Genomic DNA, 288,358 nt, shown 5'->3' with positions numbered 1-288,358 from the left:
ATATCTATACTGGGTGCAGTGTGTGCGGTGCTCCCCGGAGTCCCACATCGGCAGCAGCACTGCAGAAACCACAAGGATAATGGTGCAGTGGCCATTTACCCGGTGTTTCACGTATGCGCCATAGGAAAATGGCCACCACACCATTTTCCATGAGACCTACAGTACTGTACACATGCACACCAAGTGGCAAGTCTCCAGGTGACCCTAATGCCCAGAGTCTATTGCTCTGCCATCTAGAGAGGAGGTGGCCCAGACAGACTGCACACAAGCCTCCTCCTCTCTTGATGTGCCCCTGATAGATTAGTTGTACTCAGAATATTGATGTATAGTCACAAAGGACTTATAATCACTGTAGGTATCCTATATAGTGAACACATCACAGAGTCAGGCCAATATGTCTGTATATTTTGCTATAAACAATTCATTAAAATGTTAAGCTCTTCAGGACAGATAACTCATTTTTTTTCTTACAGTTTAAAATGTTAAATACTATACATGCAAAATTCTAACCCACAGTACTGTATCTTATTTGTAAACAATAATATACTTAATTTGTAAACAGCAGTAAGAACAGCAGTAAGTAAATAATAGGATCGGCATTTTTTATAAAGTGAAGAATAGGTTGCAAAACTGACCTGCAGACATATAGGGGTTTCTTACCTTTTGGCAGACTCACCTTTGTGCAGCTTGGTCTTCCACTCACACCTTTCAGAAAATTGGGGGGTGCTATTACTAGAAGCTAGAAACAGAAACTGTGCTAAATAAGCATTATATAAATTATAAAGAACATCCACCATCAGTCAGCTAAAACAATGGCAGGTTCCAGTGTCAAAGATATGTTATACGGTTTTCTCTTGAAAATTAAATTAACCCTCCAATTAACATGTTACTAGCTTCTGAGGATTTAGGTGTCAGAAATTGGAAATATGTTAAACCAGTGCAGGTAGATATAATTTAGCAATAATTATACATAATAAAGAGGAGATAAATAGAAAATAAGTAGCATATAAGGTTACAGTGGGGAAAATTACTCCAGTATATAGGACACATTTATTTTATTTAGAAATAAATGTCATTAATGGGAGGTGTTATCAGGGGCATCTTGAAAGCATAGCAGTCTGAAGTGTCATTGTGTGAAGCGTCTTCTGCAAGGTACAGATGTGTGGTCAGGTGGGTAGATTCAGACACACACACACGCACGCACACACACACACACACACACCTCTCTCTCTCTCGCTCTCTATCTGGCATAATGTGTATCAGGGGCTCTACCTGGCATAATGTGGGCTCTAACTGGCATAATGTGTATCAGGGGCTCTACCTGGCATAATGTGGGCTCTTACTGGCATAATGTTTATCAGGGACTCTACCTGGCATAATGTGAGCTCTACCTGTCATAATATGTATCAGGGGCTCTACCTGGCATAATATGGGCCCTACCTGGCATAATGTGTATATGGGGCTCTACCTCACATAATGTTGACACTAACTGCCATAATGTGAATCAGGGGCTCTACCTGGAATATTGTGGGCTCTACCTGGCATAAGGTGTATCAGGGGCTCTACCTAGCATGTGTATTCAGAGGCTCTGCCTGGCATAATGTGTATTAGGGGCCATGTGCCTATATTTTTGGTGCGTGCCTTTGGTATGTACTGTCCCCATTTGAAATATTGTGGGAGAGGGGGCAACAATTCTTTTTCTGGCACAGGACACCAAAATGTCTAGTAATGGTACTGTCCCTACACACCCATTCATAGTAACCAATAATAAAAAAAATCATAACATGTCCCTCCTACATCCTTACGCTGGTATTTCCACATGCTTCCATACAGTGAATGGCTGTCAGCACTCTGATTGGTGGATAGCTCCAGGCCTCCAGCCATCCACCAATCTGCATGCTGACAGCTATTCACTGTCTGGCAGAAGGCTTGGAGGCAGGAAGAGAATTGTGCCTGACTGCTACGATTGTGTGACCACTACCTGCCCCTTCTCGAAGGCCCCTATAATTGTGGGGACCTGGGCAGCTACCCAGAGTGCCTACATTTTAAATTGGCCCTAGGTGTCATGTTATTTTAATAAACAATTAACATTTTATACAGATGGCAAGAGATCCACTTAAAAATGTTTTCCACTATAGATTATAAGCTTACGAGCAGGGCCTTCCTACCTATGACTGTTTGTTTATAACCCAGTTTTGTTGTATCATTGTGTCCAATTGTAAAGCGCAATGGAATTTGCTGCGCTATATAAGAAACTGTTAATAAATAAATAAATATTTCATATAGAAAACTGCTTTCGTGACAATTACATTATAATAATAAAAGTGTTGATAACTTAGTTTTGGTTTATTTTTTATAATAGCTACAGAAATTCAAGCAAATTATGTATAATTGTATTGTGTTGCAATATATGTATGTTTCTATGAAATTCTTTGTAGCTGTAACGACATGTGAAATAGGGAAAGATCATTCGCACAGTCATTCTGTAGATCAACAATGTGGAATGAAAAGAAGGTCTGTTCCTCATATGTTTCTTTATACTCCAATCATCGCTTCTCCTCCCAGTTCCCCTTGTCTATCTTTATATTGTATTACATTCCATAAAAGAGAACGTGAGATTCAGTTCACAACTTCAAAGTGTTTCAGTTTTATTCATTTATTTTGTGTGACAAACTGGAAGTTTTTCTGCGATGAGGAACTAGAGCCAATGAGTATGTGCAGGTTGTAGTATTCAGCCCAAAGGGTAAAAGCAACAAACAAAAAACAAAACAAAACACAAGATGTGAATTTGTCCCCAAAAATAAAAATGTAAACCCTTCACTTGTAGCTCTTTTATTACAGTATAACAAGTAGAAGAGAAGGCATCAAAAATGATTACACCAAAAGAATGAATAAAGAATGAGGAAGATGATGGGATAGAGACAATAGATTTGAATGAACTGATACCACATATCCATTTAGAACCATTATTGGATGACATTTTGGAGAGTCATGCAATAATGCATAACATGGTCATTGATTGTTCTTCTCCAGAGTTTATCACCACCTAACCCTATTAGCTATCTTTTTAGAAATAAGAACTATAGTCCTATTAGCCCAAGACATTTACAAAGTCACGCAAGTTCAAATGTGGCCGAATCTCCTATTTCCTGTGGTTCCTGTTTTCTTAGTGTAGCCATAATTTTGATACAAAAAAATTACATCCATGTGACATCGAGTTTGTTTTCAATGAAAAACTGTGACTTTGTGCAAAATGTAAGATTAAGAGATACATGGAATTGGACGAAATAATAAATTATATATACACAGTCTTAAAGCCTATGGAAACAAGTGTATGCCCTCTATTCTAATATGAACCTATAATAGCCCATGGGCCTGATGCATCAAATGGTATTTTGTGGTCAAACCTCCAAAAATGCAATTTTTGGAAGTTTGCTTGCCTTTCGCATATGCACCAAGCTCCAGAATGTGATAAATTCTGGAGCTTGGACCCAGTGGGTAATGCCATCTTTAGATGGCGTTACCCAGTAGAAGCCTATGAGCTTCTTTCTGCATTTTCCTCTGAGAGGGATCCAGTCAGATTCTTCCCAGCAACCCCCATGGCACATGCTTCATCCAACACATGCACACAAGGACTCCCAGGTCTTAAACCCGGAAGTCTTTCTATTGCAAATGACTGCTGGCTGTTTGTGCCACATAATTTTAGGTTTTTTTTTTCAATCTGATCTTTCTCTAATGCTAGTGACTGTACAAATTAGAAAAATAATCTCATCAGGCATTAAAATAGATTAAAGAAAAATATGACCTCTGTCCTTGGGGGTGATGCATGAACTGGTAGTATATGAGATGACTTCTGAGGAAGCCACTGAAATCGAAAGGAAGTGGGGTAACGCGTTAAGCTATTATAAAGGGAGTACACTGGCTAGGCTACCCACTTGCAAGGAAAAGGATTAGATTTCTATTAAAACTGACTCTTGAAAAGACTGTGCCATTGGTAAGCACCAGCAGTCAGGAGCAATACCTGTGTGGGAGACTGGAGGCAGTGTCCACATCTGAATTTCTATATTTACATATAAAAACTGCCTGGCCAGGCTTATTAGAAAACAAAAGGTAATATTATTATCTTGGAATTTGGATGAATGGAAATATCTACAGTATATCCTGTTGTTAATAGAGCTATCCTTTATGCTTGCAAGCAGTAAGAACAATTGCCTTTTCTATTTCTATCTACGTGATTATTACACTTAGCTCTGCCTTTGATGAAATATCAAATTATTATTCCATCAAATTATATTATTTCCATCTTTATCTCTAAATGTGGAGCGGCTACACAAACACAGTTTTGCTTCATAAAAAGAAACTGTCTACTTTCCAACAAGAGAGATAATTGCTTTATTATTAACAGTTGCTGCTATTGGCACCATTGCATGAATACCTATGTAAAGTGTTTTTCCAAGAAATTGCACTAGGGTCTAGCTCAGGGGTGTTGAACCTTTGACCCTCCAGCTGTTGTTGAACTACACATACCAGCATGCCTTGCTACAGTTTTGCTATTTGGCCATTCCAAAACTGTTGCAGGGCATGCTGGGATGTGTAGTTCAACAACGGCTGGAGGGACGAAGGTTCTCCATCCCTGGTCTAGCTGCTTGTCTCTTGGTTTAATAAGTTCTTTTGACATTGACTGGATGGCACTTCTCCTTGGAGATAGAACTTGCGATCGAATTTCTCGCACCAGCCTGACGCTGTCCAGCGATGCCTGTTGTTGTTTGCCTGTGCATTGCGGTCCATATGCATGCGCAGTCTAATGCTGGTTGCCCGCTATGCGAAAACGCACAGCATCGATCAGATCTTAATCACCTCCATAGATTGTAAACTCCACTTAGGCAGGGGCTGATGTGAATGGCCAAATATTCTCTGTAAATTGCTGTGGAATATGTGGTAATAAACTGGTAAAATTGGTAATATATTTACACACACATGTCTCAATGAATCGCTACCATTTACTTGCTTTTTATGACCCACACTGAGTAATTTATTCCATCTACATAGTTGCGCAGATGTCATTTGACAGCTTGTTCTGTTCCAGTATTTACGGATGCCCACCTGTAAATTCCAGTTGTTTTCAGGAGATTGGTGCCATTTGCTTTTTATATTACACTTTCTCTCTTTGTTGTGATCACAGAGCTTATCAACACACTCCCATCCTCATGCATCTTACAGTCTTGGTATAGTTGTATTATTTCATAACGATCGATGCTTGTCTTCTTCTGTTAGATGATTACTCATGCCCATATATTATATGATCATACCTCCCAACTTTGTGGCTGGTGAAAGAGGAACTCTTGCACAGCGTAGCCGCACCCACCCAGAAAAAGGGGGCGTGGCCTCATAAAAGGGGGAGTGGCTCAAGGTAATGCGCTCTGTGAGCTGCTGGCCATGCCACCAGCACCTCTTGTCTCCGTGAATAGACGCTGTGCGCATGTACACAGCGTCTATTCACCACAGAGCAGTGACTGACAGGAGCCTCCCAATTGCCCGACCCCCACCCCCTACCGCGGGACACTGCAGCCCGCGGGTGGGACAGCGGGACAGTCCCAAAAAAATGGGACTGTCCCACAAAAAATCGGGACAGTTGGTAGGTATGTATGATATATTTTCACAACATTTAGCACATATGTCCACCATGGGATATGGTATCAGGCACTTGCATCCAGTATATTGGTTAACTATTTATTAGCCTGTGGTTTGTGGCTGTATCACTTCAGCTTAGGAACTCAACTACTGTATAGCAATTTGTATCCATTTATTCTGGCAAGGTACAGTTGCAGTGATACATACTTTGTTATTACTACACTGTTTGCCATTAGTGTACTCAGCTGCTACACTACTGTTCCACACCAGTGCCCTACTGCATTAGATGGTTTCTTCGTAAATCGAGTGGATTGCATATCGATGTGATCTTTCTGCTATATATAGTATACCGCCATGCCTTGTTCACCCTTTTGTTACAAAGTGGTATATTGTATGCATTAAGGGCCTAATTCAAGGTTGATTGCAAAACAATCAAAATGTGTGATACAAATGCCATAAATATGCGATAAGAATGCGAAAAAACATATGATACATCAGACGAGAGAGAAAAAATTAGATACAAATCTTCAGGACAGATTTTTAACACAAACAAAATTGTGATACATACGCCCAATGGGGGTAATTCCAAGTTGATCGCAGCAGGACATTTTTTAGCAGTTGGGCAAAACCATGGGGGTAATTCTGAGTTGATCGCAGCAGCAAGTTTGTTAGCAACTGGGCAAAACAATGGGGGTAATTCCAAGTTGATCGCAGCAGGATTTTTGATAGCAATTGGGCAAAACCATGTGCACTGCAGGGGAGGCAGATATAACATGTGCAGAAAGAGTTTGATTTGGGTGGGTTATTTTATTTCTGTGCAGGATAAATACTGGCTGCTTTATTTTTACACTGCAAATTAGATTGCAGATTGAACACACCCCACCCAAATCTAACTCTCTCTGCACATGTTATATCTGCCTCCCCTGCAGTGCACATGGTTTTGCCCAATTGCTAACAAAAATCCTGCTGCGATCAACTTGGAATTACCCCCCATGTGCACTGGAGGAGGGGCAGATATATCATTTGCAGAGAGAGTTAGATTTGGGTGGGTTATTTTGTTTCTGTGCAGGGTAAATGCTGGCTGCTTTATTTTTACACTGCAATTTAGATTTCAGTTTGAATACACCCCACCCAAATTTAACTCTCTCTGCACATGTTACATCTGTCCCCCCTGCAGTGCACATGGTTTTACCCAACTGCTAAAAAATATCCTGCTGCGATCAACTTGGAATTACCCCCCATGTGCACTGCAGGGGGAGCAGATATAACATGTGCAGAGAGAGTTAGATTTGGGTGGGTTATTTTGTTTCTGTGCAGGGTAAATACTGGCTGCTTTATTTTTACACTGCAATTTAGATTGCAGATTGAACTCACCACACCCAAGTCTAACTCTCTCTGCACATGTTATATCTGCCCCCCCTGCAGTGCACATGTTTTTGCCCAACTGCTAAAAAATTTCCTGCTGCGATCAACTTGGAATTACCCCCAATAGCCATTAAGTCATCACAGTTATGATATAGATATAGGGGGTAATTCTGAGTTGATCGCAGCAGGAACTTTGGCTCTCATTCCGAGATGATCGCATGCTAGCTGCTTTTAGCAGCACTGCAAACGCTAGGCCACCGCCCTCTGGGAGTGTATCTTAGCTTAGCAGAATTGCTAACGAAAGGTTAGCAGTTCTGCTATTAAATATTTCCCTGCAGTTTCTGAGTAGCTCTAGACCTACTGCTAGATTGCGATCACTGCAGACTGTTTGGTTCCTGGTTTGACATCACGAACACGCCCTGCGTTTGGCCAGCCACTCCCCCATTTCCCCAGCCACTCCTGCGTTTTCGTCTGGCACGCCTGCATTTTTTTTTAGCACACTCCCGGAAAACGGTCAGTTACCACCCAGAAACACCCACTTCCTGTCAATCACTCACCGATCAGCAGAGCGACTGAAAAGTGTCGCACAGCCCTGTGTAAAATTGCATAGTTTTGTGTGAAAGTACTTTGCGCATGCGCCCTGCGGCCCATACGCATGCGCAGAATTGACGGTTTTTAGCCTGATCGCAATTCTGCTAAAAACGGCAGCGAGCGAACAACTCGGAATGACCACCTTTGTTAGCAGTTGGGCAAAACCATGTGCACTGCAGGGGAGGCAGATATAACATGTGCAGAGAGAGTTAGATTTGGGTGTGGTGTGTTCAATCTGCAATCTAAATTGCAGTGTAAAAATAAAGCATCCAGTATTTACCTTGCACAGAAACAAAATAACTCACCCAAATCTAACTCTCTCTGCACATGTTATATCTGCCTCCCCTGCAGTGCACATGGTTTTGCCCAACTACTAACAAAGGCCCTCATTCCGAGTTGATCGCTCGTTAGTGGTTTTCGCAACGGAGCGATTTGTCGCTCGGAATGAGGGCCAAAGTTCCTGCTGCGATCAACTCAGAATTACCCTTATACTTAGAATGTCATTAGACTGCAGACTGGGGGGGGGGGGGGGGTAGGGTTAGGCATGAGGGGGAAGTTAAGTTAGGCTACAGGGTCCTAAACACAAGGTGGGGGTTAAGGTTAGAGATTACAGTTAGGGATAAAGGGGGAACATCATCCGAACCTCCTTTCACTCAGATTACTGAGTTAGAAGTGATGGTCACATGACCATCAGAACATGGAAGACACGACTTCAGCAGAAGGGAGTAGGTAAGTCACTGCTGGCCCACCAGGGATGATGTCAACATTCTAACATGTCGACATTTCATCAGTGTCTACATGATGAATGTTGAAATGGTCAATGTCATCATTATGCCCATATTGACATTCTCATGCCAACATTATGACTGCTGACATATACCACACTAATTAGCAGAATTTACAGTCCTTTTGTTAGCATGCTGGGGGCCACCCATCGCAGGGTAAGGCCGCCCAGCATGCTAACCGGCACCTCCCCCCCCTTCCTTCAACAAGCAAAAATTGCGATTGCATCGCAATTTCTGCTTGCTAGCAGAAATTAAGGATGCCTCCTGTCGGCGCACCCGCAGGAGGCCCGCTACATGTTCCCGAACGAGTGAGCTGCGTGTGATGTCATGCAGCCGCTCCAATCACGCCCCTGTTCGTGCCAGCACACCCCCTGTTTACAGGCCACGCCCCTGCAACGCTCCGTCTCCACCTAGGAAATGGAGTGTTGCCGACACCCCCCCCTCCCCCGCGCGCGCGCCTCGCGAACGCCTCTGCCTGATTGATAGGCAGAGGCATTCGCAATTTCTGCGTGGTGCCCGCAGAAAGTGTGGGCGCATGCGTAGGATGGGCGCTGCGCATGCACCCACGGGGCGAATGCAATAATTCTGATTGGATCACAATTTGCTCTCTCTGAATTAGCCCCAGAGTTCATTCTAAACTTAATAATATTGACATGTCAATATTATATAATTAGAATTTATTTTAGATTTTTTACTTTAAATACATATATATACGTCCAGATGTATACTTTTATCTTTAAGACAATCATGACAAATCTGCTGTTGGGTGCTGCTTTGCACAAAGGAAACATCATTTTTTCATACTCACTCATCCTTGATATTGGCCTATGTGTGGTGATGTGTATCCTGTGGTTTCACACCACACGCACATGGGCCCTCATACCGAGTTGTTCGCTCGGTATTTTTCATCGCATCGCAGTGAAAATCCGCTTAGTACGCATGCGCAATGTTCGCACTGCGACTGCGCCAAGTAACTTTACTATGAAGAAAGTATTTTTACTCACGGCTTTTTCTTCGCTCCGGCGATCGTAATGTGATTGACAGGAAATGGGTGTTAGTGGGCGGAAACACAGCGTTTCAGGGGCGTGTGGCTGAAAACGCTACCGTTTCCGGAAAAAACGCAGGAGTGGCCGGAGAAACGGTGGGAGTGCCTGGGCGAACGCTGGGTGTGTTTGTGACGTCAACCAGGAACGACAAGCACTGAACTGATCGCACAGGCAGAGTAAGTCTGGAGCTACTCTGAAACTGCTAAGTAGTTAGTAATCGCAATATTGCGAATACATCGTTCGCAATTTTAAGAAGCTAAGATTCACTCCCAGTAGGCGGCGGCTTAGCGTGTGTAACTCTGCTAAATTCGCCTTGCGACCGATCAACTCGGAATGAGGGCCATGGTTATAGCGAACAGTGATTAACATCTTTGCATCTCACATAAAGGTTAAAAAGCAAATGACTTTACCACTGTGAATCTCTCTGGAGAACTCAGATTATCTTATATATAAAATGAATTGGTCTGTTGTCTGTACGGTTATGCATTCGGACACCCCAGCACTGATTGTGATGAAACCAACGTAAGCAGGTCCAGTTGGATCACAGCCTGGTTTTAGGGGGGTTATGGTCCTGGTCAGATCTCATGGCAACACAGTATGAGCCACAATTCAGAGACAGGGAGAGTGACAGAGCGATAGGGAGAGTGACAGCAAGGACAGGGAGAGTGACAGCGGGACATAGGGATAGGGAGAGTGAGAGGGACATAGGGACAGGGAGAGTGAAAGCAGGGACAGGGAGAGTGACAGTAGGGACATAGGAACAGGAAGAGTGACAGTAGGGATATAGGAACAGGGAGAATGATAGCGGGACAGGGTGAGTGACAGTAGGGACAGGGAGAGTGACAGCAGGGACATAAGGATAGGGAGAGGGACAACAGGACATAGGGACAGGGAGAGTTAAAGCAGGAACATAGGGATAGGGAGAGTGACATCAGGGACAGGGAGAGTGACAGCAGGGACATGGAGAGTGACAGCAGGGACATAGGGACAGGGAGAGTGACAGCAGGAACATAGGGACAGGGAGAGTGACAGCAGGGACATAGGGACAGGGAGAGTGACAGAGAGAGGGACAGTAATGACATACAGAAGGGAGAGAGAAAGGCAGCAGTGTAAAATTACCTAATCAGCAGCAGCAGCAGCTGTGTAGAGGAGGCTGTGATTGGCAGCTTTGAGGATGAGGAGGTTGTGGTCTGCAGCGGTGCAGAGTTGGCTGTGGTCGGCGGTGGATGAGATGGCTGTGGTCAGTGGTGCGGATGCTGTGGGCAGCGATGCGGAGGAGGCGGCGGTGCAGAGCAGGAGGCTGTGGGCGGCAGCACGTGGGAGGCGGCGGTGCGGAGCAGGAGGCTGTGGGTGTGAAGGAAACAGCGGGCGGCAGTGGCCTGTGGCGTGGCTCTGGTCTACCTATGACCGCCGCTATATCAAATCTGCCACGGACCGGCAGCCAATCAGGAGCAGCCACGCAGCTGCTCCTGATTGGCAACAGGCTGTGTGCGATTTCTGGCAAGTTTACCCGTATTTTTACAGTAGCAATCATTTACAAGGCAAAACCAGACATCAAAATCCATGGTTTTTGCATGTGAAAGCACATCAACCCGTGAATTTTTTTAATGGAAATGTCTCTCTAAAAATTCCTCCATGTCCAGTGACCCAGGCATCCAATCCAGGTAGTGACCAGGATTAAACCCGGGAAGGACCCGATCTGGCTCCCAGTGCGAGATTTAAAAATGCACCCAAATTTACATTAAAAAATGTGACCCCCCCCCTCCCCCCCATAGATATAAAAAATACATATTTGTGCGCACTCCCAGCAAGGCGGCATGATCTTGCTAAAATGGGTGTGGTCTCACTAAAATGGGCGTGGTCTCGCCTGAAAAGACTACCTTATACTCTAGTTTTTCACCCTGCACCATAGGTGTGCGCAGGGGGGGTGCCTGGTGCGCACGGGCACCCCCTAATGTCTGGCACCCCGATCTCACATGCCTGATGCAGCGATTGCAGAGCAGGCTGATTACTGTCCCCTCTGCGCTGCACCCTGCAGGACTGCATTACTGACCGGACGCCTGGGTTAATCAAGGGTGCCACTGCCACCGGCTTTCGAATTCCCAGCTCCACCACCATGTACAAAAACAGCGTGATGTGACGTGATTATGTCATGCTGCTCGCACGCCCACCCGTTACACGCCCACCTCTCTCCTTCTATGCTATGCTAACGCCAGCCACTGATGAGGAGCAGCATGCAGCCAGCGTTCCTCTTAGGAAGACAAATTCAATACTGGCAGGCGGTTGGCAGCAGCATTGACACGTCACTTGTTTTTCCAGCAGCAGCAGTAACTAGTCTGTGACTGTCAGTGTCAGTGAGTGACTGACTTGTAAGTAAGCTGCTGCAGCTTGCAGGGGAAAGAGAGGTGGAGCCAGACCAGGCTGAGGAGGAGCAGTGTAATTGCAGTGAGTGCCATCAGGGGTGTTTGTTTGGTGCACACCACAACATCTGACAATGTATCTGCTTTATTAGGATTGGTACAAAGGTGGATATTTTATATGCGTTGACCATCAATAGATGGTGCTAATCACGCCCATAAGGCGGTGCTAGACACACCCCTCCGACGGTGCACCCCCTAATAAAATGTGCTGCGCACGCCAGTGCCCTGCACCAACAGATCACGGCCACCATAGGGGGAAAAAATTCCACCATATTAAGCCCCACACAGTAATGCCCCCTGCACCATATTATGTCACACACTGCAATGCCCTTGAGACATTATGCCCTAAAGTAAAGCTTCTAATTACTTTTAAATTACCTGCTCATTGCCAAGGGTTTCACGCGCTGGGTGTCATGCTGGTTGCCAGGGGTGTCATGCTCTGGGATCCATGCTGGTTGCCAGGGGTTTCATGCTCTGGGATTCATACTGGTTGCCAGGGGTTTTGTGCTCTGGGACGGGTGTCATGTTCGTTGCCAGGGCTGTGTAATGCTAGTTGCCAGGGCTGTGTAATGCCAGTTGCCAGGGCTGTGTAGTGCTCATTGTTAGGGGTGATTACAGCGCCCGCCAGAATCTCCCTCCTCCTCCTCCCGCCCGCCCGCCAGTTGCTCCTGTCTCCCAGTGCTCCCCCTCCTACCTGTCATTACTACTCCGCTTGGGGGCGGACTTTCACGTAATGACGCCCCCTGAGCGGAGTAGTAATGATGAGGAGGAGGGGGAGCACCAGGAGCCACCAAAAGTGTTGCGGAAGGTGCCCTGTGCGACGACATGCCTCACCCACCGCAAAAAATGGCACTGGGTGCAGGGTGTGCGATGTGGGCCCTCCTGGACCCCAGTGGCCCATGTGCACCGCACACACTGCACCCAAAATAAATACGCCAGTGCATGTTCCAAATCCCGGAGGTTTTAATGGAAAAGGCAGTGGCGTAACGCCCGCCCCCACAGCCACTGCGGAGGCTTGGAGGCGCAGGGCTGCAGGGGCACCACCACTGATTGCTATGTGTGTTCGGGAAGGAGCCAGAGGGCACAGCGCACGCCTCTCCTGTGTGTCCCTCCTGGGTCTCCGGTGGCAGCGGCGGCGTGTCTGTTACATGAAGTGCCGGTTCATGAGCCAATCAGAGCTTGCGGACCGGCAGCCAATTAGGAGCCACAGCTGCCGGTCCGCGAGCTCTGATTAGCTCATGAATCAGCACTTCATTTGACAGACACACCGCTGTGTGTCATAATGTGTCACAGGCATTACGGTGTGTGGTATACTATATCACGGGCATTGTGGTTTGTGGTATAATGTCACAGGGTCATTGCAGTGTGTGGCATAATGTATAACGGGCATTGCGTTGTGTGTCATAAGGTATAATGGGCATTGCGGTATGTGTCATAGGCACTACGGTGTGTGGTATACTATATCACAGTGTCGAAGTCAAAAATATTACATAGAAAGAACATACAGACTCCACACATGTAAGTCGCTATACTTGCAAATACGCGCAGCGAGCACAGCAATATATGGTAACACACGCATTTACACGGACATGCCACAGAGATGGATTTGACACTTATTTCATACAGCACATAATTATAATAATATCAAGCGCCAGACATCATAATGATTTAAAATTATATAATGGAGTAATGCCATGTATGTGTATTATTTGAACGAAGCAAGATAGACCTGTCATATTTGGTATTAAAGCAAGCAGATTAATGTGTAGATTCATTTGATACTTGTTATTAAGTTGTAGGACATTGCAACAAATAGTTATGATAAAATGTATGAAAGCTAAAGTCACTTTTATTAGAACAATAGACATTCCAAACAGGTGGTGGACAGGAAACTCAGGCCAGCCCTTTGGATGTCTTCAAGGCTGAACCTGTTTAGCATACGAACAGACCAGTGACTTATCATGAATGAGAAAGTTCCCTCCCTTAAACTAGATAACACATTACAGGGACACACAGTTGCTGGTTGCTGTTTTGTCCCAGGCGTTGGTGGAGATGCTGCCAGTCCGGTTCCTGCATGATTTTACAGAGAGAGAGAGAGAGAGTGATATGGAGGGACGAATTTATATGAGAAAGATATGGTAATTGTATCGCTGGCCTGTAACTGTATGTATTAACTGCTTACTGTATAAATTGTAACCATGTAACTATATGTATACTGTACATTGTGATATATTGAATACATATCCTTTTAATAACAAATATATACATCAAGGAGCTTTGGAACTCAGATAATGTGTGGGTGTATTGTTTTCTCTTATGGGATGCAGTGTTTTGCGATGTATAGCGCACATTCATGGCACATGGTAATAAGATGTGCAGGCGTCTACAATATATATTAGAGCGGGCATTTTAAATATTTGTTAGAAAGAAATTTGGTATTTACAGATGAGGGCTCGTCCGCGATATCACGGTCTTAATGATGCACTGTACATTACAAACGCGACGCTGTGGTCGATCAGCTTGTGGTGGACGCATCGTGATGCTGAGAAAATCATATCCGTGTGTTCTGTTGTGTTATCAGTAAGCCTATGATATGAAAATTCAAGGGACAATGTGTTTCTCATAATATTTAAAATGCTAAAATGTATTTTTATTGTTGCAAAACAAAGGCCCTCATTCCGAGTTGTTCGCTCGGTATTTTTCATCGCATCGCAGTGAAAATCCGCTTAGTACGCATGCGCAATGTTCGCACTGCGACTGCGCCAAGTAACTTTACTATGTTGAAAGTATTTTTACTCACGGCTTTTTCCTCGCTCCGGCGATCGTAATGTGATTGACAGGAAATGGGTGTTACTGGGCGGAAACACGGCGTTTCAGGGGCGTGTGGCTGAAAACGCTACCGTTTCCGGAAAAAACGCAGGAGTGGCCGAGGAAACGGTGGGAGTGCCTGGGCGAACGCTGGGTGTGTTTGTGACGTCAACCAGGAACGACAAGCACTGAAATGATCGCACAGGCAGAGTAAGTCTGGAGCTACTCTGAAACTGCTAAGTAGTTAGTAATCGCAATATTGCGAATACATCGGTCGCAATTTTAAGAAGCTAAGATACACTCCCAGTAGGCGGCGGCTTAGCGTGTGTAACTCTGCTAAATTCGCCTTGCGACCGATCAACTCGGAATGAGGGCCAAAGTTCAAATAAGTCATATTGTGTTTGATTCAGATTGGATTGTTTATCTGTTAAGTAGATTTAAAAGTACATTTAAAAGTTGCTGCATAGCCTTGAAATAGTTTTTTTTTTTTTTTTTAAACTCAGGCCTAAAATAACTTCTGGTGCTTGTATAATTTGTGATTTCTTTGTGACAAAGGAAGCAGCATGGTCTGTCCTCCATTTTGGACTAACCACATGGCCTGTCCACCATCTTGTGTAAACCTCATGAATGTGGAAGGGGGAGGAGAAGTGGCCATTTTAGGAAATAGCTGATTTTCAGTGTGCTCAGAACAATCAGTTTCCTTTGTCACATCAAGCACCATTTATGAGTTACCAATGCATTTATTTAACCCATGCCATAGTCAATTACAAATAGTTTCAATTGGGCCTAGTGAGAGTAAATGGTGAGATAAGTGTTTTTTCTTCTTCTTGTCTGTGCGTAATTACTTCACGTAAAGTGGGGGGTTGCACACAGATAGAAAAAGGAAAGAAAGAGTTTTGGTTTTGGGTTTTTTTCTTTTCTTTTTCTTCCAAGACTTGCAGAATCTGCTTACTATGGAGGATAGCCATTGAAATGCAAATTAACTTGTGTAACTGCTTTTTTTTTAGCAGTGAAAAGCACATATCTTTAAGGTGTCTCATAGAAGGCCAGTGAATGATACATATATACAGTATAATATTATTATAATTATGTGTATATTTATATCAGTGTATGTTCTGAAAGATAGCTATCCAATCTGAATCATATCATTTAAATTATAGATTATTGCACTCATTATAGATCTGTGTGAAATCAGATACATTTGTTGCTATATAGATACATTTTAAATAAAAGTATTTAAGGAAGTAAAAATAAAGCACAACACGCAGGTCTGGCACAGTCGTTAAAGATTACACAGAACAAGCAGTTGTGCTTGTGAGCGAGTATAGTTAGCAGTGCTCACATTTATAGAGTTGTGTGATTTGTTTTATTGCATACGCACATTGGTACACGTGGTACGGAAAGTGAGGCCAGGTACAAAAACGTGCACGTGGTGCAAGGACGCACACGTGGCATAAGGGTTCGCATGGTTGCGTAATTACGCAAGCTTGCGTAGGGTTGTGTGCGCATAATAAAACCACACGATATTTGTTCAATTAAGGTGTGATAGTAGACATTTAATACAATAGCACATAACTATCCGATTTCGAAAGCAGGTTACTCTAAATTTAGTTTAAAAATCTGAATTGCCTCTGGGGGTAAAGCTGCCGATCAGAACGAGTGAAAAATTTCTGTACAGAAAAACAAAGCGTATTTGAGTGAGTGAAAGTAGGAGTAAACGTATTGAACCCCAGGAATTCGGGATCCCGTCGTGTGATACACCAAGTGAGTGGAGGCTTGGCGGCGTGAGGCGGCTGACTCACGTTCAGAGCCGGCCCTAACCAATATGATGCCCTAGGCAAGATTTTGGCTGGTGCCCCCTAGCACCACCCCTGGTTCCGCCTCTGACTTTGCACTTCTTTACCAGAACCATCACCCCTCAGCCATAACAGTCCTTATTTTGGTGTTTGTACCCCCTATATTTTAAATAGGAACAGTTCGCACATTTGGCGCACAGCCCAAAAATGGGTGTGTTTTTACTGGCAAGGGGCATGGCCACACAATAGTAACCCCAATTCCAAATACGCCACACAGTACTGCACTTTATTCACATTTGATCATGCGATCGTTTCCATAATTAATATTACATCCCACAGTAGTATCACTTTACCTTATAAACGTTACTCCTCACAGTAGAGCCCCTTATTCACATTACATCACACTGAATTGCTCCTTATTCACATTACACTACACCCTATTGCTCTTTATTCACATTAGACGACACAGTAGTACCCTTTCTATACGCAACACCACATAGAAGAGCACCTTAAACACATAATTCCACACAGTAATGCCCCTAACACATATGAGACACATTATTAATGTCCTTCTAAACATAATGTGCTTACACATTATGACAACCTTTATTAATGCCCTTTTACACAGAATGTCCCTTACACATATGCCGCACATTATTAATGCCCTAATACACATAATGACACACATAGTGCCCCCTACACATTTGCTGCACATTGTTAGTGCCCCTATACACATAATGACAAATACAGTAGTACCCTGTTACACATACTGTATGCCACACATTATTAATGCCCTTATACACATAATGACACATAGTGCCCCTTATACATATGTTGCACATTAATGCATTTTTACATGACACACATAATGCTCCTTACACATATTCCGAACACTACTGCACAACCAACCCACTTACATGCACACAGCACTCACACTGCTGCTAACACTGTGACCTCTGCCTCTGCTTGGATACAGATGTGTCCTCATAAATCTTGCCTCAGTGCTAACGTCGGGCACATTTTTTTATGAAAATGCATCTTATTTGCATTGTTATGTGGCTAGGATGCACAAGCAGCTTCTGCTGATTAAAATGATATACAGCATGCCTTTATACTGTGTGAGACTGTGGCTGTATCTGCATATGAAATGTTACACACAGAATATAGGCATGCTGCATATCATTTTAATCAGCAGAAGCTGCTGATGCCCCTGGGCATATCAAATGCCCTAGGCAATTGCCTAGTTTGCCTATAGCTATGGCCGGCTCTGCTCACGTTAGTATAGATTGAACAATCAGGTCACCTTCTCCTCCTAAATAAAACTTCAACATTCATTAGTACATATATATATATATATATATATATATTTACTGGAAGTTTTTAGGAGTAACTTACCCTTTCCATATGTAGATGTGGAAGCAGTTACGGCCAGCATACAAACTATAGAAAATAATAAAAATATGAAAAATATGACTGTAACCTATATATGTACTAATGAATGTTGAAGTTTTATTTAGGAGGAGAAGGTGACCTGATTGTTTTCAGCCATCTCTCATGCACTCAGAGGAGTATCCAACCGGTAAAAGAAGAGCAGTAGCCTGTGGGGGAAGTGGCTGAGACCAGTGGAACTGGTAAGTATGGCATCATTCGTGTACATATATAGTAAACCCCCCCCAAAAAAAAATCAAGAAAGTAACGTCAGAAATGGAGAAAAACCTGTCCGCACATTAGTATTTGCCAGTAGGAAAGCGGACAGAGACAAGGTAACCCCCGGGTATTTCTTTTAGTTACCATATAAGAAGTATTCATTCCTAGTAATGCCCCTAGTCAAGATGAGCTCGGAAATGTTTGTTGGACCATGTACAGACCCTTAATACGGGATGAGAAAGATTGAATGAAAACTTCGCATGACCTAGAAGCTTGTTAAACTTTTTTTTTTTTGTCTTTTGCAGTAATAGAAAACTCTCCATCTGGATAAGATCACTGGTAAACACTAATTCGGCAAATGGGAGGTGGCTGTCTCTGTGCTAATTGACGGGCTCAATAAGGCATTGAGGGTCAGGGTGCAGACTTCTTTGCAAAATTGGAAAGGGGTCATAGTAGCTAATCTTAGAGAGTGTGCTATTGAACATCACAAGAATATTGCTAGGCGCAGAGAACAACAGGTGGAGAGGTTGAGGACGGTAAGTATACTGGCACATACAGGAAAGACCCATCAGTCCAAACCCCAGATCCCAAATGGTCAATAATATGTTACACTTGTAGGAAGGAAGGGCATTTTGCCAGAGATTGTAGGAGTAGTAGAACACATAGTCAATATAGACCCCCTAGACAGAAAACACAAGCCACATTATTAAACACATAGACGGGACCAAGGGACATATAGTAAGGAATCATAAGCCATATAGAAAACACAGATTCGGCTAATGGGAATAACAAAATAAATGCAACATTACCCTTTGACAAAACTTGCTGGGGTTAAGATGGGGCCTCTAAACTTTTGCTTCTTTTTCCTAGCAGAAATGGCCCCTGATTAACTTAACAGGAACTTTGTTAGATATGATATACATATAATGTGCTCCCACTCAGGAAGTACAAAGTATGTTAGACACCCACGAAGATTAATGTTACATTTCACTGTTCTAGATGCATGTCCATCACAGGTAGAGGAAATTATCTCACAGATACCGGGTTCCCTATGAACTTAGGATGGACAGGACACTGGATTGATGGCTGAGATAGTCCCAATAGTGATACGATAAACACAGAATTTTTTTTAAGGGGAGTAGACCAAGTAGAGAATCACTTCCCCGTAGTGCCCAATCCAGTTGTCAAATTTTTATAAAATCTTCTCCACCTCTACAAACTCACCTGTCACCAACCTCTATTCTGTTTCTCCACAGTTTCCTCTTCATCTTTTACGTTCACACAGAGTGGTACAATACATGGACCCGATTACAGTTCAAACTCCACATGCCTAGGTCCTTCAGAGTTCTGCCCGAACCCAGTATATCCCAACAGCGTGATAACACCAGTATTACTGCAGTGTGCCTTGTCATGCACAAAGGGTGGAGGAAGGATGAGAATACCGGTGAAGGGAAATTTTGTATAGACACTAATATGTCTGTTGGTGAATGGCAAACCTGACATTTTCTTTTTCATTTTCTTCTTCTTTCTCTCCTATAGAGATGTTTTTTTCTTTTTTCTTTTTTTTTGAGTTATGCTCATGATACTCTACATTGCAAACACAAAACAGTTAAATTAAGATACAAATTTGTGTTCCCTACAGGAAAAGGAGGTCTGGAAGTCGAAGGGGTATGGTTAGGAGTCCCCAGGACTCTGGAGAGGTGGACACGGTAAGCCAGTGGCCCCCAGAGCATATCTCCCAAGACTAGCTGAGGCGGCATATGGTCTGACTCACCTAGGGTAAGGAAGGTATGTGCAAGCTGGTAAGAGCCTACTGGAGTGCACCAGTGTTTTGTTCTCATGCAGGTGAGAAAGCAATGACCTGTCTTACTTGCTTGAGGAAGAATATTGGTAAGGCAATACCAACAGAGCAATCCCATATCCCTCCTGCAGACGGATCTTTTCAGGAAATACAAATCGACTTCGTACAGTTAACACCCTTTAGGAATTATTGTTATGTATTGGTGTGCACTGATGTTTTCTCAAACTGGGTAGAGGCATTTCCTGCCGCCACGGATGCTGCTGTGTTTACCGCAAAGAAAAAAATTGTGCAGAAATTTGTGTGTAGATAATGGTACCCCTAGAAGTAGGAGCAAAGCTTGAAATTGTACTATTGTGATCATAGATACTGCCACTAGTATTATGTAGCATCGGAACCACTCCCAGATCTTCACTTAACGAATCACCCTCTTCGAAATTTGTTTTTGTTTTGGTGTTGGTATTTGTGTCTTGATTGATTGATCCGCACAATGATCAGAAATACACCAATGAGGTGACAGTACAGTACCTTATTGAGATGAACCAGCATTTGAGAACTTGACAAAAGAACTTGAAACTGTTGATTGCTGGTATGCCAAATACTAACTGTCTTGATTGTGAACCAAGAGACTGTGTGATTGTTCTTACGCTCAGGTTGCCTAATAGGTGGGAAGGACCGTATCAAGTTTTGTTGATAGCACTATCCCAGTGAAAGTAGCCGAGAGAGAGACTTGGGTCCACGATTCCCATTGCAGGAAAGTCGGTAGTCCGGAAGGAACTCATAAATGGAGTGAGATCGCAAAAGTATCACCAGAGACTATGTTCCGTGAAGACTGAGAGGCGGCACTGTTGAACACTACCTGAGCGTACTAAAGGATTGCAGAAAGACCAGTCATTGTAATTGATTTGTTATAAACAAGAGTTGTTTTGTTCTATTTCTCTTTTCTCTCTTTCCCGCTGACAAACATTTTTTTCCAGGACATTCTATTTTTGCAAGGTTTTTTTATGAGGAGTCGAGTGTGGGACTGGAACTGGTTCTGGAGGAAGGAGTGATTTCCTTATAGGATCCCAGGATTAGCCGATCAGTTTGTTAAAGCCAGAGAAAATCAAAGGTCTAGTAGTTATGGAGTTCGGAGGTAATCAGGAACAATCAGACAATGGCTATTCACACATTGCAGATAAAGAGCTCATTAATATATGTAGAAGAAAATAAGAATTTACTTACCGATAATTCTATTTCTCGGAGTCCGTAGTGGATGCTGGGGTTCCTGAAAGGACCATGGGGAATAGCGGCTCCGCAGGAGACAGGGCACAAAAAAGTAAAGCTTTTACCAGATCAGGTGGTGTGCACTGGCTCCTCCCCCTATGACCCTCCTCCAGACTCCAGTTAGGTACTGTGCCCGGACGAGCGTACACAATAAGGGAGGCAATTTGAATCCCGGGTAAGACTCATACCAGCCACACCAATCACACCGTACAACTTGTGATCTAAACCCAGTTAACAGTATGATAACAGAAAGAGCCTCTTAAAGATGGCTCCTTAACAATATAACCCGAATTTGTTAACAATAACTATGTACAGTATTGCAGATAATCCGCACTTGGGATGGGCGCCCAGCATCCACTACGGACTCCGAGAAATAGAATTATCGGTAAGTAAATTCTTATTTTCTCTATCGTCCTAAGTGGATGCTGGGGTTCCTGAAAGGACCATGGGGATTATACCAAAGCTCCCAAACGGGCGGGAGAGTGCGGATGACTCTGCAGCACCGAATGAGAGAATTCCAAGTCCTCTTTTGCCAGGGTATCAAATTTGTAGAATTTTACAAACGTGTTTTCCCCCGACCACGTAGCTGCTCGGCAGAATTGTAATGCCGAGACCCCTCGGGCAGCCGCCCAAGATGAGCCCACCTTCCTTGTGGAATGGGCCTTAACAGATTTAGGCTGTGGCAGGCCTGCCACAGAATGAGCAAGTTGAATTGTGTTACAAATCCAACGAGCAATCGTCTGCTTAGAAGCAGGGGCACCCAACTTGTTGGGTGCATATAGTATCAACAGCGAGTCAGATTTTCTGACTTCAGCCGTCCTTGAAATGTATATTTTTAAGGCTCTGACAACGTCCAACAACTTGGAGTCCTCCAAGTCGCCAGAGGCCGCAGGCACCACAATAGGTTGGTTCAGGTGAAACGCTGATACCACCTTAGGGAGAAAATGCGGACGAGTCCTCAGTTCTGCCCTATCCGAATGGAAGATTAGATAAGGGCTTTTATAAGATAAAGCCGCCAATTCAGATACTCTCCTGGCGGAAGCCAGGGCCAGTAACATAGTCACTTTCCATGTGAGATATTTAAAATCCACCTTTTTCAATGGTTCAAACCAATGGGATTTGAGGAAATCTAAAACTACATTTAGATCCCACGGTGCCACCGGAGGCACCACAGGAGGCTGTATATGCAGTACTCCTTTAACAAAAGTCTGTACCTCAGGAACTGAGGCCAATTCTTTTTGGAAGAATATTGACAGGGCCGAAATTTGAACCTTAATAGATCTCAATTTGAGACCCCTAGACAATCCTGATTGTAGGAAATGTAGGAAACGACCCAGTTGAAATTCCTCCGTCGGAACACTCCGATCCTCGCACCACGCGACATATTTTCGCCAAATGCGGTGATAATGTTTCGCGGTGACTTCCTTCCTTGCCTTAATCAAGGTAGGAATGACTTCTTCTGGAATGCCTTTCCCTTTTAGGATCCGGCGTTCAACCGCCATGCCGTCAAACGCAGCCGCGGTAAGTCTTGAAAGAGACAGGGACCCTGTTGTAGCAGGTCCCTTCTCAGAAGTAGAGGGCACGGGTCGTCTGTGACCAACTCTTGAAGTTCCGGGTACCAAGTCCTTCTTGGCCAATCCGGAGCCACTAGTATTTCTTACTCCTCCTCACCGTATAATCTTCAATACCTTTGGTATGAGAGGCAGAGGAGGAAACACATATACTGATTTGTACACCCAAGGTGTTACCAGTGCGTCCACAGCTATTGCCTGTGGATCTCTTGACCTGGCGCAATACTTGTCCAGTTTCTTGTTGAGGCGAGACGCCATCATGTCTACCATTGGTCTTTCCCAACAGTTTATTAGCATGTGGAAGACTTCTGGATGAAGACCCCCCTCTCCCGGGTGTATATCGTGTCTGCTGAGGAAGTCTGCTTCCCAGTTGTCCACGCCCGGGAAGAACACTGCTGACAGTGCTATTACGTGATTCTCCGCCCAGCGAAGAATCTTGGCAGCTTCTGCCATTGCACTCCTGCTTCTTGTGCCGCCCTGTCTGTTTACATGGGCGACCGCCGTGATGTTGTCCGACTGAATCAACACCGGTTTTCCTTGCAGGAGTGGTTCCGCCTGGCTTAGAGCATTTTAGATTGCTCTTAGTACCAGAATGTTTATGTGAATAGACTTTTCCAGGTTCGTCCATACCCCCTGGAAGTTTCTTCCTTGTGTGACTGCTCCCCAACCTCTCAGGCTGGCGTCCGTGGTCACCAGGATCAAATCCTGTATGCCGAATCTGCGGCCCTCCAATAGATGAGCCTTTTGCAACCACCACAGAAGATATACCCTTGTCCTTGGCGACAGGGTTATTCGCAGGTGCATCTGAGGATGCGACCCTGACCATTTGTCCAACAGATCCCTTTGGAAAATTCTTGCATGGAATCTGCCGAATGGAATTGCTTCGTAAAAAGCCACCATTTTTCCCAGGACTCTTGTGCATTGATGTACAGACACCTTTCCTGGTTTTAGGAGGTTCCTGACAGGTCGGATAACTCCTTGGCTTTTTCCTCGGGAAGAAAAACCTTTTTCTGAACCGTGTCCAGAATCATCCCTAGGAACAGCAGACGTATCGTCGGAAAACAGCTGCGATTCTTGGAATATTTAGAATCCAGTCGTGCCGTCGAAGAACTACTTTAGATAGTGCTCTTCCGACCTCCAACTGTTCTCTGGAACTTGCCCTTTTTAGGTCGTGCAAGTAAGGGATAATTTAGATGCCTTTTTTCTTTGAAGAAACATCTTGTCGGCCATTACCTTGGTAAAAAGGCCCGGGGTGCCGTGGATAATTCAAACGGCATCGTCTGAAACTGATATTGACAGTTCTGTACCACGAACCAGAGGTACCCTTGATGAGAAGGACAAATTTTGGACATGGAGGTAATCCTTGATGTCCAGGGACACCATATAGTCCCCTTTTTTCCGGTTCGCTATCACTGCTCTGAGTGACTTTATCTCGATTTGAACCTTTTATGTAAGTGTTCAAAACATTTTAGATTTAGACTATGTGTCACCAAGCCGTCTGGCTTCAGTACCACAATATAGTGTGGAAAAATAATACCCTTTTCCTTGTCGTAGGAGGGGTACTTTGATTATCACCTGCTGGATATACAGCTTGTGAATTGTTTCCAATGCTGCCTCCCTGTCGGAGGGAGCCGTTGGTAAAGCAGACTTCAGGAAGCTGCGAGGAGAAGATGTCTCGACTCTCCAATCTTTACCCCTGGGATAATACTCGTACGATCTAGGGGTCAACTTGCGAGTGATCCCACTGCGCCCTGAGACTCTTGAGACTACCCCCCCACCTTGAGTCCGCTTGCACGGCCCCAGCGTCATGCTGAGGACTTGGCAGACGCGGTGGAGGGCTTCTTTTCCTGGGAAAGGGCTGCCTGCTGCAGTCTACTTCCCTTACCTCTATGTCTGGGCAGATATGACTGGCCTTTTGCCTGCATGCCCTCATGGGAAAGGAAAGATTGAGGCTGAAAAGACGGTGTCTTTTTTTAGCTGAGATGTAACTTGGGGTAAAAAAGGTTGGATTTCCCAGCTGTTGCTGTGGTCCCCAGGTCCGATGGACCGACCCCCAAATAACTCCTTCCCTTTATACAGCAATACTTCCATCTGCCGTATGGGATCTGTATCACCTGACCACTGTCGTGTCCCTGACATCTTCTGGGAGATATGGACAACGCACTTATCTTGATGCCAGAGAGCAAATATCCCTCTGTGCATCTCACATACATATATATAGAATGCATCCTATTAAATGCTCTACATGAATAAAATATTTTCAGTCAGGGAATCCGACCAAGCCAACCCAGCACTGCATCTCCAGGCTGATGGCGATCGCTGGTCGCAGTATAACCACCGTATGTGTGTATATACTTTTTAGGATATTTTTCCAGCTTCCTATCAGCTGGCTCCTTGAGGGCGGCCGTATCTGGAGACGGTAACGCCACTTGATAAGCGTGTGAGCGCCTTATCACCCTAAGGGGTGTTTCCCAACGTACCCTAATTTCTGGCGGGAAAGGGTATAACGCCAATATTTGCTATCGGGGTAACCCTACGCATCATCACACACTTCATTTTATTTTATCTGATTCAGGAAAAACTACAGGTAGTTTTTTCACTCCCACATAATACCCTTTCTTGTGGTACTTGTAGTATCAGAAACACGTAACACCTCCTTCATTGCCCTTAACGTGTGGCCCTAATGAGAAATACGTTTGTTTATTCACCGTCGACACTGTATTCAGTGTCCGTGTCTGTGTCTGTGTCGACCGACTGAGGTAAATGGGCGTTTTTAAAACCCCTGACGGTGTTTCTGAGACGCCTGGACCGGTCCTAATAGATTGTCGGCCGTCTCATGTCGTCAACCGACCTTGCAGCGTGTTGACATTCTCACGTAATTCTCTAAATAAGCCATCCATTCCGGTGTCGACTCCCTAGAGAGTGACATCACCATTACAGGCAATTTCTCCGCCTCCTCACCAACATCGTCCTCATACATGTCGACACACACGTACCGACACACAGCACACACACCGGGAATGCTCTGACAGAGGACAGGACCCACTAGCCCTTTGGGGAGACAGAGGGAGAGTCTGCCAGCACACACCAAAAACGCTATAATTATATAGGGACAACCTTATATAAGTGTTTCTCCCTTATAGCATCTTTTATATATATACAATATCGCCAAAATCAGTGCCCCCCCTCTCTGTTTTAACCCTGTTTCTGTAGTGCAGTGCAGGGGAGAGCCTGGGAGCCTTCTCTCCAGCTTTTCTGTGAGAGAAAATGGCGCTGTGTGCTGAGGAGATAGGCCCCGCCCCTTTTTCGGCGGCCTCGTCTCCCGCTATTTTTGAAGTTAGGCAGGGGTTAAATATCTCCATATAGCCTCTGTGGGCTATATGTGAGGTATTTTTTGCCTCTAATAAGGTTTTTATTTGCCTCTCAGAGCGCCCCCCCCAGCGCTCTGCACCCTCAGTGACTGTTGTGTGAAGTGTGCTGAGAGGAAAATGGCGCACAGCTGCAGTGCTGTGCGCTACCTTTATGAAGACTCAGGAGTCTTCAGCCGCCGATTTTGGACCTCTTCTCTCTTCAGCGTCTGCAAGGGGGCCGGCGGCGCGGCTCCGGTAACCATCCAGGCTGTACCTGTGATCGTCCCTCTGGAGCTAGTGTCCAGTAGCCAAGCAGCAAATCCACTCTGCACGCAGGTGAGTTCACTACTTCTCCCCTAAGTCCCTCGTTGCAGTGATCCTGTTGCCAGCAGGACTCACTGTAAAGTAAAAAACCTAAGCTAAACTTTCTCTAAGCAGCTCTTTAGGAGAGCCACCTAGATTGCACCCTTCTCGTTCGGGCACAAAATCTAACTGGAGTCTGGAGGAGGGTCATAGGGGGAGGAGCCAGTGCACACCACCTGATCTGGTAAAAGCTTTACTTTTTTGTGCCCTGTCTCCTGCGGAGCCGCTATTCCCCATGGTCCTTTCAGGAACCCCAGCATCCACTTAGGACGATAGAGAAAGGTTTATGAATGGCTCTCCCCGAACTCCGAAGGTTTATGTTATTTAGGAAGGACACTACTTATAACCCTTGTTCAATTATTAAACAGACCTAGCATACGTTCCAGAAATGGAAACAATGTTCAGAAAATGATAGGAATATGTAGATCATGAAAATTTTATATGTCACTTTCACGATTTGTTTGTGTCTTCTTCATCTACCCAGCAGAACCTCAATCGAATCCAAACATCAGTGTATAAAGACGTAGGTACATGTATGTGTGAAATGTTCGTCGCAAATCAGACATTATAGGCCAAAGCACCGTCCCAGCATACTCTATAGGTTGAATGTTGTCCCACACCCAACCAGTGGTTACGTGACCGCCGAGTGCATAGAGAGGATGTCTCGTCCTCCTCCCTGTCTTCCCAAAATATGGTCAAACATCTGATTTGTGAAATGAAACCATACTTGTGTCTAGGTGACCGATTATTGTCTGAAATATATTTTTCTTATGTTAATAATTGATGGCAGTTATTGTTTACTGCCAAAGGGTGGACTGTCGAAGTAAAAAATATTACATAGAAAGAACATACAGACTCCACACATATAAGTCGCTATACTTGCAAATACGCGCAGCGAGTACAGCAATATATGGTAACACACTCATTTACACGGACATGCCACAGAGATGGATTCGACACTTATTTCATACAGCACATAATTATAATAATATCAAGTGCCAGACATCATAATGATTTAAAATTATATAATGGAGTAATGCCATGTATGTGTATTATTTGAACGAATCAAGATTGACCTGTCGTATTTGGTATTAAAGCAAGCAGATTAATGTGTAGATTCATTTGATACTTGTTATTAAGTTGTAGGACATTGCAACAAATAGTTATGATTAAATGTATGAAAGCTAAAGTCACTTTTATTAGAACAATAGACATTCCAAACAGGTGGTGGACAGGAAACTCAGGCCAGCCCTTTGGATGTCTTCAAGGCTGAACCTGTTTAGCATACGAACAGACAAGTGACTCATCATGAATGAGAAAGTTCCCTCCCTTAAACTGGATAACACATTACAGAGACACACAGTTGCTAGTTGCTGTTTTGTCCCAGACGTTGGTGGAGATGCTGCCAGTCCGGTTCCTGCATGATTTTACAGAGAGAGAGAGAGAGAGTGATATGGAGGGACGAATTTATATGAGAAAGATATGGTAATTGTATCGCTGGCCTGTAACTGTATGTATTAACTGCTTACTGTATAAATTGTAACCATGTAACTATATGTATACTGTACATTGTGATATATTGAATACATATCCTTTTAATAACAAATATATACATCAAGGAGCTTTGGAACTCAGATAATGTGTGGGTGTATTATTTTCTCTTATGGGATGCAGTGTTTTGCGATGTATAGCGCACATTCATGGCACATGGTAATAAGATGTGCAGGTGTCTACAATATATATTAGAGCGGGCATTTTAAATATTTGTTAGAAAGCAATTTGGTATTTACAACAGGTATTGTGTTATATGGTATATTGTGTCAGGGGCATTGCAGTGTGTAGCATAATATATAATAGGCATTGTGATGCGTGGCATAATGTGTCACAGGCATTACGGTGTGTGGCATAATGTGTCAGGGGCATTACGGTGTGTGGCATATTGTGTAATGGGCATTATTGTGTGTGGCATAATGTCTAAGGGCCATTGCAGTATGTGGCATAAGTTATACTGGGCATTACTATAAGGAGGAAAAATGACAAATAATGGAAGGGACATGAATCAGGATTATTTTTTTCCCTGTGGTGGCCAATGTCTGGGCGTGCAGGTTGCAAAACTGGGGTATAAGGTAGTATTTTCCTGCAATGCCACGCCCCTTTATGCGAAGCCACACCCATTTCAGCAAGACCACGCTCTTTTTGCGGCACGTGCAGATTCATCACTTTGCTAGTGGCAATTATGTTGGGAGGGCGCCAGAGAATGTTTTGGCTTGGGGGAGAAAAATTTCTAGTTACACCACTGGGAAAAGTAGTATCACTCTGTCAGTGTCAGATGTGGGGCTGCAGGACGGATGGTCCAGGAAGGAAACTGACATCTACCTGTGACAAAGAGAAGCAGTTTTCTCTAGTGACCACAGTGCCAGCAGTCCTTAACACAAAAATGCCCACCATTCACATCACTGGAGCAGGCTGTCTGAGGGCTTGAATCATCTGGATTAGCTGCTGTAGGTTATCATTCTGCAGCCACTTCTGTTCAGCTTGCAGTTGCAGACCAGCTGCTGGCTGCACTAGGGCCCTCATTCCGAGTTGATCACACGCTGCCACTTTTTGCAGCCCGTGCGATCAACTAGACGCCGCTTATGGGGTAGTGTATTTTTGCATAGCAAGGCTGCGATCACTTGTGCAGCCCTGCTATGCCAAAAAAGTTTTATGCAGAACTAGACTACGGTAAGACTTACTTACCCTGTGCGATCACTTCAGCATTGCAGGTCCTGCAATTGACGTCAGACATCCGCCCTCCAAACGCCTCGACACGCCTGCGTTCGGATCTCCACGCCCCGAAAACGGTGAGTTGACTCCTGGGTCCGCCTTCCTCCAGTCAATTTTCTTGCGGTCGACCGCTTTCTTCGTTGGAGGCGTCGCTGCCCGCAACGATGCGCCTGCGCAATGCGGCCACTACGCATGCGCAGTTCTGACCCGATCGCATTGCTGCAAAGAAGCGCAGCGTGCGAACGGGTCAGAATGACCCCCAAGGTGAGGTGAGCTGGGTGCAGGGAGGAGGACTCTGTAGGTACTTTAGGCCTGTAGCAACTGCACTCATTGCACCCACGGTAACTACACCCTTGGTACCAGCCATATGCTAGGTGCCTGTCTCCACCTGAGTTTGGCCTCCAGTGTGAGCAGTGAAGTGTCTCTGAATGCAAACCCTTTTAGAGACAATCCCATTAGACGCAGCATCTCCATGCATCTGATTATCCATCGCCCAGGAATGCCCATTTAATTTCTAATATATTTAAGACACTGAGGGGACATTTCTGAGGTGGATGCGGCAGTGATATTGGATGCAGTGGAGCGATGTCTGTTGCCTGTGTATGCATCGGAGTTGCACCACGCATGCGGCTCCACGGCACATGACCAGAATCTTGCAACCTTTGTGAGATCTCATGCGTACAGCCCAGACTCCCAGCAGCTGCCGCAGGTTAGCACAAATATCGGCAGGCAAATACCAGCTATGTTAAAAAATAAGTGGCAAAAGTGCACTTATAATTTTTTAGTACATCTGAATGATTTTCCGTTACCATACAATTGTATGGTGATGTCAAAATCATTAGATGTTTTCAGATACCGTAAAGAAAAGCGATTTTTCTCTACGTCATCTACTATTATACATGTCGAGGCTTGTTGTAAATATCAGATACCGCTGGTAACGGTTAAAGGGGGTAATTCCAAGTTGATCGCAGCAGGATTTTTTTTAGCAGTTGGGCAAAACCATGTGCACTGCAGGGGAGGCAGATATAACATGTGCAGAGAGAGTTAGATTTGGGTGTGGTGTGTTCAATCTGCAATCTTTTTTGCAGTGTAAAAATAAAGCAGCCAGTATTTACCCTGCACAGAAATAAAATAACCCACCCAAATCTAACTCTATCTGCACATGTTATATCTGCCTCCCCTGCAGTGCACATGGTTTTGACCAACTGCTAAAAAAAATCCTGCTGCGATCAACTTGGAATTACCCCCATAGTACATTTGATACTTAACACCTCTTGTTACATCTCCACCTTTATAGTCCTTTACAGAGCTGACTGGTTCAAGGAACAAAGAAGCAACAGGATGGACATTACATTTGGGTATAGCAGATCAAAATCATCTTCCAAGGAAAACACCAAGGGCAGAGTGGGCAGCAGAAAAGCAGGTTTGTCCAGTAACAAGCAAAAGGACCTTATTCAGCTTCAGTTGCAGTTTTGCTAATTTATAAAAACTGCAACTGCTAGCGTTCGCATGCTGGGGGTCGCACAGCACAGGGCAAGGCTACCAACTATGGTAATTGCCACTAGCGATGCAATCACAATGTAATTGCATTGCAGACCCTGAAAAATAAGGGTAGTCCCTGCCTGTGCAGTCTGGCTGCGAAGGCAGGCACACTGGCGCCATGTTTTTTCTCGCAGCAGCTGCGTGTTACATTTTGCAGCCGCCCAGAGAATGGCCCGGAACTGCCTGCGTTTCGACATGCCCCTGCAACGCTGCATTGCCGCCCCTGACTGGCCTGCCAACGCCTCTGCCGGTCAATCAGGCAGAGGCGTTCGCATCACTGCGATGGTATCACATCTCCCAAGTCACACACGCTCAGAATGGGCCCTGTGCACTGGCCTGAAAATTGGGAGAATGCGATCGAATCACAAATGTGATCAGTACTTAATAAGGACCTTATTCAGCATCAGATGCAGTTTTGCTAATTTAGCAAAACTGCAACTGCTAATACTCGCATGGTGGGGGTCACCCAGCACAGGACAAGGTCACCCAGCATGCTAATTACCACCAGCGATGCGATCATAATGCAATTGCATCACAGATGCGGAAAAATAAGGATAGCCCCCAGCCTGCGCATCCTGGCTGTAAAGGCAGGCGCACAGCCACTATGTTTTTTTCTCTCAGTGGCAGCATGTGACATCACGCAGCTGCCCCGAAAATTGCTCAGACCCACCGCATTTCCAACAACACGCCCCTGCAGTGCCATGTTGTAGTCCCTGACTGCCTCGCGAACACCCCTGCGTATCAATCAGGCAGAGGCATTTGAATCACTGAGAAACAATCACATCTCCCGGCCTGCACACGTGCAGAATAGGCCCCACCTGTGCGCACTGACCCAAAATCGTGAGAGTATGATCACATCGCAGGTGCGATCAGTACTAAGAGCCTAATTCAGATTTGATCGCAGCAAATTTGTTGGCAGTTGGGCAAAACCATGTGCACTGCAGAGGGGGGAGGGTAGATATGACATGTTCAGAAAGAGTTAGATATGGGTGGGGTGTGTTCAATCTGAAATCTAAATTGCAGTGTCAAAATAAAGCAGCCAGTATTTACCCTGCACAGAAACAAATTAACCCACCCAAATCTAATTCTCTCTGCAAATATTTGCCCTACCTGCAGTGCACATGGTTTTGCCCAACTGCTAACAAATTTGCTGCTGCGATCAGATCTGAATTACCCCCTAAATATGGGCCTAATTCAGCATGGATCGTTATTCGAAGAAATGGCAGTTGCCTGTGAGTAAAAAGGTGCCGCACCGACAGGAAAAAAAAACGCTCCGTGCAAGTTTGTGAATGCATCGCAGATCGCTATCAGTTCACAATGCATATGCAATTTCTGGAACATTGAAGATTTGTTGCTGTCTTAAATGTGAGTAGGTCTGTGGCTGCCACTAATCTGCGACTGAGACAGCCTGGAAGTGGTCTGCACTGATGTCAGAGACCCTCCCCAAAAACACCTGGCACGCCTGCATTTTTTCTGACACACCCAGAAAATGGCAGGTTTCTACACAGAAACGCCAGCTTCCTGTCAGTCAAACAGCGGCTACATTGCGATTACGATCTGTACGCAATTTCTGTCAATATTACCCTTCACACGTGCGCAATGCAAATGCTACGAATGCACAGTCATTCGATAATCGCTCAATTTGCGAATTCTCTAATTAGCAATCCATGCTGAATTAGGTCCTAAATTCAGAAATAAAAAAAACTCAACAACAGGATATCACACTGGGGTATCACAGCAGTCTAGAAACCACGACCAAAACACATTGCTGCAATCATTGCAGGTTTAACCAGCCTCATGAGGCTTCATCACAGGTGGACGTAATCACCAGGAACAAAAGTTTAATTAAGTGCTGCAGTGCATGGAACAAAGCTGCAGAAAATCTAGCAGAAGGCATGATGAATACTGTAGAGTACAATAGTGGACTTACCCTAACACTAAGCTACAATTTCCTCTTGATCTACCACTTTCGACAGATGAAGAAAGTTATACGGTCCACAGAGACTTCCATGAAATCGACCAATTCATGACCATTTTAACGGGAGCTGTAATCCCTAGTTCTAACTGTCAAGCATAAAACTCCCATTTATAGAGCGAATGCCTCGTCTTGTTTCCATGGTGGTATGGCTTCAGTAGGGAAGTCCATAGATATCCTAGATTGGTACCGGTTCATCTGGATAGCTGGCACTCAAGGCCTCTGGTGACAGTAGGCACTGGAATCATACAGCAATTTAACCCTGTAAAGTATTTTTTTCTATGATTTTCTGTCTTGGTCCTGTTGACACAACGGGGTATATTTACTAAAATTCGTATTTTTCCGAATGAGGTTAAAGATCAAACACGAATGACATCGAAAGTGTAAAATTGCAACTTTTTGAATTTATTACGACTAATTTACTAAGCTGTCGTATTCTGCATGTTCGTTTTTCCGATGTCGATGTCATTCGTATTTTTTGGCAGTGTTTTATGGGAGTGAATTGTAAAACACTGCCGACATTAACACAATGAATCTCGGCCGGATCTGTGAGATCCGTGCTGGGCTTCATTGTGCACCATTCGTAAAAAATTAAACATTGTTAAAAAAACAAAAAGAAAATGCGTGGGGTCCCCCCTCCTAAACAAAACCAGCCTCGGGCTCTTTGAGCCGGTCCTGGTTGAAAAAATATGGGGGGGAAAATGACAGGGGTTCCCCCATATTTAATCAACCAGCACCAGGCTGGTTCCAAACCAGCACCTGGTCCTGGTTCCAAAAATACGGGGGACAAAAAGCGTAGGGGTCCCCCGTATTTTTGAAACCAGCACCGGGCTCCACTAGCCAGGTACATAATGCCACAGCCGGGGGACACTTTTATATTGGTCCCTGCGGCCCTGGCATTACATACCCAACTAGTCACCCCTGGCCGGGGTACCCTGGAGGAGTGGGAACCCCTTAAATCAAGGGGTCCCCCCCTCCAGCCACCCAAGGGCCAGGGGTGAAGCCCGAGGCTGTCCCCCCATCCAAGAACGGCGGATGGGGGGCTGATAGCCTTTTTGTCAAAATGTGAATATTGTTTTTAGTAGCAGTACTACAAGTCCCAGCAAGCCTTCCCCGCAAGCTGGTACTTGGAGAACCACAAGTACCAGCATGTGGTGGAAAACGGGGCCCGCTGGTACCTGTAGTACTACTACTAAAAAAATACCCCAATAAAAACAGGACACACACACCTTGAAAGTAAAAGTTTATTACATACATGCACACCTCCAAACATACATACTTACCTATGTTCACACGAGGGTCGGTCCTCTTCTCCATGTAGAATCCATGGGGTACCTGTGTGAAAAATTATACTCACATAATCCAGTGTAGATCGGTCCTCTTCTGTTCTTTTTGTAATCCATGTACTTTGCAAAATAAAAAAACGGACACCCGACCACGCCAGTGGCGTAACTAGAAATTTTTCTCCCCCAAGCCAAAAAATTCTTTGGCGCCCCCCCCCCCCGCCGCATAATTGGGAGCAAGAAAGGGATAAATATGCGCGCGCCGAAGGCGCGCTGCAAAAAAAGGGGCGTGGTTTTGTTGGAATGGGCGTGGTTTCTCATAAAGGGGCGTGGTATTGCAGGAAAAGACTACCTTATACCCCAGTTTTGCAACCTGCACGCCCAGACGTTAGCCACCACAGGAAAGAAAAATAATCCTGATTCATGCCCCTTACATTATTTGTCATTTTTCCTCCTTATAGTAATGCCCAGTATACATTATGCCACATACTGCAATGGCCCTTAGACATTATTCCACACACAATAATGCACATGACACATTATGCCACACACCATAATGCCCCCGACACATTATGCCACACACCGTAATGCCTGTGACACATTATGCCACACACCGTAATGCCTGTGACACATTATGCCACACACCGTAATGCCCCCGACACATTATGACAGGAATCGCAATGCCCGTTATACATTATGCTACACACTGCAATGCCCCTGATACATTATAGCACATACAATGCCTGTGACACATTATGACACACACCGCAATGACCTTGAGACATTATACCACAATGCCCGTGATATAGTATACCATACACCGTAATGCCTGTGACACATACCGCAATGACCTGCCCGTTATACCCTATGCCACACACCGCAATGCCCGTTATGTATTATGCCACACTGCAATGACCCTGAGACATTATACCACATACCACAATGCCCGTGATATAGTATACCACACACCGTAATGCCTGACACATTATGACACACACCGCAATGTCCGTGATACATTATGCCACACACTGCAATGACCCTGAGACATTATACCACATATCACAATGCCCGCGATATAGTATACCATACACCGTAATGCCTGTGACACATTATGACACACACCGCAATGTCCGTGATACATTATGCCACACACCGTAATGCCCATTACACATTAAGTCCTACAGTAAGGCTTCTAATTACTTTTCAATTACCTTCTCGTTGTCAGGGGTTTCATGCACTGGGTGTCATGCTCGTTGCCAGGTGTTTCATGCACTGGGTGTCATGCTCGTTGTCAGGTGTTTCATGCACTGGGTGTCATGCTCGTTGCTAGGAGGTAGTCCTTGTTGCTAGGGCTGTGCTCCCAGTGCCACATATGACAACAGTGCCAGATATTCCCCCACGGTGCCAGGTACTCACATGCCCCCGGTGCCAAATATAGCCCCCCCCATGTGCAAGGTACACATATACCCCCCCCCCCAGTGCCACATATGCCCCCAGTGCCAGATATTCCCCCCCAGTGCCACATATGCCCCCAGTGCCAGATATTCCCCCCGTGCCAGATATGCCGCCAGTGCCATATATTCCCCCCCAGTGCCACATATGCCCCCAGTGCCAGATATTCCCCCAGTGCCAGATATCCCCCCTAGTGCCAGACATCCCCCCCCAGTGCCAGACATCCCCCCCTCCCAGTGCCATATATGCCCCAGTGCCAGACATCCCCCCCCCAGTGCCAGATATCCCCCCCAGTGCCAGACATCCCCCCCCCAGTGCCATATATGCCCCAGTGCCAGACATCCCCCCCAGTGCCATATATGCCCCAGTGCCAGACATCCCCCCCAGTGCCAGATATCCCCCCCAGTGCCAGACACCCCCCCCCCCCAGTGCCAGATATCCCCCCCCCCAGTGCCATATATGCCCCAGTGCCAGATATCCCCCCTAGTGCCAGACATCTCCCCCCCAGTGCCATATATGCCCCAGTGCCAGACATCCCCCCCCAGTGCCAGATATCCCCCCCAGTGCCAGACATCCCCCCCCCAGTGCCATATATGCCCCAGTGCCAGACATCCCCCCCCAATGCCATATATGCCCCAGTGCCAGATATCCCCCCCAGTGCCAGACATCCCCCCCCCCAGTGCCAGATATCCCCCCTCCCCAGTGCCATATATGCCCCAGTGCCAGATCTCCCCCCCAGTGCCATATATGCCCCAGTGCCAGACATCCCCCCCCAGTGCCAGATATCCCCCCCCAGTGCCAGACATCCCCCCCAGTGCCAGACATCCCCCCCCCAGTGCCAGATATCCCCCCCAGTGCCATATATGCCCCAGTGCCAGATATCCCCCCTAGTGCCAGACATCTCTCCCCCAGTGCCATATATGCCCCAGTGCCAGACATCCCCCCCCAGTGCCAGATATCCCCCCCAGTGCCAGACATCCCCCCCCCAGTGCCAGATATCCCCCCCCCCAGTGCCATATATGCCCCAGTGCCAGATATCCCCCCTAGTGCCAGACATCTCCCCCCCAGTGCCATATATGCCCCAGTGCCAGACATCCCCCCCCCCCAGTGCCAGATATTCCCCCCAGTGCCGCCGTCGCCGCTTATTGGAGGGACACGGAGGGCACAGATCGCCTCTCCTGTGTCCCTCCTGCTGCATCATCTCCGGCGGCCGCGGGTCTAATAGGGGGAAGTGCCGTCCGTGAGCCAATTAGAGCTCACGGACGGCACTTCCCCCTATTAGACCCGCGGCCGCCGGAGATAATGCAGGAGGGACACAGGAGAGGCACACGCTGTGCCGTCCGTGTCCCTCCAACAAGCGGCGGCGGGAAGGAGAAAGCAGACTGACATGCGGGCGCTCGTCCGCATGTCAGTCTGCTGTAATCAGTGGCGCCCCCGCAGCCCCTCGCCCCCAAGCCACCGCGAGGACTGCGGTAGTTACGCCACTGGACCACGCACTGAAAGGGGCCCCATGTTTTCACATGGGACCCCTTTCCTCGACTGCCAGGAAACCCCCTGACTTCTGTCTAAGAGGGTTCCTTCAGCCAATCAGGGAGCGCCACGTCGTGGCACCCTCCTGATTGGCTGTGTGCTCCTGTAGTGTCTGTCAGGCAGCACACGGCAGTGATACAATGTAGCGCCTATGCGCTCCATTGTAACCAATGGTGGGAACTTTGTGGTCAGCGGTTGACCGAAAGTAACCTCACCGCTGACCACAAAGTTCCCACCATTGGTTACAATGGAGCGCATAGGCGCTACATTGTATCACTGCCGTGTGCTGCCTGACAGACACTACAGGAGCACACAGCCAATCAAGAGGGTGCCACGACGTGGCGCTCCCTGATTGGCTGATGGAACCCTCTTAGACAGAAGTCAGGGGGGGGTCCTGGCAGTCGGGGAAAGGGGTCCCATGTGAAAACATGGGGCCACTTTCAGTGCGTGGTCGGGTGTCCGTTTTTTTATTTTGCAAAGTACGTGGATTATACAAAGGACAGAAGAGGACCGATCTACACTGGATTATGTGAGTATAATTTTTCACACAGGTACCCCATGGATTCTACATGGAGAAGAGGACCGACCCTCGTGTGAACATAGGTAAGTATGTATGTTTGGAGGTGTGCATGTATGTAATAAACTTTTACTTTCAAGGTGTGTGTGTCCTGTTTTTATTGGGGTATTTTTTTAGTAGTAGTACTAGAGGTACCAGCGGGCCCGGTTTTCCTCCGCATGCTGGTACTTGTGGTTCGCCAAGTACCAGCTTGCGGGGGAGGCTTGCTGGGACTTGTAGTACTGCTACTAAAAACAATATTCACATTTTGACAAAAAGGCTATCAGCCCCCCATCCGCCGCCCTTGGATGGGGGGGACAGCCTCGGGCTTCACCCCTGGCCCTTGGGTGGCTGGAGGGGGGGGACCCCTTGATTTAAGGGGTTCCCACTCCTCCAGGGTACCCCGGCCAGTGGTGACTAGTTGGGTATGTAATGCCAGGGCCGCAGGGACCAATATAAAAGTGTCCCCCGGCTGTGGCATTATGTACCTGGCTAGTGGAGCCCGGTGCTGGTTTCAAAAATACGGGGGACCCCTACGCTTTTTGTCCCCCGTATTTTTGGAACCAGGACCAGGCGCAGAGCCCGGTGCTGGTTGATTAAATATGGGGGAACCCCTGTCATTTCCCCCCCCATATTTTTTCAACCAGGACCGGCTCCAAGAGCCCGAGGCTGGTTTTGCTTAGGAGGGGGGACCCCACGCATTTTTTTTCCAAAAATTTACCACTTTCCCACCCCTTCCCGCTGATAAACATGCACGGATCTCATGGATCCGTGCATGCCTATCAAAACACGGTAAAAAAAAGCAGGTCTGTTTTATTTTAGCACTTTTTTACGATTTGTATTTTTTCACGGCAGTGTTTGGCTATTGCCGGCAGTGTTTGTGAATTACACTTTTTAGTAAATGACCGAGTTCTACCAAATAACAGGCGTTTTTGACCGATGGTGTATTCATTCGTAATTTTTATCTTTGAGTTCCAAAAAAATACGAATGCCCTCATCACTGCCGTGATTTGAGTTTAGTAAATTCCCGAGATGACACTTTGAAGAAAAAACACCATCTCGGTCAAAATCGGGACCTTAGTAAATATACCCCAACATTGCTGACTGCTGGTGGAGAAAATTCCACAAAGCTTTAAGTCAGCAGTCAGTGCAATTGTTTTGGGTCCCTTTGGTTGGCTGGGTAACTTAATGGCCATAAGTAACATTAGCTTATTTGTTAGACATGTTAATAGCCCTAGAAGTGCATAGTGAAACCATCAAGCAGCATTTACAAACTAAAGAACATGAATGGGAGCATGACCCAACTTAGCAGGCTTGCTTCTCCAGAGCTCTGTTATCCAGGTTCCTAACTCAACCTTCATTGTGGGTTATTGTTAGGTAGGACCTCTACAGTGTGGGACTCATATTGGCTAACCAATCTGTGACCTTAATCAGCATTTTGGGTCTTTCAGAAAGACCAGTGACCCTGCTCCCACTTGCACCCTTACACACCGCACCAGTTCCTTAGTTGGAGTCCACTAAGCTCTTGAACCTTCCGCTCAGCCAGCTATATAAGACAAAGTGCACTCCCTGTATTATCCACCACTGGTGAGGACTACTGAAGATACTATCAACCTTACCACTATACCCTCAACAACCCGATTTCTGCCACCTTTAAAGGTAGGGACCCTCATTAACATCCCAAAAAGCGCTATGGTAATTAGCATTCTCCCACTAGAAAAACAACCCAAAGGAACAACATCAGATTAAACCAGGACCCAAGGCTGTCTTTTCATATGGGCTCAATGGGCACTTTCTCAAGGGCTCCAGGAGTATAACGGCCCTAGGCTTATAGCTGAATATACCCTCTTTCCAAGGGTATCAGATTTCTGAAAATCGGTCCTGGGGAACTGGAGATATCCGATGTCAAAGCAGTGGTCCCCATCCAAGCCTGTTAATTGCTCTACCCAGCCAGATATCTCTGGTTCTGTCAGACTTAGAGTTTTCCTGAGGGTATACTCCAAAAGCTGGGACCCTCCCCTTTTGGTGGACACTGGCATCTTGTCTCTACTGTGCCCAGAACCAGAGATATCAGCCTTCCAGCAGCTGGTCCCTGCTCCAGCTACACACACCTAATATGCAGTTTTATATTTCTGTTTGTGGATTGCTCTGGCTCCTGAACTCTGATCCCCAGTACCTCCTGAAAGGTGGGACTTTCAATTATTTTTTTTAATCCCATTTAAATCTAAGAAATTTCTTTCCAGGAACTTGAGATATCTGCAGTCATGCAAACTGCCCTCCCACCAGAAAATGATGAATATTAAGCCCACTGCACTATCCACCCTTCTCCGCATATTAAACACCCCCTACCACCCTGGAAGTCATGTACCCAGGCCCCTTCATTTAGCACAATGCCCCCTTCTGCAGTTTAGTGTTCTCTCTCCTGCCCCATCTCCCACCATCTGTGCAGTAAAGGAGTAATATAGCAGAAATTACTGCTCCAGGTCCAAGATAGAACACCCCCTACCGCCTGTGGGACATAAGAGATGCCACTGATAGCACCCCCAACCCCTACCGCTGCAGGATGGGTAGGGGCCCCAGTGCATTGCTGTGCCCAGGGGCCTATACTGTTGTTAAGACGGCCCTGCCAGGACCTCTTACCTGTTGCCAAAAGCTGTAAGAGAGATTACTGGCAACTTGCACAGAAAAACCCACATGCAGCAGTCACCACAAGTACTAGAACCGTGCACCTGAAAGACAAACTAATAGAGGGTGAAAATCCATGAGAGTGTTCGGGGCAAGGGGTTGAGATAAGTCAGCGCAGCCTCTCCCTGGTAGAGGGGAAGACTTCCCCCATGTACATCTTATTCGCATACATCCAAAAGCCAGGATAGGAGCGAGTGCACACTAAGTATACTCACTGGAGATATGCCATGTCTTCATCTCACTGCACACCACTTAACTGATGTCACCGGTGCCCTCCCATAAAATGTCTATAACTAGCTACTGGTTAGAATGTTGCACCTCTAGTCGACTAACAACCACTACAACACAAACAACCAGTGCACTGACCCCAGTACAGTATCTATGAGTCTGGGTGCTCCTGGCAAAGTGAAGGTCTTCACTAACTAAAACGTACAGTATACTCCGTTGCATCGCATGGTCATGGCATTGCACACGCTGGACTTCTGGGCACAACATCATGGAGGCATTGTGGCAGAGCCCAGAGCCAGAGGCTTGGAGCAAAAGGCAGGCTTGGTTAATTTGCAAACGGCCATCCCCAGCGTTAGGAGGCCACAGGTCTCTCAGCCTTTAAAATTAGTTTGTGTCCGACTCAGGTGACACTTCCACCTCCACTCGCACCTCTTGCCATCCTGATGAAGAGACTTATAAACAACAATTATTTAAAATGTAATTTGAGCATTAGTTCATTTAATTAGAACCTGAATTGGAAATTTAGTGGAAACAGACAATTATCTCGTAGTTGAAATGTATGACATTGGTACTGTTAAAATATTGATAAAAATAACTCTTAAAATGACAGTTGAAGACAACTGTAGAAACCACTCAGACAGATACATAATTGTTCTGTAACAGCTGAGCCAGATGCTGCTACTTTCCTGGTTTCATAAGACACATGCACAAGTAGGTCACCAAAAAAAGGCAATGGATTATTTTATTGTCTTATCAGTGTTATGCTGCGCAATGTTCTCATCTGTTATCTTCAGTAACTTTATATAATTTTGTAATTAGCTAGTCAGCCATTTTCCTCAGCCAATAAAATGTCCTCTTCTTGTTCAGAAAAACAAACAAACAAACAAACAAACAAACAAACAAACAAACAAACAAACAGACTGGGAGGTCCCAGACTATTATATAATTGCTAAGGCTTTAAAAAAAACTGAAATGTAGCTTGCATTTTTATAGCAGGTAATCATAAAACTTTCATATAATCTGTTATAGACAGTGACAGTGTGTTATACTGAGGAAAATGTATATGTTCCAAGCAGCTGACAGCTACTCAATTCAATGGACAGGGCAGTATACTGTATGTGCTCTAAGGGGTTCGGTATGATAGTGCGCCGCACGGGATGCCGAATGTCAGTATACCGACATCAGCGTCCTGAGCGGTAGAATGCCGGTAGGGGGGCAAGTGCAATAAAGCCCCTTGCTTTGCTCACCACAGATTTTATTCTCCCTATATGGGTGTCTTGGACACACCCGGAACGCCTTCCTCCTGTCAATCTTCTTGCGGTCGCAGCTGCGACCGCTTTCTTCGCTAGCGGCATCGCTGACCAGCGTCGGGCAACGACCTGCCTGCGCAATGCGGCCGCAGCGCATGTGCAGTTCCGACCCGATTGCATGGCTGTGACGAAGAGCAGCGTGCGATCAGGTTGGAATGACCCCGCCAAGTACCTTATGTACAGAGAGCACGGGGGAGGGGAGGGGTGATTCAATTCTGGAAGCAAACTAAAGAAGGTCGCAATGTACCGATGTTCGGTACATTGCGCATGCACCGTACCCGTACTGCGCATGTGGACTACTGGTCCTGCATTGTTGGTCGTAGTACGGATGCAGACTTCAGTTTCACATAATGGAGGCGTGTTGCCTCCATTTTGTGGGTGTGCTGAGGCCATGATCTCTATCTTCTAACAGAGATGTCCTGGCCTCAGTGACAAAGCTGTTGTGGTGGGTCTGCATAACCTCACAGGCATGTTCCCCTTTCCCTAGGCCCCAATATCTCTCCTTCGCATGGCCCATTTCATCCTGTCTCCCCATGCTCCCTTGCCTCTCCCCTTGCCTTGGTTTGTGTGTCCCTCTACTGACATTCCCTTGGCCCATGTTAGCCATATCCCCCCCCCTCCCCCTTACATTGACCCATATGTCCACCTTGTAAGAGCCATGCAGGTCCCTACCCTGGCCCCTGTTGTGAGCCATATTGAATATGTAAAGGTCGTACAAGATAATTGATAGTGGTCATATATGCAGGAATTGTACCCCCAAATTGCTTATAATATACTTGTTGATTGTAATGGGTGGGAGGTGCTACCACGGACATATATAAAGTACATCAAATTGTAAAGAAAGGAAAAAGATGTCCGATATGTGGTGCACAAAGTAATTCTAATATATTTAAAATATAACTTTCTTCTTCGGGGTCGATGGTCTCCACAGGGTTAACCTTGGGTATGCTCTGGTGGAGACCAGGACTGGCTCTGAACAATAAAGCTTTGTGAGCATCCCAGAATACACTGGGGTCCTCTCCCTTCATTCCCCGTCCCCATGCTCAGGCACTTTTTTCTTTTACAGTTTTTAATTTTTTCATTTTTTACTGAGAAATGAATGTCTGACAGTCCAACAGGAAGCCAGCGCTGAAGTTCCAACACCCCCAAGGTGCCACGATGCCACAACTGGCTGTGTGAATTCGGCACAACTCCTTCACTAGCAGATGCGAAGGGAAACCCTGGACTGCAACTGAATCACTGGGGGACAGGTAAGATGGGTAACCCACTTGCAGTATAGCGCAGTCCATTTACCGCCGGCCTGGGGAGAGGGCCAGCAGTGCTGGTGTGCTCCTAGACCATTAAGTGTTTCCAGCGGCTGCACTAAACCACCAGGGCTGTATTGTACACTGGCGCTCTGGACACAGCCAGGCCAGGAGATGGTGCCGGACACCAGCGCCGCTCCAGCAGTAACAGACTCTCACTAGGTACAGTCTGACAGTACTACTTTTCTACCCTTTGGCCGCGGGTGGCCCCCTCCTTGCCTGGCGCCCCTGGCGAGTGCCATCCTGGCCAATGGGTAGATACACCCCTGCATACTAACCCTGTTATACGCTGCACATTGCCATAATTGTGTGTGTACTGTACACAGTAATTCTGCTATGTCTAACAAAGCTAACACCAAACAGTCAGGGGCTTCTATAATGGTAGCATGTAAAACCTGTAACACAGAGGTTTTATCTCAGGAATTGTCACAGGATGGTCAGTACACAACTTGTATGGTGCCTCCCAGCACCTCAGCCCCTCCAGCCCTTGTACAAGAACCTCCATGGGCATCTTTTACTACATTGCTAACTAAGATTGCTGACCATATATATACAGAGCTTGGCTGCTTTTCAAAACATGATGCAGGGTCAAGGTACACTACCTGCACCCTCTACTTCTAAGTGGCCTGTGCCTTCCTCACAATCTACCCCCCTCTTTGATTCAGAGGAATCACTAGTTACTGCTGAGAAAGCTGAGGTTTCAGATGCTGAATCCCTCTCAGGGGATGAGGAGGCCCCACCTAAATTTTATGTGGCTGCATTAATCAGGGCAGTTTTCACTTCAGCTGGAAGATGCTGAACCAGCCCCTTCTACTAAAGATCCTCTGCGTTGACGGAAGAAGGTAGTTTTAGTGGAGTTTACTCACTCGGACCACTTTACAAAAGCCATGAACGAGGCATGGAAAACTACAAAGAAATTTACTGCCCCTAAGAAGCTTAGCTCCTTTTATCCGCTACCATCAGCTGATTGTATGAAGTGGGAGACTACACCTACAGTGGATGCTCATGTGACACATTTAATTAATAGTTTGATATTCCCTATTCCTACTGCTTCTTCCCTTAGGGATCTTCCGGATAGGCAGTTGGATATGTGTCTCAAGTCAATGTACTCACTCACAGGAGCAACAGCTACACCAGCTACTGCTATAGCCTGGGTGGCTAAGGCCATAGAGACTTGGGCAGAGAACCTTGAACAAAGTTTAACTTCTGGTCCCACCAAGGACCAGTTGTCTCTACTAAATAATATCAGAGATGCAGCCTATTATATTGGGGAGGCAGCTCTGGATACAGTCCTATTGTCCTCTAAGGCTTCCGCTCTTTCCATTGCAGCTCACCGCATTGTGTGACTCCGATCTTGGAATGCAGATTCAGACACAAAGAAGGTCCTCGAAGCCTTGTCAAGCACAGGCGACCTCCTGTTTGTGTCGGAGCTGGACAAAATTGTTGAGAAATTTGCTACCTCTAAGACAGTCTGTCTGCCTTCAGCATCGTCAGTGCGACCTCAGACTTTGTCCTTTCGTCAGCATGGCAAGGCCAAAGGTCAGACATTCGCGAGAGGGTCTCACACAGTCAAGACTTTCAAACTCATGACTAAACAGGCCTGGGCTGCCAGGCGTCCAACTACCAAGTCAGAGGACAAACCCTCTGCCAGACGGGGCAGGCCTCCCCCTTGGGGACACCAGGATGGGAGGCTGACTTCCTCAATTCACCCATACATCGTGTCAAGGCCCCACCAATGCCTGTATCCTAGAAGTGGTCTTTCATGGGTACTCTACTATTTCATCACTGGACCCCCCGGCAAAGCACAAGCGCTGTCTGGAGTCATACAATCCCTCCTACAGTCGGGGGTTATCATCCCTGTTCCACAGTCTCAGCAGGGTCAGGGGTTCTATTCTACCCTCTTTTTTGGTTCAGAAACCAAATAGATCATACTGTCCAATTCTGAATCTGAAATTGCTGAATAAGTACCTCAAGATCCCCAGGTTCCATATGGAAACTCTATGGTCCATTGTCCTGGCTATGCGACCTGGAGAATATATGTTTTCCCCAGATAATCAGGATGCGTACCTCCATGTAGCTTTTGCACCCCCTTCATCAACGATATCTTCGTTTTGCTGTTCTGCAACAGCATTTCCAATTCCAGGCTCTTCCCTTCGGACTGTGTACAGCCCCTCGTGTGTTCACCAAACTCATGGCGGTGATGGCAGCCACTCTCTGGAAACGGGGAATTTGATATTGCCTTACCTAGATGCCCTGCTTCTTCTGGGGCAGTCTCCAATGGTGCTGGAAAGTCACCTACAGCAGACAGTGGCCTTCCTTCAGTACCATGGTTGGCTACTCAGCTGTCCCAAAGCCTCGCTCATCCCATACCAGAGGATGCACCACCTGGGAGCATTGCTGGACACCAGAGTACAATGCATATTCCTCCCTCAGGTCACAATTGCAATGTTGCAGTAGCGCATCCGCAACCTGGTCCACAGTCCTAGGGTCTCGGTTCATTCAGCAATGCAGACCCTAGGCTCCATGGTCTCAGTATTCAACATCGTCGAATATGCCAAATTTCACTCCAGGCCTCTTCAGCACCTGATACTCACCGAATGGACGGTGTCACCGTCTCTAATCAAATCCCAGACCTTGATTCTGCTCCGATCTCCTTGGGCATCTCTGTCGTGGTGGTTACACACGGCCAATTTAAACAAGGGCCGACTTCTGGATCCCACACTGGACACTCCTCACCACGGACGCCAGTCTCAGAGGATGGGGGCTGTCACAGGCAGTCACTACTTTCAGGGTCACTAGTCTCTGATGGAAAAAGAGCTCCCGATCAACAACCTGGAACTTTGAGCTGTCTACCGGGCCCTTCTGAATGGACCAGGCCCTGCTCTAGGGTTCTCCGCTACAAATCCAGTTGGACAACACCACAGTAGTGGCATATATATATCAACAAGGCGGCATTTGCAGTGTGGCAGCGATGCAGGAGGTAACATGGATTCTTGCCTGGGCAGAACTCCACCTTCCAGACATACTCGCAATCTTCATTCCAGGAGTCCTGAACTGGGAAGCTGATTTTCTCAGTCGACAGGACATTCATATATAGGCATACTCACAGTCTGATATTCCTGTTCCAATTACAGTGTCAGCCCATTCTACTCGCTCTGTGGGTCCTTCGTGGGCAGCAAGCTGTGGAGTGTCTGCTGAACAGTTATGCAAGGCTGATACATGGTCTTCTTCCCACACCTTTTTTTAGGTCCTATTCCTTTGATACGTTTGCCTCTCAGGATGCAACATTTGGCCTTTAGCTTAGGAGTGTTCCCTACCTATTGCAACTGCTTTGGGACATCCCAAGGTTAACCCTGTGGAGGCCATGGACCCCGAAGAACAAAAGAAAGAGTTATGGTAAAACTTACCTTCGTTAACTCTTTTAAATCGAGGTCCATGGGATCCACAGGGCGCCCACCCTGACGCTTTGATGGGTTGCTTTTATGGTCACCAGTTCCCTACTCTTCTCTAAGAGAATGTAATTTTGTATGTGTACCATACTTTCTTCTCTCTTTCTCCAGCTCCTGATTTGGGCTTGTTAACTAAAACTGAAGTGCCTGAGCATGGGGGCAGAATATGAAGGGAGAGGACCCCGGTACATCCTGGTAGGCTCACAAAACTTTATTGTTCAGTGTAAACCCTGGTCTCCACCAGATCATACCCAAGGTTAACCCTGTGAATCCCACAGACCTCGAATAAAAAGAGTTAACGAAGGTAGGTTTTACCATAACTCTTTTGTTTTATTTAATATGTCAGTAATTACTGAAGTATTAATAAAAGTAATATTTTAAATATATTAGAATTACTTTGTGCACCACATATCGGGCATCTCTTTTCCTCTCTTGGCAATCTGTTGTGAGCCATGCCTGATTCCCCTTCCCCTGTGTGAGTGGTATCACCCCTACCCCGTGTGTCCCCCTTTCCCACAGCCTGTGTGAGCCATGTCCCCCTTTCCCAAAGCCCCTTATTGAGACATGTCCCTCTTTCCCAAAGCCCCTGCGAGAGCCATATTCTCCTTTCCCAAAGCCCTGTTTTTGGGTCATACCATAACTGCCTGGTCTCCAAACTACTGGTCCACAGAGATTGACAGCCACATCACCCTCCTCTCTGCATGCCCGCCGGCTCCTCAGTCAAGTACATAGTTGCGGTCAGATGTCAGGTGGCACCCACTACCACACAGCAGATTCTAGGTGACAGGAGAGGAGCGGAATGTTGTGGCCAGTTACCACAGGCTAAGACCAGTCCGCACAGAGGCTTATACCAGGGGTGTAGCCAGAACTTTGTGGGCCCCATAGCAACATTTTGAAGGGCACCTGTCCAAATGCTTCTAAAGAGACACTTCAATCCACAGCAGGTGTTAATTTAATGCCCCATAATAGTACTCTACAGTAGTTAATGTTATACCCCATAGTAGTGCTTTATCTAATATTATGCCCCATAATAGCATCCTAGTTTAATTTACAAACCATACTAGTGCCCTCTATACATATATATATATATATACTAGGTGCTTCATCGCGCCCTACGGGCGCTCTTCACATCGTCGCAAGGGGCTACGCCCCCTTAACCCTTGCATGCCTTTCTGGGGTTTAATATTTGTATTATATGGAGTATTACCTGCATTCCTTTGTTAGTGGTTAAATATTGCACAATGAAAGGGCGTGCGATGGTGAAGGAGGCGCAGCCCCTTGCGACGGCGTGAACAGCACCTGCAGGGCACGATGTACAGAATGTAGCGGGTGCGGGGGGGACTGCGGATGGTGTCTGTAGATGCTGCGGGTGGAGGGGAGGCAGAAGTGGGGGTGGGGCCCAGATGGGGAAGGTTCGGAAGGTGCTGCGCGTGGGGGAGGGGCAGAGGAGTGGGGGATGCAGATGGGGGAGGGGTCCGGAGGCACTGCAGGTGGGGGAGGGGCAGGGGTGCCACGGGTGGGAGAGGGGCAGGTGTGGGGATGTTGTGGATGGGTGAAGGGTTCCGGAGGTGCTGTGGGATGGGTGTGCCGGGGGTTGGGTAGGGGACCGCAGGCACCATGGGTAGGGTAGGGGCAGGTACGGGTGTTGCGGCGGATGGGAAAGGAGGTCCGGAGGTGCTGCAGGTGGTGGAGGGGCAGGTACGGGGGTGCCATTGGTGGGGGAGGGGTGGGGGAGGGGGGGACCGCTGATGGAGGAGGGTGTCTGCAGATGCTGCGGGTGGAGGGGGGCAGGTGTGGGGGGAGACGTATAAGGGGGGTGAATGGTGGAAGGGGCCTGGAGGTGCTGTGGGTGGTGAAGGGGTGGAGGAGTGGGAGACACGGGTGGTGTAGGGGGTCTGGAGGCACAGCATGTGGTGGAGGGGTGGAGTGCCGCATGTGGTGGAGGGGAAGGTGCGGAGGTGTAGTGCATTGGGGAGAGGTCTGGAGGCGCTGCGGGTACTGTACATGCCATTAAAGGTAGTTGGAGGGTATGCAGTAACAGGGCCAGGACAGAGGTGACAGGGTCAGTAAAGGGTTGACGGGGCCAGGACAGGGGTGACGGTGCCAGGACAGGGGTGACGGGGCCAGGACAGGGGAGACGGGGCCAGGACAGGGGTGACAGGGCCAGGACAGAAATGATAGGGACAGGATAGGGGTGACAGGGCCAGGGTAGGGGCGGCAGGACCAGGACAGGGGTGACGGGGCCAGTATAGGGTTGACAGGGCAAGCACAGGGGTGACAGGGCCAGGATAGGGGTAACAGGGCCAGCATAAGGGTGACAGGGCCAGGATAAGGGTGAAAGGGCCAGGATAAGGGTGAAAGGGCCAGAATAAGGGTGGCAGGGCAAGGCCAGGGGTGACAGGGACATGACAGAACACAGGGCACGGGAGAGATTGGTATTAGGGACAAAACAGTGGTGACAGACAGATGTGTCTTACCGGAGTCACTGCTGCTGGCTGCTGCTATTCCATTCCAACCTGTTGGGATCTGCTGCTGCTGGAGACTTGGCATGGCTGACTCTCTCAGGCTGGAGTCCTGCTTTCTCTGCCAGTCCGCATCCCTCCCCCCCTCCTCAGTCACACACCGCAGACCTCGCGCAGCTGCCGGGCACTGTGGTAAGGTGAGACTGGAAATGACTGGTTAGCCCCCAGGAGATGCTGCGGCTGGAGGGAGGAGGGGGTCATAGCATGCACGTGGCGCGGACCTCACGGCTTCCGGGCACTGTGGTAAGGGGAGACTGGGAGTGACTGGTTAGCTCCCAGGAGACGCTGCGGCTGGAGGGAGGAGTGGGTCAGAGCCTGCAAGCAGCTTGGATTTCTGCAGCGCTACCCGCCAGCTAAAGTGTGTGAATGAGCTGGGCGCACTCCACTGCGGGTGGCAGCGCTGCAGCTAGCGGTGGGGTTGCCGGGGCTGGAGATAACAGAGGCAGTATGGAACCTGCACAGCGGCAGGTGCCCCACTAAACTGCAGCTAAGAAGCGTGGAGTGTGTCAGAAAGTGACGCTCCTCCGCACCAGAGAGACCCTGCTGAGTATGCCGATGTGGGGGGTCAAGCACACAGTGAGCCGGTGCCCGTCTGTCTGTATGACATACCCCTCACACACCCCCATACCTCCCAAATGTCCCGATTTTCGCGGGACAGTCCCATTTTTGGGGGTCTGTCCCGCTGTCCCACCCGCGGGTCGCAGTGTCCGGCGGTGGGGGGGGGGGGCAGTTGGAAAGCTCCTGTACTCGCTGTTCTGCTTAGCAGAGCAGCGGTGAATAGTGGAGACAGAGGGAGAGGGGGCATCAGGGGGTACGGATTACGGGGGGGGTTCCAGCAGCAGAGCCGGATTAAGGGGGGGGGTGGCCAGGGGATACGTACCGTTGGCCCCACAGTTTTAGGGGGCCCCCCGGCTGGAGTAGCTCTGTCCCAGCTCAGAAGCTCCCCCCCCGTCCTGCCAGCAACAGCGGCAGCATTGTGCTACAGTCAGCACACGCTGCTGCATATTGGCAGGTCTGTGGTGTTGCAGGGAGGCAGCAGTCTCCCTGCTTTCTTCTCCCTGTGCGGGTGTGTAGGGGGAGCGACCACGTCCTCTGGATTTAGCCCTAGCTGAGGGGCCAAAATCCCATAAAAAAAATAAAAATAAAAATCGGAATTTGCATAAGGGGGCGTGGCCGCGCGGGACGCGATTAGGCCACGCCCCCAACCCACAGCAGGCACAGCAATGAGATAGGGCTCCCCTGTCTCAAGTGCCCTGTGCCCCCCTGACTCATAATCAGCCCCTGGGGGCATGCCAGCAGCTCACAGAGCGCTGGGCAAGCCCCCTCACTGACGAAAACGGGGGCCCTCCCGTGAAGCCACGCCCCCTTTTCGCCGAGTGTGTTTCCCTCCTTCTGCCTGGAGAAAGCTCCTGCAGAAAGCTGGGAGGTACTATGCACCCCTGCCTGTGACATGCCCAATGCCCATGCTATCTGCTTCTGCTCCTAGTCTCCTGTAGATTTGGCCAGATCTCTGTGACTCATTTGAATAACTCCGCCCACTGTTGTGACTCCGCCCAGCGTTAGCAAATGAATCACAAGGTCACAGAATAGGGCTATTATATAGGAGATATATATATATATATACATACATACATATTTATTGCAGGCCCCAAGGCGAAGGTTTGTAAGGGCACCTATGTATCACCCAATGGTGAAAAATGTATACCATGTGACATTGACAGGGAAGGTGGGCCCCTCTCAGCTCTAGGCCCAATTTTATCTGCACTCCGTGCACATATGGTAGCTATGCCCTTGTATATAACACATGTAACAGTGACAGGAAAGCCCCTCTCAGTTGTGGACCACATAGCAGCTGCACTCCCTGCACCTATGGTAGCTACGCCCCTGGCTCAGACAGCCATTAGAGACCATGTATCTGATCCTCAAATAGAGTAACAATGTATAATCTGAGTGCAGCTTCTGGACCCTGACATTAGAGGATGTATGTGCCCTCATGCAGTGGGGTCCACCGGGGATTTACCCTGTACCCCTAATGGCCAGCCTGGCCCTGATGATGATGACTTTATACACTATTAATAATTGTTTGGCAATGTACTATAATGCTTATTATTTATTAATTTATTTATTAACATTAATTTATATGGAGCCAGAATACTACAAGGCACTTTACAATTAGGATCAGCACAGACAGTGGGATCTATGCACTAAGCCACGGAAAGAGATAAAAGTGAACGGAGATAAAATACCAACCTATAAGCCAGTCATTTTTCAAAAACAGCCTGTAACATGGCAGTTAGAAGCCGATTGGCTGGTACTTTATCTGGGTCCTCTTCATCTCTCTCCAAGGCTTAGTAAATAGACCCCAGACTGAGGCAAGAGGCAGGGGTGTTTCAACAGAGGAGGGGGCCCATGTGCACCTCCTGGTGGGCCGGGTGGGCACCTCCCCTGTACGGTGCTATAGATTCCGGCATTGTGCCGGAGTCTACTGCGCATGTGCAGGTCTCCTGAAACATGGCGCCCTCCATGATCCGGCGATATACACCGCAATCGCAGTGCCCGGAACTGGACTTCGGAAAGGTAAGTATTAAAATGGGTGCGGTGTGGGTCCCCCTGGACTGTGTGCACCACACACATTGCACCCATTCGGTGGTGCCAAGAGAGGTGGGGACAGGGAACAAATGACCTGGGCTCAGGTCTGATGGAGGGGCCCGGTGAGGCTCTGGAGGGGCCCAGGCCCCCTCCCTCTTACCTAGCAGCAGCTGCAGCTCTTTTCCTCAGCCCAGCACATGCTGCTGAGTGCTGGGCTGCAGTGTGGCCATGGAGGTGCTTAAAATACAATTTCTCATACGTCCTAGAGGATGCAGGGGACGACATCAAGACCATGGGACATGGGCACTCTAAAGACTTTTCATTGGGTGTGAACTAGCTCCTCCCTCTATGTTCCTCCTCCAGACTTCAGTTGTAGAAATGTGCCCAGGCAGACTGGATGCATTCTGAGGAGCTCTACTGAGTTTCTCTGAAAATACTTATGTTAGGTTTTTTATTTTCAGGGAGATCTGCTGGCATCAGACTCCCTGCTTCGTGGGACTGAGGGGGCAGAAGCAGAACCAACTTCCTAAGAGTTTCATGGCTCTGCTTCTGGCTGACAGGACACCATTAGCTTCTGAAGGGTACTGAATACTAGCCGTGTCTAGATGCTCACTCCCACAGCACGCCGTCACCCCCTCACAGAGCCAGAAGTCAGAAGACAGGTGAGTATAAGAAGAATGATCTTCTATCAAGTAAGTGACGGCACACAGGCACTACACACGCACAGGCACTACAGGGTGCAGGGCGCGCGGGGGGGGGGGCACCCTGGGCAGCAAGAAAAATGCCTCAAACTGGCTAAAAGGGGGCATAAGTTGCCGCTTGACAGCCCTACCCCCGCCAGTATAAATATTACAGTGTTTTTATGAGTGTAAGGACGCGCTATTGTGGGGGCGGAGCTTCTTCCTCAGGCAGCCGGCACACTACTCAGCGCCATTTTCTCTCTCTCCTCAGACTGCAGAGAACACGCTGGTCCTCTACTCCACTTCTGACAAGTACAGGGTGCTATTAAGGGTGGGCACAAAGCGATTGTGGTGCATTTGATAGTGTATATTACTATTTAAAAAGCGCTGTTGGGCTGTGGACATACTGTGTTCACAGGAAATGCTGGCGCTGGGATTGTGAACTGGCTGCTCCTATCCTGTGTCCCTCTGACAGATTTTACTGTGGGTCTGTCCCCAAAATAAGTCCCAGTGTGTCTGTTGGTGTGCTGTACACGTGTGAGGCATGTCTGAGGCAGGGAGTTCCTCCCCGGAGGAAGCCATTTTAGGGACACAGAGTTGTAATGTGGTGGCGCTACCGGCACACCAAGAGCCTGCATGGGTGAAAGTGATACGTGACAGTATGCATCTGATTAAGGCTGCATGCTGGAGAAAATCTGTGGAAGATGTGATTTTCAGGATGCTGTTATTCCTTATGCGGACGGCCCCTCTGGGTCACATAAGAGATCATTTGCAAATGTTGTAAACATTGATACCGACACGGATTCTGACTCTTGTGTCAACGATAATGAATCCAGAGAGATAGATCATAAATTGGCAAAAAATATACAATATATGGTTGTGGCTATAAGGGACGTGTTGGAGGTTACAGAAACCACTCCTGTACCTCGGGAGAATGCGTATTTATGTAAGGAAAAGAAGTCCAAAGTCACGTTCCCGCCTTCACACGAACTAAATGCTCTGTTTGAAGAGATGTGGGTGAATCCTGATAAAAGATTTCGTATTCCCAAAAGGATTCAGATAGCTTACCCTTTCCCGGCTGAGGACAGGAAAAAGTGGGAGTCACCCCCTGTGTTAGACAGTGCACTTTCCAGGTTGACAAATAAGGTAATTCTCCCTGCTCCTGGCACGGCTTCTCTTAAAGAGCCGGCAGACCGCAAAATGGAAACGACATTGAAATCCATTTATGTTACCAATGGTATACTGATCAGGCCTACTATTGCCTGCGCATGGGTGAGTCGCGCTATTGAAAAATGGTCAGAAAGCGTGTCATCAGAAATTGACACGATTGATTAAGATGAGATACTCCTTAAGTTAGGGAATATCAAGGACACTGCCGCCTACATGCTGGAAGCAATGAAGGATATTGGACTCTTGAGTTCACAGGCCGCTACCATGGCAGTATCGGCTAGGCGGGCGTTGTGGATTCGCCAGTGGAACGCGGATGCAGATTCCAAAAGAAACATGGAGGCTCTCCCATTTAAAGGGGAGGCCTTATTTGGCGATGGCCTGGATGCGTTAGTCTCGGCGGCTACCGCAGGTAAGTCGACATTTTTGCCCTCTGCGCCTGCACTGGCAAAAAAGATCTATTTTATTTATTTACTACCAGTTATTTATATCTCCCGCGAATGCAGTCCTTTCGGCCCAATAAATACAAAAAGAAGAGAGGTTCCCCCTTCTTTGCAGGTAGGGGAAGGGGAAGGGGAAAGAAGCCCACAGTGGCTACCGGTTCCCAAGAGCAGAAGTCTACCACTACTTCTGCCAAATCCCCAGCATGACGCTGGAGCTCCCTTGCGGGAGGCTGCTCGGGTGGGGGCACATCACAGACTCTTCAGCCAGGATTGGATTCTGTCTGGCCTGGATCCCTGGGTGTTGCAAATAGTATCCCAGGGGTACAAGCGGGAGTTTCAAGACGTTCCCCCATGCCGATTTTTCAAATCAACCTTGCCAGTTTCTCCGACAGAAAGAGAAGCAGTAACAGTGGCAATCCAAAAATTATGTCAAGACCAGGTCATAGTCCTGATACCGTTGTCACAACAAGGGAGGGGTTTTTATTCAAGCCTCTTTGTGGTTCCGAAGCCAGATGGCTCGGTCAGACCGATCCTAAATCTAATGGATCTGAATTGTTACCTAAAAAGGTTCACGTTGAAGATGGAATCACTTCGGGCAGTGATTGCCAGTCTGGAGGAGGGGGACTACTTGGTGTCGGTTGACATAAAGGATGTTTACCTGCATGTTCCCATTTATCCTCCTCACCAGGTTTATATGAGATTTGCGGTTCAGGATTGCCATTACCAATACCAGACGTTACCTTTCGGTCTCTCCACGGCGCCGAGGGTATTCACCAAGGTGATGGCGGAGATGATCATCTGCCCCTTGGGAATATTTTTTAACCACATTGGTTGGTAATTACTACTTTTCAAGATGTACGAGTTGCTATCCGTAGGTTTTATATAATTCTTCGTTTGCAGGCTGCTATTTTTAATATAAACAGTAAGGTCCAGCATTGTTACTTCCTCCTTGCTCGTGTTGCATGTCAAGTTTATATTCAACTCATTTCTATTGAGATTTGCACATAATATTTCTAGGTCTGCAAAGTCGCCTTTGTATATCAAAATTATATCATCAATAAATCAATGCCATAATTTGATGTTTTCTGTGAACTTATTATTATTCCAAATGGTTAGCTCCTCCGAGTATCCCATGGACAGGTTTGCATACGCAGGTGCAAAACATGTTCCCATTACTGTCCCTCTTTGTTGTTCATAAAACACATTGGCCCTCATTCCGAGTTGATCGGTCGCAAGGCGAATTTAGCAGAGTTACACACGCTAAGCCGCCGCCTACTGGGAGTGAATCTTAGCTTCTTAAAATTGCGACCGATGTATTCGCAATATTGCGATTACTAACTACTTAGCAGTTTCAGAGTAGCTTCAGACTTACTCTGCCTGTGCGATCAGTTCAGTGCTTGTCGTTCCTGGTTGACGTCACAAACACACCCAGCGTTCGCCCAGGCACTCCCACCGTTTCTCCGGCCACTCCTGCGTTTTTTCCGGAAACGGTAGCGTTTTCAGCCACACGCCCCTGAAACGCCGTGTTTCCGCCCAGTAACACCCATTTCCTGTCAATCACATTACGTTCGCCGGAGCGATGAAAAAGCCGTGAGTAAAATTACTTTCTACATAGCAAAGTTACTTGGCGCAGTCGCAGTGCGAACATTGCGCATGCGTACTAAGCGGATTTTCATTGCGATGCGATGAAAAATACCGAGCGAACAACTCGAAATGAGGGCCATTATTATGCCAAAAGAAGTTATTTTTAATATGAAATCAATACTTTTCAAGATGAGTTTTATTTTAGCAGGATCTAAATCAGATTTTTCTAGAAAGAATTTGGCAGCTTCAATTCCGTTTGAATGTTCAATTATGGTGTAGAGGGTGCTAACATCTGCTGTAATTAGAATATAATTTACCTTCCACTCGATGGTTTTAAATTTCTTGAGAATGTCAGATGGCAATCCACGAAATGCAACAGGTTTGAGGTCAGAGATTCTGTCCCTGCCACTATTGGTCTTCCGGGTGGATTTATTATATCCTTATAGATTTTTGGTAAGACATAAAACACGGGTAATGCGGGTTTATCACGAATGATATATTTGAATTCATTATTAGATAGTGTACTTCATTCTTTATATTGACTGGGTAATTTCTTGAGAGACTTTTCAATTCATTCACTTGGATTGCTTTTAAGGATTCTATACGTTTTATTCTCTCCTAGTTGTTTTTGTATTTCAAAGTAGCAGTAGCAATGCTCTTTCCGTCCATAATTGAATCACCCCCAGGGTGCTTATATAGAGTTGCTTGCAAATACAATTTAGTCTTTTTCCGTGCAAATGGCTTTTTCTTTCTGTGCATGAGCACCAAAAACTCTTATGCATCATGTTGAGTTGCATTTTGCACTTAGATGATCCTTTGTGCTAAGACAGACAGGACTAGAGTAGCATTTGTGTTAACATATACACATTTGGAAGGTGCTCAACCCCTGTTACATAATGCAGGCTGAATGATGGATGGCCACTACTGATTGGCTGAATACATCTGAATGTATTATCAGCATGGATCTAAGTTCCAAGTGGCTGAGCACAGGTAACAAATATGTTTCCTAAAAAGTATATATGTGTATGTGTCCACTTCTAATTTATTAGTACTTAAACACACAATTACTGTACTCACTACATCCCTATTCCGTATTAAGGGGATGGCTATGATATGTTGACATATTCTGATTGTTGGCCACTGCAGCGGCTCAGGCAGCATCTTCTGGGTCATGTGATTGTGACTTTCGGGTCGTACCTCCATTGCTCCAGTGTTCGGATGAGTTTTCCCCATTATCCCTAATCCCTACCCCTAACCCTCCCCAGTGCCTAACCCTAACATCCTCCCACAGCCTAATCCTCATGTCAACATTTTGACAATATGGACAATTCACCAGTTGCCTGTGGACATTTTGACAATGTCGAGATCATAACTATTGACATTGTGGTATCGTCATTTTGAATGTCGACATTGTATACATCTTAAGAGTAAGGAGTTCTAAGTGTAAGATACTGCTGAGTTTGCATTCAGATCTTCGGAACCATGCAGTATTGTCTGCCCCATACCTGAGGTACCATCATTTCAGTCACACTACAGAAAAGAAAGTAATGGGTTAACATCACAGACTATTATGCCACACTTTTTTCACCTGATCTTAACCTAGGCTAATAATGTCAACCAAACGGGGTCACCTGGGAGGCTAGCTCCCCATCTACCCAGAGAGGATAGAGTGGGAATTGTAATGGGTATAAGAACTGAAAGTCGGGGACCAATGGGGAGTTCTGCTGGACCAATGGGGAGTTCTGCTGACAAGATGACGGTTCCCACTGGACTGTCAGGACCTCAAAGATCATAGAAGCAGCTGATAGATTGGCCCATTCACTGCGGTTCATTACCCTTCTTGATCATTTGCACCAGACTTAACCAGGTTAAGTTTTGGCTGGATCACTGTATTTATTGTCAGTGCCACCAGTAAATGGGTAGAAGTCCTGCTAACTTTGAAGTCTGTTGCCGATTTTTATGCCCCAGAGTTTGCTTTGTATTTTATGTCTGTTTTCTCTTTGTTTTTTTCTTATGTAATCATAGTATGATTGATCACATTCTTTATGATGGCTTATGAATAAAATACAACTTTTTTTTTTTGTCTAGCTATGAAATACTGTGCCCATGTAAACATTACTGGAGGCCAAGAGAATATGTGTGTGTAGGGCAGCCTGCGCAGTATAGTGTCATCCTCAACAGTCTCCAATTTATCATCATTGTAGCTACTGTATAAATCTTCATAAAATAAGCATCCAACCGAATACTTACATGACTAAAGCCAGTAGATTTATTATTTTTATTACCAGTTATTTATATAGCGCACACATATTCCACAGCGATGAACAGAGAATATTTTTGCCCATTCACATCAGTCCCTGCACCAGTGGAGCTTACAATCTATATTCCCTATCACATGTACACACAGACACATTCACGCTAGGGATAATTTTGTTGGGAGCCAATTAACCTACCAAAAAACTCACAAATAAATCCAAGCACTACTAAGCCACGAAGCTCGTTTCCTCTATGCAATACGGCGGAGTTGGGGATCAGTCACTCAGTGCTAAGAACACGTCCACTGGAGAATCATCTGTATCAGAGTCCAGAGTAGAATGTCTGCATTCCTTATGCGTTTCTCCGCTATTTTGAAGCAGCAGTTTCGTCAGAGGATCCTCTGACGAAACCGCTGCTTCAAAAATAAGAATTTACTTACCGATAATTCTATTTCTCGTAGTCCGTAGTGGATGCTGGGAACTCCGTAAGGACCATGGGGAACAGCGGCTCCGCAGGAGACTGGGCACAAAAGTAAAAGCTTTAGGACTACCTGGTGTGCACTGGCTCCTCCCCCTATGACCCTCCTCCAAGCCTCAGTTAGGATACTGTGCCCGGACGAGCGTACACAATAAGGAAGGATTTTGAATCCCGGGTAAGACTCATACCAGCCACACCAATCACACCGTACAACTTGTGATCTGAACCCAGTTAACAGCATGATAACAGAGGAGCCTCTGAAAAGATGGCTCACAACAATAATAACCCGATTTTTGTAACAATAACTATGTACAAGTATTGCAGACAATCCGCACTTGGGATGGGCGCCCAGCATCCACTACGGACTACGAGAAATAGAATTATCGGTAAGTAAATTCTTATTTTCTCTGACGTCCTAGTGGATGCTGGGAACTCCGTAAGGACCATGGGGATTATACCAAAGCTCCCAAACGGGCGGGAGAGTGCGGATGACTCTGCAGCACCGAATGAGAGAACTCCAGGTCCTCCTCAGCCAGGGTATCAAATTTGTAGAATTTAGCAAACGTGTTTGCCCCTAACCAAGTAGCTGCTCGGCAAAGTTATAAAGCCGAGACCCCTCGGGCAGCCGCCCAAGATGAGCCCACCTTCCTTGTGGAATGGGCTTTTACAGATTTTGGCTGTGGCAGGCCTGCCACAGAATGTGCAAGCTGAATTGTACTACAAATCCAACGAGCAATAGTCTGCTTAGAAGCAGGAGCACCCAGCTTGTTGGGTGCATACAGGATAAACAGCGAGTCAGATTTTCTGACTCCAGCCGTCCTGGAAACATATATTTTCAGGGCCCTGACTACGTCCAGCAACTTGGAGTCCTCCAAGTCCCTAGTAGCCGCAGGTACCACAATAGGCTGGTTCAAGTGAAACGCTGAAACCACCTTAGGAAGAAATTGAGGACGAGTCCTCAATTCTGCCCTGTCCGTATGAAAAATTAGGTAAGGGCTTTTATAGGATAAAGCCGCCAATTCTGAGACACGCCTGGCTGAAGCCAGGGCTAACAACATTACCACTTTCCATGTGAGATATTTTAAGTCCACAGTGGAGAGTGGTTAAAACCAATGTGATTTTAGGAACCCCAAAACTACATTGAGATCCCAAGGTGCCACTGGAGGCACAAAAGGAGGCTGTATATGCAGTACCCCCTTGACAAACGTCTGAACTTCAGGAACTGAAGCCAGTTCTTTTTGGAAGAAAATCGACAGGGCCGAAATTTGAACCTTAATGGACCCTAATTTTAGGCCCATAGACAGTCCTGTTTGCAGGAAATGCAGGAAACGACCCAGTTGAAATTCCTCTGTAGGGGCCTTCCTGGCCTCGCACCACGCAACATATTTACGCCAAATACGGTGATAATGTTGTACGGTTACATCCTTCCTGGCTTTGATCAGGGTAGGGATGACTTCATCCGGAATGCCTTTTTCCTTCAGGATCCGGCGTTCAACCGCCATGCCGTCAAACGCAGCTGCGGTAAGTCTTGGAACAGACAGGGTCCCTGCTGGAGCAGGTCCTTTCTTAGAGGTAGAGGCCACGGGTCCTCTGTGAGCATCTCTTGAAGTTCCGGGTACCAAGTCCTTCTTGGCCAATCCGGAGCCACGAGTATAGTCCTTACTCCTCTCCTTCTTATGATTCTCAGTACCTTGGGTATGAGAGGCAGAGGAGGGAACACATACACTGACTGGTACACCCACGGTGTTACCAGAGCGTCCACAGCTATTGCCTGAGGGTCCCTTGACCTGGCGCACTACCCGTCTAGTTTTTTGTTGAGGCGGGACGGCATCATGTCCACCTTTGGTTTTTCCCAACGGTTCACAATCATGTGGAAGACTTCTGGGTGAAGTCCCCACTCCCCCGGGTGGAGGTCGTGTCTGCTGAGGAAGTCTGCTTCCCAGTTGTCCACTCCCGGAATGAACACTGCTGACAGTGCTATCACATGATTTTCCGCCCAGCGAAGAATCCTTGCAACTTCTGTCATTGCCCTCCTGCTTCTTGTGCCGCCCTGTCTGTTTACGTGGGCGACTGCCGTGATGTTGTCCGACTGGATCAGCACCGGCTGACCTTGAAGCAGAGGTCTTGCTAGGCCTAGAGCATTGTAGATGGCCCTTAGCTCCAGGATATTTATGTGAAGTGATGTCTCCAGGCTTGACCACAAACCCTGGAAATTTCTTCCCTGTGTGACTGCTCCCCAGCCTCTCAGGCTGGCATCCGTGGTCACCAGGACCCAGTCCTGAATGCCGAATCTGCGGCCCTCTAGAAGATGAGCACTCTGCAACCACCACAGGAGAGACACCCTTGTCCTTGGTGACAAGATTATCCGCTGATGCATCTGAAGATGCGACCCGGACCATTTGTCTAGCAGATCCTACTGGAAGGTTCTTGCGTGGAATCTGCCGAATGGGATTGCTTCGTAAGAAGCCACCATCTTTCCCAGGACCCTTGTGCATTGATGCACTGAGACTTGGCCTGGCTTTAGGAGATTTCTGACTAGTTCGGATAACTCCCTGGCTTTCTCCTCCGGGAGAAACACCTTTTTCTGGACTGTGTCCAGGATCATCCCTAGGAATAGAAGTCGTGTCGTCGGGATCAGCTGCGATTTTGGAATATTGAGAATCCAACCGTGCTGGCGCAGCACTATCTGAGATAGTGTTACTCCGACTTCCAACTGTTCCCTGGATCTTGCCCTTATCAGGAGATCGTCCAAGTAAGGGATAACTAAAACTCCCTTCCTTCGAAGGAGTATCATCATTTCGGCCATTACCTTGGTAAAGACCCGGGGTGCCGTGGACAATCCAAACGGCAGCGTCTGAAACTGATAGTGACAGTTCTGTACCACAAACCTGAGGTACCCTTGGTGAGAAGGGTAAATTGGGACATGTAGGTAAGCATCCTTGATGTCCAGAGACACCATATAGTCCCCTTCTTCCAGGTTTGCAATCACTGCTCTGAGTGACTCCATCTTGAATTTGAACCTTTGTATGTAAGTGTTCAAGGATTTTAGGTTTAAAATTGGTCTCACCGTGCCGTCCGGCTTCGGTACCACAAATAGTGTGGAATAGTACCCCTTTCCCTGTTGTAGGAGGGGTACCTTGATTATCACCTGCTGGGAATACAGCTTGTGAATGGCTTCCAATACTGCCTCCCTGTCTGAGGGAGACGTCGGTAAAGCAGACTTTAGAAAATGGCGAGGGGGAGACGTCTCGAATTCCAATTTGTACCCCTGAGATACCACCTGAAGGATCCAGGGGTCCACTTGCGAGTGAGCCCACTGCGCACTGAACTTCTTGAGACGGGCCCCCACCGTGCCTGAGTCCGCTTGTAAAGCCCCAGCGTCATGCTGAGGACTTTGCGGAGGCGGGAGAGGGCTTTTGTTCCTGGGAACTGGCTGTTTGTTGCAGCCTTTTTCCTCTCCCTCTGCCACGGGGCAGAAATGAGGCGCCTTTTGCCCGCTTGCCCTTATGGGGCCGAAAGGACTGCGCCTGATAATATGGCGTCTTCTTAGGTTGAGAAGCTACCTGGGGTAAAAATGTGGATTTTCCAGCAGTTGCCGTGGCTACCAGGTCTGATAGACCTACCCCAAATAACTCCTCCCCCTTATAAGGCAATACTTCCATGTGCCTTTTAGAATCTGCATCACCTGACCACTGCCACGTCCATAAACCTCTTCTTGCAGAAATGGACAGCGCGCTAACTCTTGATGCCAGTCGGCAAATATCCCTCTGTGCATCACGCATATATAGAAATGCATCCTTCAAATGCTCTATAGTCAGTAATATACTGTCCCTATCTAGGGTATCAATATTTTCAGTCAGGGAATCCGACCACGCCAGGCCCGCACTGCACATCCAGGCTGAGGCGATTGCTGGTCGCAGTATAACACCCGTGTGAGAGTATATACATTTTAGGATATTCTCCAGCTTTCTATCGGCAGGTTCCTTTAGGGCGGCCGTATCAGGAGAGGGTAGTGCTACCTGTTTAGACAAGCGTGTGAGCGCTTTATCCACCCTAGGGGGTGTTTCCCAACGTGCCCTATCCTCTGGCGGGAAAGGGTACGATGCCAATAACCTTTTAGGAATTATCAGTTTTTTATCGGGGGAAACCCACGCCTCATCACACACTTCATTTAATTCCTCGGATACAGGAAAAACTACAGGCAGTTTTTTCTCACCAAACATAATACCCTTTTTAGTGGTACTTGTATTATCAGATATATGCAATACATTTTTTATTGCTTCAATCATGTAACGTGTGGCCCTAGTGGAAGTCACGTTTGTCTCCTCATCATCGACACTGGAGTCAGAATCCGTGTCTGTGTCTGCCATTTGAGGTAACGGGCGTTTTAAAGCCCCTGATGGCGTTTAAGACCCCTGGACAGGCACAAGCTGAGTAGCCGGCTGTCTCATGTCGTCAACTGTCTGTCGCAAGGAGCTGACACTGTCACGCAATTCTTTCCACAAGCTCATCCACTCAGGTGTCGACTCCCTAGGGGGTGACAACTGTATAATAGGCAATTGCTCCGCCTCCATCTCATTTTCCTCCTCAAACATGTCGACACAATCGTACCGACACACCGCACACACACAGGGAATGCTCTGATAGAGGACAGGACCCCACTAGCCCTTTGGGGAGACAGAGGGAGAGTATGCCAGCACACACCAGAGCGCTATATATATATACAGGAATACCACTATAAAATGTGCTTTTCCCTTTATAGCTGCTGTTAGTATAAAACTGCGCCAAATTAGTGCCCCCCCTCTCTTTTTTACCTTTTCTGTAGTGCAGGACTGCAGGGGAGAGTCAGGGAGACGTCCTTCCAGCGGAGCTGTGATGGAAAATGGCGCCCGTGTGCTGAGGAGATAGGCTCCGCCCCCTTCTCGGCGGCCTTTTCTCCCGCTTTTTAGGTGAGTTCTGGCAGGGGTTAAAATACACCCATATAGCCCTGGGGGTTATATGTGGTGTATTTATGCCAGCCAAGGTGTTTTACATTGCTGCTCAGGGCGCCCCCCCCTAGCGCCCTGCACCCTCAGTGACCGGAGTGTGAAGTGTGCCTGAGTAACAATGGCGCACAGCTGCAGTGCTGTGCGCTACCTTGTTGAAGACTGATGTCTTCTGCCGCCGATTTTTCCGGACCTTTTCTTGCTTCTGGCTCTGTAAGGGGGCCGGCGGCGCGGCTCTGGGACCGAGCTCCGAGGCTGGGCCTGTGTTCGGTCCCTCTGGAGCTAATGGTGTCCAGTAGCCTAAGAAGCCCAATCCACTCTGCACGCAGGTGAGTTCGCTTCTTCTCCCCTTAGTCCCTCGATGCAGTGAGCCTGTTGCCAGCAGGTCTCACTGAAAATAAAAAACCTAAAACTAAACTTTTCACTAAGAAGCTCAGGAGAGCCCCTAGTGTGCACCCTTCTCGGCCGGGCACAAAAATCTAACTGAGGCTTGGAGGAGGGTCATAGGGGGAGGAGCCAGTGCACACCAGGTAGTCCTAAAGCTTTTACTTTTGTGCCCAGTCTCCTGCGGAGCCGCTGTTCCCCATGGTCCTTACGGAGTTCCCAGCATCCACTAGGACGTCAGAGAAATAGCAGTGACTGATCCCCAACTCCGCCGTATTGCATGTAGGAAGACGGGCGTGCATCCGACTTGACAGTGAAGGTCTAAGCCAGTAAAGGATTCTCCTCCGGCTGTGAGTATAAGGGATCAACTACAAATGGGCAGCAGTGGCAGTGACGGGGTCTGAACCTAGCAGTGTGATACCAGTGTGCACATACGGTCTCCCCGGGAAACTTTCAAATAGTAACTAAGAGCCGCATTAACAGACACTTTGTAACTGCCGCAAGTATCTTTTACAAGTGGACTCTCAGTGCCTAAATTTATGGGCTAAAGATCACACCAGTACTAAACTTGGCCCTGAAGAGAAAATAGGATTTTAATACCTACCAGTAAATCCTTTTCTTTTAGTCCGTAGATGATGCTGGGGACGCTTCAAGAACCATGGGGTATAGACGGGATCTGCAGGAGACATGGGCACTTTAAGACTTTAAGGGGTGTGACCTGGCTCCTCCCTCTATGCCCCTCCTCCAGACTCCAGTTATAGGAACTGTGCCCAGGGAGACGGACATTTCGAGGAAAAGGATTTATTTTTAAACTAAGGTGAGATACACACCAGCTCACACCACAAACACGCCGTACAACATGGCATTCAACAGAACTCCAGTCAACGGCATGAACCATGTCAGCAACAGGCTGACTATTACAGAAACACAACCTGTGTGTAAACATAACTAATAACTGCAGATAGAGTCCGCACTGTGACGGGCGCCCAGTATCCTCTACGGACTAAGAGAAAAGGATTTACCGGTAGGTATTAAAATCCTATTTTCTCATACGTCCTAGAGGATGCTGGGGACGCTTCAAGAACCATGGGGTTTATACCAAAGCTCTAGAACTGGCGGAAGAGTGCGGATGACTCTGCAGCACCGATTGACCAAACATGAGGTCCTTATGTGCCAGGGTATCAAACTTGTAAAATTTCGCAAAAATGTTTGAACCCGACCAAGTAGCTGCTTGGCAGAGTTGTAATGCCGAGACCCCCTGGGCAGCCGCCCAGGACGAGCCCACCTTTCTGGTAGAGTGGGCCATTACTGATTCCGGTAACGGCAATCCAGCCATAGAATGAGCTTGCTGAATCGTATTACAGATCCAGCGCGCAATAGTCTGCTTGGAAGCAGGCGTCCCAATCTTGTTGGCAGCATATAGGACGAACAGAGCTTCCGTTTTCCTAAGATGAGCCGTTCTGGTGACATAAATCTTTAAGGCCCTGACAACATCGAAAGATTTTGAGTCCGTGAAGGCGTCAGTAGCCACCGGTACCACAATAGGCTGGTTCATGTGGAACGATTAAACCACCTTCGGCAGAAATTGTTGACGAGTCCTCAACTCCGCTCTATCTTCATGGAAGATTAAATATGGACTCTTGTGAGACAAAGCCGCTAACAGACACCCGCCTTGCAGATGCTAAGGCAATAGCATGACCACTTTCCAAGTGAGAAATTTCAACTCTACCTTCTGTAAAGGTTCAAACCAATGTGACTGAAGGAAATGCAACACCACGTTAAGATCCCATGGTGCCACTGTGCAAAACTCCTTTCACGAAAGTCTGAACTTCTGGAAAGGAGGCCAATTGTTTCTGAAAGAAAACCGATAAGGCCGAAATTTGTACTTTAATCGAGCCTAACTTTAGGCCCACATCCACACCTGCTTGCAGGAAATGGAGAAAACACCCTAACTGAAATTCTTCCGTAGGAACCTTCTTGGATTCACACCAAGACACATATTTTCTCCAAATACGGTGATAATGTGTAGACGTTACCCCTTTTCTAGCCTGAAGAAGTGTGGGAATGACTTCACTGGAAATACCCTTTCGGGCTAGGATCCGGCGTTCAACCGCCAAGCCGTCAAACGTAGCCGCGGTAAGTCATGATATACGCACGGCCCCTGCTGTAACAGATCCTCTCGTAGAGGGAGAGGCCAGGGATCTCTTATGAGTAATTCCTGAAGATCTGGATACCAAGCCCTCCTTTGCCAATCCGGAACAATGAGGATCGCCTGAACCCTTGTTCTTCTTATGATCTTTAGCACCTTTGGAATGAGTGGAAGTGGAGGGAACACGTACACCGACTGAAACACCCACGGTGTCACTAGCGCGTCCACTGCTATTGCTTGTGGATCCCTCGACCTGGAACAATATCTCTGTAGTTTCTTGTTGAGGCGAGACGCCATCATGTCTATTTGAGGAATTCCCCAAAGACTTGTCACTTCTTTGAAGACCTCTTGATGAAGACTCCACTCTCCTGGATGGAGATCGTGTCTGCTGAGGAAGTCTGCTTCCCAGTTGTCCACTCCTGGAATGAAGATTGCTGACAGAGCGCTTGTATGTCTTTCCGCCCAGCAGAGAACTTTTGTGGCCTCTGCCATTGCCGCCCTGCTCTTTGTTCCGCCCTGGCGGTTTATGTGCGCTACTGCTGTTATGTTGTCAGACTGTATTAGGACGGGCAGGTTGTGAAGAAGACGTTCGGCTTGAAGAAGATCGTTGTAAATGGCCCTTAACTCTAGAACGTTTATGTGTAGACAAACCTCCTGGCTTGACCATTTTCCCTAGAAGGTTTCCCCTGTGTGACTGCTCCCCAGCCTCGGAGACTCGCATCCATGGTTACTAGGATCCAGTCCTGTATCCCGAACCTGCGTCCCTGTAGGAGGTGAGAACTGTGCAGCCACCACAGGAGTGAGATTCTGGTCTTGGCGGAAAGGATTATTTTCCGGTGCATGTGCAGATGGGATCCGGACCACTTGTCCAACAGGTCCCACTGAAACACTCTGGCATGGAATCTGCCAAATTGAATGGCCTCGTAGGCCACCACCATCTTCCCCAGCAATCGAGTGCATTGATGGATTGACACTCTCGCTGGTTTCAGAATTTGTTTGACCAAACTCTGAATTTCCAGAGCCTTCTCTTCTGGAAGAAAAACTCTCTGTAATTCTGTGTCGAGAATCATTCCCAAAAACGACAGCCGTTTTGTCGGATTCAACTGTGACTTCGGCAAGTTTAGGATACAACCATGTTGTTGTAGAACTGTCAGGGAGAGCGTAATGTACTGCACCAGCTTGTCTTTGGATCTCGCCTTTATCAGGAGATCGTCCAAGTATGGGATAATTGTAACTCCTTGCTTGCGAAGGAGAACCATAATTTCCGCCATTACCTTGGTGAAAATCCTTGGAGCCGTGGACAGACCAAACGTCAACGTCTGAAATTGGTAATGACAATCCTGAATAGCAAACCTCAGGTAAGCCTGATGCGGAGGATATATGGGGATGTGTAAGTAGGCATCCTTTATGTCGACCGACACCATGAACTCCCCTTCCTCCAGACTGGAGATCACAGCTCGGAGAGATTCCATCTTGAATTTGAATTTTCTTAGGTAAAGATTGAGGGATTTCAGGTTCAGAATTGGTCTGACCGAACCGTCCGGCTTCGGGACCACAAACAGGCTTGAATAAAAGCCTTCTCCCTGTTGAGACGGGGGAACCCTGATAATGACTTGATTTAGACACAACTTTTGTATTGCATCGCAAACAACCTTCCTGTCCGGAAGAGAAGCTGGTAAGGCCGATTTGAAAAATCGGTGAGGGGGAACGTCTTCAAACTCCAGTTTGTACCCCTGGGACACTATTTCTAAAACCCCTGGGTCCAGGGCCGAACAAACCCAGAATTGACTGAAGAGCCGGAGACGTGTCCCCACCGGTGCGGACTCCCGCAGAAGAGCCCCAGCGTCATGCGGTGGATTTGTCAGAAGCCGGGGAGGACTTCTGCTCCTGGGAACCTGCCACGGCCGGAGATCTTTTACCTTTTCCTCTTCCCCTATTAGCAAGAAAGGAATAACCTCGGCCTTTTTTGTATTTATTTGGCCGAAAGGACTGCATCTGAAATTGGTGTGCTTTCTTTTGTTGTGGAGGAACATAAGGCAAAAATGACGACTTAACTGCGGTAGCCGTAGATATCAAATCAGTGAGACCCTCACCAAACAAGACACTACCTTTATATGGGAGAGACTCCATAGCTTTCTTAGAGTCAGCATCAGCATTCCATTGATGAATCCACAATGCCCTCCTAGCTGAAACCGCCATGGCATTGGCTTTTGATCCCAAAATGCCAATATCTCTTGCAGCCTTTTTTAGGTAGGCCGCAGCGTCCTTGATATAACTCAGAGTTAACAGGACACTATCCCTATCTAGGGTATCTATATCAGATGACAAGTTATCTGCCCACTTTTCGATAGCACTACTCACCCACGCAGATGCGATGGTTGGTCTGAGCAGTGTACCCGTGGTGATGTAAATGGATTTTAAAGTATTTTCCTGTCTACGATCCGCAGTATCCTTAAGGGCTGCCGTGTCAGGAGACCGTAAAGCCACCTTTTTAGACAACTGTGATAGAGCCTTGTCCACAATGGGGGATGACTCCCACTTTTCTCTTTTGTAAACGCTGGTTTACTTACAGGACTAAAAAGCATATACCTTAAACACATTTGATACACTTTAATATTGAGCCGCTGTGGCCGCAGAAATTAACCTTTCACCTTTATATTAGTCACAACCCTTACTTACACAAAGGTCGCACAGTATACGCACTCTGCGTACGTACGCCTAAGATCATAGTGACTACACAGTTTGCGTACACAGGCCTATACGCTGTTAACACAATGCAGCAGCCCGAGTGGCTGTAAATACACTTTAAACCTTAGCAGGGAAAGGAAACACGACACCAATTGTAAATCAAAACTAGGTTGGGGTCTAACCCACCAGCGGTTCTTTACTTGCAGGGGGTAACAATAATAAGATTTTACTTACCGGTAAATCTATTTCTCGTAGTCCGTAGTGGATGCTGGGGACTCCGTAAGGACCATGGGGAATAAACGGGCTCCGCAGGAGACAGGGCACTCCAAGAAAGAATTAGGAATACTGGTGTGCACTGGCTCCTCCCTCTATGTCCCTCCTCCAGACCTCAGTTAAGGAAACTGTGCCCGGAAGAGCTGACAGTACAAGGAAAGGATTTTGGAATCCAGGGTAAGACTCATACCAGCCACACCAATCACACCGTATAACTCGTGATAAACTTACCCAGTTTACAGTATGAACAACAACAGAGCATCAGACAAACCTGATGCAACCATAACATAACCCTTATTTAAGCAATAACTATATACAAGTATTGCAGAAGAAGTCCGCACTTGGGACGGGCGCCCAGCATCCACTACGGACTACGAGAAATAGATTTACCGATAAGTAAAATCTTATTTTCTCTAACGTCCTAGTGGATGCTGGGGACTCCGTAAGGACCATGGGGATTTTACCAAAGCTCCCAAACGGGCGGGAGAGTGCGGATGACTCTGCAGCACCGAATGAGCAAATACAAGGTCCTCCTCAGCCAGGGTATCAAACCTGTAGAATTTTGCAAAAGTGTTTGAACCCGACCAAGTAGCTGCTCGGCAAAGCTGTAATGCCGAGACCCCTCGGGCAGCCGCCCAAGAAGAGCCCACCTTCCTTGTGGAATGGGCTTTTACTGATTTTGGAGGCGGCAATCCAGCCGCAGAATGAGCCTGCTGAATCGTGTTACAGATCCAGCGAGCAATAGTTTGCTTTGAAGCAGAAGCACCCAGCTTGTTGGATGCATACAGGATAAACAGCGAGTCAGTTTTCCTGACTCCAGCCGTTCTGGCTACATAAATCTTCAAAGCCCTGACTACATCTAGTAACTTGGAATCCTCCAAGTCACGAGTAGCCGCAGGCACCACAATAGGTTGGTTCAAATGAAAAGAGGACACCACTTTTGGCAGAAATTGCGGACGAGTCCGTAATTCTGCCCTGTCCATATGGAAAACCAGATAGGGGCTTTTATGTGACAAAGCCGCCAATTCTGACACACGCCTAGCCGAAGCTAAGGCCAATAGCATGACCACCTTCCACGTGAGATATTTAAACTCCACGGTTTTAAGTGGCTCAAACAGTGTGATTTCAGGAAACTCAACACCACGTTAAGATCCCAAGGTGCCACTGGTGGCACAAAAGGGGGCTGAATATGCAGCACTCCCTTTACAAACGTCTGAACTTCAGGCAGTGAAGCCAGTTCCTTTTGAAAGAAAATGGATAGGGCCGAAATCTGGACCTTAATGGACCCTAATTTTAAGCCCATAGTCACTCCCGACTGTAGGAAGTGAAGGAAACGGCCCAGCTGGAATTCCTCTGTAGGGGCCTTCCTGGCCTCACACCAAGCAACATATTTTCGCCATATACGGTGATAATGTTTTGCTGTCACGTCCTTCCTAGCCTTTATCAGCGTAGGAATAACCTCATCCGGAATGCCTTTCTCCGCTAGGATCCGGCGTTCAACCGCCATGCCCGTCAAACGCAGCCGCGGTAAGTCTTGGAACAGACAGGGCCCCTGTTGCAACAGATCCTGTCTGAGAGGCAGAGGCCATGGGTCCTCTGTGAGCATTTCTTGCAGTTTCGGATACCAAGTCCTTCTTGGCCAATCCGGAACAATGAGTATTGTTCTCACTCCTCTTTTTCTTACGATTCTCAGCACCTTGGGTATGAGAGGAAGAGGAGGAAACACATAAACCGACTGGAACACCCTGAGGGTCTCTTGACCTGGCGCAATACCTTTGTAGCTTTTTGTTGAGGCGGGATGCCATCATGTCCACCTGTGGCAGTTCCCATCGATTTGTAATCTGTGTGAAGACTTCTTGATGAAGTCCCCACTCTCCCGGGTGGAGGTCGTGCCTGCTGAGGAAGTCTGCTTCCCAGTTGTCCACTCCCGGAATGAACACTGCTGACAGTGCTTGCACGTGATTCTCCGCCCAGCGAAGAATTCTGGTGGCTTCCGCCATCGCCACCCTGCTTCTTGTGCCGCCTTGGCGGTTTACATGAGCCACTGCGGTGATGTTGTCTGACTGAATCAGCACCGGTTGGTTGCGAAGCAGAGGCTCCGCTTGACTCAGGGCGTTGTATATGGCCCTTAGTTCCAGGATATTTATGTGCAGACAAGTCTCCTGACTTGACCACAGCCCCTGGAAATTTCTTCCCTGAGTGACTGCCCCCCACCCTCGGAGGCTTGCATCCGTGGTCACCAGGACCCAGTCCTGTATGTCGACCTGCGGCCCTCGAGAAGGTGAGCACTCTGCAGCCACCACAGAAGAGACACCCTGGCCCTGGTTGATAGGGTGATCAGCCGATGCATCTGAAGATGCGATCCGGACCACTTGTCCAACAGATCCCACTGAAAGGTCCTCGCATGGAACCTGCCGAAGGGAATGGCTTCGTATGACGCCACCATCTTTCCCAGGACTCGCGTGCATTGATGCACCGACACCCGTTTCGGTTTTAAGAGGTCCCTGACCAGAGTCACGAGCTCCTGGGCCTTCTCCGCTGGGAGAAACACCTTCTTCTGGTCTGTGTCCAGAATCATGCCCAGGAAGGGCAGACGCGTCGTAGGAATCAGCTGCGACTTTGGAATATATAGAATCCAGCCGTGCTGTTGCAACACCTCCCGAGAGTGCTACGCTGATCAGCAACTGCTCTCTGGACCTCGCCTTTATGAGGAGATCGTCCAAGTATGGGATAATTGTAACTCCTTGCTTTCGCAGAAGCACCATCATTTCTGCCATTACCTTGGTAAATATTCTCGGTGCCGTGGACAGACCAAACGGCAACGTCTGGAATTGGTAATGACAGTCCTGTACCACAAATCTGAGGTACTCCTAATGAGGTGGATAAATGGGGACATGCAGGTAAGCATCCTTTATGTCCGGAGACACCATAAAATCCCCCTCTTCCAGGCTTGCAATGACCGCCCTGAGCGATTCCATCTTGAACTTGTACCTTTTCAGGTAAATGTTCAGGGATTTTAAATTCAATATGGGTCTGACCGAACCGTCCGGTTTCGGTACCACAAACATTGTGGAATAGTAACCCCTTCCCTGTTGAGGGAGGGGAACCTTTACCACCACCTGCTGGAGATATAATTTGTGAATTGCCGCTAACACTACTTCCCTTTCTATGGGGGAAGCTGGCAGGGCCGATTTGAGGTAACGGTGAGGGGGCATCACTTCGAATTCCAGCTTGTATCCCTGAGACACAATCTGCATAGCCCAGGGATCCACCCGTGAGCGAACCCACTGGTGGCTGAAATTTCGGAGACGCGCCCCGCCGCTCCTGGCTCCACCTGTGGGGCCCCAGCGTCATGCGGTGGATTTAGTGGAAGCCGGGGAGGACTTCTGTTTCTGGGAACTAGCTGTATTGTGCAGCTTCTTTCCTCTACCCCTGCCTCTGGCAAGAAAAGACGCACCTCGGACTTTCTTGCCTCTTTGCGATCGAAAGGACTGCATTTGGTAATACGGTGCTTTCTTAGGTTGTGAGGGAATATATGGTAAAAAATTTGACTTCCCAGCCGTAGCTGTGGAAACTAGGTCCGAGAGACCGTCCCCAAACAATTCCTCACCCTTATAAGGTAAAACCTCCATGTGCTTTTTTGAGTCGGCATCACCTGTCCATTGCCGAGTCCACAGGACCCATCTGGCAGAAATTGACATTGCATTTATTCTAGAGCCCACTAGGCAAATGTCTCTCTGGGCATCCCTCATATATAGGACAGCGTCTTTTATATGCCCCAGGGTCAGTAATATAGTATCCTTGTCCAAGGTATCAAGTTCCTCAGATAGAGTATCTGTCCATGCTGCTACAGCACTACACATCCAGGCCGACGCAATTGCCGGCCTTAGTAGGGTACCTGAATGTGTATAAACGGACTTCAGGATACCTTCCTGCTTTCTATCCGCAGGATCTTTTAGGGTGGCCGTATCCTGTGACGGCAGGGCTACCTTCTTAGATAAGCGTGTCAAAGCTTTGTCTACCCTAGGGGATGATTCCCAGCGTAACCTGTCCGTTGGCGGGAAAGGATACGCCATAAGTAACCGTTTGGAAATCTGCACTTTCCTATCAGAAGAATCCCAAGCTTTTTCACATAACTCATTTAACTCATGTGAAGGGGAAAAGTCACCTCTTGCCTTTTTTCCCCAAACATATAAACCCTCTCGTCAGGGACAGGGTTTTCCTCTGAGATGTGCAATACATCCTTCATTGCTATAATCATGTAGCGGATGGCTTTAGCCATTTTAGGCTACAACTTTGCATCATCGCCATCGACACTGGAGTCAGAATCCGTGTCGATATCTGTGTCAACAATTTGGGATAGTGGGCGCTTCTGAGACCCTGACGGCCTCTGCGCTGTAGGATCAGGCATGGGTTGAGACCCTGACTGTCCCAAGGCTTCAGCTTTATCCAACCTTTTATGCAAGGAGTTTACATTATCATTTAACACCTTCCACATATCCATCCAATCAGGTGTCGGCGCCGTCGGCGGAGACACCACATTCATTTGCACCTGCTCTGCTTCCACATAGCCTTCCTCGTCAAACATGTAGACACAAGCGTACCGACACACCACACACACAGGGGATGCTCTATTTGAGGATAGAACCCCCACAAGGCCCTTTGGAGAGACAGAGAGAGAGTATGCCAGCACACACCCCAGCGCTATATGACCCAGGAATTACACAGTAACTTAGTGTTTACCCAGTAGCTGCTGTATACACTGATTTTGCGCTAAATTTATGTGCCCCCCTCTCTTTTTACCCTCTTTCTACCGTGATTCTGCAGGGGAGAGCCTGGGGAGCTTCCTCTCAGCGGAGCTGTGGAGAGAAAATGGCGCTGGTGAGTGCTGAGGAAGAAGCCCCGCCCCCTCAGCGGCGGGCTTCTGTCCCGCGATTTTGTGTAAAATAATGGCGGGGGCTCATGCATATATACAGTGCCCAACTGTATATATGCTCTGTTATGCCAAGAGGTACTTAATTGCTGCCCAGGGGTCCCCCCCCCCCCCGTGCGCCCTGCACCCTACAGTGACCGGAGTGTGCGGGTTTAATGTGGGAGCAATGGCGCACAGCTGCAGTGCTGTGCGCTACCTCATATGAAGACTGGAGTCTTCTGCCGCCGCTTTCGAAGTCTTCTTGCTTCTCACGCCGGATTCTGGCTTCTGGCTCTGCGAGGGGGACGGCGGCGCGGCTCCGGGATCGGACGACCAAGGGTGCATTCCTGTGTTCGATCCCTCTGGAGCAAATGGTGTCCAGTAGCCTAAGAAGCATGACCTATCCACAGTGAGTAGGTCTGCTTCTCTCCCCTCAGTCCCACGTAGCAGAGAGCCTGTTGCCAGCAGATCTCTCTGAAAATAAAAAATCCTAACAAAATACTTTCTTATTAGCAAGCTCAGGAGAGCTCACTAAAGTGCACCCAGCTTGTCCGGGCACAGATTCCAACTGAGGTCTGGAGGAGGGACATAGAGGGAAGAGCCAGTGCACACCAGTATTCCTAATTCTTTCTTGGAGTGCCCTGTCTCCTGCGGAGCCCGTCTATTCCCCTTGGTCCTTACGGAGTCCCCAGCATCCACTAGGACGTTAGAGAAATAAACAATACAATACAATAGAATAATGGCTACAGTCAATGGTACATACTTGTTTAGTTTCGCCTGCGCTTCCCAGTCTGGTCCTCAGTCATCAGGGTAGATGACCTTAAGAGTCTGTGTTTGACCAGGCATGCAGCTGGCTCTTTTATACAATCTTCCAAAACCTAACACAATGGATACTGTAATATCTTTGTCCATTGGACACAGGGATGGTCAATTACAGTACAGGAGAGGTCATAGGTTGGTTTGAATAGGTGGGCGATGTCTGTTCCAGGTGCACTTGCAGGTGGTCTCCTCTGGATTCCTGCCACATACCAAATGTACAGTAAATACAGTTTATATTTATATTCTGCTCCTGCGCATAACTATACGCAGGAGCGTGCGATCTTCTGCAAACCAACACCGGAATATTACCCTTAAAATACCCTATAGCTGGATACCAAACACCACCTTATAACCTTGCTCTGTCCCCTCCTATCCTGTAAAGGTGAATTCCTTTGTTCTGATACCATTTAAACTGTTGTAACTTGCTGGTGTGATGCAGGGAGACTATAGGGTAAATTTACTAACATTCGTAATTTTCCGTTTGAGGTCAAAGTTCAATCACGAATGACATCGAAAGTGTAAATATGCAACTTTTTGAATTTATTACGACTAATTTACTAAGCTGCCATATTCTACATTTTCGGTTTTTCCGATGTCGATGTCATTCGTTTTTTTAGGCAGTGTTTTACGTGAGTGACTTGTAAAACACTGCCGACTTTAATACAATGAATCTCGGCCGGATCTGAGAGATCCGTGCTGGGCTTCATTGTGCACCTTGTAAAAAAAAAAAAAAAAAAATGTTTAAACTTTAAAAAAAAATTGCGTGGGGTCCCCCCTCCTAAGCCAAACCAGCCTCGGGCTCTTTGAGCCGGTCCTGGTTGCAAAAATATGGGAAAAAAATTGACAGGGGTTCCCCCATATTTAAACAACCAGCACCGGGCTCTGCGCCTGGTCCTGGTTCCAAAAATACGGGGGACAAAAAGCGTAGGGGTCCCCCGTATTTTTGAAACCAGCACCGGGCTCCACTAGCTGGACAGATAATGCCACAGCCGGGGGTCACTTTTATACAGCGCCCTGCGGCCGTGGCATTAAATACCCAACTAGTCACCCCTGGCCGGGGTACCCTGGAGGAGTAGGAACCCCTTAAATCAAGGGCCCCCCCCCCTCCAGCCACCCAAGGGCCAGGGGTGAAGCCCGAGGCTGTCCCCCCCATCCAAGGGCTGCGGATGGGGGGCTGATAGCCTTTGTTGAAAGTGTTGAATATTGTTTTTCGTAGCAGTACTACAAGTCCCAGCAAGCCTCCCCCGCAAGCTGGTACTTGGAGAACCACAAGTACCAGCATGCGGCGGAAAACCGGGCCCGCTGGTACCTGTAGTACTACTACTAAAAAAATACCCCAATAAAGACATAAGACACACACCTTGAAAGTATAACTTTAATACATACATCCACACCACCATATACACATACTTACCTTATGTTGACACGAGGGTCGGTCCTCTTCTCCATGTAGAATCCATGGTGTACCTGTTGAGAATATTATACTCACAAAGTCCAGTGTAGAAGGCTCTTCTGCTTGTAATCCATTTGTAATCCACGTACTTGTCAAAATAAAAAAACGGACACCCGACCTCAAACTGAAAGGGGCCCCATGTTTTCACATGGGACCCCTTTCCCCGAATGCCAGAAACCCCCTCTGACTTATGTCTAAGAGGGTTTCTTCAGCCAATCAGGGAACGCCACGTTGTGGCATCCTCCTGATCGGCTGTGTGCTCCTGTACTGTATGACAGGCGGCACACGGCAGTGTTACAATGTAGCGCCTATGCGCTCCATTGTAACCAATGGTGGGAACTTTGTGGTCAGCGGTTGACCGAAAGTAACCTCACCGCTGACCACAAAGTTCCCACCATTGGTTATAATGGAGCGCATAGGCGCTACATTGTAACACTGCCGTGTGCCGCCTGTCATACAGTACAGGAGCACACAGCCGATCAGGAGGATGCCACAACGTGGCGTTCCCTGATTGGCTGAAGAAACCCTCTTAGACATAAGTCAGAGGGGGTTTCTGGCATTCGGGGAAAGGGGTCCCATGTGAAAACATGGGGCCCCTTTCAGTTCGAGGTCGGGTTTCCGTTTTTTTATTTTGACAAGTACGTGGATTACAAATGGATTACAAGCAGAAGAGCCTTCTACACTGGATTTTGTGAGTATAATTTTTTCAACAGGTACACCATGGATTCTACATGGAGAAGAGGACCGACCCTCGTGTGAACATAAGGTAAGTATGTGTATATGGTGGTGTGGATGTATGTATTAAAGTTATACTTTCAAGGTGTGTGTCTTATGTCTTTATTGGGGTATTTTTTTAGTAGTAGTACTACAGGTACCAGCGGGCCCGGTTTTCCGTCGCATGCTGGTACTTGTGGTTCTCCAAGTACCAGCTTGCGGGGGAGGCTTGCTGGGACTTGTAGTACTGCTACGAAAAACAATATTCAACACTTTCAACAAAGGCTATCAGCCCCCCATCCGCAGCCCTTGGATGGGGGGGACAGCCTCGGGCTTCACCCCTGGCCCTTGGGTGGCTGGAGGGGGGGGGGCCCTTGATTTAAGGGATTCCCACTCCTCCAGGGTACCCCGGCCAGGGGTGACTAGTTGGGTATTTAATGCCACGGCCGCAGGGCGCTGTATAAAAGTGACCCCCGTGGCTGTGGCATTATCTGTCCAGCTAGTGGAGCCCGGTGCTGGTTTCAAAAATACGGGGGACCCCTACGCTTTTTGTCCCCCGTATTTTTGGAACCAGGACCAGGCGCAGAGCCCGGTGCTGGTTGTTTAAATATGGGGGAACCCCTGTCAATTTTTTTCCCATATTTTTGCAACCAGGACCGGCTCAAAGAGCCCGAGGCTGGTTTGGCTTAGGAGGGGGGACCCCACGCATTTTTTTTTTTAACAAATTCAAATATTTCCCACCCCTTCCCACTGAAAAACATGCACGGATCTCATGGATCCGTGCATGCCTATCCAAACACGGGGAAAAAAAGCAGGTCTGTTTTTTTTTAGCACTTTTTCACGAATTGTATTTCAGCACGGCAGTGTTTGGCTATTGTCGGCAGTGTTTGTGATTTGCACTGTTTAGTAAATTCCCGATTTCTACCAAATTGCAGGCGTATTTGACCAATGGTGTATTGATTCGTGATTTTTTCCTAGGTTTTCCAAAATATTACGAATGCCCTCATCACTGCCGAGATTTTTGCTTAGTAAATTAACGAAATGACACTTTGAAGAAAAAACGGCATCTCGGTCAAAATCGGGAGCTTAGTAAATATACCCCTATGTGTACATTGTGCACTATTTGGATTAAATATGTAATGTGTTCTTATGGCTTTTCCATGCGAATACAAACACTACTGTAAATACTCATACCACGCGCTAAAGCGCAGGATCGCGGGAGCGACCATACGCAAATTGCGAATATGCGCACGCACGGCAGAACAAGTACGCGCACAGAGGCCATCTGTGTGTAGTTTGTACGTGATGTGTGTATTGCAATATTTTTCGACTTCGACACTATCCCCAGAGGGGAACGGATAAGCCACCTGAATCCATTTGGGAATCAGAAACTTTTTGTCAGGATTTTCCCACATTTTTTCAAACAGAGTATTCAGTTCATGAGAGGGAGTAAACGTTACCTCAGGCTTCTTTCCCTTATACATACAGACCCTAGTATCAGGAACCACAGGGTCTTCAGTGATATGTAACACGTCTTTTATTGCCACAATCATGTACTGAATGTTCTTTGCCAATTTTGGGTCTAATCTGGCATCACTATAGTCGACACTGGAGTCAGTGTCCGTGTCGGTATCTGTGTCTGCCAACTAAGCAAATGAACATTTTGTGACCCCGACGGGGTCTGAACTTGTGATAACACATCCTCCACAGATTTCTTCCATGCCTGGTTCTGAGAATTAGATCTATCTAATCTCTTATTAATAAGATCCACATTAGCATTCAAGGCATTCAACACATTTACCCAATCAGGAGTCGGCGGTGCAGACAGGGTTACTCCCACAGCCGTTTCTGCCCCTAACACAGTCTCCTTCTGGGAAGAGCACTCCGCCTCAGACATGCCAACACACGCGTACTGACACCTACAGACACACTGGGCAAAAGGGGAACAGACCCACAGTAAAGTCTGTCAGAGAAACACAAAGGGAGTTTGCCAGCTCACACCCCAGTGCTCAATCCCGGTTCTGAAACGTTAATATAAAGCCTCAGACCCTGCAGCGCTTTTATAATACTTATATTTGCACCAAATCAACTGTGCCCCCCCCCCCCCGTTTTGCACCCTGTCACCTGTACAGCAGTGTTGAGGAAGGACCAGCGTCTCTGCAGCTTAGAGAAGAGAAAATGGCGCTGATGAGAGCTGTGAGGGCTAAGCCCCGCCCCCTCAATGGCGCGCTTCAGCCCCGCTATTTTTAAATATAATCACACTGGCGGGGGTTAGGATTTTGTGCCTAGGGACATAAAATCCACTTTGCCAGCCTTAATGAGGAGTTTTATGCTGCCCAGGGCGCCCCCCCCCCCCCCCCCCACCACCCTTTAGTGCCGCTGTGTGTGGGAGCATGGCGCGCAGCGCGATCACTGTGCGGTACCTCAGAAGCCGTCACTGAAGTCTTCTTTCTTCCTCTACTCACCTGTCTTCTGACTTCTGGCTCTGCAAGGGGGGTGACGGCGGGCTCTGGGAGTGAACCCCTAGGCGTACCTAGTGTTCCAAACCATCAGGAGCTAATGGTGTCCTGTAGCCAAGAAGCAGAGCCTTTAAACTCACTAGAAGTAGGTCTGACTAATCTCCCCTAAGTCCCACGATGCAGGGAGACTATTGCCAGTAGTCCTCCCTGAAAATAAAACCCCTAACATAAAGTATTTTCAGAGAAACTCAGTAGAGCTCCTCTAAGTGCATCCAGTCTGCCTGGGCACAATTCTAAAACTAGAGTCTGGAGGAGGGGCATAGAGGGAGGAACCAGGTCACACCCCTTAAAAGTCATAAAGTGCCCATGTCTCCTGCGGATCCCGTCTATACCCCATGGTTCTTGAAGCGTCCCCAGCATCCTCTAGGACGTATGAGAAATATAGGTTGATACATCTGAATGTAAGCAACATATGGACTGAGGGATATTCAAATTACAGTGAGATCATTGTTGGTTCCCCTGGAGACTGAGGAACAGAATACTGTTTATTAATTGATGTTTTTATTAATATTTTCCATACATGTGTATTTAATGTGTTTATATATATATATATATATATATATATCCCAGATGGGACTGGCACTCTCCTGTCAGGCGTCAGGGACCTCGGTGCCTTCTGTGAAGTAGATGCAGGATTCCAGAAAGAAACAGCGGCACTCGAGGATTTGGTAAACAATACAAAGTGTATTCAAAAAAAGATTACATATTACATAAATATATATATTTATTAACTGCAATAAATTGTTGATTGCGCTCCCTGGGTAATTATTTATCTTAAAAGGAATTAACCTACCAGTATATTTTTGGATTGTGGGAGGAAACCGGAGTACCTGGAGGAAACCCTCGCAAGTACAGGGAGAATATACAAACTCCACACAGTTAGGGCCATGGTGGGAATTGAACCCATGACCTCAGTGTTGTGAGGCAGTAATGATAACCATCACACCATCCATACTGCTTAGATGAAGCTTAAAAATAAGAATTTACTTACCGATAATTCTATTTCTCATAGTCCGTAGTGGATGCTGGGAACTCCGTAAGGACCATGGGGAATAGCGGCTCCGCAGGAGACTGGGCACAAAAGTAAAAGCTTTAGGACTACCTGGTGTGCACTGGCTCCTCCCCCTATGACCCTCCTCCAAGCCTCAGTTAGGATACTGTGCCCGGACGAGCGTACACAATAAGGAAGGATTTTGAATCCCGGGTAAGACTCATACCAGTCACACCAATCACACCGTACAACCTGTGATCTGACCCCAGTTAACAGCATGATAACAGAGGAGCCTCTGAAAGATGGCTCACAACAATAATAACCCGATTTTTGTAACAATAACTATGTACAAGTATTGCAGACAATCCGCACTTGGGATGGGCGCCCAGCATCCACTACGGACTATGAGAAATAGAATTATCGGTAAGTAAATTCTTATTTTCTCTGATGTCCTAGTGGATGCTGGGAACTCCGTAAGGACCATGGGGATTATACCAAAGCTCCCAAACGGGCGGGAGAGTGCGGATGACTCTGCAGCACCGAATGAGAGAACTCCAGGTCCTCCTCAGCCAGGGTATCAAATTTGTAGAATTTAGCAAACGTGTTTGCCCCTGACCAAGTAGCTGCTCGGCAAAGTTGTAAAGCCGAGACCCCTCGGGCAGCCGCCCAAGATGAGCCCACCTTCCTTGTGGAATGGGCTTTTACAGAGTTTGGCTGTGGCAGGCCTGCCACAGAATGTGCAAGCTGAATTGTACTACAAATCCAACGAGCAATAGTCTGCTTAGAAGCAGGAGCACCCAGCTTATTGGGTGCATACAGGATAAACAGCGAGTCAGATTTCCTGACTCCAGCCGTCCTGGAAACATATATTTTCAGGGCCCTGACTACGTCCAGCAACTTGGAGTCCTCCAAGTCCCTAGTAGCCGCAGGCACCACAATAGGCTGGTTCAAGTGAAATGCTGAAACCACCTTAGGGAGAAATTGAGGACGAGTCCTCAATTCTGCCCTGTCCGTATGAAAAATTAGGTAAGGGGTTTTATAGGATAAAGCCGCCAATTCTGAGACACGCCTGGCTGAAGCCAGGGCTAACAACATTACCACTTTCCAAGTGAGATATTTTAAGTCCACAGTGGAGAGTGGTTCAAACCAATGTGATTTTAGGAACCCCAAAACTACATTGAGATCCCAAGGTGCCACTGGAGGCACAAAAGGAGGCTGTATATGCAGTACCCCCTTGACAAACGTCTGAACTTCAGGAACTGAAGCCAGTTTTTTTCTGGAAGAAAATCGACAGGGCCGAAATTTGAACCTTAATGGACCCTAATTTTAGGCCCATAGACAGTCCTGTTTGCAGGAAATGTAGGAAACGACCCAGTTGAAATTCCTCTGTAGGGGCCTTCCTGGCCTCGCACCACGCAACATATTTACGCCAAATCCGGTGATAATGTTGCACGGTTACATCCTTCCTGGCTTTGATCAGGGTAGGGATGACTTCATCCGGAATGCCTTTTTCCTTCAGGATCCGGCGTTCAACCGCCATGCCGTCAAACGCAGCCGCGGTAAGTCTTGGAACAGACAGGGTCCCTGCTGAAGCAGGTCCTTTCTTAGAGGTAGAGGCCACGGGTCCTCTGTGAGCATCTCTTGAAGTTCCGGGTACCAAGTCCTTCTTGGCCAATCCGGAGCCACGAGTATAGTCCTTACTCCTCTCCTTCTTATGATCCTCAGTACCTTGGGTATGAGAGGCAGAGGAGGGAACACATACACTGACTGGTACACCCACGGTGTTACCAGAGCGTCCACAGCTATTGCCTGAGGGTCCCTTGACCTGGCGCAATACCTGTCCAGTTTTTTGTTGAGGCGGGACGCCATCATGTCCACCTTTGGTTTTTTCCAACGGTTCACAATCATGTGGAAGACTTCTGGGTGAAGTCCCCACTCCCCCGGATGGAGGTCGTGTCATTGCCCTCCTGCTTCTTGTGCCGCCCTGTCTGTTTACGTGGGCGACTGCCGTGATGTTGTCTGACTGGATCAGCACCGGCTGACCTTGAAGCAGAGGTCTTGCTAGGCTTAGAGCATTGTAGATGGCCCTTAGCTCCAGGATATTTATGTGAAGTGATGTCTCCAGGCTTGACCACAAGCCCTGGAAATTTCGTCCCTGTGTGACTGCTCCCCAGCCTCTCAGGCTGGCATCCGTGGTCACCAGGACCCAGTCCTGAATGCCGAATCTGCGGCCCTCTAGAAGATGAGCACTCTGCAACCACCACAGGAGAGACACCCTTGTCCTTGGTGACAAGATTATCCGCTGATGCATCTGAAGATGCGACCCGGACCATTTGTCTAGCAGATCCCACTGGAAGGTTCTTGCGTGGAATCTGCCGAATGGGATTGCTTCGTAAGAAGCCACCATCTTTCCCAGGACCCTTGTGCATTGATGCACTGACACTTGGCCTGGTTTTAGGAGATTTCTGACTAGTTCGGATAACTCCCTGGCTTTCTCCTCCGGGAGAAACACCTTTTTCTGGACTGTGTCCAGGATCATCCCTAGGAATAGGAGTCGGGTAGTCGGGATCAGCTGAGATTTTGGAATATTGAGAATCCAACCGTGCTGGCGCAGCACTATCTGAGATAGTGCTACCCCGACTTCCAACTGTTCCCTGGATCTTGCCCTTATCAGGAGATCGTCCAAGTAAGGGATAACTAAAACTCCCTTCCTTCGAAGGAGTATCATCATTTCGGCCATTACCTTGGTAAAGACCCGGGGTGCCGTGGACAATCCAAACGGCAGCGTCTGAAACTGATAGTGACAGTTCTGTACCACAAACCTGAGGTACCCTTGGTGAGAAGGGCAAATTGGGACATGTAGGTAAGCATCTTTGATGTCCAGAGACACCATATAGTCCCCGTCTTCCAGGTTTGCAATCACTGCTCTGAGTGACTCCATCTTGAATTTGAACCTTTGTATGTAAGTGTTCAAGGATTGTAGGTTTAAAATTGGTCTCACCGAGCCGTCCGGCTTCGGTACCACAAATAGTGTGGAATAGTACCCCTTTCCCTGTTGTAGGAGGGGTACCTTGATTATCACCTGCTGGGAATACAGCTTGTGAATGGCATCCAATACTGCCTCCCTGTCTGAGGGAGACGTCGGTAAAGCAGACTTTAGAAAACGGCGAGGGGGAGACGTCTCGAATTCCAATTTGTACCCCTGAGATACCACTTGAAGGATCCAGGGGTCCACTTGCGAGTGGGCCCACTGCGCACTGAACTTCTTGAGACGGGCCCCCACCGTGTCTGCTTGTAAAGCCCCAGCGTCATGCTGAGGACTTTGCGGAGGCGGGAGAGGGCTTTTGTTCCTGGGAACTGGCTGTTTGTTGCAGCCTTTTTCCTCTCCCTCTGCCACGGGGCAGAAATGAGGCGCCTTTTGCCCGCTTGCCCTTATGGGGCCGAAAGGACTGCGCCTGATAATACGGCGTCTTCTTAGGTTGAGAAGCTACCTGGGGTAAAAATGTGGATTTTCCAGCAGTTGCCGTGGCTACCAGGTCTGATAGACCTACCCCAAATAACTCCTCCCCCTTATAAGGCAATACTTCCATGTGCCTTTTAGAATCCGCATCACCTGACCACTGCCGCGTCCATAAACCTCTTCTAGCAGAAATGGACAGCGCGCTAACTCTTGATGCCAGTCGGCAAATATCCCTCTGTGCATCACGCATATATAGAAATGCATCCTTCAAATGCTCTATAGTCAGTAATATACTGTCCCTATCTAGGGTATCAATATTTTCAGTCAGGGAATCCGACCACGCCAGGCCCGCACTGCACATCCAGGCTGAGGCGATTGCTGGTCGCAGTATAACACCAGTGTGAGAGTATATACATTTTAGGATATTCTCCAGCTTTCTATCGGCAGGTTCCTTTAGGGCGGCCGTATCAGGAGAGGGTAGTGCTACCTGTTTTGACAAACGTGTGAGCGCTTTATCCACCCTAGGGGGTGTTTCCCAACGTGCCCTATCCTCTGGCGGGAAAGGGTACGATGCCAATAACCTTTTAGGAATTATCAGTTTTTTATCGGGGGAAACCCACGCCTCATCACACACTTCATTTAATTCCTCGGATACAGGAAAAACTACAGGCAGTTTTTTCTCACCAAACATAATACCCTTTTTAGTGGTACTTGTATTATCAGAGATATGCAATACATTTTTAATTGCTTCAATCATGTAACGTGTGGCCCTAGTGGAAGTCACGTTTGTCTCATCATCGTCGACACTGGAGTCAGTATCCATGTCTGTGTCTGCCATTTGAGGTAACGGGCGTTTTAAAACCCCTGATGGCGTTTGAGACCCTTGGACAGGCACAAGCTGAGTAGCCGGCTGTCTCATGTCGTCAACTGTCTGTCGTAACGAGCTGACACTGTCACGCAATTCCTTCCATAAGCTCATCCACTCAGGTGTCGACTCCCCAGGGGGTGACAACTGTATAATAGGCAATTGCTCCGCCTCCATCTCATTTTCCTCCTCAAACATGTCGACACAATCGTACCGACACACCGCACACACACAGGGAATGCTCTGATAGAGGACAGGACCCCACTAGCCCTTTGGGGAGACAGAGGGAGAGTATGCCAGCACACACCAGAGCGCTATATATAAACAGGAATACCACTATAAAATGTGCTTTTCCCTTTATAGCTGCTGTTAGTATCAAAACTGCGCCAAATTAGTGCCCCCCTCTCTTTTTTACCCTTTTCTGTAGTGCAGGACTGCAGGGGAGAGTCAGGGAGACGTCCTTCCAGCGGAGCTGTGATGGAAAATGGCGCCTGTGTGCTGAGGAGATAGGCTCCGCCCCCTTCTCGGCGGCCTTTTCTCCCGCTTTTTTGTAAGTTCTGGCAGGGGTTAAAATACATCCATATAGCCCTGGGGGTTATATGTGGTGTATTTATGCCAGCCAAGGTGTTTTACATTGCTGCTCAGGGCGCCCCCCCCCTAGCGCCCTGCACCCTCAGTGACCGGAGTGTGAAGTGTGCCTGAGTAACAATGGCGCACAGCTGCAGTGCTGTGCGCTACCTTGTTGAAGACTGATGTCTTCTGCCGCCGATTTTTCCGGACCTCTTCTTGCTTCTGGCTCTGTAAGGGGGCTGGCGGCGCGGCTCTGGGACCGAGCTCCGAGGCTGGGCCTGTGTTCGGTCCCTCTGGAGCTAATGGTGTCCAGTAGCCTAAGAAGCCCAATCCACTCTGCACTTCAGGTGAGTTCGCTTCTTCTCCCCTTAGTCCCTCGATGCAGTGAGCCTGTTGCCAGCAGGTCTCACTGAAAATAAAAAACCTAAAACTAAAACTTTCACTAAGAAGCTCAGGAGAGCCCCTAGTGTGCACCCTTCTCGGCCGGGCACAAAAATCTAACTGAGGCTTGGAGGAGGGTCATAGGGGGAGGAGCCAGTGCACACCAGGTAGTCCTAAAGCTTTTACTTTTGTGCCCAGTCTCCTGCGGAGCCGCTATTCCCCATGGTCCTTACGGAGTTCCCAGCATCCACTAGGACGTCAGAGAAACAGAAAGTATGTATTTATATAAGTCAGGCAGGACTGACACATACATCCAAATTGTACATGTTTTCCTAGATTAAATTTCTAATCCTGTGGCCTGTACCTTGCTCTTGATTGATTACCTGCTTATGTATTGTCCTTACTATTGTCTGGTGACCTGTATTGTTCAGGAGCTGGCTCATGTCAGTCTAACCGCTCTCTGTACTAACACAGCTTTCTTCTATACACATGTATGGTGTATGACCCTATGCTGCTCTGTGCATCAAGATTTGCTACTGAATGCCATACTTTGTTCTGAGATTCATTGCATATACTTCTACTGCTTATGCTGCTACAATAAGTTATGCACATTTATACAGTAATTGCACCTTTATTTGTACATTCCTTTTTTCTCTATTTAGAACCTAGAAGACAGTTTAGCACCCTCATTCCAGAGTTAGCTTTCCTGGGGCACAAGTAAATGGCTTAATAACAACCTAAAACCCAAGTGATTGGGACAGCCCTGCCTTCTGCCTTGATAGCCAGGAGGCAGCCAGTGATATGAAACAAAGTTCAGAAAAAGCCCAGAAATTATAACTTTATGAGTTTGGTATGTTTGGTCAACAGTTATTATGTCAACTTGCATCAGGTCAACATAAAAATAATGACCTGCTTACATTGTTGACTTTCTTGGTTTACATGGATGACATGTCAAAATGATAGACTGATGACAAATTGTCCGTGGTGGTCTTGTGGTGTCTTACCTGCACCTGCAGCAGTGATGTCTCCAGCGTTGTCTTCCTGGTCCCAGTGGTCACGTGCGAAGCAGTTCTGGCTGAAACATCAGAGGAGCGGTGGCCCGGTAAATATTCTCCCCACTATCCCTAAGACTCCCCCTAGTGGCTAACCCTATCCTCCCACCACAACCGAACCCAAACCCTCTTGTGTGCACCTATGCCTATCCGTCAGCATTCTGAGAATGTCAACACTTCACATGACAATATTTCATATGGATGTTTACTTGTCGAACCACGTCGACACTGTGGTGTTGACAATGTGATTGTTGACATGGTAAATTCCTCTGCCATACATTCATGTAAGCAATTGGAATGTTACCCCAGTCTGGAGGATGGAGTGAGGTGGGTAATCTTGTAGAGGTGCCTACAATAAAACAAGCCACAAGGCAACCAATCAGGGCTAGATTTGACTGAGTAAATTGGCAAGGACTTTGTGAGCATGCAGAGCTCACTTGTCCTCTGGCTTTCAAAGACGCAGATCTCTGTATATGCCAACTAGAGAGCTTATAGCAGACATATTATATATTAAATTTATAGCAGACGGTTGTAGTCACAGAGAGCAAGGAATCATATAAAATTGGTATTCAAACACATTTTACAGTAACCTCTGACCTAACCAAGAGCTGTACAGTATGCTTCATAATGGAGATATGTTCCACAGGGGTGTGGTATGCAAGGTCGACAGTAACTAGGTTGACAGTAACTAGGTCGACCACTGTTGGTCGACAGTAACTAGGTTGACAGGGTCCCTAGGTCGACATGGAGTAGGTCGACAGTTCAAAAGGGTGACATGAGTTTTTTATGTTTTTTTTGGTGTCGTTTTCTCCGTACAGTGACCGGGAACCCCAATTAGTGCACCGTGTCCCCTTGCACTTCGGGCAAGGTGCCTCACTCGGATCGTTAGGTATGAAAAAGGTCAAAAAAAGAAAAAAATTGTGAAAAATTCATGTTGACCTTTTGACCTGTCGACCTAGAGACCCTGTCGACCTAGTTACTGTCGACTTAGAGACCGGATCCCATTCCACAGGACACAGAAAACCCCCAGAAACAAAGCAGCACGGTGCCCCCCCATTCCCCCGCCTACAGTTGAAAAGATAATACTTTGTAGCAAAACACGGATCCAAAAACACTAGTAGTCTCCCCCAAATACAGATGTTGCATTTACAATAATATACAAGGCGCACTGTATAAATACTAGGAATAGAGTATATTTAAACCTATGGAACCCAGCTGCCTGCATTTAAGCACAAGGTAATTGCACACATAGGGCAACTATTTAGCAGTGGCTGGCAAGAGAGAATGGCAAGCAGGCTCAATCTTTATTTAAAGCATCTGCTCAGCATCTTGCTGTGACCACAGTTAATCATCCGAGAATGGAACCTGTGCATCATTCCCCAGTTGTCCTAAGACTCCCATGGCTGGCTCAAAAAAAAAAAAACCCCTAACATAGATTTGGTCACTTAGGAGACTTCAGACTCTTACAGTTCTTACTGTTCCAGTAATTATCAGGTCACAGAAAGACCTGTTATTGCTTGCTGGGTAATATACCTCAGAATTCCTGATCAATGCCTCCAAGCTTTCTAAACCCTATCAAACTTATTTTTAACAAGAAACAAGCAGAATAACTGGCAATTACAGGACAAATTAGCCATCCTTTTTTATGCCAGGGGCTTCAGTTCTATGCAGTGTTATGTAAAGCAATGTTTTATCAGTCATTTAAGCCTACTGATGGGTCAGCTATATTATTTGATATAATCTCTACAGCTATGCATCTATTAATAATGATTACCAATAATCTACAACAGGGGGTTTACAACCTCACCATATTAGCATTTAGGAATAATTAAAGCTGGACTGGATATGGCCAATTTGAATGGGATGCAGTTAAAATGCCAGCTGTCGGAAACCCGGTGTTCAGGATACAGACGCCAAAATCCCAGCCGACAATGCCGGCAGCCAGAATCCTGGTGCACCAGGGCTATTCCAACTCATGGGTGTCCACAACACTCATAGGGGGAAATTGAAATGTTTGAAAATTCAGTTTGGTGTCTGTAACGTAGCATTTCGTATAAACATACAGCCACAGTCGCACACAGAATATAGGCATTCTAATTATCATTTTAATCAGCAGAAGCTGCTTGTGCATCCTAGCCACATAGTAATGCAAATAAGATGCATTATTATCAAAAAAGGTGCCCAACGTTAGCAGAGCCGACAGCTGACTCACGCTAGGCATCTCTTGTTGCATGGTGTATTGAGGCAAGATGTTTGAGGACACATCTGTATCCAAGCAGAGGCAGAGGTTACAGTGTTAGCGGCAATGTGAGTGCTGTGTGCGGGTGGGTTGGTTGTGCAGTAGTGTTCGGCATACTGTATGTGTTAGGGGCATTATGTGTGTCGTGTATAAATGCATTGATAATGTGCGGCATATGTGTAAAGGACATTATGTGTATAAGGGCATTAATAAAGGTTGGCACAATGTGTAAGGCGCATTATGGCCCTCATTCCGAGTTGTTCGCTCGCAAGTGAATTTTAGCAGATTTGCTAATGCTAAGCCGCCGCCTACTGGGAGTGAATCTTAGCATCTTAAAATTGCGAACGATGTATTCGCAATATTGCGATTACACACCTCGTAGCAGTTTCTGAGTAGCTTCAGACTTACTCGGCATCTGCGATCAGTTCAGTGCTTGTCGTTCCTGGTTTGACGTCACAAACACACCCAGCGTTCGCCCAGACACTCCTCCGTTTCTCCGGCCACTCCTGCGTTTTTTCCGGAAACGGTAGCGTTTTTTCCCACACGCCCATAAAACGGCATGTTTCCGCCCAGTAACACCCATTTCCTGTGAATCACATTACGATCGCCAGAACGATGAAAAAGCCGTGAGTAAAAATCCTAACTACATAGCAAATTTACTTGGCGCAGTCGCAGTGCGGACATTGCGCATGCGCATTAAGCGGAAAATCGCTGCGATGCGAAGATTTTTACCGAGCGAACAACTCGGAATGAGGGCCAATGTTTATAAGGACATTAATAATGTGCGGCATATGTGTAAGGGACATTATGGATGAGATTCAAATGATATATCACGCCCAATTTCCTTTCTAAAATGATCTCTGTTATCGCGCATATTGCGCGCATAGTAATCAGGTTAAGCTGTGTAAAGGATTGGGTGCCTCGCTACTCCGGGGGTAGCGAGCTGAAATAATGATACAACGTCCCTGAGGGCAGAAACAGAACGAGTGTGGAAAGGGGTGAAAAGAATTGAATCCCGCCGTATGTGTATAAGGGCATTAATAAAGGTTGGTAAAATGTGTAAGGTGCATTATGTTTATAAGGACATTATCACTGACCTGGTTTGGAAGTGTTGTGGACTCGGGGTTTCTTCCGGTGACCGGGAAGAGGAACCGCTACTGGGTCGCAGTAGAGATGGCCGGATGTAGGTCTTCCTCATACAGGATTAGGATGGTAGGCAGGAGGCACGGGTGAATGCTTGAAGGTCTCCTGAAAGACAAGACTTGTAAAGGTGCTGATGAATGGGTGGAGAGTACCAAAAGCTTACTGTGAGCGATGTTGGGGTGCTGGAGGCACTGAGGTGCTGGAGGCACGGAGGTGCTGAGTGCTGAGGCACGGAGGTGCTGAGTGCTGAGGCATGGAGGTGCTGAGGCACAGAGGTGCTGAGGCACAGAGGTGTGAGTGCTGAGGCACGGAGGTGCTGAGTGCTGAGGCACGGAGATGCTGAGGCACGGAGATGCTGAGGCATGGAGATGCTGAGTGCTGAGGCACGGAGACACTGGAGGCACAGAGATGCTGAGGCACTGAGGTGCTGGGAAGCACGGAGATGCTGAGGCACGGAGGTGCTGGGAAGCACGGAGATGCTGAGGCACGGAGATGTTGAGTGCTGATGCACGGAGGTGCTGAGGCACGGAGACACTGGAAGCACGGAGATGCTGAGGCACGGAGGTGCTGGGAAGCACGGAGATGCTGGGAAGCACTGAGATGCTGAGGCACGGAGGTGCTGGGAAGCACGGTGGAACGGGAGCTCTGGAGATCACCACCACAGTCGCAGCAACGGTGATACTCAGGCGCCGGAGCATTGCCCGGCGTCTGAATTTGAACTTCCCGCCAGGGCCTGATTGGTGGAGGTACCGATGACGTCACCCGCACCTCCCGTGGACGTCGAGCGCACACGCTGGCCGGACGGAGCGCTGGACGCCGGGAACAGCCAGCGAGGACGGCCGCACAGAGACCCAGCGCGCCCGGAGGGGTAAGTATGGAGACCGCGGCGGCGCTGTGACAGTACCCCCTCCTCTAGGAGTGGCCCCTGGACACTTTCCTGGTTTCGTAGGGTGTCTAGAATGGAAAATCCGGATTAGTCGAGGAGCTGAGACCTCAGAAGCCTTTATCCAACTTCTCTCCTCAGGACCATATCCTTTTCATTCCACCAGATATTACAGATTTTTGTGAAGGTAACGAGAGTCTAGAATAGTTTTGATCTCGAAGTCTGTTCCTGTTTCAGTCTGCACAGAGGTGGGGCTAGAGGTCTTTGAATGAAAACAATTAAGGACGAGAGGACGAAGAAGAGAAACATGGAAGGCATTTGGTATACGTAGGTGAGAAGGTAAACCCAGCTTACAGACCACAGGATTTAGGACTTGTAGCACAGGGTAAGGACCGATGAATCTTGGAGCAAACTTCATGGTGGGCACCTTCAACCGGAGATTACGTGTGGACAGCCATACCCTGTCACCAACCTTGTATTGAGGAGCGGCTCGCCGTTTCTTATCTGCGAAGAACTTGTACCGGACTGAAACCTTCTTAAGATTAGCATGAATCTTACTCCAAATTTGTCCGAAGTGTTGTAGAGTGGACGTTACAGCTGGAACCTCTTTTATCGGAAGGCTTGGTAATTCCGGAACACGTGGATGGAACCCGTAGTTGACGAAGAATGGAGATTCACCAGTGGAAGAATGAAACGAATGGTTATGGGCAAACTCCGCCCAAGGTAACAACTCCACCCAGTTGTCCTGTGAAGGGGAGAGATAAAGACGAAGGAAAGTCTCTAGATCTTGATTGACCCGTTCCGTTTGTCCATTCGTTTGGGGATGATAAGCAGAGGAAAACTTAAGTTTAATCTGTAAAGTTGAGCAGAGGGCTTTCCAAAACCTTGCGGTGAACTGTACCCCACGATCAGAGACTATTTCCTGTGGCAACCCATGCAACCGAAAATGTTCTTGGATGAATAGTAGAGCTAGTTTCGGAGCTGTCGGTAGACCAGTCAATGGAACGAAGTGTGCCATCTTCGAAAAACGGTCGACGATCACCCAGACGGTGTTGCAACCCTTGGAACAGGGCAAGTCAGTGATGAAGTCCATGGAAATGTGAGTCCAGGGTCTCACAGGAATAGGCAAAGGACGAAGCAACCCAGTAGGAGGCAGGCAAGGAGATTTATGTTGTGTACACTGGGGACAAGAATTAACGTAATCCTGTACATCCTTCCTCATGGTGTTCCACCAGTAAGACCTTTGCAGAAACTTGTACATCTTCTGGGCACCGGGATGACCGGAAAACTTGGAGTTATGGGCCCACTGTAATATTCTTGGCCGGAATCTAGCAGGTACGGACATTCTTCCAGGAGGAGGAGCTGGAGTAGTTAAAGCAGCGGAGACAGAAACTGGATTTAGAATTAAACTCCGCTCAAAAGATTCATCCTCGTCTGTGGAAACTTGTGAACGGGACAGCGCATCCGCTTTAATATTGAGAGTCTCGGCCCGGTACTTGATAACAAAAGAAAATCGAGTAAAGAAAAGTGTCCATCTCGCTTGGCGAGGATTCAAGCATTTTGCGGATTTGATGTACAACAAATTTTTGTGATCCGTGTAAATGGTAAACACATGTTTAGCCCCTTCTAAGAGGTATCTCCACTCTTCCAAGGCGGATTTAATTGCCAAAAGTTCCTGGTCTCCAATAGTGTAATTTTGTTCGGCCGGAGAGAATTTACGAGAGTGGAAGCCACACGGATGTAATTTCTTATCAGAGGAGTACTGAGAGAGAACGGCCCCAACCCCGACTGAAGATGCGTCAACCTCTAGGAAGAAAGGTTCATCGAAATTTGGTTGTTGGAGAACAGGAGCAGACATGAAAGCTAACTTCAAGTGGGAAAAGGCCTCAATGGCTTCAGGAGGCCACAAACTCGGATTAGAGCCCTTTCTCGTCAAGGCAGTAATGGGCGCAACAATGGTGGAGAAACCCCTAACGAATTTTCTGTAGTAATTCGCAAAGCCCAGGAATCTTTGTATTGCTTTTAAAGAGAGAGGCTGAGTCCAGTCACGAATGGCAGAGAGCTTTTCTGGATCCATGCGAAGCTCCGTCCCCGAGATGATATAACCGAGGAACGGAATTGATGTTACTTCAAAGGTACATTTGGAAAGCTTAGCATAGAGATGATTCTCTTGTAAACAGTGGAGCACTTCTTTGACTTGAGTCCTGTGTTCAAAAAGATTTTTGGAAAAAATCAGTATGTCGTCCAAATATACCACAACACTCTGATATAACATGTCTCGGAAGATTTCGTTGACGAATCCCTGGAAAACAGCAGCAGCATTACTAAGACCGAACGGCATCACCAGGTATTCGTAATGCCCATCCCGGGTATTGAAGGCAGTCTTCCATTCATCCCCTTCTCGGATGCGTATAAGATTATAAGCCCCCCTCAAGTCGAGTTTGGAGAAAACGCGGGCGCCACGAACCCTATCAAATAACTCTGTGATTAGTGGCAAGGGGTATTTATTCTTGATAGTGATATCGTTTAAGCCGCGGTAGTCGATACATGGTCTCAACCCCCCGTCCTTCTTCTTCACGAAAAAGAAGCCCGCTCCAGCAGGGGAGGAAGAGGGGCGAATAAATCCCTGGAGCAGATTGGACTTAATATATTCCGACATAGCTTGAGTCTCGGGAAGAGACAGGGGATATGTGCGACCACGAGGTGGCGTCTTCCCTGGGACAAGGTCAATAGGGCAGTCCCAAGGCCTATGAGGTGGTAACAGATCAGCTGCTTGTTCCGAAAACACATCTTGCACCCTTGATACGCCTCCGGAATATGCTCTTCATCCGTCTTAGAAGAGACACGGAGCGGACAAACGGGAGTGAGACAGTTAGCGTGACAAAAGGAACTCCAAGACAGAATTTGAGAAGACTTCGTCAATGTGGGGATTATGAATTTTCAGCCACGGCATTCCAAGGACCAGATCGTGATGCATTTCTGGAATCACCAAGAGTTACAGACTTTCTTGATGTAGAGCCCCGACCTGCAGCTTAACTGGCTCTGTGCGCCACATTATGAGACCCTTGGAAATTCTAGTACCGTTGATAGCCGTCAACGAAATAGGCCGCTCGATAGGCCGTAACTTTAAATCCATGCTTTGGGCACAGGAGGAAGAAACGAAGTTCCCCGCAGCTCCGGAATCCAACAGGGCTTCACAAGACTTGGAGGCTGAATCGGTGACTAAAGTTACAGGAAGCAAACAGTCCAAAATTGGAGAAGATTTTGTCGTAACCCCCAGCTTGACTCCTCCGGAACAAGCTAGGCCTGCCCGTTTCCCGGACGGGATTTACAAAACTTGAGGAAATGATCTGCGGCTCCACAGTAAAGGCAAAGTTTACCCTCATGACAACGCTGTCGTTCTTCCGGAGACAGTCGGGATCGGTTAATTTGCATGGGCTCGTCCGAGCTAGGCATAGCCACCGGTCTAGGAGTAGGATTCCGGAACCTGGAACGATCTGAACGGCTACGTTCTCTTCCACGCTACGTTCTCTTCCACGCTCCACGATCCACCTTGACGCAAAGGGAAATCAACTCTTCTAATGGATCCGGCAGATCCCTTGTGACCAACTCATCTTTCAGCCGGTCGGAGAGACCGTTCCAGAAGGCAGCTCTCAGAGCGTCATTATTCCAGCGCAATTCAGAGGCAATGGTCTGGAAATGAACCACGTACTGACCCACGGAACGGGAGCTCTGACGAACACGGAGCAAGTTGGAAGAAGCAGTGGTCATCCTGCCGGGCTCGTCGAAGATTCTTCGAAAGGACGTGACGTGATGAAGTTGGTGTAGTTGGAAACCACGGGATCAGATCGTTCCCACAACGGAGACACCCAATCCAATGCTGACCCTTCAAGCAGGGAAATGATATACGCTACCTTAGAGCGATCCGTAGGGAAGTTATGAGAGAGCAGCTCGAAGTGCACCTCGCACTGATTTAAAAAACCACGGCAATTCTTTGGGTTCCCATTATAGCGGGAAGGAGTAGGAAGCTGAAGACGTGACCTGGTACCGGCCGGAGGTTGGACATTACTGGAAACAGCAACTGGAGCAGTTACGGGAGCTGGAGCCGGAATTGCGGAGGCTAAGGATGCTTGGATTTGATCCAATCGGCCGGACAATTCCTGGAGATATTGCATCACCTGACCCTGTGTCGCCTCTTGAGACTGAACTCGGGAAGCCAAACTTTGGATGGCGCTTGACTCTGTGTTCCGATTCCCCGGGTCCTGTTATGCACACCAGTGCCTGCAGGAAAGTACTGGTGTCAGGACTGTTATGCACTCCAGTGCCTGCAGGAATGTACTGGTGTTTGAACTGTTATGCAAAACAAATGGACTCACAGACAGACTAGGGAATATGACATAACGTACACAGAAGGTGGTAGGGTAACAAAATACACACCACGTGAACAGAGAAGCCCAGAGGCTAAGGAACTGGGTATCTCCCTTGTATTAGAACTGCTCAGATGTGAAAAGCAAGATGTTGTGTTTTAATACATAGAAAACCCGAAATGCTGTTGCTAAGGGCAACAGCAAAACCCTAAAGGGTTACCAACGGGTGTGGCAGTAAACTCCTTGGTCAGAGATGGAATGATAGACACAAGGAGATTCTCCACAATCCTAATTCTCACTTGCAGTGCACAGGTTCGGTTTACTGCCACTAAACTGACCCCTGACACCTAGCACAGTGAGACAGGATTAGACAGGCAAGTCTTAGAATACAGCCGCAAACTTGCTAAGTTCACAGAGTAGTAACAGAACCCCAGCAAGCTAAACGACTGACTCCAGTCTTACTGCTAGGTCTGGATTGGCAGAGTGTAATACCAAATCCCCAGGCCTATTTGCAGTAAGCAACAAACAAATACAAAGCTACACAGTACTGGCTAACTTTCAGAAACTGACTAACCAACAAAGATTCAGCAGCATCTGCTTACCCTGAAAAGAGGCCTTATAAAGCAGGTGCTGTCCACGCCCCACTCAGACCTCACAGACTGTGAGCACAAAAACCAGCACCGGATCCCCTGCCATGCACAGAGCCTATAACCACTGCACAGCAAAAGACCCGAACCGGAGTATCAGCTGCGCTCAGGTTACTCCGCTAGCACTTGTCTCCCGGTTGCCATGACGACGTGGCAGCACAGGGCAGGAGACCCTAACAGGTCCATGTGGCCTGAGTATACTATCACTGACCTGGTTTGGAAGTGTTGTGGACTCGGGGTTTCTTCCGGTGACCGGGAAGAGGAACCGCTACTGGGTCGCAGTAGAGATGGCCGGATGTAGGTCTTCCTCATACAGGATTAGGATGGTAGGCAGGAGGCACGGGTGAATGCTTGAAGGTCTCCTGAAAGACAAGACTTGTAAAGGTGCTGATGAATGGGTGGAGAGTACCAAAAGCTTACTGTGAGCGATGTTGGGGTGCTGGAGGCACTGAGGTGCTGGAGGCACCGAAATGCTAGAGTTACTGAGGTGTTTGAAGGCGCTGAGGCGCTTAGAGACGTTGAGATGCTTGGAGGCACAGTGGTGCTGGAGGCACGAAGGTGCTGGAGGCACAGAGGTGTTGGAGGCACAGAGGTGCTGGAGGCACAGAGGTGCCGAGTGCTGAGGCACGGAGGTGCCGAGTGCTGAGGCACGGAGGTGCCGAGTGCTGAGGCACGGAGGTGCTGACTGCTGAGGCACGGAGGTGCTGAGGCACGGAGGTGCTGACTGCTGAGGCACAGAGGTGCTGAGTGCTGAGGCAAGGAGGTGCTGAGTGCTGAGGCAGAGCCTATAACCACTGCACAGCAAAAGACCCGAACCGGAGTATCAGCTGCGCTCAGGTTACTCCGCTAGCACTTGTCTCCCGGTTACCATGACGACGTGGCAGCACAGGGCAGGAGACCCTAACAGTACCCCCCCTCTGACGAGGGGTCAAAGAACCCCTACCACCGGGTTTATCGGGGAACTGCGAGAAGAAAGAGCGTATCAGTCTGGGGGCATGAAGATCACAACTGCGCACCCACGACCGCTCCTCCGGGCCATACCCCTTCCAGTGCACCAAAAATGACAGCCGACCCCGTACCACCTTGGAGTCAAGAATCCTTTCAACAACAAACTCCCTCTGGCCACGTATCAGAAGAGGGGAAGGTCTTCCACTGGAAGAAGGATTACTAATCGCCCGTTTTAAAAGGGAACAATGAAATGTTTTATTGATACCCAAAGAACGGGGCAGATCTAACTGAAATGCCACCGGATTGATAACCCTGGTGATCTTATAAGGGCCGATGAACCGGGGCCTAACTTATGAGATGGCTGTCTCAACTTCAAATTCTTGGTAGACAACCAGACGAAGTCTCCTAATTTGAAGCTGCAGGGTCTTTTCCGCTTATCAAAAACCCTTTTGGTCACTAATGACACAGACACAAGGGCTTTCTTCACTTTCCGCCAAATACCTCTAAGGACCGAAACCACAGAGGAACCACCAGGCGTGGAGTCCAGGGGGTCAAAAGAATTGGCCTTAGGATGATGCCCATACACACAAAGGAAGGGAGAGATCCCTGTAGCAGAGTGAGCCGCGTTGTTATAGGCAAACTCCGCCATGGACAGATGAGCAACCCAGTCAGTCTGACACTTGGAGACATAACACCTGAGGAACTGCTCCAAGGACTGGTTCACCCTTTCAGTCTGCCCATTAGACTGCGGATGGTAGCCCGACGACAAGCTGACAGAAATCTGGAGATCGGAACAAAATGCCCTCCAGAATTTGGCCACAAACTGGGATCCGCGGTCAGAGACCACATCAAGTGGCAACCCGTGGAGACGCACAACATGCAGCATAAATAATTCAGACAGGCGTCTGGCCGATGGCAGCCCAACCAGTGGAACGAAGTGCGCCATCTTCGAAAACCTGTCAACGACAACCCAGATGGCTGTCATCCCCGAGGATTTGGGCAAGTCCACCACAAAATCCATTGAAATGTGGGTCCATGGCTTAGATGGGATAGAGAGTGGATGTAGTGGGCCAACAGGAACCCCTCTAGGAGTCTTATTTCGGGCACAGATGTCACATGCCCGAACCCACTGATCCACATCCTTAGCCACCGAGGGCCACCACACCGCCCTAGATAGCAACTCCCGAGTTCTGGCAATACCCGGGTGACCTGCAGACTTCTTGGCATGGAATTCCAGGAACACTCGCTGTCTTAACCTAGGAGGCACAAACAAAAGACCTACCGGAAGGTCTGGAGGAGCCTGCTCCTGTGCTCTAAGGACTAATGATAAGAGGTCCTGGGTAATGCCCACTTTAATACATGATGGGGAAACAATGGGCAACGGCTCCTCGGTGGTCTCCTGGATTGGAGCAAAACTCCGCGAGAGCGCATCAGCCTTGATGTTTTTTGACCCAGGGCGATATGTTATCAAAAAATTAAAGCGAGCAAAAAACAAAGCCCATCGTGCCTGCCTGGCATTGAGACGCTTCGCTGACTCTAAATATGCCAGATTCTTATGGTCAGTGAGAATTGAGACCACAAACTTAGCCCCCTCAAGCCAGTGTCTCCACTCCTCGAGTGCATCCTTAATAGCCAACAATTCCCGGTTACCCACGTCATAATTCATCTCGGCAGGCGAAAATTTACGGGAAAAGTAAGCACAGGGATGAAGGCGATTATCTGACACTCCCATCTGAGAAAGCACTGCCCCAATACCCATCTCAGAGGCATCCACCTCCACCACAAAAGGACGCTCTGGATCTGGGTGTCGCAGCACCTTGGCCGAAACAAATGCCCTTTTGAGACGGGCAAAAGCCGCTTTAGCCTCACAAGACCAGTGAGCAACATCCGCCCCTTTCTTAGTGAGTGCCACCAAGGGCGCCACTATAGACGAAAATCCAGCGATAAATCGTCTATAAAAATTCGCAAAGCCCAGGAAACGCTGAAGCGCCTTCAAACTAGTGGACTGCACCCAATCCAGGACTGCCTGTACCTTGGAACCCTCCATTTGGAAACCTTCTGGGGAGATAATATATCCTAGAAATGCGATTTGCTGAACTTCAAATTCGCACTTCTCCAGCTTCGCCCCAAGCCGGTGGTCTCTGAGTTTCTGGAGGACTAAGCGTACATGCTTCCGATGTTCCTCCAGGGAATGGGAGAAGATTAGGATGTCATCTAAGTATACAACTAAGAATCTATCCAAATATTCCCTGAGCACATCATTCATGAAATCCTGGAAGACTGCCGGGGCATTACAGAGCCCAAAAGGCATCACCAAATATTCATAATGCCCCGAGTGGGTATTAAAGGCAGTCTTCCATTCATCCCCCTCTCTTATTCGGATTAGATTGTACGCACCGCGTAGGTCAATCTTAGAAAAAATGGTGGCAGTACGAAGCTGGTCAAACAAGACCGAAATGAGAGGCAGTGGGTATGAGTTTTTAATCGTGATACGGTTCAATTCCCTGAAGTCGATGCAGGGTCGCAACGAACCGTCCTTTTTACCCACGAAGAAGAACCCCGACCCAACTGGAGACTGTGAAGGTCTGATAAATCCCTTAGCCAAGTTCTCCTGAATGTACTCTGCCATAGCCTGAGTCTCAGGACGTGACAGGGAGTACAACCTGCTCTTGGGAAGCTTAGCATTTGGCAACAAATCAATGGCACAGTCATAGGAGCGATGGGGAGGTAGTACCTCTGCAACTTTTTTGGAGAACACGTCCGCAAAATCTGCATAACACCCTGGCAATCCTGGCAAACTTAGCTGCGAGAACCTGACTGGAAGGCTCAAGCAACTCCTGAAACAATCAGTACTCCAACTAAGAATCTCCCCAGAGACCCAGTCAAATTGAGGATTGTGGGCCCTTAACCAGGGTAACCCCAACACCAATGGGGCAAAAGTACAGACAGTCACATAAAAGGACAATTTTTCAGAGTGTGTGGCTCCAATAAACAAAGAAATCTGGCTAGTGCAAGAGGTAATTTTACCTTGGGATAATGGTTCCCCGTTTAACCCACAAATCTCAATTTCCGATGCCAAGGGTACTAAGGGAACAGAGTGTTTCAGGGCGAATTGGCGGTCCATAAAAACCCCGTCGGCCCCACTGTCCACAAAGGCCTCAGTCTTGACAGTTTGACCGAGGATCTTCAAGGTCACCGGAATGATAAAAGTCTTCTTGGGAAATTCTGACTTCTGGCCTGACAGGATATTTCCCATCACCCTCAGGCCCTGAAGTTTTCCGGCTTTTCTGGGCATGATACTACCACATGACCTTTATTCCCACAGTACAAACACAACCCCTGCTGTCTCCTCCGCATCTTCTCACGCGAGGAGAGGCGGGTAGCCCCAATCTGCATAGGCTCCTCGGAAAATTCCTCAGAGTCTGAGGTTCCCTTGGGAAGGAAGGAAATCTCAGTCTCCCTTTCAAGCCTACGCTCTCTCAGCCGTCTATCCACCCGGATGGATAACTGCATGAGCTGATCCAAGCTATCAGGCAAGGGATGTTGTACCAGTTGGTCCTTTATCTGGTTAGAAAGACCTCTTCGGTACTGGTGTCTCAGGGCTGGGTCATTCCACTGGGTATCATGGGCCAACCTCCGAAACTCCGTACAGTAAACCTCAACTGGCCTTCGCCCTTGCTTAAGGATCGAAATCTGAGCCTCGGCTGAGGCCGTCTTGTCAGGGTCATCATACAACATGCCCAGTGCCGTAAAAAAAGCATCAACACTTTTAAGCGACGGACAGTCAGGCTGCAACCCATATGCCCAGACCTGTGGGTCTCCTTGTAGCAAGGAAATCACTATGCCCACCCGCTGAATCTCCGACCCAGAAGACTGAGGCCTAAGCCGGAAGTATAGCTTGCAGCTCTCCTTGAAACAAAAGAACTGCGAGCGATCTCCAGAAAAACGATCCGGGAGATTTACTTTCGGCTCCTTAATCCCTGCAGGTGCTGCTGCTGCGGGAGCTCCGCCAGCAGCCTGGGAGGTGTGCATTTTAATGGACAAATCATTACATTTTTGAGTCAGGACCTGCACCTGATCAACCACCTGTTGCAACGTATTTTGAGGGGTATGCTCCATATTCCCACAAAATTTCAACAGGAGTATTGGGCTGCTGAATATGTTATGCACACCAGTGCCTGCAGGAAAGTACTGGTGTCAGGACTGTTATGCACTCCAGTGCCTGCAGGAATGTACTGGTGTTTGAACTGTTATGCAAAACAAATGGACTCACAGACAGACTAGGGAATATGACATAACGTACACAGAAGGTGGTAGGGTAACAAAATACACACCACGTGAACAGAGAAGCCCAGAGGCTAAGGAACTGGGTATCTCCCTTGTATTAGAACTGCTCAGATGTGAAAAGCAAGATGTTGTGTTTTAATACATAGAAAACCCGAAATGCTGTTGCTAAGGGCAACAGCAAAACCCTAAAGGGTTACCAACGGGTGTGGCAGTAAACTCCTTGGTCAGAGATGGAATGATAGACACAAGGAGATTCTCCACAATCCTAATTCTCACTTGCAGTGCACAGGTTCGGTTTACTGCCACTAAACTGACCCCTGACACCTAGCACAGTGAGACAGGATTAGACAGGCAAGTCTTAGAATACAGCCGCAAACTTGCTAAGTTCACAGAGTAGTAACAGAACCCCAGCAAGCTAAACGACTGACTCCAGTCTTACTGCTAGGTCTGGATTGGCAGAGTGTAATACCAAATCCCCAGGCCTATTTGCAGTAAGCAACAAACAAATACAAAGCTACACAGTACTGGCTAACTTTCAGAAACTGACTAACCAACAAAGATTCAGCAGCATCTGCTTACCCTGAAAAGAGGCCTTATAAAGCAGGTGCTGTCCACGCCCCACTCAGACCTCACAGACTGTGAGCACAAAAACCAGCACCGGATCCCCTGCCATGCACAGAGCCTATAACCACTGCACAGCAAAAGACCCGAACCGGAGTATCAGCTGCGCTCAGGTTACTCCGCTAGCACTTGTCTCCCGGTTGCCATGACGACGTGGCAGCACAGGGCAGGAGACCCTAACAGGTCCATGTGGCCTGAGTATACTATCACTGACCTGGTTTGGAAGTGTTGTGGACTCGGGGTTTCTTCCGGTGACCGGGAAGAGGAACCGCTACTGGGTCGCAGTAGAGATGGCCGGATGTAGGTCTTCCTCATACAGGATTAGGACGGTAGGCAGGAGGCACGGGTGAATGCTTGAAGGTCTCCTGAAAGACAAGACTTGTAAAGGTGCTGATGAATGGGTGGAGAGTACCAAAAGCTTACTGTGAGCGATGTTGGGGTGCTGGAGGCACTGAGGTGCTGGAGGCACCGAAATGCTAGAGTTACTGAGGTGTTTGAAGGCGCTGAGGCGCTTAGAGACGTTGAGATGCTTGGAGGCACAGTGGTGCTGGAGGCACGAAGGTGCTGGAGGCACAGAGGTGTTGGAGGCACAGAGGTGCTGGAGGCACAGAGGTGCCGAGTGCTGAGGCACGGAGGTGCCGAGTGCTGAGGCACGGAGGTGCCGAGTGCTGAGGCACGGAGGTGCTGACTGCTGAGGCACGGAGGTGCTGAGGCACGGAGGTGCTGACTGCTGAGGCACGGAGGTGCTGAGTGCTGAGGCAAGGAGGTGCTGAGTGCTGAGGCACGGAGATGCTGAGGCACGGAGATGCTGAGTGCTGAGGCACGGAGGTGCTGAGGCACGGAGACACTGGAGGCACGGAGATGCTGAGGCACGGAGATGCTGAGTGCTGAGGCACGGAGGTGCTGAGGCATGGAGGTGCTGAGGCACGGAGGTGCTGAGGCACGGAGACACTGGAGGCACGGAGATGCTGAGGCACGGAGGTGCTGGGAAGCACGGAGATGCTGAGGCACGGAGATGCTGAGGCACGGAGGTGCTGGGAAGTACTGAGATGCTGCGGCACGGAGGTGCTGGGAAGCACGTAGGAACGGGAGCTCTGGAGATCACCACCACAGTCGCAGCAACGATGATACTCAGGCGCCGGAGCATTGCCCGGCGTCTGAATTTGAACTTTCCGCCAGGGCCTGATTGGTGGAGGTACCGATGACGTCACCCGCACCTCCCGTGGACGTCGAGCGCACACGCTGGCCGGACGGAGCGCTGGACGCCGGGAACCGCCAGCGAGGATGGCCGCATGGAGACCCAGCGCGCCCGGAGGGGTAAGTATGGAGACCGCGGCGGCGCTGTGACAGACATTAATAATGCGTAAGGAGCATTACTGTGTGGTATTATGTGTACAAATGCATTACTAATGTGTGGCATTATGTGTATAAGGTGATCTACTGTGTTGCATAATGTATAGAAAGGGCACTACTGTGTGGTCTAATGTGAATAAAGAGCAATATGGTGTGGTGTAATGTGAATAAGGAGCTATTCAGTGTGATGTAATGTGAATAAGGGGTACTACTGTGAGGAGTAACTTATATAAGGTAAAGTGGTACTACTGTGTGATGTAACGTGAATAAGGGACACTATTGCATGATATAATGTGAATAAAGTTGATCTACTGTGCGGCGTAATTTGAATTGGGGGTACTATTGTGTGGCTATGCCCCTTCCCAGCAAGAACACGCCCCTTTTTGAGCTGTGCGCAGAATGTGCCCACTGTTCCTATTTACAATATAGGGGGTAGGAAAATGAGGACTGCTATGGGTGAGGGGTGATGGTGCTGGGAAAGGGGTGCAGGGTCAGAAGTGGAACTAGCAGCGGTGCTAGGGGGCACCAGCCAAAATCTTGCCTAGAGCATTATATTGGTTAGGGCCAGCTCTGGGCAGGATGCTGTTGTCAGGATATTGACAGCCCGCATCCCGCCTGCCGGAATAACATGTGTAACTACTTTGAGTGATGCCTTTCAGTCTTATACGAGCAAACTTTCAGCACTTCATTCATTTACATTTTCCTTGAACTTCTGGATCAGCATATTGTCATTTACCTGCATGATATTTAGTGCTATACCAGAATATTGTCAGTGCATCTAGAGTGTATTCAATGATAATGAAATACCCTCCATGTCTTTCCTCAGCTTTAAAATATGCAAATAAAACTAGAGAAAACAACTGCAATCAGCCAATGGATCCTCCCTGTGTGCTTAAAGTCTGAACAACACTTTGCCTGAGGCTCATTCTCCAGTGCAAGCGTTGGCTTGACCTTAAGGTCAGTAAATATTTGCAACCATTGCTCACTGTACTCTTCTTCCTGAAAGGCTATAGCTACAAGATGAGCAAACTATTTATTCAAACTCCAGAGGCAATAAAGAAGGCTTTACTCTCCAAAGTGGTAGATATCTCTTGCCAGGCAGTGACGGAGCGACGACAGGGACCATGTTGTATTTGGCAGCATTGCCCTCACTAACAACATCCCCCATCAGTCCTGCATGTAGGGCCAACAGAGGATGTATCTGACGACCTGCGGGAGCCAGTGGAGGATTTACCACAAGGCAACCAAAGCGGCTGCTACGGGCCCTGTTGGTCTCAGGGGGCATGTTGGTAAGGCTGTATGAAGGGCATTTCCAGAAGACCACGAGCTTCACCGAAATTGTCCAAGAGCTGGGCTAGCTGAATACTGCCAGCAGGCTGTCAGTGATTAGACAGCTGTTGGGTGTCAGCTCCAGGGCATGCCTGTGTCTCCAGTCCTACAGTACTGTGCATGTGACCAGTCATGACACACGTGTGTATGAGGTCAGATACTTACAGAGAGGAGCCAGGATGTGCACAGAAAAAAACATGAGGTCTTCCAGTGTGCTTTATTACAGTATTTTTAAAAATTTCATATAACATTCACCTACTTCAAATTCCAATCATGAGGGATTGGGAGATGGGGAAGGGGGGGGGGGGGGGCAGTGTTATTTTAAGTACATCTGCCTTCTACAATCATGGCTGGGGAGGAGGCACGCACTGACTGGTGATATATCAATATGCTATAATACTCAATTCTAAGTACTACCATGTATGGGAGATGAATGCTACAATCAATACAGTCACACTGACTGAGGTGTGTAATGATGAGTATTATAAATTATGGGGGACCTGCTAGGCTGCTACAATCAGTAAGGGGGGTGGGGGGGGGGGGGGTACTCATATATAATGCAGTCGACACTAATGTGATTGGGTGTAATAATAAGAATTTACTTACCGATAATTCTATTTCTCGTAGTCCGTAGTGGATGCTGGGAACTCTGTAAGGACCATGGGGAATAGCGGCTCCGCAGGAGACTGGGCACAAAAGAAAAGCTTTAGGACTACCTGGTGTGCACTGGCTCCTCCCCCTATGACCCTCCTCCAAGCCTCAGTTAGGATACTGTGCCCGGACGAGCGTACACAATAAGGAAGGATTTTGAATCCCAGGTAAGACTCATACCAGCCACACCAATCACACCGTACAACTTGTGATATGAACCCAGTTAACAGCATGATAACAGAGGAGCCTCTGCCGATTTGTTAACAATAACTATGTACAAGTATTGCAGATAATCCGCACTTGGGATGGGCGCCCAGCATCCACTACGGACTACGAGAAATAGAATTATCGGTAAGTAAATTCTTATTTTCTCTGACGTCCTAGTGGATGCTGGGAACTCCGTAAGGACCATGGGGATTATACCAAAGCTCCCAAACGGGCGGGAGAGTGCGGATGACTCTGCAGCACCGAGTGAGAAAACTCCAGGTCCTCCTCAGCCAGAGTGTCAAATTTGTAAAATTTCACAAAAGTATTTGACCCTGACCAAGTAGCAGCTCGGCAAAGTTGTAAAGCCGAGACCCCTCGGGCAGCCGCCCAAGATGAGCCCACCTTCCTTGTGGAGTGGGCTTTTACAGATTTTGGCTGTGGCAGGCCTGCAACAGAATGCGCAAGCTGAATTTTACTACAAATCCAGGGAGCAATAGTCTGCTTAGAAGCAGGAGCACCCAGCTTGTTGGGTGCGTACAGGATAAATAGCGAGTCAGATTTTCTGACTCCAGCCGTCCTGGAAACATATATTTTCAGGGCCCTGACAACGTCCAGCAACTTGGAGTCCTCCAAGTCCTTAGTAGCCGCAGGTACCACAATAGGCTGGTTCAGATGAAACGCTGAAACCACCTTTGGGAGAAATTGAGGACGAGTCCTCAATTCTGCCCTGTCCGTATGAAAAATCAGGTAAGGGCTTTTACAGGATAAAGCCGCCAATTCTGACACACGCCTGGCTGAAGCCAGGGCCAACAGCATGACCACTTTCCATGTGAGATATTTTAAGTCCACAGTGTTGAGTGGTTCAAACCAATGTGATTTTAGGAAACCCAAAACAACATTCAGATCCCAGGGTGCCACTGGAGGCACAAAAGGAGGCTGTATATGTAGCACTCCCTTAACAAACGTCTGGACTTCAGGCACTGAAGCCAGTTCTCTCTGAAAGAAAATCGACAGGGCCGAAATCTGGACCTTAATGGATCCTAATTTTAGGCCCATAGACACTCCTGCTTGCAGGAAATGCAGGAATCGACCCAGTTGAAATTCCTCCGTCGGGGCCTCTTTGGCCTCGCACCACGCAACATATTTCCGCCAGATGCGGTGATAATGCTTTGCGGTTACATCCTTTCTGGCTTTTATCAAGTAGGGATGACTTCGTCTGGAATGCCTTTTTCCTTTAGGATCCGGCGTTCAACCGCCATGCCGTCAAACGCAGCCGCGGTAAGTCTTGGAACAGACAGGGTCCCTGCTGGAGTAGGTCCCTTCTCAGAGGTAGAGGCCACGGGTCCTCTGTGAGCATTTCTTGAAGTTCCGGGTACCAAGTCCTTCTTGGCCAATCCGGAGCCACGAGAATAGTTCTTACTCCTCCCCGCCGTATAATCCTCAGCACCTTGGGTATGAGAGGCAGAGGAGGGAACACATACACTGACTGGTACACCCACGGTGTTACCAGAGCGTCCACAGCTATTGCCTGAGGGTCCCTTGACCTGGCGCAATACCTGTCCAGTTTTTTGTTGAGGCGGGACGCCATCATGTCCACCTTTGGTTTTTCCCAACGGTTTACAATCATGTGGAAGACTTCTGGGTGAAGTCCCCACTCTCCCGGGTGGAGGTCGTGCCTGCTGAGGAAGTCTGCTTCCCAGTTGTCCACTCCCGGAATGAACACTGCTGACAGTGCTATCACATGATTTTCCGCCCAGCGAAGAATCCTTGCAGCTTCTGCCATTGCCCTCCTGCTTCTTGTGCCGCCCTGTCTGTTTACGTGGGCGACTGCCGTGATGTTGTCCGACTGGATCAGCACAGGCTGACCTTGGAGCAGAGGTCTTGCTTGGCTCAGAGCATTGTAAATGGCTCTTAACTCCAGGATATTTATGTGAAGTGATGTATCCAGGCTTGACCACAAGCCCTGGAAGTTTCTTCCCTGTGTGACTGCTCCCCAGCCTCGCAGGCTGGCATCTGTGGTCACCAGGACCCAGTCCTGAATGCCGAATCTGCGGCCCTCTAGAAGATGAGCACTCTGCAACCACCACAGGAGAGACACCCTTGTCCTTGGGGACAGGGTTATCCGCCGATGCATCTGAAGATGCGATCCGGACCATTTGTCCAGCAGGTCCCACTGGAATGTTCTTGCGTGGAATCTGCCGAATGGGATTGCTTCGTAGGAAACCACCATTTTTCCCAGGACCCTTGTGCATTGATGTACTGATACTTGGCCTGGTTTTAGGAGGTTTCTGACTAGCTCGGATAACTCTCTGGCTTTCTCTTCCGGGAGAAACACCTTTTTCTGGACTGTGTCCAGGATCATCCCTAGGAATAGAAGACGTGTCGTCGGGATCAGCTGCGATTTTGGGATATTGAGAATCCAACCGTGCTGCCGCAGCACTACTTGAGATAGTGCTACTCCGACTACCAACTGTTCCTCGGATCTTGCCCTTATCAGGAGATCGTCCAAGTAAGGGATAATTAAAACTCCTTTCCTTCGAAGGAGTATCATCATTTCGGCCATTACTTTGGTAAAGACCCGGGGCGCCGTGGACAATCCAAACGGCAGCGTCTGAAACTGATAGTGGCAGTTCTGTACCACAAACCTGAGGTACCCTTGGTGAGAAGGGTAAATTGGGACATGGAGGTAAGCATCCTTGATGTCCAGAGACACCATATAATCCCCTTCTTCCAGGTTCGCGATCATCGCTCTGAGTGACTCCATCTTGAATTTGAACCTCTGTATGTAAGTGTTCAAAGATTTTAGATTTAAAATAGGTCTCACCGAGCCATCCGGCTTCGGTACCACAAACAGCGTGGAATAATACCCCTTTCCCTGTTGCAGGAGGGGTACCTTGATTATCACCTGCTGAGAATACAGCTTGTGAATGGCTTCCAATACCGCCTCCCTGTCGGAGGGAGACGTCGGTAAGGCAGACTTTAGGAAACGGCGGGGGGGGGACGTCTCGAATTCCAATTTGTACCCCTGAGATACCACCTGAAGGATCCAGGGGTCCACTTGTGAGTGAGCCCACTGCGCGCTGAAATTCTTGAGACGGGCCCCCACCGTGCCTGAGTCCGCTTGTAGAGCCCCAGCGTCATGCTGAGGACTTGGCAGAAGCGGGAGAGGGCTTCTGTTCCTGGGAACTGGCTGTTTGCTGCAGCCTTTTTCCTCTCCCTCTTCCACGGGGCAGAAATGAGGAGCCTTTTGCCCGCTTGCCCTTATGGGGCCGAAAGGACTGCGCCTGATAATACGGCGTCTTCTTATGTTGAGAGGCTACCTGGGGTAAAAATGTGGATTTCCCAGCAGTTGCCGTGGACACTAGGTCCGATAGACCTACCCCAAATAACTCCTCCCCTTTATAAGGCAATACTTCCATATGCCTTTTGGAATCAGCATCACCTGACCACTGCCGCGTCCATAACCCTCTTCTGGCAGATATGGACAGCGCACTTACTCTTGATGCCAGTCGGCAAATATCCCTCTGTGCATCACGCATATATAAAAATGCATCTTTTAAATGCTCTATAGTCAGTAATATACTGTCCCTATCCAGGGTATCAATATTTTCAGTCAGGGAATCCGACCACGCCACCCCAGCACTGCACATCCAGGCTGAGGCGATTGCTGGTCGCAGTATAACACCCGTGTGAGTGTATATACATTTTAGGATATTCTCCTGCTTTCTGTCAGCAGGTTCCTTAAGGGCGGCCGTATCAGGAGACGGTAGTGCCACCTGTTTAGACAAGCGTGTGAGCGCTTTATCCACCCTAGGGGGTGTTTCCCAACGTGCCCTATCCTCTGGCGGGAAGGGGTATGATGCCAATAACCTTTTAGGGATTATCAGTTTTTTATCGGAGAAACCCACGCTTCATCACACACTTCATTTAATTCCTCAGATGCAGGAAAAACTACAGGTAGTTTTTTCTCACCAAACATAATACCCTTTTTAGTGGTACTTGTACTATCAGAAATGTGTAAAACATTTTTCATTGCCTCAATCATGTAACGTGTGGCCCTACTGGAAGTCACATTCGTCTCTTCATCGTCGACACTGGAGTCAGTATCCGTGTCGGCGTCTGTATCTGCCACCTGAGGTAGCGGGCGTTTTAGAGCCCCTGATGGTCTTTGAGACGCCTGGACAGGCACAAGCTGAGTAGCCGGCTGTCTCATGTCATCAACCGTCTTTTGTAAAGAGCTGACACTTTCACGTAATTCCTTCCATAAGCCCATCCACTCAGGTGTCGACTCCCTAGGGGGTGACATCTCCATTATAGGCAATTGCTCCGCCTCCACATCATTTTCCTCCTCATACATGTCGACACAGTCGTACCGACACACAGCACACACAGGGAATGCTCTGATAGAGGACAGGACCCCACTAGCCCTTTGGGGAGACAGAGGGAAAGTATGCCAGCACACACCAGAGCGCTATATATATGTTGGGATAACACTATACAGAGTGTTTTTCCCCTTATAGCTGCTGTTTATATTATACTGCGCCTAATTAGTGCCCCCCCCCTCTTGTTTTACCCTTTTCTGTAGTGCAGGACTGCAGGGGAGAGTCAGGGAGACGTCCTTCCAGCGGAGCTGTGAGGGAAAATGGCGCCAGTGTGCTGAGGAGATAGGCTCCGCCCCCTTCTCGGCTGACTTTTTTCCCGCTTTTTTCAGGAATCTGGCAGGGGTTAATATACATCCATATAGCCCTGGGGGTTACATGTGATGTATTTTAGCCAGCCAAGGTGTTCATATTGCTGCTCAGGGCGCCCCCCCAGCGCCCTGCACCCATCAGTGACCGGAGCGTGTGGTGTGCATGAGGAGCAATGGCGCACAGCTGCAGTGCTGTGCGCTACCTTGGTGAAGACTGATGTCTTCTGCCGCCAATTTTCCGGACTTCTTCTTGCTTCTGGCTCTGTAAGGGGGCCGGCGGCGCGGCTCTGGGACCGGACTCCGAGGCTGGGCCTGTGTTCGGTCCCTCTGGAGCTAATGGTGTCCAGTAGCCTAAGAAGCCCAAGCTGGCTGCAAGCAGGCAGGTTCGCTTCTTCTCCCCTTAGTCCCTCGATGCAGTGAGCCTGTTGCCAGCAGGTCTCACTGAAAATAAAAAACCTAAAACTAACTTTTCCTAAGAAGCTCAGGAGAGCCCCCTAGATTGCACCCAGCTCGGTCGGGCACAAAAATCTAACTGAGGCTTGGAGGAGGGTCATAGGGGGAGGAGCCAGTGCACACCAGGTAGTCCTAAAGCTTTACTTTTGTGCCCAGTCTCCTGCGGAGCCGCTATTCCCCATGGTCCTTACGGAGTTCCCAGCATCCACTAGGACGTCAGAGAAAAGTATTATAAGGTATCTGTGCCTGCCCTGCATTTTATATCAGTCCCCCCACACACAATCTGATTGTAGCACATCCCCCATACCCTATTAGCAGATCCCCCATCCCTTATAATTTCCATTATTGCACTCCTCAGTCAGTGACTGTGTTGACTATATATTAGTGCCTTTATTGTGTCTCCATCATACGAGATCTGACAATTAGTTGGCAAACTCAGTACCACACAGTAGGGGATTTACCACTAATCAACTAAAGCTGCCGCAAGGGCCCGGCAGGTCCCAGGGGGCTCGCAGACAGATCATGGAGTCGGGAGGGTATTTCTGATTTCCACTGAAAATGTCAGAGTGCTGGGCTAGTTGAATACTCCAGGCAGGCTGCCATTGACTAGATAGCTGCCAGGTGCCAGTTGCCTGCACCTGCCTGTGTGCAGTGCCTACAGTGTGATTTTAAGGTCAGAATGGACGGTGTAATGCTTAGCATTACTGCCTCATAGCACTCAGGTCATGGGTTCAATTCCCACCATGGCCCAACTGTGTGGAGTTTGTATATTCTCCCCATACTTGTGTGGGTTTCCTCCAGGTTCTCTGGTTTCCTCCCACAATCCAAAAATATACTGACAAGTTAATTGGCTCACAAAATGAACCCTAGTGTAAAAGTGTACATGTGGTAGGGAATATATATTGTAAGCTCCACTGGGGAAGGGACTGATGTGAATGGCCAAATGTTCTCTGTAAAGCGTTGCAGCATATTTGTGCATTATATAAATAACTGGTATAAATACACTATTGCAACTACCATCCGCCTGCTATAATCGGCATGGTATAGATTGGGAAGAATAGACTACTGAGGGGCGGAATAATGAGCAGGAACCTGACTGCTACAATTGGGGGGGATTGTTTTAGGATGTGAGGCCCCAAATCAGTATCAAGCTTAGGGCCCCATGAGGTCTAAATTTGCCTCTGGCGGGAGGTACATCATCAGCGACACAGTGGGTACATACTAGATGATGTGCCTGATGTTGGTACGATCCGCCGGATCGGACAACATATCGTCTAGTGCGTACCCAGGTTACGGCACAGGTTGTCAAACTCGGTTCTCAGGACACCACACAGTTCATGTTTTCCAGGTCATCTGTGGACTTTTACAATGTGACAGTTGGTCATACAAGTTGCATCTGCCGGGTGACCTGAAAAAAAAAAAGCGAACTGTTTGTGGTCTTCGGGGGATATGTACTTAGACTATAAAAGTAATAAAGTGGAGAGAGATACAGTACCAGCCAATCAGCTCCTAACTGCTATGTTATGCAGGGACGTGCGGTGAGGTAAATAGCTCAGGAGGCACTGGCTAGTACCGGTATCAGATCTCTAGGTCAACCACATTTAGGTCGACAGTCATTAGGTAGACCACTATTGGTCAACATGATCACTAGGTCGACATAAGTTTTTCACAATTTTTTTCATTTGTTTAACTTTTTCTTACTTTACGATCCACGTGGACTACGATTGTGAACGGTAACCTGCCCGAAGCATGGTGAGTAAAGCAAGCCATGCGAGGGGACACAGTGCATTAATTGGGGTTCCCGGTCACTCTACAAAGAAAACAACACCAATTTAAAAAAAAAAAAACTCATGTTGACCTTTTGTCATGTCTACCTTGCTCATGTCGACATAATGCTCGTGTCGACCTATTTTATGTGTCGACTTAGTAACTGTCGACCTAGTGACTGTCGACCTAAGTGCGGTCGACAGTCTTAATATATTCTCCCTGAGGTCCTCTTCAGATAACACAATATGAAAGTTTCCAGTTTTAGTCAAACATATGCTGGGTACACTACACACTAGCAGATAAATTCTGAAAATTGAATAAACGCTCTGATCTGACAGAGCGATTAATGAATCGGGGTCCACCATACACACTGAGCAATTTCTAGCTCAGCGTGTACTTCCTTCAGATCTCTTCAACAGAATTAGGAAGGGGATCAAGATAGTGTGTGCAGAACATCAGATCCTGACCTCACTATCCAATCGTTGCACGACTGTTTGAAGCATTTTATCAACTAAAACTGGATACACACTTTAAGATTCTCTGTCCAATCTTTCTGGTTAAAGCGAAAATCTGTAATATATGGCGTCACTTACCTCTTGTACACCCGGTGTGGCAGTGCAAAAAGGGCGTGGTTTACGGAAGGGGTGGAGCTTCACATGAAGGGGGCGGGGCTTTAATGAGGGAGAGGGGCTTCACGTCCCGAAACCCATTTATTAGTCACGTGGGGGGTTTGGAAGGTGCGGTCTTGCCCCTCGGGAGTGCTGTGCCTGCAGTACTGGCTCCTACACAGACAGAAGCCGAGTGCTGCACATAATGTAACAGTTCAGCACTCGGCTCCTGTCACTGACCAGGAGCTGGTATTTTGGTGTCACCCCTTGGCAGGCGGGCGGCCGTACCCCCTGCACCCCCCTTGTGACGCCACTGTGTATGGCTTTTGCTCCCAAAAGCTGGAAAATGGACAAAATGGTCGTTTGGATAAATTAGTTAAATAAAATGGATTTAAACAATTTGACTAAACGTCCATTTTTTTCTATTTTCGAGTGTTTGGAAGTAAATGGTCAATTGTCATTTGTTCCCATACATTACCAGCTTTTCATTCAAACCAGAAAGATTGGACAGATAATGGCCCTCGGGGGTCATTCCGAGTTGTTCGCTCGTTATTTTTTTTCTCGCAACGGAGCGATTAGTCGCTAATGCGCATGCGCAATGTCCGCAGTGCGACTGCGCCAAGTAAATTTGCTATGCAGTTAGGAATTTTACTCACGGCATTACGCGTTTTTTTCTTCGTTCTGGTGATCGTAATGTGATTGACAGGAAGTGGGTGTTTCTGGGCGGAAACTGGCCGTTTTATGGGTGTGTGTGAAAAAACGCTACCGTTTCTGGGAAAAACGCGGGAGTGGCTGGAGAAACGGAGGAGTGTCTGGCCGAACGCTGGGTGTGTTTGTGACGTCAAACCAGGAACGACAAGCACTGAACTGATCGCAGATGCCGAGTAAGTTTCGAGTTACTCAGAAACTGCACAGAGATGTCTTATCGCAACATTGCGAATCTTTCGTTTGCAATTTTAAGAAGCTAAGATTCACTCCCAGTAGGCGGCGGCTTAGCGTGTGCAAAGCTGCTAAAAGCAGCTTGCGAGCGAACAACTCGGAATGACCCCCATTATTATTAAACACAACAAATGAGACACATACACAGAGAGTTAATTTCACATAACACGAGTCATACATTTAAAAACAAGTTCATAATAAAAATGCATGTTTTAAATATTTTATATTAACAGAAGATAAAAGTTCAGTCAAGTTTATAATCAAATTCAGAAGCCTATATAATATATATATATATATATATATAAAAGAAGATAACATTATAACATAATTTTTTTATCACAATTAAAAAAGCTAAATGTACATTGGCCCTCATTCCGAGTTGTTCGCTCGCAAGCTGCTTTTAGCAGCATTGCACACGCTAAGCCGCCGACTACTGGGAGTGAATCTTAGCTTAGCAAAATTGCGAACGAAAGATTCTCAAAATTGCGAATAGAAATTTCTAAGCAGTTTCTGAGTAGCTCGACACTTACTCTGCCACTGCGATCAGTTCAGTCAGTTTCGTTCCTGGTTTGACGTCACAAACACACCCAGCGTTCGCCCAGACACTCCCCCGTTTCTCCAGCCACTCCCGCGTTTTTCCCAGAAACGGCAGCGTTTTTTCGCACACTCCCATAAAACGGCCAGTTTCCGCCCAGAAACACCCACTTCCTGTCAATCACACAACGATCACCAGAACGAAGAAAAAACCTTGTAATGCCGTGAGTAAAATACCAAACTTCTTAGCAAATTTACTTGGCGCAGTCGCAGTGCGAACATTGCGCATGCGCAGTTTGCAGAAAATCGCTGCGATGCGATGAAAAAGAACGAGCGAACAACTCGGAATGAGGGCCATAGCGTTTATGAGTTCACTGCCATTCAATAAACCAGCACTCATATGTCTAAAGTGGATTAGGTGACATAACCCTCAATATTATTAAAGTGCAAATGCATATCATTTTCAATAAATTACCATTTCTTTGAGTGTTGCATCAAGTCAACAGACCATAAAAAAATAAGGCTGTAGAACTTAAGGCCTTCTCTCAGCTACTGATAGCCAGGGTTGTCGTGAGTGGGTGACGGGCCCTGGTACGGGAGAGGGGGGGGGGGGGGGGGGGCTCTTCGCCAAATCGGAGGGACGTTTCCACGCCCCCCTACAGAAAAAAATATTTTACAAAATACTATGCCAGATCAAGGTTATATGTAGTGCTATACTTCCTGCTCTCCACTGCTATTTCCCCTACTTTTGTAAAAGGATCTATTTTAAAGTTTTTGCTGCCATAAAGAACAATTTGGTCTCTTGGCAGAGAGTGGCAATACCTTGGCAAGGGAGAATAATTGAAAGGACTTTGCTCCTGAGACTCAAATATCTATTGCAAACACTACTGGTTCAAGTACATAACTCCACCCCAGGTTAACCTGGTGCCATTTTTTACCCAAAGGCTAAATCACAAACAGAGGTGTAGGCCTCCTTGATTTTAGACACTATTATGTGACTTCCCATGTCAGTAGGGTGGTGGCATAGTTCTTCCCTACATAAGTACTAAAGCTGGTTGACTTGGCAGTATTATACTGTATTATCGGCATCTTCAATGGTCTGAGTTCTGGGCTTAGAGACCTTTTATAAACACATATTTTTCAATCTGGGACCAGTGGTCATGTTTTAGTCTGTCCAGCTACCCCTTCCTACTCACCTCATGTAATATTAATAAATAACCTAGACTTTATTCCATTCCAGGATTCCCCTCTACACTTCAGTATGATATGCCAGCTGTCGGGATACCGGCGGTCAGGAGACCCTCACCGGGATCCCGACAGCCGTAATACTGCTGGCGAGTGCAGCGTGTCCCAAGCGCTCGCCAAGCCTTGGGCCCAGTGGCAGACGATGGTCAGGATTCAGACCGCAGGTATTTCACTGGGTGTTGGGATTCCGGCGTCGGTATCCTGACAGTCGGGATCCCAACAGCCGGCAAAATGAATGACTCCCCGCTCTACCCTGCTTTTGTCCAAAATAAGGGCAAAGCTTTCAACAAGTCTTCAATCTCTCATAGCCTTCCATTTACACATTTGCAGAACCCTTTATATCTATTATCTTTATCACCGGGACCAAAAAAAAAAAAATGATGTATTCAATTCCCCATTCCAGTACAAATGTAAGTTTCTAGGAGCAGTTCTTGTCAGCGTCCGGAGTCTTACCGGTACGCTGGGGCCGCGGGGCTGGCTTCCTTGGCGTTGTGCGGGCAGCGGCGGAGGTGGGCTGCTGCGCCGGATCCGTGGGCAGCAGTAGCGGAGGTGAGGGGGTCCGCTCGTGGCGGCGGGACGCCGCTACAGCGGGTCGCTCTTGCTGAACCGTTGCTTGGAGACCAGGGGCAGTGAGCAATGTGGCTTTGCAAAAAGGTCTGCATTACTGGGCGCCGCCATGTTGGAGACCAAGTTTTAAGCATAGTTCCTGTTTCCTGTTTCTTCCAGCCAATCCAGGGGAAGCTCTCCCTATAAAAGGGGGCTGGTTTAGGACAGGGATGCCAGTGCTTCAAGTTACAACCCTGTTGTAGGTGCTTTAGCCTGTGCTCCCAGGATTCCTACTGTATCTTGGTTCCTCCTGATCCTGCTTGGTCGGTTCTCTGTTGCTGCTGCAGCCCTGCCGTTTCTTGCCTGCCACTGCCTGTGGAAGCGCTCCTGAAAAACCCGGTCCAGTAAGACTGTTTGGGCACAGTCGGCCCCGGGTCTTCTGCCTCGTCTTTCAAGCCACACTCCACAGATCTCCTTCACCAGCCACGCCTTTGTACCACTGACCACAGCCTGCAGATTATTATCTTCAAGCCTCGTTTTCCAAACCACAGTCCACAGTCCTTGTCTCCAGCCACGTTTTCAACTACCATCCACAGTTCATCATCTACAGTCTCGTCTTTCAAATCACAGTCCGCAGTTCTTCACCTCCAGCCACGTCTTTAACCATCGTGCTTCAGCCTCAGTTCCCTACCTCAGCCCTGTGCATAATAAATACTTTCCATTGACTCTCAAACCCCGCCTACGTTCTTCATTGCTCCGTGTCCCATGCGAAGGAACTATATCCAGCCCCCTCATCTGGTTCATTCACAGCCTGCTATCTCCTCGGGCAAATCTCAGCTGCCGGATCCTCAAACCCTGCCAGACGTGACAGTTCTGCTATTTTCCGGTCAATAGTTTGTCTCTGTTTCTAAGTCCAGACTAAACATGCTTTGCTAAGTATTGGTTTTGGAAGCTCTTATATCTAATAATATTCTTACTTGCACCTGTGGCACACACAAGATTTATGGAAAACGGACATTCTTCTGCTGCATCCATGATACTGGAGAAACAGGTTAATATGACTAGGATCTAATAATTACGTATATACATAAAGCCCATGTTTATAGTAAATTAGAAAAAACAATTAAAGAAAGAATAAATTAGTCTAGAGCAGTGGTTCTCAAACTGTGTGCCTTGGCACCCTGGAATGACTCAGGGTACTTGCAGGGGTGCCCTGGATTGGTGGCCCAATTCATATTATTTATGGTTAATGTAATAGGCAAAACCAGTGTTTGGGGCTTCCAATCATAAAATATGTGGACAGAGAAGTCACTCACCATGTAACTGAACCTGAGAATGACATATAAACACAATTTACTTACATTTAATAATCTTTGTCTGAATTTGTCAATTTAAAAACTTTTGGCCTATGGGTGGTGTGAAAAAGATTCTGATACTCTAGTGCACCGTGACCCAAAAAAGTTTGGGAACCACTGGTCTAGAGCACAGGTCTGTAGATTGTTATGTGTCTTAGCCCATTATATTAGCATCTATAGCTCTGCATATAAACCACTGTACATCCCATATTTGAGAGACATACCTGGCTGACTGTACAAGCTGAGCGTGATTATGTTGCTATATACTTTATTTTCCACTTGTTCTCAGAAATGTGAAATAGACATCAGCATGTATAGGGCTAGTCCCATTGGCGTTTCTATAATGGGTGCATCAGTGACAGCTCCTACCTTGTTGTAGGAGGAGGGCTGCCACTGGCGATGCTCCGGGTCTCCGCTGCCTTCTCCACAATGCCGCCTCCCAGGTTCCGGCACCTGCAGTAGGTAGTTTGGATGCCGGGACCCGGCGTATGCGCAGTAGCGGCAATGGTCCTGCACGTGCGCAAAACCACAGCTTGCATAGACTGCAGCCCATCGCAGCCTGGTCTGAAACACCTCCCTTTGGGATTGCCTGTAGTGTCTGTGACTGGCAGGTAGGACTTCCAATAGAAAGTCACTGCCAGTCACAGTGAAGCCAGTGCAGAATCACGGACTGCATCTGGCTTCAATGACAGTGAGCTGAGGTGGCGTATTTTACCTGGGGGGGCTGCAGTCCTGTAGCCCATACTAGGTCCAGAGGGGGCCTTCACTGCACCCATATTTTAATACTTACCTTTCCGGAGTCCTGCATCGGGCACTGCAGCCGTGAAGAAAATCACAGCCAAAATCGTCACTGCACACGTGCAGTAGTGATATTGGTCTCCAGAACATGGCGGGTGCTATGTTTACAGAGACCTGCGCATGCACAGTAGACTCCAGCACAATTCTGGAAGACTGCTGTGCCATGCAGAGGCGGGGGCTCACCCGGAGTCTGCACAGGTGCCCCCCCCCCCCCCCCCCCCCCTCTGTTAAAACGCCTCTGGCTAGTCCCGTATAGAGACATGCCAACATGCCACCAGAAACTAGATCAAATATTAAACACTGGCTGTCAAAGTATGAACTGCATACTGTATACTGGCCAGAGGCATCACTAGGGGCTGTGGATCATACCCAGGTGTCACCCTACAAGGGGATAACACCAAAATGATGACTCCTCCTTAGTGAATGGGAGCTGGGTGCTGCACAGTGATGTTACCAAGTAGTGTCTGGCTCCTGTCACTGAGGATGAGACAGCAGTGCAGGAAGAGTCTCGAGGGCAGCCCAACATATCTGGGAAAACTGGGCACAACCTGGAGTGATGAAAACAAGGGCATGCTGCAAAGCCATGCACCCTTCAAGTCAGGCCACGCTTGCAGGAGATCTGCTTTCACACACTGGATGTCACCAACCCCATTTGCATCCATAGGCATTTCTATAATGGGTGCAGTGTGTGCAGTGCACACGGGCCCCTGGGTCCAGGGGGGCCCACACTGCACCCATAGAATATACTTACCCCTCCGGAGTCCCGCAACAGAGGCCCTGCTGTGCGGGCACAGATCACTCAGAAAATGGCCACTGTGGCCATTTCCGAGTGATTTGCGCATGCGCACTGGAGGTGTCCCTGGGAACAAGGCACGGGCTCCATGTTCTCAGAGACCTGCGCATACGCAGTAGACACTGGCATTATGCCAGAGTCTACTGCTGCTGGAGAGGAGGGGGCCTGTGACGGAGGCTGCACACGGGACCCCTCCTCTCTTAAAATGCCCCTGGTTACGCCACTAACCGAGACTGGCATCTATAGGGTACGTACATCAAATAATTAGCAATAGGAAGGCGCTAATGGATACAGTGTGTGTTCACCCCTATACCTACAGTGCGTCCGGAAAGTATTCACAGCGCTTCACTTTTTCCACATTTTGTTATGTTACAGCCTTATTCCAAAATGGAATTAATTTTTTGCCCCTCAATATTCTACACACAATACCCCATAATGACAACGTGAAAAAATAGGATTTTGGTTACCTACTGGTAAATCCTTTTCTCGTAGTCCGTAGAGGATATTGGGGTCCACATTAGTACCATGGGGTATAGACAGGTCCACTAGGAGCCATGGGCACTTCAAGACTTTGATAGTGTGTGCTGGCTCCTCCCTCTATGCCCCTCCTACCAGACTCAGTCTAGGAAACTGTGCCCGAGGAGACGGACATACTTTGAGAGAAGGATAGAAAAGATAGTGGTGAGATTCCGAACCAGCACACACAACTAGAGGAAAGCCAGGCTAACCAAACTTCAACAGCAACATGCTGTACCAACAATACTTAACCAAGTAACAGTGCAGGAATAAACAAAGCACTGGGCGGGCGCCCAGTATCCTCTACGGACTACGAGAAAAGGATTTACCGGTAGGTAACCAATATCCTATTTTCTCTTACGTCCTAGAGGATACTGGGGTCCACATTAGTACCATGGGGATGTATCAAAGCTCCCAAAACGGGTGGAAGAGTGCTGAGGTTCCTGCAGAATAGATTTACCAAACTGAAGGTCCTCAGAGGCCAAAGTATCGAACTTGTAGAACTTAGCAAATGTGTTCGAACCTGACCAAGTAGCTGCTCGGCAGAGCTGTAAAGCCGAGACCACCCGGGCAGCCACCCAGGAAGAACCCACCGACCTAGTAGAGTGGGCCTGTACAGATCTTGGAACCGGCAAGCCTGCCATAGAATAAGCATGCTGGATAGTAAGCCTGATCCAGCGAGCAATAGACTGCTTTGAAGCAGGACACCCAATTTTACTGAGATCATAGAGAACAAATAGCGAGTCAGATTTTCTGTGACGAGCTGTCCGCTTCACAAGGATCTTCAAAGCCCTCACAACATCCAAGGACTTTGAAGTAATAGAGGTGTCGGTAACCACCGGAATCACAACAGGTTGGTTGATATGAAACGCAGACACCACCTTAGCAAGAAATTGCTGACGAGTTCAGCTCTATCTTCATGAAAAATCAAATAGGGGCTCTTTTGAGACAACGCCCCCAGCTCCAACAAACGTCTTGCTGAAGCCAAGGCCAACAGTGTGACGGTCTTCCACGTAAGAAACTTTATGTCAACCTGTAAAGGCTCAAACCATTCCGATTGCAGGAACTGCAACACCACGTTGAGATCCCAAGGTGCCGTAGGAGGCACAAAGGGCGGTTGGATGTGCAGAACACCCTTCAAAAATGTCTGAACCTCAGGGAGAGAAGCCAATTGTTTCTGGAAGCAAATGGATAGGGCCGAAATCTGGATTGTTATGGAGCCCAAACGTAGGCCCACATCCACACCCGAGTGCAGAAAAAGGAGGAAACTTCCCAGTTGAAAATCAACCGCAGGAAATTTCCTGTGCTCACACCAAGTGACGTATTTTTTCCAAATACGGTGGTAATGTTTTGACGTTACCCCCTTTCTGGCTTGGATCAAGGTTGGAATAACCCTATCTGGGATCCCTTGACGCTCAACCTCCATGCCATCAAACGTAGCCATGGTAAGTCTTGATAGACGAATGGCCCCTGTTGTAGAAGATCCTCGCAAAGAGGTAGAGGCCACAGGTCCTCTAGGAGCATCTCCAGTAGATCGCGTACCAGGACCTTCTTGGCTAGTCCAGAGCAATGTGAATAGCTTGAACCTTTTCCCTTTTTATTCTATTGAGAATTTTTGGGATCAATAGAAGTGGTGGAAACACGTACACCATCTGGTAGACCCAAGGAGTCCCCAGAGCATCCACCGTCACTGCTTGTGGGTTTCTCGACCTGGAACATACCACTTGAGCTTCTTGCTGAGATGAGATGCCATCATGTCGATTTGTGGCATTCCCCACTGACGTGTCAAGCACCCGAACACTTCCGGGTGAAGGCCCCACTCTCCTGGGTGGAGATCGTGTCTACTGAGGAAGTCTGCTTCCCAGTTGTCTACTCCCGGAATGAAGATTGCCAACAACGCCACAGCGTGTCTTTCCGCCCAGAGGAGACTCCTTGACACCTCTGACATTGCTGCTCTGCTCTTTGTTCCTGTCGGTTTATGTACATTACCGCCGTCACATTGTCTGACTGAATCTGAATGGCGTGATTTTGAAGATGTGATGCCTGTAGAAGGGCGTTGCATATGGCCCATAGTTCCAGAATGTTGATTGGAAGGATGCTCTCCTGACTTGACCATTTTCCTTGGAACTGTTTCCCTTGGGTGACTGCTCCCCAACCTCTGAGGCTTGCATCTGTGGTTAGCAGAATCCAATTTTGAATCCCGAACCTTCGGCCCTCGGTCAGGTGAGAAGTCTAAAGCCACCACAGAAGAAAAATCACGGCTTTTGGCGACAGACGGATTCTCTGGTGCATGTGAAGATGCGACACGGACCACTTGTCCAACAGATCCAGCTGGAAGGGCCTTGCGTGTAACCTTCCGTATTGTAGAGCCTCGTAAGAGGCTACCATCTTCCCCAGGAGGCGAATGCATAGATGCACCGATATCCGGGTTGGTTTTAGAACATCCCGTACCATCGACTGGATTTCCAATGCTTTGTCTAAAGGGAGGAATACCTTCTGTACCTCCGTATCTAGTATCATTCCCAAGAACGGAAGCCTCCGTGTTGGTTCCAGATGAGATTTTGGTAGGTTCAGAATCCACTGGAGTAGTCGGGTTGATAGGGCAATGTTGTCGAATAACCTCTCCCTGGATGGTGCTTTTATCAGCAGATCGTCCAGGTACGGTATTATGTTCACTCCTTGTTTGTGGAGGAGAAACACCATCTCTGCCATTACCTTGGTGAACACCCTCAGTGCCGCGGAGAGGCCAAATGGCAGGGCCTGGAACTGGTAGTGACAGTCCTGTAATGCAAACCTTAGATAAGCCTGATGAAGCGGCCAAATCAGAATATGAAGGTACGCATCCTTGATATCCAGAGACACCAAGAATTCCCCCTCTTCCAGATCTGAGATCACCGCTCTCAGAGACTCCATCTTGAATTTGAGCACCCGTAAGTACAGGTTCAACGACTTGAGGTTTAAAATGGGCCTTACCGAACCGTCCGGTTTTGGTACCACAAAAAGGTTGGAATAATAACCCTGGTTTTGCAGTTGAAGTGGAACTGGAACAATGACCTGAGTCTGTACCAGGTTTTGAATTGCTTTCTGTAAAGTCATACTTGCTTCTTGAGAAGCTGGTAAGCCTGATTTGAAGAATCTGTGAGGTGGGAGCTCCTGAAACTCCAGTCTGTAGCCCTGGGTGATAAGATCTTTGACCCAGGGATCCTGGCATGATGTTGCCCATATGTGACTGAAATATCTTAATCGGGCTCCCACCTGCCTGTCTTCCAGGCAGTGTGGTCCACCATAATGCTGAAGGCTTAGAGGATGCAGAATCGGGGTTGTTCCTGTGAACCTGCAGTTGTTGGTTTTCTGGATTTACCTCTTTTGCCTTTGAAGGCCGTAGAAGAACCTTTGGTTTTATTTTTAAATTTTGGCGTCCGATAGGACTGCAGCGTTGGAGCAGAGTAGGTTTTCCTAGCTGGGGGGGGGGGGGGGGGCTGCGGAAGGAAGGCATGTAGACTTACCCGCTGTAGCCTTGGAAATCCACGTATCCAGTTAAGCTCCAAACAGGGCCTCACCTGTAAATGGTAGGTTTTCCACGCCTTTCCTGGAATCCGCATCTGCAGTCCACTGGCGTAGCAATAGGCCCCTGCGTGCTGACACTGCCAATGCAGTGTTGCGTGCATTGAGCAATCCTATTTCTTTTATGGCCTCTACCATAAAATTTGCTGAGTCCTGTATATGCTGTAGGAGTAAAACTATCTCCCCCCTAGATAAGGAATCTAACTCGTCAATTAGATTACCTGACCATTTTACAATGGCCCTAGTGATCCATGCACAAGCAATAGTGGGTCTCTGGGCCACCCCAGCAGCTGTGTACAGGGATTTGAGAGTGTTCTCAATTTTGTGGTCAGCAGTGTCCTTTAAGGAGGCTGCCCAAGGGACAGGTAAGACTATCTTATGTGACAACCTAGATACCGATGCGTCAACAATTGGTGGGTTTTCCCATTTTTTTCTATCATCCTGAGGGAAAGGGAAGGATGTGAGTAATCTCTTAGGGATCTGAAACTTTTTATCAGGATTAACCCAGGTTTCATCAAACAGAGAATTCAACTCTTTTGATGCAGGAAAAGTAGCAGAGGAGTTCTTTGTTACATTAAAATAAGACACCTCATCCTCCTCTGTCATCTTATCAGGAATTTGCAGAATGTCTCAAATAGCTTCTATCAGAGCCTGTACCCCCTGTGACAGAGCTGCATCCCCCTCCCCTCCCCCACTGAGTCCACCTCACCCTCCTCTGCGTCTGATATGTTGTCACCAGTGTACGCTTTTCTGGACAAATGGTAGGGGTCTGAGACGCTGGTATGGGAACTGAATCTCTATTCATCAGGTCATCCACAGACTGTCTTAAGTATTGCGTCTCTTTCTTATTCTGGGATAATTTATTAGAAATATTCGAGATCATCCCTTTTAGAGAATCCAACCATGCTGGTTCGGATCCACTAGCCTGAGAATGAGTACTATCCTGAGTACATTGTAGTGATCCACCTGGGGAAGAAAAACACTCTGCCGTGCATGAAACACACTCCTTAGACATTGTAATGTGAGGTACACACAAACACACACGAGAAAAGGTTAAGCCCAGTTAACCCACACAGAGCCCTTCTAGGGAGACACAGAGTAAGATGGAGCCAGCCAAACAGCGCCCTTCTTGCTAAAGCTTAAGCCTAGCTGGGTCACAGACTAAGTACCCTCAATAGGGTATCAGTACTCTTATACTGCTCCCACTCCCTCTTGCTATGACCCCCTGGTACTGCTGAGGTAATCTGGAGTCCTTGTGGAGGAGCTGCGCTTCTCTAGCAGTCTTTTCAGTGAGAGCTGCAGAGGGAAAATGGCGCTGGTGAGCCGCTGGATCGGCTCATAGTGAAGCTCCGCCACCTTAATGGCGCGCGGTCTTCCCATTTTTTTATACTGGCTGAGGTTTATAATGTGCTTTACAGTGGGTTAGAACCATGTAAGCTGCTGCCACTGTGAGTATTTTGTATTTTAAGACTTCAGCTCGCCCCTCACAGCGGAACACACATAGTATGCCTCTGAAACCTGGAGCTGCAGCCTATCAGTGCTGCGACTCCATACCTTTATGCCGCCATAACCACTGGTGACCCGCAAACCGTGTCGCTGGCTTTCTACTCACCACTCTTCTCACTTCCGGCTCTGTTAGGGGTGGCGGCGTGCTACGGGAATGTATGCTCGCCGTGGTGGGACTTGCGAATAGTTCCCTCAGGAACTCAGTGTCCTGTCAGCGGGGAACGGGACCATTAACCCTATGGGAGGTTGGGCCGTTCTCCCCCCTAAGTCCCATGAAGCAGGCAGTCTGGTGCCAACCAGACCTGCCTGAAAAAAAAACAACAGAAAAATAAATGCAGAAAACTCTTCAGGAGCTTCCCTAAGCGTGACCGGCTCCTCGGGCACATTTTCTAAACTGAGTCTGTTAGGAGGGGCATAGAGGGAGGAGCCAGCCCACACTATCAAAGTCTTAAAGTGCCCATGGCTCCTAGTGGACCCATCTATACCCCATGGTACTAATGTGGACCACAGTATCCTCTAGGTTGTAAGAGAAAAGTTTTTTTTTTTTGCAAATGTATTTAAAATTAAAAAACTAAGAAATCACATGTACATAAGTATTCACAGCCTTTGCTCAATACTTTGTTGATGCACCTTTGGCAGCAATTACAGCCTCAAGTTTTTTTGAATACAAGCTTGGCACACCTATCTTTGGGCAGCTTCACCCATTCCTCTTTGCAGCACATCTCAAACCCCATTAGGTTGGATGGGAAGCGTTGGTGCACAGCCATTTTCAGATCTCTCCAGAGATGTTCAACCAGATTCAAGTCTGGGCTCTGGTTGGGCCACTCAAGGACATTCACAGAGTTGTCCTGAAGCCACTCCTTTGCTATCTTGGCTGTGTGCTTAGGGTCGTTGTCCTGCTGAAAGATGAACCGTCACCCCAGTCTGAGGTCAAGAGAGCTCTGGAGCAGGTTTTCATCCGGGATGTCTCTGTACATTACTGCATTCATCTTTCCCTCTATCCTGACTAGTCTCCCAGTTCCTGCCGCTGAAAAACATCCCTACAGCATGTCCCTGCCACCACCATGCTTCACTGTAGGGATGGTGTTGGCCTGGTGATGAGCGGTGCCTGGTTTCCTCCAAACATGACGCCTGGCATTCACGCCAAAGAGTTCAATCTTTGTTTCATCAGACCAGAGAATTTTGTTTTCATTATCTGAGAGTCCTTCAAGTGCATTTTGGCTAACTCCAGGCGGGCTGCCATGTGCTTTTACTAAGGAGTGGCTTCCGTCTGGCCACTCTACCATACAGGCCTGATTGGTGGATTGCTGCAGAGATGGTTGTAATTCTGGAAGGTTCTCCTCTCTCCACAGAGGAATGCTGTAGCTCTGACAGAGTGACCATCGGGTTCTTGGTCACCTCCCTGACTAGGGCCCTTCCCCTCCGATCGCTCAGTTTAGACAGCCGGCCAGCTCTAGGAAGAGTCCTGGTGGTTCCGAACTTCTTCCATTTACGGATGATGCTCTGTGCTCATTGGGACCTTCAAAGCAGCAGATATTTTTCTGTACCCTTCCCCAGATTTCTGCCTCGAGACAATCCTGTCTCAGAGGTCTACAGATAATTCTTTTGATTTCATGCCTGGTTTGTGCTCAGACATGAACTGTCAAGTGTGGGACCTTATACAGACAGGTGTGTGCCTTTCCAAATCATGTCCAATCAACTGAATTTACCACAGGTGGACTACAATTAAGCTGTAGGAACATCTCAAGGATGATCAGTGGAAACAGGATGCACCTGAGCTCAGTTTTGAGCTTCATCGCAAAAGATGTGAATACTTATGTACATGTGATTTCTTCGTTTTTTATTTTTAATAAATTTGCAAAAATCTAAAAAAAAAATTAACATTGTCATTATAGGGTACTGTGTGTAGAATTTTGAGGGGAAAAAATGAATTTATTCCATTTTGGAATAAGGCTGAAACATAACAAAATGTGGAAAAAGTGAAGCGCTGTGAATACTTTCTGGATGCACTGTATTTACAAGAATATAAACCATTTGTAATAAACTGCTGGTCCAGTATAATAGCTGACCCTCAAATTTGTAAAATTCTTAAAATACGTGAAGGAGGAGCACTGTCCAAAACACTCAGGTGATTATATTCAAGTTTATTAAAACATATGTATAAAACAGCCACATATCATCAAATCATACTACAAATAAAAACACGTATGTAATAACACATTAAGACCTTAGAGTAACATTTTTGTGTACAAAAAAAAGCAACAAACTTGCAACAAAATAAAACCATGTAGTTTTCATGCAGCATATAGGCAACTCAGCAATGAGTTAGTGTAAAGACTCCATATATCAGCAATTAATTTGGATAATTTGGCATTTTGCGGATGATTGTGCAAATAAATCTGCTATGTATGGGGTCACAGATCGCAGATTCAGACTAAAAATTGATTGGGATTGTTAAATCAGGTTGTCCAACATGTTGGATTTCACAGATCAATTGTGGCTGTAGATTGCTAGTGTACGGCAACAATCAGATTTGCAGACAATTTCTACTAAACTGAGGAGCCTTTCAAGATAAGCAGATCTGTATTTGCAGAAAATGTTCTGCAAATCACTGAAAAAATAAGATTTTACTTACCGATAAATCTATTTCTCGTAGTCCGTAGTGGATGCTGGGGACTCCGTCAGGACCATGGGGATTAGCGGCTCCGCAGGAGACAGGGCACAAAACTAAAGCTTTAGGATCAGGTGGTGTGTACTGGCTCCTCCCCCTATGACCCTCCTCCAAGCCTCAGTTAGGATACTGTGCCCGGACGAGCGTACACAATAAGGAAGGATATTGAATCCCGGGTAAGACTCATACCAGCCACACCAATCACACCGTATAACTTGTGATCTAAACCCAGTTAACAGTATGACAAACGTAGGAGCCTCTGAACAGACGGCTCACAACAAATAACAACCCGATTTTTTTGTAACAATAACTATGTACAAGTATTGCAGACAATCCGCACTTGGGATGGGCGCCCAGCATCCACTACGGACTACGAGAAATAGATTTATCGGTAAGTAAAATCTTATTTTCTCTGACGTCCTAAGTGGATGCTGGGGACTCCGTCAGGACCATGGGGATTATACCAAAGCTCCCAAACGGGCGGGAGAGTGCGGATGACTCTGCAGCACCGAATGAGAGAACTCCAGGTCCTCTTTAGCCAGGGTATCAAATTTGTAGAATTTTACAAACGTGTTCTCCCCCGACCACGTAGCTGCTCGGCAGAGTTGTAATGCCGAGACCCCTCGGGCAGCCGCCCAGGATGAGCCCACCTTCCTTGTGGAATGGGCCTTGACAGATTTAGGCTGTGGAAGGCCTGCCACAGAATGTGCAAGTTGAATTGTGCTACAAATCCAACGAGCAATCGTCTGCTTAGAAGCAGGAGCACCCAGCTTGTTGGGTGCATACAGTATAAACAGCGAGTGAGATTTTCTGACTCCAGCCGTCCTTGAAATGTATATTTTCAATGCCCTGACAACGTCCAGCAACTTGGAATCTTCCAAATCGCTAGTAGCCGCAGGCACCACAATAGGCTGGTTCAGGTGAAACGCTGACACCACCTTAGGCAGAAACTGAGGACGCGTCCGCAGTTCTGCCCTGTCCGAATGGAAAATCAGATATGGGCTCTTATACGATAAAGCCGCCAATTCTGATACTCTCCTGGCTGAAGCCAGGGCCAGTAGCATGGTTACTTTCCATGTAAGATATTTCAAATCCACCGATTTGAGTGGCTCAAACCAATGGGATTTGAGAAAATCCAAAACTACATTCAGGTCCCACGGAGCCACTGGGGGCACAACCGGGGGCTGTATATGTAGTACTCCTTTTACAAAAGTCTGGACTTCAGGAACTGAAGCCAATTCTTTCTGGAAGAAAATCGACAGGGCCGAAATTTGAACCTTAATGGACCCCAATTTGAGGCCCATAGACAATCCTGTTTGCAGGAAATGTAGGAATCGACCCAGTTGAAATTCCTCCGTGGGGGCCTTCCTGGCCTCACACCACGCAACATATTTTCTCCAAATGCGGTGATAATGTTGTGCAGTCACCTCCTTCCTGGCTTTAACCAGTGTAGGAATGACCTCTTCTGGAATGCCTTTTTCCTTTAGAATTCGGCGTTCAACCGCCATGCCGTCAAACGCAGCCGCGGTAAGTCTTGGAATAGACACGGTCCCTGCTGAATCAGGTCCCGTCTTAGAGGTAGAGGCCACGGATTTTCCGTGAGCATCTCCTGAAGTTCCGGGTACCAAGTTCTTCTTGGCCAATCCGGAGCCACGAGTATCGTTCTTACTCCCCTTTGCCGTATAATTCTCAGTACTTTGGGTATGAGAGGAAGAGGAGGAAACACATACACTGACTGGTACACCCACGGTGTTACCAGAGCGTCCACAGCTATTGCCTGAGGGTCTCTTGACCTGGCGCAATACCTGTCCAGTTTTTTGTTGAGGCGAGACGCCATCATATCCACCTTTGGTTTTTCCCAACGGTTCACAATCATGTGGAAGACTTCTGGATGAAGTCCCCACTCTCCCGGGTGTAGATCGTGTCTGCTGAGGAAGTCTGCTTCCCAGTTGTCTACTCCCGGAATGAACACTGCTGACAGTGCTATCACATGATCTTCCGCCCAGCGAAGGATCCTTGCAGCTTCTGCCATTGCTCTCCTGCTTCTTGTGCCGCCCTGTCTGTTTACGTGGGCGACTGCCGTGATGTTGTCCGACTGGATCAACACCGGCTGACCCTGAAGCAGGGGTTTTGCCAGGCTTAGAGCATTGTAAATTGCTCTTAGCTCCAGTATATTTATATGAAGAGACATCTCCAGGCTTGACCATACTCCCTGGAAGTTTCTTCCCTGTGTGACCGCTCCCCAGCCTCTCAGACTGGCATCCGTGGTCACCAGGACCCAGTCCTGTATGCCGAATCTGCGGCCCTCTAACAGATGAGCACTCTGCAACCACCACAGAAGAGACACCCTTGTCCGTGGCGATAAGGTTATCCGCTGATGCATCTGCAGATGCGATCCGGACCATTTGTCCAGCAGATCCCACTGAAAAGTTTGTGCGTGGAATCTGCCGAATGGAATTGCTTCGTAAGAAGCCACCATCTTTCCAAGGACTCTTGTGCATTGATGCACAGACACTTTTCCTGGTTTTAGGAGGTTCCTGACAAGTTCGGATAACTCCTTGGCTTTCTCCTCCGGAAGAAACACCTTTTTCTGAACCGTGTCCAGAATCATTCCCAGGAACAGCAGACGTGTTGTCGGGGTCAACTGAGATTTTGGAAAATTCAGAATCCACCCGTGTTGTTGCAGCACTACTTGGGTTAGTACTACTCCGTCCTCCAGCTGTTCTCTGGACCTTGCCCTTATCAGGAGATCGTCCAAGTAAGGGATAATTAATACGCCTCTTCTTCGCAGAAGAATCATCATTTCGGCCATTACCTTGGTAAAGACCCGAGGTGCCGTGGACAATCCAAACGGCAGCGTCTGAAACTGATAATGACAGTTTTGCACCACGAACCTGAGGTACCCTTGATGTGAAGGGCAAATTGGGACATGCAGGTAAGCATCCTTTATGTCCAGGGACACCATAAAGTCCCCTTCTTCCAGATTCGCTATCACTGCTCTGAGTGATTCCATCTTGAACTTGAATTTTTGTATGTACAGGTTCAAAGATTTCAGATTTAGAATAGGTCTTACCGAGCCGTCCGGCTTCGGTACCACAAATAGCGTGGAGTAATACCCCTTTCCCTGTTGTAGGAGGGGTACCTTGACTATCACCTGCTGAGAAAACAGCTTGTGAATGGCTTCCAATACCGTCGCCCTGTCTGAGGGAGACGTTGGCAAAGCAGACTTTAGGAACCGGCGAGGGAGAGACTTCTCGAATTCCAACCTGTAACCCTGAGATACTACCTGCAGGATCCAAGGGTCCACCTGTGAGCAAGCCCACTGTGCGCTGAAATTCCTGAGTCGACCCCCCACCGCTCCTGAGTCCGCTTGTACAGCCCCAGCGTCATGCTGAGGGCTTTGCAGAACCCTGGGAGGGCTTCTGTTCCTGGGCAGGGGCTGCTTGCTGCCCTCTCTTACCCCTTCCTCTGCCCCGGGGCAGATATGACTGTCCTTTTGCCCTCTTGTTCTTATAGGACCGAAAGGACTGCGGCTGAAAAGACGGTGTCTTTTTCTGTTGGGAGGGGGTCTGAGGTAAAAAGGTGGATTTTCCGGCAGTTGCCGTGGCCACCAGATCCGATAGACCTACGCCAAATAATTCTTCCCCTTTATACGGCAATACTTCCATATGTCGTTTGGAATCCGCATCACCTGACCACTGTCGCGTCCATAAACTTCTTCTGGCAGATATGGACATCGCACTTACTCTCGATGCCAGAGTGCAAATATCCCTCTGAGCATCTCGCATATAAAGAAAAGCATCCTTTAATTGCTCTATAGTCAATAAAATACTGTCCCTATCCAGGGTATCAATATTTTCAGTCAGGGAATCCGACCAGACCACCCCAGCACTGCACATCCAGGCTGAGGCGATGGCTGGTCGCAGTATAACACCAGTATGTGTGTATATACTCTTTAGGGTAGTTTCCAGCCTCCTATCAGCTGGATCCTTGAGGGCGGCCGTATCAGGAGACGGTAACGCCACTTGTTTTGATAAGCGTGTGAGCGCCTTATCCACCCTAGGGGGTGTTTCCCAGCGCGCCCTAACCTCTGGCGGGAAAGGGTATAACGCCAATAACTTTTTTGAAATTAGCACTTTTCTATCTGGGTTAACCCACGCTTCATCACATACATCATTCAATTCCTCTGATTCAGGAAAAACTACAGGTAGTTTTTTCACCCCCCACATAATACCCCTTTTTGTGGTACTTGCAGTATCAGAGATATGCAAAGCCTCCTTCATTGCCGTGATCATATAACGTGTGGCTCTACTTGAAAATACGTTTGTTTCTTCACCGTCGACACTAGATTCAGTGTCCGTGTCTGGGTCTGTGTCGACCGACTGAGGTAAAGGGCGTTTTACAGCCCCTGACGGTGTCTGAGACGCCTGGGCAGGTACCAACTGGTTTTCCGGCCGTCTCATGTCGTCAACTGATTTTTGTAATGTGCTGACATTATCACGTAATTCCATAAACAAAGCCATCCATTCCGGTGTCGACTCCCTGGGGGGTGACATCACCATTACCGGCAATTGCTCTGCCTCCACACCAACATCGTCCTCATACATGTCGACACACACGTACCGACACACAGCAGACACACAGGGAATGCTCTTATCGAAGACAGGACCCCACTAGCCCTTTGGGGAGACAGAGGGAGAGTTTGCCAGCACACACCCAAGCTCTATAATATATATGGGAACAACCTTATATAAGTGTTGTATCCTTATAGCAGCTTAAATATATAAAATATCGCCATAAAAAGTGCCCCCCCTCTCTGTTTTACCCTGTTTCTGTAGTGCAGTGCAGGGGAGAGTCCTGGGAGCCTTCCTCACAGCGGAGCTGAGCAGGAAAATGGCGCTGTGTGCTGAGGAGAATAAGCCCCGCCCCCTATTCCGGCGGGCTTTTCTCCCGTAGTTTGTAATATCTGGCAGGGGTTAAATACATCCATATAGCCTCAAGGGCTATATGTGATGTATTTTTTTTAGCCATAAAAGGTATTTACATTGCTGCCCAGGGCGCCCCCAGCAGCGCCCTGCACCCTCCGTGACCGTTGGTGAGAAGTGTGTGACAAACAATGGCGCACAGCTGCAGTGCTGTGCGCTACCTTCAAGAAGACTGAAGAACCTTCTGCCGCCGGTTTCTGTACCTTCAATCTTCAGCATCTGCAAGGGGGGTCGGCGGCGCGGCTCCGGGACGAACCCCAGGGTGAGACCTGTGTTCCGACTCCCTCTGGAGCTAATGGTGTCCAGTAGCCTAAGAAGCCAATCCATCCTGCACGCAGGTGAGTTGAACTTCTCTCCCCTAAGTCCCTCGATGCAGTGAGCCTGTTGCCAGCAGGACTCACTGAAAATAATAAACCTAAAAACTTTTTCTAAGCAGCTCCTTAAGAGAGCCACCTAGATTGCACCCTGCTCGGACGGGCACAAAAACCTGAGGCTTGGAGGAGGGTCATAGGGGGAGGAGCCAGTACACACCACCTGATCCTAAAGCTTTAGTTTTGTGCCCTGTCTCCTGCGGAGCCGCTAATCCCCATGGTCCTGACGGAGTCCCCAGCATCCACTTAGGACGTCAGAGAAATATCTGTAATGTATGGTCACAGATTGGGGTATTGGGGGATCTTGAAATCTGGGGAAAAAAACTCAGAATCTGTAAATTATTTTTTTGTTGTTGCTATTGCTGATATATTGGGGCCTAGAAATGGAAATTGCCTTAATTGATGTCTATTTGTTAGTACTTATGGTAGGAGCTTTATAAGGGATCAAGTCACTGTTTAATCACACCTTCTTTAAATGAAAAAGTCTCCCTCTATCTGCTCTGGACACTGACGTATTTATAATCGGTGCAGTGCACATGGGATCCCAGGGGTTCGGGGGGGAGGGGGGGGGGGGGCAACTGCACCCATTTTGCTCAATACTTACACTCTAGAGTCCCGCCTCAGCAGTAGCAGCGCTGCAGTAGTCACTTGGAAAATGGTGTGGCGGCCACTTTCACAGCATTTTGTGCATGCGTGGTAAGAAAATCACTGAGAAAATGTCCACCACACCATTTTCCCGGAGATCTGCGCATGCGCAATAGACTCTGGGACAGCGGTAAGGTCCCCTAGTGACCAGAGTCTACATCGCTGTCGGCTGGAGATGAGGGGGTCCAGACGGAGTTTGCACAGCAGAGCCCCTTATACACAAGCAGATTGTGGGTTGATATCCCCCAAGGCTGCCCCAATTATCAGGAAAACTCAAAAATTTAACAGTGTGTACCTTAGCCTTAGGAAGTACCTGTGGGGGAGACCATTCTCCCTCACACACATGCGGGGGGCATCACACCTGTACCGTATGTGAATGATACAAAACACAGACAGGAGCTTGGTGGCACATGCCCCCACAGCCCATCGCCATACCACAGAAATGTACATATCTGCAATGAGAGGATAGCCACATCGGTCAGTGCGGCCTAGTACAGATATTGGTAAAATGGTACTGTTGGCTGGTATGTGACTAGGGCTGCGTAGTTAGTTCAACTAAAACAGACCAATGCTGACTGAGTTCCTATGTACTAAAATATCCCGTGTCTGCACCAGCACCATCTCCGCTCTGGTGTGCAGGACATATGCCCTTCTTGTACCATTGCCTTTGACATGTGTGCACAGCTCAATTTAAACACAAATCATTGCATCTACTGGGACCATACATATCAGAATCAGCTTTATTGGCCAGGTGTACTCGCGTACACTAGGAATTCTTTGTGGTACAATGCATCGCCAAGCAGCAACATGGAGGAAAAAACGTAGCATACATTACACATATGAGTTCATACTGCACATATGCAACTGTACAGTAGACATATTATATATTTAAGACTAAAAACTAAGGCTGCTTGGCAGAGCAGCACCGAGGCAGCCATCCGCGGCGCCAACTAGAACTCACACAATGCACATAATACAGAAGATTTAAAGTATTACATCAAAAGATAAACCACACAGACAAAGACACAGAAAGAATAATGCATGATTGGTGTAGGCATTTTGAGTAATAACCTCCAGGGGTTGTGTATTCCACCATCACAAGGCACCAGGTGCGGCAGCCATCTTAGGCGCACTGCGTAGGATTACCCAGGGTGGAATAGTCCACCCCTAGAAGAGAACACAAAATGGGGAGATTGCAGAGTCCTTAAGTTCAGAGTAGGGTTCCAATAAAAACATCAGGTCCACGCATTTTTCATCCCATCCACAAGCGCACCAGATAAGGCAGCCATGTTGGGCGCACTACAAGGTTACACAGTGGGAGATGAGCCATACAGGGGCCAAATGCATGTATGGGAGAACTGACAAGTGTGTAGGAGTATGCTATACCCTGCATGGAAAGTTCCAAATGAAGCACACCCCGCCCACAGGGGAACCATCCGAGGCAGCCATGTGGGGCGCACTGCATAGGTTACTGCTGGCAGGGTGTACTTATACACGCATTACACTGAGCTCACGCCACAGCATGTTCCATTAAATGCTTTAATTGCAGTGTGTCAATGCGTCATTGTCGCAGTTGAAAATACATTCATCTGTGAACAATTCTAGATGCAATGAGGGTAATTCCAAGTTGATCGCAGCAGGAAATTTTTTAGCAGTTGGGCAAAACCATGTGCACTGCAGGTGTGGCAGATATAACATGTGCAGAGAGAGTTAGATTTGGGTGGATTATTTTATTTCTGTGCAGGGTAAATAGTACTGGCTGCTTTATTTTTACACTGCAAATTAGATTGCAGATTGAACACACCACACCCAAATCTAACTCTCTCTGCACATGTTATATCTGCCTCCCCTGCAGTGCACATGGTTTTGCCCAATTGCTAACAGAATTCCTGCTGCGATCAACTTGGAATTACCCCCAATGTGCAGTTAGTAGTAGCGTACTCACACATACATATATCTTCTTCTGTCACAGGCGTGTCAGATCCGTGCAGTAGCTAGTAGCCACTGTAGCATTTGTGAATACACATGACACTTCCTGCACGCAGACATACAATGCTATGCTCTATAGAACGAATATCAGAGCGCCCCATTTCCCGGCTAGTATTATACACCTCGGGTGCTAAATGGAACATTATCCCCATAGTAAGGGCTCATCCAGCCGCTGAGGTGTCAGATGCAGGGGAAGGTTGGAGATTCCAGAGTATTGCTCTGCCCATTCCTCCCTACCTACCCTCGCCACCTCACCCCGTGTCCGCATGCGCGCTGCCCGCAGCTCGCCCGGACAATCCCAGAGGAAAAGAGCCCACCAGAGCGTGCCGCCGCCGCCGACCCCGCCCCCTATTAGCCACGCCCCCGGCCAGGCCCAGCTCCCGGCTGGATTGCATCTCTGCGGTGTCAGATTCTGAGCCGTTCTCGCTCGCAGCAGTCAGTGAGGGACAAAGGAGCCACCAGAGCCGCCCAGCCATGTCGTCTTCCTCATCCTCCGAGCACTACGAGGACGGGGAGTACGAGAGTCAGCCCAAGAAGCTGAAGACCGGCCAGGAGGACGGGGAGATAGACTACACATCGGAAGAGCATGAGGGGGAATCGGTTACTACACCCAGCAGCGCCCGGAGCTCAGCCATCCATGGGGTAATACATCCAGGAATCCCCCACTGTATACACATTACTGCACGTACATACATGCCTCGTATGCTCTCCAGAGCTTCCCCCTGTATATAATAACACATACATGTAGTATCTGGTGCATGCTGATCGCTCCCCCCTGCATGCAGCACATATATATATATATATATATATATATATATATATATATATATATAAATAAATATAAAACTTACATCCTCCTGCATATTGTAGCAATATGTATCTGGTGCATGCATGCTGATCATTTTTCAGTGTACAGAAATGCAGTCTGTATCATCCATGGAGAGCTCCAGGTGTCAGTGATTGTCCCTGAACGTGTCCATATTTTTCATTATTGACCATTTATAGTTATTTTTAATTTCTGTCTCTTAGAAGTAATTCTTGCAATGAATCCTGTTTTTTTGGGCTGTAAAAATTGATTTTTTTATTAATGCAGAATATTTACCGTGCAAAAAGCATGTTCTCGTGTGTCTGTGTGTAATAAATAAATATATATATATATATATATATATATAATATATATATATATATATATATATATGATAATTGTAGCTTGGGTACACTGGTTCAGAAGCAAAGGGTGCATGCAAACCGTTGTAAAATGTTGCAGCAGTGTACAAGAAAAACAAAAAAACCCATAATGTGCTACATATTTCTAGGAAACTGCTAGATGTTTTTCTGTATATCATGCATATTTACTGTATGTGTTTAGGAGAACTGTGGCATTCTCTGTACAGCACATACAGCGGCTTGTATCTGTACCATGGGCTGAATTGGTACAATGTGAATGCTTGTTGCCTGCTGCAAACTGCTGACTAATATTATTCATGCATATTTCATATAACTGATTCATGAGCTGCAGCACTTGTTTAATTTGGCTTTTCAGGCATATACGCCTGTACAGACTCCTAGGGGAGAGCCATAGATACCTGCAATATCATGATCACTTGCCTTGTTTTAGAACAAGTTATGTTTTCAACTGGGCTGGTAAGGCCGGTATCCCAGTAACGGTCACTGTGTACATTGCTTTTCATAGAGTGACAGTTTTCTTGTATTTTAGCTAGGCTGTACAAAATACAGTTCTTGTGTCCTAACAGTTTTGGCAATTAGGGCAGTGACTGATGTGGATGACAAATATTTTCTGTACAACACTTCATAATGTGGTGATGATGTTAATAAAAATATAATACTTCTTCTCCATGTCTATTTTAAAGGTACGTCTGTTTTTCTGTACTTTTTTGAAAAGCATGTTATTGGGCAATTAGCTGTACCTACTATGATAATTGTCACTAGAACATGGAAATAAATCTAAACTATCCATGGTTGTAGCTGTCTTCGTGGTACTCGCACTGTGTTTGTCAATGGACAGTATTATACTAAAAGTAATTGGTACTTCATAAATATACATTTGTCCATGTCTCGCACATCAAGGGATGATGTATATCGCGAGACATGATTTTAAGATCTGTTTTGGCTCAATAAACTGAACTTGCAAATGCTGGCATGTGACTTGCATACAGTATGTCTGCGATGTTTGTCCTAATTTTAATGTATATATGTGTATGTATGTATATATGTATGTATGTATATATATATGTATGTATGTATATATATATATATATATATATATATATATATATATATATATATATATCCATCTTGTTATTTGTATGCGTAAAGGGGCCTACACATGGTGCGATTCTGCCTATGTGACCGATTTGCACTATACGATACCGACCCCGCAGGAGTGTGCATCGGCATCGCAAGATCTAATACACATGTTGCGATATGCACTATATTTTTCTACCAATATGGACTATATAGTCCATATCGGTAGTTATATCGCACTGTGTGTATGCGTTTTAGGATGAAGAGTGTGCTGTACTCGCATCATGTATATGTTATAGAAACAACAAAGGTTCAACAGTTGTATGTATAGGTGGGTATTTATTTTCTGCGGGGGAGGGGGGTTGTGTTCTGGAATTTCACTTCAGTGTGTCTAAATTGTATTGATGTTTTTTATGGCTTGTATATTAGTCTGTGATATTCTGTCTTGTTATACTTTTATACAAAGAAGGAATGAGTTTTAAGGGTCAATTGAAATAGAGTGGAGTGGACAGGTGCCATTGCAACATGTCATCCTGGCATCTTCCCACTAGAATCCCCCCCCCCCCCCCCCCCTTCTCTTAAAATCACCCAAACTCTTCTTGTCTGTGCCCTTTAATCTCTCTTTGCAGAGTGCCAAGAGGCTCAGTTTCTGCAATAATCTGGGTCCCTGCGCTAGTCGATACTAATACACATAGAGAATGGTTGCATAAGTGAATGGTTGTAGGTGCATTTTTTATTATTAAACATTTACATGATGTCAGGAATTCCTTTATTTTTTATTCCTGTCTGTGGAGTTTTATGGTGCCCACACAAGGTGAAATCTGTGCTAGGTGCGATTTGAGCCTATACATTGTGTGCTATGCGATTTGGACTAAGTGGTATGCGATTTGAACTACACCCGCTTTTGACTACACTACAATATGTAATGTATGCGATGTAGTACAAAAATACCTGACTGCACATACTATTTTGCCTTGCAATATTGACTATGCCGGAGCGCGCATCGCATCACAAGGGAAAATAAACACGGTTTGATTTGAAGTAGATGCGATGCAATTTGAACTAAAAAGATATAATCGCACCATTAGAATTGTGATTTATTTTTTTTATGCGTAGTTGAAATATTGTTACTAAATGTATTCATAATAGCAAGCCTAAAATAACGTTTCTGTGTACTTGAGTGATTTAAGTTTTCTTATTGTATATGTTGAATGTGAAGAAAAGTTCCATTCGTACCTTGTGTAAAGTGTTTGTATTTTATGAGGAAATAAGGCAATATTACATCTGAGACTAGAAAAGAAAAGTGAAATATTAAAGCTGGGTACACATGGTAAGATTTTGGCTATGTTAAGATATCCTACACTATTTCCCTGAGCTCCTGAACAAACGAAACAGTGCGTACACATGGTAAGATTTAGCCCAATAGATTTAGCATAAGATATAGCAAAAGATATTGCTTCTCACATTGTGATGAGGCAAATCGGATACAATATTGTACGTTACATACACACCGTAAAATGGGGGTCATTCCGAGTTGATCGCTAGCTGCCGTTGTTCGCTGCGCAGCGATGAGGCAAAAAAATGGCTATTCTGCGCATGCACGTCGTACGGGTACAATGAGCATCGTGGGCTTGCACAGGTTCTAGCGACGATTCCGTTCGCACGGGCGAACGCAGGAAAATTGACATGAAGTAGGCGTTTCTGGGTGTCAAATGACCGTTTTCAGGGAGTGTTTGGAAAAACGCAGGCGTGTCTGAAAAAACGCAGGAGTGGCAGGGCGTTCGCTGGGCGGGTGTCTGACGTCGAAAGCCGTCCCTCCGTCGTTAGAATCAACGCACACGAAGAGTAAGTACAGGGCTGGTCTTGTTCTACATAAAATGTGTTTGCAGGCGCTCTGCTGCATAAGTGTTCACACTCCTGCAAAGCTAAAATACACTCCCCAGTGGACGGTGACAATGCGTTTGCACGGCTGCTAAAAACTGCTAGCGAGCAAACAACTCGGAATGACCCCCAATATGCACTAGATAGTATACTATCTAGCTAAAATTGAGCTGCATCTTCATCCAACACAGAACATTGGATACCACCTGCGGAAGTGTGCATCGCACTATGGGGGTATTTAAGACCTGATCGCAGCAGCAACTTTGTTAGCAGTTGGGCAAAACCATATGCACTGCAGGTGTGGTAGATATAACATTTGCAGAGAGTTAGAGTTGGGTGGGTTATTTTGTTTCTGTTCAGGGTAAATACTGGCTGCTTTGTTTTTACACTGCAATTTAGATTTCAGTTTGAATACACCTCACCCAAATCTAATGGGCCCTACACACTTTGCGATCCGCCGCCGAGCTGTCCTACGGCGGATACGGATGATGGGAGGCCCGGCGGCGGGGGGGCAGTGACTGGGGTAGTGAAGTTCCTTCACTCCCCCTGTCACCCGGCTCCGTAGCAGTGCAGGCAAATATGGACAATCTCGTCCATATTGGCCTGCATACACAAGCGACGGGGCACCAGCGATGAACGAGCCCGAGGCCGCGCATCGTTCATCGCTGGTGCTGCCACACTGAAAGATATGAACGGTATCACGTTTATTAATGAACAAGATCGTTCATATCTTTCAGTATTATCGCCCAGTGTGTAGGGCCCATAACTTTCTCTGCACATGTTATATCTGCCCTCCCTGCAGTGCACATGGTTTTGCCCAACTGCTAAAAAATTTGCTGCTACGATCAACTCTGAATTGGGCCCAATATCACATACAATATTGGGGGTAATTCTGAGTTGATCGCAGCAGCAAATTTGTTAGCAGTTGGGCAAAACCATGTGCACTGCAGGTGTGGCAGATACAACATTTACAGAGAGAGTTAGATTTGTGTGGGTTATTTTGTTTCTGTGCAGGGTAAATAATGGCTGCTTTATTTTTACACTGCAATTTAGATTTCAGTTTGAACACACCCCACCCAAATCTAACTCTCTCTGCACATGTTATATCTGCTTCCCCTGCAGGGCACATGGTTTTGCCCAACTGCTAACAAATTTGCTGCTGCGATCAACTCCGAATTACCCCCATAGTGCTTACACACGGTGCGATATAGTGCACTATTTCGCACTCTAGCCAGATAGTGTTGCACCATGACTCCTCCCACCTGAACATCGCCATCTTGCATCTCCCAAAGGGCATCATTAACAAGTAGGTAAGTTAGTGCAGAGTATTAAATTTGTAATAATATGAAACGATAGTTTTAATTGTTCATTGTTATTTTAACATAATTTTACAAAATTGTATAACTGCCCAAATATATATATTTCTCTATCGTCCTAGTGGATGCTGGGGTTCCTGAAAGGACCATGGGGAATAGCGGCTCCGCAGGAGACAGGGCACAAAAGTAAAGCTTTCCGATCAGGTGGTGTGCACTGGCTCCTCCCCCTATGACCCTCCTCCAAGCCAGTTAGATTTTTGTGCCCGGCCGAGAAGGGTGCAATCTAGGTGGCTCTCCTAAAGAGCTGCTTAGAAAAGTTTAGCTTAGGTTTTTTATTTTACAGTGAGTCCTGCTGGCAACAGGATCACTGCAACGAGGGACTTAGGGGAGAAGAAGTGAACTCACCTGCGTGCAGGATGGATTGGCTTCTTGGCTACTGGACATCAGCTCCAGAGGGACGATCACAGGTACAGCCTGGATGGTCACCGTAGCCTTGCCGCCGGCCCCCTTGCAGATGCTGAAGTAAGAAGAGGTCCAGAATCGGCGGCAGAAGACTCCTCAGTCTTCTAAAGGTAGCGCACAGCACTGCAGCTGTGCGCCATTTTCCTCTCAGCACACTTCACACGGCAGTCACTGAGGGTGCAGGGCGCTGGGAGGGGGGCGCCCTGGGAGGCAAATGAATACCTATTTTGGCTAAAAATACCTCACATATAGCCTCCGGAGGCTATATGGAGATATTTAACCCCTGCCAGAATCCGTTAAGAGCGGGAGACGAGGCCGCCGAAAAAGGAGCGGGGCCTATCTCCTCAGCACACAGCGCCATTTTCTCTCACAGAAAGGCTGGAGGGAAGGCTCCCAGGCTCTCCCCTGCACTGCACTACAGAAACAGGGTTAAAACAGAGAGGGGGGGCACTAATTTGGCGTTAGAAATAATAAAAAAGATGCTATAAGGGAAAACACTTATATAAGGTTGTCCCTATATAATTATAGCGTTTTTGGTGTGTGCTGGTAAACTCTCCCTCTGTCTCTCCAAAGGGCTAGTGGGTCCTGTCCTCTATCAGAGCATTCCCTGTGTGTGTGCTGTGTGTCGGTACGTGTGTGTCGACATGTATGAGGACGATGTTGGTGAGGAGGCGGAGCAATTGCCTGTAATGGTGATGTCACTCTCTAGGGAGTCGACACCGGAATGGATGGCTTATTTAGGGAATTACGTGATAATGTCAACACGCTGCAAGGTCGGTTGACGACATGAGACGGCCGACAAACAATTAGTACCGGTCCAGACGTCTCAAAAACACCGTCAGGGGTTTTTAAAACGCCCGTTTACTTTAGTCGGTCGACACAGACAGGGACACTGAATCCAGTGTCGACGGTGAATAAACAAACGTATTCCTTATTAGGGCCACACGTTAAAGGCAATGAAGGAGGTGTTACATATTTCTGATACTACAAGTACCACAAAAGAGGGTATTATGTGGGATGTGAAAAAACTACCGTAGTTTTTCCTGAATCAGATAAATTAAATAAAGTGTGTGATGATGCGTGGGTTCCCCCCGATAGAAAATTATGGGCGGTATACCCTTTCCCGCCAGAAGTTAGGGCGCGTTGGGAAACACCCCTTAGGGTGGATAAGGCGCTCACACGCTTATCAAAACAAGTGGCGGTACCGTCTATAGATAAGGCCGTCCTCAAGGACCAGCTGACAGGAGGCTGGAAAATATCATAAACAGTATATACACACATACTGGTGTTATACTGCGACCAGCGATCGCCTCAGCCTGGATGTGCAGAGCTGGGGTGGCTTGGTCGGATTCCCTGACTAAAAATATTGATACCCTTGACAGGGACAGTATTTTATTGACTATAGAGCATTTAAAGGATGCATTTCTATATATGCGAGATGCACAGAGGGATATTTGCACTCTGGCATCAAGAGTAAATGCGATGTCCATATCTGCCAGAAGATGTTATGGACACGACAGTGGTCAGGTGATGCAGATTCCAAACGGCACAAAGGTGTATTGCCGTATAAAGGAAGAGGAGTTATTTGGGGTCGGTCCATCGGACCTGGTGGCCACGGCAACTGCTGGAAAATCCGCCGTTTTTACCCTAAGTCACATCTCTGCAGAAAAAGACACCGTCTTTTCAGCCTCAGTCCTTTCGTCCCTATAAGATCATATCTGCCCAGGGATAGAGGAAAGGGAAGAAGACTGCAGCAGGCAGCCCATTCCCAGGAACAGAAGCTTTCCACCGCTTCTGACAAGTTCTCAGCATGGCGCTGAGACCGTACAGGACCCCTGGATCCTACAAGTAGTATCCCAGGGGTACAGATTGGAATGTCGAGACGTTTCCCCTTCGCAGGCTCCTGAAGTCTGCTTTACCAAGGTCTCCCTCCGACAAGGAGGCAGTATGGGAAAAAATTCACAAGCTGTATTCCCAGCAGGTGATAATTAAATTACCCCTCCTACTACAAGAAAAGGGGTATTATTCCACACTATATTGTGGTACTGAAGCCAGAAGGCTAGGTGAGACTTATTCTAAAAAATTTTTTGAACACTTACAAAGGTTCAAATCAAGATGGAGTCACTCAGAGCAGTGATAACGAACCAGGAAGAAGGGGACTATATAGTGTCCCGGGACATCAGGGATGCTTACCTCTATGTCCCAAATTTGCCCTTCTCACTAAGGGTACCTCAGGTTCGTGGTGCAGAACTGTCACTATCAGTTTCAGACGCTGCCGTTTGGATTGTCCACGGCACCCCGGGTCTTTACCAAGGTAATGGCCGAAATGATGATTCTTCTTCGAAGAAAAGGCGTCTTAATTATCCCTTACTTGGACGATCTCCTGATAAGGGCATAGTCCAGGGAACAGTTGGAGGTCGGAGTAGCACTATCTCGGATACTGCTACAACAGCACGGGTGGATTCTAAATATTCCAAAATTGCAGCTGATCCCGACGACACGTCTGCTGTGCCTAGGGATGATTCTGGACACAGTCCAGAAAAAGGTGTTTCTCCCGGAAGAGAAAGCCAGGGAGTTATCCGAGCTAGTCAGGAACCTCCTAAAAACAGTGCATCATTGCACAAGGGTCCTGGTAAAAATGGTGGCTTCCTACGAAGCAATTCCATTCGGCAGATTTCACGCAAGAATTTTTCAGTGGGATCTGCTGGACAAATGGTCCGGATCGCATCTTCAGATGCATCAGCGGATAACCCTATATCCAAGGACAAGGGTGTCTCTCCTGTGGTGGTTATAGAGTGCTCATCTTCTAGAGGGCCGCAGATTCGGCATTCAGGTTTGGATGCTGGTGACCACGGAGCCCAGTCCAAGAGGCTGGGGAGCAGTCACACAAGGAAAAAATTTCCAGGGAGTGTGATCAAGTCTGGAGACTTTTCTCCACATAAATATACTGGAGCTAAGGGTAAATTTATAATGCTCTAAGCTTAGCAAGACCTCTGCTTCAAGGTCAGCCGGTATTGATCCAGTGGGAAAAACATCACGGCAGTCGCCCACGTAAACAGACAGGGCGACACAAGAAGCAGGAGGGCAATGGCAAAAACTGCAAGGACTTTTCGCTGGGCGGAAAATCATGTGATAGCACTGTCAGCAGTGTTTCATCCCGGGAATGGAAACTGGGAAGCAGACTTCCTCAGCAGGCACGACCTCCACCCGGGAGAGTGGAAACTTCATCGGGAAGTTTTTTCCACATGATTGTAAACCGTTGGGAAATACCAAAGGTGGACATGATGGCGTCCCGTCTGAACAAAAAACGGGACAGGTATTGCGCCAGGTCAAGAGACCCTCAGGCAATAGCTGTGGACGTTCTGGTAACACCGTGGGTGTACCAGTCGGTGTATGTGTTCCCTCCTCTGCTTCTCATACCTAAGGTGCTGAGAATTATAAGACGTAGAGGAGTAAGAACTATACTCATGGCTCCGGATTGGCCAAGAAGGACTTGGTACCCGGAACTTCAAGAGATGCTTACAGAGGTCTTATGGCCTCTGCCGCTAAGAAGGGACTTGCTTCAGCAAGTACCATGTCTGTTCCAAGACTTACCGCAGCTGCGTTTGTCGGCATGGCGGTGGAAAGCCGGATCCTAAGGGAAAAAGGCATTCCGGAAGAGGTCATTCCTACCCTGGTCAAAGCCAGAAAGGAGGTGACCGCACAACATTATCACCACATGTGGCGAAAATATGTTGCGTGGTGTGAGGCCAGGAAGGCCCCACAAAGAAATTTCAACTCGGTCGTTTCCTGCATTTCCTGCAAACAGGAGTGTCTATGGGCCTCAAATTGGGGTCCATTAAGGTTCAAATTTCGGCCCTGTCGATTTTCTTCCAGAAAGAATTGGCTTCAGTTCCTGAAGTCCAGAAGTTTGTCAAAAGAGTATTGCATATACAACCCCCTTTTGTGCCTCCAGTGGCACTGTGGGATCTCAACGTAGTTCTGGGATTCCTCAAATCACATTGGTTTAAAACCAGTCAAATCTGTGGATTTGAAGCATCTCACATGAAAAGTGACCATGTTCTTGGCCCTGGCCTGGACCAGGCGAGTGTCAAATTGGTGGTTTTTTCTCAAAAAAGCCCATATCTGTTTGTCCATTCGGACAGGGCAGAGCTGCGGACTCGTCCCCAGTTCTCTCCCTAAGGTGGTGTCAGTGTTTCACCTGAACCAGCTTGTTGTGGTGCCTTGCACCTACTAGGGACTTGGAGGACTCCAAGTTGCTAGATGTTGTCAGGGCCCTGAAAATATGTTCCAGGACGGCTGGAGTCAGGAAAACTGACTTGCTGTTATCCTGTATGCACCCAACAAACTGGGTGCTCTTGCTTCTAAGCAGACTATTGCTAGTTGGATGTGTAATACAATTCAGCTTGCACATTCTGTGGCAGGCCTGCCACAGCCAAAATATGTAAATGCCCATTCCACAAGGAAGGTGGGCTCATCTTGGGCGGCTGCCCGAGGGGTCTCGGCTTTACAACTTTGCCGAGCAGCTACTTGGTCAGGGGCAAACACGTTTGCTAAATTCTACAAATTTGATACCCTGGCTAAGGAGGACCTGGAGTTCTCTCATTCGGTGCTGCAGAGTCATCCGCACTCTCCCGCCCGTTTGGGAGCTTTGGTATAATCCCCATGGTCCTTTCAGGAACCCCAGCATCCACTAGGACGATAGAGAAAATAAGAATTTACTTACCGATAATTCTATTTCTCGGAGTCCGTAGTGGATGCTGGGCGCCCATCCCAAGTGCGGATTATCTGCAATACTTGTACATAGTTACAAAAATCGGGTTATTATTGTTGTGAGCCATCTTTTCAGAGGCTCCGCTGTTATCATACTGTTAACTGGGTTTAGATCACAAGTTGTACGGTGTGATTGGTGTGGCTGGTATGAGTCTTACCCGGGATTCAAAATTCCTCCCTTATTGTGTACGCTCGTCCGGGCACAGTACCTAACTGGCTTGGAGGAGGGTCATAGGGGGAGGAGCCAGTGCACACCACCTGATCGGAAAGCTTTACTTTTGTGCCCTGTCTCCTGCGGAGCCGCTATTCCCCATGGTCCTTTCAGGAACCCCAGCATCCACTACGGACTCCGAGAAATAGAATTATCGGTAAGTAAATTCTTATTTTTTTAAGTTTGTACTTTAAATACAATTTGTTCTTTCTGGGACATGGCTGTCTCTGCTGCAGGCCTCCATGCTTGTGTTGTTATAACTTACTGGCATTGACGTATTTTGTCTGTATTTTCCATGCTATAATCTCTACATAAGCCACAATTGAACACAACATTTGCCTTCATCAGTTGTGATTGTTGTATAGTGTGTTTGTGGGGCCCATACACTGAGGAAATCCTTGATTCACCAACTCCAACCAAAAAGTGATTGGGATCGGGCGAATCAGGTATTTCTCTGACGTCCTAAGTGGATGCTGGGGACTCCGTCAGGACCATGGGGAATAGCGGCTCCGCAGGAGACAGGGCACAAAAGTAAAAGCTTTAGGATCAGGTGGTGTGCACTGGCTCCTCCCCCTATGACCCTCCTCCAAGCCTCAGTTAGATTTTGTGCCCGGCCGAGAAGGGTGCAATCTAGGTGGCTCTCCTAAAGAGCTGCTTAGAGTAAAAGTTTTGTTAGGTTTTTTATTTTCAGTGAGTCCTGCTGGCAACAGGCTCACTGCAACGAGGGACTTAGGGGAGAAGAAGTGAACTCACCTGCGTGCAGGATGGATTGGCTTCTTAGGCTACTGGACACCATTAGCTCCAGAGGGATCGAACACAGGACCAGCCATGGAGTCCGGTCCCAGAGCCGCGCCGCCGACCCCCTTGCAGATGCCGAAGAGTGAAGAGGTCCAGAAACCGGCGGCAGAAGACTTTTCAGTCTTCATGAGGTAGCGCACAGCACTGCAGCTGTGCGCCATTGTTGTCAGCACACTTCACACCAGCGGTCACTGAGGGTGCAGGGCGCTGGGGGGGGCGCCCTGGGCAGCAATGAAATACCTATACTGGCTAAAAGATACATCACATATAGCCCCTGGGGCTATATGGATGTATTTAACCCCTGCCAGGTCTCAGAAAAACGGGAGAAGAAGCCCGCCGAAAAGGGGGCGGGGCCTATTCTCCTCAGCACACAGCGCCATTTTCCCTCACAGAAATGCTGGTGGGAAGGCTCCCAGGCTCTCCCCTGCACTGCACTACAGAAACAGGGTTAAAACAGAGAGGGGGGGCACTTATTTGGCGATATGACTATATATATTAAAATGCTATAAGGGAAAAACACTTATATAAAGGTTGTCCCTGTATAATTATAGCGTTTTGGTGTGTGCTGGCAAACTCTCCCTCTGTCTCTCCAAAGGGCTTGTGGGGTCCTGTCCTCTATCAGAGCATTCCCTGTGTGTGTGCTGTGTGTCGGTACGTGTGTGTCGACATGTATGAGGACGATGTTGGTGAGGAGGCGGAGCAATTGCCTGTAATGTTGATGTCACTCTCTAGGGAGTCGACACCGGAATGGATGGCTTATTTAAGGAATTACGTGATAATGTCAACACGCTGCAAGGTCGGTTGACGACATGAGACAGCCGGCAAACCAATTAGTACCTGCCCAGGCGTCTCAAACACCGTCAGGGGCGTTAAAACGTCCTTTTACCTCAGTCGGTCGACACAGACACGGACACTGACTCCAGTGTCGACGGTGAAGAAACAAACGTATTTTCCTTTAGGGCCACACGTTACTTGTTAAGGGCAATGAAGGAGATGTTACATATTTCTGATACTACAAGTACCACAAAAAAGGGTATTATGTGGAGGCCGCCCTCAAGGAGCCAACTGATAGGAGGCTGGAAAATATCCTAAAAAGTATATACACACATACTGGTGTTATACTGCGACCAGCGATCGCCTCAGCCTGGATGGGCAGCGCTGGGGTGGCTTGGTCGGATTCCCTGACTGAAAATATTGATACCCTTGACAGGGACAGTATTTTATTGACTATAGAGCATTTAAAGGATGCATTTACTATACATGCGAGATGCACAGAGGGATATTTGCACTCTGGCATCAAGAGTAAGTGCGATGTCCATATCTGCCAGAAGATGTTTATGGACACGACAGTGGTCAGGTGATGCAGATTCCAAACGGCACATGGAAGTATTGCCGTATAAAGGGGAGGAGTTATTTGGGGTCGGTCCATCGGACCTGGTGGCCACGGCAACAGCTGGAAAATCCACCTTTTTTTACCCCAAGTCACATCTCAGCAGAAAAAGACATCGTCTTTTCAGCCTCAGTCCTTTCGTCCCCATAAGGGCAAGCGGGCAAAAGGCCAGTCATATCTGCCCAGGGATAGAGGTGAGGGAAGAAGACTGCAGCAGGCAGCCCACTCCCAGGAACAGAAGCCTTCCACCGCTTCTGCCAAGTCCTCAGCATGACGCTGGGGCCGTACAAACAGGTGCGGTGGGGGGTCGTCTCAAGAGTTTCAGCACGCAGTGGGCTCACTCGCAAGTGGACCCCTGGATCCTACAAGTAGTATCCCAGGGGTACAGATTGGAAATTCGAGACGTCTCCCCCTCGCAGGTTCCTGAAGTTTGCTTTACCAACGTCTCCCTCCGACAGGGAGGCAGTATTGGAAACATTTCACAAGCTGTATTCCCAGCAGGTGATAATCAAAGTACCCCTCCTACAACAAGGAAAGGGGTATTATTCCACACTATATTGTGGTACTGAAGCCAGACGGCTCGGTGAGACCTATTCTAAATCTGAAATATTTGAACACTTACATACAAAGGTTCAAATCAAGATGGAGTCACTCAGAGCAGTGATAGCGAACCAGGAAGAAGGGGACTATATGGTGTCCCTGGACATCAGGGATGCTTACCTCCATGTCCCAATTTGCCCTTCTCACCAAGGGTACCTCAGGTTCGTGGTACAGAACTGTCACTATCAGTTTCAGATGCTGCCGTTTGGATTGTTCACGGCACCCCGGGTCTTTACCAAGGTAATGGCCGAAATGATGATTCTTCTTCAAAGAAAATGGACGATCGCCTGATAAGGGCAAGGTCCAGAGAACAGTTGGAGGTCGGAGTAGCACTATCTCAAGTAGTTCTACGACAGCACGGGTGGATTCTAAATATTCCAAAATCGCAGCTGTTTCCGACGACACGTCTGCTGTTCCTAGGGATGATTCTGGACACAGTCCAGAAAAGGGTGTTTCTCCCGGAGAAGAAAGCCAGGGAGTTATCCGAGCTAGTTGGGAACCTCCTAAAACCAGGAAAAGTGTCAGTGCATCATTGCACAAGGGTCCTGGGAAAAATGGTGGCTTCTTACGAAGCGATTCCATTCGGCAGATTTCACGCAAGAACTTTTCAGTGGGATCTGCTGGAAAAATGGTCCGGATCGCATCTTCAGATGCATCAGCGGATAACCCTGTCTCCAAGGACAAGGGTGTTTCTTCTGCGGTGGCTGCAGAGTGCTCATCTACTAAAGGGCCGCAGATTCGGCATTCAGGACTGGGTCCTGGTAACCACGGATGCCAGCCCGAGAGGCTGGGGAGCAGTCACACAGGGAAAAAAATTTCCAGGGAGTGTGATCAAGTCTGGAGACTTCTCTCCACATAAATATACTGGAGCTAAGGACAATTTACAATGCTCTAAGCTTAGCAAGACCTCTGCTTCAAGGTCAGCCGGTATTGATCCAGTGGGACAACATCACGGCAGTCGCCCACGTAAACAGACGGGGCGGCACAAGAAGCAGGAGGGCAATGGCAGAAACTGCAAGGATTTTTCGCTGGGCGGAAAATCATGTGATAGCACTGTCAGCAGTGTTCATTCCGGGAGTGGACAACTGGGAAGCAAACTTCCTCAGCAGGCACGACCTCCACCCGGGAGAGTGGGGACTTCATCGGGAAGTCTTCCACATGATTGTGAACCGTTGGGAAAGACCAAAGGTGGACATGATGGCGTCCCGCCTGAACAAAAAACTGGACAGGTATTGCGCCAGGTCAAGAGACCCTCAGGCAATAGCTGTGGACGTTTTTGGTAACACCGTGGGTGTACCAGTCGGTGTATGTGTTCCCTCCTCTGCTTCTCATACCTAAGGTACTGAGAATTATAAGACGTAGAGGAGTAAGAACTATACTCGTGGCTCCGGATTGGCCAAGAAGGACTTGGTACCCGGAACTTCAAGAGATGCTCACAGAGGACTCATGGCCTCTGCCGCTAAGAAGGGACTTGCTTCAGCAAGTACCATGTCTGTTCCAAGACTTACCGCGGCTGCGTTTGACGGCATGGCGGTTGAACGCCGGATCCTAAGGGAAAAAGGCATTCCGGAAGAGGTCATTCCTACCCTGGTCAAAGCCAGGAAGGAGGTGACCGCACAACATTATCACCACATGTGGCGAAAATATGTTGCGTGGTGTGAGGCCAGGAAGGCCCCACGAAGAAATTTCAACTCGGTCGATTCCTGCATTTCCTGCAAACAGGAGTGTCTATGGGCCTCAAATTGGGGTCCATTAAGGTTCAAATTTCGGCCCTGTCGATTTTCTTCCAGAAAGAATTGGCTTCAGTTCCTGAAGTCCAGAAGTTTGTCAAGGGAGTACTGCATATACAACCCCCTTTTGTGCCTCCAGTGGCACTGTGGGATCTCAACGTAGTTCTGGGATTCTTCAAATCACATTGGTTTAAACCGCTCAAATCTGTGGATTTGAAATATCTCGCATGGAAAGTGACCATGATGTTGGCCCTGGCCTCGGCCAGGCGAGTGTCAGAATTGGCGGATTTGTCTCACAAAAGCCCATATCTGATTGTCCATTCGGACAGGGCAGAGCTGCGGACTCGTCCCCAGTTTCTCCCTAAGGTGGTGTCAGCGTTTCACCTGAACCAGCTTATTGTGGTACCTGCGGCTACTAGGGACTTGGAGGACTCCAAGTTGCTAGATGTTGTCAGGGCCCTGAAAATATAGGTTTCCAGGACGGCTGGAGTCGGGAAAACTGACTTGCTGTTATCCTGTATGCACCCAACAAACTGGGTGCTCTTGCTTCTAAGCAGACGATTGCTAGTTGGATGTGTAGTACAATTCAGCTTGCACATTCTGTGGCAGGCCTGCCACAGCCAAAATATGTAAATGCCCATTCCACAAGGAAGGTGGGCTCATCTTGGGCGGCTGCCTGAGGGGTCTCGGCTTTACAACTTTGCCGAGCTGCTACTTGGTCAGGGACACACCCTGGCTGAGGAGGACCTGGAGTTCTCTCACTCGGTGCTGCAGAGTCATCCGCACTCTCCCGCCCGTTTGGGAGCTTTGGTATAATCCCCATGGTCCTGACGGAGTCCCCAGCATCCACTTAGGACGTCAGAGAAAATAAGAATTTACTTACCGATAATTCTATTTCTCGTAGTCCGTAGTGGATTCTGGGCGCCCATCCCAAGTGCGGATTGTCTGCAATACTTGTACATAGTTATTGTTACAAAAATCGGGTTATTATTGTTGTGAGCCATCTTTTCAGAGGCTCCGCTGTTATCATGCTGTTAATTGGGTTCAGATCACAGGTTGTACAGTGTGATTGGTGTGGCTGGTATGAGTCTTACCCGGGATTCAAAATCCTTCCTTATTGTGTACGCTCGTCCGGGCACAGTATCCTAACTGAGGCTTGGAGGAGGGTCATAGGGGGAGGAGCCAGTGCACACCACCTGATCCTAAAGCTTTTACTTTTGTGCCCTGTCTCCTGCGGAGCCGCTATTCCCCATGGTCCTGACGGAGTCCCTAGCATCCACTACGGACTACGAGAAATAGAATTATCGGTAAGTAAATTCTTATTTTTTTACACACAGTTTGTAACACAATTTCCTGACTTATTGCCGATCATCAACCACCAAGTTAACCTCCATAAGCTGTCCTACCCAATTACACTCCCTCTGCACAGTTCATACAACTTACATGTGTTCTCTTTCAACACTCGCACAACTCACAGTCCCCAGGCCAACATTGCTGTGTAACTGAATCATATAGCTCGCCAAGAATCTTTGCAATCTCTCTGGGCTAATTTGTACGTAGAGGATGTTGAGCGCCCGTCCAAGTGCGTACTGTATCTGCAGTTATTGGTTGTGGTTTCACACAAGTTGTGTTACGGTTTTTGTCAGCATAGTGCGGAAATTTCTTCATGCCGTTTGCTTGTGTTCTATTGAATGCCACTTTCTGCGGCATGCTTGAGGTGTGAGCTGGTAAGATGCTCACCGTGGTTTAACAATAAATCCTTTTCCTCGAAATGTCCGTCTCCCTGGGCACAGTTTCCTTAAACTGGAGTCTGGAGGAGGGGCATAGAGGGAGGAGCCAGGTCTCACCCTTTTAAAGTCTTAAAGTGCCCATGTCTCCTGCAGATCCCGTCTGTACCCCATGGTTCTATGATGACCCCAGCATCCTCTACGGTCTAAGAGAAAAGGATTTACCGGTAGGTATTAAAATCCTATTTTATTTTTTTATAAACATTAAAAAAAATAATCTGATTTTATTTGATTTAAATCAGTTTTTATTGATTTTTAAATCAGATTTTTTTGGATTTAAATAGTTTTTTTTAATAACTTTTTTTAACTAAACTGTTTCATTTTAGATGTTTACACCTTGTTTTAGTAATACATGAACAATTTTTGAAGTGAGAACAGTAACAAAATGTACACACAGTAATAGAATAAATACACACTAAACAGTTGCATCAAGAAGTACAATTAGGCTCTGAATTTCACTCAAACGTACACTTCTTTGTCCACGTCCTCACGTTTGTCCTCAACAGGAAAGGCTCTGTAGCATGCAACCAGCTTAGCTGCTTTTTCATTTCCCAATCTGTTGCGTGTTTTGGATTGTATAAAACCGTACGTTGAACAAATCCTTTCAATTCCTGCACTTGATGAAACTGCGGTAGACATCTGCTTTAGAAGATTTACTACAGAAGTGTTTAACTGAAGTTGAGCTGCGTAGGACATCCACCAGGCTAGAGGAGATACTTGGCGTAAAGTGTCCACTTCAAACATGTATGGTGCAAATGGTTTCATGGATGCATGAAAGTTGATGATGACCGATATAATTTGACGATTATTGACATGAGCAAACTCTATAGCAGTCTCAATTTCAGTAGGACTAAGCTTTTTTCCCCTGTACCTAGGATCAAGTAGATTAGTCAGCAAGTGGGCATCTGTGAGTGCAATTATAGCTCTTGCCATCTTTACTAGGTTGCTGAGGTGTCCAAATCACTTTAACATCATCCAACAGCTTCTTCCACACTTGTACGACCTCACTGATTGTACAGTTGCGTCTTTGTGCTCGATCCAGTGCTACAGGTTTCAGTCGAGCCAAATAATCTTCAGCACTCCGCTTCATAACTTAACTTTGTTAATAATGTCTTCTGGGATATCATCTTTGTTTTCAGTACATACTCTAACAAGATTGGATCAGTTTTTCAGAAAGGACTCCAAACAGTCTGCCATAGTATTCCAGCGTACGTCACTTGGTAGTATATACTTGATAGAATCTCTTATACACCATCAATTTATTCTCCTCAACTTCTCTAAAAACAAAAAAACAAAAAAAAAAAGACTGTCCCTACACGGCTATCTTTTTCTAAGCAAAAGTTGTAGTTTTTTAACGTTTTGATGTAAATCATGATTTAATCATTTTGATTTAAATCGTTGATTTTAATAATTTGATTTAAATCGTCCAACCCTGGCTGCTGCTGTATGTTTTAAATGTTGCTATCTTGCAGTTTGTTTGGTTTTGTTTTATTTGTTTTGTTTGTTTTTTCAGAATGTCATTATATTGATGGGGAAAACCTGCTATAAGAGCTTTAATTTTTTTTTTAGTGATTCATGTAAATTGCATTTAAAAATCAACAAAACACTATTTTTTCCAGCTCACTACAGTAGAGGAATGCATGGTCCTCTTCAGCTGTGTTTGGGACGAGATTCTACAGACAGCATCTGCACCCACTTCTTTGCAGGGGTTACGTTTATGTGACTGGTGGTCTGGAGACCGCCGGTCACAATACCGGCATTTGAAAATCCCAATGGTCGACATGTAAACGACACTTATAAAGTGGGAATATAGGCAGCGAGTCCACAAGGGGCTTAGTTCTGCTCGACACCCCCCCCAACCGCCCATCCGAAAGCTGGGATCCAGCCATCTGTATTGTGACCGTCGGTCACACATACCCAACGCCAGGCGCACAAACTTAAGTGAAAAGTGGCTCCATGTGGAATGACACTTCAGTTGTGTTGTATACAGTTGGCCCACATTTTAAATTTCCCTTGACCACTACAAGTGGTCCAGCGACAGGATAGGTTTGGGCGGACTTTAAATAGTGAAGAAAAGCCCCTAATTAAAGACCACCTAAACATAACCTGTCCCTGGACCATTTGTGTCACATTTGAAAAAGCGGAGTGTTATAAATACAGAGGAGTATCAGACTGGGAGAAGGTGTTGTGTGAGCAGGAAGGAACAGCAACTTGGAGAAGGGGTGCTAGGAGGGAGCAACACTGTACTATCATTGGACCAGTGCACAAGCTACAATTCCCCCACTTGTGGTGTATTACAAAGGAAACTCAAAAACTGTCCGGAACATGACACAGTGGCTTCCACTGCTTCCAGAGGAAGCTCAAACTTCTTGAAGAAAAATAGTGTAAAACCACAAAAAAGATTTTCTACTTCTCTGAATGGTCAGCCGCACAATTAAAGGACAAGAAAAACGTTGTAAACTTATGCGCTCATAAATTTGGTTTTGGTATAGAAGCAGAGTGGCATTTTTTTCTACGATTGCTCATTGCAAAGGACGATAGTTTAGATGGCACAGTGAAGAGGTTATTATCCTGAGCAAGCCTGCAATTTCCATATGATCAGATTCTTACACCACAACAACTGTTTTGACTGGACAAAGGAAAACATTTACATGAATGTATTTTTTACTTTCTCAACACAAACATAATATATTGGGATAGCAATATTTCTGGATGATCGCTTCAAAAATACAGTAACTATTCCTGAGATCCAGAAATTCCATGCTTTCATACCTGCAGCATCCACAACAACAAAAAATTGAAAACATTTTCCTTCTCACAAAATTCATTGGAACAGATGGTGACAACATCCCAAGAAAAGCTCCCACTTGCTGACATCAGAGGGTATGTTACTGCTGTCTTTGATATTGCTATAAAAATTATTAGTGGGGGGATTAAAATATTTTTCGGCACTAATAACCAAACAAGCGCCCAGCGGGAGCCATTACATTTTTGGTCATCAGTTACGAATGCCACAAGCGCCCATTATTTCCGCTTGTTACATCCTGAGCTGGTGAGCAGAAATCTGCGCTAAGTCAGGCCAAACTGCACTCTTAACACAATTGAATATGGCCAATTACGGTACTTAAATGTGTCCAAAAACAATTCATGTTTAATGTTTTTTTTAAAAGCTATATTATCTGGTGATCGTTCTCTATTCATCTGTTTTTTTTCTACTTATTTAGTAACCCATTGCACACTATCTTGATTAACTTTATTTCACAAAGCTGTTATGTACTTTATCCCGCTTTATGTGTACCTAGCTATTAGTGTACCAGTGGAATGCCGGATGCTTTTCGATAACATTGTGGACCAAATCCTGATCAGTGTTGTACAAATATATAAAAATAAACACCAACCAATTACAATGATTGTATATATTTAACTTTTTAAATCCAAACTCATCCACCTGGGCACACATAAGTGTACATATTTAGAGCACATCACTGGGAGAATTAGTCAGAAATAGTATTTCTCACTCATCTTCATGCAAGTGAAAATGTATAAAAATGGGATTTTGGTACTCGCCGATAAATCCTTTTCTCGTTGTCCATAGGGCATACTGGGATGGTGTTCTACAGTGAGACACAAACGGGGTCCTGGAGCCTGTGCACTTTAAATGTAGATCTTGAGCGCATGCACCACATCAAGAGATCTCGGAGTAGCTGAGGTATCCGTAATAGCAGGGACCACTGTAGGCTGGTTAATATGAAAGGGCCTTTGGTAAAAACTGTTGCAGAGTACGAAGTTCCGCTCCATCCGCATGGAAAATGAGGTAACGGGTTTTGCAGGACAGGGCACCTAATTCAGAGACTCTTCGAGCTGAGGCCAAAGCCAAAAGAGTAACTGAAGTCTGAAGTTTCCAACGGTTCAAACAATGAGGACTGGAGGAAGTCCAAAACCAAATTTAGGTCTTATGGAGCCGTTGGCGGAACATCCGGGAGAATTGCCAAATGCCTCTGAAAGAACACTGACAAAGCAGAGACCTGAACTTTGAGGGAACCTAGTCGGAGACCAGAATCTACTCCTGCCTGGAGAAAACGTAACAATCGACCCAACCTGAAGGCCATCGGTGAATATCGCCTCCGCTCACGCCAAATGACGTACATCTTCCAAATGCTGTGATAGTTTCTGGAAGTAACCACCTTTCTAGGCCCCGGAGCATAGTAGGAATGACAGACGTAGGAATACCTCTCTGTACTAGGACCGACTGTTCAACAGCCACGCCGTCAAACGTAGCCGTTGTAAGTCCAGATAAACAAAGGGTCCTTGTTGTAGCAGATCTTCTCGTAGTGGTAGGGGCCATGGATCATCGACCAGAAGTGAGATGAGGTCGGCGTATCACACCCTGTGAGGCCAATCCGGCAGAATCAGGATTGCCTGTACTCTTTCCCTTTTCACCTGTTTCAATATTCGAGGAATGAGTGGGAACGGAGGAAACGGGTACACCCTCTGAAAAATCAAAGGTGTCCACCACCACTGCTTCCTGGTCTCTCATTCTGGAGCAATAATTGGAGTTTCTTGTTATTGTGTGTTGCCATCAGATTGATCTGTTGCCAGCCCCACCGAGAAACCACCTGTTGGAATACAAAAGGATGGGGCCCGCACTCTCCTGGGTGTAGGTCCTTCCTGCTCAAGAAATCTGCTTCCCAGTAGTCTACTCCCAGGATGAAGATTGACGAAATTGCTGTTGCATATTTCTCTGCCCAATGAACGATTCTGGTTACTTCTCTCATTGCTGCTCTGCTCTTCATACCACCCTGGCTGTTGATATAGGCCGTAGCGTTGTCGGATTACACTTGAACGGCCTAAACCTACAACAAGTGAAAAGCCTGGCCCAGGGCGTTGAATATCTCCCTTAGTTCCAAAATGTTTATTGGAGAGTTGCTTCCGTCACTGACCAATGTCCTTGAAACTGAGAACACTGGGTAACTGCCTCCAACCTTGGAGACTTTCATCCGTGGTTAGGTGCACCCAGTTGGATATGGCGAAAGAGCGTCCCTCTTAACAGGTGTGGAATGTGTAACCACCACAGAAGAGACAGTCTCATCTGGGGTGACAGTCGAATTATCCGATGCATGTGCAGATATGATCCTGACAATTTGTCGAGTAGATCCAGCTGAACTCTCTGTGAGTGGAGCTTGCTGTGTTGAATGGCCTCGAAGGAGGCGACCATCTTCCCTAGCAATCGTATGCAAAGATGGACTGAAACCTGGCGCGGATGGAGAACTAAATGCATCATGGAGTGAATTGATTTCGCCTTGCCCAAAGGCAGAAAAACCTGTTGGGAAATCACATAAAAAAAAAAATAAAAATAAAAATATATATATATATATATAATATATATATATATATATATATATATATATCTATATCCTCCATGCAGAGGATCCGGCACTCCAACCATAAATATTGTAGATGCTCTGGTGCCTTCTTTGAGGGGTCTGCGCCCCAGCTCATGCAGCAAATAAACAGGAAGCGGCACTCAGAGACGTGGTAAGTAGTGCATAAATAAAGCAACCAAGCTTTAATATATCATCACATCATCAACGTTTCGGGGTTGTCCCCCTTCATCAGGATAACAAGTGATCACAAAACAAACTTTATACCTTACCCCCACCAATGGAAAATATTCAGTATTCCCGCCAGCGTCCGCGCAGACCTCCGCCACTCCCCCCTGCATACACGGCTATTGCCGGAAGAGGAAGTGACGCGGACCACCGAACAGACTGCTGGGTGTGTTACCATGGAGACGCGGCACTGCTCGTATACCAGGAAGCCGCCAGCGTTGTCACGGAAACCCGTGCATCGTAAGCTGATTAAACTAAAGAATCTAAGTGCACATAGCAGCAAACCATGATAGCCGCATCCCGCCTACCTGCAGTGTCAAATCATCCATCTTATAACCATAAATACATACATAAAAAAATGCAACAAAAAACTGTGACATTATTACAAACAAATAAAACCAATCTGCAACTCATAGAATCCGCTGCTACATTGTTATCAATTTTAGGTCAAATGACAAGAATAACATTCTCACATGCTAAATTGTATATATCATGTGACACACAACTGGTACCTCAACAAGTACCTAAAGGTCTAATGATAAACTCTATATACATTGTCTACACATGTATACACGGGTATGAATTTAAACTTGAATCATTTCTAAACAATTATATGTTACCCCTGTAAATGTTTTATACCGTGTCATCTTAAGTCAAACATGTATACCACACCGGCCTAATATGGACACATTCAAAGAAAACAATTGAGACCCATGGTCTCATTCAGGCCTTTAGGGGCCATGGTGTCCAGGCGGTAAATCCACCGGGCCTCCAGCTGTAGTAATCTTTTATGTCTATCACCACGTCGCAGTGATAGAGGTACATGATCGATAATTTTATAACGTATGGTGGCCACACCATGTCCCAATCGGGCGAAATGGCGTGCCACCGGTTGTTCACTATTCCCTGTAGAAAGTGCGGCTCTAATAGCCGCCCTATGTTGTGCCATCCTCTCTTTGAATTGGCACACCGTTTTGCCTACATACTGGAGCCCGCATGGGCAGAACAGCACATAAATCACAAATTTAGAGGTACAACTAAGGGGCCATCCGATTTTAAATCTCTTACCCGACTGGGCATGCACAACAGTGTCCCCTGTCTGGAGGTATCCACATGTCGTGCATCCCAGACAACGATAGCATCCGTTTTTTCTAGTTAGAAAATTTGATGTCTTGTTTTGACCTAACCCCGTGATGTCGGTCCGGACAATAATGTCCTTGATGTTCTTACTTCTAGAATGGCCTGCAAGTAAGCGAGTGCCATGCAGGCTTTTCAAGCCTGGATCAGATGTCACCAACGGCCACCATGATTTGACATATTTCTTTTTTGCCGTGCTTTGTGTATTAAATTCCGTGATCCACGGGATGGAGTTCTGTAAAGATTCCTTCTTACGCTTTGTGCTGGACTCTGACAAGAGGGTTTGGCGTGTATGGCCTATTGCCCTGTTTTTGGCTTTTTCCAGCTCAAGGATAGGATAGCCCTTGTCTAGAAATCTTTTTGTCATAATTTCCAACTGCCTCACGGTATCCTCTGGGTCACTAGTGGTCCTACATACCCTCAAATATTGAGAATATGGCAGACCCCTAACAGTAGACCTTGGGTGGAAGCTGTTATACCTAAGCAGGCTATTTCGGTCCGTAGGCTTCGTATACAATGTTGTTTGTATCCGTTGCTGGACAATCAAAATTTTTATATCTAGATAATGAATCTCTGTGGTGCTGGTGTTATATGTGAGTTTAATTGGACTAGAGGACTTATTGTGATTATCAATGTGTGTGAGTAAACATTGCAAGTCCCCGTCCCAGAACACCAGGAGATCGTCAATATACCTGTAGTACACAAACATGCCCTCCGCTATACTAGCATTCTCAAAAAATAATTCTCTTTCCACTTCCCACATAAATGAGTTGGCTAGTGACGGTGCCACTGCCGATCCCATAGCACAGCCTGTACAGTGAATTATTGACCAATAGATGTCTCACAGCCTCAACACCTGCCCGGTGAGGAATGTAGGTATAGAGGCTGGAGACGTCAAGTGTCACCATAGTGACAGTCGCAGGTGCAATCTGTAACTCCTCCAAATGTCTGAGCAACATTGTAGAATCTTTGAGGTAGGAGAAGGTACTTTGGATGCATGGTTGTATGAACAAGTCTAAGTATATGGATACTGGCTCACACAAAGACCCCCTGGCAGACACAATGGGCCTGCCAGGAGGTCTTAGTGGGTCCTTGTGGATTTTCGGTATCGTGTAAAATATTGGTACTTTTGGGAACCCAGTTTTTAATTTACCACATATACCACTTGAAATAACCCCATCAGTGACCGCCTTATCCAAAATACAATCCAATTCGCTCTTATATTGATCTGTTGGATCATGATCAAGTGTGGCCACCATACGTTATAAAATTATCGATCATGTACCTCTATCACTGCGACGTGGTGATAGACATAAAAGATTACTACAGCTGGAGGCCCGGTGGATTTACCGCCTGGACACCATGGCCCCTAAAGGGCACCATGGCCCCTAAACACCACCTTACTGACCAGCAGTTTCCACCCCCCTTCGCTTAAAAACAATTTACCTATCTCACAATTTCTACGAGTGATGCGTATTAATAGTAATGAAGAAATCAGGGAGGAACAATTGGTTGAAATGAAACAGAGGTTTAGAGAAAGAGGTTACTCTACTAAAGTGATTAGCAATAGTCTACGTAGAGCTAGGAACCTATTCAGCAAAAAACCACCTAAGGTGGCCGCTGAGGAGAATCGAATGATCTATACTACGAAGTTTGACAACTATGCACACTTTACATGCAAAACATTGCGGAAGCATTGGCCAATCCTAAAATCTGATCAAGGGTTACCGTTCACACACACAAACCCACCTATGATGGCTTACAAACGAGGGCCCAATCTACGACAGATGCTGATGAGGCCAACTATGGTGCCGGAGACTAAACTGAATTTCCTTCAGATCATGAGTCAAAAACCGGGCTGCTTTTCATGTGGGAAATGCACGACGTGCAGATCCCTGCAGACTGGTTCTACCTTTCCCCATCCACACTCTGGTAGGAATATTAGAATCGGGTACCATTTACACTGTAGGCTCGACTTCGTGGTGTACACCTTAACATGCCCCTGTGGTTTATGTTATGTGGGGCTCACTACCCGATGTTTTAGGGAACGGATGGCGAACCATCGGTTATCTATTAGGACTGCAATACAAACGGGAACCAGCGATAAGCCTGTTGCCAGACATTATTTACAACGTGGACATCAGGTAGCAAATTTGAAATGCAGAGTAATTGATTGGGTTCCACCGTTGAGCCACTGTGGGGACCGTACCCAACTTTTACGCCAGAGGGAGAGCTTTTGGATTGCTCACCTCAACACGGTCTCACCCAAAGGCCTTAATGAACATGCTGCGATGAATGCCTTCTTGTGAAATTATTAACACACTCTTACATTAATAATAAGACTGATACACGTATGTGGGATTCTGTGGACTTTGAGTTAATCTGACCTTGAGAAAATGTTTAATGTGAGTGCTATGATCTGAGACACAACCAGAGAACCTCTGTTAAAAACATTTTTTCATATATAACAGATATTGAGTCTTTTTTCATTAGTATTAATTTATTGTGTGCTTTGGAAGCATTGAGGGCACTATATTGACGGAGTGAGGATTAGCTTTGGAGGTTTCTGTTTGTAGTCTCATATTGTAGCACATTGAGTTTCTTTGTACATTAAAAAATATTTTTTTTGGATGTTTATGTTTTGTGTAATATATGTTTGTACACAGTGACCACTGCGTCCCCCTTATGAGTTAAGGAGAGAGCATTTTATAGTGCTTATACGCCCCCTTGTGATCTATTTCTGTATTCCCCGGTGGATTGTACGTATATGTTATCCCAGTGTGTACTGGATCCTTTACCACCACTGTGCTGACTGAGACATTCACCGGCAGTAATGTGAATCTCCCTTCTTGAACTTATTTGGCTCCCGTAGAGACCGGAGCCCACGGCGCTTCCGGTCCCTGACTTCCGGGTTATGGAACGCATTTGCGTTCCAGCAAAGCCGCGATCGATGTTTGCGGCACTGCGGTGGCAAGCTGGACTTTGGGACATGTCTGCAGGCAACACGGAGGCCAGGTGGATGCCAGCGGGGACTGTAGTCCATTGGTTGTGTCGTGTATACAACACGAGAGTGATTAGGGGAAGACTTGACACGATGCACAGTAGACTTCCGGGTATATGGGTATTTAAGGACAGCCAATTGGTGTTTTAGCTGTGTGGCTGTAGAGGCGGCGAGGACCTGAACTCCGCTTGTGAGTATTACAGTTTCTGCTTTTGAGGCATGACAGCAACTATATTGTTGGTTCTTTGGATTGAGAGGTTGGCATATTATGTGTTTGTTTTCAGTGATTACTGTGGTTGTCTTAGTCGTCCCATGAGAAGTGAACCCTAATGAATTTAATAGTAAGTACCTTCGGGTGTGTTCACCGACAGGTGAAAATATGCACACACATGGATTATACATAAATTAGTAAGGTTGGGTATTTTTTTCAGATTTTTGTATTGACTTATTTATCCACAGAAACTGTGCCTGAGCATGGCCTTGTTAACCCTACAGACCCAGCATTGTCTGAACTAGACATATTGATCTGCCCGAGTAAGTGTACAGGGCTAGCGTTACTGTTGAGATTACCTATGTAATAGGTTGGTGATATCTGATATTCACATTAGGTGTGATATTTATCCGTGGTGTATGTTTGCCCACATATGATTATCATTAGTATAGACACTGGTTAATACGTACAATTCACTTTGGTGATTAATGAATCCGTTTTGGATAATTGAGTAAAAAGGGCGTGGTGGTCCACCCGTGTTTTATTTCTTTGTACTTCTGTTGTATGTGTCTGCTTAATGTATGTATATGTTTTTGTTTTATGTTTTTTCAGTAATCAATATTTGATACTCTTATAAATTGGAAGCTTATCTTGATAAAGATCCTAAAGTGAGGATCGAAACGTCGATTAAATAAGCCTAGATTTGACTGCAATAAAGGTACTGTGAAAAATGAACGTGTGAGAAATCATTGAACTGGAAGAGTGCACCTCCACTTTGTTGGACTTCTGTATGTATATATATATATATATATATATATATATATATATATATATATATATATATATATATATATATATATATATATATATTGGAACAAACCTAGCTTAGTACACATGCATTTTGGTAGGATTATGCAATAGATGGTAATGGACAGAATTGGGTCAGCACCACAAGATGGGTGTAATAATGAAGGAAGACCAGCTGAATTGTGCTCTTATATAAAAGTATACGTTGACAAAATATATCCTTCATTATTATGGCCTCTATATATTATTTTACACTTTTCAGAGATTATTTAATCCTTTGCATCCGACCCTGCCCCAATGCTATTATACAAAATAAATTCTCGCTCTGGGGTTGATCTATTAACCTCTGGGTCGTGGAGGGTCCCCATAACTTCGGCAAATTTGGTTTTAATACATGCTGAAGAGGTAGAGTGTTAAAGTGCCTCTGTGTCGAAGTACACTCTGTCTCTTTCGGCTGTTTCTGCTCCCACTGTCTGTTGAATGCATAGTTCCCGGCTGTCTGAGTCGACAGCCAAGGACAGTGCTGTGAATGGGGCAACGACAGATGCAGCTGTTGGAACAGTCGGCGCCACTGACTGTACTTACATTGTCCCGCACATTGGCGCCCTATCTTAAAGATAGGGGTGCCCCTGTCATTATCGGTGCTGTAATACATGAAGGTGGAGGAAGCAGTATCAATCCACATACTGCTGGGTCATACATCTCTCTCTCTCTCTCTCTCTCTCTCTCTCTGTGTCTCTCTCTCTCTGTGTCTCTCTCTCTCTCTCTCTCTCTCTCTCTCTCTCTCTCTCTCTCTCTCTCTCTCTCTCTCTCTTCCCCCCCCCTCCCTACTCTCAGGAGTAGATTTATTAATGCTTTTAGAACAGGCATGTTGCGGAACTGCCCATAGCAACCAATCACATTTTGTCTAGCATTTTCTAGAATGCAATAGAGAAAAGATGGCTAAAATCTGGTTGGTTGCAATAGACAACACTTTTAGGTACACTTGAATATTTGGATGGATCCTTAAATAGACTGCTGTAAGGATAGGTCTAGGACACGTAGAAACAATATAATAGAAAAGTAAGGTTAACAAATCTAATGCCCCTTTCACACCGCACAAATAACCCGGTATCGACCCGACAATTTTTTCGGATCGACACGTGTCATTGTGCAGTGTGAAAGCGCCATGTCGGATTTCCCGGGTCGCCTGACCCGGTAATTCAACCCGGGTTATAAACAATGTTATTCCCAGGTTGAATACCAGGTCAGTGGCTCTGTAAACTGATTTCCGGGTCGAGACGATCCGGGACCTGATTACAAGATAGGGAGAGGCGGCGCTGAGATGAGCTCATCTCCCAGAGCAGCCTCTGCCCCCTGCCGCTATGGCAACCGACACGGCAATATGCCAGGTCTGGAAGCCAGCAGAAGAGGTAGGAGAGTATCAAATACCGGTTTCTACCCGTGAAGGACCCGTTTCTAATTCCCGGGTGGGATCCGGCATTGGGTATGTGAAAGGGGTATAAGTTATTGATGAAGTCTCTCTGCACTAGACGAACACGCAGCGGGACTGCACAGCTATGCCTGAGATTATCCCATGGACGGATATGTTTCTTGTATGTGTGCTACTTATTTGTTCTAATGTTCACTGTGTAAAATACATATTCAACCTTTTTCAAAAAACCTAACAACATTTGTTAGTGATACCTGTTTGGAAAATTAATACCCAGGGAGGTTATGTCATTTTAAAGGTTTTTAATGTTTCTTAACACAGTGCATTTTTATATACCAGTGCACACTATGTTTTATTTTTTTATCCTCTATATGCCGAATTCTATCGTTGGTCATGTGATCGAAGAAACCCGCAAAAAGATGAGCAGAAAGTGTCATTCTTTTTTAATATGCACTTCCAGTTTACACTCACTGGGTGGAATTACATTTTGTCTGCCGGCAACCGGTAGATGGCACACAAACTGTGCTATTCAATTGTATCTCCATTTGGGCATAATGGCTGCCGGCGTCTGCATTTTACCCCCGGGGGTGGTGAGCTGAAATGTGCAAACAGTGATCCGTTTAGGCGCCCCAAACGGCACTTTTCGCGATCACGCCCAGCAGTTGAACCAATTTAATTGCGCTCCGCGATCTCCCGTCACTTTAGACAGGGGATTGAGGGGGCAAAACAATTTTATATCGCCCGCTCACTTAGGAGTGTGTTATGATATATGACCTGATTTACACTATTAGGCGCTCATTTTTTCCTCTACTATTGCCCATTCTAAGATATATTTATACCTAAGTTAATGCCTTAGCTTATGTTACCTTACATTACAAATTCCATACAGTGTGCCATTACTGAATAAAACCTGTGGTTCCAGTGCTGTGAGGCAGCAACAATAACTACTGTACAGAGTTGCATAGTAACTTGCTCCAAACAGATCTAAAGAAAAGGCAGTGATATGGCAAATTAAATTTAATGTAGAAAATTGTAAGGATTAAGTGCTAGGCTGTGGTTAGAACTATGCTAATTAAATGGAATACAGCTGGAGCAAATTAGGACGTAAAAAGGAATTGGCAAATACTTGTGGAAGTAGGACCATTACACATTTTTCGTCTAAGCCAGGGGTAGGCAACCTGTGGCTCTCCAGCTGCTGTGGAACTACACATCTCCGCATGCCCTGTCACAGGTTTGCTATAAGGATGTTCTCCATGCTGGGATATGTAGTTCAAAAGCAGGTTGCCTACCCCTGGTCTAAACCAATTTCTTTTCAAAGGTATACATGCATATATTCCTTTGAACAAAATTTGCCTTAGACTGAAGAAACATGTAAAGGCATATGCCACTCTTAATGGGATACATATGATCTCCCGGCAGACGGGATGCCAGTTATCACTATACCGACAGTGGCATCCAATCTGCTGGAATCCTGGCAGCGAGACCCCTTGCGGGATCGCTGTGCTTGCCACGCATCGAGCCTGGTGGCTCACTTCGCTTGCCACAGGTCCTATTCCTATTCCCACTCGGTTGGTAGCATGGATCCACAGAGTGGGAATATTGAGCGTTTGTCGGGATTCCGGCCGTCTGCATCCCCCCTTAATATCTGAAAAGACTTAGCTTCTTGCAGTGCTTACTACATTATTTCATCTCAGAGGATTACAATCTCTGTTGCCTATTTTACAGTTGTGACCAGATGCGCCCTCGCCTCCCACGCCAAGCAGTCACAGATTGGGATTGGGTCTCATGGGACCTGGCCAATTGGAAATGCCCTCTTACCATCAGTAACTGCCTGTTACTGATTTCACCCACTGCACAGTGGGTGGTTATTTTGTTACAGCTTGCTGCTGTGTATGCATGGGACACTCTGCTGACATACAACTGGAATGGCGTTTGTGATTTCCCACTGGTCACTGACCATTGGCCAGGCCCTGCATCGGTATTTGGCACAGGGCAGAGCTCGGAGATGCTGGGTTCAATCCAGAATAGGCGGAGATCCGGACTGTATATGTCACATTCCTGTTTGTTACAAGATGAAAAAGCAGTTATCTTGAAAGCAAGAATGTTTATTGTTCCAATAGTCTTAAAATAAGACTCCTCCCCTGTTGCAAGTGGGATACAGCATACAAGATGTTAACAGCAGTTCAACCTTCTTGATGTCACAGCAAGTATGTACACTCAGGCCTTCTTTTTATTTTACTTCAACACAATACCACAGGGGGTAGTGACACCCTCTTGTCTTTACCCAAGTTAAGTACATGTGCATTGCATGCCCAAGGCATGATCACCGTAGAGAGTGGTCATTCCTCTGTGCCTTTGCCCACCCGGGGTGTACGGAAACACATTCCCTCCAGAACGACTTCCAGGAATCTGCTAATGGACCAAGTCTGCTACCTCCAGCTTGAATTCAAGCTCCATAGATGGGCAACCAGGGTCCCCAGGCAGAGTCTTCTGGCCACTGAGTGGAAGTCCCCTTGGGACTTCCTGAAAACGCTGCTGGCTGGGTTGGTAAGCTTTTTCCTTTGCCTTCCCATGCATTCTCATTTAGAAGGCTGCCGTTTTTCCTGGATTCCAACCTAGACCAGTAGGGATGTCAGTAAGTGCATTTAACCTATATATTTTTAAATACACTGAACATATGCTTTGTGTAGGCTTTAACCCACCACAGCACAGTCCTAGCTCAGTGCTGCACATACATTTCTCTGACGTCCTAGTGGATGCTGGGGACTCCGTAAGGACCATGGGGAATAGACGACTCCGTAGGAGACTGGGCACATCTAAAGAAAGCTTTAGGACTATCTGGTGTGCACTGGCTCCTCCCCCTATGACCCTCCTCCAAGCCTCAGTTAGATTTCTGTGCCCGGCTGAGCTGGATGCACACTAGGGGCTCTCCTGAGCTCCTAGGAAGAAAGTATATGTTAGGTTTTTTATTTTCAGTGAGACCTGCTGGCAACAGGCTCACTGCACCGAGGGACTAAGGGGAGAAGAAGCGAACCTACCTAAGTGGTGGTAGCTTGGGCTTCTTAGGCTACTGGACACCATTAGCTCCAGAGGGATCGAACACAGGACCCGACCTCGTCGTCCGTTCCCGGAGCCGCGCCGCCGTCCCCCTTACAGAGCCAGAAGCAAGAAGGTGGTCCGGAAAATCGGCGGCTGAAGACTTCTGTCTTCTCCAAGGTAGCGCACAGCACTGCAGCTGTGCGCCATTGCTCCTCATGCACACCACACACTGCGGTCACTGATGGGTGCAGGGCGCTGGGGGGGGGGCGCCCTGAGCAGCAATATTAACACCTTGGCTGGCGAACTGACACCATATATAGCCCCAGGGGCTATATAGGTGTTTATTAACCCCTGCCAGAAATTTTACAATAGCGGGAGAAAGCCCGCCGAAAAAGTGGCGGAGCCATCTCCCTCAGCACACTGGCGCTATTTTCCCTCACAGCTCTGCTGGAGGGATCGCTCCCTGGCTCTCCCCTGCAGTCCTGCACTACAGAAAAGGGTTAAAAAGAGAGGGGGGGCACAAATTAGGCGCAGTATATATATATATATATATATATTATGCAGCTATAAGGGAAAACACTCTCTCTATAGGTGATATCCCTGTGATTATATAGCGCTCTGGTGTGTGCTGGCATACTCTCCCTCTGTCTCCCCAAAGGGCTTTGTGGGGTCCTGTCCTCTGTCAGAGCATTCCCTGTGTGTGTGCTGTGTGTCGGTACTGCTGTGTCGACATGTATGATGAGGATAATGATGTGGAGGCGGAGCAAATGCCTGTGAATGGGATGTCACCCCCTGCGGGGTCGACACCGGTGTGGATGGACTTATGGAAGGAATTACGTGACAGTGTCAACTCCTTACATAAAAGGTTTGACGACATAGGACAGCCGGCTGCTCAGCTTGTGCCTGTCCAAGCGTCTCACATGTCATCAGGGGCTCTAAAACGCCCGCTACCTCAGATGGCAGACACAGATGTTGACACGGATACCGACTCCAGTGACGATGAGACTAGTGTACCTTCCAATAGGGCCACCCGTTACATGATTGAGGCAATTAAAAATGTATTACACATTTCTGATAATACCCCAGATACCACAAAAAAGGGTATTATGTTTGGTGACAGAAAACTACCAGTAGTTTTCCTGCATCTGAGGAATTGATATGAGGTGTGTGAGGAAGCGTGGACTTCCCCCGATAAGAAATTGATAATTTCTAAGCAGCGTACCCTTTTCCGCCAGAGGATAGGTCACGTTGGGAAATAACCTCTAGGGTAGATAAAGCGGTTACACGCTTATTAAAAAAGGTGGCACTACCGTCACGGATACGGCCGCCCTGAAGGACCTGCTGATAGAAAGCAGAAAACTACCCTTAAAGCTGTATACACACACACACACGGGCATTATATTGAGACCTGCTATTGCCTCGGCATGGATGTGCAGTGCGGCAGCTGCGTGGTCAGATTCCCTGTCGGATAATATTTATACTATAGATAGGGACAATATTTTGCTGAAAATAGAGCATATAAAAGACGCTGTCTTATACATGCGTGATGCACAGAGGGATATTTACCGACTGGCATCACTAATAAGCGCTATGTAAAACCATTGCCGCCAGACGGGGGTTATGGACTCGGCAATGGTCGGGCGATGCCGATTCAAAACGGCACATGGAAGTTTGCCCTAGAAGGGGGTGGAACTGTTTGGGGATGGTCTTTCAGACCTCGTTTCCACAGCTACGGTTGGGAAATCAAAACTTTTGCCACAAGCTACCCCACAGCAAAAGTAAGCACTGTATTATCAGGTACAGTCCCTTCGGCCCCAGAAAAGTAGAGGGCTAGAGGCTCATCTTTTCTACCAAGAGGAAAAGGTAGAGGGAAAAAGCTGCAGCACACAGCTAGTTCCCGGGAGCAGAAGTCCTCCCCTGCGTCCGGTAAGTCCACAGCATGACGCTGGGGCTGCTCAGGCGGACCCGGGTACGGTGGGGGCCCGTCTCAGAAATTTCAGCGCACAGTGGGCTCTCTCACAGGTGGATCCCTGGGTTCTTCAAATAGTATCTCAGAGGTACAGGCTGGAATTCGAGACGTCTCCCCCCCGCCGTTTCCTAAAATCTGCCTTACCGGCAACTCCCTCTGCCAGGCAGTGTTGGTGGCTATCTAAAAAACTGTATTCACAGCAAGTGATTATCAAGGTACCCCTCCTTCAACAGGAAAAGGGTTACTTTTCCACAATATTTGTGGTACCGAAACCGGACGGTTCGGTGAGACCCATCTTAAATTTAAAATCCTTGAACACATATAGCAAAAGATTCAAGTTCAAGATGGAATCGCTCAGGGCGATTATTGCGATCCTGGACGAGGGGATTACAGGGTCTCTCTGGACATCAAGGATACTTACCTGCATGTCCCCATTTACCCTCCTCACCAGGAGTACCTCAAGATTGTGGTACCGGACTGTCACTATCAGTTCCAGACGCTGCCGTTTGGATTATCCACGGCACCGAGGGTCTTTACCATGGGTAATGACCGAAATGACGATACTCCTTCGCAAGAAGGGAGTTTTAAATATCCCGTACTTGGACGATCTCCTGATAAAGGCGAGGTCCAAGGAACAGTTGGTAAGGGGGTAGCACTTTCTCGGGAAGTGCTGCAACAGCAGGACTGGATTCTCAATTCCAAAGTCACAGCTGGACCCGACGACACCTCTTCTGTTCCTGGGAATGATTCTGGAAACAGACCAGAAAAGAGTGTTTCTTCCAGTGGAAAAAGCCGAGGAGTTGTCATCTCTAGTCAGAGACATCCTAAAACCAGGACAGGTGTCGGTACATCAATGCACACGAGTCCTGGGAAAAATGGTAGCTTCGTACGAAGCAATCCCATTCGGAAGGTTCCACGCAAGGACGTTCCAGTGGGACCTGTTGGACAAATGGTCCGGGTCCCATCTACAGATACAGCAGCGGATAACCCAGTCGGCAAGAACCAGGGTGTCGCTGCGGTGGTGGCTGCAGAGGGTTCATCTACTAGAGGGCCGCAGATTCGGAATACAGGACTGGGTCCTGGGGACCACGGATGCCAGCCTTCGGGGCTGGGGTGCAGTCACACAGGGAATAAAATCCCAAGGACTATGGTCCAAAACAGGAGTTTTCACTTAACATAAATTTTCTGGAGATAAGAGCCATTTACAAGGCCCTAAGCAAAACAAGGCCCATGTAAACAGGCAGGGCGGCACAAGAAGCAGGAGGGCGATGGCAGAAGCCACAAGGATTCCCCATTGGGCGGAAAATCATGTGGTAGCACTGACAGCAGTGTTCATTCCGGGAGTGGACAACTGGGAAGGGACTTCCGCAGCAGACTCCACCCGGGAGAATAGGGACTTCATCCAGAAGTCTTCCAAATGCTGGTAAACCGTTGGGAAAGACCACAGGTGGACATGATGGCGTCCCGCCTCAATAAAAAAGATATTGCGCCAGGTCAAGGGAACCTCAGGCGATCGCTGTGGACGCTCTAGTGACACCGCGGGTGTACCAGTCGGTTTATGTGTTTCCTCCTCTCCCTCTCATACCCAAGGTACTGAGGATAATACGGAAAAGAGGAGTAAGATCTATACTCATGGTTCCGGATTGGCCAAGAAGGGCTTGGTACCTGGAACTTCAGGAGTTGATCTCAGAGGACCCATGGCCTCTGCCACTCAGACAGGATCTGCTGCAGCAGGGGCCCTGTCTGTTCAAAGACTTACCGCGGCTGCATTGACGGCATGGCGGTTGAACACCGGATCCTGAGTGAAAAAGGCATTCCGGAGGAAGTCATTCTTATCCTGATCAAAGCCAGGAAGGATGTCAGCCTGAAGTGCAGACGTTGTAAGGGAGTGCTGCATATTCAGCCCCTTTTTTGTGCCCCAGTGGCACCTTGGGATCTCAATGTGGTTTTGAAGTTCCTGGAATCGCATTGGTTTGAGCCACTTAAAACCGTGGATTTGAAATATCTCACATGAAAAGTGGTCATGTGTTGGCTCTGGCTTCGGCCAGGCATGTGTCAGAATTGGCGGCTTTGTCATAAAAAAGCCCTTACCTGACTTTCCATATGGATAGGGCAGAGTTGAGGACTCGTCCTCACTTTCTCCCGAAGGTGGTATCAGGTTTTCACTTGTACCAACCTATTGTGGTGCCTGCGGCTACTAGGGACCTGGAGGATTCCAAGTTACTGGACGTAGTCAGGGCCCTGAAAAATTATATTTCCAGGACGGCTGGAGTCCGGAAAACTGACTCGCTGTTTATCCTAGATGCACCCAACATGCTGGGTGCTCCTGCTTCTAAGCAGACTATAGCGCGCTGGATTTGTAGCACTATTCAGCTTGCGCATTCTGCGGTGGGACTACCGCAGCCTAAATCTGTAAAAGCCCATTCCACATGGAAGGGGGCTCATCTTGGGCGGCTGCCCGAGGGGTCTCGACTTTACAACTTGGCCGAGCTGCTACTTGGTCAGGGGCAAACACGTTGCAAAATTCTACAAATTTGATACCCTGGCTGAGAAGGACCTTGAGTTCTCTCATTCGGTGCTGCAGAGTCATCCGCACTCTCCCACCCGTTTGGGAGCTTTGGTATAATCCCCATGGTCCTTACGGAGTCCCAGCATCCACTTAGGACGTCAGAGAAAATAAGATTTTACTCGCCGGTAAATCTATTTCTCGTAGTCCGTAGTGGATGCTGGGCGCCCATCCCTAGTGCGGATTGTCTGCAATACTTGTAAATAGTTATTGTTACACAAATCGGGTTGTTATTGCGAACCATCTATTGTTATCATACTGTTAACCGGGGTTCCTATCACGAGTTATATGGTGTGATTGGTGTGGCTGGTGTGAGTCTTACCCGGGATTCAAAATCCTTCCTTATTGTGTCAGCTCTTCCGGGCACAGTGTCCTAACTGAGGCTTGGAGGAGGGTCATAGGGGGAGGAGCCAGTGCACACCAGATAGTCCTAAAGCTTTCTTTAGATGTGCCCAGTCTCCTGCGGAGTCGTCTATTCCCCATGGTCCTTACGGAGTCCCCAGCATCCACTACGGACTACGAGAAATAGATTTACCGGTGAGTAAAATCTTATTTTTAAACACATTTTATACATTTGTTCTCATTTTCTATGTACTGTACCCAGTGCTCAGTGCTGGGCTCCCCTACCCCTGCAATCTGAGATTGCAGGGGCTCTTCCCATGTGCAATGCACTGGGGTTAAACACATTACTAGACGCCGTCAGAACTGGACGGGGGTACAGGGAGTTGACTCGCCCTGGCAATTGGCCACTTAGCCTTGCCAATCCTAGTGCTGGGGTGCCATAACACAGTATTGCTGTTCTGGGAGCCGACTTTCCTGGTCCTCCAGCAGGTGGCACTTTGCACATTCCCCCTGGTGTAGTACATCAGGGGTTAACTAGCCCGCAAGGGATGCGGCTATCCCGGTCCCTTATGTACAGCACTCATAGCCCTGCAGCCCCATTGCATAGCCACAGCCTCCGTTGGTGATCCGGGGTTGAGACTCCTCACACAGTCCCGCCGTCAGCGCGGAGGTACAGGGAGTTGGCTCTCCCATACCCTCCAACACTCCCGAGCCAAAAACTGGTATAAATAAGGGAAAGAGTGTGGTCATGGGTAAAGGGGGCGTGGCTAAGCAGTGCTCCCATAGACTCCAATAGAAATGGGAGACGCTGAAAACCGGTACAGACCATAAAAGAAATGGTATTGTACCGGCCAAAACGTGCTCTCCCAGTCCCCCAGCATGTGGCCACTCTTCGCCAGCTTCCCCCATACCTCAGTCTGCTCCTTCTCATAGCCTGCAGCTCGGGAGTATGTCATGGCTGCAGCAGCTCCTTTACAACAGGTGCTTCCTTCCCTGCACAAGGGGTTACCTAGCAGCATTGCCGCGGTCACTGGAGGGGTTTGGGACTGCAACTCATACAACACCTATAAAATTACACATTTAAACCTCCTAGCACCGGTAATACAGTTCAAAAATGGCGCCTAGCACTGATCACATATTTAAAATTGGCACTTATTGCTCATTTGTCCCTTTAAAAATGGTGCTTTCAGTGCTGCAGCCATCATTACCACGTGGATCAGGAAACAATGGTTGATAAACATTTTTTAATCATGGTGCCCTAGAGTATCAGCATTTTCATGGCACCCCTAGACCAAAAGCTGCTTCTTAAGAAATTCTGCAAAATATTATTAAATTGTGCTTGTATGTCATCCTTAGGTTCAGTTATGTAGTGGTGGACAGGGTTGCAGGTTTTTGTTTTGTCCACCAATTTTATGATTGGCAGCCACCAGCACTGGGTTTATCTATCACAAGGACCATGAATAATTTGATTTGGTCCTGGAGCACCATCCTGCTGCATCCCTGCAGGTACCCCACGGCACACAATTAGGGCTATTATATTCATTCATAACGGACTGGGGCAGCGAGTCTTTCTCCTCATCTTCTCTTACTGCACCTGTGTGTTTTTAATACATTATTATTTTGACAACCACAGATTATTTTATGTTAGGTCATCTCATAACGCTGTGAGCTTATCAGTGTTTGAGGTTGGGCTACCTACTCAGCAGCTATGATTTGACCTTAGACACTCTACTTCAGCACCTTAACTGTAGAAAAACGAGGCTTATTTACTTTAAGGTGGAGGGGGGGTGATGCCTTAAGGCCCGTTCACACTAGCCTATAAAGTAAAAGTCGTTGCTCATTTTCACCCTCCCTCAGCAATGTCATGTAGTATATCGACTAGTGTGTACGCTGTATATGATGAGCGATGCGTGGCCCAGCGGGTCGGTAACGACCCTCGGTCTCTGTTGTACATGCAGCTCAATTTGGACTCCTCATCCAAAGCTGCTTCATCCGGCTGGCCGCGGCATGGCGTCACTGTGCGATATCGCACAGTGTGTATGCCAGGGAGTGGGACACACTAGGTGATGTCGCTCACTGAGCACATCGCATAGTGTGCACACACCTTTAGAGGTGACTTGGTTGATATGTATAAATATATTTCTCTGACGTCCTAGTGGATGCTGGGAACTCCGTAAGGACCATGGGGAATAGCGGCTCCGCAGCAAACTGGGCACAACTAAAGAAAGCTTTAGGACTACCTGTGTGCACTGGCTCCTCCCTCTATGACCCTCCTCCAGACCTCAGTTAGAATCTTGTGCCCGGCTGAGCTGGATGCACACTAGGGGCTCTCCTGAGCTCCTAGAAAAGAAAGTATATTTTAGGTTTTTTATTTTCAGTGAGATCTGCTGGCAACAGACTCACTGCTACGAGGGACTAAGGGGAGAAGAAGCGAACCTACCTGCTTGCAGCTAGCTTGGGCTTCTTAGGCTACTGGACACCATTAGCTCCAGAGGGATCGAACACAGGGCCCGACCTCGATCGTCCGGTCCCGGAGCCGCGCCGCCAACCCCCTTACAGAGCCAGAAGCATGAAGATGGTCCTGAAAATCGGCAGCAGAAGACTTCGGTCTTCAACAAGGTAGCGCACAGCACTGCAGCTGTGCGCCATTGCTCCTCATGCACACCTCACACTCCGGTCACTGATGGGTGCAGGGCGCGCCCTGAGCAGCAATATTAACACCTTGGCTGGCAAAATAATCACAATATATAGTCCCAGAGGCTATATATGTGAAAAATACCCCTACCAGGATCCATAAAAAAGCGGGAGAAAGTCCGCCGAAAAAGGGTCGGGACTATCTCCCTCAGCACACTGGCGCCATTTTCTCTTCACAGTGCAGCTGGAAGACAGCTCCCCAGGCTATCCCCTGTAGTTTTCAAGCTCAAAGGGTTAAAAAGAGAGGGGGGGGCACTAAATTTAGGCGCAAATCTGTGTATTATAGCAGCTATAAGGGAAAAATCACTGTGGGTAGTGTGAATCCCTGCATTATATAGCGCTCTGGTGTGTGCTGGCATACTCTCTCTCTGTCTCCCCAAAGGACTTTGTGGGGTCCTGTCCTCAGTCAGAGCATTCCCTGTGTGTGTGTGCGGTGTGTTGGTACGGCTGTGTCGACATGGTTGATGAGGAGGCTTATGTGGAGGCGGAGCAGATGCCGATAAATGTGATGTCGCCCCCTGTGGGGCCGACACCAGAGTGGATGGATAGGTTGGAGGTATTAACCGACAGTGTCAACTCATTACATAAAAGGCTGGATGACGTAACAGCTGTGGGACAGCCGGCTTCTCAGCCCGCGCCTGCCCAGGCGTCTCAAAGGCCATCAGGGGCTCAAAAACGCCCGCTACCTCAGATGGCAGACACATATGTCGACACGGAGACTGACTCCAGTGTCGACGAGGTTGAGACATATACACAATCCACTAGGAACATCCGTTGCATGATCTCGGCAATGAAAAATGTGTTACACATTTCTGACATTAACCCAGGTACCACAAAAAAAAAGGGGTTTTATGTTTGGGTAGAAAAAGCAGACAGTGTTTTGTTCCCCCATCAGATGAGTGAATGAAGTGTGTGAAGAAGCGTGGGTTCCCCCGATAAGAAACTGGTAATTTCTAAAAAGTTACTGATGGCGTACCCTTTCCCGCCAGAGGATAGGTCACGTTGGGAGATATCCCCTAGGGTGGATAAGGCGCTCACACGTTTGTCAAAAAAGGTGGCACTGCCGTCTTAGAATACGGCCACTTTGAAGGAGCCTGCTGATAAAAAGCAGGAGGCTGTCCTGAAGTCTGTATATACACACTCAGGTACTATACTGAGACCTGCAATTGCTTCAGCATGGATAGTGCTGCTGCAGCGTGCTCTATTACCCTGTCAGGACAGGGATACTATTTGCTAACCATAGAGCATATTAAAGATGTCGTCTTATATATGAGGGATGCACAGAGGGATATTTGCCGGCTGGCATCCAGAATTAATGCAATGTCCATTCTGCCAGGAGGGTATTAGGCACCCGGCAGTGGACAGGCGATGCTGACTTTAGAAGGCACATGAAGATTCTGCCTTATAAGGGTGAGGAATTGTTTGGGGATGGTCTCTGGGACCTCGTATCCACAGCAACAGCTGGGAAGGAAAAAATTTACCTCAAGTTTCCTCACAGCCTAAGAGAGCACCGTATTATAAGGTACAGTCCTTTCGGCTTCAGAAAAGCAAGCGGGTTAAAGGCGCTTCCTTTCTGCACAGAGACAAGGGAAGAGGGAAAAAGCTGCACCAGACAGCCAGTTCCCAGGATCAAAAATCTTTCCACGCTTCCTCTGAGTCCACCGCATGACGCTGGGGCTCCACAGATGGAGCCAGGTGCGGTGGGGGCGCGTCTCGGGAACTTCAGCGACCAGTGGGCTCGCTCACAGGTGGATCCCTGGGTTCTGCAAGTAGTATCACAGGGATACAAGCTGGAGTTTCGGGGCGACTCCCCCTCACCGTTACCTCAAATCAGCCTTGCCTGCTGCCCTCGAGGAGAGGTAGTACTGGCGGCAATTCACAAGCTGTACTTCCAGCAGGTGATAATCACGGTACCCCTCCTTCAACAAGGCCGGGGTTACTATTCCACAATGTTTGTGGTACCGAAACCAGACGGTTCGCTGAGACCCATTCTAAAATTGAAATCCTTGAACACTTATATACGAAGGTTCAAGTTCAAAACGGAATCGCTCAGGGCGGTTATTGCAAGCCTGGACGAAGGGGATTACATGGTATCACTGGACATCAAGGATGCTTACCTGCATGTCCCCATTTACCCTCCTCACCAGGAGTACCTCAAAATTGTGGTACAGGACTGTCATTACCAATTCCAGACGTTGCCGTTGGTCTGTCCCCGGCACCGAGGGTATTTACCAAGGTAATGGCCGAAATGATGTTACTCCTTCGAAAAAAGGGAGTTATAATTATCCCGTACTTGGACGATCTCCTTATAAAGGCGAGGTCCAGGGAGCAGTTGTTCGTCGGAGTAGCACTATCTCGGGAAGTGCTACAACAGCACGGCTGGATTCTGAATAGTCCAAAGTCGCAGCTGGTTCCTACGACGCGTCTACTGTTCCTGGGTATGGTTCTGGACACAGAACAGGAAAAAGGGTTTCTCCCGGAGGAGAAGGCCAAGGAGTTGTCATCTCTAGTCAGAGACCTCCTAATACAAATACAGGTGTCTGTGCATCAATGCACGCGAGTCCTGGGAAAGATGGTAGCTTCTTACGAAGAAATTCCATTCGGTAGGTTCCATGCAAGGATCTTCCAGTGGGATCTGTTGGACAAGTGGTCCGGGTCGCATCTTCAGATGCATCGGCTGATAACCCTGTCTCCAAGGGCCAGGGTGTCGCTGTTGTGGTGGCTGCAGAGTGCTCATCTTCTAGAGGGCCGCAGATTCGGCATACAGGACTGGGTCCTGGTGACCACAGATGCCAGCCTTCGAGGCTGGGGGGCAGTCACACAGGGAAGAAACTTCCAAGGACTATGGTCAAGTCAGGAGACTTCCCTACGCATAAATATTCTGGGACTAAGGGCCATTCACATTGCCCTAAGTCAGGCTAGACCCCTGCTTCAACACCAGCCGGTGCTGATCCAGTCAGTCAACATCACGGCGGTCGCCCATGTAAACCAGCAGGGCGGCACAAGAAGCAGGATGGTGATGGCAGAAGCCACAAGGATTTTCCGATGGGCGGAAAATCATGTGTTAGCACTGTCAGCAGTGTTCATTCCCGGAGTGGACAACTGGGAAGCAGACTTTCTCAGCAGGCACGACCTCCACCCGGGAGAGTGGGGACTTTATCCAGAAGTCTTCAAAATGATTGTACACCATTGGGAAAGGCCACAGGTGGACATGATGGCGTCCCGCCTCAACAAAAAGCTAAAAAGATATTGCGCCAGGTCAAGGGACCCTCAGGCGATAGCTGTGGACGCTCTGGTAACACCGTGGGTGTACCAGTCGGTGTATGTGTTCCTTCCTTTGCCTCTCATACCCAAGGTATTGAGAATACTAAGAAGGAGAGGAGTAAGAACTATACTCGTGGTTCCGGATTGGCCAAGAAGAGCTTGGTACCCAGAACTTCAAGAAATGATCTCAGAGTACCCATGGCCTCTGCCGCTCAGACAGGACCTGCTGCAGCAGGGGCCCTGCCTGTTCCAAGACTTACCACGGCTGTGTTTGACGGCATGGCGGTTGAACACCGGATCCTAAAGGAAAAAGGCATTCCGGAGGAAGTCATTCCTACGCTGATTAAGGCTAGGAAAGATGTGATCGCAAAATATTATCACCGCATATGGCAAAAATATGTTGCTTGGTGTGAAGGAATTTCAACTGGGTCGATTTCTGCACTTCCTACAGTCAGGAGTGACTACGGGCCTAAAATTGGGTTACGTTAAGGTCCAGATTTCGGCTCTGTACATTTTCTTCCAAAACGAACTGGCTTCACTGCCTGAAGTTCAGACTTTTGTTAAGGGAGTGCTGCATATTCAGCCCCCGTTTGTGCCTCTAGTGGCACCGTGGGATCTCAACGTGGTGTTGGATTTCCTGAAGTCGCATTGGGTTGAGCCACTTAAATCCGTAGAGCTAAAATACCTCACGTGGAAAGTGGTCATGCTGTTTGCCTTGGCGTCGGCCAGGCGTGTATCAGAATTGGCGGTTTTGTCATGCAAAAGCCCTTATCTGATTTTCATATGGATAGGGCGGAATTGAGGACTCGTTCCCAACTCCTTCCTAAGGTGGTATCAGCTTTTCATGTGAACCAACCTATTCTGGTGCCTGCGGCTACGTGGGACTTGGAGGACTCCAAGTTACTGGACGTAGTCGGGGCCCGGAAAATATGTTTCCAGGACGGCTGGAGTCAGGAAAACTGACTCGCTATTTATCCTGTATGCACCCAACAAGCTGGGTGCTCCTGCTTCTAAGCAGATTATTGCTCGCTGGATCTGTAGCACGATTCAACTTGCACATTCTGCGGCTGGACTGCCGCACCCTAAATCTGTAAAAGCCCATTCCACGAGGAAAGTGGGCTCTTCTTGGGCGGCTGCCCGAGGGGTCTCGGCTTTACAACTTTGCCGAGCTGTTACTTGGTCGGGTTCAAACATTTTTGCAAAAGTATACAAGTTTGATACCCTGGCTGAGGAGGACCTTGAGTTTGCTCATTCGGTGCTGCAGAGTCATCCGCACTCTCCCGCCCGTTTGGGAGCTTTGGTATAATCCCCATGGTCCTTACAGAGTTCCCAGCATCCACTAGGACGTCAGAGAAAATAAGATTTTACTCACCGGTAAATCTATTTCTCGTGGTCCGTAGTGGATGCTGGGCGCCCGTCCCAAGTGCGGATTGTCTGCAATACTTGTATATAGTTATTGCCTAACTAAAGGGTTATTGTTATGAGCCATCTGTTAGTGAGGCTCAGATATATTTCATACTGTTAACTGGGTATAATATCACGAGTTATACGGTGTGATTGGTGTGGCTGGTATGAGTCTTAACCGGTATTCCAAATCCTTTCCTTATTGTGTCAGCTCTTCCGGGCACAGTATCCTAACTGAGGTCTGGAGGAGGGTCATAGAGGGAGGAGCCAGTGCACACCAGGTAGTCCTAAAGCTTTCTTTAGTTGTGCCCAGTCTCCTGCGGAGCCGCTATTCCCCATGGTCCTTACGGAGTTCCCAGCATCCACTACGGACCACGAGAAATAGATTTACCGGTGAGTAAAATCTTATTTTAAAGTCTATTGCTAATGGGGGGGGGGGGGGGGGGGGAGACTGTTTTCCCATGAACTTAAGAAGCGGTTCCTTCCCGTAATTGTGGTTATGCTGTGCCTCATCCCCCCCCCCATGAAGTGATGACAAATCATCAGCCTAAATATAATATCTGTAATTAATTTTCTATTTTCCACTTTTCAACTTCTTGGTAGATTAAATTGTCACAGTAACTTATTACTTTATTTATTTTCTCTAACGTCCTAGAGGATGCTGGAGACTCCTTAAGGACCATGGGGATAGACGGGCTCCAAAGGAGACATGGGCACTTTAGGAAAGAATTTAGTTCCTGGTGTGCACTGGCTCCTCCCTCTATGCCCCTCCTCCAGACCTCAGTTTGATACTGTGTGCTTTTCAGTGAGCTCTCCTGAGTTTACTGATAGAAAGTATTTTGTTAGGTTTTTTTATTTTCAGGGAGCTCTGCTGGCAACAGACTCCCTGCATCGTGGGACTGAGGGGAGAGAAGCTCTCTGAAGCTAGGTCCTTCTTCTTAGGCTGCTGGACACCATTAGCTCCAGAGGGATTGGTACGCAGGATCTCACCCTCGCCGTCCGTCCCGGAGCCGCACCGCCGCCCCCCTCGCAGAGCCGGAAGATAGAAGCCGGGTGAGTATGAGAAGAAAAGAAGACTTCAGAGGTGGCAGAAGACTTCATGATCTTCACTGAGGTAACGCACAGCACTGCAGCTGTGCGCCATTGCTCCCACACACCTCACATACTCCGGTCACTGTAAGGGTGCAGGGCGCAGGGGGGGGGGGGGGCGCCCTGGGCAGCAATATAAACCTCTTATTTGGCAAAAGGAGCATATATACAGCTGGACACTGTATATATGCATGAGCCCCCGCCAATTTTACACTTTTAGCGGGACAGAAGCCCGCCGACGAGGGGGCGGGGCTTCTCCCTCGGCACTCACCAGCGCCATGTTTTTCTCCAAAGCACCGCTGAGAGGAAGCTCCCCGGACTCTCCCCTGCTTATACCACAGTAGAAGAGAGGGTTTTAAAGAAGAGGGGGGGCACATAATTCGGCGCAGATAATAACAGCGCTACTGGGTAAACATTAAATTGCTGAGTTTTTTCCTGGGTCATATAGCGCTGGGGTGTGTGCTGGCATACTCTCTCTCTGTCTCTCCAAAGGGCCTTGTGGAGGAATTATCTTCAGATGAGCATTCCCTGAGTGTGTGGTGTGTCGGTACGTGTATGTCGACATGTCTGAGGTAAAAGGCTCTCCTAAGGAGGAGATGGAGCAAATGTGTGTGTGAGTGGTGTCTCCGTTGACAACGCCGACACCTGATTGGATATGTGAAATAAAGTGCTGAGGTAAATTTATTGCACAAAAGATTAGAGAACAGACAGTGAATCTACACAGGTCTGTCCCTATGTCGCAGAGACCTTCAGAGTCTCACAATGCTCACTATCCAAAATAATAGACACTGATATCGACACAGTCTGACTAGGGCCAGGATACGAGGGGAATCTTCCCCTAGGGTGGACAAAGCTTTGTCACGTTTACCCAAAAGGTAGCGCTGACTTAACAGCTATCCTCAGGGATCCTGCAGATAGCTTGCAGTAAAAGTACTTTGAAGTCCATTCACACACATCCTGGTACATTACTCAGACCGGCGATTGTGTCGGCATGGGTTTATAGCGCTGTAGCAGCGTGGACAGATACCTTATCAGCGGAGATTGAAACCCTAGATAAGGATACCATGGTATTGACCCTAGTGTGTACATGTATGCATGTATGTATGTGTGTGTGTGTGTGTGTGTGTGTATGTATGTATGTATGTATGTGTATATATATATATATATATATATATATATATATATATATATATATATATATTGCAAATGTGCTCCGGCACTCCGGTCCTCCCCCTCAGGGTGTATCTCGCTCCGGTGCCTTCCCCAGGGATGCTTTCCCTAACATGTACCAGCAATAGAAATCAAAAGGCGGCACTCGGAGACTTTTGTAAACAGTGAAAAAAAGTTGTATTCGTGCGGTCAACGTTTCGGGGACCACCTCCCCGTCTTCAGGACAAACAAACAGTGACAATAGTGAGCAATAAATACACACTTACCCCCCTCCTCTTTCTGATCTCCCCGCCAGCGACCGCCGTGGACACTCCAGCCGCACTTCCTGTCCGCGGCTCTGAATGCTTCTTTCGTACCGGAAGTGACGTCTCCTTGTGGGCCGCGTGACCATGGCGACGCTGGGGGGAAGAAGAAAAAGTGAACACTTGATCCCTAGTGCTTAAAATCAACTCGTGCAACATATATGTGATTAAAAAACAGTAGCAGCTATCTTTTAACCGCTCCGCTATCGTGTCATGAATACATATAATTAAAAACGACATTTTTACAATCATCATAAAACCATTCAATGTGTTCACATTATCTCTTGTGATACTTTTAGTGCATAAGTATTTACTAAATTAAGACCTATACATCAACCGGATAATTATTACTCGGCTGGTGTCAGGATAGGTGATTCACTCCAAAATTATCTATTTGTGCACAGTAATTTATGGTCCTTTAAACAAAATATGCTGATGTTTATATCTTTTGGCTGCTGATAGGTTGTTCTATTTAACTGGAGACTTTTCTCATATTATCATTCCTGATCTCTGCTTATAGTGACCTTTTATGTACGTCAATTACTGGCAGTTGTTTTAGTTGCGTTTAAATTTATATTTATTGCTGACCTCACAAAAAATTAATTTTTATTGCTGACCTCACAAAAAATTAATCAGGCCCAGACTGTCATTCAAACCGCCCGGTTTCAGGGTGTTTAACTTGTGGATCCACCTGGACTCTAGTTGCAGTAACTGTTGTCCTCGGTTGCCACCTCTGGGCTGTATAGGCACGTGATCAATGATCCTGTGTTTAAAAGTGGCCATACCATGTCTGTTGTCCAAAAAATGTCTGGCCACAGGTTGATCTGCGCTACCAGTCGCTAGGGCGTTGCGTATTGCCTGCCTGTGCTGTGCCATTCTGATCTTAAACTGGCACTCCGTCTTGCCGATGTAATAGCGCCCACATGGGCACATAATGGCATATACCACGAATTTAGTGCTACATGTCAGTGGCCATCTAATGGGGAATTTCTTCCCCGTATATGGATGGACAATATTATCTCCAGGTGACATGTGAGAGCACGTGGTACAACCTGTGCACTTGTAGCAGCCATTCTTGCGTGTTAAGAAATTCTTTACTGGGGGTGCTTTAAATTTGGACATGTCCGTCTTTACCACTATGTCCCTGATGCTTTTGCCTCTTTTATGGCTAGGCATCAGTCTCTTATCTTTAAAGATTCGTAAATCTGGGTCAGATGTGACAATAGGCCACAACTTCTGTACCTGCTTTTTAGTGGTCGCACTCCTGGTAGAGAATTCATTCACCCATGGAATGACCTTGGTCATATCCTTGGCCTCAGCTGGTTGCAATAGCTCTTCTCTCTTTTTACCCAAGGCCTTCACCTTGGCTGCCCGCAATAATTTTCTGGGGTATCCCCTTTGGAGAAATCTTTGCTCCATTTCATCCAATTGGGATATCCTCTGTTGTTTGTCACTATTCACCCTACAGACTCGTAGAAACTGGGAGTAGGGGAGCCCCTTGATGGTGGCTGGGGGGTGGAAACTATCATGCCTTAACATGGTGTTCCTGTCTGTCGGTTTTTTTTATACAGACTCGTAATGATCTGCTTATCTTGGATTTTAATGTGAATATCCAAGAAGCAGATCTCTGTCTTGCTGCTTGTTGCGGTAAACTTAATGGGGCTGGTTGTGGCATTATGTGTCGCCACCAGCTCCCTTAATGCCAGCTCTGTGCCTCTCCAAAACAGCAATAGGTCATCTATATACCTATAATAGACGAACAAGCAATCCGCCACCGCTTTCTCTGCAAAAAAAAGCTCTCTCTCTACTACCCACATGTAGGAATTAGCGAACGAGGGTGCCACCGAAGACCCCATGGCACACCCCGTTAGCTGCCTGTAATAAATCCCGTCAAAGATAAAGAAATTGTGGGTGAGGGTGAATTCCAACAACAAAATGAAAAAATCTACATCAGGTCCTTCATAGTGTCTGTTCCCTGTTATCAGCTGTCTTACAGCCTGTAGACCCTGTGCATGGGGTATGCACGTGTAGAGGCTTGTGACATCTAGGGTAGCTAATACGACATCTGTTGGTACCTCCTTGATAGACAGGAACTTCCTGAGCAGCATGCTAGAGTCTTTTAGGTGGGAGACCGTATTCTGGATGCAGGGTTGTAGGTAAGTGTCCAAGTACACTGCAGCTGGCTCGCACAGAGACCCCCGGGCAGATATAATAGGTCTTCCCGGAGGCCTCTGTGCGTTCTTGTGTATCTTGGGGATTGTGTAGAATATAGGTGTTACTGGATATTCTGGACACAGCTTCCTGCCGATGTCAGCTGTTATCAACCCCTCATCCTGTGCTTCCTGTAACAGGCTCCCCAATTGTGTTCTGTAATCCTGTGAAGGATCAGAACTCAATCTGCAATAGGTGTCTTGATCACTCAACAATCGAAGACATTCTGTCTTGTACTCTAAAATGTCCTGTACTACTACGGCCCCACCCTCGTCCGCATTACGGATGACAATGTCTTTGCGGTTATTTAGATCTTTCAGAGCAGCACGTTCCTCCTTCAGTAAGTTATGATGTTTATGCCGGGGTATGTTTTTACCTGCTGTCTCCAGCATCCTATGGAAAGTTTTTATCGATGAATTATGTGAGACTGGATCAAATCGCGACTTAGGCCCCAAACCCTGAATTCTTGGTGGTAGTATTACTTTGTCTTTGCTGGGGGGGGTTTTACTAAAATGTTCCTTGATCTTAAGGGTACGATGTAATTTAAATGTCTCCACAGACCACCCAAAATCACTACCAAAATTTGTGGGGACATATGACAACCCTTTGTTAAGAACACTCACCTCAGCAGGTGTGAGGGGGGTTGTGGACAAGTTAAAAATTAACGTGTCTTCCCCTTGGTAGTTTTGTCTTTGGCTTTGTCCTCCCCGTCGCGTTTGCCTCCTTTTCCTCCCCGAGCTGCCACCTTTGCTCGGGTCTTTACCCCTAAAGGGGTCCTCTCGTTTGAGGATATGGCTGATGATGTATTGACTTCCTCAGAGTCACTGGCTGAGGTGTAGCCTTGCCTGCCACCACTTCGGAATCTCGGATTGCGGGTGGGCCTCCTCCTGATGTTCTCTGTTTTGGTGTTACCCAACCAGGTGTAAACCCGGTGTTGCGTATAATCCATCTGCACTTTTCTCAATTTCTCTTTCTTGAATTTCAAGAGATTGTTTTTGTACTGGTCCACTTGTTCATTGAGTTTGATCATCCAGGTTTTAGACTGTTCCATGGATAGAATTGTGGCATGCTCAAGCTCAAATTTGCCTATGTTCTCTCTTGTTCGCTCCAATTCCTTGGTAGATTCCTCAATTACGAGGAGTACCAAGTCCATAGAGCATTTGTTTAGGACCGCAATCCATTTCTTACAGAACTCCATGCTGTATCGTCCGATGGTGGGGATATTATGGACTCTAAAGCCCCTCGGTAGCTGTTTCGCTCTGTAATAGTCAGATAGCGTCCGGCTATGATACAGGTAGTCCAGTTTACGTTTTTTTAAGCGGAACAATTCTCGCTGGATATCATCCCCCGAGGCTGTGACCGACTCTGTAAATGCTGGCTCTTTGTGTAGTATTCTTTCTGCTTCAATGTCAGAGAAGCTCAGTGTATCGTATGTGTCGCAGTGGAGCAGGAATGAAGTAAGGTCCCCACTTTCCTGTGCAGCTGTAGCCATCTTGTCAATTTCCAACGTGCAAAAGCAACTTTTATATACAAAACAAAACAGGGCAATGTGACTACTTGGTCAGTTCTAGCCTTATCCATAAAAGACAACAACAGTAATATGCAGACACGGAAATACCGGAATCATAATACAATAATGATAACATACTAAACTGTTTTTAACACTACATATAACCCCCTAGTAATCTTATAAAAAACTATTTAATCCCAGATTTTCATTAAGACCATAAGGAGAAACTGTGTTGAGGCGATGTATCCCTGTTTTGTATATAAAAGTCCTTATTATATGTTCTCGCGTTTCTCCCGTTACCTAGCAACAGGATGCTGTATGACGGCAACACGCATCAGACGTACGTTGTAGCGTGTGACGTCATTGTTAGCCGCCGGCGCCTGGTGTGCGGAAGGGCGGGAGGAAGTGAGTTTGGCGTCCTTGGTGATGGTGAGCTATATATGTCTGTCTGTCTTACTGTTTTGTATATCCTGATGACGATTTGAATAAAATCGAAACGTTGATATTAATTTTCTGCATTTTGAAGTCCTTGGAGTGCCGCCTGTTACCTCTGCTATACTGTGGTGTGTTCACATCGGGGCAGGCACCTGGGCCTGTTGTATCTTGTACTGTGAGTGCCGGCTAGAACTTTGCTATATTATTAAGGACATTTACACTGGCTTCCAGCTAGGAGCATTGCTGTATTGTACCTTGGGCATGGCACCTATTGTTTATCTTTTTTATATATGACTCATCGGACTCAGTGACTTTGTTTTATTATACAGTGGAGATTGTCATTACTGTGGTACTCTTCAGTGATTATCCATTACAGTTTGAGATGGCTGATTCGATTGGTATCAGAGACATTATTTTACCTGTTAGAGAAACTTGGAGTTTCTCGGATGCGGACGCGGAATCCATTAGATTTAAGGAGAATTTACTTGTCACTGGAGGTGATGAAAGTAATGAACAATTGTTCACTCAATTATTACGTTTGAAAAAGGAGGTTGATTTTCTCTTGCACGGCATCACATTGTCAGACTACCACCGGAGCGGTCATATTCCTAGGGGGTTCCGCATCAGGAATTCCCCAACAATTGGAAAATTTAGCAGCGATTTTTGCCGCAAATGGGCTGCAATTCTCAATAAATGCAGCCTTGACCTAATCCTGTTGGTGGTCGAGGAGTCGGCGAGGGAACTACAGCTTGTAAAGTCTTAGATTAATACCTTTGAGGACTTACATCTGGCCAAATTAACCTCCGATGTACCTAATGGCTGGATTGAAAAACTCACAGTACAAATTGATACTTATAAACGAAATTTGGTAAAATTTAAGCGTGATAAATTGGCTACTGTACAGCGGGACTATGCCGAGAACAGAGTCTATACATGGGCTTATAACCCCACTCCTGTTAATAAAAACTTGTTTCGTTCTAGACAGAGGAAATTCCGCAAATTTCCAGGTGATACGGAAACATCTAGTGGGGGCGCCTCAACGTACAGTGAATCTGAGTATGCTACCACAGGTAAACCCCCTTTGGGGATGAGTACACGCGCTCAGCGTGGTGTCAAAAACGTTGCAAAACGAGGAGGGGGCAACAGTGCTTCCGGATCCGTAAAAGGGAAGCAAAACAAGTCCAAGAAGACCTAGTTTTCAATTTATCTACTAGAACGCTGACAAGTAAAGAATTGGACATTTTGAATAAAGGACTTTCATTTGTCCCTTCATGTGACCTTGATAATTTCCAGTGGAAACTGGATTCTTATCGTTTCAATAGAAATCTTCGTCTGAAAGAATATTTTCAATCACACATCACTACACCTAGTGATGAGAATCTGCCTGCTTCAATCAAATCCAGATCTACCTTTGATCCTTATACGTCTAATGCATCTCTCAAATGTTTTCAACGTCGGTTGGAGCAACATTCTATCAACACGCAGTCCCCTGTTGCTTCGAATATGTCCAAGGAGGAATGGGACACTTTGGACCAGCTAAGCAAAGATCGTAGCATTGTTATCCGTCGCGCAGATAAGGGGGGCGGAATAGTTATTCAGGATCTAGACAAGTATTGCTCTGAAGTTTACAGACAATTGGGTGATGTAAATGTATACCGTAAATTGTCATGTGACCCGACTGGGGTATTTAATCGTGAATTGGAGGGTGTATTGTCACAGGCGGTTAATGAGAACATCATTACTACAGTGGTTAAGAATGCATTGATACAGGATAGTCCTGTTGCCCCTGTGCTCTACACCCTCCCCAAAATTCACAAGGATCCGGTCCGACCTCCGGGCCGGCCCATTATTGCAGCACGAGATTCGGTTTATTATAAAGTATCCAAGTACTTAGATAGTTTCCTCCAGCCTGTGATACAGGTACAGGGTACTTATTTGAAAGATACAACGACATTATTACGCAAGTTGGACTCATTACCATCACCTTTGCCTCCATGTTTTCTTTGTACATTAGATGTTGTCAATCTTTATACCAGCATTCCACAGGATGGGGGATTGCTAGCGATCAGGAGGTTATTGTCATCTAGTGATGTATATACAGGTCCTGATGTAAAAATTTTTATTCAGTTGTTAGAATTAACACTGAAACGGAATTACTTTCTGTTTGATGGGCAGTGGTACCTTCAGTTCCAGGGTTGTGCCATGGGGTCCTGCGTGGCCCCTGCGTTTGCCAATGGGTACATGTTTGATATTGAACGGACCATCTTTTTTCAAGATCCTAATATTGCTTCTAAGATCTTACTGTTTGTCAGGTATATTGATGACCTATTGGTCATTTGGCTAGGTGAGGAAGCAGAATTTCATCAATTAATGATATATGCCAATGGTTGTAATGAATTCATTAAATTTACATATTGTATCAGTAATCTAGAGGTTAATTACCTAGATGTTAAAGTGACACTTGATCAGGGCCAGTTACATACTGCCTTGTTTAGAAAAACTACTGATAGAAATAATGTATTACATTTCTCTAGCCAACATCCACTATCTACCAAAAAAGGTCTTCCGTTCTCTCAATTTTTGAGGGAACATAGGATTTCCGACAATATTGAATCCACTAAAAGAGATATTGACATGATTACTCAGTTTTTGGCCAGGGGCTATAAATATTCAGATTTGATGAGAGCTAAGGAAAAGGCTCTTGCCATTCCACGTTCTGAACTTTTGCATTCAGCTAACCGGAAGTCAGTGTCGTTAACCAAAAAAATTCCATTTGTACAAAGATTTAATTCACGCAGTGACCATCTGGTTAAGCACACCAAAAAGTTATGGCCGTTGTTATCTACTGACCCTGACCTGAAAGTTTTTCAGAATATGTCTGTTTTACCTAGCTTCTCCCGGAACAGAAATTTAAAGGACTGGCTGGTTAAGAATGACATTACCGGTAGGAAAGTCTCAGTTAGGTCGGGCACTTTTTTAAGACGTAAACCTGGGTGTTATAAGTGCACTGGTTGCACCACATGTAGTTTTTTAGAGACTGGGGATTCGTTTGCTCATCCCCATACAGGGAAACGTATCGCCATTCGGCAAGTACTCACCTGTACCACCACCCATGTGGTTTACTTTATACGTTGTCCTTGTGGTCTTTTTTTATATAGGAAAGACCACAAGGCAATTTAAAGAGCGCATGAATATGCATAGATCCTCCATTAGAAAAGCTGTGGAGGGTACAGTAGTGTCCCAAGAACAACCGGTAGCTCGTCATTTTAGAGAATACAACCACGGACTAGCTACCCTTAGGTACAAAATTATAGAACATGTTGAGAAGAAAATACGTGGAGGTGATAGGGATAGAACCCTTCTCCAGAAAGAGGCTAGATGGATACATCGCCTCAACACAGTTTCTCCTTATGGTCTTAATGAAAATCTGCGATTAAATAGTTTTTTATAAGATTACTAGGGGGTTATATGTAGTGTTAAAAACAGTTTGGTATGTTATCATTATTGTATTATGATTCCGGTATTTCCGTGTCTGCATATTACTGTTGTTGTCTTTTATGGATAAGGCTAGAACTGACCAAGTAGTCACATTGCCCTGTTTTGTTTTGTATATAAAAGTCCTTATTATATGTTCTCGCGTTTCTCCCGTTACCTAGCAACAGGATGCTGTATGACGGCAACACGCATCAGACGTACGTTGTAGCGTGTGACGTCATTGTTAGCCGCCGGCGCCTGGTGTGCGGAAGGGCGGGAGGAAGTGAGTTTGGCGTCCTTGGTGATGGTGAGCTATATATGTCTGTCTGTCTTACTGTTTTGTATATCCTGATGACGATTTGAATAAAATCGAAACGTTGATATTAATTTTCTGCATTTTGAAGTCCTTGGAGTGCCGCCTGTTACCTCTGCTATACTGTGGTGTGTTCACATCGGGGCAGGCACCTGGGCCTGTTGTATCTTGTACTGAGAGTGTCGGCTAGAACTTTGCTATATATATATATATATATATATATATATATATATATATATATATATATATTTTTTACACATACACACATATATATATATATATATATATATATATATATATATATATACATACGTATATATATATATATATACATACGTACGTACGTACGTACGTACGTACGTACATACATACATACATACATGTACACACTAGGGTCAATACCATGGTATCCTTATCTAGGGTTTCAATCTCCGCTGATAAGGTATCTGTCCACGCTGCTACAGCGCTATAAACCCATGCCGACACAATCGCCGGTCTGAGTAATGTACCAGGATGTGTGTGAATGGACTTCAAAGTACTTTTACTGCAAGCTATCTGCAGGATCCCTGAGGATAGCTGTTAAGTCAGCGCTACCTTTTGGGTAAACGTGACAAAGCTTTGTCCACCCTAGGGGAAGATTCCCCTCGTATCCTGGCCCTAGTCAGACTCCGTGTCGATATCAGTGTCTATTATTTTGGATAGTGAGCATTGTGGGACTCTGAAGGTCTCTGCGACATAGGGACAGACCTGTGTAGATTCACTGTCTGTTCTCTAATCTTTTGTGCAATAAATTTACCTCAGCACTTTATTTCACATATCCAATCAGGTGTCGGCGTTATATATATATAAAACATGCCCAAAGAGACATTAGTCTACTGGGTTCTAGAGTCAACGCTATGTCGATTTCCGCTAGATGTGTCCTGTGGAACATGCAATGGACAGGTGATGCCGACTAAAAGAGGCATATGGAAGGTTTACCTTACAAGGCTGAGGAATTGTGTGGAGAAGGGCTCTCGGACCTGGTCTCCACAGCTATAGCTGGTAATTCTGATCTTTTGCCTTGTATTCCCTCACAGCCTAAGAAAGCATGACATTATCAAATGCAGTCCTTTCGGTCGCAGAATAACAAGAAAGTACGAGGAGCGTCTTTTCTTACCAGAGGTAAGGGTACAGGGCACAGCTAGTTCCCAGGAACAGAAGTCCTCCCCGGCCTCTACTACATCCAACGCATGACGCTGGAGCTCCGCTAAGGGAGTCCGCCCCAGTGGGAGCACGTCTTCGACTCTTCAGCCACATCTGAGTTCACCGGGGAAATAAAAAATTGTTTCTCAGGGTTACAAGCTGGAATTCGAAAGGTGCCTCCTCGCCGGTTTTTCCTTATCGGACCTACTGGCTTCTCCCCCAGGAAGGGAGATAATATTAAATACAATTCACACATTGCATCTCCAACAGGTGGTGCTCAAGGTTCCCCTCCTGCAACAAGGAAGGCGATATGACTCAACCTTGGCTGTAGTCCCGAAACTGTATGGTTCGGTCAGACCTATTTTTAAAATTAAAATCTCTGAACCTATACGGGAAAAGGTTCAAATTTAAAGTGGAATCGCCCAGAGCGATCATCGCCAGCCTGGAAGCGGGGGATTTGATGGTGTATCGAAACATAAAGGCTGCATACCTTTATGTTCCCATTTATCCACCCCATCAGGCGTACCTGACAATTGCGGTACAGGATTGTCATTACCAATTTCAGGGTAATTGGCGGAAATAATGGTGCTCCCACGCAAGCAATGAGTCACAGTTGTCCCAGACTTGGACGATCTCCTAATAAGGGCGAGATCAAAAGAGCAGTTGTTGAACAGCGTGTCACTTTCGCTGAAGGTGTCACAGCAACACGGCTGGATTCTCAATTTCCCGAGGTCACAGTTGGTTCCTATAACTCGTATGCCCTTCTTGGGTATGATTCTGGATACAGACCAGAAATGGGTTTACCTTCAGATAGAGAAGGCCCAGGAACTCATGACTCTAGTCAGGGACCTATTGAAACCAAGACAGGTGTCCGTGCATCACTGCACTCGAGTCCTGGGAAAAACATTCCCTTCAGCAGGTTCCATGCGAGGACTTTCCAATGGGACCTACTGGACAAGTGGTCCGGGTCACATCTACAGATTCATCAGTTGATCACCCTATCCCCCAGGGCCAGGGTATCTCTCCTGTGGTGGCTGCAGAGTGCTCACCTTCTAGAGGGCCGCAGATTCGGCATTCAGGACTAGATCCTGGTGACCACGGACGCGAGCCTCCGAGGCTGGGGAGCAGTCACACAGGGAAGAAATTTCCAAGGCCTTTGGTCAAGTCAAGAGACTTGTCTTCACATCAACATATTGGAACTAAGGGCCATATACAACGCCCTACGTCAAGCGGAGACCTTTCTTCGCGACCAACCGGTTCTGATCCAGTCAGACAACGTCACCGCAGTAGCTCAAATAAACCGCCAAGGCGGCACAAGGAGCAGAGTGGCGATGGCGAAAGCCACCAGAATTCTTCGCTGGGTGGAGAATCATGTAATGTAAGAGAACTGTCAACAGTGTTCATTCCGGAAGTGAACAACTGGGAAGCAGACTTCCTCACCAGACATACGTCCTGGAGAGTGGAGACTTCATCAGGAAGTCTTCGCACAGATTGCAGTTCGGTGGGGACTGCCACAGATAGACAGGATGGCGTCCCGCCTCAACAAAAAGCTGCAGAGTTATTGCGCCTGGTCAAGAGACCCTCAGGCAGTAGCGGTAGACGCCCTAGTGACACCGTGGGTGTTCCAGTCAGTCTATGTATTTCCTCCTCTTCCTCTCATACCCAAGGGTTGAGAATAATAAGAAAAAGGAGGAGTGAGAACAATCCTCATTGTTCCAGATTGGCCACGAAGGATCTGGTATCCGGATCTGCAGGAAATGCTTACAGAAAATCCGTGGCCTCTTCCTCTAAGGCAGGACCTGTTGCAACAGGGCCCATGTCTGTTCCCAGACTTACCGTGGCTGCGTTTGACGGCATGGCGGTTGAACGCCGGATCCTAGCGGAAAAAGGCATTCCGGATGAGGTCATTCCTACGCTGATAAAGGCTAGGAAGGACGTGACATCTTAACATTATCACCGTATATGGCGAAAATATGTTTCTTGGTGTGAGTCCAGGAATGCTCCTACGGAAGAATTCCATCTGGGCCGTTTCCTTCACTTCCTACAAACTGGAGTGAATTTGGGCCTAAAACTTAGGCTCCATTAAGGTTCAGATTTCGGCCCTATCCATTTTCTTTCAAAAAGAGTTGGCTTCTCTACCAGAAGTTCAGACGTTTGTAAAAGGAGTGCTGCATATTCAGCCTCCTTTTGTGCCTCCGGTGGCACCTTGGGATCTTAACGTGGTGTTAAGTTTCCTAAAGTCACACTGGTTTGAACCACTTAAAACGGCGGAGTTAAAATATCTCACGTGGAAGGTGGTCATGTTATTAGCCTTGGCTTCGGCTAGACGTGTGTCAGAATTAGCGGCTTTGTCACATAAAAGCCCCTATCTGGTTTTCCATATGGATAGAGCAGAATTGCGGACCCGTTCGCAGTTTCTGCCAAAAGTAGTTTCATCTTTTCATATGAACCAACCTATTGTGGTGCCTGTGGCTACACGTGACTTGGAGGATTCAGAGTTACTTGATGTGGTCAGGGCTTTGAAAATTTACGTGGCCAGAACGGCTAGAGTCAGGAAAACTGAAGCACTGTTTGTCCTGTATGCATCCAACAAGATCGGTGCCCCTGCTTCAAAGCAAACTGTTGCTCGCTGGATTTGTAACACGATTCAGCAAGCGCATTTTACGGCTGGATTGCCGTTACCAAAATCGGTTGAGGCCCATTCCACTAGGAAGGTGGGCTCTTCTTGGGCGGCTGCCCGGGGGGTCTCGGCTCTACAGCTGTGTCGAGCTGCTACTTGGTCGGGGTCAAACATTTTTGCAAAATTCTATAGGTTTGATACCCTGGCTGAGGAGGACCTCATGTTTGCTCAATCAGTGCTGCAGAGTCATCCGCACTCTCCCGCCCGTTTGGGAGCTTTGGTATAATCCCCATGGTCCTTACGGAGTCCCCAGCATCCTCTAGGATGTTAGAGAAAATAAGATTTTACTTACCGGTAAATCTATTTCCCGTAGTCCGTAGAGGATGCTGGGCACCCGTCCCAAGTGCAGACTTCTTCTGCAATACTTGTATATAGTTATTGCTTCAATAAGGGTTACGTTATAGTTGCATCGGTCTTGCACTGATTATATGTTGTTTTCATACTGTTAACTGGGTAGTTATCACAAGTTATACGGTGTGATTGGTGTGGCTGGTATGAATCTTGCCCTTGGATTAACAAAATCCTTTCCTTGTATTGTTCATCTCCTCTGGGCGCAGTTTCTCTAGCTGAGGTCTGGAGGAGGGGCATAGAGGGAGGAGCCAGTGCACACCAGGAACTAAATTCTTTCTTAAAGTGCCCATGTCTCCTGCAGAGCCCGTCTATCTCCATGGTCCTTACGGAGTCCCCAGCATCCTCTACGGACTACGAGAAATAGATTTACTGGTAAGTAAAATCTTATTTTTTGTATCATTTACATTGTGGAATGTTTTTTTTCTTTGTATTTTCCTCTGGGGCAGCATAATTACACATTTATGAAAGTTTGCACTTGATGGAGCTGTGATTTTTTTTTTTTTTCTAATTATGTGACTGTGAAATCCTCAGAAATAATTAGCTGCAGGTTTCTGATTGGGGTATCATGTTTCCCCGAAGGAGTACAGTTGAGTATAAAGGCAATACTTCAGCAATTAATTGGGGCAATTTGTGGGCGATTGTGCAAATAAATCTGCAGTGTATGGAGTTCACGGATGCATCATGGAGGTCAGTGGAGTCAAGGAGTTGCTGTAGAAGAGATTGATCATTGGTGTGGAAATGCAGCAGAGGACAGTAGGATAAATGCATATACAATATAGTGCTCTCCATTACCACTGATGGTGCATCATAACTCTATTATACTTGCATAGGAAAAATAAATTTAAACCTTTAAAACAAACTTTATTATAATACTTGGAGCATATTAAGCTTGTCAAATTGATTCCTGGCTCGTTTGTAACAGCCTACTTGTCAGTGGTCATAAAGTGGGTACACACTGTGCGATACGCTCCATGTGTTCCCTTCCCTCTCGGGCCTGATATAATCCATACACACTGAGCGATACCCCAAATAATATTGTTCGTTGACGTCACGCTGCAGCCTACCCACACATGCAGTTTTGGCCAACATAGACAAAATTGACCTGCATGCATGGCTGACAGAGGGGGTCGTTGACGACCCCTGGGAACGCGCATCGGCTGTTGTTTACGGCGTACACACTGGGGGTAATTCAGACTTGATCGTAGATGTGCTAAATTTAGCACATCTGCAATCACTTTCACAGGTATGCGGGGGGACGCCCAGCAAAGGTCTAGTCCGCCCTGCATGTCTGGCTCTGACCCCCCCCCCCCCCCCCCGCACAGGTACAAAAGGATGCTTTTGTGCCTGAAGAGTATCTCCCTGGTCACAGCGGCCGCGTGTGATGGCACGCTGTGGCCCTCCCCCCGCATGGTCCAGGCACGCCTGCGTTGAGTGCCCCAAAAACGGCGGCCCAACGCTGCCGACCCACCCCCTCCGGTCCAGCGACCGCCTCTGCCTGTCAATCAGGCAGAGGCGATCACAGGGCTGAGATGCTGATCGCATCTCTGGCATGCGCCGGCTGCGCAGTTCAGACCTGATCACCCGCCGTGCGAAAATGCACAGCAGTGATCAGGTCTGACTTAGCCCCACTGTGCGATATTTTAGTCAGTATTGCTCAGAAGGGGGAAAATGAGCGATATTGACGAAAATATTGCACAGTGTGAATGCATCTTTTTTTTTTTTTTTTTTTAAATACATTTTATTGAGTGGATCATGAAATAGGTACAATGATAACATAACAGAGCACCCGAACATTTTGGGTGCTTAAAATACAAATGTGAATGCATCTTTACTCCTGTGGAAAAATGTAATTCTGTAGTTCTACAAACCACATTTGCCTTTGGGATGCAGGAAAAGTGAGAGCATCCTTCATACCGTAAGTCAGTGGTTCTCAAACTGTGTGCCGTGGCACTCTGGGGTGCCTTGGGACACTTGCAGGGGTGCCTTGGATTGGTGGTTCAGAACCAATCAGAACTATGGTCAATGTAATTGGCAGCTACCAGCTCAGGTTTTTTTACATTAACGTTTTAATGGAAAAAAAATGTAATCCTGTTTGTTATAACACTGTGAAACATTGCTATGTATTAGAAACCTTGATTACCCATGTTTTAATGCTTTCTAACATTAACAAACCAAAGTTATTAGGCTTTGATATGATGTATTTAAAATCTTTCAATAAAACCAATTTTAGGCTAAATATAATTAAAACATGCAAAAGTACTTTCCAGAGAAACGCACAAACACAAAACAAGGAGATAAGCATTAGCACTGAATAGGTCACTGGCATTAAACATTTTGAATAAAAGTTTAGATGTGACCAGTACGAAATCCCGCTGGACGGGATACCGGCGGTCGAAATACCGACACCGGAATCCCGACCAGCAAAATCCCGACAGGGGTGGCGAGCGGAACGCAGCCCCTTGCGGGCTCACCAGGCTGCGGGCACGGTGCCTTCCTACGCTCAGCACACTATTTTATTCTCCCTCTATATGTGTCATGGACACCCACGGAGGGAGAATATGTCTGGATTGTGCTGGTCGGGATTCCGGTGTCGGTATTTTGACCGCCGGAATTCCGTCCGGCGGGATCTTGACCGCATACCATTTAGATGCCTTTTTAATTCCCAGTCGGTTTCAAAGCTTCGAATAAACTAAACCAAAGGAAGAAAAAATAATTTCTACATTAGCTGGAGATGATTGAGCAGTCAGAAGTTGTTCAATAATGGGAAATACGTTACGTTTTGAATTGAAGTTAACATGAAGATTAAACCATGAGGTATTTTTCTGTGTATTGCTTGTTTAATGTGTTGGTGTTGTTTACTCTTTAAGACTGGGAGTGTTAACTGTGTGGTTTTTTTTTCCCAGTCCTTTGGGAATGTTTGGGGAGAAGCTTGATGCTAGGCAGATTTAGCACCTCTGTTTTCTGATTCACCCAAAAAATAAAAATAAAAAAAGTGATTTTTAAAAATAAATAAATACATTTTGGTTTAAACCAAGGTGGTTTAAACCAGCCAACCCTGATTAAGTGAATCCTGCCCCTCACTACATAACTGAGCCGAAGGATGACATTTAAGTTTTAAACACAACTTAATTAATGTAATATTTTTGTTTAAATTTATCAATAAGAAACTTTTGGCCTAGGGGTGCCATGAAAAAAAATCTGATACTCGAGGGAGCCGTGATTCAAAAAAAAGTTTGGGAACCATTGCCTTAAGTGGTTATACATTTTAGACCTTTGTTCTTTGTGCAACTAAGTCTATTTGTCTGATATCGCATTTTAACATGCATTTCAGGTGCTATAGTGAGAAATATATAATGATTGGATTTATTATTGTTTTCAGTGGTCACATCCTGTTGTGATAGGGATATATTATGCTCAGTATACATCAGGCATGTCAAACTCAAAATCCCAACTGTGCTGAATATTCAAGGTCTAAGTGTGTGGGCCAAAAGAAAAAAAAAGTCTTCTGTGCAGTTTTAAAAGGCTGACGTGGGTGTTTGCATCGGTTCCGGTATGAATGGTCGACCATGTTATGGTCGACCACTATTGGTCGACATTGACATGGACACATGGTCGACACATGAAAATGGTCGACACATGAAAAGGTCGACATGAGTTTTTTAAACTTTTTTTGGTGTCGTTTTTTGCGTAAAGTGACTGGGAACCCCAATTAGTGCACCGCGTCCCCTCGCATGGCGAGCGAGCTTCGGGCATGGTGCCTTCGCTCCGCTACCTCTTCGCTCGGCACAGATTACCGTTCCAATCGTAGTCCACGTGGATCGTAAAGTATGGAAAAATTCCCCAAAAGAAAAAAAGTTAAACCATGTCGACCATGTCAATGTCGACAAATAGTGGTCGACCTAATGACTGTCGACCATAACATGGTCGACCATGTGAGCAGATACCGTTTGCATCACTGACTGCAGTGTATTAAGACCCATGTGACTGATTTTGCTGCTTTGTACTCCCCTGTGCTGGCACGAACCATAGACATATAGTTGAGGCAAATCTGTGTACTCGTATATTTGAATTTTTGATCTAAGCCAGACAGCTTGGAACCACTATTTAATATCAATATCAGTATTACCGGTTCCGTTGTTTTTTTTCTCTTTCTTCTTTATTTTGTATATCCAACTACTATTTGTTTTATTCATGTTATTAATAAAAATTTATATTTTAATAATTATTGTTTCTTTGATACTTTAAGATCATATAAGAGTGCACCCACAAAAGAGTCTTCTTTTCTCCTTCTTTCTCACATATAGGGGGTAATTCCAAGTTGATCGCAGCAGGAAAATTTTTAGCAGTTGGGCAAAACCATGTGCACTGCAGGGGAGGCAGATATAATGTGCAGAGAGAGTTAGATTTGGGTGGGTTATTTTGTTTCTGTGCAGGGTAAATACTGGCTGCTTTATTTTTACACTGCAAATTAGATTGAAGATTGAACACACCACACCCAAATCTAACTCTCTCTGCACATGTTATATCTGCCTCCCCTGCAGTGCACATGGTTTTGCCCAACTGCTAAAAAATTTCCTGCTGCGATCAACTTGGAACTACCCCCATAGGGGTTATTCAATTGAAGTCGGAAAGACGGCAGTTTCCAACTGTTTTAGGTCGGAAGGGGTTCCGGCCTATTCAATGCTGCCCCCTTTTTTCTGACAAGTCGGGAAATCCGACTTGTCGGAAAGCACGAGGATTGGCTGCTTAAGCCACCAATCAACGTGTATTGTCGGAAGCGCGGCCAATCCCGACAGGTTTTAGCCCCATTTCCGACCATGTCAATCCAGCTTTAAAAAAAGTTGGATTGGCATTGTCGGGACCGGGCCAAACCTATCTGGTTTGGCCGGCCATTGAATACTCACATGCTGGATTCTTTCCATCGGAAAGGATCCAACATGAATTGAATACACCCCATAGGGTATGTAGGGTATGAATTGAATACACCCCATAGGGTATGTTCATATATACAGTACTGTGCAAAAGGTTTGGACAGGTGCAAATGCTGCAAAGTAAGAATGTTTTCAAAAATAGAAGTGTTAATAATGTAAGTTTATCAATATGCAAAGTGAATGAACAGAAGAGAAATTTTAAATCAAATCAATATTTGTGCAAGTGTACCCAGAAGAACTGATGCTGTTTTGAAAGCAAAGGGTTGTCGCATCGAAGTCAGGTATTTTGTGGGATTATAGTCTGGTGTATGATTAACCAAGCATGCCAAACAGGTGATAACTATAATAATTTTCATATGTAGAGCTGGCCAAACTCCTAAAGATTGTCCAATCTGACTGGTTAGAACAAAAGTCTGGTAATGTATGGGAGCAAAGGACAATTATCCATTTTCTCCCAAACACTGAAAAGCAGACAGAAATGGTCAATCAGACAAATAGGTTAAATGCATTTATTTTAACCAATTTGTCTGAATAACCGTTTTGTCCGTTTTCTGGCATTTCAGAGCAAATGGCCAATTGTTCTTTTTTCCCCATACATTACCAGTTTTGTTTTTTGTTTTTCAACAGCCAGATTGCCCAATCAATCTTTAGGTGTATGGCCAGCTTCGGTTGAAACACAGTAATTAACTGAAACAGACACAGCTGTGTATGAGCCTTAAAACTGGGTAAGGAACAGCCAAATTTGGCTAAACCGGTGAAGTTGTGAGAGACTCTTTCATGTCACAGGTCATACACCATGGCAAGACTGAGCACAGCAATAAGACACAATGTAGTTGACGTCACCATGCTCCCAGCAGCCCTGGAAAAGGAGGAGGTGCTGCCGGGTAAGACCATGGTGTTTGACGGCTGAGTTTTAAAGTAATGGCCGCTAATGGTGGCTATAAAGTGAGTAGGGGTACGGCCTACCGGCTACCAGATTCTTAATGGTACGCCATACTGGAGCGTAACACTACACTTGCAGGGCTGGGCAACATAAAATGTGCATTGGGCCGTATGTTTGACATGTCTGGTATACAGAGATTTTTTTTTCTGTGTTTTTTTTTTTACATTTAATTTTTATATCAAAAACCCTTTATCGGTCATAATTTCTCAAACCAAGTATCTTCTAATGTCATGTACAGGATGGAGGTGGGAACCATCACAAAGTGTCGGTCTCTCCAGTGGTCCATGTGCGAGGACTGTGCGAATCTGTTGTGGAGGCTGACTTGATGGACGCACTTGCAACGTTTGGAACGATATGGTAGGTTTCATTTTTAGATTTATATGCAGAATGAACTAATGTTTAGTAAGTGTCTCCACTGTCATTGTAGACTGGCGCCATGTTTGGTGCTTTTCCATAGCAGACTTTGGGGTACATGTACTAAGCAGTGATTAAAGTGGAGAAGTGAGCCAGTGGAGAAATTTCCCATGGCAACCAATCAGCTGCTCCATACAGTTGTATAGTATGCAAATTAGAAATGTTACGTCAGTGCTGATTGGTTGACATGGGCAACTTCTCCACTGGCTCACTTCTCCACTTTTATCACTGCTTAGTACATGTCCCCCTCTGTTCTAAACGTGCTTGAAACGGATAATAAAATAAAAATGCCCAAACAAGTTTTTTTAAAAATAAAATAAAAATAATAGTCCTGGAAATACAAGTGCATCTTATTGGTATCTTCTCATCTTATTTGGGGTTAGTAGCCGAGTACACCTAAACAGATTCCACTTCATGTACTTGAATGCTGCAGGTGATTCTGCAAATGTGCAGGACAGGAAGTGTTGCTGGTGGCAGGAAGGAAGCAGACAGATGAGCTGACAACTACTAAGACTGGGCAATCTGAGATAGTAATGAGTATATAGTTCAGCAGTCCTTGCACCCAGCATTCCAATAACCATTATAGGGAAGTAGAATATGACAATGTTATTTGTATAGTGTTTCAGTTGCTAGTAATCTTATAGGTGATTACTGTATGTGCAGCAGAAATGCATCAAATATGTTACTGGAGGACAGAGATAAGGAGTCAGAAAGATGCACCCATTTGTTACCCTGGATGGACATAAGTGAATTGTCTTTGACCATCTGCGTTGCGCAGCACAGTGTCCTTACATAAGTGCCCAGAAACCACCATTAGAAATGACTTACTCAGGTATTGAGTAATATGGAAGTAGAGTACAAGCAGAGCATTAGATATATTGCTTATACTCTATAGCCACCATATTAAAAAGTGCTGTATAGAGCATATTTATTCATTTAGGCAGTCCCTACCCCACTGGGGCTTAATCTAAATCCAAATCCTCTTAATCTAAACCCGAAGCACCCCTGCAAGTGTCTCGTGGCACCCCAGGGTGCCTAGGCACATAGTTTTGGGAACCACTGCTCTAACACACACAGGTCTTTTTTGTCAGCCACCAATAAACCTACCAGTATGCTTTTGGAGTTTGAAAAAGAACTCGCAGAAACACAGGGAGAACATACAGATTCCACACAATGCCCTCGTCAGATTGGAACATGGGACTATGAAGCAGCAGTGCCACCCATTGTGCTGCTGCGGTTTCAGTGAACTTTGTTTTTCAACAGAGTAAAAAAGCAATGTAGTATTATTATTATTATTATTATTATTGTACACTATTGTCTTTACTGATAAATCATAAGTATTTCATGTAAATGCTTACATTTTCCATACTGTGTTTTCTGCTTCTCACAGCTACGTGATGATGATGCCCTTTAAGCGACAAGCACTGGTGGAGTTTGAAGACACTGAATTTTCTAAAAAGTGTGTGACGTTTGCTAACAGCGAGCCAGTATACATAGCAGGGCAGCAGGCCTTCTTCAATTACTCCACAAGCAAACGCATCACCCGGCCAGCAAACACGGAAGACCCTTCTGGTGGGAACAAAGTCCTTCTCTTATCCATTCAGAATCCCCTCTATCCAATCACAGTGGTAAGTCTGCTGGTCACTTTTAACATTTTTAATGCATATACTGTAATTATAGTATTATTTATCTGCCATACAACATTCTCTTCTTTGGATTTTTGTAACATTTTTGTTAGATGTCTATGAAAGTTGCAGTACAGTCCTATTATATGTTCTATACGTATTCTAGATCTTAAAACCCCATAAAATGCCGAACCCTCTTTTTTTTTTTCCCCCCCACAGGATGTCTTGTATTCGGTCTGCAACCCAGTAGGAAAAGTGGAGCGCATCGTTATTTTTAAGAGAAATGGAATCCAAGCCATGGTTGAATATCCTTTTTCATTTTTGGTTACTTACAACTAAAACTAAAAAGGCAAACACAAAATTTAAAACAATTTTTAACAGGGTCATATCAGGGTAGAAAAACACAAATACAAATTGGCGCTAGAGAGCTAAATAGTAAAAATATCACAATTTCTCTGACGTCCTAGTGGATGCTGGGAACTCCGTAAGGACCATGGGGAATAGCGGCTCCGCAGGAGACTGGGCACATCTAAAGAAAGCTTTAGGACTATCTGGTATGCACTGGCTCCTCCCCCTATGACCCTCCTCCAAGCCTCAGTTAGATTTTTGTGCCCGACCGAGCTGGGTGCAATCTAGGAGCTCTCCTGAGCTTCTTAGAAAAAGTTAGTTTTAGGTTTTTTATTTTCAGTGAGACCTGCTGGCAACAGGCTCACTGCATCGAGGGACTAAGGGGAGAAGAAGCGAACCTGCCTGCTTGCAGCCAGCTTGGGCTTCTTAGGCTACTGGACACCATTAGCTCCAGAGGGATCGAACACAGGCCCAGCCTCGGAGTCCGGTCCCAGAGCCGCGCCGCTGGCCCCCTTACAGAGCCAGAAGCAAGAAGAGGTCCGGAAAATCGGCGGCAGAAGACATCAGTCTTCACCAAGGTAGCGCACAGCACTGCAGCTGTGCGCCATTGCTCCTCATGCACCACACACTCCGGTCACTGAGGGTGCAGGGCGCTGGGGGGGGGCGCCCTGAGCAGCAATATTAACACCTTGGCTGGCAAAAATACATCACATATAACCCCCAGGGCTATATGGATGTATATTAACCCCTGCCAGATTCCATAAAAATGCGGGTGAAAAGTCCGCGATAAAGGGGCGGAGCCTATCTCCTCAGCACACTGGCGCCATTTTTCCCTCACAGCTCCGTTGGAGGGAAGCTCCCTGGCTCTCCCCTGCAGTTAATACACTACAGAGAGGGTTAAAAAGAGAGGGGGGGGCACAATTTAGGCGCAGTATACAACATATATGCAGCTATAAGGGAAAACACTTTTTTATAGGTGCTATCCCTGTGATATATAGCGCCCTGGTGTGTGCTGGCATACTCTCCCTCTGTCTCCCCAAAGGGCTTTGTGGGGTCCTGTCCTCTATCAGAGCATTCCCTGTGTGTGTGTGCTGTGTGTCGGTACGGCTGTGTCGACAGGTATGTGGAGGATAATGAGGTGGAGGCGGAGCGAATGCCTGTAAATATGTTGTCACCCCCTGCGGGGTCGACACCGGTGTGGTTGAACTTATGGAAGGATTACGTGAAAGTGTCAACTCCTTACATAAAAGGCCGACGACACGGAACAGCCGGCTACTCAGCTTGTGCCTGTTCCAGCGTCTCAAATGTCATGGGGGGCTCTAAAATCGCCCGCTACCTCAGATAACAGACACAGATGTCGACACGGATACTGACTCCAGTGCCGACATCGATGAGACTGGTGTACCCTCCAAATAGGTCCACCCGTTACAGGATTGAGACAATGAAAAATGTATTACACATTTATGATTATACCCCAGGTACCACATAAAAGGGTATTGTGTTTGGTGAGAGAAAACTATTAGTAGTTTTTCCTGCATCTGAGAAATTAAATGAGGTGTGTGAGGAAGAGTGGTCTTCCCCCGGTAAGAAATTGATAATTTCTACAACGGTTATTGGCAGCGTACCCTTTCCCGCAGAGGATAGGTCACGCGGGGAAACACCCCATAGGGTAGATACAGCGCTTACACGCTTATCAGAAAAGGTGGCACTACCGTCTTCGGGTACGGCCGCCCTGAAGGAACCTGCTGATAGAAAGCAGGAGGTTACCCTATAAGATATAATCACACACTAGGGCATTATATTGCGACCAGCCGTTGCTTCGGCATGGATGGGCAGTGCTCCCGCTGCGTGGTCAGATTCCCTGTCGGAAAATAACTATGGATAGGGACAATATTTTGCTGAAAATAGAGCATATAAAAGACGTGGTCTTATACATGCGTGATGCACAGAGGGATATTTGCCGGCTGGCATCAAAAATAAGCGCTAGGTCCATTGCCGCCAGACGGGGGTTATGGACTTGGCAATGGTCAGGCGATGCCGACTCGAATCGGCACATGGAAGTTGCCCTATAAGGGGGTAAAACTGTTTGGGGATAGTTTTTCAGACCTCGTTTCCACAGCTACTGCTGGGAAATTAATTTTTTTGCCACAGGCTACCCCACAACAAAAGAAAGCACCGTATCATCAAGTACAGTCCTTTCGGCCCCAGAAAAACAAGTGGGCTAGAGGCTCATCCTTTCTGCCGAGAGGCAAAGGTAGAGGAAAAAAGCTGCAACACACAGCTAGTTCCCAAGAGCAGAAGTCCTCCCTGCGTCCGGTAGGTCCACAGCATGGTGCTGGGGCTGCTCAGGCGGACCCGGGTACGGTGGGGGCCCGTCTCAGATATTTCAGCGGACAGTGGGCTCTCTCACATGGATCCCTGGGTCCTTCAAGTAGTATCTCAGGGGTACAGGCTGGAGTTCGAGACGTTCTTCCCCCCGCCGTTTCCTAAAATCTGCCTTACCGGCACCTCCCTCTGCCAGGGAGACGGTGTTGGTGGATATTCAACACTATAATCACAACAAGTGATTGTCAAGGTGCCCCTCCTTCAGCAAGGAAGGGGTTACTATTCCACAGTGGTTGTGGTACCTCAACGGTTCGGTGAGACCCATCTTGAAATTAAAATACTTGAACTTTTATATCAGAAGATTCAAGTTCAAGATGGAATCGCTCAGGGCGCTTATTACGAGCCTGGACGAGGGGGATTACAGGGTCTCCCTGGACATCAAGGATGCGTACCTGCATGTCCCCATTCCCCCCCCCCCCCCCCCCTCACCAGGAGTACCTCAGATATGTGGTACAGGACTGTCACTATCAGTTCCAGACGCGGCTGTTGGAGTTATCCACGGCACCGAAGGTCTTTACCTAGGTAATGGCCGAAGTGATGATACTCCTTCGCAAGAAGGAAGTTTTTATTGTCCCGTACTTGGACGATCTCCTGATAAAGGCGAGGTCCAAAGAACAGTTGGTAGTGGGGGTAGCACTCTCTCGGGAAGTGCTACAACAGCACGACTGGATTCTCAATATTCTCAATAAAGTCACAGCTGGTCCCGACGACACGTCTTCTGTTCCTGGGAATGTTTCTGAACGCAGACCAGAAAAGAGTGTTTCTTCCAGTGGAAAAAGCCGAGGAGTTGTCATCTCTAGTCAGAGACATCCTAAAACCAGGACAGGTGTCGGTACATCAATGCACACGAGTCCTGGGAAAAATGGTAGCTTCGTACGAAGCATAATTCCATTCGGAAGACTCCACGCAAGGACGTTCCAGTGGGACCTGTGGGACTAATGGTCCGGGTCCCATGTACAGATACAACAGCGGATAACCCTGTCAGCAAGAAACAGGGTGTCGCTGCTGTGGTGGCTGCAAAGGGCTCATCTACTAGTGGGCCGCAGATTCGGAATACAGGACTGGGTCCTGGTGACCACGGATGCCAGCCTTCGGGGCTGGGGTGCAGTCACACAGGGAAGAAATTTCCAAGGAGATTTCGCTTCACATAAATATTCTGCAGCTAAGGGCCATTTACAATGCCCTAAGACAAGCAAGGCCCCTGCTTCAGAACCAGCCGGTACTGATCCAATCAGACGACATCACGGCGGTCGCCCATGTACACAGACAGGGCGGCACAAGAAGCAGGATGGCGATGGCAGAAGCCACAAGGATTCTCCGATGGGCGACCTACACCCAGGAGAATGGGGACTTCATCCAGAAGTTTTCCAAATGCGGGTAAACCGTTGGGAATGACCACGGGTGGACATGATGGCGTCCCGCCTCAACAAGAAGTTGAAAAGATATTGCGCCAGGTCAAGGGACCCTCAGGCGATCGCTGGGGACGCTGTAGTGACACCGTGGGTGTACCAGTCGGTTTATGTGTCTCCTCCTCTACCTCTCATACCCAAGGTACTGAGAATAATAAGAAGGCGAGGAGTGAAAACCATACTCGGGGTTCCGGATTGGCCATGAAGAGCTTGGTACCCGGAACTTCAAGAGATGCTGGCAGAGGACCCTTGGCCTCTGCCGCTCAGACAAGACCTGCTGCAGCAGGGACCCTGTCTGTTCCAAGACTTACCGCGGCTGCGTTTGACGGCATGGCGGTAGAACACCGGATCCTAAAGGAAAAGGGTATTCCGAAGGAAGTCATCCCTACCCTGATCATAGCCAGGAAGGATGTCACCGCAAGACATTATCGCCGCGTTTGGCGAAAATTTGTTGCTTGGTGGGAGGCCATGAAGGCCCCGACTGAGGAATTTCAACTATGTCGATTCCTGCACTTCCTGCAAGCAGGGGTGACGTTTGGGCCTCAAATTGGGGTCCATCAAGGTCCAGATTTCGGCTCTGTCGATTTTCTTCCAGAAAGATCTGGCTTTACTGCCTGAAGTTCAGACTTTGGTTAAAGGAGTACTACATATTCAGCCTCCTTTTGTGCCTCCTGTGGCACTTTTTGGATCTCAACGTGGTGTTGGATTTCCTAATGTCGCATTGGTTGAGCCACTTAAAACCATGGAGCTAAAGTATCTCGCGTGGAAAGTGGTCATGCGGTTGGCCTTGGCCAGGCGTGTGTCAGAATTGGCGGCTTTGTCATGTAAAAGGCCTTATCTGATTTACTGTATGGATAGGGCAGAGTTGAGGACTCGTCCTCCGTTTCTCCCGAAGGTGGTCTCAGGTTTTCACTTGAACCAACCTATTGTGGTGCCTGCGGCTACTGGGGACTTGGAGGATTCCCAGTTGCTGGACGTAGTCAGAGCCCTGTAAATTTTATTTTTCCAGGACGGCTGGAGTCAGGAAAACTGACTCGCTGTTTATCCTGATGGCACCCAACAAGCTGGGTGCTCCTGCTTCTAAGCAGTCTATTGCGCGCTGGATTTGTAGCACTATTCAGCTGGCGCATTCTGCGGTAGGATTACCGCAGCCTAAATCAATAAAAGCCCATTCCACAAGGACGGTGGGCTCGTCTTGGGCGGCTGCCCGAGGGGTCTCGGCTTTACAACTTTGCCGAGCAGCTACTTGGTCAGGAGCAAACACGTTTGCAAAATTCTACGAATTTGATATCCTGGCTGAGGAGGACCTTGAGTTCTCTCATTCGGTGCTGCAGAGTCATCCGCACTCTCCCGCCCGTTTGGGAGCTTTGGTATAATCCCCATGGTCCTTACGGAGTTCCCAGCATCCACTAGGACGTCAGAGAAAATAAGAATTTACTTACCGATAATTCTATTTCTCATAGTCCGTAGTGGATGCTGGGCGCCCATCCCAAGTGCGGATTGTCTGCAATACTTGTACATAGTTATTGTTAACTAATCGGGTTCTTGTTGTGAGCCATCTATTCAGAGGCTCCTCTGTTATCATGCTGTTAATTGGGTTTCATATCACAAGTTGTACGGTGTGATTGGTGTGGCTGGTATGAGTCTTACCCGGGATTCAAAATCCTTCCTTATTGTGTACGCTTGTCCGGGCACAGTATCCTAACTGAGGCTTGGAGGAGGGTCATAGGGGGAGGAGCCAGTGCACACCAGATAGTCCTAAAGCTTTCTTTAGATGTGCCCAGTCTCCTGCGGAGCCGCTATTCCCCATGGTCCTTACGGAGTTCCCAGCATCCACTACGGACTACGAGAAATAGAATTATCGGTAAGTAAATTCTTATTTTTAATAAGATCTTCTAAAAAATCGTACTGTTGCAACATATACTTAAAACATAATATGTATATAGATTAGGGCATATCTAAGCACTTCACTTAATGAAAAGTTCCATATAAGAATATATAGAATTAGTAAATTTTCGCTGGAACTCAAGTGAGGAAGTTCATCCACATATTAATGCCACAGTCTAGGAACAGGTTTAGGCGAATGGAATAGTTACCAACTGCTGTTGGAGATGAGGACCTTGTGGTAGCTTGGTTCAAGATGCTGCTTTGTCCAATAGTGAGCTCAGGTCCGTATTTGCAAATGTCCAATTCGCAGATGGAAAAGTTCCTATATCCGACTTCCAGGCTTTAGTCTCGGGATGAATATAATAAAGTCCAGCTCCTCCACCTCATATCAGGGTAAGCTGATTTCGCTCAAATGTAAATATAAGGTGACGTCCGTCCAAAGCTTGGAACTGACTAGAAGTGAATTTCGTGACCATGATCTGTAGGCTACATAATCGCATAAGGGGTTGTGTAATATCAGCATGCAAATGTAGCAGCTCACAATAACCAGGCAGACATTTGCTTCCATTGTATATCACTACTTCCATCAAAAATATTAGCTTATGTGTATTGGATAGGTTGAAAATGAAGTAACTTGTGTTTGAATGTGTCTGCATAGATGAGCGATTCCTTAACATAGCTGAACATTTGAGACTGTGCATTGTGCCCAGAAGGCCAAAGCTGCGCTGAACGGAGCAGACATTTACGCTGGATGCTGCACGCTAAAAATAGAATATGCCAGAGTAAGTCTCTCTCACACTGCCTGTATCTCTGTGTTGTGTCCTCAGCTGCAATAACATTGTCCGTTTGTTTCACTGTACACAGCCCACGCGTCTCAATGTTATCCGGAATGACAATGATAGCTGGGATTACAGCAAACCCTACTTGAACAGGCGAGGTAGGAATTTTATTATATTGGCTCATTTTAACAATCGGTAAGCATGGTTAATAGAGTTCTGTCTGAGTAAGGCCTGGGATTGTTGCCCAGTAGGTCCTGGTTTAGTAGCGGTCTCTGTGTTGGACTGCTCAGAGACCGGGAAAAGCCCACACATATGCTTGCAGTGGCAGAGACTGTTTCTCCGAGCAGCTCCAGTCCCTCTTTTCCCCTCTCACATTCTTATCTAACTATGCTGTGGGGAAGGAATGCATTTCCAAGCCATAAACTTGCACGCTGCATCTCCACGGACAAGACTTTGCTCCCAAGCACAAAAGCTGGACATGGCATTCAGAAGTCTAGCGGAGGACCTTCCGGCAGGCTGACTCTACACCTCTTATTGCACTACATCGGCAACTGCAAACAGGTCTCCGAAAAGCCCTCCTAAAACCACAGACTTGCAACTCACCTTGACTGCATTCTGCATGCATCATCCTCACCACCACAGGCTCCCAGTGAAGGACATTTGAACAGCCCTCTGCATACTTGCATGGATTGAATATGCTGTCCTAGATCCATGAAATCTGTCACCTGGATGTATATTGACTTAATTGCAGTAAAGTGAATGCAAATCGGTCTTATATCAGGACTGGCAGGGCATGGCAAATGTACACTATATTGACTTTTGAACACTGTCCTTTTAATTGTAGATCATCACTGTTGTGTATTGATGACCAGTGATTAATGCAGTGTAAGCAGAATTTACACTAAGTATTGTTACTACTTTGGCTTCTATACAGTGTCACATTATTCATAAGCACCAAACACTCATTCACGCCCTAATTGTTTTGTTTGAAGTTGAAATGCAATTGCAGAGAAAGGAATGGTGAGCATTGTACAGAAACCCCAAGTGACACGATAGTGCATGCATGGGAAATAGTATCAAATGTGCCATATTCTTCTAGATTTATTCTGAAGTGTATTTCACAGGACGTTTTTATTCTTTTGTGATTTAGATTTTTTTGCAGACCTAGTAAATTTCTTTATCATTCATGGGGGACACAGGGATGACACCTGGGTATAGGTGGTGAGCTGGAGTCTGGGCACCAAATGGCTAAGTTTCTTTTCCCAGCAGCCCAGGCTCCCTATACCCCTCCCCCAGCCTCTATGTCCTGTTTCTGTTTGGTAATGGCTAAAACCAAGTTGGGGAAAGAACCTCTGACGTTACCAGGGGCAGGATCAAGGCCAGAAAATGGTACCTTAAATGTACTCTCGCGAGCTCGCTTCACTCGCCACGCTTCGGACTCAGTGTCTCGTTCACCACCAGGTTTCTAAAGGGAGTAGTTGTTGGTGTGGATAGTGAAAGTGCAATCCCACCAGCCTTGCTCCTCACCCTGAAGTCAGAGGTCCTTTAGCCAACTTGGTTCTAGCATCTACGATTACCGTTTGGTGCCCAAGTATTGTCGACCTTTTGACCCATATAGTTTCGACCTAATGTCTATTTACTGTAGATCTGCTATATCACACCCCTGTTTTATAGGGGTTGTCGTTAAGCAGCCTCATAATAGTCCGCCGTGTGCAGCACATTAGATGTTACCATTTCTGTTGCAAAATCATGTATACTTTTACATATGTTTTTAAACCTATGAGGAATTTAGTTCTCAATTATAATCTCTTTATCTAAATGTGGGTTGAGGCTATGGCAAAGACCCTTATTTTAGAAATTAGGATTAGAGTTAAGCGGTTGCAAACACAGATGACAGTCTTATCCACTTGTGGGCAAATCGGGCGACATACTGACATGGGCTGGACGGCCAGATCTCTTCCAGTGTCACAGGAACATGTGCAATAATTAGCCTTTCTAACAGGGACATTGTGCGGTCACACATTTTATTCAGTCCAAAAAGTAAAACAAAAATGGCTGAACTTCTGTAAGTGCCAACATAACATATTACACATGAGAAATTGCAATGTAGCTTACGTGTAAAGTGTGTAATCTGGGTTGGAGAAAGTTATATGGTGCTGTGTCTGGGAGTATGTTACAGTGTGTTAGTACTGCCACTGGGGTAGTACCCTATGGTAGATAAAGGGTAAATCAGCGTAATGTGGTGTGTTAGTACTGCAGTCAGCAGGGCACTTCTACTGCATTGCATGCCAGCACCCAAATAGCAAATAGCTTTTCTCTGTCTAATGCAGATTTCACAAGGAAAGCACACGGCAGGTCCTGGCGTGCAATGTTAGTACATGAGCCTAGTGTATAATTGTTGTGCAGTAATTCACTCATTGACCGCTAGAGTCGTAGCATTTATTAACAGTATCAATATCCAAGCCACTGCATGTAATTTACATCTGTAGAAAGCGCTCCTGTAAAGAGATTTTTCTGCTGCGGGGTACACTGGGCTCCACAAGGAATAGACATAGGGGTGTAGAGTAGGATCTTGATCTGAGGCACCAACAGGCTGAAAAGCTTTGACTGTTCCAAGAATGCATAGCGCTGCCTCCTCTATAACCCCGCCTCCCTGCACAGGAGCTCAGTTTTGTAGTTGGTGCCGCAGATAGCAGGCACATAACAGAGAGGCTGCTCCAGGCAGCCCTAAGAAGAGCTTTTTTGAAGAAAAAGTGAAGACTACTAGGGCAGCAGCGGTGTCTAAATGTCAGAGACATTCACTGCTGCAGCTCCAGCTCTCCCCAGCGGCGCTGTACACTCCCGAGCCCTGGTTGCCGGGTAACTACAGCAGGAGGCTCCGGTTTTCTTCATGGTCAGGCACACACGACGGGGGCGCTTCGGGAGGTGGTGAGTGGGTCCCGCTTGCGGGACCCGTACTTTATCGCGATCCGGCGCGGTCAGTGGGAGGCGGGCCGCGTGCGCTGACGGTGGACACTGTGGCAGTACAGGCGATCCTACTAGATCAAAGGGCATGGACGCAGGTCAGGTTTTCTCTCTAAACCATTTTAATAGTAGCCCACAGTACCCGGTGGTTTTGCCAGCAGGGGGATAAGGCTTAGACCTGAAACCCCTCCCCCAGCCCCAGGGCGCCATTTCCCGCAAATGTTCCCGCCCTGGAGCTGCATATCTGTCTCTCCCTCACTCCCTGCCAGTGTCTGGGCGCCATTTCTCTCAGCTTCACTGTTCCTGGGACTGCTTGGGCAAATCCTCCTGTGTAAAGCCGCCTGGTTGTCAGTCGTGTGACTTTACATGACACTTAAGTATTCTACCTGCCTTTTTTAGACAGTTAGTTAAGAGAGAGTGCATTTAGTCAGGGTTTTATAGTACAATTACCCTGTGATATACATCCAGTTCTTACTGTGCAGTGTTATATCTATTGACTACATAGCTATATATATATATATAAGCTAGTCTAGTGCAGTATTATTGTTAGTAATAACCTCTGCATTGTACAAACTGTGACTATCTGTGTGTGCATAAGCTAGCTGAGTGGTGTCCATTTCGTGTCTCTCACTCAACTTGCTATCCCTATATTCTATAACCTGAGGGGGCTTGGTGCGTCAGGTTTTATATTTATATAGGATTTTCACAAAGATCTACTTTAATACGTATTTTTCTCTGTGATTTTAGTCACCATATCTCTCCTTTATCTCTGCTAGTGCTGACTACACTGCGCAGGGGTTTGGGTAAGAGGTATTGTGCTGCTTCCAATTATACTGTGTTACCTGATACTGCAAGTTACATCATGTCTGCTTCTGAGGGTAACGGTTCTGGGGCTGAACACACTGCTGGTGTTGCTGAAGCCACAGATCCCTATGAGGAGAATATAGCAGCTGTGGGCTCTGGTTCTGGAGGCTCCTTGCCCCCCAGTGGGACTATGGCAACGGAGGTACTTAATGACCCACCGTGGGCCGCTTTTTCCACGCTTCTACATACGCTAGTTAATAAACTAACACCCCCTATGCCGGTACAACCGTATGTGGTCCCTGCAGCTAACCCGCCGTGGGTGGACGACTTATCTGCTCAATTGAAGAAATTGAACCAGTCTCTGACTACTAAAAAGTCTGACCCTCGCTCGCCCAAGCCCAAGGGGTCCTCTAGGCGAGCTCTTATCTCCTCGCAATCCACTGCTGTCACTGACACCTCGTCTGATGAAGACGGCACTTACACTGACCCCACAGATTCTGACACAGATACTGCTGATGGGGAGGGTAGTTCACATGTGGATGTTCCTGATCTTTTGGAGGCTATTAAGTTGATTTTACAGATTACGGATGATCCCGAGGCATCCGTCCCTCCTAAGAAACCAGATAGGTTCAAGAGTCAGAAGGTGGTTAATCAAGTTTTAGTCACTCTGACCACCTAGTGGATATACGTCAGGAACCCTGGGAAAACCCGGGTAAGAAGTTTGTGCCTCAAAAGAAGATGCTGGCTCGCTATCCCCTCCCGCCAGAGCTGTCTAAAAATTGGGAAACGCCTCCTCCAGTAGACTCGCATGTGGCTAGGATGGTGGTTTCCTCAGCTCTACCTGTCACTACCGTCACGTCTCTAAAAGAGCCTACGGATAAACGTGTGGAGGGTTGTCTGAAAGCGATTTACACCCTCACGGGTGCTGCACAAAGGCCCACTATTGCAGCAACATGGGCTGCAGAGGCTATTGAAGCATGGGCCTTGGAGTTAGAAGCTGAAATCTCTTCTGACCATGCTAGACAATCCTTGTCATATATTGTCACAGCTTCTCGCTATATTAAAGAGGCGGCTTCTGATGCAGATATCCTAGCAGCCAAGGCCTCTACTACATCAGTCCTGGCTCGCCGGATATTGTGGCTGAGATCCTGGTCTGTGGATCTGGACTCTAGAAAAACCCTGGAGGTACTCCCTTTCAAGGGAGATATTCTGTTTGGGGAGGACTTAAATAAGATAGCGGCTGACTTGGCTACTGCCAAAACTGCCTGTCTGCCAAGTACCGCTCCTTTTGTGTCGAAGGCTAAAGGTACATCCTTTCGCCCCTTTCGTCCTTCAGGTAAAGCAAAAGGTCAGGCGTACAACAAGCAGGCCCGCACTTCCAAACCTGGTAAGCCAAAGCCCAAAAGAGCCTGGGCGTCCCGCCAGCCAGCTTCCAAGACCGACAAGCCTGCCGCATGACGGGGCGGACCTTCCCCTAGGGGATCCCAGGGTGGGGGGGCCGGCTTCTAGGGTATACCCAGGAATGGTTGAAGACCACTTCAGATGCCTGGGTACGGGAAATCGTCACTCGAGGTTACGCCACAGCCTTTAAAAACCGACCCCCTCATTGATTTTGCCGGACAGCCGTCCCGTTGGACCAGACAAAGGCAAACACTCTACATTCGGTGGTACAGACCCTCCTGGATACAGGAGTCGTAGTACAGGTGCCTCTTGCGCAGAGAGGCCGGGGGTACTATTCTCCGCTGTTTCTAGTCCTGAAACCGAATGGGTCCTCCCGGCCCATTCTCAACCTTAAGGCATTGAACAGGTTTGTGAAGCTTTCCAAGTTCCGTATGGAAACCCTTCGCTCTATAGTTCTGGCCTTACATGGTCTCCCTGGATATACAGGATGCTTACCTGCATATTCCTATAGCAGCGTCACATCAGCAATGCCTGAGGTTTGCGATTGGCAACCTCTATTATCAGTTTCGGGCGTTACCTTTTGGTTTAACTACGGCTCCGCGAGTCTTCACCAAGGTCATGGCGGTGATGACGGTGGTACTCCGCCATCAAGGGGTCAGAATACTGCCGTATCTGGAGGACTTGTTAATCCTGGCAAATTCCCCAGAACTTCTCCTATGTCATCTGGATATGATGGTCCGGTTTCTACAAGCCCACAGGTGGCTCATCAACCTCGAAGAAATCCACCCTGGTCCCTGCTCAGAGCATGGTGCACCTGGGAGCGCTATTGGACACTCACAACCAGAGGTTGTTCTTGTCTCAGGAGAAAGTCCTGAAGCGTCAGGACAGGATTCGTTGCTTCCTTTCTCGTCCGCAAGTGTCGATACATTCGGCAATGCAGGTGCTGGGCCTCATGGTCTCAGCATTCAACATGGTGGAGTATGCTCAATTCCATTCTCGCCCCCTCCAGAGGCTAATTCTAGCCAAGTGGGATGGCCTGCCTCACCGGATAAAGGTCTTACATGATCTCATTGACTCCGGAGGTCCGTCTGTCACTGCACTGGTGGCTCCAGGACCAACGATTGTGCAGGGGCCGTCCCTTCCGGATATCCGACTGGGTCCTGTTGACGACAGATGCCAGTCTCAGAGGTTGGGGAGCAGTGCTGGAGCAACACTCCCTTCAGGGTCGGTGGACCAAGGAGGAGTCCCTCCTCTCAATCGACATTCTGGAGTTGCGGGCGGTCTTCAATGCATTGAACCTGGCCCAGCATTTAATTCAGAACCGTCCTGTTCAAGTACAGTCGGACAACGCCACCACAGTGGCTTACATAAATCATCAAGGCGGCACTCGAAGCCGTTTGGCAATGAAGGAAGTCTCTCGGATTCTACATTGGGCAGAACGCCATCTACCGGCCATATCGGCAATATTCATTCCGGGAGTCCTGAATTGGGAAGCGGACTTTCTCAGTCGTCAGGACGTACATGCCGGCGAGTGGGGCCTCCATCCAGAAGTGTTTCAACTCCTAGTGGAAAAGTGGGGCCTTCCAGACGTAGATCTGATGGCGTCTCGACACTATCACAAGGTTTCGGTCTTCGGAGCAAGAACAAGGGATCCTCAAGCAGCTTTCGTGGATGCGCTGGCGGTACCGTGGAGGTTTCGGCTGCCGTATGTGTTCTCTCCGGTGTCACTCCTGCCCAGGGTAATTCGGAAGTTCAAGCAAGAAAAAGGAATTCTGCTTCTCATAGCTCCAGCGTGGCCCAGACGGCACTGGTTCTCAGACCTGCAAGGCCTATCGTCAGAGCGTCCAATTCTACTTCCACAACGCCCAGACAACCTCGTTCAGGGCCCCTGTGTCTACCAGGACCTAGCCCGGCTGTCTTTGATGGCGTGGCTCTTGAAGCTTCCGTCTTAAGGGCTAAAGGGTTTTCTGAAGAGGTCATTCAAACTATGTTGCAGGCCCGGAAACCGGCTTCGGCTCGTATTTACTATAGGGTCTGGCATTCTTACTTTGTTTGGTGCGCATCTAACGATTATGACGCTTCCAAGTTTAGTATAGCCAAGTTGTTGGCTTTTCTTCAGCAGGGCCTGGACTTAGGCCTGCGGGTGGCCTCCCTCAAGGTTCAAATATCCGCCTTGTCGGTGTGGTTTCAGAGAAAAATTGCGACCTTACTTGATGTGCATACCTTTACTCAGGGCGTGTTGCGTATCCAACCTCCCTATGTCCCGCCTGGGGCTCCTTGGGACTTGTCAGTAGTTTTGGAGGCGTTACAAGAGTCTCCGTTTGAACCTCTTGGTTCAGCTGATCTTAAGTGGCTTTCCCTTAATGTGGTGTTTCTGCTGGCTATTGCTTCAGCTAGAAGAGTGTCGGATTTGGGTGCCTTGTCCTGTAGTTCCCCATATCTGATATTTCACCATGACCGGGCGGTTCTTAGGACTCGTCTCGGATATTTACCTGAGGTGGTTTCTTTGTTCCACCTTAACCAGGAGATTGCGGTTCCGGCACTTGTTTCTCCAGATCTGTCTCCCAAAGAGCGGTCTTTGGATGTGGTACGGGCTTCTATTAGGAAATCTGATTCTCTCTTTGTGCTGTTTGGATTTCACAAATGGGGCTGGCCTGCTCACAAGCAAACTTTGGCCAGATGGATTAGAATGGTGATTGCACATGCTTATGCAAGGGCTGGTCTGTCAGCTCCTGCTCACATTACGGCCCATTCTACTCGGTCTGTTGGACCTTCTTGGGCGGCCCGCCGTGGTGCGACCCTTGAACAATTGTGCAAGGTTGCTACGTGGTCCTCTGTGAACACGTTCATAAGGTTCTATGCCTTCGATACTGCCGCTTCCCAGGATGCTTCCTTTGGACGCCGGGTTCTTGTGCCCGCTACAGTGCGTCCCCTCCCATAAGGAACTGCTTTAGGACATCCCCTATGTCTATTCCTTGTGGAGCCCAGTGTACCCCGCAGCAGGAAACGAGTTTTATGGTAAGAACTTGCCTTTGTTAAAACTCTTTCTGCGAGGTACACTGGGCTCCACAAGGCGCCCACCCTGACGCACTTAGCTACTTTGGGTTGGTATGGCATTAGCTGCTGACACTTCTACTGTCGTGAGAGTGTGGTGTATGTGGCTACTAACCGTTGTCGTCTCTTTTCCTGCTACTGCATTGGGCTGGTTAACTAAAAACTGAGCTCCTGTGCAGGGAGGCGGGGTTATAGAGGAGGCGGCGCTATGCATTCTGGGAACAGTCAAAGCTTGAAACAGGGAAGGGGGAATGTTCCTGCACAACCTGTCAAAAAATGATGATAAATATTGTAAACCAACAATCTGGAGAATAATTAGGGAAAAAAATTTCCTAGAGATAAATCATCCTGCTGGTGGTGCACCCAGAGGTAAAAAACTAAATCTTAGAAAAAAAATTTTTGTTCCTTGAAAGAAATCAAGAGAACAAGAAGAAAACCTCTTTGTGGGGGCACTCTTAACAAAATAGTTTAATTTATTTAAAACATAACCTTTATTGGATCAAAAATAAAAAATGTCATTTGTAGCCTTTCTCAAACAAAAAAAGAGAGATTTTTGACCTCTAAATATGGGTCACCCTCGGGTGAAAATATAGTGTGATGTAAAGTTATATCAAAATGGTATTTATCTAAACAATTTAATTATAAGATAAAATAAATTAAACAAGGTCAGAATGTAATGATCCGACCGCGACGGCAAATTAATATTCCTAACTAGACGATCTACCTGTAGTTAGTAGTTACTGTGTCACTTCTATTGAGAGAGATCAAAAGCAGTTTTCTCTATGTACTCCTAAATTATTGTTAATAAATATAGAAAGGCACACATCAAATTAATTTGTAGCTGATCACTGTCCCTGCTCAGAACAGAATATACCAGAGCAGGTCTTATAGATCAGAACTTTATTGTATTGAAATTCTGGTACATAAACAGTTGGTCATAAACTTTCTTTTAAGAGTGAGTATTTACCTGAGTAGCGCAAAAAAATCCTATACTCCATAGATCAGAACTTTATTGTATTGAAATTCTGGTAGTGAGTATTTGCCTGAGTAGGGCAAAAAAATCCTATATTCCTCAATAATAAGAAGTAATTTGTTTATGGCCACAATAACAGGTACAGATAGCAGAGAGTTTTATCTGCATTTATATGAGCACAGTTTAAAGATTGGGTACTCAACTGTGCTTGCAACAATCACTGGAGAAAATAACACAATGTAAAATGTCAATAGAAGAAAAAACTAAAGTGACAACTTCTTATGTAAGCTCAGATCTCCATTCTACTAGCAACAGTTTTGTTATTTTTTAAGCAATATGTAACATCAGCAAAAAGATTGAATTATCAAACTTTCTATGAATGGAATTATTGCTAGAGAAAGAATTAAATCAGGTTAGCTGTGTAAAATTTTTAGAACTGTAGCTACAATAGACATAGAGGAGAAGAATAATTTAATTACCAAAAAGGGGGATATTAATGTAAATTGAAAAAATCCCCATCTACGGGTAGATGAGAAGCCCGTCCCATATGTCCAGTCAACTTCTGCTGCCTTCCCATGTGTGTGCAAGTACACAGTGAATGGGAGGTGAGAGAGTTAACCAGACGGTAACGGACTGAAGAAAGAAAGAGTGTTTCTTGCTGTCATCCGCTATAGCGCCCGCAGCCCTTTTGATATTTAATCAGTGCAGGGCTAGGAGGTACCGCCAAGCGGATGATGAGAGCGCACTGAAAATACCTAGCGGGGAGAGAGAGTCCCCGAATGCAGCGGTAGCAGCTGATGTCTCCGTTAGTGCCGTGGTCCGGGCCCCTGTCACGTGTCTCGGGATTCCGGAAATGGCGTCATGTGACGCCTGACTGAACGTACGTTTCATCCTGAAAACGGGCTTGTTCACCATCTGTCATGAAGGTGTTCTCCTTCATGGGTATTTAAATATCAAAGAACCAATCGCAATAGCCATAGGGAATGAGTGACACTTAAAGTAGCCAATGGAAAGATAATTGCTAACGATAATCCACTGAGACTGAATAGTTTGGCAAACAGGAGAAATCACTTAGCCACATTAACTGACTATGTGCAAGCTAATGGGAAGCTTATGTCAAATAAATTAATTCAGTAAATCATAATAACGGGCTTACATAAAGCTAATAAGTGAGAGATACAGTAAAAAGCTTTTTATTATTGATAATAGAAAACAGTAAAAATTAGTAAAAAAATTATAATATAAAGGTATATATATATATATATATTCAGAAAAAATTGAAATTTTTTTTTCATTTTTTCATTTTTTTCTGAATATATATATATATACCTTTATATTATAATTTTTTTACTAATTTTTACTGTTTTCTATTAATAATAAAAAGCTTTTTACTGTATCCCTCACTTATTAGCTTTATGTAAGCCCGTTATTATGATTTACTGAATTAATTTATTTGACATAAGCTTCCCATTAGCTTGCACATAGTCAGTTAATGTGGCTAAGTGATTTCTCCTGTTTGCCAAACTATTCAGTCTCAGTGGATTATCGTTAGCAATTATCTTTCCATTGGCTACTTTAAGTGTCACTCATTCCCTATGGCTATTGCGATTGGTTCTTTGATATTTAAATACCCATGAAGGAGAACACCTTCATGACAGATGGTGAACAAGCCCGTTTTCAGGGTGAAACGTACGTTCAGTCAGAGCGTCACATGACGCCATTTCCGGAATCCCGAGACACGTGACAGGGGCCCGGACCACGGCACTAACGGAGACATCAGCTGCTACCGCTGCATTCGGGGACTCTCTCTCCCCGCTAGGTATTTTCAGTGCGCTCTCATCATCCGCTTGGCGGTACCTCCTAGCCCTGCACTGATTAAATATCAACAGGGCTGCGGGCGCTATAGCGGATGACAGCAAGAAACACTCTTTCTTTCTTCAGTCCGTTACCGTCTGGTTAACTCTCTCACCTCCCATTCACTGTGTACTTGCACACACATGGGAAGGCAGCAGAAGTTGACTGGACATATGGGACGGGCTTCTATTCTACCCGTAGATGGGGATTTTTTCAATTTACATTAATATCCCCCTTTTTGGTAATTAAATTATTCTTCTCCTCTATGTCTATTGTAGCTACAGTTCTAAAAATTTTACACAGCTAACCTGATTTAATTCTTTCTCTAGCAATAATTCCATTCATAGAAAGTTTGATAATTCAATCTTTTTGCTGATGTTACATATTGCTTAAAAAATAACAAAACTGTTGCTAGTAGAATGGAGATCTGAGCTTACATAAGAAGTTGTCACTTTAGTTTTTTCTTCTATTGACATTTTACATTGTGTTATTTTCTTCAGTGATTGTTGCAAGCACAGTTGAGTACCCAATCTTTAAACTGTGCTCATATAAATGCAGATAAAACTCTCTGCTATCTGTACCTGTTATTGTGGCCATAAACAAATTACTTCTTATTATTGAGGAATATAGGATTTTTTTGCCCTACTCAGGCAAATACTCACTACCAGAATTTCAATACAATAAAGTTCTGATCTATGGAGTATAGGATTTTTTTGCGCTACTCAGGTAAATACTCACTCTTAAAAGAAAGTTTATGACCAACTGTTTATGTACCAGAATTTCAATACAATAAAGTTCTGATCTATAAGACCTGCTCTGGTATATTCTGTTCTGAGCAGGGACAGTGATCAGCTACAAATTAATTTGATGTGTGCCTTTCTATATTTATTAACAATAATTTAGGAGTACATAGAGAAAACTGCTTTTGATCTCTCTCAATAGAAGTGACACAGTAACTACTAACTACAGGTAGATCGTCTAGTTAGGAATATTAATTTGCCGTCGCGGTCGGATCATTACATTCTGACCTTGTTTAATTTATTTTATCTTATAATTAAATTGTTTAGATAAATACCATTTTGATATAACTTTACATCACACTATATTTTCACCTGAGGGTGACCCATATTTAGAGGTCAAAAATCTCTCTTTTTTTGTTTGAGAAAGGCTACAAATGACATTTTTTATTTTTGATCCAATAAAGGTTATGTTTTAAATAAATTAAACTATTTTGTTAAGAGTGCCCCCACAAAGAGGTTTTCTTCTTGTTCTCTTGATTTCTTTCAAGGAACAAAAACATTTTTTCTAACAGTCAAAGCTTATCAGCCTGTTGGTGCCTCGGATCAAGATCCTACTCTACACCCCTATGTCTATTCCTTGTGGAGCCCAGTGTACCTCGCAGAAAGAGTTTTAACAAAGATAAGTTCTTACCATAAAACTCGTTTTTTTTTTCAAATACTTAGGTTTTCCTTAGACATTATACCTTTATACAATACGTGCAGAATAGATTGCTTTCTAATAAATTCCCCCCCCCCCCACCCTAAGGCTGGGTACACGTTTGGCCGACGGCTCAGGTGTCCAACTGACCAATCTAACGATTGGTAAGGTTTATGCGCAATCGATCTTGTGCATACACACTTATCAATTATCTGCCCAATGGACCCGATTCAGATGTGAATGGAGGTACTATTGCTGCTGCTTACATAGAGGCTGCAGCGATAGCATGGATATGATAATGCAGCAGGAGGTGTCATGCCTCCTGCTTGCATTAGTGATCCGGATGCAGCATCAAATCAACTGCGACATCATCGACCAGCTGCGTGCTCCATGAGGCCATGCAAGATGGCCGCCGCAGGTCCTTACAAGAGGCCAGGAAATCTGTCATCTTACGTAGATCTTGACTTCGTTCATTCCCTCACGACAGTGGAGGCATGCCTCAGTGTTTGAGAAATGGAGGCCACCCCCAAACGGCATCAAACTGTCAATCACTGACAGTCTGATGGCATATTGCAGACGATGCTGCAGACCTGCTCTGCATATGTGCAGTATGGGTTCAGTGCATGTGCAATGTACTGAAAATCGGTACTTTGCCCTATGTGTAGCAACTCCATCCACGTCTGAATAAGGCCCAATGTGTCAGGCCAGCAAAACCATTTGAATATGCTCGCCCACTTGTGACGTCCTATTAAATGGATTCTGCAGCCGATGCTGTAGTGCATCGTTCAAACATATCTGTGATGCACACAATGGTTCAGCCGATATATTGTTCGTCGGCTGTACACACGATATATTGGTAAGTGTGTACACAGCCTTAGTCCTATTTTTTAGACTGGTTATAAAAGTTGATAGATGGCGCTTACCTGTAGAATAGTGTATAAGCACCAGAGGAGGGAGGGAATGAAAGTACTAACTAGATATGATATGGATGCTCACAGCCATCTAGTCAGGAGCTGTCTGTGTGTCTTGACCCTCCTCCAGCACTCACAAGGTGTAATATGAAAAATGGTTCATTTTAATATACACTATGAAAACTGAAGCTATAGGTTTGGAATGACCATATAATATTAGCGACACCTCAAAACAATTTCCATTTAGAACCATCAAAACAGTAACTAAGATATGCAGGGGATTGTCACTTTGCACAGTAGCATAACCACCATCTCAACTTACTGCACCAAACTAGAAATTTAAAGTTATTTAGCAGTTGTGCCGTAGTACTCACCAGCATAAATAAGTAACATAGTAACATAGTATCTGAGGTTGAAAAAAGACAATTGTCCATCGAGTTCAACCTATTTGTGGTGTCCTATGCATGATGATTTGACTAAAATTTCTGACTGATGCTGCTGTCAGCCATTGCATTTTATCCCTATTTATAGTAACTATAATGCATGACTATGCACCATACCCCTGGATATCCTTATCCAATAGGAATTTATCTAACCCATTCTTAAAGGTGTTGACAGATTCCGCCATTACAACTCCCTCGGGCAGGGAATTCCAAACACGTATTGTCCTTACCGTGAAAAAGCCTTTACGCCGTATTGTGCGGAATCTCCTTTCCTCTAACCTGAGCGAGTGTCCACGAGTCCTCTGTGTTGATCTAACCAAAAACAGGTCCCGCGCAAGCTCTGTGTATTGTCCCCTTATATATTTGTAGATGTTGATCATATCCCCTCTTAGTCTCCGCTTTTCCAATGTAAACATGCCTAGTCTTTCAAGCCTTTCCTTGTATTCCATCGTCTCCATGCCCTTAATTAGTTTGGTCGCCCTCCTCTGTACCTTTTCAAGCTCCAGGATATCCTTTTTGTAGTACGGTGCCCAGAACTGTACACAGTATTCAAGGTGTGGCCTCACTAGTGATTTATATAACGGGAGTATAATACTCTCGTCCCTAGCATCAATACCCCGTTTTATGCATGCTAATATCTTATTAGCCTTCTTTGCTGCAGTCCTACTTTGGGTACTACTGCTTAGCTTGCTATCTATGAGGACACCTAAGTCCTTTTCCAGTACAGAATCCCCTAATTTTACCCCATTTAGTAGGTAGGTGTAATTTTTGTTCTTGTTACCACAGTGCATTACCTTACACTTGTCTGTGTTGAAGCGCATTCTCCATTTGGCTGCCCATGCTTCTAATTTAACTAAGTCGTTCTGAAGAGACTCGGCATCCTCCTCTGTATTTATAGCCTTACACAATTTGGTATCATCTGCAAAAATTGACACCATGCTCTCTAGACCTTCTGTTAGGTCGTTAATGAAAATATTGAACAATAGCGGTCCTAATACTGAGCCTTGCGGCACACCACTTAGCACTTCAGTCCAAGTTGAAAAAGATCCATTAACCACAACGCGCTGCTTCCTATTATCTAACCAGTTTTTGACCCAAGTGCATATTGTGCTTCCTAGCCCTGATTCTTGTAGCTTGTAGATAAGTCTCATGTGTGGTACAGTATCGAACGCTTTGGCAAAGTCTAAAAAGATTACATCCACGTCTTTACCCTGATCTAGGTTTGCGCTTACTGTTTCATAAAAGCCAAGTAAGTTGGTTTGACAGGATCTGTCCTTCATAAACCCATGTTGATTCCTTTTAATGACCTTATTGGTTTCAAGGAACTTCTGAATACTATCTTTTAGAATACCTTCCAATACTTTCCCCACTATAGATGTAAGACTAACTGGTCTATAATTACCTGGTTCAGCTTTACTTCCCTTTTTGAATATAGGCACTACTTCCGCTATACGCCAGTCTTTGGGAACCATACCTGATATAACTGAATCCTCAAAGATCAAAGATAGCGGTTTTGCCAGTTCAGAGTGAAGCTCCATTAGAACCCTTGGATGAATACCATCGGGCCCTGGTGATTTATTAATCTTTAAATGTTTTAATCGGTCACAGACTACTTCCTCGCTTAAATAAGTACCTATCAGTGTGATATTGTCATTATTGAGATTGTGTGTCAGTCCCTGAATTGGGTCCTCTCTAGTGAATACTGTTGAAAAAAACTCATTTAGTGTGTCCGCTATGTCATTATCATTTTTGCTTAAGACTCCCAACTTGTCTTTCAAAGGGCCTATACTCTCCTTTTTTAATCTCTTGCTATTAATGTATTTAAAGAATTTTTTGGGATTCGCTTTGCTTTCCTTTGCTACTAGTTTTTCAGTTTCTACTTTAGCCGCTCTTATTTCCTTTTTGCAATTTTTGTTACATTCCTTATAGTGCTTAAATGACTCTGCTTCCCCGTCAGATTTGTATTTTTTAAATGCTCGCCTTTTCTTGCCCATAAATTCCTTAATCTTTTTGTTAAGCCACATCGGTTTATGATTTTTATTCCCTTTTTTGCTACTCATAGGAATATATTTGAGTGTATTTTTAGCTAGCAGGAATTTTAGTACCTCCCATTTCTCCGTAGTATTTTTTCCTAAAAACAAACCTTCCCATTCAATATCCCTGAAAAATACCCTCATCTTTTCAAAATTTGCTTTGCTAAAGTTTAAAGTCCTAGTTGAGCCAGTATAGGGCTGTTTGTAGAAACTGATATTGAATGTGACCATATTGTGGTCGCTGTTTCCTATGGGTTCCCCTACTATAATACCCGATACCAAATCCTGATTGTTTGTTAATACCAGGTCTAAGATTGCATTGTACCTAGTTGGTTCCTCAATTAGTTGGACTAGGTAGTTATCATTTAGTGTGTTTAAAAACATACTGCCCCTAGCAGTATCACATGAATCGTTTTTCCAGTTTATCTCTGGATAGTTAAAATCTCCCATCACTACTATGTCTCCTACTCCTGCTGCTTTTTCAATTTGCTTTAGTAACAATTCATCATCAGATGCGTTGCTACCAGGCGGCCTATAGCATACACCCAATACTAACTTTTTTGTTCCTTTTTCCCCGCATGCAATTTCTACCCATAATGTCTCAACAGTGTCTACAGTCCCCTCCTGAATATCTTCCCATATATTAGGTTTTAAAAACGGCTTTACGTACAGACACACCCCTCCACCCTTTTTATTTAGTCTGTCTCTCCTAAACAGTGTATAGCCCTCTAGATTGACTGTCCAATCATGAGATTCATCCCACCAAGTTTCAGTAATGCCTATAATATCATACTGTTTGCTTGCTGCAAGTATTTCTAGTTCACCCTTTTTACCAGTAATGCTTCTGGCGTTTACATACATACAACTAAGATAAGTATTTTCCCTTGCGTTAGGGACATCTTTCACCTTATGTGGCAAGGATGACCTGTAATCGTCATTGGTTAGTGCTTTGGTAAAATCCCTTTTAGTACCCATGTTAGTAACCTTACTGCCTGCTCTTACCCTCCCCCCAACTTCTCCCCCATTTCGTTTACTACCGCCATGTAATGTGGTAATGTGGTCTGTTCACTGTGTAAAAATAATCTGAAGGTAATTTACTAATCGATATCTTGTTATGAATTTTGTATAAACGACATTTAAGTGCTTAAAAAAGCCATATATTTAGTTTATAGCTACTAAAATAGCTTGGATGTATAAACCACGTAGCGGTGAATATTTAAGAAGTATCCCAAAACACATAACGTAGATTAAAAATACACAGACCTATTAAGGTGCATTTCCCTACATGCAGTCTGTTCTTCATTTTTTTTATTTTATACTTTTGTCTGTATAATACCAGGCTACAGTTAGGAGGGACACCTATAATGTTATGGTAGATGATATATCCTGTGTCAAATCAGTAAGCAATAAAACATTGTAATGTGAAAGGAGAACCCGCTATCCTGGGCGCGATGCTGGTGAGCGATGTACACTATGTAGACAAAAGTGATTGGGTTAGTCTGGTCATGTGTTAATGCAGGAGCAGGGGGGCATGGCCCCTACAGTGCAGGGTTAAAACTTACAAGAGAATGGGGTTTCAAAAAGGAGACCTTTTTTTCTTTTCTTTTTGCAGTTGGGCACCCGGAAAACATAATTGCAGACTAAACATAAAGAAAATATGTGGTTAACTGGGATGTATGGATTATATGTCCGCCAGGGAATTTGTAGTGATTGGGCACACTTACTGCCTCATAACGGGCAGAAGACACCTATGTTGGTGTAGGACACCTGTGCCGGTCTAGTTAGCGGTGCTGCTGGTAGTGTCACGACCCCATTGTAAGATTATGGATGGTGAAGGCTCCTCCCAAGCTCACCATCTCGGAGGCATAGGTTCAAACTCGGACAGTCACCCCACTAGTGAGGTAGGAGTGACTGGGATTTGACTTCACTATCAGTAGGATTGGAGAACCCAGTCCATTGAATCGGGTGGGCACATCGGTGGCCACCTGTGGGTGGGGTGGGTAGGAGTACCTACTCCAATTACCAAATAGTATGTTTGCAATTGCTTTTCCTGGGCTACCAACTTTATGAAAGTAATAAATAACATTTCTATTTCGTCCTAGAGGATGTTGGGGACACCAAAAGAACCATGGGGTATAGACGGGATCCGCAGGAGACATGGGCACTTTAAGATTTTCAAAGTGGCGTGACCTGGCTCCTCCCTCTATATCCCTCCCTAGACTCAGTTTAGAAAATGTGCCCTGCGAGACGGAGGCACTCGGGTGAGCTCTACTGAGTTTCTCTGAAAAGGCTTATGCCCTGGGGAGCCTTTTTACCTCTGAAAAGCTGGCTAGTGGAACTAAAAGTGCCTAGGCACAGTCCAAAACCCCCGCCAGGATAAATAAATGTATATTTAAGCGGGACGAAGCGCGCCATTATGGGGGCGGAGCTTCTTCCTCACTGCTCACTCTGCGCCATTTCCTCCTCCACACAAGCAGCGCTGGTCCTTCCTCACAAGCAGCAAGTACCAGGGGTATAAGAAAACGAGGGGGGGGGGGGGCAAAATTAATAGATAAATATAGCGCTGCTGCTCTGGGGCACTTGAGTGTGTTTTCAGACCTGCATTTTGGCGCTGGGGTGTGAGCTGGCTTTTTCTCTTTGTGTTCCCTGACAGGCTTTGATTTGGGTGCTGTTTTCAGTGGACGACATGTCTGAGGCAGATTATTCCTCTCGGGGATAATTTGTTGGGGACACCAAATGTTTTGGGGGTGGCCCTGTCGGCACCGCCGACTGCTGACTGGTTATCTACTTTGAATGCTTTAAATGCGAATGTCACTCTTTTAAATCAAAAGTTTGATCAGTCTGAATCTCAAATCCAGGTGTGGAAGAGATCAATGGAGGACGCTTTATTGCAGGCCCAGGGCCCTCCGGGGTCGCTCAAACGTGGTGTTGACCAATTAGTTGACACAGATACCGACACAGACTCTGAGGCTGATGTCGACTATGCTGATTCCAGATTAGATCCTAAATTAGCTAAGAGTATCCAGTATATGATTGTAGCTGTTAAAGACATATTACATATTGATGAGGACCCTATTACACCTGAAACGAGGGTACTTATTTACAAGGAAAAGAGACGCTCAGTTGCTTTTCCTCCATGTTTTGAACTAAATGACCTCTTTGATGGCATTTGGAACAACCCTGATAAAAAATTTCTAATTCCTAACCGGATCAAGGTGGCGTACCCCTTTCCCGCGGCTGATAGGGAAAAGTGGGAAACACCACCCACAGTTGACAAGGCCCTAGCGCGCTTGTCTAAACAGGTAGCCCTCCCTGCGGCTCAGTCGACGACCCTTAAGGAGCCGGCTGATCATAAGCAGGAGGCTACTTTGAAAGCTATTTTTACAACCACGGGGACGCAGCTTAGGCCTCTTATTGCGTCAGCTTGGGTAAGTAGCGCTATTGAAAAATGGGCTGAAAGTTTGTCTTCTGATTTGGATAATCTTGATAGGGATAGCATCCTAGTGACGCTTGGTTATATCAGGGACGCGGCTGCGTACTTGAAAGAGGCTGCAAGAGATGCTGGCCTCCTGTCTGCTAAGGCTAATGCTATGTCAGTTGCGGCTAGGCAAGCGCTATGGACTCACCAGTGGAATGCTGACGCTGATTCCAAGAAAAATATGAAGTCCCTTCCATTTAAGGGAGGTGAACTTTTTGGGGATGGCCTTACTGATTTGGTATCGGCAGGCCACCGTGGGTAAGTCAACCTATTTACCTTATGTTCCTGCGCAACAAAAGAAACCACACTATCAAATGCAGTCCTTTCGGCCCAACAAGTATAAAAGAGGCCGAGGTAATTTCTTCCTTGCTACCAGAGGTAGAGGAAGGGGCAAGAGAACACCCGCCTCCTCGGGTTCCCAGGAGCAGAAGTCCTCCCCGGCTTCTGCCAAATCCACCGCATGACGCCGGGTCTCCCCTACAGGAGACCGCACTGGTGGGGGCACGTCTAAAGCTCTTCAGTCAGGTCTGGGTTCGTTCGGACCTAGACCCTTGGGTGTTGCAAATTGTGACCCAAGGGTACAAACTGGAGTTTCAAGACGTTCCCCCTCGCCGTTTTTTCAAATCGACCTTACCAGCTTCGCTTCCAGACAGAATTCTAGTCTGTGGAGCAATACAAAAATTGTGTCAAAATCAGGTTGTGGTCCCGGTTCCCCTGGCGCAGCAAGGGGAGGGCTTTTATTCAAGCCTGTTTGTGGTACCAAAGCCGGATGGCTCGGTAAGACCAATCCTCAACCTGAAATCTCTAAATTTTTTCCTGTAGAAATTCAAATTCAAGATGGAGTCTCTCAGAGCGGTGATCTCCGGTCTGGTGGAGGGGGAATTCATGGTATCATTGGACATAAAGGATGCATACCTTCATGTCCCCATCTATCCCCCTCATCAAAGGTACCTCAGGTTTGCAATCCAGGATACTCATTACCAGTTTCAGATGTTGCCGTTTGGCCTGTCCACGGCTCCGAGGATTTTCACAAAAGTCATGGTAGAGATGATGGTTCTCCTCCGCAAGCGAGGAGTTACAATTATCCCATACTTGGACGATCTCCTGATAAAGGCGAGATCCAGACAAGTTGGTACAGGACATTGCACTGTCCCTATCGATTCTGCAACAGCGTGGCTGGCTCTTAAACTTGCCAAAATCACAGTTAATCCCAACAACCCGGTTGGCGTTTTTAGGTATGATTCTGGACACAGTCCAGCAGAGAGTGTTCCTCCCTATGGAAAAAGCTCTGGAAATTCAGAGTTTGGTAAAACTCATTCTGAAACCAACAACAGTCTCCATTCATCAATGCATTCGGTTGCTGGGGAAGATAGTAGTGGCATACAAAGCCCTCCAGTTTGGGAGGTTCCATGCCAGAGTGTTTCAGTGGGACCTGTTGGACAAGTGGTCCGGATCCCACCTTCATATGCACCGGAGAATAATTCTATCTCCCAACACCAGAATCTCACTCCTGTGGTGGCTCCACAGCTCTCACCTCTTAGAGGGACGCAGGTTCGGGATCCAGGACTGGATCCTAGTGACCACGGATGCAAGTCTCCGAGGTTGGGGAGCAGTCACACAAGGGGTGACCTTCCAAGGAAGATGGTCAGGTCCAGAGACTCATCTTCACATAAACGTTCTGGAGCTAAGGGCCATTTACAAGGGCCTTCTGCAAGCGGAGCATCTTCTTCGAAACCGGCCTGTCCTGATCCAGTCGGACAATGTGACAGCAGTAGCATACATAAACCGCTAAGGCGGTACAAAGAGCAGGACAGCCATGGCAGAAGCCACAAAGACACATACAAGCGCTCTGTCAGCAATATTCCTTCCGGGGGTGGACAACTAGGAAGCAGACTTCCTCAGCAGACACGATCTACATCCAGGAGAGTGAAGCCTCCATCAAGTGACAAGTCTTTGGGGGGTTCCCCACATAGACATGATGGCGTCTCGCCTCAACAGAAAACTTCTGAGGTATTGTTCCAGGTCCAGGGACCCTCAGGCGGCGGCAGTGGATGCACTGACGTCACCTTGGGTGTTTCCGTCGGTGTACATTTTCCCTCCGCTTCCTCTCATCCCAAAGGTTCTGAGAATTCTAAGAAAAACAAAGATTCCAGCGCTCCTTGTAGTTCCAGACTGGCCAAGGAGAATTTGGTACCCGGATCTTCAAGCGTTACTGGTCGAAGATCCCTGGCCTCTTCCTCTTCGCGAGGATCTGCTACGACAGGGGCCGTTCGTCTATCAGGACTTACAGCGGCTACGTTTGACGGCATGACTGTTGAACGCCAGATTTTAGGCCGAAAGGGTATTCCCAGTGAAGTCATCCCTACCCTTATTCTTGCTAGGAAGGGTGTGACGTCAAAGCACTATCACCGTATTTGGAGGAAATATGTTTCCTGGTGCGAGTCCAAGAAAGCTCCTGTGGAGAAGTTTGACCTTGGACGGTTTCTCCATTTTCTACAAAATGGAGTGGATGCGGGCCTTAAATTAGGCTCCGTTAAGGTGCAGATTTCTGCCTTGTCAATTTTCTTTCAGAAACAATTGGCCTCACTTCCAGAGGTGCAGACCTTTGTAAAAGGGGTCCTGCACATCCAACCTCCCTTTGTGCCCCCTGTGGCACCTTGGGACCTTAATGTGGTATTGACATTCCTTCAATCACATTGGTTTGAACCTTTACGTAAAGTGGAATTGAAATTCCTCACTTGGAAGGTTGTCATTTTGTTGGCATTGGCATCCGCAAGGCGGGTGTCTGAGTTAACGGCCTTATCTCACAAGAGCCCTTATTTGATCTTCCATGAAGATAGAGCAGAGTTGAGAACTCGGCAACAATTTCTGTCGAAGGTGGTTTCCTCTTTTCATATTAACCAACCTATTGTGGTGCCAGTGGCTACTGGCGCTTTGGCTGAGGAAAAGTCTCTAGATGTGGTCAGAGCTTTGAAAATTTATGTCGCCAGAACGGCTCCAGTTAGGAAAACTGAGTCTCTGTTTGTCCTGTATGCTCCCAATAAGATTGGGTGTCCTGCTTCCAAGCAGACCATTGCCCGCTGGATGTGTCAAACGATTCAGCAGGCTCATTCCACGGCAGGTTTGCCGTTGCCGAAATCGGTGAAGGCCCATTCCACTAGGAAGGTGGGCTCGTTCTGGGCGGCTGCCCGGGGTGTCTCGGCATTGCAACTTTGCCGAGCTGCTACTTGGTCGGGGTCAAACACGTTTGCTAAATTTGACAAGTTTGATACCTTGGCCGATGAGGACCTTAAGTTTGGTCAATCGGTGCTGCAGAGTCATCCGCACTCTCCCGCCCGCTATAGAACTTTGGTATAAACCCCATGGTTCTTTTGGTGTCCCCAACATCCTCTAGGACGAAATAGAAAATAGGATTTTAATACCTACCGGTAAATCCTTTTCTATGAGTCCGTAGAGGATGTTGGGCGCCCGTCCCAGTGCGTACTGTTTCTGCAGTTTAGTTCTGGTTACACACAGGTTGTGTTATGGTTTCTTCAGCTTGTTGCTGAATTTTGTTCATGTCCGTTGGCATGTGTTCAGTTGAATGCCATGTTATTCGGCATGTTTATGGCGTGAGCTGGTATAATGCTCACCTTGTTTGTTAATTCCTTTCCTCGAAATGTCCGTCTCTCCGGGCACAGTTTCAAACTGAGTCTGGGGAGGGATATAGAGGGAGGAGCCAGGTCACGCCCCTTTGAAAGTCTTAAAGTGCCCATGTCTCCTGCGGATCCCGTCTATACCCCATGGTTCTTTTGGTGTCCCCAACATCCTCTACGGACTCATAGAAAAGGATTTTACCGGTAGGTATTAAAATCCTATTTTGAACCTTCTTCTTGCCAGCTATGGTGTATGGTGTTTTTTTTCAATTGGGTTCAGAGGGTTACGGATCAATAGAACTACAGTCATTCGGTCGACAGTGAACAGGTCAACATGGTCATAGGCCAACCTATGAAAGGTCGACACTGAAGAAAGGTTGAGACAGGAAAAGGTCGACACCATTTATGCATGTTTCTGGTGTCCTTTTCACCAGCTGAGTACGTGGACCCCCAGTTAGTGCATCGCGTCCCCTGGCATGCTTCGGGCAGGTTACTATTCCCAATCGTAGTCTACGTGGATGGTAAAGTTTAAAAAAGTTTTTTTTTTTTTAACCTTATCTTGACCATATGTGTGTGACATGTCGACCATTTGAACCTGTCTGCCTTTTGTACTTGTTTACCTTGTCGGGATTTTGACCATCTCGACCTAGTGACTGTTTAAATAGATACTATAGATCTATTGACCGTATACCGGTCCAGAGTTAGTTATATGCAATGCAATAAAAGGTGCAATTAGGACGAAGGCACAAGTGAAGCCTTCATAATAGGCTTAAACATATTCTTCTGCCAGTTCACTTACTTTTGTCACTTTTACAAGTACATATACAGATGTGTCCCCATACATCTTTGCCTGCGATGCAAATGCGCCACCGGCAAAGATTCCTGGCATAGAGTGGCATTCGCTGGTGCGTGCGTATGCACGCCCCGCAAACGCTGGCTAACGAGCGCCACTGCCTGCCACAGGGAGGGGGACTAAATGGCAGTGTGTAGGCACGGGTAGCGGGCTGTTATGCTTCCGCTACCCGTAGTTATTAGTGTCTTTGCTCAGTGGTAATTGCAGGTGCATACACACGCACCCGTGATTAGTAGCACATCAAAGTGTTGATGGCGGTGTGCATTTTTTAACAAGGATGTGTCTGTACCAATATAATTGTTGTATTACTCATTACTGAGAGCAAACTGTGACAGGTTGTATTCATTTAAAGAATACCCTTTACAACAGACTGTTCAGCATGTGTTACCTATTTATTCTACTTGCTCTATTTTTTTATTGTATATGTTTGTAAGTGTGTGTATATATATATATATATATATATATATATATATATATATATATATATATATATATAAACTATTATGTATCTTCTAGCTAATTTTGAGTGTGTTGTTTATATTTGTACTTGCATGAAATCTATTCAACAATTATATTTAAACATTGTGTTAACTGAATTGTTGAAACCATGTAATACAGGTTGTTTTTGGATTTTGCTGAAACCTCTTGAAGGGAGACCTCTTTGAAAATGTCTTGCTGGTGCAGCTTGTAGTAGAATTCAGGTACTGTTTAAAACACGTGATTTGTTATCTGGTCATGTTTTATGCCCAGTGTTTGTTAAATGTCATTATATTGTACTATGGAATCCTTACTTTTCTTACACCTTTCACTGTTTGGTGAATTTCAATATGTTTTTATACTGCACTTTCAAATGTACTATGTTCTGTGATTGCCAATCTGTTACCTATGACATGCCATGAGGATATAAAGTCTTTGGTAGTCGTTCACAGATCTTCTGTGGCTATCAAGCTGACCGTTACAGCTTTATTATCTGTTCATCATTAGAATATATTCCCCCACTGGTAGATCTGAATGTTCTCTTATTATAGTATAACTGTTCTATCTCAAATGTCTTAATACCTGTGGCTGGATGTAAAACGCCCGAGTTCAGCGGCCGGCTGAACTGGGACGTTTTTTTAAAGGGGCAATCACTTATAAGTGATTGCCTCTTTAAAAAAGCATGAGAGTTTGACCAGCGTCGAACTCGGGCGTTACTACATCAGGGCTTAGTATGTGCTTGGTTATTTGACCATAGTGACTTTTAGAACTGATGTTAAATAGATAATCTTATTATTATTTAATGTTTTTATGTGATTACTGTTGTTGGGGGGGGGGGGGGGGGGGATAATGAAATGTAAGAATAACGCATGGGTAAGTTTCTGCTTTGCTTCATTTCAAATAGTTTCTATATGAATTTTTGTTTCTTTATCATTCAGAGCATGGCAAGGGGCGTCAAAGGCAAGCCATTCTTGGAGATCACCCATCATCCTACCGTTATGATGGATATGGTAACTTCATTTTGCACAATTTGGGAGATTTTTTTATTTTTTTTTATTTTATTTTTTATATTCTGATTTCTGTTGAAACACTAGAACAGTGGTTCCCAAACATTGCACAATATAGTATCTATGGCACCCCTAGGCCAAAAATTTGTTACTGTGAAATTCAGATTTATTTTTTTTTATTGAATTAAGATTATATTTCATCCTTTCAGTTATGTGGTCAGGGACAGGATTCACTTCAATTTGCCCACATAGTTTATGATTGGAATCCACAGTCACTGGTTTTGTCTATTACATTGACCATAAATAATTTGAATTGGTCCTGGACCACCAACCCAGGGCACCCCTGTAAGTTCCCCAAGGCAGCCAGTTTGGGAACCACTGTACTAGAACTAATCCTTTAATGCTGCATGGATGTGCAGTAAAAGGTGCATTGTTTCTCTGATTAAATGTATGATTAGTGGCCTTGCTGTAGATTTGTTTTTCTTCAGATAAAAATGTTTAAGTTCTTTGTAATGGATCAAATACCTCTCACCAATAAAAGTCATATTAAACCTATTTTCTTTTACGTCCTAGAGGATCCTGGGGACTCCGTAAGGACCATGGGGTATAGACGGGCTCCGCAGGGGACATGGGCACTATAAAGAACTTTAGAATGGGTGTGCACTGGCTCCTCCCTCTGTGCCCCTCCTCCAGACCTCAGTTAGATCGTGTGCCCAGAGGAGATTGGGTGCACTACAGGGGAGCTCTCGAGTTTCTCTGGGAAAATAATTTTGTTAGGTTTTTTATTTTCAGGGAGCACTGCTGGCAACAGGCTCCCTGCATCGTGGGACTGAGGAGAGAGAAGCAGACCTACTTAAGTGATAGGCTCTGCTTCTTAGGCTACTGGACACCATTGGCTCCAGAGGGAGTCGGAACGCAGGTCTCCCCCCGCCGTTCGTCCCAGAGCCGCGCCGCCGTCGTCCTCACAGAGCCGGAAGATTGAAGCCGGGTGAGTATAAGAAGAAAAGAAGACTTCTAAGGCGGCAGAAGACTTCAGATCTTCCCTGAGGTAAGCGCGCAGCGGTAACGCTGCGCGCCATTGCGCCCACACATTACACACACTACCAGGCACTGATGGGTGCAGGGCGCAGGGGGGGCGCCCTGGGCAGCAATATAAACCTTTAAGTCTGGCAATATGGATATAGGCTGCGAAGGCAGTAAGTGTATAAATCCCCCACCAGTTTTATAAAATTGAGCGGGACCGAATCCCGCCGCTGGAGGGGGCGGAGCTTGGTCCCTCAGCACTAACCAGCGCCATTTTCTCCACAGAGCACTGCAGAGAAGCTTGCTCCCCGGACTCTCCCCTGCTGAACACTGTGACACAGGGCTGAAAAAGGGGGGGGGGGGGGGGGCACTTGTAAGGCGCAGTGAGTGTATTACACGATTTATTATATATAAAAGCGCTATTATCTGGGAATTCTGTTTCCAGTGTCAGTTGGCGCTGGGTGTGTGCTGGCTTACTCTCTCTCTGTCTCTTCTAAGGTCCTTGGTGGGGAACTGTCTCCTTACAGCTATATCCCTGTGTGTGTGGGGGTGTCGGTACGCGTGTGTCGGCATGTCTGAAGCGGAAGGCTCATCTAAGGAGGAGGTGGAGCAGATGATTGTGGTGTCTCCGTCTGCAACGCCGACTCATGATTGGGTGAACATGTGGAATGTTTTAAATGCAAATGTGTCTTTATTACATAAGAGAATGGACAAAGCAGAGTCCAGGGAAAAGGCAGGGAGTCAATCCACGGATTGCACTGTGTCCAGGGCCCTTCAGGGTCTCAAAAGCGTCCCTTATCCCAAATAGCAGACACTGATACCGACACGGATTCTGACTCCAGTGTCGACTACGATAATGCCAGGTTACACCCAAGGGTGGCCAAAAGTATTCATTATATGATTATTGCAATAAAAGATGTTTTGCATATCACAGTGGACCCCTCTGTCCCTGACACGAGAGTGCGCATGTATAAGGAAAAGAAACCTGAGGTAACCTTTCTCCCGTCTCATGAACTGAATGAGTTATTTGAAAAAGCTTGGGAAACTCCAGACAAAAAAACTGCAGATTCCCAAGAGGATTCTTATGGCGCATCCTTTCCTAGCACAGGACAGGGTACGCTGGGAATCCTCACCCAGGGTGGACAAGGCTTTAACGCGCCTGTCCAAGAAGGTGGCCCTACCGTCTCCAGACACGGCAGCCCTCAAGGATCCTGCTGATCGCAGACAGGAAAATACCTTAAAATCTATTTATACGCATACGGGTGCTTTACTCAGACCGGCAATAGCGTCGGCTTGGGTATGTAGCGCAGTTGCAGCCTGGACAGATACCTTGTCAGCTGACCTTGATACCCTAGACAGGGATACCATTTTATTGACCTTAGGTCACATTAAAGACGCAGTCTTATATATGAGAGACGCTCAAAGAGACGTTGGGCTGCTAGGTTCGAGAGCCAACGCCATGGCGATTTCTGCTAGGCGAGCCCTGTGGACCCGCCAATGGACGGGTGATGCCGATTCAAAGAAGCATATGGAGGTTTTACCATACAAAGGTGAAGTTTTAGTTGGGGAAGGTCTGGACCTGGTTGCCACAGCTACCGCGGGCAAATCTACTTTTTTGCCTTTTGTTCCCCCACAGCAAAAGAAAACTACACAATATCAGATGCAGTCCTTTCGGTCGCATAAGTCCAGAAGAGGTCGGGGCTCATCCTTCCTCGCCAGAGGTAAGGGTAGAGGGAAGAGAACACCTGCTTCGCCTAGTTCCCAGGAGCAGAAGTCCTCCCCGGCTTCTACTAAATCCACCACATGACGCTGGGGCTCCACTGAGGGAGTCCGCGCCGGTGGGGGCACGTCTTCGACTCTTCAGCCAGGTCTGGGTTCTGTCAGACGTGGATCTAGGGTGATGGATATTGTATCCGAAGGATACAAACTGCAATTCGAAGAGTTGCCCCCTCGCCGATTTTTCAAGTCGGCCTTGCCAGCTTCTTCCCCAGAGAGGGAAGTAATGTTAGCTGCAATTCAAAAGCTGTGTCAACAGCAAGTGATTGTCAAGGTTCCCCTTGTCCAACAGGGGAAAGGGTGCTATTCGACCCTGTTCGTGGTCCCGAAGCCGGATGGCTCGGTCAGACCAATTTTAAATCTAAAATCCCTAAACCTGTACTTGAAAAAGTTCAAATTCAAGATGGAATCGCTCCGGGCTGTGATCTCCAGTCTGGAAGGGGGGGATTTTATGGAGTCACTCGACATAAAGGATGCATACCTTCATGTCCCCATATATCCTCCTCATCAGTCGTACTTGAGATTCGCTGTACAGGACTGTCATTACCAGTTTCAGACGTTGCCGTTTGGGCTTTCCACGGCCCCGAGGATTTTCACCAAGGTGATGGCGGAGATGATGGTGCTCCTGCGCAGGCAGGGAGTCACAATTATCCCATACTTGGACGATCTCCTGATAAAAGCAAGATCGTGAGATCTATTGCAGAAGAGCGTGTCGCTCTCCCTGAGAGTGCTACAACAACACGGTTGGATTCTCAATCTGCCAAAGTCACAATTGATTCCAACGACTCGACTATCGTTCCTAGGCATGATTCTGGACACGGAACAGAAGAGGGTTTTTCTCCCGATGGAAAAAGCCCAGGACCTCCAGAACATGGTCAGAGACTTGCTAAAACCAAAAAGAGTGTCTGTTCATCAATGCACTCGAGTTCTGGGGAAAATGGTGGCAGCCTACGAGGCCATCCACTTCGGCAGGTTTCATGGAAGGACGTTTCAGTGGGACCTCCTGGACAAGTGGTCCGGGTCCCATCTACTAATACATCAAAAGATAAGCCTGTCCCCCAGGGCCAGAGTGTCTCTCCTGTGGTGGCTGCAAAGTGCTCACCTTCTAGAGGGTCGCAGGTTCGGCATTCAAGACTGGGTTCTGGTGACCACGGACGCAAGCCTCCGAGGATGGGGAGCAGTCGCACAAGGAAGACATTTTCAAGGGCTATGGTCAAGCCAGGAGGCTTGTCTACACATCAACGTACTGGAATTGAGGGCCATATACAACGGCCTATGACAAGCGGAGAATCTTCTTCGCGACCTACTGGTTCTGATTTAATCGGACAACGTCACAGCCGTGGCTCATGTAAACCGCCAAGGCGGGACAAGGAGCAGAGTGGCAATGGTGGAAGCCACCAGGATTCTTCGCTGGGCGGAAAATCACGTAAGCGCTCTGTCGGCGGTCTTCATTCCGGGAGTGGACAACTGGGAAGCAGACTTCCTCAGCAGCCACGATCTCCATCCAGGAGAGAGTGGACTTCATCAAGAAGTTTTTACAGAGATAACAAGTCTTTGGGGAATTCCTCACATAGACATGATGGCGTCACGCCTCAACAAGAAGCTTCGGAGGTATTGTGCCAGGTCAAGAGACCCTCAGGCAGTAGTGGTGGACGCCCTGGTGACACCTTGGGTGTTTCAGTCGGTCTATGTGTTCCCCCCTCTTCCTCTCATCTCAAAAATATTGAGAATCATAAGACAAAAAAGAGTGAAAACAATACTCATTGTTCCAGATTGGCCTCGAAGGGCCTGGTATTCAGATCTTCAGGAGCTGCTCACAGAAATTCCATGGCCTCTTCCTCTCAGGGAGGACCTGTTACAACAGGGGCCCTGCGTGTTCCAAGACTTACCGCGGTTACGTTTGACGGCATGGCGGTTGAACACCGAATCCTAGCTGGGAAAGGTATTCCGGAGGAGGTCATCCCTATTCTGATAAAGGCTAGGAAGGAGGTGACGGCAAAACATTATCACCGTATCTGGAGGAAGTATGTTTCTTGGTGTGAAGCCAGGAATGCTCCTACAGAAGATTTCCATCTGGGCCGTTTTCTCCACTTTCTACAGACAGGAGTGGATATGGGCCTAAAATTAGGCTCCATTAAGGTACAGATTTCGGCCCTGTCTATTTTCTTTCAGAAGGAATTGGCTTCTCTCCCAGAAGTCCAGACTTTTGTAAAGGGAGTACTGCACATCCAGCCTCCTTTTGTGCCCCCAGTGGCACCTTGGGACCTTAACGTGGTGTTACGGTTCCTGAAGACTCACTGGTTTGAACCTCTTCAAACGGTTGAATTGAAATTTCTCACTTGGAAAGTGGTCATGTTGTTGGCCTTGGCATCTGCAAGGCGGGTTTCCGAATTGGCGGCCTTGTCTCACAAGAGCCCCTATTTGACTTTCCATGTGGATAGAGCAGAGTTGAGGACTCGTCCTCAATTTTTGCCTAAGGTGGTTTCTTCATTTCATATGAACCAACCTATTGTGGTGCCTGTGGCTACGGGTGACTTGGAGGATTCCAAGTCCCTGGTTGTAGTCAGGGCCTTAAAAATCTATGTAGCCAGGACGGCTCGGGTTAGGAAAACAGAAGCACTGTTTGTCCTGTATGCAGCCAACAAAGTTGGCGCTCTTGCTTCGAAGCAGACTATTGCTTGCTGGATCTGTAACACGATTCAGCAGGCTCATTCTACGGCAGGATTGCCGTTACCAAATTCTGTAAAGGCCCATTCCACTAGGAAGGTGGCCTCTTCTTGGGCGGCTGCCCGAGGCGTCTCGGCTTTACAGCTTTGCCGAGCAGCTACCTGGTCAGGTTCAAACACTATTGCAAAGTTCTATAAGTTTGATACCCTGGCTGATGAGGACCTTGCGTTTGCTCAGTCGGTGCTGCAGAGTCGTCCGCATTCTCCCGCCCGGTCTGGAGCTTTGGTATAAACCCCATGGTCCTCACGGAGTCCCCAGCATCCTCTAGGACGTAAGAGAAAATAAGATTTTAAACCTACCGTAAATCTTTTTCTCCTAGTCCGTAGAGGATGCTGGGCGCCCGTCCCAGTGCGGACACATTTCTTCAATGTTTGTTTATAGTTGTTGCTTACATAAGGGTTATGTTACAGTTGAGATCAGTCTTTAGCTGATACTGTTTTGTTCATACTGTTAACTGGTTGCGTATAGTCCAGGTTATACGGTGTGATTGGTGTGGCTGGTATGAATCTTGCCCTTAGATTAACAAAATCCTTTCCTCGTATTGTCCATCTCCTCTGGGCACAGTTTCTCTAACTGAGGTCTGGAGGAGGGGCATAGAGGGAGGAGCCAGTGCACACCCATGCAAAAGTTCTTTATAGTGCCCATGTCTCCTGCGGAGCCCGTCTATACCCCATGGTCCTTACGGAGTCCCCAGCATCCTCTACAGACTAGGAGAAAAAGATTTACCTTTAGGTTTAAAATCTTATTTTTTATAGCACTGTAGTTTAAAATTCAGCTTTCCATCTAAGGTTTTATTTACAATATTAAGTTCCCTAGGATCATGTCCTTTACCTTGTCACTGGAGAGGCTGAGAATGTGATCTGTCTTTAAGTTTGCGAGGGGTAGAGCTCTTGGTAAGCTTCAAATGGACATTGGCGAATGATGTGCAATAAAAGTAGCCACTTATGAGACAGGTGCTACAATTATATACTTGGGTGCTGATACCTCTACATTCTCCCCATTGTCATCCCCACTTAAATCTTGCCTGGTGGGTCCATTCCTTCCACTCCTGTGTAGCTTAAGCCTCGTACACACGGGGAGGGATGTGTGCTGAGTGGTCTATCAGTGACTGCTCAACCCACATCTCTCCCCCCACTCAGCGCAGCGCAATGTGTGCTGAGCGAGGGGGGCGGGGGCGCTCATTTCACCCAGTGGTGGAATGAGCGACCTGCTAGATTGTGGGGCATACACACGGAGGATCCGTGCTTAAATTCTAAGCAGTCTGGTCAAGTTGCTTAGAATTTAGACTGCCGGGATTTTGACTGCATACCATTTTGAACTTTTATAAATTGGCAAAATTCTACCTGAACTCAGAGAGATGATCCTTTCTGGCCAACAAAGGCATTGGATGAATATTGGAAAAAATAATTATACACACCAATGATTTTGATTGTAAGAGCAAAAGGTCCTCTGTGCCGTCTTTTATATCAACATGGTCATCTGAGCGTAACAATGAAACAAAAAAAGAAATGCACATCATGGTTCAGACTAGCTTGGAACAATATATGTGTGCATACTATACAAAGTGCCTTATTAGCCAGTCCCTTCGTGATCAGCAGAATAAAGTGTACCAGGACTCGCATATCTTTAGACCGGCAGGTGCCTCTGCCACATGGAACTGGAGATGGGGTCAGTTCACCATAGTGCACATCAAAGTAGATCTTTGTGTACCATATTCACTCTGCAAAGGGCTAGGATCCTCATATCTGGGTTTTTTAGGGAGACCAACAATCTTATCCTCCTGCTCACCAAAAAAGACTGATGGTGGACTGTATACCATGAAATACAGACTCTTTATTAAAAACGCACAGGGAGTTACATGACTTTCACAACGCAAAAATTATAAAAGTATATTGCACATAAGTTGGACATGTCATAAAGTGTATTTGCTTTTTGTTTCATTGTTACGACAACATGACCATGTTTATATAGCAATGGCACTTTTCCTGTCACTATCAAAATCATTGGACTGAACATTTAAGTAACATTGGACTTTTACTATTAATTATTTAGATTTATTCATCTGCGTCTATGTTTTGGTCCGTACTAAGTACTACTACCTGTATAATTTATTTTCTCTATTGTCTATATGGACACCCATGAGTGGGAATAGTCCCTGCTAAGGCTTCTATGGGGGTGGGATGAAGAGGGAGGTATTGTGACCAGCGGTCACATAACTACGTCCCGCCTATATAAATAAGGGTTAGGTGGCTCTTACTTTGCAGGGTGCAGCATAAGTCCTTATTTTGCGCCTTGGGCATCTGCATTTTATACAGTTTCATTGGATGAAGGATTGCCTGTCAACATCAATCCCTGAATGTACAGGTCGTCATAAATAAACTCTGTTTGGGCATTTTGTATCCAACCTAATTGGGTATGTCAGTGGCGCTTATAGAGAAATGATTGTCCGGTCTTCTATACCAATGCTGTCTTGAACAAAAGTTATGGTAATCTGTTTACATTTTTTATCATGCACAAAGCACTTTGCAGAAACCAATTTATTTCCCATTTACAGGAAACCATGGTCCATTGCTACCGTTACCTAACCGCTACAGGATGGGGTCTAGAGACACTCCAGAGCTGGTTTCTTACCCTCTGCCCCAGACCTCTTCATTCATCCATGGTGGGCCTCCTGTTGGATCAGTGGCCATGGTCAGTGGCCTGCATCAAGAAAAGATGAACTGCTCTCGGGTTTTCAACTTGTTCTGCTTATACGGTAACATTGAAAAGGTAAATGTAAATGTACTTTCATTTAAATGCTCAAACGTACAATTAAAATGTGCATCACAAACAATATGTAATTTGGGAAGGGCAGGTATATGGTCCCCCCCCCCCCCCCCCCCCCATCCTGCATTTTTCCGGCATTAAATAGAGATGAATACATCATATGCTTATTTTAGGTTATTACATACCATCTATGAAAGCTTTATTCATGTTTGCCTGCTCCCGAAATGTCCAGGTGACAAGGTGTGTGTGTGTGAGTGTTACACTTTGTTTCGCGTCGTCAGACCCCTCCCCAACTGCTCGAGGAAGCAATTCACAACATGGTGGGTGGGTCCTGATAATGCAATTCGCAAATCACGTCATCGCGTCTCCCGCACTTGCCCTTGGACCTCAGAAACTACAGCTCCCACATGCAGTCATTTTCTGAGTTTAATTGAAACCAGTTCTTTCCATATCTGTTCTTTTTTTAACAATTTGCACACCTTGTACATGGAACATACATGGGCTGGTGCATAGAAAGACCTCCTTAATTTGTAGTCATTCCGTTTGCCCATACACAGAACTAAAAGTGTTTTCAGCTACAGTGTAGGAAAGTGATCAAGTTTAGCAGACTACATTGGGGACTAATCTTGGATTATATCGGATTTTAGTAAATGGTTGTTGGCCATATAAGATGTAAATACTGTATTATTGCATCTCAGAATTTATTATGTTATGATATTGCGGATACATCTTCTGCAGTGCTTTACAGCCGGTAATTGTGTAAACCAGCCCCTGTCACAGTGTAGCCCATTTATAAATAACTTTTAGCTATTTAAAACTTGTTGCGTATGATAAATGACGCTCCAGCCAATCAGCTCCTAACTGTCATTTTGAGTTAATGTGGAAATTTGTAATAGATCACACTTTTTTTTCTTTCATCATATGATAAACTCGGCAGTGGTGGCAGAAACCATTCCCTAATTTTGCTTACAGACTGCACTGAGACACTGAATGTAATGCTATTAGGTCTACACCAATTTTCTTTTCTTTTTTTTTGGGGGGGGGGGGGGTTGTTATTTTGTGTATCGCTGTGGGCTCGGTGGCTCACTCCGATCCCCTTCACCCCCACAAGGTTACTAAAGGTAATAGTTTGTGACATGGGGGGTTATTCAGATTTGTTAGCAAACCAAAAAAGCAGGCTAATGGGCAAAACCATGCTGTGCTGCAGGTGGGGCAGATGTAACATGTGCTCAGAGAATTAAGGTGCATACACAGTGGGCGTTTTTGCCCAGCGTGTATGCACAGCGATTATCGTGAACATCGCTGCCAAGAAAATAGCTCAGTGCATACACACTGAGCTATTTTCCTGTGCCCAGCGATGTTCACGGGGGAGTGCAGCACTTTCCACTGGGAAAGTGCTTCACTCGGCTGTTCAAACAGCCCGACAGACAGCGGCGGCCAGCGATGATGCGGGAGCGCACATCGGCGCTCATCGCCTGGCCATACACACTGGCCAAATTTGAGCTCAAAGTAGCTCAAAATGCCAAGATTGAGCTACTTTGAGCTCAAAATCGCCCAGTGTGCATGGGCCTTTAGATTTGGGCGGGGTGTGTTCAAACTGAAATCTAAATTGCAGTGTAAAAATAAAGCAGCCAGTATTTACCCTGCACAGAAACAAAATAACCCACCCAAATCTAACTCTCTCTACACATGTTATATCTGCCCCCCCATATAGTGTCGACCTATTGACTGTCTATCTAGAACACTGTCTTTCTATACATTGGAACCTATTCATATAGCACCAGTCAGGCAGATATGGGATCTGATTAGTTTCACCATGAATTTATCTCCTAGTCTGTATGTATGAGCCATGCCACACATGTCTGGATTTCTTTATACTTTCCTCTTCTAGGTAAAGTTTATGAAGACTATTCCTGGCACTGCACTTGTGGAGATGGGTGATGAGTATGCTGTGGAAAGGGCAGTCACTCATCTAAATAATGTGAAGATATTTGGAAAAAGATTAAATGTTTGGTAAGAAATAAACAATTACACTATTAAATATAGTGATAGAATTTGTTAACATGAAGTGTATTTGCAGCTAGTATGTGGATAAGTGTAATGTTGACCGCATAATACCAACGTGGAACTAATACTAATTAAAGAATGTTAACCATATCAGCATTATAGCTTTAAACAGTGGTTCCCAAACGCGGTTCACTCACCCAACAGTATCCCTGCTTGTGCACAGTTTTGTTCTATTACTGTTTCTCCGGTTGTAAAGCACAACAGAATATGCTGCGCTATATAAGCAACTGTTAATAACTAAAATAATCAGACTTACTGAGGTGCTAATTAAGTAATTTTTCCCTAAGCATGGATATCCTTAAAACCTAGACTGTTAGGATGCCTTTAGGACTGCGTTTGGGAACCACTGGCTTTAAACTTCATGCTTTACTGTTATGTTTAAAGCTACAGTGCTGAGATGGTCAAATGCTTTCATTTGCATTAGTATCTCATCGGCATTATTCTGCCTATATGCTAATTTTCAACATTCTTATGTCTGCAGATCACTTCTCGTTGTGGGTGCTGCAACTCCTTAGGCCAGTTTTTCCCAACTTCAGTGCATACTGTACTTTCCAGGTGCAAAATCACAAGTAAAATAATTAATACCACCTGTGGATCTTTTAAAATGTGACAGCTCGCAAGTACTACACCTGTGCTCCAGCAAGTATGGACCACCACCTAAACGTGTAGTTGAGCAATGAAGCCATCTTTTGTCTTGTCTTCCGAGCTCTATGGATTGTTATAAGCTGCAGGCAATATTTCTTAGCTGCACAAATTATAAATGCATGACGTTATGGGTGTAGGTTCATACTAGGATCCCGGAGATAGTTGTTGGTGTCCCCCTCCACTTGCATTCACTACCAACAACTAATCCCAGCAGCAACCAGACACGCAGTCTCTCCAGGGGCTTCCAGGATGGGGGAGTTTACGAATGACCTGGTCTCGGGCGTATTAGAGGGTCCCAGCCCAGGTTATCTGCTGTGGAGGGGGGGGGCAGGCATGGTCACCCTGTGCGACTGCCTGTAGCCCCTGTACAGCTGCGAGGAGGAGGGGAGTGTGCGCTCAAGAGGAACTCTATTATTTTCTTATAACCCACAAACACTCAAGTATTGTCTGAATATATACCTCTTCCGGTAATCTTATTAAATTACTGAACCACCAACATAACCTGCTTATGCTACTCTAACCAATTACCACTTCCCTATTCAGTTCACACAAATCTTACATGTGTTCTTCCTACACTCATACAACCCTCCAGACCAACATTGCTGTGTGACTGGATCATATAACCCACAAGGCACTTTTTATCCTTAAGTTGGACATACACTACCAACTGTTTTATCAGATCAGCAAATTGCCCAACTAAATGATCATGTAGTTTGACTCCATACACTACTAACTTGGGCTGGTTATATTTATGAGGGGGCCTGTCCGCATTTTTGTGGGCCCAACATCCCTGTGGTAGCCATCCATGATAACAGGCCTGAGGCCGTTTTGGACGATGGTGAAGTGGATCCTTATTGGAGGTCTCCCCTCTATGGTTCCATCAGCTCAGGCTGGCATTTTTTAGTGCTGGTCACCACAGATTCAGGAGGGACCTTGGTTTTTCCTCTGAATTTGGAGTAATTGGCACAAGGCTGAAGCATTGTTGGTTAAGAATTGTTTATTATTTTTATTTTTTTGTTTAAACAATAGACATAGACCGTGTCTGCCTAGTTCTGTGATATCAAAATGGTTTGATTGGCCAGAAAAGTTGATCTTTAACACACTAGCTGCCATATAGTGGACAATAATTGTTCCAACCAGCTGTTTAGTAGGCTGGTTGGAACACGTTCTGTTCATTGTATGGGGCAGCTTTACAATCTTCTTGAACCAATATGCATTATGTGTTATGTATCCTCATGTACCCTCCTCCTATTTCACTATATATTGCATTCTTGCGACCAGGGTCCCTTTTACCTCTCTCTGGGGTAATTGAATTATAGCGGCACGCATCATGCCGCTTTAACACTTCCTGATTTGCCTCATTACCGAGGCAAATCAGGACAGGACATAGACAAGATGTACTAACATCTTGTCTGACGAAGCGGCGTTGTCCCCGTGAGCACACAGCGCATCAGCTCAGTGCTGATGTGCTGTGTCTCCTTCCCAGCCGGCTCTTTTGCACATGCGCAGGATCTTGCTACTCAAGCGAGATCCCCAGCGCAGTCCGAAGCCAGAACCCGCCACAGCCAAGGACAGCTCTGTCCCTGCTGTGTTGTATGGGCATTGCCACCTGCAGCTGTCGAAATTGACAGCTACAGGTGTCTGATGCTGAGCGTTCATACATAGCCCGACCATATCAGCCTGCTATCCTTTTAGTCTCTTACATGGGGGAGAAGCGGGATCAGCGTACATAACATGCACTGATACTGCTTCTCCCCCGTATCGGAGGGTAATATATTTACCCCACTCTCTCTGTTAATGCCTATTGTTAATTACTCTGGTTGCTGACTATAAAGCACAATGGAATATGCTTGCTCTATGTAAATCAATGTTGTTGATGATGATAATTATTTAGATTTGTATTCCTTTTAATACAATAGCCTGTCTGTAAATGTTCAAAATGTCTGTTTTATACTAATGTTTTCCAAGTGGAATATATAAATAGATATTAAAAAGGAAATATGTCCTGATATTGTCTGTCTTCATTACAGTGTGTCAAAGCAGCACTCTGTTGTCCCAAGCCAGATCTTTGAGCTTGAAGATGGCACAAGCAGTTACAAGGATTTTGCAATGAGCAAGAATAACCGATTTACCAGCGCCGGGCAGGCCTCTAAGAACATAATCCAGCCGCCATCCTGCGTTCTGCATTACTATAATGTCCCCTTATGCATAGAAGAAAGCATCTTCCAAAAGGTAAACTATATATACAGTGTGTCAGCGTTTCTGTTGTGTACGTTCTGACGGTTCATCTGTTATGGCACCGATACATCTACAGTCCGATTCCCAGTTCTGCTGATTGCGTTCAAAAATGCAGATCAGTGGACATCGATCATCAGTGATCCGTCGGGAAATCTGCAAAATACAGTATGTTAAAAATCTCCAACTCGCCGATCCCAATTATTTATTATTCTATTGGCGAATTGAGGATTTCCAATACGTTGGATTTCTCCGATCTCCCGACCCAGGTATCTCCCGAACGGGAAATTGTCCCGATAGCTTCCTGATGTATGGATCCATAACATGCAGGAAAAGTTAGAAAATTAAATATCATGCACCTGTAATCATTTTAGTTATTTCACATGTTTTATTATTATACTTTGTGTTTTTATTGTAGCTCTGCGAAGACCACGAGGTCCCTAAGTTCATCAAGTACAAAGTGTTTGATGCAAAACGTTAGTATAATCTTGTACCTGTAACATAGTAAACACTTTATTGTACGTCGGGGTTTCCTCACTTAGTCTATGATATGTCTTCTGCAGCATCCTCTAAGACATTGTCTGGCCTGCTGGAATGGGAAACCAAGACTGAAGCAGTGGAAGCCCTCACAGTATTAAATCACTACCAAATAAGAGTACCTAGTAAGTCCTGCTTTTTTTTTTACACACATTGGACAATTTTATAAATTCTAAATGAAAGTACAGTTTTAGCAGATTGGTACATGCCAGGACTTCAGGATGGGAGACTGAATCACAGCTGATCCATCACTCTCAGATGTCTGATCCGGTCACCCGCAGCTGAGTATTGGGTGTGGCGTGGAACAGAGCTGGCAGTGATGAGGAATGTCTGCCAGCTTCTTCTGTAACTACTGCATGAGAGTGAAATGTGATCCGCAGTCTGTGGCACATATACTGTACCAAAAGATACGCAGCCAACAGCAGGGAGAGGCCAGACAGAAGGGAGCAGACAGTATGTGTTTCTGCCATCCGTTCTTTACTCTGCAGTGCTGATCTTAGGCGCTAATGGGGTTTATTTGAAGAGCAAAAAGAGAAAGCTCTTTTTTTTTTTTTTTTTTTTAATTGTGTAATTTTTATTGGAAATTTTTAAAGTTACACCCAGACATTAAAGAGGCATATGATTTGTAAGGCAAACATGAGGAATAATACAGGAGGGCATAAACAGTGTATAAATGACAAAATAAAGATTAGCCACCAAGCCATCGGACATGAGAAATGGAACAATAGCAGGATATAGTAAAAACAATGACATACAGAATACTTAGAACTTAATTGCCACCCGAAGGCGCCATTTGGGTGTACACATGAGAGAACCAGATTTATAATGGGGCATAGGTGACATACCATAAGTAAAAATATAAATAACTCGCATCCATCAGAATACTAAAACAAAAAGCCTCACATTCCCCCCCACCCCATATACCCTAACCTACAAACCAAACAAATACACAAAATAAAATAAAGACACCCAAAGCAAACCTCCCAAGAACCCCCCACCCTGTATAACCTAACCCCAACCTAGGCATACCTGGATCCCCATAAGAACCCCATCCCTAACTACACTACACCTAAATGCCTAACATCCCCCCAACCCCATAACACAGGATAAGTATACCGTATAATTGACTGGGGCAGCTAAATAAAATGGCCATAAACTAAGTGGAGCAGGTTATACCCGCAGAATAGTAAAGTAGTATGCAAATACTGAGGTAGCTGAGCTTAAAGACAGAATATAAATATAAATGGCTGTGGAACTAAAACAAGCGACAACAGACTAAATATGGCAAGCTTCTCCCACAAAATGGTAAAAAAAAGTGCACACGTTCTTAGATACAAGGAGCTGGAAAACAGACATAATACTGATGTAACACTATATAAAGGTCCATACACCAATTAGAACAGGATTCTCTCGGAAAGTAAGTGTTGCATGCAAATATTTAGCTATAATGAGTACGAGGATAGCAGAACAACAAAACTATAGCTACAGGATAAGCACACGATTTACTGTAAATGACGGGCAATTAAATAAAAGACCATAAACTAAATAGAGCAGGTTATACCCATAGAATAGTAAAGTATTATGCAAATATCAAGCTAACTGAGTGTAAAGAACAGACATAATATAAATAGAAGTGGCTGCAGCATTAAAATAAATGACCACAACCTATATATGGGAAGTTGCTCCTGCAAAATAGTGAAAAATGCACATACAGTAGGTTTAGATACACTGAGCTGGAAAACAGACGAATATCTATATAAGTGACAATAACACTAGATAAATGGCCTTACACAATAGAGCAGAATTCTCCTGGAAAATAATTAGTTGTATGCAAATAATTATTTAGAATGAGACAAGAATAGCAGTATAACACAACTGGAGCTATGAAAGGATGTACAAACAATATGAAATTACGCAGTAGCTAATGAGAATCCGTATACAGAACAGAGCACAGTAAGGGTCTCAGCGGCCAGTGAAATGGTTCCCAGTCCCAAGGTGAGCAAAATCAGTCCGGAGGATGAGTTCACCCTGGAACAAAGTAATCCAGCCAAATGACAGTCCCTCGAGAGTGGGCAGAAGGATAAACTGGGCCATCAGCTGTCACACACAGCTGTGTCAAAATAAACGTATAGGGACAAGTGGCAGCTGAAGAAAACCGGATTAGGGACAAAAACCTCTATCCGTGGGTTACACCGAACCACTGTTCCAAATAAATATTAGAGCAGAAAGCCATTCCCTCTCGTGGACTGCCAGCAAACTGGAGGATGCTACGTCGCCATTCTCCCTCTTCATCGGATAAGTGACTCTGTGTGACTGCAGATTGAATCTTCACGCGGGACCATGGAATCACCACTAAAGAAACAGAGACCGCTGGAGGATCCACACGCGCCATCACCTGCCGTAGTTCCCGGTGAATATGCGTAAGGTCATCCCTCAGCTCCTGCAGTCTATTAGTAATTCGTTGCTCGGAAGAACCCACAGCGGTAAGCACCTGCTGTAGTGTAATAGTAAGTGGTGCAGATAAAGTCTCACTGAGGGGCCCTGAGAGCTGCTGCACCGAATCAGGATAAAAGCACATAGAAGCAAAGCCATCCTGCTCACCAGCTACAGAGTTGTGGTGGAATTCGCACATTATGACAAAGCTGGAGACAGGGCACAGAAATCCACAGGATACTGCCACCAAAACCTCTGCAGAGTACACTGGCCCCAGCAGCTGAGTGAGGGCAGAGCTGCAGCAGGAGCACCAGCCACACTGAGACCAGAGTCTGCCTCAGGATCCAGTCACAGACTTCACCAGCCAGTAAGTTAGGACTCTTGGCACAGAGGATCCCGAAATTCACACTGCAGGAGCAGAGGGGGGTACTGCAGTCCTGCAGAAATTTTCAGCCACAGAACACCAGGGAAACAGGAGATAGATCAGGATATTAGCAGGAGCTCTGACAGGAAGCTGCCTACACCATGCTGTGTCTAGAAAGCTCATATTTAATGCGTAGATACCTTACCATGCATCACTTTGGAAGGGGGAGGTAATAACAGGGATATTACAGAAGCCAAAATTGATGAACTGATTAATTTTAAAGTAGCCTTTATTTCATATCCATATAATCTAGTGTTTTCTCGTAAGATATTCCAAGTTTCAGAGGGGTTCAAATATATTTGCCCTCTGAGATTCGTATTAACATCCAAAAATAAATATTATTAAATTGCTTTTGAAGAGTCTGATCCAAAGTAAAATAATTCAGCTTGTGATTGCAAGGTAAGTACAGGCAGAATGAGGCAAATACAGTTCTAATAGCTAAGAAATAATATGTGATCTCTTACGGACTCCACAACACTGTATATTCACTTCTGTAGTACACGCGTGCATTAGTAAATACATTCAGCATCTCAAAAATCCTTGTCATTCTGTATCTTCTTATTCCACACAACCGATTTGTACAAGTACAGTATGTGTGCTGACATAGAGGAGAGAGGTCCTGTGAGGCATTTCATCCCGAATTCCCCTATATAAATGTACTGTAGCAGAATAAAATGTTGTATCTTGAGTAATTGTGGTTAGAATTTCCATGTGCAGTGACCATTTGATAGTTCTATAATGATTTGTAATGGTACCGCGCAGGACTGCAGGAGCATCACACTTGTCACACTTTTTAACCAGCAGTTTTAAGAACAGTGTATTTTCCCTTTTGTAATGCAGGAAGAATAGGATACCAGATAGGGATACTATATGGAAAAGTCAGGATGATTTTACCTCTAGAAAATGTATCTTTCAGCCTAATTTTGCAGACCTGTTTTTACTACTTAAAAAGAAGAAAAACCGCGCTGTTGCCGGGATTTATGTGTTTAAGCTGCCCTGAGCAAAAAAAAATAATTAAATAAATGCTAACAATGTGTTAAGAACAAGGCGCTTGTGAAAATGTATGATGTGTTTTGCAACAAATAAATGTTGCAACACTGCAGTGCAATACCTGTAATAAAAAAAGGATTAGTAAATGTTTACAGCCCTTTTGTTTGTTTTCGGTCCTGCCGGGTTCCTATATTGCCGGCTCTTTATCCCGCTGCCGTCTCTGTGCGGGATGGTCAAATTCTATCTTTCCCTATACTACCCACCTTGTTCTTAACAGTGGTGGGACGAGATCTTGACTCCGGGCGGCTAGGTTCTCTTTCACCGCAAACCGCCGCTTGCTTCAGCCGCGTCTCCCGTGTGCCGTGCTGTGCTGCAGGGACCGCTCGGGATCCCAGCTTGTGAGGCGGACGGATGATTTCTTCTGTGCGCTCGCAGAATTCCTCCTAAAAGAACCCAGCGTCTCCTTGTTCTGCCCAGAACAAGGAGACGCTGGGTTCTTTTGGGAGGAATTCTGCGAGCGCACAGAAGAAATCATCCGTCCGCCTCACAAGCTGGGATCCCGAGCGGCCCCTGCAGCACAGCACGGGAGACGCGGCTGAAGCAAGCGGCGGTTTGCGGTGAAAGAGAACCTAGCCGCCCGGAGTCAAGATCTCGTCCCACCACTTTTAAGAACAAGGTGGGTAGTATAGGGAAAGATAGAATTTGACCATCCCGCACAGAGACGGCAGCGGGATAAAGAGCCGGCAATATAGGAACCCGGCAGGACCGAAAACAAACAAAAGGGCTGTAAACATTTACTAATCCCTTTTTTATTACAGGTATTGCACTGCAATGTTGCAACATTTATTTGTTGCAAAACACATCATACATTTTCACAAGCGCCTTGTTCTTAACACATTGTTAGCATTTATTTAACTGTTTTTACTACTGCAAGTTGGTGATCAACTACATAATGCTAAACTTAAAAACTGAATGTAAAATCCACATCTTCTCTCTAGAGCAGGGGTTCTCAAACTCGGTCCTCAGGACCCCACACAGTGCATGTTTTGCAGGTAACCCAGCAAGTGCACAGGTGTATCAATTACTCACTGACACATTTTAAAAGGTCCAGAGGTGGAGCTAATTATTTCACTTGTGATTTTTTGAGGAGACCTGCAAAACATGCACCGTGTGGGGTCCTGAGGACCGAGTTTGAGAACCTGTGCTCTAGAGTGATACAACCTTAGCAGCGAAAGGACACTCATTCAGGCAAGACTGTTACTTTACAGCCCTAACTACTGTCTGACCGTTTGGGCCTGATTCTGACGTGGTAGTAAAGCAAAAAAGAGCAAGTGACTGTTAACTTGGACAAACCATGTTGCACTGCAAGCTGAGCAAATACATAATTTTTTTATTTAATTTTTTTGCATGCAGCGTCAATACTGGCTGCTTTTGCATGTATCCCACAAACACTGGTCAGCTTTATGTCACATCTGCCACACCTGTAGTGCAAGATGTACAGTTACTTGCTCTTTTTTTGCTCTACTCCCACCTCGGAAGCAGTATACACTAATATAATACTGCATAGTGCAATCATGGAATGAGGTAAAAGATCGGGGGGGGACACATTTAAATAAAAATAAAAAAAAAAACCTTTTTGTGAACAAATAGCAACAGTACATTTAGGAACCTTGATTGTTTGTTTCATTGGTCAGAGAAAGCTGTAGCAGGCAGTTCTGTATTTGGTTCATTCAAGAAAGCCCCCAAATCCTACATTCATGCACTTCATGTATCCTGGGGTCATGTGACTTTGGTGTGCTTGCCATGTGTTGTTATCATAGGAGGAGATGTACTAAGCGTTGGAGAGTAATAAAGTGGAGAGAGTTATAAAGAACCAGCCAATCGTTCCTTACTGCCATGTTACAGACTGTTCAGGGGGAGATGTACAAAGCAGTGATAAAAGTGGAGACGTTGCCCATGGCAACCAATCAGCTGCTCTGTATACTTTTATAGTATTAAAATTATAAATGTTACGTCAATGCTGATTGGTTGTCATGGGCAACATCTCCACTGGCTCACTTCTCCACGTTTATCACTGCCTAGTGCATCTACCCCTGTGTTTGAAAAAATGACAGGAGCTGGATGGTTGGCAGTTTATCACTCTCCAAAGCTTAGTACATCTGCTCCATAGAAAGATAGGTATGTTTGGTGCTTCTGGAGATACATTGGCTGGTCAAGGCTAATACTGTAACTACTACAGTAATGGAATTTGTTTTTTTGTGGGTTTTTTTGTTTGTTTTTTAAACATCTTTATTTGAAGTATTAGCTCAACAGAAACACAAAAGAAATGTACATTGGAAAAAGAATAATAGTACAAGCATCGTCCAAGCACATCACATATCTGTAGCGAGACCATCTAATAATGTAATGCTAATAATTTAGAAATATATTCAATTCACAGGTGTCTGGATTTTGGAGATGGAGAGTGTTACATTACACAGTTAAAATTTAGCATTTTCGTATGATCATTTTGTGAACAAAAATAAATGATAGAGCCCGCTGCTTTACTGCTAAAATCATTTCTTTGTCTTCTGCAGATGGCTCAAATCCGTATACCCTGAAGCTGTGTTTCTCCACCTCCTCCCATCTTTAAACCTTTTAAACAAGAAGATTGTGTGAACACCTATTCCATTTTTTTGTTCTCTGCATGATTACAATGCCTTGTAATGGTTACACAGTGGGGTGTTTAAAGCTGCAACGTGTATTTGTAATATTTCTTGTATAATTATGAGGCTGGTAATGTTTAGAGAGTACAGCGTGAGGCTCTAGCTGTTGCCCAATGACCGCGTAATATTTCCTGTTTTGAGGTTTTACCTTCCTTGTGTTGTCAGCACACACCAGATATTTCATATTGTATCCCCAGAATTACAAATGTACTAGTTTTATACTAGTGATTTTATCTTACTGTTTAGACATTTTATGCAAAACACATATTTTGGATATTCCTACAATTTCAATTTTAAAAGTCAACAAAATACAGAGAAACATGACATGGGAATTATTTTTTATCAGGACAGACAGAATTATTGTATTACTAGTAATTAGCACAGAGAATGCTGTAAGGCCCCTTATCCATTAGTGTTACATGAAGGCTAAAAAAATTTCGGGTAAAAGCACATGGTGAATGTCCAATGTTTTTAACAGGAAAAACTATCAAACATTGACTTTTCACGTAATTGGCGTACAAAGGCATTATTACTGTAAAATACAGATTTTTTTTATTTTTTTAACGTTTTGTATGTTGCTATGACACAGAAGTTGTAGATACTGCATACATATGGAATTGTTTTTTCATGTCACGCCAATGCTCTATTATGATAAATGGACACTTAGCGACACTGTATACTATTCACTTTAGTGTAGTGCAAACCATATAGTAGATCTTTTATTGAGGTGAAAAATGAATTTATATTACAAGCCTATAGCAGCATAGTGTGAGTAACATTAAACTCCTGGTGTAGCCACGGGGATGAGGAGTTATGATCATGCCCACAAAAATAAGAATTTACTCACCGGTAATTCTATTTCTCGTAGTCCGTAGTGGATGCTGGGGACTCCGTAAGGACCATGGGGAATAGCGGCTCCGCAGGAGACTGGGCACAACTATAAAGAAAGCTTTAGACTACTGGTGTGCACTGGCTCCTCCCACTATGACCCTCCTCCAGACTTCAGTTAGGATACTGTGCCCGGAAGAGCTGACACAATAAGGAAGGATTTTGAATCCTGGGTAAGACTCATACCAGCCACACCAATCACACCGTATAACTCGTGATACAATACCCAGTTAACAGTATGATAACAACTGAGCCTCTCAACAGATGGCTCAACAATAACCCTTTAGTTAAGCAATAACTATATACAAGTATTGCAGACAATCCGCACTTGGGATGGGCGCCCAGCATCCACTACGGACTACGAGAAATAGAATTACCGGTGAGTAAATTCTTATTTTCTCTAACGTCCTAAGTGGATGCTGGGGACTTCGTAAGGACCATGGGGATTATACCAAAGCTCCCAAACGGGCGGGAGAGTGCGGATGACTCTGCAGCACCGAATGGGCAAACTCTAGGTCCTCCTCAGCCAGGGTGTCAAACTTGTAGAATTTAGCAACCGTGTTTGACCCCGACCAAGTAGCTGCTCGGCAAAGTTGAAGAGCCGAGACCCCTCGGGCAGCCGCCCAAGAAGAGCCCACCTTCCTTGTGGAATGGGCTTTCACCGATTTAGGATGCGGCAGTCCAGCCGCAGAATGTGCAAGCTGAATCGTACTACAGATCCAGCGAGCAATAGTCTGCTTTGAAGCAGGTGCACCCAACTTGTTGGGCGCATACAGGATAAAGAGCGAGTCAGTCTTTCTGACTCCAGCTGTCCTGGAAACATAGATTTTCAGGGCCCTGACTACGTCCAACAACTTGGAAGCCTCCAAGTCATTTGTAGCCGCAGGCACCACGATAGGTTGGTTCAGATGAAACGCTGATACCACTTTGGGGAGAAACTGGGGACGAGTCCTCAATTCTGCCCTATCCATATGGAAAATCAGATAAGGGCTTTTACATGACAAAAACTGGACGAGAGAGCGCAGGCAGACTCCACAGAAATTTCACAATTTTAATATACAGTGATCACATAATACGGTATACATATACCTATTTGATACTAATAAAACCAATAAAATTCCGCACTACAACTCCATATGTTCCACACAGTTTTGTGCACTGATAGACTAGTATAAAGATGATATATAGATTGATAGTCCTAAGAGTTGACAGCTGATGTTTAGATGCTGAAAGTCTGGATCTTATCCATGTAACAGTCTCATATTTGTAATGAATTTGTTCAGATAAAAGTCAGATGAATACAAAGTAAGTGCACTGTTTGTATTAAATCAAACCTATATTGATTACCTCAAATGGACACCGCACCAGTACCGTTCTATTTAATATAGCCTCATATCAGGGTAATGACGCTTACCACTTCCTCGGTGTACGTATAGCACCAGCAAGTGCTCGGGTGCCGCTGGCTCCAGCGGCTAAGTCCAATGCTCTCTCCTTGCTGTGACGTGTCAGACTAATCACCGCTCACCGCTTCTACGGATCATCTGGCGGTGCTGTAATTAACCAAGATGCCGTTGATCCGAGGCGATGAGCTGGCAGCCACGGTCCCCGTATTGCAAAAGGGACCAGTGCAGGTGGCTCTGCTCGGGCAAATTTGACCCGACAGTGGAGTGGAGCTGGAACGGGTAGAAAGCCGTAAGAGGTGAAGGTGGTCAGATGAGAAGTAGTCGGATCCTAAAACAGCCCTGACGCGTTTCTCGACCGGCACAATCTGGTCGTTTCCTCAGAGGGTTATGATGGTCATCATCATAACCCTCTGAGGAAACGATCTATTAATAGAACGGAACTGGTGCGGTGTCCATTTGAGGTAATCAATATAGGTTTGATTTAATACAAACAGTGCACTTACTTTGTATTCATCTGACTTTTGTCTGAACAAATTCATTACAAATATGAGACTGTTACATGGATAAGATCCAGACCTTCAGCATCTAAACATCAGCTGTCAACTCTTAGGACTATCAATCTATATATCATCTTTATACCAGTCTATCAGTGCACAAAACTGTGTGGAACATATGGAGTTGTAGTGCGGAATTTTATTGGTTTTATTAGTATCAAATAGGTATATGTATACCGTATTATGTGATCACTGTATATTAAAATTGTGACATTTCTGTGGAGTCTGCCTGCGCTCTCTCGTCCAGTTTTTGTGTTTCCATTTGTTTAGGGATCGCTAATACCCTATTCCTTTGAGAGCGGCAGGCAGCATTTCAGCATAGGCTCAGGGAGGCGCCTTTTTCTCTTGTAGTTTTTTACACGACAAAGCCGCCAATTCTGATACACGCCTGGCCGAAGCTAAGGCCAACAACATGACCACTTTCCACGTGAGATATTTCAAATCCACGGTTTTCAGTGGCTCAAACCAATGTGACTTTAGGAAATCCAACACCACGTTGAGATCCCAAGGTGCCACTGGAGGCACAAAAGGGGGCTGAATATGCAGCACTCCCTTAACAAAAGTCTGAACTTCAGGTAGTGAAGCCAGTTCTCTCAGGAAGAAAATCGATAGAGCCGAAATCTGGACCTTAATGGAACCCAATTTAAGGCCCATAGTCACCCCTGACTGTAGGAAGTGCAGGAAACGGCCCAGCTGAAATTCCTCCGTTGGGGCCTTCCTGGCCTCACACCACGCAACATATTTTCGCCATATGCGGTGATAATGGTTTGCGGTTACTTCTTTCCTAGCTTTAATCAGCGTAGGAATGACTTCCTCCGGAATGCCCTTTTCCTTCAGGATCCGGTGTTCAACCGCCATGCCGTCAAACGCAGCCGCGGTAAGTCTTGGAACAGACAGGGCCCCTGCTGCAGCAGGTCTTGTCTGAGCGGTAGAAGCCATGGGTCCTCTGAGATCAGTTCTTGAAGTTCCGGGTACCAAGCTCTTCTTGGCCAATCCGGAACAATGAGTATAGTTCTTAATCCTCTTCTCCTTATTATCCTCAGTACCTTTGGTATGAGAGGAAGAGGAGGGAACACATAAACCGACCGGTACACCCACGGTGTCACTAGAGCGTCCACAGCTATCGCCTGCGGGTCCCTTGACCTGGCGCAGTACTTTTCTAGCTTTTTGTTGAGGCGGGACGCCATCATGTCCACCTGTGGCCTTTCCTAACGGTTTACAATCAGTTGGAAAACTTCTGGATGAAGTCCCCACTCTCCCGGGTGGAGGTCGTGCCTGCTGAGGAAGTCTGCTTCCCAGTTGTCCTCTCCCGGAATGAACACCGCTGACAGTGCTAACACGTGATTTTCCGCCCATCGGAGAATCCTTGTGGCTTCTGCCATTGCCGTCCTGCTTCTCGTGCCGCCCTGACGGTTTACATGGGCGACCGCCGTGATGTTGTCTGACTGGATCAGTACCGGCTGGTTTTGAAGCAGGGTTTTTGCCTGACTTAGGGCATGTAAATGGCTCTCAGTTCCAGAATATTTATGTGCAGGGAAGTCTCCTGACTTGACCATAGTCCTTGGAAGTTTCTTCCCTGTGTGACTGCCCCCCAGCCTCGAAGGCTGGCATCCGTGGTCACCAGGACCCAGTCCTGTATGCCGAATCTGCGGCCCTCTTGAAGATGAGCACTCTGCAGCCACCACAGCAGAGACACCCTTGTCCTTGGAGACAGGGTTATCAGCCGATGCTTCTGAAGATGCGACCCGGACCACTTGTCCAACAGGTCCCACTGAAAGGTTCTTGCATGAAACCTGCCGAATGGAATTGCTTCGTAGGAAGCTACCATCTTTCCCAGGATCCGCGTGCAGTGATGCACCGACACCTGTTTTGGTTTTAGGAGGCCTCTGACTAGAGATGACAGCTCCTTGGCCTTCTCCTCCGGGAGAAACACTTTTTTCTGTTCTGAGTCCAGAACCATCCCCAGGAACAGTAGACGTGTCGTAGGGACCAGCTGTGACTTTGGAATGTTTAGAATCCAGCCGTGCTGTTGTAGCACCTCCCGAGATAGTGCTACCCCGACCAACAACTGCTCTCTGGACCTCGCCTTTATCAGGAGATCGTCCAAGTACGGGATAATTAAAACTCCCTTCTTTCGAAGGAGTATCATCATTTCGGCCATTACCTTGGTAAAGACCCTCGGAGCCGTGGATAGACCGAACGGCAACGTCTGGAATTGGTAATGATAATCCTGTACCACAAATCTGAGGTACTCCTGGTGAGGATGGTAAATGGGGACATGCAGGTAAGCATCCTTGATGTCCAGTGATACCATGTAATCTCCCTCGTCCAGGCTTGCAATAACCGCCCTGAGCGATTCCATCCTGAACTTGAATTTTGTTATATATGTGTTCAAGGATTTCAAATTTAAAATGGGTCTCACCGAACCGTCCGGTTTCGGTACCACAAACATTGTGGAATAGTAACCCCGTCCTTGTTGAAGTAGGGGTACCTTTACTATCACCTGTTGTGAATACAGCTTGTGAATTGCCTGTAACACTGCCTCCCTGCCTGAGGGAGTGGTTGGCAAGGCAGATTTGAGGAAACGGCGGGGGGGGGAGACATCTCGAATTCCAGCTTGTACCCCTGAGATACTATCTGAAAAATCCAGGGATCCACTCGTGAGCGAGCCCACTGATTGCTGAAATATTTGAGACGGGCCCCCACCGTACCTGGCTCCGCCTGTGGAGCCCCAGCGTCATGCTGTGGACTTAGAGGAAGCGGGGGAGGACTTTTGCTCCTGGGAACTGGCTGTATGCTGCAGCTTTTTTCCCTCTACCTCTGCCTCTGGGCAGAAAGGACGCTCCTTTAACCCGCTTGCCCCTATTGGGCCGAAAGGACTGTACCTGATAATACGGTGCTTTCTTTGGCTGTGTGGGAACATGGGGTAAAAATGTAGACTTCCCAGCTGTTGCTGTGGAAACGAGGTCCGAGAGACCATCCCCGAACAACTCCTCATCCTTATAAGGCAGAACTTCCATGTGCCTTTTGGAATCTGCATCACCTGTCCACTGCCGAGTCCATAACCCTCTCCTGGCAGAAATGGACATTGCACTAATTTTTGATGCCAGCCGGCAAATATCCCTCTGTGCATCCCTCATGTATAAAAGTGCATCTTTTATATGCTCTACGGTTAGCAATATAGTGTCCCTGTCTAGGGTATCAATATTTTCTGACAGGGAATCTGACCATGCAGCTGCAGCACTGCACATCCATGCTGAAGCAATAGCTGGTCTCAGTATAACACCTGTGTGTGTATATATAGATTTCAGGATAGCCTCCTGCTTTCTATCAGCAGATTCCTTCAGGGCGGCCGTATCCGGAGACGGTAGTGCCACCTTCTTTGACAAGCGTGTGAGCGCTTTATCCACTCTAGGGGATGTTTCCCAACGTGACCTATCCTCTGGCGGGAAAGGGTACGCCATTAGTAACCTCTTAGAAATTACCAGCTTCTTATCAGGGGAAGCCCACGCTTCTTCACACACTTCATTTAACTCCTCAGATGGAGGAAAAGCTACTGGTAGTTTTTTCTCTCCAAACATAATACCCTTTTTTGTGGTACCGGGGGTAACATCAGAAATGTGCAACACATTTTTCATTGCCTCAATCATGTAACGTGTGGCCCTACTGGAAGTTACATTAGTCTCATCGTCGTCGACACTGGAGTCAGTATCCGTGTCGACATCTGTGTCTGCCATCTGAGGTAGCGGGCGTTTTAGAGCCCCTGATGGCTTTTGAGACGCCTGGGCAGGCACAGGCTGAGAAGCCGGCTGTCCCACATTTGGTATGTCGTCAAACCTTTTATGCAAGGAGTCGACACTGTCACGTAATTCCTTCCACAGCACCATCCACTCAGGTGTCGACCCCGCAGGGGGTGACATCACATTTACAGGCATCTGCTCCGCCTCCACATAAGCCTCCTCATCAAACATGTCGACACAGCCGTACCGACACACCGCAAACACACAGGGAATGCTCTGACAGAGGACAGGACCCCACAAAGCCCTTTGGGGAGACAGAGAGAGAGTATGCCAGCACACACCAGAGCGCTATATAACACTGGGATCCCACTATAAATGAGTGTTTTCCCTTATAGCTGCTTTTTATATATATATATATATATATATATATATATATCCTGCGCCTAAATTTAGTGCCCCCCCTCTCTTTTTTACCCTTCTGTAGCTTGCAGACTGCAGGGGAGAGCCAGGGAGCTTCCTTCCAGCGGAGCTGTGAGGGAAAAATGGCGCCAGTGTGCTGAGGGAGATGGCCCCGCCCCTTTTCCGGCGGACTTCTCCCGCTTTTTCTGGAATACTGGCAGGGGTATTTTTACATCTATATAGCCTCTAGGACTATATATGATGTAGATTTGCCAGCCAAGGTGTCATATATTGCCCTCAGGGCGCCCCCCCCCCCCTCCCCCCCAGCGCCCTGCACCCATCAGTGACCGGAGTGTGAGGTGTACATGAGGAGCAATGGCGCACAGCTGCAGTGCTGTGCGCTACCTTGGTGAAGACCGAAGTCTTCTGCCGCCGATTTTCCGGACCTCTTCTGGCTCTGTAAGGGGGACGGCGGCGCGGCTCCGGGAACGAACACCAAGGTCGGGTCCTGCGGTCGATCCCTCTGGAGCTAATGGTGTCCAGTAGCCTAAGAAGCCCAAACTACCACCTGTTAGGTAGGTTCGCTTCTTCTCCCCTTAGTCCCTCGCTGCAGTGAGTCTGTTGCCAGCAGATCTCACTGTAAAATAAAAAACCTAAATATACTTTCTTTCTAGGAGCTCAGGAGAGCCCCTAGTGTGCATCCAGCTCAGCCGGGCACAAGATACTAACTGAAGTCTGGAGGAGGGTCATGGTGGGATGAGCCAGTGCACACCAGTAGTCTAAAGCTTTCTTTATAGTTGTGCCCAGTCTCCTGCGGAGCCGCTATTCCCCATGGTCCTTACGGAGTCCCCAGCATCCACTTAGGACGTTAGAGAAACTATTCATTTGGTGATCAGCTTATACTTTACATTCAGAAAGCAGACATAAAATGTGTCTGTAACTGATGCTTCGTGGTAATAATGGGATTTGACAAAGCTAAAGTCTAAGCATCGAGTCCTAATCTTCACTCATGTGCTTTTACGTCTCTTACTTAACTTATCTTCTTTCAATACTCCCTTTGATGGCACCAAATCCTTCGGTTTTCTGCCACCCTGATACTTATTTCAGTGCTGTTTACGGACGCAGCTGTGTTTATATACCCTGTACTTGTCCTATATTGTATTGAACTGTAAGTCACTGTCTTCACATTTTGCTTATTTGTTTACCCTGTAATTGGGCGCTGCGCCATATAAATAAGTGATAATTATATAAAGCATGGGATATTTATGAAGCTACCGTGGCTAAGAACCCTACTTAGGTTTACGATATGGGCCGATTCCAAATAGATTTATGAATTTAGGCTTTGTGTTCTGTTCGAGAATCATTTCAGATGATTCAAAAAAAATACTTCCTGTAGGCTGCATTGGCCTAGGAAACGGGTCCAGGATGACATACCGGCAGACGGGATGCCGGTACTGCCGGAATACCAGTAACGAAGCAGTGAGTCCGCTTGCGGGCTGACTGCGATTGCCACAGGTTCTATTCCCACTCAGTTGGTGATTTGGACCCACCAACCGAGTGGGAATTTGGGGCGGCTGTCGGGATGCCGGCCACCGGCAAAAGGCCGACTGTTGGGATTCTGGCGTCTATCTCTTGAATGCTGGGGTTCCGACCATCGGCATTTTGACTGCATCCCCAGGAAACGATATGTAATCTCTTCAGCATAGAGGCCTACAGGGGGCGCCAGGCTGCCTTTTTGCAACACTTCCTTTCCACAGCAGCTGTCATACATATACAGCAACAGTGACCACATATAGATATTATGCAAAGCAGAAATCATAACATGGATTAAGCTATAGTTGTTTTCAGTTTGTACATGTGTTTTTAAGTTGGTTGCGGCATATTATGCTTACCTACGTTTAATACATTAATGTTCAGTCCAAACCACAGATTTCATTACTCAAGTTTCTTGCACATATAAAGCAAATGAGTGATGTTGGCAGCTTTCAGAAATAAGGCATCTGAGAACATATAGGTGATCGCATTAGGCAGCACTCAATTACATGTGCTCATGGCCAAACATAATGTAAGTAAATGGATGCACTCAGATTCGCATTTTGCATCACTCTCAAGGTTGCTTATGGTGTTCTTTGCACACCAGTCCATAATGTCACATGCTGCTGATTTTCTGCCTGGGTGGTGTTGCAACCCCTATCTGAAAGCTTTGTGACTGCATCAATATGAAGACCCCCACTCCACCCTTACCTACTTGTAGCATGTATCTTGCATGTCTAAGCATTTCAGTGGCGATTGTATCCCATAGGAGATTTAGCTCAAAAAAATGAATCCACACCACTAACATAGAAACATATACTTTGACGACCGATAAGAACCACTTGTCCCATCCAGTCTGCCCTAAACAACACGTTTTCACACTAGGGATTGTCAGGGGCCAGTTAACCTACCGGTATATATTTTTGGATTATTGGAGGAAACTAGCAAGTATGGGGAGAATATACAAACTCTACATAGGGCTGTGGTAGGAATTTAACCCATGACCTCAGTGCTCTGAGACATTAATGCTAACCATTATATTTCTATATAACATGTCAAGTAAGCATGTTGGGTATGACTATAATATATTACAAGTAGAACAAATTTAGGAATTGGAAAAATGACAGGTTAAAATTAGTTTTTTGTTTTTTTTTATTTACTGCTATTTCTGACTGCAATATGCATACTGAAAAGTATATGTATCACAATATGCTAATTTGTCTTCAGTTAACTTAGGCAGACTCAAAATAAAGTTTTTCCCAAATAGAGTACAAGAAACATGAGGTAGTCTGGTCGGGTTCACTACGGTATGCCGGCGGTCGGGCTCCCGGCGACCAGCATACCGGCGCCGGGAGCCCGACCGCCGGCTTACCGACAGTGTGGCGAGCGCAAATGAGCCCCTTGCGGGCTCGCTGCGGGCACGGTGCACGCTATTTTATTCTCCCTCCAGGGGGGTCGTGGACCCCCACGACGGAGAATAAGTGTTGGTATGCCGGCTGTCGGGATCCCGGCGCCGGTATACTGTGCGCCGGGATCCCGACAGCCGGCATACTGAAGACCACCCGTCTGGTCATGTGGGCTGAAATGCATGGGTCCCCAAAGAGATATATGCAAACCCGGTGGTGTATGTACATCTCCGGTGGTTATTGATCTGTGGATGCGCAGGATCAGCACTGCACATGATTAATGGATGCGACTACTGTTGCATTGCCCCCTAAGTGGCAGCATGATTGACCTGCGGCCATTTGAGGATGGCGATGGGGGAAGTGTTTTACAAGACAGAGGACGTCTCCTCTATATTGTAGGCATGCCGAAGCCAGGCTCTGTCTCTTAGGAGGAGATTTCCTGGCTTCTGCTGCGTGATTACAGCAGACATCCTAAGTGACCTGAGGTGCCCAGTGTTCTCACAGATGATCTGATGCTGCATCCTGGGACACAGCAGCTGGTCAGAGAAGCTAGCCGGAAGCATCTGTTTACACGAGACGCCTCCTGCGTCATAAGCATACATTAGTATAATAGGCACAGCTGATGTGTAACTGCACCCACCTCTGAATTAGTCCCATGGTTCTTATGGGGTAACTTACTACATTTTTATCCAAACTAGATTTAAATACCGTTAATGAACACACATTGCTCTGCTAAAGTCATGACTGACAAATAACTAGCATATACCTAGTTCTGCTGTGCTGTTCTCTCCTACAATCTACATAACCTGTATTCATCATGCGGACAGTGATGAATGGCCTGCTGTTGGGCATGGCTCCTTGTTTTTAGACTGCCTTTATCAGTGATCAACAAAACGTAGTGGTGAGATCTGGGGACAAGTTTGAGCAGCAGCTGATTTTATTATACAGGATATAATCACATGCACAGATTACAGTGTAAGAAACAGCCGTGTCCTAGATAAATATGCTGTGTAATGATGTCACATGTTGTTTTTTTATTGTCGTGCAGGACGTTCTCTCCGGTAGCTGCAGTTTTCTTGTCTATGGTTTTACCAAGTGTGTTTAAATAATGTGTATGCCACACTTTACCTTATAAACTATTAACAGCTGTGTATATTTCCATAAATAATGCTCCCAGAATGTAAATGTGTATCATCAATTCAACTGAGCAGACATCGAATAAATGTGGAGAACGTTTGTCTTTTTAATCTGGACTATTTTTTTTAAAAATGGCAAAATAAGGGTACATGCATGAGTGGTAAAGCTGATTATTAATGCAAGACATAAGGGGACATTTACTAAGCAGTGATAAGAGCGGAGAAGTGAGCCAGTGGAGAAGTTGCCCCATCAACCAATCCGCAGCTCTGTATCATTTTATAGTATGCAAATTATAGATGTTACTTCAGTGCTGATTGGTTACCATGGCAACTTGTCCGCTTTTATCACTGCTTAGTAAATGTCCCCCATAGTGTCTTCATCTGCATTTTAAAATGTGACTTCTGGGTCGGAGACTGCTGCGGAAGTCGATCACACAGCACTTGCATGACTTTCCAGACATTTCACAACATGCAAGCAGTGCTAAGATTGAGAAAACCAAGAATAACACATAGGATGCTCTGAAACACTAGCATTAGAAATACTTCAACAACCACTTACTGATTATAAAATACAAGAGCAGCTTTACTTTTAGGGGTGCAATTTCTTCTATCAAATGAGAGTGCCCCTGAGTCTCTAGGTTCCAAGAGGGAGAGATTGGGCACTTCTTGTGCCCTTGTTTAGTGCCTTGGCTGTTTTTTTTTTGTTTTGTTTTTTTGGTAGTGCAGTGTCACGTGATCTGTGACCTCTTTATAAGGCGCTTCTCGTCTATGCTACCACAGAAAGAAAATTATGGTGGGTAACCTATATTAATTTTAGTACTTTGAATACCATGAAGCCAATTTAATTAGATGCCATATGCCACTGAACATGTACAGTGTCCATCTATGTACAATAGAGCGATCATTGCAAAATGCACATCCTGGCCAAGCCCTCATGAATGCTTAGGATGAGTGGGACTTGTACTTAACACTGTAGGTGTATATGCGGTGGTCAATTTTTTAAGGAGTTAATGAGTCAGTACCATACCCATTACCTAGAAAAATACCCTATTTAGGACACCAAAATATCCTATACATTATTTAAGACCAAACCATTTAGGTGTCCAGGGATAAAGTGTTTTTCTCTATCGTCCTAAGTGGATGCTGGGGTTCCTGAAAGGACCATGGGGAATAGCGGCTCCGCAGGAGACAGGGCACAAAAAAGTAAAGCTTTACTAGGTCAGGTGGTGTGCACTGGCTCCTCCCCCTATGACCCTCCTCCAGACTCCAGTTAGATTTTGTGCCCGAACGAGAAGGGTGCAATCTAGGTGGCTCTCCTAAAGAGCTGCTTAGAGAAAGTTTAGTTTAGGTTTTTTTCTTTACAGTGAGTCCTGCTGGCAACAGGATCACTGCAACGTGGGACTTAGGGGGAAAGTAGTAAACTCACCTGCATGCAGAGTGGATTTGCTGCTTGGCTACTGGACACCATTAGCTCCAGAGGGATCGAACACAGGCCCAGCCGTGGAGTCCGGTCCCGGAGCCGCGCCGCCGACCCCCTTGCAGATGCTGAAGCGTGAAGAGGTCCGGAAACCGGCGGCTGAAGACTCCTCAGTCTTCATAAGGTAGCGCACAGCACTGCAGCTGTGCGCCATTTTCCTCTCAGCACACTTCACTGGGCAGTCACTGAGGGTGCAGAGCGCTGGGGGGGGGCGCTCTGAGAGGCAAATATAAACCTTATACAAGGCTAAAAATACCTCACATATAGCCCATAGGGGCTATATGGAGATATTTAACCCCTGCCTGACTGGAAAAATAGCGGGAGAAGAACCCGCCGAAAAAGGGGCGGGGCCTATCTCCTCAGCACACGGCGCCATTTTCTGTCACAGCTCCGCTGGTCAGAACGGCTCCCAGGTCTCTCCCCTGCACTGCACTACAGAAACAGGGTAAAACAGAGAGGGGGGGCACATTAATGGCTATATATATATATATTAAAGCAGCTATAAGGGAGCACTTAATATAAGGATATCCCTTGTATATATAGCGCTTTGTGGTGTGTGCTGGCAGACTCTCCCTCTGTCTCCCCAAAAGGGCTAGTGGGTCCTGTCTTCATTAGAGCATTCCCTGTGAGTTTGCGGTGTGTGTCGGTACGTGGTGTCGACATGTATGAGGACGATATTGGTGTGGAGGCGGAGCAATTGCCAAATATGCAGATGTCACCCCCCAGGGGGTCGACACCAGAATGGATGCCTTTATTTGTGGAATTACGTGATGGTTTATCTTCCCTTAAACAGTCAGTTGAGGACATGAGGCGGCCGGACAATCAATTAATGCCTGTCCAGGCGCCTCAAACACCGTCAGGGGCTGTAAAACGCCCTTTGCCTCAGTCGGTCGACACAGACCCAGACACGGGCACTGATTCCAGTGACGACGGTAGAAATTCAAACGTATTTTCCAGTAGGGCCACACGTTATATGATTTTGGCAATGAAGGAGACGTTACATTTAGCTGATACTACAGATACCGTAAAACAGGGTATTATGTATGGTGTGAAAAAACTACAAACAGTTTTTCCTGAATCAGAAGAATTAAATGACGTGTGTGATGAAGCGTGGGTTGCTCCTGATAAAAAGTTGATAATTTCAAAAAAGTTATTGGCATTATACCCTTTCCCGCCAGAGGTTAGGGCGCGCTGGGAAACACCCCCTAAGGTGGACAAGGCGCTCACACGCTTATCCAAACAAGTGGCGTTACCCTCTCCTGAGACGGCCGCACTTAAGGATCCATCAGATAGAAAGATGGAAGTTATTCAAAAGAATATATACACACATGCAGGTGTTATACTACGACCAGCTATAGCAACTGCCTGGATGTGCAGTGCTGGAGTAGTTTGGTCAGAATCCCTGATTGAAAATATTGATACCCTAAATAGGGACAATGTTTTACTGTCGTTAGAACAAATAAAGGATGCATTTATCTATATGCGTGATGCACAGAGGGATATTTGCACACTGGCATCTCGGGTGAGTGCTATGTCCATTTCAGCCAGAAGAGCCTTATGGACACGACAGTGGACAGGCGATGCGGATTCAAAACGTCACATGGAGGTTTTGCCGTATAAAGGGGAGGAGTTATTTGGAGTTGGTCTATCAGACTTGGTGGCCACGGCTACTGCCGGGAAATCCACTTTTTTACCTCAAGTCACTCCCCAACAGAGAAAGGCACCGACTTTTCAACCGCAGCCTTTTCGCTCCTACAAAAATAAGAGAGCAAAGGGCTTGTCGTACCTGCCACGAGGCAGAGGAAGAGGGAAGAGACACCAACAGGCAGCTCCTTCCCAGGAACAGAAGCCCTCCCCGGCTCCTGCAAAAACCTCAGCATGACGCTGGGGCCTCTCAAGCGGACTCGGGGACAGTGGGGGGCCGTCTCAAAAATTACAGCGCGCACACTCGCAGGTAGACCCCTGGATCCTACAGATAATATCTCAGGGGTACAGGTTGGAATTAGAGACGGATCCTCCTCATCGTTTCCTGAAGTCTGCCTTACCAACCGTCTCTTCCGAAAGGGAGAGGGTGTTGGAAGCCATTCACAAGCTGTACGCTCAGCAGGTGATAGTCAAAGTACCCCTATTACAACAAGGAAAGGGGTATTATTCCACTCTATTTGTGGTACCGAAGCCGGATGGCTCGGTAAGGCCTATTCTAAATCTGAAGTCCTTGAACCTCTACATAAAAAAGTTCAAGTTCAAGATGGAGTCACTCAGAGCAGTGATAGCGAACCTGGAAGAAGGGGACTTTATGGTATCCTTGGACATCAAGGATGCGTATCTACACGTTCCGATTTACCCCGCACACCAGGGGTACCTCAGGTTCATTGTTCAAAACTGTCACTATCAGTTTCAGACGCTGCCGTTCGGATTGTCCACGGCGCCTCGGGTCTTTACCAAGGTAATGGCCGAGATGATGATTCTTCTTCGAAGAAAAGGCGTATTAGTTATCCCATACTTGGACGATCTCCTAATAAGGGCAAGGTCCAGAGAACAGCTGGAGACAGCTTTAGCACTATCTCAAGAGGTGCTAAGACAACACGGGTGGATTCTGAATATTCCAAAATCCCATTTAATCCCGACAACTCGTCTGCTGTTCCTAGGAATGATTCTGGACACGGTTCAGAAAAAGGTTTTCCTTCCAGAGGAAAAAGCCAAGGAGTTATCCGATCTGGTCAGGAACCTCCTAAAACCAGGAAAAGTGTCAGTACATCAATGCACAAGAGTCCTGGGAAAAATGGTGGCTTCTTACGAAGCAATTCCATTCGGCAGATTCCATGCAAGAATATTCCAAAGGGATCTGTTGGACAAATGGTCAGGGTCGCATCTGCAGATGCACCTGCGAATAACCCTGTCACCAAAGACAAGGGTGTCACTTCTGTGGTGGTTGCAGAAGGCTCACCTATTAGAAGGCCGCAGATTCGGCATTCAGGATTGGATCCTGGTGACCACGGACGCCAGCCTGAGAGGCTGGGGAGCAGTCACACAAGGAAGAAACTTCCAGGGAGTATGGACGAGTCTGGAAAAGTCTCTTCACATAAACATTCTGGAACTAAGAGCAATCTACAATGCTCTAAGCCAGGCGGAACTTCTCCTGCAAGGAAAGCCGGTGTTGATTCAGTCGGACAACATCACGGCGGTCGCCCATGTAAACAGGCAGGGCGGCACAAGAAGCAGGAGTGCAATGGCAGAAGCTGCCAAGATTCTTCGCTGGGCGGAGAATCACGTGATAGCACTGTCAGCAGTGTTCATCCCGGGCGTGGACAACTGGGAAGCAGACTTCCTCAGCAGACACGATCTTCATCCGGGAGAGTGGGGTCTACATCCAGAAGTCTTCAACATGTTAATAGACCGTTGGGAAAGACCAATTGTAGACATGATGGCGTCTCGCCTCAACAAGAAACTGGACAAATATTGCGCCAGGTCAAGAGATCCACAGGCAATAGCTGTGGACGCACTGGTAACTCCTTGGGTGTACCAGTCAGTGTATGTGTTTCCTCCTCTGCCGCTCATACCAAAGGTATTGAAGATCATACGGCAAAGAAGAGTAAGAACAATACTAGTGGTTCCGGATTGGCCAAGAAGGACTTGGTATCCGGAACTTCAAGAGATGCTCACGGACGAACCGTGGCCTCTACCTCTGAGAAGGGACCTGCTACAGCAGGGTCCCTGTCTTTTTCAAGACTTACCGCGGCTGCGTTTGACGGCATGGCGGTTGAACGCCAGATCCTAAAAGGGAAAGGCATTCCAGAAGAAGTCATTCCTACCTTGATTAAGGCACGGAAGGAAGTCACCGTGAAACATTATCACCGCATTTGGCGAAAATATGTAGCGTGGTGCGAGGATCGGAAGGTTCCGACGGAGGAATTCCAACTGGGTCGTTTCCTACATTTCCTGCAATCAGGATTATCTATGGGTCTCAAATTGGGATCCATTAAGGTTCAAATTTCGGCCCTGTCAATATTCTTCCAAAAAGAATTGGCCTCTGTCCCTGAGGTCCAGACTTTTGTCAAGGGAGTACTGCATATACAGCCTCCTGTGGTGCCTCCGGTGGCACCGTGGGATCTAAATGTAGTTTTAGATTTCCTCAAATCCCATTGGTTTGAACCATTGAAAAAGGTGGATTTGAAATATCTCACATTGAAAGTGACTATGTTACTAGCCCTGGCCTCTGCCAGGAGAGTACCTGAATTGGCGGCTTTATCTTATAAAAGTCCTTATCTAATCTTCCATTCGGATAGGGCAGAACTGCGGACTCGTCCGCATTTTCTCCCTAAAGTGGTATCAGCATTTCATCTGAACCAACCTATTGTGGTGCCTGCGGCCACTAGCGACTTGGAGGACTCCAAGTTGTTGGACGTTGTCAGAGCCTTAAAAATATACATTGCAAGGACGGCTGGAGTCAGAAAATCTGACTCGCTGTTTATATTGTATGCACCCAACAAGTTGGGCGCACCTGCTTCTAAGCAGTCGATTGCTCGTTGGATTTGTAACACAATTCAACTTGCACATTCTGTGGCAGGCCTGCCACAGCCTAAAACTGTAAAAGCCCACTCCACAAGGAAGGTGGGCTCATCTTGGGCGGCTGCCCGAGGGGTCTCGGCATTACAACTCTGCCGAGCAGCTACGTGGTCGGGGGAGAACACGTTTGTAAAATTTTACAAATTTGATACCCTGGCAAAGGAGGACCTGGAGTTCTCTCATTCGGTGCTGCAGAGTCATCCGCACTCTCCCGCCCGTTTGGGAGCTTTGGTATAATCCCCATGGTCCTTTCAGGAACCCCAGCATCCACTTAGGACGATAGAGAAAATAAGAATTTACTTACCGATAATTCTATTTCTCGGAGTCCGTAGTGGATGCTGGGCGCCCATCCCAAGTGCGGATTATCTGCAATACTTGTACATAGTTATTGTTAACTAATTCGGGTTATTGTTAAGGAGCCATCTTTAAGAGGCCCTTTCTGTTGTCATACTGTTAACTGGGTTTAGATCACAAGTTGTACGGTGTGATTGGTGTGGCTGGTATGAGTCTTACCCGGGATTCAAAATGCCTCCCTTATTGTGTATGCTCGTCCGGGCACAGTACCTAACTGGAGTCTGGAGGAGGGTCATAGGGGGAGGAGCCAGTGCACACCACCTGACCTAGTAAAGCTTTACTTTTTTGTGCCCTGTCTCCTGCGGAGCCGCTATTCCCCATGGTCCTTTCAGGAACCCCAGCATCCACTACGGACTCCGAGAAATAGAATTATCGGTAAGTAAATTCTTATTTTTCTTAGACCACAATTCCCAGAGGCAGCTTGCCTACTCATTTCTCCTCCATTTATCAAAATTATGTTAGGCTTGGCTCAAAAAGATTTAGGACAGATGTACTAAGCTCTGGAGAGTGATAAAGTGGAGAGAGATAAACTACTGCTCAAGACTGTAACATGGCACCTGCTGCACTGCTACAGTGCAAGCAGACAGTGAGACATATAAAGAGGGCGGTAGAGCCCCGACATGTGCTGGCTGTCAGTGTCTCCTGCTGTAGCCTCTGGCTAGCCCTGTTCCCTACCTAGAGGTAAATTTACTAAGATGGGAGTTCTATTTAAGATGGGATGTTGCCCATAGCAACCAATCAGATTCCAGGTACTATCTTCTAGAATGTGCTAGATAAATGAGAAACAGAATCTGATTGGTTGCTACGGGCAGCATCCCCTCTTGAATAGAACTCCCATCTTAGTAAATTTACCCCCTAGTCTCTGAGTCCAAGTCAGTGTTCACCCCTCTGTTTCTTCTGCTCTGTGGCTGCCTGTACAGTAGCCCGTGGTATAGCGGGCGGAGGGGGGGGCTGGTGGCAGCGCGCCCTCTAACTTTTTGCCGCCCAGAGCTCGTGCTCCACTGGCGCCATCCTCTTTACACCCCTGCTTAGGACATCTGACCTTGAAGGCTTTATGCACTAACGGGCCCTGTTGAAAATGGTCTATGGTGAATAAATTAGTGCACTAATGCCCCTAGACCTACATGTTGACCCATTCGGATCCAGGTGCCTTTATGAGCTTGAGTCATCTTTAGAGCTGCCTATAAATAAACCCTGCAAATGTATCTGGATCCGGTCTGTAGGTCGACAGGTCAAAAGGTCGACATGAGTTTTTCACAATTTTTTTTTGAACTTTTTCATACTTAACGATCCACGTGGACTACGATTGGAACGGTAATCTGTGCCGAGAGAAGCGGTAGCAGAGCGAGGCACCTTGCCCGAAGCATGGCGAGCGGACATGGTGCACTAATTGGGGTTCCCGGTCACACTACGAGGAAAACCACCAAAAACACACAAAAAGCTCATGTCGACCTTTTGACCTGTCGACCTAGACCATGTCGACCTAAAGACCCTGTCGATTTAGTTACTGTCGACAAATAGTCGTCGACCTAGTTACTATCTAATGTATCATAATGTTTAAGGCCTAATCTGGACTTTTTTTTTCTTTTTGACACCAATTCTAAAAATCCTAAAGGCAACAAAAAACTGAAAAAGTTCAATATGTCATGGTGCCGGTTTTCACAGAATAAAAATAGTGTCTTGTTAATTGTGTGGCATGAGGTTTGAACAGCTGTTAATTAGTTTTGTTTTTTTTATCTTAAATCATGGAATTGAAAATAGTATTAAATAATTTTGTGGAATTGTCATAGCAGACTGTTGGGGTGTTTTTGTTTTCTTTTGCTAAATGAACAAGATAAGAATCAAGTTTCACTCCATTGCTCTGGAAATTGTAACCAAACCGTTCCATGCATGTACCCAACATGCTCATGTTGCAGGGGTTAAAGCTAGTAACATGAGAATTCCCAAATCAAGTGCCAGAAGATATTTGCAAACCGTTTATTTATTATTATTATTTATTTATTTATTTATTAACAGTTTCTTATATAGCGCAGCATATTCCGTTGCGCTTTACAATTAGAACAACAGTAATAGAACAAAACTGGATAAAAACAGACAGACATAGAGGTAGGACATAGAGGTATTTTTTGTCAGCTTAAAGCTAGGTATATACTGTCTGATTTTTTTTTTTTTTGGGGGGGGGGGGGGTCGTTCCGACAATCGGGTGATTTTTCAGGAAATTGTAGGCACCAATATCTGAGCGGCACACTTGAATTTTTATTTTATTTATTTTCAGTTACCAATTTTCTGCCACATCACACTGCATTTGCATATATCCACCCACAAGGCGGATGACAGTGACAGGAAAACATAGGAAATATGGGTAGACTGAGAATTCAAACACACTGCTAGGTATCGGGAGATTGTGGCAGAGATTTTTTGTTTAATCGATCGCTCGTGTGTGGGGGCAAGATTATCCAGAATTAGTTGCCGAAACGATTGTTCGTGCACTGTATATGATAAATCTGGCCAATGTCCCAATTATTGGCAAATCCAATAATTGTGTAGTGTGTACTGCCCAATGGGAGTGTAAATTTGCCCGTGCAAATGTGCGTTCGCATGTGTACGCCGTGCTACAAATGTCCCTCAGTCAGCAGACAGCTGCAAATCCGTTCGCACCTCACTCACCATTGAATGATTTTTCCAGTGTGTGTAGTTTGTGTGCAGCCCAGAACTCAGGCCCTAACTCAGGTGTGCCTTGAGGACCAAGGTTAGCAAACATAGGGGCAGATGTATTAACCTGGAGAAGGCATAAGGAAGTGATAAACCAGTGATAAATGCAAGGTGATAAACACACCAGCCAACCAGCTCTCATATGTAAATTAACAGTTAGGAGCTGATTGGCTGGTGCATTATCACCTTGCACTTAACACTGGTTTATCACTGGTTTATCACTTCCTTATGCCTTCTCCAGGTTAATACATTACCCCAAAATCAGTACAGGATTTAGTGATAGGCATGCTTGAGCACAGATTGTTAAATCAAAATAAGTGATGTTCTAATTAAGTCACCTGTGATCAAGTATGGCTAACCTTAAAGCCTGGTCTATTAGTGTAATATGAGGGCTGTGACTGGGAACCCCTGATCTAACTGATGGAATTGCTGCATTTATGAATAAGAGAAAGATCTGTTAAAACATCACATTTGTAATTATAACACAACTTCATATCTCCCAACATGACCCTCTCCAGGAGAAATAAAATACTCTGCTTCTCGATTTTTCTCTTCATTTATGATTGCTGGCACCTGTTTTAAATGGGTTAATGGATAAGAAAGGTGTTTCAGCACAGGTGATGGCAATCATAAATTAAAAGAAATCCAGAAGCAGAGCATTCTGTCCCTCCTGGAGGGTATCCGGTCTCTAGGTCATCCACTGTTGGTCGACAGTGAGTAAATCGACATGAGTTTTTCACAGTTGTATGTATATATTATTTTTTTTACTTTTTCATGCTTTACTATCCACGTGGACTACAATTGGGAATGGTAACCTGCTATGCCATGCGAGGAGACACAGTACACTATTTGGGGTTCCCGGTCACACTACGGAGAAAATGACACCAATTTTTTTTTTAAAAACGCATGTTGACCTTGTGCATGTTGACTTAGAGACCCTGTCGACCAATAGTGGTTTGACCTGGACACTGTCTGCCTAAGTGTGGTCGACCCTATGATCCATACCCTTACTGGAGAGGGTCATGTTGGGAGGTATGCAACTTATCCCAATGCAATAAAATCCATTGCAATAATCTTTTTTGGAAATACCTGCAGACACCTAAGGAAGTTGCCAATTACCTCAAGGCCAGCAGCCTTAATAATCAGCTGTAGAACTTGCAGAATCAATATTAATGTTTGAAAGAAAATATTTGCAGAATTACATTTTTGCTTAACACACACCTCCCAACATGACCCTTTCCAGGAGAGACAGAATGCTCTGCTCCTGGACTTCCCTCTTAATTTATGATTGACATCACATATGTGAAACACCTTTTATTATCTATTGAACACAGGTGCCGGCAATCATAGATTAAGAGAAAAATCCAGAAGCAGAGCATTGTGTCCCTCCTGGAGAGGGTCATGTTGGGAGGTGTGCTTAACAGAACTGATCAGTGGTTCTGTTTAATGTTTTACTTATTTTCTTCTATCAGAAGCAGGGGTGGTGAAACCGAGACTGCACACCCTGATTTCACTGTGCAAGTCACACAATCAGGGCAGTAGCATCCTGCTCTCACACCTCTTCTCGTTTCCATACCCTCCAACTGTACCTTTTTGGCCGGTACCGTTTTTTTATGGTCTGTACCGGCCAAAAAGGGCTGTGTACCGATTTTTGATTCACTGCATCTCCATTGAAAGTATAGGGAAGGGGGTGTGGCCACGCCCCCTTTACCCGTGGTCACGCCCCTTTCCTTATTTGTACCGGTTTTTAAGTGTAAAATGTTGGAGGGTATGCGTTTCTATATCTCACACTCCGGCACTCTCATTGAGAAACAATAGCTCCTTCCATCTATCAGCATTGTATGCAATACTTTGTAACAGGCACGCTGGGAAGCACCCCCCAAAAAGCAGATGTCCCTATCTTACTTATGAAAACCCAGATACCATAATCACGGATTTGCTCATGTCATTTACTGCTATGCACAGAGGTTCCCAAACGCGGTCCTCAAGGCACCCCAACGGTACTGGTGTTAAATGTACCCATGCTTGGCCATAGGTGACTTAGGGGGACATTTACTAAGCAGTGATAAGAGCGGAGAAGTGAGCCAGTGGAGAAGTTGCCCCATCAACCAATCAGCAGCTCTGTATCATTTTATAGTATGCAAATTATAGATGTTACTTCAGTGCTGATTGGTTGCCATGGGCAACTTCTCCACTGGCTCACTTCTCCGCTCTTATCACTGCATAGTAAATGTCCCCCTCAATTAGCACCTTAGTCAGTTTGATTTAACCATCTGTGCTGAGCCATGGATATACCTAAAACCTGTACTGATGCGGTGCCATGAGGACCGCGTTTGGGAACATCTGGCTATGCACATGATAAGCAGCAGCAATCTGTGGACAGTAAAGGGCACCTCTGCAACTCTTCTTTTCTCTAACGTCCTAGTGGATGCTGGGGACTCCGAAAGGACCATGGGGGAATAGCGGCTCCGCAGGAGACTGGGCACAAAAGTAAAAGCTTTAGGACTACCTGGTGTACACTGGCTCCTCCCCCTATGACCCTCCTCCAAGCCTCAGTTAGATTTTTGTGCCCGAACGAGAAGGGTGCATACTAAGGGGCTCTCCTGAGCTGCTTAGAGTAAAAGTTTAAAGTAGGTTTTTTATTTTCAGTGAGACCTGCTGGCAACAGGCTCACTGCACCGAGGGACTAAGGGGAGAAGAAGCGAACTCACCTGCGTGCAGAGTGGATTGGGCTTCTTAGGCTACTGGACATTAGCTCCAGAGGGACGATCACAGGCCCAGCCATGGATGGGTCCCAGAGCCGCGCCGCCGGCCCCCTTACAGAGCCAGAAGACTGAAGAGGTCCGGAAAATCGGCGGCAGAAGACGTCCTGTCTTCAATAAGGTAGCGCACAGCACCGCAGCTGTGCGCCATTGCTCTCAGCACACTTCACACTCCGGTCACTGAGGGTGCAGGGCGCTGGGGGGGGGCGCCCTGAGACGCAATAAAAATACCTTTTTTGGCAAAAAATACATCACATATAGCTCCTGGGCTATATGGATGCATTTAACCCCTGCCAATTTTTCCATAAAAAAGCGGGAGAAAGGCCGCCGAGAAGGGGGCGGAGCCTATCTCCTCAGCACACTGGCGCCATTTTTTCCTCACAGCTCCGTTGGAGGAAGGCTCCCTGACTCTCCCCTGCAGTCCTGCACTACAGAAACAGGGTAAAACAAGAGAGGGGGGGCACTAATTTTGCAGATAAATATATACAGCAGCTATATCAGGGAAAAACACTTATATAAGGTTATCCCTATATATATATATATATATATATAGCGCTCTGGTGTGTGCTGGCAAACTCTCCCTCTGTCTCCCCAAAGGGCTAGTGGGGTCCTGTCCTCTATCAGAGCATTCCCTGTGTGTGTGCTGTGTCGGTACGTTGTGTCGACATGTATGAGGAGGAAAATGGTGTGGAGGCGGAGCAATTGCCTGTGTTAGTGATGTCACCCCCTAGGGAGTCGACACCTGACTGGATGGTCTTATGGAAAGAATTACGTGATAGTGTCAGCACTTTACAAAAGACTGTTGACGACATGAGACAGCCGGCAAATCAGTTAATACCTGTACAGGCGTCTCAAACACCGTCAGGGGCTATAAAACGCCCGTTACCTCAGGTCGATACAGACACTGACACGGACACTGACTCCAGTGTCGACGGTGAGTAAACAAACGTATTTTCCAGTAGGGCCACACGTTACATGATCACGGCAATGAAGGAGGTTTTGAACATTTCTGATACTACAAGTACCACAAAAAAGGGTATTATGTGGGGTGTGAAAAAACTACCCGTAGTTTTTCCTGAATCAGATGAATTAAATGAGGTGTGTGATGAAGCGTGGGTTTCCCCCGATAAAAAACTGCTAATTTCTAAAAAATTATTGGCATTATACCCTTTCCCGCCAGAGGTTAGGGCACGTTGGGAAACACCCCCTAGGGTAGATAAGGCGCTCACACGCTTATCAAAACAAGTGGCGTTACCGTCTCCTGATACGGCCGCCCTCAAGGAACCAGCTGATAGGAAGCTGGAAAATATCCTAAAAAGTATATACACACATACTGGTATTATACTGCGACCAGCAATCGCCTCAGCCTGGATGTGCAGTGCTGGGGTGGCTTGGTCGGATTCCCTGACTGAAAATATTGATACCCTGGACAGGGACAATATATTATTGACTATAGAGCATTTAAAGGATGCATTTCTATATATGCGTGATGCACAGAGGGATATTTGCACTCTGGCATCAAGAGTAAGTGCGTTGTCCATTTCTGCTAGAAGAGGGTTATGGACGCGACAGTGGTCAGGTGATGCGGATTCCAAACGGCATATGGAAGTATTGCCGTATAAAGGGGAGGAGTTATTTGGGGTCGGTCTATCGGACCTGGTGGCCACGGCAACGGCTGGGAAATCCACCTTTTTACCCCAGGTCACCTCTCAGCAGAAAGAGATACCGTCTTTTCAGGCTCAGTCCTTTCGTCCCCATAAGGGCAAGCGGGCAAAAGGCCACTCATATCTGCCCCGGGGCAGAGGAAGGGGAAAAAGACTGCAGCAGACAGCCTCTTCCCACGAACAGAAGCCCTCCCCCGCTTCTGCCAAGTCCTCAGCATGACGCTGGGGCCTTACAAGCGGACTCAGGCACGGTGGGGGCCCGTCTCAAGAATTTCAGCGCGCAGTGGGCTCACTCGCAAGTGGACCCCTGGATCCTGCAGGTAGTATCTCAGGGGTACAAATTGGAATTCGAGACGTCTCCCCCTCGCCGGTTCCTGAAGTCTGCTTTACCAACGTCTCCCCCCGACAGGGAGGCGGTATTGGAAGCCATTCACAAGCTGTATTCCCAGCAGGTGATAATCAAGGTACCCCTCCTACAACAGGGAAAGGGGTATTATTCCACGCTGTTTGTGGTACCGAAGCCGGACGGCTCGGTGAGACCCATTTTAAATCTGAAATCCTTGAACACTTACATAAAAAGGTTCAAGTTCAAGATGGAGTCACTCAGAGCAGTGATAGCGAACCTGGAAGAAGGGGACTATATGGTGTCTCTGGACATCAAGGATGCTTACCTCCATGTCCCAATTTGCCCTTCTCACCAAGGGTACCTCAGGTTTGTGGTACAGAACTGTCACTATCAGTTTCAGACGCTGCCGTTTGGATTGTCCACGGCACCCCGGGTCTTTACCAAGGTAATGGCCGAAATGATGATTCTTCTTCGAAGAAAAGGCGTCTTAATTATCCCTTACTTGGACGATCTCCTGATAAGGGCAAGGTCCAGAGAACAGTTAGAGGTTGGAGTAGCACTATCTCAAGTAGTACTACGACAGCACGGATGGATTCTAAATATTCCAAAATCGCAGCTGATTCCGACGACACGTCTGCTGTTCCTAGGGATGATTCTGGACACAGTACAGAAAAAGGTGTTTCTCCCGGAGGAGAAATCCAGGGAGTTATCCGACCTAGTCAGGAACCTCCTAAGACCAGGCCAAGTGTCAGTGCATCAATGCACAAGGGTCCTGGGAAAGATGGTGGCTTCTTACGAAGCGATTCCATTCGGCAGATTCCACGCAAGAACTTTTCAGTGGGATCTGCTGGACAAATGGTCCGGATCGCATCTTCAAATGCATCAGCGGATAACCCTGTCTCCAAGGACAAGGGTGTCGCTCCTGTGGTGGTTACAGAGTGCTCATCTCCTAGAGGGCCGCAGATTCGGCATTCAGGATTGGGTCCTGGTGACCACGGATGCCAGCCTGAGAGGCTGGGGAGCAGTCACACAGGGAAAAAATTTCCAGGGCTTGTGGTCAAGCATGGAAACGTCACTTCACATAAATATCCTGGAACTAAGGGCCATTTACAATGCCCTAAGTCAGGCAAGGCCTCTGCTTCAGGGTCAGCCGGTGTTGATCCAGTCGGACAACATCACGGCAGTCGCCCACGTAAACAGACAGGGCGGCACAAGAAGCAGGAGGGCAATGACGGAAGTTGCAAGGATTCTTCGCTGGGCGGAAAATCATGTGATAGCACTGTCAGCAGTGTTCATTCCGGGAGTGGACAACTGGGAAGCAGACTTCCTCAGCAGACACGATCTTCACCCGGGGGAGTGGGGACTTCACCCAGAAGTCTTCCACATGATTGTGAACCGTTGGGAAAAACCAAAGGTGGACATGATGGCGTCCCGCCTCAACAAAAAACTGGACAGATATTGCGCCAGGTCAAGGGACCCTCAGGCAATAGCTGTGGACGCTCTGGTAACACCGTGGGTGTACCAGTCAGTATATGTGTTCCCTCCTCTGCCTCTCATACCCAAGGTACTGAGAATCATAAGAAGGAGAGGTGTAAAGACTATACTCGTGGCTCCGGATTGGCCAAGAAGGACTTGGTACCCGGAAATTCAAGAGATGCTCACGGAAGACCCGTGGCCTCTACCTCTAAGAAAGGACCTGCTCCAGCAGGGACCATGTCTGTTCCAAGACTTACCGCGGCTGCGTTTGACGGCATGGCGGTTGAACGCCGGATTCTGAAGGAAAAAGGCATTCCAGATGAAGTCATCCCTACCCTGATCAAAGCCAGGAAGGATGTAACTGTGCAACATTATCACCGTACTTGGCGTAAATATGTTGCGTGGTGTAAGGCCAGGAAGGCCCCTACAGAGGAATTTCAACTGGGTCGATTCCTGCATTTCCTGCAAACAGGACTGTCTATGGGCCTCAAATTAGGGTCCATTAAGGTGCAAATTTCGGCCCTGTCAATATTCTTCCAAAAAGAACTAGCTTCAGTTCCTGAAGTTCAGACGTTTGTCAAGGGGGTACTGCATATACAGCCTCCTTTTGTGCCTCCAGTGGCACCTTGGGATCTCAATGTAGTTTTGGGATTCCTAAAATCACATTGGTTTGAACCACTCACCACTGTGGACTTAAAATATCTCACATGGAAAGTGGTAATGCTGTTAGCCCTGGCTTCAGCCAGGCGTGTATCAGAATTGGCGGCTTTATCCTATAAAAGCCCTTACCTAATTTTTCATACGGACAGGGCAGAATTGAGGACTCGTCCTCAATTTCTCCCGAAGGTGGTTTCAGCATTTCACTTAAACCAGCCTATTGTGGTGCCTGCGGCTACTAGGGACTTGGAGGATTCCAAGTTGCTGGACGTAGTCAGGGCCCTGAAAATATATGTTTCCAGGACGGCTGGAGTCAGAAAATCTGACTCGCTGTTTATCCTGTATGCACCCAACAAGCTGGGTGCTCCTGCTTCTAAGCAGACGATTGCTCGTTGGATTTGTAGTACAATTCAGCTTGCACATTCTGTGGCAGGCCTGCCACAGCCAAAATCTGTAAAAGCCCATTCCACACGGAAAGTGGGCTCATCTTGGGCGGCTGCCCGAGGGGTCTCGGCTTTACAACTTTGCCGAGCAGCTACTTGGTCAGGGGCAAATACGTTTGCAAGATTCTACAAATTTGATACCCTGGATGAGGAGGACCTGGAGTTCTCTCATTCGGTGCTGCAGAGTCATCCGCACTCTCCCGCCCGTTTGGGAGCTTTGGTATAATCCCCATGGTCCTTTCGGAGTCCCCAGCATCCACTAGGACGTTAGAGAAAATAAGAATTTACTTACCGATAATTCTATTTCTCATAGTCCGTAGTGGATGCTGGGCGCCCATCCCAAGTGCGGATTGTCTGCAATACTTGTACATAGTTATTGTTACAAAAATCGGGTTATTATTGTTGTGAGCCATCTTTTCAGAGGCTCCTCTGTTATCATGCTGTTAACTGGGTTCAAATCACAAGTTGTACGGTGTGATTGGTGTGGCTGGTATGAGTCTTACCCGGGATTCAAAATCCTTCCTTATTGTGTACGCTCGTCCGGGCACAGTATCCTAACTGAGGCTTGGAGGAGGGTCATAGGGGGAGGAGCCAGTGCACACCAGGTAGTCCTAAAGCTTTTACTTTTGTGCCCAGTCTCCTGCGGAGCCGCTATTCCCCCATGGTCCTTTCGGAGTCCCCAGCATCCACTACGGACTATGAGAAATAGAATTATCGGTAAGTAAATTCTTATTTTTGGGATGCAGCTGCATTGCCGGCATTCGGGATCCTGGCAGTCAGGATACCGATGCCGGAATCCCAACCACTGACAATGCCGCCAGCTGGTTAACGGGCTATTCACAATCATGGGTGTCCACGACACCCATAGAGTGGTAATAAAACCTGTGGGCAACGCAGTGAGACCGCAAGGGTCTATGGTGCGCTCCAGTAAATAGTGGAAAACTGCTCTAATCAAGCTGGTAACAATCCCCAGGTGCTGCGGGAGGGGGTTACTCTAGACAAGAAATACAAAAGGGATTTTTCCCACGCACTCTGCTGGCTGTTAGTAAGAAGAACTGTATACACTATGTAATAATAGAAAATTTAGAGCTCTTCGTTACATATGGCTCACTTCTCCGCTCTTATCACTGCATAGTAAATGTCCCCCTCAATTAGCACCTTAGTCAGTTTGATTTAACCATCTGTGCTGAGCCATGGATATACCTAAAACCTGTACTGATGCGGTGCCATGAGGACCGCGTTTGGGAACCTCTGGCTATGCACATGATATGCAGCAGCAATCTGTGGACAGTAAAGGGCACCACTGCAACTCTTCTTTTTGGGATGCAGCTGCATTGCCGGCATTCGGGATCCTGGCAGTCAGGATACCGATGCCGGAATCCCAACCACTGACAATGCCGCCAGCTGGTTAACAGGGGCTATTTCCAATCATGGGTGTCCACGACACCCATAACGACACCCATAGAGTGGTAATAAAACCTGTGGGCAACGCAGTGAGACCGCAAGGGTCTATGGTGCGCTCGCCTCCCTGCCGCCATTATGGCAGCCGGGGATCCCGGTGTCGTATGCTGGCAACGCATACCCAACGCTTCTTTTTTATTGCAACATCTGATCACACTGATCTCTATATAAACTATCATTGTACCTGTTTATCATATATTTCTAAACAACTGCTCACCAAATTGTTCACTATATGACAAAGATGTTAAAATCAATTGATAAAGATGTGTTTAGACCTGTAGCGCCCCTCTAAGGGCAACACTGTTACCACTATTGGATGGTCCTTAGTCACAGAAATTAACCTCACTATACCTGTCCAAAGTTTAATTAATTACTTATCTGTGCCACACTGCTGCAAAAGTGTCTCCTACGTTAATTGATCATCTTTGGGTTTGCCACCACACTATACTCAAGATTCAGACCTATACATTACTTGATATTTTCTGTTAGGGGTTCAATTATTATTACAAACATCCCCCATAATGGGAAACTATGATATATGTGATATCTACTGCGTATACATCCTACTCTGTTGCACTTCTCTAGAGTAGGGATTTATGATAATAGAGGTTCTCGGGTTTAGTATGAAATTCCTACAATCAAAATCCCGACAACAATTGACTGATGTCCAAAATCCCGACAAGGTCAAAATACCGACATTTAAAATGGCGACAGGTCAAAAAGTTGACTTGAGTTTTTCATTGTTTTTTTGTGTGTGTCAACATAGGTCGACATGGACACCGTATAAGTGTAACATGTCCCCTCGCTGTGCTCAGCACACTATTATATTCCCCCTCCAGGTCTACTGCGATGGTAAAGTATGAACAAGTTGGTTTCAATGAGAAACTCATGTTGACTTTTTGACCTGTCGGTACTTTGTCGGGATTTTGACCATCGGTCAATGGTTGTCGGTATTTTGACCATCAGGATTTTGATTGTAGGTAAATTGACTGCATCCAGAGGTTCCCATTAAATTCTGCTCTCTTATATATAATCTAATCCCCTTAAGTGGGAATTTATGCCATTGGAGGCCTAAATTGATTTGTAAAAGGTTCATTTGTTACCACCTCTACTTCCTTGAGTTGGGATTTATGGTGAATAGAACACTAGACGTGTATTTTGTCAACACCAACCTGGTCCATGACATTTGACACCAGAAACTCTAAAGGTGGGCTATGGTGGGGGGGGGGGGGGGGGGTGCACACGGAGAGATCCGTGCTTAAATTCAAAGCAATCTGACTAGATTGCTGAGTGGGGGAGAGATGTGTGCTGAGCGGTCTGTGCTAGATTGCCCAGCACACATCTCTCCCCGGGTGTGGTTCATCAAATCGACAGTGTCTAGGTCGACAATGTTTAGGTCGACCACTATTGGTCGACAGTCACTAGGTCTACATGGATGGAAGGTCGACAGGGTTTCTAGGTCGACATGTGCTAGGTCGACAGGTCTAAAGGTCGACATGAGGATTTTTTTTTGTGTGTTGTTTTCTTCGTAGAGTGACCGGGATCCCAAATTAGTGCACCGCGTCCCCTCGCATGGCTCGCTTCGCTCACCATGCTTCGGGCATGGTGCCTTCGCTCCGCTACCGCTTCGCTCGGCACACTTTACCGTTCCAATCGTAGTCCACGTGGATCGTTAAGTATGAAAAAATTCAAAAAAAGAAAAAAAAATGTGAAAAACTCATGTCGACCTTTAGACCTGTCGACCTAGCACATGTCGACCTAGAAACCCTGTCGACCTTCCATCCATGTCGACCTAGTGACTGTCGACCTATAGTGGTCGACCTAAACATTGTCGACCTAGACACTGTCGATCTTCAGACCGGATCCCCTCTCCCCGTGTGTACTGGTCTTTTCTGACTTTTTAAAATGATTATGTGGATTAGTGCCCCAACCAAGATAGTACCTTCCTTTTTGCTTTGAACCTGATGAATGGTTCCCAAACTTTCTTGAGTCATGGCGCCCCATAGAATCAGCATTTATTTTTTTTCAATCACCCCCCCCCCACCACCACCACCACCACCACTATCACCATCAGGCCAAAGCTAGATCTAGAAAACCCCCTAGAAGCCGGCAAATCGCTAACTGCACAAGCCAAATGGCCCACAGTAAAATTAATTTATTTTTTGTTAGAACTTAAGGTGCATACACACTGTATGATATTGTAGTCAATATCGCTTATTTTCCCCCTTCTAAGCGATATTGAATAAAATATTGCACAATGTGTATGCCGTGGCCGATGCTCGTTTCCAAGGGTCGTTAACGACCCCCTCTGTTGGCTGTACATACAGGTCAATTTTGCATATGTTGGTCAAAACTGCAAGTACAGGCCGGCTGCAACGTGACCTCACTGAGCAATATCACTCAATGTGTACGCACAATATCGGACAGCCCAGGAGTGGAGGGAACACTGTGTGATATCGCTCATGGAACGTATCGCACAGTGTGTAGCCACCTTTAGAATCTGTAAACCGGTTTGGCACCCCAGTGTGTTATATAATATAGTCATCTAAATAATACACAATTCTTTTATTGTGTGTTTCTTGTTCGGTACACATCTATACAATTGTCAGGATGATTGGCCAGATAATTGTATAGGTGCGTATGCAGGAGTGTAAGCTGACATATATCTTAAAACACTTTTGCAAACAATTGGATTGGGAGGTCAAATCTTATATTAATAATAATAATAATAATACATAATAATGATATTTATATAGCACTTTATTTCCTAATAGGACTTCAAGTGCTTTACAATTGTGTTTACAGCTCAAAATACAAAACAAGCTTAACAGTAGATATTAGAGAAATGCTTGAGTAATGAGGTAAGTCGTTGGTCTATTTTTGAAGGATTCTAGAGTGCGCACTTCTGCCACTGTGCGGGGAAGAAAGTTTCATACAGTTGGAGCCACAAAGTTGAAAGCTCGACTCCTAGAAGAATTCTTTTTTTTTTTTTTTTTTTTTTTTTTAATTGTGTGAAGTTTTTATTGAATTTTATCCAAGCAAACATACATAAGTACAATATGTGTACAAACAGGTATGGCAGAAAAAATAAACATGTACCACTGATATTAAGAAGTATCTGGTCATTTCTGCTGACAGTTCAACATATACAATTTCATAAATGAGGTGCAAAGACAGAAATATGCAATAACAGCACATCAAGTATCAATGAACATATGTTGATGTAACAGAATGCATCTAAACTAAACAAAAACAAAAAAAGGAATGATGTATAGCATAAAGAATAAGGTTAAGTACTACAGTAGGATTACAATGTAATAAGTGCACCAAACCTCTGTACTACCATATCAAATGAGCCCCAGATGAATGCCGGGAGATTCTTGGTACTGTTAGTAGTTCTTCATCTACAGATTGTAGTCATCGAGTGGGACAGTAAGGAATCAGAATCTGCTTCAGGTACCTTGGGCCCTGGTCATGTAGGGCTTTGAAAGTCAGCAAGCCAATCTTGAAAACGATTTGCCATTTTACAGGTAGCCAGTGAAGGGAGTAGAGTGTGAGTGTTATGTGGCTGGAACGGGGTTGGTTGGTTGGTTAATAGTCTGGCAGCTGCATTTTGTACCAGCTGCAAGCGGTGTAATTCTATTGCTGGGAGATCAAGGAATAGGGCATTGCAGTAGTCTGATGATACAAATGCATGTATGACTTTAGACAGGTCTTCTGAGGGAATTAAGTGCTTTATTCTGGCTATGTTCTTCAGATGAAAGAATAACAATTTGATTGTGGCTGACACCTGATGTATAAGTGTCAGGCCACTATCCAGGGCAAAACCAAGATTCCGCACATGTTCAGTATTTTGTATTTCTGAACCCCCAAGTGTAAGTCCTGTCAGTTAGCTAAGCTGCAGTCTTGTCCTGTGACCTATCATCAGGACTTCTGTTTTATCAGGGTTCAGTCTCAGCCAACTTGCACTGGGATACGGTCGTTAGGTCGACCCAGCTTAAGTTGACACTCAGGTCGACCACTGAAGGTTGACATGCATTAGGTCAACATGGCCATTAGGTCAACATGTTTTTCACATTGTTGAAAAAAAAATTGGATTTTTTTCATACTTAATGATCCACGTGGACTAGGAATGGAACAGTAACCTGTGCTGAGCGCAGCGAGGTACCTTGCCCAAAGCATGGCGAGTGAAGCGAGCCATGCGAGGGGACACGGTGCACTAATTCGGGTTCCCCGTCACTTTACAGAGAAAACGACACCAAAAACAGTCCAAAAACTCATGTCCACCTTTTGACCTGTTGACCTAGTACATGTCAACCTAACGCCCATGTCGACCTAATGCATGTCAACCTGAGTGTTGACCTAAGTTGGGTCGACCCAATGGCCCATACCCCTTGCACTTATCCACTCCTGGAGCTCATGAGGTGGTTAAAATTGAAGATGCCGTATTATTCCATGTTTATAGCAATGTCCGGTGGGTCCTGGGCTGGCCATTTCAACATT

The 288,358-nt window shown here is 46.6% G+C and overlaps 1 protein-coding gene across 1 annotated transcript; it reads left to right on the top strand.

The window, feature by feature from the left end:
- The first annotated feature begins 135,453 nt into the window (after window positions 1–135,453).
- HNRNPLL (heterogeneous nuclear ribonucleoprotein L like) lies at window positions 135,454–255,818 on the top strand. The gene is made up of 13 exons (XM_063918000.1): window positions 135,454–135,742; window positions 200,618–200,736; window positions 202,184–202,421; window positions 202,638–202,725; window positions 209,135–209,229; window positions 209,312–209,384; window positions 234,482–234,553; window positions 242,631–242,845; window positions 244,734–244,855; window positions 247,585–247,786; window positions 248,208–248,265; window positions 248,353–248,451; window positions 254,750–255,818. The coding sequence occupies exons 1-13, from the start codon at window positions 135,575–135,577 to the stop codon at window positions 254,803–254,805; spliced, it is 1,605 nt and encodes a 534-aa protein (XP_063774070.1). The 5' UTR covers window positions 135,454–135,574; the 3' UTR covers window positions 254,806–255,818.
- The last annotated feature ends 32,540 nt before the right edge of the window (window positions 255,819–288,358 follow it).

Source organism: Pseudophryne corroboree, chromosome 4, assembly GCF_028390025.1.
Source record: "Pseudophryne corroboree isolate aPseCor3 chromosome 4, aPseCor3.hap2, whole genome shotgun sequence".
Classification (NCBI taxonomy): Eukaryota; Metazoa; Chordata; class Amphibia; order Anura; family Myobatrachidae; genus Pseudophryne; species Pseudophryne corroboree.
Note: the sequence above shows the minus strand (reverse complement) of the source record. Positions and strands in the feature narration are given on the sequence as shown.

What these genes read in the sequence shown, in the direction of transcription:
- HNRNPLL (XM_063918000.1), top strand. Translation starts at nt 135,575, where the DNA reads ATGTCGTCTTCCTCATCCTCCGAGCACTACGAGGACGGGGAGTACGAG. An exon ending in TAAAAATAGAATATGCCAGA is followed by an intron (nt 209,230 to 209,311) that starts GTAAGTCTCTCT and finishes CACTGTACACAG; the next exon opens with CCCACGCGTCTCAATGTTAT. An exon ending in ACCCTACTTGAACAGGCGAG is followed by an intron (nt 209,385 to 234,481) that starts GTAGGAATTTTA and finishes TTTATCATTCAG; the next exon opens with AGCATGGCAAGGGGCGTCAA.